General features: G+C 33.4%; 22 protein-coding genes, 1 long non-coding RNA gene and 1 pseudogene across 32 annotated transcripts in view; 12 read left to right on the top strand and 12 right to left on the bottom strand.

Moving 5' to 3' along the window:
- Positions 1-19,761: 19,761 nt before the first annotated feature.
- Positions 19,762-21,261, top strand: LOC149482126 (uncharacterized). Its single transcript, XR_016316712.1, has 3 exons — positions 19,762-20,081; positions 20,208-20,269; positions 20,344-21,261. It is a non-coding gene; the product is annotated as an uncharacterized LOC149482126 (long non-coding RNA).
- A 4,231-nt stretch (positions 21,262-25,492) lies between these two features.
- Positions 25,493-51,214, top strand: Liprin-beta (liprin-beta 1). Of its 4 annotated transcripts, none has more exons than XM_089704130.1 (13): positions 25,493-26,111; positions 26,428-27,062; positions 27,430-27,603; positions 37,546-37,692; positions 42,519-42,681; positions 44,435-44,594; positions 44,760-44,982; positions 45,644-45,854; positions 46,231-46,470; positions 46,682-46,793; positions 46,908-47,004; positions 47,381-47,491; positions 48,668-51,214. In XM_089704130.1, the coding sequence occupies exons 1-13, from the start codon at positions 25,838-25,840 to the stop codon at positions 48,740-48,742; spliced, it is 2,622 nt and encodes an 873-aa protein (XP_089560256.1). In that variant the 5' UTR covers positions 25,493-25,837; the 3' UTR covers positions 48,743-51,214. The 4 variants fall into 4 exon arrangements, with proteins under 4 accessions (XP_089560256.1, XP_089560257.1, XP_089560258.1 ...); XM_089704131.1 differs by having other exon boundaries at positions 25,502-26,111; positions 47,381-47,474; XM_089704132.1 differs by having other exon boundaries at positions 25,504-26,111; positions 42,519-42,621.
- LOC149482128 (testis-specific serine/threonine-protein kinase 6-like) lies at positions 51,149-52,890 on the bottom strand. Its single transcript, XM_089704196.1, has 5 exons — positions 52,778-52,890; positions 52,096-52,704; positions 51,860-52,019; positions 51,491-51,622; positions 51,149-51,298 (listed from the first exon to the last, which is right to left on the bottom strand). The coding sequence occupies exons 1-5, from the start codon at positions 52,886-52,888 to the stop codon at positions 51,225-51,227; spliced, it is 1,086 nt and encodes a 361-aa protein (XP_089560322.1). The 5' UTR covers positions 52,889-52,890; the 3' UTR covers positions 51,149-51,224.
- Positions 52,891-53,195: 305 nt separating this feature from the next.
- Positions 53,196-54,613, bottom strand: LOC149482129 (testis-specific serine/threonine-protein kinase 6-like). Its single transcript, XM_089704168.1, has 4 exons — positions 54,547-54,613; positions 54,329-54,433; positions 53,471-54,248; positions 53,196-53,399 (listed from the first exon to the last, which is right to left on the bottom strand). Exons 1-4 carry the CDS (start codon positions 54,565-54,567, stop codon positions 53,224-53,226), a joined length of 1,080 nt encoding a protein of 359 aa, XP_089560294.1. The 5' UTR covers positions 54,568-54,613; the 3' UTR covers positions 53,196-53,223.
- LOC149482130 (testis-specific serine/threonine-protein kinase 3-like) lies at positions 54,548-56,116 on the bottom strand. The gene is made up of 4 exons (XM_089704197.1): positions 55,764-56,116; positions 54,916-55,690; positions 54,709-54,839; positions 54,548-54,627 (listed from the first exon to the last, which is right to left on the bottom strand). The coding sequence occupies exons 1-4, from the start codon at positions 55,857-55,859 to the stop codon at positions 54,568-54,570; spliced, it is 1,062 nt and encodes a 353-aa protein (XP_089560323.1). The 5' UTR covers positions 55,860-56,116; the 3' UTR covers positions 54,548-54,567.
- Positions 56,117-58,228: 2,112 nt separating this feature from the next.
- Positions 58,229-65,420, bottom strand: Edem1 (ER degradation-enhancing alpha-mannosidase-like protein 2). The gene is made up of 8 exons (XM_089703810.1): positions 65,100-65,420; positions 64,698-64,994; positions 63,803-64,046; positions 62,769-62,919; positions 62,345-62,524; positions 61,763-62,019; positions 59,340-59,584; positions 58,229-59,208 (listed from the first exon to the last, which is right to left on the bottom strand). The coding sequence occupies exons 1-8, from the start codon at positions 65,204-65,206 to the stop codon at positions 58,491-58,493; spliced, it is 2,199 nt and encodes a 732-aa protein (XP_089559936.1). The 5' UTR covers positions 65,207-65,420; the 3' UTR covers positions 58,229-58,490.
- A 658-nt stretch (positions 65,421-66,078) lies between these two features.
- On the top strand, positions 66,079-77,090 carry CycA (cyclin A). The gene is made up of 8 exons (XM_089704151.1): positions 66,079-66,451; positions 66,532-66,821; positions 67,432-67,663; positions 67,913-68,136; positions 68,479-68,683; positions 73,412-73,580; positions 73,852-73,990; positions 76,120-77,090. The coding sequence occupies exons 1-8, from the start codon at positions 66,305-66,307 to the stop codon at positions 76,223-76,225; spliced, it is 1,512 nt and encodes a 503-aa protein (XP_089560277.1). The 5' UTR covers positions 66,079-66,304; the 3' UTR covers positions 76,226-77,090.
- Positions 77,091-78,314: 1,224 nt separating this feature from the next.
- On the bottom strand, positions 78,315-92,980 carry wgn (Tumor necrosis factor receptor superfamily member wengen). Its single transcript, XM_089704184.1, has 4 exons — positions 92,644-92,980; positions 89,562-90,036; positions 87,145-87,267; positions 78,315-78,487 (listed from the first exon to the last, which is right to left on the bottom strand). The coding sequence occupies exons 1-4, from the start codon at positions 92,659-92,661 to the stop codon at positions 78,423-78,425; spliced, it is 681 nt and encodes a 226-aa protein (XP_089560310.1). The 5' UTR covers positions 92,662-92,980; the 3' UTR covers positions 78,315-78,422.
- Positions 92,981-93,335: 355 nt separating this feature from the next.
- stas (Transmembrane protein stas) lies at positions 93,336-95,380 on the top strand. 2 transcript variants are annotated; one of them, XM_089704174.1, is made up of 5 exons: positions 93,336-93,718; positions 93,819-93,948; positions 94,033-94,161; positions 94,639-94,976; positions 95,112-95,380. In XM_089704174.1, the coding sequence occupies exons 1-5, from the start codon at positions 93,568-93,570 to the stop codon at positions 95,279-95,281; spliced, it is 918 nt and encodes a 305-aa protein (XP_089560300.1). In that variant the 5' UTR covers positions 93,336-93,567; the 3' UTR covers positions 95,282-95,380. The 2 variants fall into 2 exon arrangements, with proteins under 2 accessions (XP_089560300.1, XP_089560301.1); XM_089704175.1 differs by having other exon boundaries at positions 93,336-93,613.
- A 20-nt stretch (positions 95,381-95,400) lies between these two features.
- LOC149482135 (uncharacterized) lies at positions 95,401-96,970 on the bottom strand. Its single transcript, XM_089704170.1, has 4 exons — positions 96,564-96,970; positions 96,170-96,491; positions 95,824-96,083; positions 95,401-95,617 (listed from the first exon to the last, which is right to left on the bottom strand). The coding sequence occupies exons 1-4, from the start codon at positions 96,889-96,891 to the stop codon at positions 95,529-95,531; spliced, it is 999 nt and encodes a 332-aa protein (XP_089560296.1). The 5' UTR covers positions 96,892-96,970; the 3' UTR covers positions 95,401-95,528.
- An 11,634-nt stretch (positions 96,971-108,604) lies between these two features.
- LOC149482136 (uncharacterized) lies at positions 108,605-112,759 on the top strand (annotated as a pseudogene).
- Positions 112,760-114,034: 1,275 nt separating this feature from the next.
- LOC149482137 (uncharacterized) lies at positions 114,035-118,930 on the top strand. Its single transcript, XM_089703944.1, has 5 exons — positions 114,035-114,456; positions 116,161-116,284; positions 116,583-116,735; positions 116,818-117,993; positions 118,188-118,930. The coding sequence occupies exons 1-5, from the start codon at positions 114,385-114,387 to the stop codon at positions 118,535-118,537; spliced, it is 1,875 nt and encodes a 624-aa protein (XP_089560070.1). The 5' UTR covers positions 114,035-114,384; the 3' UTR covers positions 118,538-118,930.
- Positions 118,931-119,783: 853 nt separating this feature from the next.
- On the top strand, positions 119,784-125,383 carry LOC149482138 (uncharacterized). The gene is made up of 2 exons (XM_089703820.1): positions 119,784-120,036; positions 120,132-125,383. Exons 1-2 carry the CDS (start codon positions 119,989-119,991, stop codon positions 125,352-125,354), a joined length of 5,271 nt encoding a protein of 1,756 aa, XP_089559946.1. The 5' UTR covers positions 119,784-119,988; the 3' UTR covers positions 125,355-125,383.
- A 420-nt stretch (positions 125,384-125,803) lies between these two features.
- LOC149482139 (uncharacterized) lies at positions 125,804-126,895 on the bottom strand. The gene is made up of 2 exons (XM_089704432.1): positions 126,793-126,895; positions 125,804-126,571 (listed from the first exon to the last, which is right to left on the bottom strand). The coding sequence occupies exons 1-2, from the start codon at positions 126,829-126,831 to the stop codon at positions 125,843-125,845; spliced, it is 768 nt and encodes a 255-aa protein (XP_089560558.1). The 5' UTR covers positions 126,832-126,895; the 3' UTR covers positions 125,804-125,842.
- Positions 126,896-127,310: 415 nt separating this feature from the next.
- LOC149482140 (small ribosomal subunit protein mS39) lies at positions 127,311-152,167 on the bottom strand. The gene is made up of 15 exons (XM_089704136.1): positions 151,988-152,167; positions 151,561-151,743; positions 144,497-144,725; positions 144,162-144,385; positions 143,898-143,994; positions 143,602-143,763; positions 142,797-142,971; positions 142,333-142,463; positions 141,717-141,835; positions 141,366-141,450; positions 140,733-140,874; positions 140,005-140,116; positions 139,336-139,534; positions 127,812-127,993; positions 127,311-127,436 (listed from the first exon to the last, which is right to left on the bottom strand). The coding sequence occupies exons 1-15, from the start codon at positions 152,011-152,013 to the stop codon at positions 127,364-127,366; spliced, it is 2,139 nt and encodes a 712-aa protein (XP_089560262.1). The 5' UTR covers positions 152,014-152,167; the 3' UTR covers positions 127,311-127,363.
- A 1,904-nt stretch (positions 152,168-154,071) lies between these two features.
- LOC149482141 (uncharacterized) lies at positions 154,072-155,104 on the bottom strand. The gene is made up of 2 exons (XM_089704387.1): positions 154,984-155,104; positions 154,072-154,885 (listed from the first exon to the last, which is right to left on the bottom strand). The coding sequence occupies exons 1-2, from the start codon at positions 155,014-155,016 to the stop codon at positions 154,358-154,360; spliced, it is 561 nt and encodes a 186-aa protein (XP_089560513.1). The 5' UTR covers positions 155,017-155,104; the 3' UTR covers positions 154,072-154,357.
- A 1,430-nt stretch (positions 155,105-156,534) lies between these two features.
- Positions 156,535-157,902, top strand: LOC149482142 (uncharacterized). Its single transcript, XM_089704260.1, has 2 exons — positions 156,535-156,792; positions 157,052-157,902. Exons 1-2 carry the CDS (start codon positions 156,742-156,744, stop codon positions 157,652-157,654), a joined length of 654 nt encoding a protein of 217 aa, XP_089560386.1. The 5' UTR covers positions 156,535-156,741; the 3' UTR covers positions 157,655-157,902.
- Positions 157,903-167,619: 9,717 nt separating this feature from the next.
- Positions 167,620-192,362, top strand: LOC149482143 (uncharacterized). 2 transcript variants are annotated; one of them, XM_089704126.1, is made up of 4 exons: positions 167,620-167,916; positions 188,001-190,935; positions 191,197-191,264; positions 191,417-192,362. In XM_089704126.1, exons 1-4 carry the CDS (start codon positions 167,902-167,904, stop codon positions 191,453-191,455), a joined length of 3,057 nt encoding a protein of 1,018 aa, XP_089560252.1. In that variant the 5' UTR covers positions 167,620-167,901; the 3' UTR covers positions 191,456-192,362. The 2 variants fall into 2 exon arrangements, with proteins under 2 accessions (XP_089560252.1, XP_089560251.1); XM_089704125.1 differs by lacking the exon at positions 167,620-167,916 and having other exon boundaries at positions 187,965-190,935.
- Positions 192,075-197,725, bottom strand: LOC149482144 (monocarboxylate transporter 9-like). Of its 2 annotated transcripts, none has more exons than XM_089704145.1 (7): positions 197,477-197,725; positions 195,581-195,954; positions 195,108-195,378; positions 194,678-195,016; positions 194,003-194,590; positions 192,732-192,923; positions 192,075-192,493 (listed from the first exon to the last, which is right to left on the bottom strand). In XM_089704145.1, exons 2-7 carry the CDS (start codon positions 195,653-195,655, stop codon positions 192,351-192,353), a joined length of 1,608 nt encoding a protein of 535 aa, XP_089560271.1. In that variant the 5' UTR covers positions 195,656-195,954; positions 197,477-197,725; the 3' UTR covers positions 192,075-192,350. The 2 variants fall into 2 exon arrangements, with proteins under 2 accessions (XP_089560271.1, XP_089560272.1); XM_089704146.1 differs by having other exon boundaries at positions 197,658-197,716.
- A 124-nt stretch (positions 197,726-197,849) lies between these two features.
- LOC149482145 (uncharacterized) lies at positions 197,850-213,200 on the bottom strand. Of its 2 annotated transcripts, none has more exons than XM_089704134.1 (7): positions 213,073-213,200; positions 208,167-208,275; positions 206,885-207,011; positions 205,475-205,618; positions 198,546-200,060; positions 198,281-198,472; positions 197,850-198,059 (listed from the first exon to the last, which is right to left on the bottom strand). In XM_089704134.1, exons 2-7 carry the CDS (start codon positions 208,272-208,274, stop codon positions 197,914-197,916), a joined length of 2,232 nt encoding a protein of 743 aa, XP_089560260.1. In that variant the 5' UTR covers position 208,275; positions 213,073-213,200; the 3' UTR covers positions 197,850-197,913. The 2 variants fall into 2 exon arrangements, with proteins under 2 accessions (XP_089560260.1, XP_089560261.1); XM_089704135.1 differs by lacking the exon at positions 213,073-213,200 and adding an exon at positions 208,389-208,528.
- Positions 213,201-214,873: 1,673 nt separating this feature from the next.
- On the top strand, positions 214,874-237,328 carry LOC149482146 (monocarboxylate transporter 14). The gene is made up of 9 exons (XM_089704138.1): positions 214,874-215,223; positions 228,983-229,125; positions 230,966-231,236; positions 233,382-233,665; positions 234,067-234,420; positions 234,730-234,940; positions 235,268-235,423; positions 236,118-236,309; positions 236,706-237,328. The coding sequence occupies exons 2-9, from the start codon at positions 229,006-229,008 to the stop codon at positions 236,840-236,842; spliced, it is 1,725 nt and encodes a 574-aa protein (XP_089560264.1). The 5' UTR covers positions 214,874-215,223; positions 228,983-229,005; the 3' UTR covers positions 236,843-237,328.
- An 11,503-nt stretch (positions 237,329-248,831) lies between these two features.
- Positions 248,832-257,895, top strand: LOC149482147 (monocarboxylate transporter 6-like). Of its 2 annotated transcripts, none has more exons than XM_089704153.1 (9): positions 248,832-249,137; positions 252,885-253,008; positions 253,850-253,993; positions 254,148-254,420; positions 254,682-254,826; positions 255,240-255,387; positions 255,611-255,755; positions 256,419-256,607; positions 256,997-257,895. In XM_089704153.1, exons 1-9 carry the CDS (start codon positions 249,021-249,023, stop codon positions 257,113-257,115), a joined length of 1,404 nt encoding a protein of 467 aa, XP_089560279.1. In that variant the 5' UTR covers positions 248,832-249,020; the 3' UTR covers positions 257,116-257,895. The 2 variants fall into 2 exon arrangements, with proteins under 2 accessions (XP_089560279.1, XP_089560281.1); XM_089704155.1 differs by having other exon boundaries at positions 254,763-254,826.
- A 68-nt stretch (positions 257,896-257,963) lies between these two features.
- On the bottom strand, positions 257,964-265,098 carry LOC149482148 (cytochrome P450 4g15-like). The gene is made up of 11 exons (XM_089704140.1): positions 265,009-265,098; positions 263,931-264,139; positions 262,937-263,134; positions 262,360-262,542; positions 261,061-261,130; positions 260,800-260,926; positions 260,360-260,540; positions 260,070-260,182; positions 259,624-259,861; positions 258,741-258,926; positions 257,964-258,369 (listed from the first exon to the last, which is right to left on the bottom strand). Exons 2-11 carry the CDS (start codon positions 264,133-264,135, stop codon positions 258,191-258,193), a joined length of 1,680 nt encoding a protein of 559 aa, XP_089560266.1. The 5' UTR covers positions 264,136-264,139; positions 265,009-265,098; the 3' UTR covers positions 257,964-258,190.
- A 15,501-nt stretch (positions 265,099-280,599) lies between these two features.
- LOC149482149 (facilitated trehalose transporter Tret1-like) overlaps positions 280,600-288,358 on the top strand; it is a 9,410-nt gene continuing 1,651 nt past the window's right edge. Inside the window, exons 1-3 of one of the 2 annotated variants that reach the window (XM_089703775.1) lie at positions 280,600-280,767; positions 285,899-286,040; positions 286,890-288,358. The exon at positions 286,890-288,358 is cut by the window's right edge and continues 1,650 nt beyond it. In XM_089703775.1, the coding sequence (XP_089559901.1) occupies positions 280,657-280,767; positions 285,899-286,040; positions 286,890-288,139 (1,503 nt within the window). In that variant the 5' untranslated portion in view covers positions 280,600-280,656 and the 3' untranslated portion in view covers positions 288,140-288,358. Of the gene's footprint in view, positions 280,768-285,898; positions 286,041-286,889 lie in introns of those variants that run through there. The other variant, XM_089703776.1, reaches the window with a different exon arrangement.

Genomic DNA, 288,358 nt, shown 5'->3' on the forward strand with positions numbered 1-288,358 from the left:
GAACAAATACCTAAGTAGGTACCTACAAGTGGTTTATTAAGAACAAACTTTCCGAGGAATTCTAAGCAAATATAATAATATAAATATCATAAAGATATTACGCAACTGACAATTACGTAATGTCAGTTGCGTAATATCTTTATGATATTTATATTATTATATTTGCTTAGAATTCCTCGGAAAGTTTGTTCTTAATAAACCACTTGTAGGTACCTACTTAGGTATTTGTTCAAACTCGTCATCGATAAACATGTTACTTAAAGGAATATGATAAAAATACCTACTGTTTTAATTTTTATATGTTAGGTATATTTGAAAGAAAGAAAGAAGGAAAGATTGGCACTAGCGATTTGTGTTATTAAAAGACGAAAAAGAAAACAAAAGGCATTCTGGGTACATCCTCTGAATGAACAGAGATACTTAAAAGGGCAGTTTGTGACACTGTACGAAGAGTTAAGGCAATACCCCGGAATTTTTTTAATTATTTTCAAATGTCTATAACGATTTTGAATACAGGAACGGACGAGACTCCACATCTATAATTAATAGTTCGGGATCAACAATCCACGACATCGTATCGATTTTCTGATGATTATAAGCACAACAAACACGTGCTACCGCTGAGCGAGCGTGCGGCATAGGGATGGCGATCTGAGATCGATTAATCGAAGAATCGATTTTTCGAGCAGCAAATATCGATTTTTTAAATCGATATGAAGTACTGTGTCGATTCACTGAATCGATATATCACCCTTGAAAATCGACATTCGATTTTTTCTGTTTTGGTATAAACCATACAATTATTTGCATTTAGTTGAATGTGCCTGAATTATAAGAGTGCTGCCGGTTAAAGAGTTAAATACTCATAAACTCGCGAGATGGCTGTATGTTTAGTATCCTTTACTCGCCTCTCTCTATTAAAAAAGTTACGTTAGTAGTCTTTGACTTTATGTATCTATAATCTGTGACGATTGATATTGCAATTTGCATTATTCATTTGTTGTTGTCGTTTATTGAATACTGTTATTAGCATAATATAAGTATTTTCATGATTGATAATTGATTTTCATTAGATTTTCATGTAGTGTTTGTTGCGAAATAATAACTAATTGAGAGTAGGTAAGGTAAGTAAATAAGTAAAGCGCTTCTTATTTTTCACTTTGACGCTATTATTTTCAGTTTGTTCTGTTATTGTTTGATATCCTTATAGTTTGATACGGTAATAAAAATAATTGTTATTTTTGAATTCCCTGATTTTATTGATAAGATTTCGTTAATTGCAATATTAATCTTGTTTTTAGTAAAATTGATACAAATTTACATTGTAAATGCAAACTTGAAAAAAAGATCGATTTTTTAAGAATCGATTTTGTAGGCCTCGATTTTTTCGTGAATCGATTCATTAGACTACGATTCGAATCGATTTAAAAATCGATCTTTTTCGTAAAGAATCGCCATCCCTAGTGCGGCATACTGAACGCAGCGCCGGCGCTTTTTTAGCGCTCGTCTGAATAATAGTAAGAAGTTTCCTATGGTCTATTTTATTTAACGCCCAACGCCGAGCGTTGAAAATAGAACACTGCGCGATAAAAAAGCGTCGCGCTTTAAAAGCGCTGACGTGTGAACATATACTTGGGAATGCATTTGTTCTATTTGGACGCTTTTTTAACGGACGTTAAAAAAGCTCTCGTGTGAATGAGGTCTTAGGCTGCAACATCAGTGCTCCTGTCGGAGCGCTAAATTCCGCGCTCCGGTCTCCAATCGACACACGACAGACGGTCGGTGCAAACATGCCGCCTCCAGAATTAGTAGGAAGTGCAACTTATATTTTTATACATTATATTGTGATAGAATACAAACGACCTCCTCGATTTTGGCAAGCTAATATGTATAAGGGAATAAGAAATAATGAAATAATGCATATATTTATCATTTCATCGGACCACTCCATGTTCGCGAACTTAACAAACACACGCTCGCGTCCACGAACAAACTGCGCTCCCCTTTGAGTTCGCGTAAAAAACCGCTTCCGGAGCGCTCCGCCGTGCTCCGATCGTGCTCCAGTCGTGCTCCGCGATCACGACCTCTCGTTAGAGAGTAGTATATTCTTTGATCACGACGTATCCATTATGTTTGGTTTGCGGAGCGGGCGCGTTCGCAAACCACGGCGAACCTAAGTGGATACCCGGCTTTACACTATTCATAAATTACCTTAGTTAATTAAAAGAAAAATATTCGTTGGCTGAACTCTTAGAGCTTATAAGACTAAGTAAATAATCAATCATCAATGTAACTGGATTGTAGAGAATATAACTAATAAATCATCGTGGCAGACAGAATGTTCTTGTTGGATTTTCATGACTAACTAAACCGCCCCATGCGCGCCTCGCACCGCCGGCCGCGATTGTCGCACAGATTTTGTTCGAGGTGTCCTCTCAACGTAGTAATATCTGGCTAACATTGAGAAACATCACACAAAAAAAAAACGTAGTAATAATACCTCAATGGGTACGGTACGTTTCATAGGTACATCCTGCTAATATTATAAATGCGAAAGTGTGAGGACGGATGTATTTGTATGTGTAGGTGTGTAAGTTTGTTACTCTTTCATGCAAATACTACTGAACCCAAACTGAACCGTCAACCGATTACAATGAAATTTAGCAAATATAAAGGGTAACTTGGAGAAACACATAGAATAGGTTTTATCCCGAAGTATTTGAGTTTACCTCGAACCGTTGCAGTTGCCTCGAACGGACACACATAAGACATATTATGGATAATATCTGTGGATAATATACTTACAATCGTAAAAAAATTACTTACATTTAACTTAGTTATTTAATAAATAAAAAAAACTTGAGCGATGTCAAGGGACATCCGGATGGAACGAAGTGTTAAGTTAGAGAGAGACAGACAGAGAACCACGCGTACGCCGCATGGCTTACAACTCTAGCAAAAAGTGTCGTTACAACTTTTCGTAAAAAAATTTTCCGTCTAGCCCCCTTTCACAACGCGCGATAAGGAACTTCGTTCCAATAAAAATCGGAAATCAGGTTAATATTATAATGTTTTGTCATTGCATTGATATGAATGGCAAGTGGCAACTCGGTCCTAAACTCTTATGTCACAAGCAAGCGCAAAGTTTGTAATGTCATTGTCAAAGTTTTGTTGACCTAAACTTAAAACTTTTTTGTTATTTATTAACTTTTTAATCACTTGCTTGTGTTATAAAACAATAACCGTAATTTTGTTCCTGAAGCAGTAATTATCAATTAGTGTAATGGGAAAAAGTACGCAGGTCGATGGCGATAATAATCCAACTTCTGCGGAATCGGATCCCGCAAAGTTGTTGGAGGCTGCTTTACAACAGATGGATGGAATTATAGCCGGTAAGTGAATATACATAAATCTTTATTTAACAAAAGTTATCATAAACCCACTCAAGCATATCTGAAGTACTCTATAACATCGCAAATATGGGTACTTCCTTTTGGGCGAAACTTATATATTTTACTTTCCTACATTGGTCCCTATTAGTCATTACTTAATGCATTTTTCTAAACCATTCTAAGTATTAATTTTTAACTATAAATGGTGTAAATAAGTTGTTTTCTTTTGAAATTTTGAAAAGAAAAATTAAATGTGTGCAATGAATGTGTGAAAAGTTTTCATACCTTACACAAACTATTTAATGAGGTATTTTTCTGGATTTAAGTTTTTATTGATAATTCTACTGCAGGTCTTTCTATGAACACATTAAATTAAAATATAAAATAATATTAGTATGACAGAATTTTAACAATATAATCTTATCAAGTAGGACATGCTAATCTTATATTTTGATAAATTTGCATTGCCATATGTTGTTTGGTGGCATTGAATAACATTTCTCAAGTAATATTAAATGTTCTGTTTAATTAACTTAATTTCTTTACATTAGTTTATTTCCTATGAATATTTTGAGCATTAACTTTTCAAGATTATTGTACAGTACCCATTTATTCATATCTACCACAAAACCATAAAAATTAAAAAGTTAAGATTCCATTTAATTGAAATTGTAAATAAATGTACAAGAGAATGGCCAATATCCGTATGCCCAATAACAAAATTGCCAATTATCTTAATTGGTCTAGCTTAATACAAAAATAAAAAAACTGAAACCAAGCAATTTTTCTTTTTTTTTGTAACAAGTTGGAACTCGCTGAAATCCAGATAAATTTCAACTGTTATCGTTGAAAGACACTATCCAGAATTCCTTGTATATTTACTTTTCTTATTTTTGTTTTCCCTTTTTTTGAACTATATTTATTAAATTTAACAAAGTTTCTATTTGTGAAATTTCATTATTCTTAATTACCAGTCTATGTCCACTTATCCGAAAATTTTAATACATACATTTAATTGACCCCCATGCCAATTAATTTGGATAATCTGCAATATAATTGAAACCTGATGTATTTTAATTAATGGCCCTGTTAAGTGTATATGGACATTATTAATTTCAATATACAAATTTAGTTTGTCTTGCATGCTCTTCTTAATTATATGTAAAATTTGTAACAAAACTTGAGTTTTCACTCCTATTTAAATAATAGCGTACAATAGTTAACACCAAAAAACATGTTGATTAATAGGAAGTCTTCACAAAATGAAAACTTTCTTCACAGTTAAATAGCATTAAATGTTATACTGAGAATTATCAGGGACCGAAACTCGAAACAAGTAACGAGCTACAAGTAAGCTAGGGGGTGGCATTAGGGTGAAAAGGGGTGCTAACTGTTGAACCGAGGGTGGATCGGCGCCAGTCGGTCGGTGCACGCGCGTCGTACAGACGTCTCGTCGGTTTACACGCGAAAATCCGCAATTTACGTGACGCTTTATATTCGCAAAATCTGAAAAAATCTTTCATTTTTCAATTAACCTTACTGACATGTAATTTTTAATTTTTTTAAACATATGTTTAGAGCTATGAATATCTAATTATAAGTTATTAAAACTTATAAAGAGATAAGTACACATTTATCTGCATGGTTTCTATGGTCTAGAAAATAGGATTCTGTTTGCCTATATATTTTTTTTAACCTTACAAACATTACAGTAGGTATTCTATGCGTCATGACATTGATAGACTGGTAATATTATGTAAATATATTACACAGTATTTTTTCGGTAAAAATGCATAATACTGACGAACATTCGGAACATTTTATCGTAATAAGGACTATTTAGCAATTAAAAGATCTCCAATCATTAAAAAAACATGCGAGATAAATAGAAATGCCTATTAGAGATATGTATGTAAAAAATATTAAATAGGTATTATGATTATCTCTTTAAGTTAATAAAAATATGTATGTATTCAATTCAAATATGCTATATTATTAAGACCTATAATTGATTTATACTTGTGTCTGTGATCGCTTTTATCTATGCTTATTTATAAAGTTACTTCATTACTTACATAATATCGTGCGTTATGTTAAATGCAAAAAATAGTAAACACGTGCATGCACTGGTATATTATAAAAAAAAAAATTGCGCATATTTCGTCTTAATCGTTAACATGGGATTTTTTAAACAAAAACATAAAGTCAACATAAAGTAAAATATACACGTTATACATATTATTGTTAGTTGGTAAAAAAAAAGAATTCATTTACGCGTTATTACAGTATCCAAATGAAAATATAGGAAGAATTTTTATGGCAAAACAAGGATAAAGAATCGTATACAACGAAACTCGAAGCTGGTTGGATGGAGAATTTAATCTCTCTTGGAACGTAGAAAGCTGAATTTTTCTGACGTCTCTTATCGCAGTGGGCCGTTCATCAAATATTTGCTTTTAGGATAAATGTAACACTTTCATTTTATTAATTTTCGTTGTAAGAAGCCTTATTCCTTTTTGTAAACGATGAAAAAACAGAACCTTTAGGTTTTTGATAGAAAAATGGTTTTATTACAATTTATTATCATCAAACCTTATGCAACCAGAGCAGATGAAATCCGTATGACACAGCCGATTTATAAAGCCATATGTTTGAAATTCATTTGGCATTTCCTCCCGTTTCTATTCTTCGAACACCTTCCTACATCACTGTCTGTTATTCAACAGGTTCGTATTTTTCACGCGGATTTCGACCTGAACACCCTATTGACCCCAGTCTCCCCCCATTGTTCGTGAAGAGGCGAGTAATCCCGATAAGCCATCTATTGTGTTTCATATGAGGAAGACGTCAGATATTCACTGAAGTATCATAAAATAGTACAGTTTAAGATTGTGTACCTCATGTGGAACCCGCGGTCTTTGATGCCATCCTTGATCAGAGACAGTAATTTTAAAATTCTTTAAGTCGTATAACGGATCGGTTGGTGATGACATACCATTATAATAGTATACCCATATTATTACATAATAGCTCTAAAGAGATTCATCAATTCAGAAATACAAACTAAGTACACAGGAACATTGTATAGACCCTTAAGTTTACGGTACCGTTCTCACGTGTAGGTTCAATCGTGTGGAATACGGTTCACAGAAATCAAAGATATTTTTAATTACAGTTTAAATATAATCATTGTGTTATTTATATACATTACAATCGTCATTAACATTTTAAATTAAATAAAGTTTTCACACAATCCCATTGAGCTTGTCTGTGCTGTTCATGTAGTGCTGGAAAAAAAACGTAATATCTTGTGTGGACGGACTCTGACAATGATCGCTAAAGTTTTATGTGTGATGTGAGTGCATTGTATTGCGATGCCGGGTTGCTGGCAGTGGCCGGAGCACGTCACGCGTTGCTGGCTCTTCGACGTGTGCGGCCGGGGCCTGTTCGACGTTGAGGCGGAATCGCAGATACCACAACGTATGTTATTAGAATAGAATAGAATAGAATAGAAACACATTTATTCCCAAAAAATGATACAGTACATTAGATACAGAAAATACTTATAACTTAAAAAACAAGGTTTAACTGGGTAAAACAATTATTCGACTTGTGATTAGAACATTAGTAAATTTAGTGGAGCGCCTTGGGGTTTTCACCTCGGATTAGAGTTATAGTGAATGAATTAATATGATCGATGTGGGATATTGTTAAATAAGCTATAAATTGCAATGTTTTGTGCACTCCATTGTTTCATTGTTTAAACAAATTATTGTGAAAAATTCATGTTTGACCATAGAGGGTGTCCCAAGAAGTAGTGATATACTGAAGCTGGGAGGTAGAGGACATAAAGGGCTATCCGAATCACCCCCATGTATATTATGCGATTTTTCGTATTTTCGGAGTTATGACGTTTTTTTCAAATTTTCACCTATCGCCGAGTACGTAGAGATTTTGATTTATGGTGACGTGAATTATGGCGGTAAATGCTTGATTTTTTTTGTGTGCTAAGCTGAAAGAAAGGCCAATTCAGTATAGTAACATTTACTATCGTTAGATCTTCGAATGGAATAAAAAAAAAGAATTTATTGCCAAGAAAGATAAAATCACCCAGTATGTTCATAACTTCAAGGGCCCGTAAAAAATAAAATCACATAAAAAATATCCGTTTTGCTTTTCAAAAACTTACTCTATCTATGAGGTAGCTACCCTGAAAATTTCATTTTATTATTCATAAGGCTTCAATCGAAAAATTGAAATCTAAAAGTGGTAAGTGCAAAATTTTAATGCAAACAAAATAAAACCAATTACAAGGTGTTTAATTACAATAAATTTTCAAAATGACCCCCCCTGTTGCTCAAGTGCAACATCACCGGAAAAAGTTGTCTTTTAAACGTCTGAATACCCTTTTATTATTTAAATGGTTTCTTCTGCTACTCTCAATTTCCGGGTTAATTCGTCCAAATTGCGGCATTCTCTCGAGTAGACGAGGTCTTTGTAGTATCTCCATACAAAAAAATGCCGGCGTAGTCAGATTTCATACATCAACACTTCAACTTTGAATGAATCCATCATGAATTTTATAGCCGTCCAGAAAACCGATTATTATAGAGATTATATCGAGTATAACCGACTTAGAGACACTTGCAGCAAAATATCATTCGGATTATTATAATTTGCTGAAAAATTCAATTCACCTCAGTAATGTTGAAAAGAAAATTAATCTAAGTAGATGCAGCAATGGAGCAAATATAGAATACATAGAAGAGAATGATGATTTGCCAATTTACCATGCAAAAGTTGAAAAACGTCATCACTACAGAGCATATCCCGGTAGAAAAACTATTAAAAAACGACTAATAGAACGCTTTCACGATGATATTATCATTTCAACTAAGTATTTGATGTAGGCAACAATGTAGGTAATTGTAATATTTAAATAAACAGATCTGGTACTAATAATTTTTTTTCTTTTCATTAGTCGTAATTAATTACCTTATTTTTTTAAATTTACTCAATAGAGTACGTTTAATTTATAATTAAACCGGCCGAGAAATTCCATTGTACATAGCAGTTATGGCTCCGCTCTCCCCTCCACGTTTTTCTATCTGTTTGAGATCCCTAATGCTATTTTTATACACAGGTATCTTTGAAAAATATTCCTATAATATGTCTACTCGAATAAAAAAAAGAAATACATACTGTTTAAAGAAAAAATATATGGTCAAACATTAATTTTTCATAACATTTTTTTTTAAACAACGAAACAATGGAGTACACAAAAAAAATTTGGGTAAATATTGCAATTTATAGTTTAAGAAACAATATCCCACATCGATCGTATTAATTCATTGACTATAACTCTAATCCGAGCTTTTACGGTTTTGTATGCTCCAGGCACTGCACTAATTAAAATGTGGCTAATCTACCTACATCTTCTGTTTTCACAATTTTGTTGCTCAATGAGTTTACATTTTGCTTCGCCTTTACGTGTTTTTACTAAGTTGCAGAAAATAACATTCGAAAGATAATATTCATATCAATCAACCAACAGAAACTTTTAATTAACGGAGCCTTTTCAAGCAGGTTGCAATACTGTAAATGCGAAATCGTGTTGGTTAATAGTTTGCCTACCATTCACGCTGCAAAGGAACAATGCACGGACGCGACTTTTTGCACGGATATAGTATCTATGAGTGCTTGGGAATATTGTTTATCCACCTATTACATGAGTAAAGCAGTGGGCTTAAGATAGTAGGAACCTCCCAAAAGCTATTAAACTTATTTTTCAATGTGACCTAATGTATTTTACCTATTTATTATTTGAAATTCTAACAAGTACACGTTGTATGTAGGTACACGGACACGGTGTGCTCTTATGTATTCTGATTCCTGCTGTTTATAGAGAAAGTGATGGGATGCCTGATCGATTAAAGGATACATAAAAACGACGTTCCTATAATAAGGCACACATTGAAATAAAGCTAACTGTAAAACTCTTTTGGATAATTTTATGGTGACACGTATCGGTAGTCCTTCGGTAGCCATTGTACGCTCCGTTCTGAATTATCCGATAAAGTCGTTGAAATTATGAATGATTACTTTAGTACAACAATTATAAGAAATAGAATGTTATATAGGACATAGGTAATTAAATAAATTATGTTTATTTTTATTCAAGTTGCACTTACTAACCAGCGCAATATTCCCACAGCATTTCCTTGAATAAGTTGAGATATCCTTTTCATCCGCAAATTCCCAGCGGATTTGTCTAGCTATGTTGCAATCTGCTTTAAAATCGTGCTAGATATCTATGTAAAGCATTATAACGCAAAGAAAAAAAATGATGGAGTGGTTTTTGTTTTCGTGCCCGAAGCAAGAGTCATTGTTCCAACGTGAATACAATTCCCTCGCTCCCTGCGATATTTCAGCGACTGGAATAATTTCGACGACATTATGATTGCCTTAGATGATTGTTGGGATTTTATGTGCTACCATTTATGGGAACGTAGGAAATATTTTGGATTTATGTTAGCTATGCCATACGCGTCGTAGTAGAGCTAATACAATAGACTAGATTAACATTCAAAGAATATGCGGTAAGTTCACGGTAATAACCAATTTTGTTAATATTAGCAGCTGCAAAGCTAAAATTTACTAAAGCACCGTATTGCTGTAGTAAGGTATCGAGATAATTAAGCTACGTATCCATGTTAAGATAACATTATACTACCCTAAACATTTGGTGGTCGAGAGTTAATGGAGAAGATCATTACTATGTCATCATATTGCAGTTTAGATGTTACCATCTACCGTACACCATCGACAAGTATCCCTGTTCCTGTACGGAAATCATTAACATCGGGTTTTGGTATAAATATTTCATTACGTTATTCGTCTATTATGGTTTCAGTAGTTTAAAGCCACAGCTGCGAAACTCGTAAAATTTTCCTCGTAAAATATCAAAACGGACTAAATACAATAAAGAGCTCATTACAGTTTTAATTGTAAGTTCCTAAATTCGTAAGATCAGTGAATTACTTTCATTATGGGGTCGATAAAAATAGAGTCCCTTTGTAATGTTTCGAAGTAACGTCCATCCTCTTTACTAATTATTTCGACAGGCGCTACCAGTGCGGCGCGGCGGTGCGAGCTTTACAAGTAAATTGGCATCTATAAATTTAATATTACTTCCTAGGAAAAATACATTCAAATATTTTGTGCAGTTATGAGTTAGTGCGGTATAATTAAATCGGTCACTGATCCGTTGTGGTTCACGCTGAGTTTTCGGCTAAATAAAATGGTATCTCGTAAGGCATATGTGATAGGATAAAATATTCGCCAAATTTATTGGACAGGCTAAAAATTTAATTAAATAATAAATTGCATAACGTGTTCAGTATAAGGTATTTTGTATTTCATAAGCAGAAAGCCACACAGCTGCGCTAAAGGAATCTTCAGACCACAAGCCAGCCCGTGGAACGCTAGGCATCGGCTTTTAGTATAGCTAAATACAAGCGATCGATGATCAGTAAGTGTACTGTGTAGACAGTATGGCAGACGTAATCCGATGGCTTTATCTTGTATAGGTACTAGTATATTCAATAACCATTGAAAACATTGCCATTATACGCCGTCGGCACCGGAGATAATTAACCTATTGTTATGATGTTTTTCCTTATAAAAAGATAGTACAATGTGTTTTATGTCTTTTATGTTCTTTTATCAACGTATTTCATGAAAATGTTGAATGCAACTGCAATATATCTGCTGGGAATTGAACCAGTTGCATTATTTGTATATTAATTTTAAATATGTAGAGCTCGTTTCTGTTTTAACATTAACTTTGAATGACAAGTCGAAATAACTTTTGTTGCTTATTTTATCTTCATAACTAGTGTTAATATCTGATGTGGTATGTGGTATGGTGTGTAAGTTTCATAATTTTCTGCAAGTTTGAAACTTAATTTTCGCACGGTGCGAGGCGCATTCGTACTTGTTCATTAATATAGAACGTATCACTTGAAACTTCAGTCAGCAAGTTTGCGGCATTTCTTAACAAGGACATGACGTCCTTCGCTTCATTTACTTTGCATCTCACTAATGAGTTGGGTTCTACTTATTAAAGTTACCAGTGGGAGTAGAGCATGTAGCGCACGATTTGGGTCATCGGCTTTAAAATAAAGCAGCCAGACGCCCATCTCACTCAACTCCTCTTCCTATAGTTCCGAGCAGATGCCAATATGCTACGTCTTAACTTGTTGTGAATGCTAAAAGTGTGAATGCGATGTAATACAAATAATCAGCCTCAAACGTTTGAATCGAACGTATTTCCATGCACAATTTATCAAGTGCCATCCACATTAGATCAAACACCGTATTTCAATCCTTGGTTAAAACTTACCTATTCGTTCAATAACGTATTAAACTACCATTAATTTATTCTAATTGCCCGTATTTGACAGTTTACAGGTGACATTTTAATATTATCGTGTTATACTTATGGGCGGATGGCCATAATCATCAGAATCACCCATATCTTCAGTAAATTATAATGTTGGTGGAAACAAATGAATCATCAATGTTACAAACAAATGTTATGTAATCGCACAAATCTATGCGCTAGTAATTAGGGAATCACTTGATCAATCGCTTTTAATTAGTTTCGATACAACAATGCACAAGATTACTCGGAACAATAGCGATTCGTCGCAAACGTGGTGCTCTAGCCGTTCTTCGTTTGTAACCAAGCAACGTCTGCAGCCGACCATCGACGCGACGCTCCGCCAGATCGACAGTTGTCAAATCTCGTTCCGATGTAATTCTCATCAGCCAGTAATACTTCTACCAGCCAGTAATACTCCTACACGGCCATTCTGACTTTCGACCGTCCTCGGGCGCATCAGATTTCAGTCCTGTAACAATAACACAATCCATCGGACGGGTATCTGTCAATCTACCCGCTCGCCCATCCTGACAAGCTAATACGTTGTCGTCGTCTACGTCTACTACGTAATATTACGGTCATACAACAATAATTGTCTCAGAATGAAAAAGCGTGTGTCCTTTCGACCACTCATGGACCGGACGGCACCTTTTTCTACTCACACAACAAACAATACACACTTTATCGGCATGTCCTATCCTTAGGACCAATTTTACACAGTATCATTTGGACCGGACGGGTGTGTCCTTTCGACCATGTGCATGGACCGGACGACACTGTCCTTTCGACCAAAGAACACTTATGGTTGAATCGGATAAATGTGTCACTTCGACCAGCCGCTATCAGCTGCATGGCCCGGACGACATTCCCTTCAACCACCTTCACACACCACATTACTCGATAACTGTTCTCACTCAACGTGCCAACATAGTTAAGTAGACTTCATGCAAACAATGCTTACAGATTACTCATAAGTTACGAATTGTCTTGCTCTGCATGAATTTCGACCAATTTTCGACAATTCATGGTCAATGATATCACGATCTCAGATGTTATGTCACGCCACGCTTTATTGGGATCGTTTTAGATAATCGTAAGCAAACTTTTCAAAGTGCGCATCACACGCTCTACTTGCCCGTAAGATACCCAAGATCACTGCGCACAGTATCTGGCAACTTACTAAGATAGCTCTATTTTATCAAAAAGCAAGACGATCCGCTTTCAAACAAAAAGGGGACTGACTCACCGGATTACGGCCTCAAGATGCTACTCGACAGTCGTTGTTCGCAGACATTAACCTCTTATTTTGTAGTAGCTCTACCTCCTTTTTAACCGACATCATCCTCTTTCGTTACAATTTGTTGCTAAATTTTCTCAGGAGCACGTAATGCAGTTGACGGATTTTGCTGTTTAGTTATTCTAGAAAAATCTTCTCGAAGACGCTTCTACAGTCGGCTTGCCGGTGTCCGGGGATTCCACAAAAATGACATTTATCAGGAACTCTTGCGTGTACAAATCTTTTTGTTATTGTTTTAAATCAGGCTCTTGGATTTCAATAAGCTCCGATCTTCGCTTTAGAGAAATGCCTCTTAAGATTCTAAATAGCTGAGGTTTGGTAGTGATAGTACATATATGCGTTTAGCTCATGGCGTATCAAACCATCCATCTGACATAAGACTGATATGACAAATCCAGTTATAACATCTTCCGGCATTCGAGTTTTAGGTATAGTTTCGATCATATTTCATAAGCGCAGACCAGCTTCTGCTGCAGTTTCTTGTGTTCCAATTTGACAATGCAATATTTCATCAAAGTAGTCTTGAAATAATTTTGGTTTACAAAATCTGGCCATTAAATTTTGTTTTACAGTCTCCCATGTGAGCTCATTCAAATTTAACTTTGTCCAGCAAGAGGCAGCGCAACCTTTTAGTGCATTGGTAAGAGCCACAAGTAAATCTACGCCCTTTAAATTTTTGGTCAGTACTATAAACTCTGTAATCTTACACCAACCTTCTTCATCTACGTCTATATCTTACGGATTAAACTCAACGAGTTTCACTGGACTAGACTGAGCGCTAGCAGTTACCATCGGCGATTGCGTCGTCGCTAACATCCGAGTAAGTAAGACTTCCATTTTGCTTAGCAATTTCATGGCGCTATTTTCGTCAGATGGTTGATATTCCTCGGTCAGTAGCGCTTGGTAATCCCACTTCTGATATGGGCGGATGGCCATAATCATCAGAATCACCCATATCTTCAGTAAATTATAATGTTGGTGGAAACAAATGAATCATCAATGTTACAAACAAATGTTATGTAATCGCACAAATCTATGCGCTAGTAATTAGGGAATCACTTGATCAATCGCTTTTAATTAGTTTCGATACAACAATGCACAAGATTACTCGGAACAATAGCGATTCGTCGCAAACGTGGTGCTCTAGCCGTTCTTCGTTTGTAACCAAGCAACGTCTGCAGCCGACCATCGACGCGACGCTCCGCCAGATCGACAGTTGTCAAATCTCGTTCCGATGTAATTCTCATCAGCCAGTAATACTTCTACCAGCCAGTAATACTCCTACATACTTTATTGGGCGGATAAGTTTTAACCAAGTATTGAAAAATCGACCCTAAGTTATTTTAATTAAAACAAAATACGACATAAAATATACATACAATTCGATATATTACATACATTAAAACTGTATGTCAATACATTGTAAATAGAAAAGTCTTATCCCTGTATAAATTAAATTGAAGTCGGAATCCTATTTCCTCTTCCTCACCCTTCCCAGTCCTTTCCTTTATTCGTGTCGTCAATCTTTTCAATAAAAGGCCCTCCGCTAATATTCATGAGAAATGGTTGTTGTTTACCATCAGGTGAACCACAGCCTCGGTTGCCCGATCTAACATAAAAACATAGATATTGCCTTTCTATCCCGATAGATTTTTCTAAAAATATCTAAATAGTGTTCAGCAAAAAACATTTTTTTATATGCAAATTTCTTTTTAAAGAGGCGGGAGGCGCGGGTCCCGGTGGGACAACTGGTCCGGGACGAGCAGCCAGGGCGCGGGCGTTAGAACTAGCACAGCAATTGGCATCATCCCTGCAACATGCGATCCCACCGCCACCGAGACCTGACTTCACCACAGCGAGTGCGATACTACGATGGCTGCAGCAGAACAATAATTCGGTGGCACTTGTAAGTGAATGTTCATTTGTTTATGGAGCACCACGTGTTTCCTGAAAAGAAGAATCGTTTGGTGGTTATTATTTATTGAGAAATTACTGTTTGTTATAAACGGGCCATATCAACGTTATTAGCACCAGCATTTAATAAAATTTAAAGGTAAATTTAAAATTTATTTCCTCATAGTAAGGAAGAATAATTTGAACTGAATTTTACAGTAGCCTCATAAAACTCTACATAAAAATGACAAACGTTTTCAACGTGCATCGTATCCAAAATTCACATACATATTTAATTGCATAGCCGCAAGGCATCGCGGATAACGGATAACCGCTGAAATAAACGGCTCAGTGAACACGATTTGTTCCATGTACTCGTATGTTACATTCTGATAACATTTCTAAAAAATATTTGCGTATTCTAAAACTGTATAACTTTTTACAAATATGTTATTTATATTACCGTTCTGTTTGAAAATCGTTCAAAAACCTGAAGGAATTATTACTTAGTAAGATGACAGGCGAAATGTGCAGAAATAACAGCTTACTTGGCGAAAGTCTGACTTGAAATTTTAACACATTCATTTAAAACATTCTTAATAATTTTTAAACAAGCCGAGTGGAATAATTCTGTTCTAGAAAAAAATACCAATTTTTCTGTGCGATATTAAAATTTTTAACAGTACATAGTACTGAAAGCCTTTGAGAGCGTAGTACCACGTAGTACGGAAGTGAGCTAATTGCGCTCGCTCGGTCCCTTTGCTCGCTGACGTGAGTTCGAGCCTGTGCTGTTCCAACTCAACCATATTCAATGTTTAAGTACCTACTAGCTTATTTGGAGTACGCTCTGATGACCTAATATGTAGGGGTGGTAATTAAACATTTTCCTGTAACAGCCGTATAGGGCTATTTTTTCAACGTGACTATTTTTAAGAAGGCGCCTATTTTTGCAACATTAGCTATGAGACCATTCGAAATATCTAAATCTTTTTCAATCTAATTTATTGTAATACAATATAAAGATATGTACGTTACTATGTTGTAAAAATGCAGATAAACATTGTTCCCAAAACGTTTCAATGTTAAACAAGAATGAATTCCTGTAAAACCAAGCTTTTGTGTAAGCCTCGGTTTTCAAATAGAAATAGTCGCAGTGTTCTTTCTGAATAGCATTTCAATGCGTACCCGCGAACAATTCGCGACCTCGTGTTATTGATCCACTGTCCCGTGTTTGTTCTTCTCCAAACAACAGACCCTGTCTTCAGCAGATGAACATCTCCTTCTGTAAAAAACTGAATTAATGATTATTTTTTTATTAATTAAAGGAATCAAAATGTATCAATACTAGCGTTTTTATTAAAAGATCGGGTTTAGGCAGCAGTTACCCGGATTCCATTACCATCATTAAAGAGTTGATGAAAGTTTTGGAAAGAAACTTGTGTCCGCAACCAACCGGCTCTACTAGAAAAGTTTGTAGACTCAATTTTACCCTCATCCTAAGAGTTTTTTGCAGACAGAAAATATTCGATCTGTAATTTTTAAAAGTCTAGAATACTGAGCTATTCATAATATTCGATGTGTAGTATTCAAAATGCCTAGAACACGAGTCGTATATAAAATTTCTAAAAACAAAATAGCACAGAAAAGATCTATGCGGTCGGAGATGAATCGAAAAATTCCCACGCACTTGGCAAGCAGGACCAAGTGACACATTTTGGATGAATGGATCTATTTACACGCAAGGACTGAGTGCACTTTGAATGTGTATCGTGTGTACCACTTAGGCATTCATTGGCAGTCGCTTCCCTCAGTCGGGGTAACTAACCGGACTATGAATGCTGGCTTAAACATCCTGTAGTCCCGTGTCTGAATAATCCCTTTGGCTATTTCGCCCCGAACATGTTCAGAATATCGAATATTTCATTGTGGAATTTTGTACCCATTTCATTGTAAGCTTTAATGTCGATGTAAATAACAATAAAACGGTGATGGGCTTTTCGTGTTCCCGTACACATATTTTATTGTTATTTCTGTAATTACCTAAGCAGGTTTAAACAATATACATATTCATCTTTAATCAATTTGTGAATGATTACCAGAAAATAAACAGTAGTACATTCTAATAAGTAGGTCGTGGTATTCCTTACATGTCGTGATTACATTCCACATTATATTCATAAACCATTGCCTACATAGTGACAGGTCAGTGTTCTATCGAGTCTGTAAAGTGGTTATAGCATCAATTAATCAGGGAAGGCTGCTCTCCTGCGAACTAGGCGGTTCCAGGTGAGTGCGCTACCCATTAGTGCTAATTAGAATTTTTATACGCTTTAAACTTACCGTGCAATAATGAGGGTTTTGATATTGAAAATAATTCTGCTCCGATAATTAGCGGGCTACCTAATTTTATTTTATCATCTTATAATGTAGATTCGGATTTCATAACAGGAATTCGTTTCTTTAGTTTGTGTTTGAGGACATATTTAGAATTTGTTGATATTGTGATATACATATTCGTAACTTTCATGTTTTGTAAAATCTTATGATAGTAAAGTTCATCATAGTTGGAAGGAAAAAAATTGGTATGTTTTACGGACAGGGAAAAAACCAGTCATATTTGTGATTCATGTGTAAAAAAATTTAAAATAAAAGTTTATTAATACACATTGGTATTTGTAAGGAAGTCAGTTAAACTCCTAAAATTTAATTTAAATAAGCATTTAATATTATCGAAAACAGCGAAGTAAGTTTAATTAAAATATCGGACGTGGATTGGTGAAAATGTCAAGACCCGTCTATTACGTAGACGGCAAACGTTCATTACCAAGGGAAGGCAACTCGAAATAATAATATACGGTTCACAATTACAATTTAAATGTGTTTGTATTTTTTGTATGCTATCTCGGAGCTCCATATAATATTATATTTTTAAATGAAGTGCTTCTGATGCTTTTCTTTGACCCATTTTCAGCTTATTTCGAGTAGAATGTACAAGTACAAAACGTTTCAAGTACAAAATGTTTTTTTTTTTCAAAAGGAGGATGTTGTTCGTTATTTTAAAAAGGTTTAAACTTTAAACATATCAGGCACATTATGATTTTAATAAACATTTAGATATAGATTTAAATATGTACAAAATTAACTTATTGGATTAAGGTTTAGACAAATCTCGTAAATCATCTTATTTTATACATAAAACAGTAAAGTGTTTAAGTATATATTGATCTAGTAAGAACGCCTAAAATAACATCTTAATTTTCTTCCGTAATTACGTAGCTTAATGCAATCGTGTAAAACGTGACACAGAAATTTATAACAGTATGTAATACCATTAGCTAACGAACGGCCTACATTTGTTGTTTATGATATTTTTAAATTGTCTTACATCGTTATGATAATTGAATTACTTCCTTCACAGTAACAAATCATACTAATTGCTCACACTTGCACAATTCTTTGCTATCGTTTTAATTTTTTGTAATTCCATGGTGATTGGTGCGGCTCGCCCTCGATCGATTCGGGTCATTTCAGGTCGACAAAACGGGATACGCCGTATCCTAGATCATATTACCATAAAATAAAATTTTATTATAGCTGCTAGAGTTCACGAAAATAATTGATTTGCTCGTGACAAAGATTTTTTTTTTATGTCTATATTGTGCTGCGTTCTAGACAATGTTTTAACCTGTAGTAACATTGCACAGTTTCCTAACAATATATGGAGTATGATCTTAATTCTCAAGATAGCAACCTAATGAAGAATTATTATGGCATGCAAGAATGATAATAATCTTTTAGAGTTAATTATTAGCACATTATTAGGCACACGCAGTATTAATTAAAATTATTTTCGATAGTAGCAATGATTCAATTGACATGACGGTTCATTACGATGGCCGTTGTCATCGGCGCAGAGCGTGAAAACTTCGAATATCCGCTGCTGCCACTCGCTTCCGTTCGAGTGTACTTGAGTTCCACCGCCTAAATGATTTTTCCTCTATCGTGTTAACGAATTTCAAACGTTTATTCAGGAATTTTTATCTAAACTGTATGTGAAAATGAATAGTTAATAGGTAAACACTCTCCAATTGCAAATTATGCATCAACTATTTTTGATTTTGATTCATTACTTACATCGATGCTTCAAATATGCTAATCATACAGTATTGGATGCAATCGTGCGATATTGGAAAATATGGCAAACTCTGCTTTTTCATTGTTGCTTTAAAATTATGTAACAGAAATTATGAGAATGTACAAATTTCAAACGGAATTGGCAAACGAGCCAATATCGCGTAGCCACGTGGTTTCGAGGAAATCGTATATGAATTGTTACGTTACACGCGAATAATTTGTTTCAGTCATCGTACCAATCAGCTCTCGATGCTTCCGACTTGAATCTGAAACTCGGTAATTGGATTGTGATATCTACGTGATTTAAAAGCTCATTATTTTTCCCGGGACTCGAGGTACTCTTAAGGTGATGAATTAATTTTTCTAACATTTACGGCCCTTTTCAAACCTTCGTAATTTTTATATTATTAAAGTTGTCGTGATGAAAATTCTTGACAAGAAAGTTCAATAGTAACACAATACGTCTACCGTTTTAGAAACATGATTCCATGATATTTTCTCGATAGAAAAAAAATACAAAGTTATCATTGTTATTTTTTTTTAATCTCTGGCATCTTCAAAATAACAAACGTAAAGTTACGACTTTTTGGATATTAACTATAAAATATACAACCTATACGTCTACCGTGTTAGAATTTTGAAATATGCGATGGTTTTGAAATAAACAAGAAATACTTGAAATTAGCGCGCGACCAGCCAATATAGCGAGAGCCGCCCTGTACCTTCCTACCCCGATCGCTGCACGAGTCATTCCCGCTACGGCCGTCACACGGGGAACTTGTGTCGCTCGCGCAATCGTAAAAAAGGGTGACAACACGATAAGACAAAATGAGACAAATGGGGACAATAAAGAAAATAAGAAGAAGAAACATAAAGGTTGGAGGAAAAAGAATGCTTACAATTGGAACAAATTAATGAAGTAAGTTGGTTTTATTTTAAATTTGATGATAATTGTATTATAGACGATGTTTGATATGTACCCCTGTTTTAAGTACATAACGAATGTGTAAGATTTTTTCATTTATAGCATAAATAATCTGTTCAGAAATCCGGAATCCAGAAGGAAAATAAACCCGCTGATTGTTCACAATGTGAATCCACTCCTTCGTAAGTACCTTTATTCAGTCAAAAATGTATGTTATCAAAGCTCTACTGGTTTTATCGCATGATTCCATTTTTAGCAAAAAGCAACAAAGTGCAAAGAAATAAAAAATCATGGTGAACTTAGCGGAAGTATGGCGGACATAATATGGAACAGGAGCTCATTGGAGTAGTATTATATTTAAAAAAAATACGAAATAATTTCAAGAATTACATTTCTTAGAAGGTGGTAGATAAGTATGTTGTATAAAGAATTTGATGTTGATATTTATTTCATTTATACTTACTACACCTGTGCGGGAAATTGCTTAGTAATAAAACAGGTTTATATTCATATTTACATAGTAATGTGAGTTTTCATTTCGAAAAATATTGTGTAAGTATATTAAATTGAGTTCCTGGGTGATCTGAAAACACAATTGGGCCCGGAAGATGGCGTTGCAGTCACTCCTTCTAATGACATGAACCGATTTGGATGAATATTTGTGTGCACATTTCATTTTTGTGGGATGATTGGTTGATTCGCTTTCACATTAGCTAATATTATGTATTTTTGTTGTTAGAAAGTAAACTTAATTTAATGTTTATAATACATTATTATTGGTATAAATAAGCCAGTGTTCGTCTCACATTGCTGTACCTGCCTACCTACCCTACCCTGGGCCTAACTTTGTTCTGGCTATTTTATTTTGATTATTTGTAATGAATAATTACAATTATAATAGAATGCAAAAAATAAATACATGCGTCAATATATTTTGTGTTTTTTTTAAACAATTTTTTTATTTAAAAAAATATCATTCCGACCGCGGCTTTGCCCGCGTGGAATTAGATTATATCGTGAATCCTGTCTTATCTCACAGAAGTGTTCAGTTCGGATAAAAAGTATCCTATGTGTAAATCCAGGCAATTAGCTATATTTTATCAAAATTGGTAATGTAGTCTTGACGTGATTAAGTAACAACTAACAAAAAAATATACAAATTAACATCCAAAGTTTCGCATCAGTTTTACTGTATTAGTGATATCTTCCACTCTTGACTTTGACTGAGAAGAATTAGGGTTTATAACTTCTTTCAGAAATATTACCTTTCATTTCTGGGCATGACGTAATATCTACGTCAGCATCAAATTCTATCTAAATCCATTCAGTAGTCCGCGTTATTGAGTACCATTTCATTTTTTCAGAGTAACAATATTTTTTGTTATTTTAAAGATTATTTATAACCTGTATTATTTTGTAATAAAGTAAACATTACGAAATAATAATAATTATTAATAATGTCTAAGTAGTTGTTAAAAAGAAGATTATTTGTTTATAAGCAAGAAAATAAAACCAATAAATCAACAATTAAATATATGTATAAGAATATTATAACTGTATGACGACTCCATACATGTTTGTCCCGAGTCGGCCAGCGGCAGCGCGGCGAGTTTGCAAGAATGACTTCGCGCACACCCGCGTTCGCGATAACGAGCTATTAGACTCCGCCCGCCAAGCAGTAGATTTTTTTTTGTGTATCGTCTTAATCCTTTTCGTTATGAAAATTATGTAAAAGGTATTTCATCTACAAATATTGTGACCATATTGTGATCATTAATTTGGTTCAAAATTTTATGAAGTGTGTCAAGAATAACAAGATCTGCATAATTTATTGAATACTGTGTAATATTTACGTCTATTATAGTATATATCTATCTATCTTCTTATTTGTAAAATTATGGTATCTCGTCAGCTTTGCCTCGAAGCCGGCTTCATCGATTTTTATAAACTTTTATAGGTATATTCGGTTGGTCTGAGAATAGATCTTAAACCATTTTTACATCCCGGTCAAGGTAAATTTTTTAACCAAGTATGTGTGATGTAATTTTCATTTTTTATATTTCCTACTAGAAATACTAAGGATCTCTTAATGAGTAGAGAAGCTGTAAACATTGTTAGTGATAAACATTGTTGATTTTCGATGATTACAATAAATACTACAAGTGCAGCTTTCGAAAATTGACCGTAAAATGTTTTAAATTTGGCCTTTGAAAACAACAGCGCTAAAAGTAAAGCAGAAAACGTAAAACAAATAGAAAGCGATCAATTTAAATGATTGTCAGTTGAAACTCGCAAAAGTACGAGGGTCATGTGGCATTCGAGCTACAGAGCTTCCATGTTTACCGGCTGCCTCAGCAAATTTGCTTGTGCAAAGTGTAATTTAAAATTCAGAGAGTTCAGTCGCGTCAGCGTCGAGCCTCTCATTATTACCTTTATCTTCGTCACAGAATACACAATGGATAATGAAATTGAAAATATCGACTACGTATACGTTGCTTACAAATTACTGATGTGATTTTTTAGTAGGATAAAATTAACAGCAAAGAGCTCTCTAGTAAAAATTATTCATATATTGCTCAGATTGCAATAGCCCGAAGACTTCAACATTTAAAACCCTCGATTACCATTTGTATTAAATTTATTTTTTTGCATTTACATTAATTATTATAGATTGATATTTATTCAGGTAGGTGCGATGAGTAAAATGTGAATCAATTTCGGGTGTATTTGATTTATAATTATCATACGCATGCTCAGTATTTGTTTACACAAGAGAACAGCCGAACGCTTTATGTATATTTTGAAACTGATTAATTGCACGCATTTTGCAAATCACAACGAATGTTTATGAATGAATATCTTTGGATACAGCATTACAACTCACAATATTTTGATAAAGATTAATGATATATTTATACATTACACGTAAAATTTCCTCAATTCTATCTTGGTATGCGAGAATCCATCAAGAAATACCGTAGATACACTAGTCCTGTAAATTAGGGCATTCTGAAACGATTTCTTCATCCAGTTGTTTATTTTGACGAACGGAAATAGTAGTGATTCACATGGGTATTAAAAACCTGTATATTTGGTGTTTCGATTTCAGCACGCAATCATTATTGGGAGCAGAAGTATTATACAATGCAATATATTGTATTTATAGCTACCGGCTGCCTAAAACTCCATTTGCCACCCACTGGTCTGTAAGTTTGTCGACCGGAATATTTACGTTGTTATTATTATAACACAACAATATGATTGTACAATTATTTAATCCGATTAAAATATTGAAATTGTTAGGTTGTTGTGGTAGTTCATATGAATTGTTATTTATATAACATACTTACATTCACGTTTACGCTTTTAGTGTTTAATTTATTTATACCACAAAGCTATTCAATTGGGTCTTCTAATAAAACAATCTATTTAATTATAATTTTCGGTTGTTGTACCCAATTCTACTATCTTGTGTACGTGTCGACTGTCGTTCACACGTGACGAATTTTAGCACGAGTTGGCAACAACGTTGCGTGAAGCTCAAAAGCTTTCAAACTTTCGCACAGAGCAAGTGATTATACTAGTATTCTAGATTATCGCAGAACGATATTATTCGCGTGTGTTCCTTCGCCCGATTAGTTCGAGACCCAAGTGGGTCGTAGGAATCGATTGCTCTCGTAAAGTGTACAAAGAAGAATAAAAATTGCGTCTACGAGCCAGCCAGTCTCCGTAAGCAGGCAGTCAGTCGCTGTCAAGTTCAGGTTAAACTTTCTGTGCCTTGTATTTCTTTTAGAAAATACTCACGACAAGTTTCTCGTCGGAGTGCTTAGCTACACGAACCATAGTAAACGGTTTGCGTCCTCGTGTTTTATTGCTTTTAATTTTCCAGACATGTTATTGTTTGTTGTTTTTAAGTAAACTATGTCACTGTTATTGAAATGGGTAAATTACTATCTTTATTGGTCTATTGATATATTTTCAGTGCCATGTATGAAGAAACTACTATTCTAATGTTTTTAAGCTAACGTTACGCTGTGTCTTAAAATCTAATTTTACTAATTAATTGAAATACCGAACTATTTAACAGTGTTTACAACGTAAACTGTATAGGAACAAATAATATTATACATAATTACAATACAATACAATACAAAATTCTTTATTTAACACACACATACAGAAGAAAAGAAAAGAAAAGAGAAAAAAAAAAACATATAAGACAGATACAACATGTTAAATAGGCGGCCTTATCGCTTTCAAGCGATCTCTGCCAGGCAACCTTTGGATAGGATTACTTCAAATTACGATGCAAAATCTTCAAATATAATAAAAGGTCGAGTTAAATACATTGATACAAATAAATAAAATAATTAAATAAGTAAGACTGTTTGTGCCCTATCAGAATTTAAAAGAATATGGCATTTTAAAAGATGTGAAAGTAAAATTGATTACCGCTTAGATCAATAGCTTAGACATCATGAATAATTCAACCTGTAAATAATGAAGTGCGAGACAATGTCTTGTGAAAAGGGGATATTAGTCAGCTAAAATTATATGTTTATCGGTATTCATTGGTGCAAATAAATGATTTATTTATTTATTTATTTATTTATTACGATTTTATGTGCTATGCGTAATTTAATTTTCTATTAATTATTCTTATTCATGTTTTCGTCTAAGGTTTTTTTTAACATCTAAATATGAATTAAAACTTTACTTTCTACAAATAAGATAATATAATTTTATATCAGTGACATTTTAATGTACACAGTGCAAGCTATAAAAGAAAAATACATGCCTAAAATAGCTGTATTTTACGAAAGACTTAAGTCTAAAAAAAGTATTTTATAAGCGTTAACGAAGAAGACAGCTGTCTTCTATTTCCGACACGAGGGGAGGTTTATTTGAAACATTCAACAATACGCACGACTCCCAGAATCATCTTCCTATAACTGTTATTGTAATGGTGTGCTATATACATATAGTGCTATTATCTATGTGGGCTTTAGGGGGAAAGTAAAAGAAATTGCGTGCCTTTTTGAAGCGTACGTGACTGATTACAACGTAGTTTCTATGAGGGAGAAAGGGAAGATTTTGTTTTTTTTTTTTTTATGTTACCGAAGATGTTTTAATATCCAATAATACGTGTGTAAATCTATAATATACTTTTATACAGAACAAGACAATGAACTGCTTAACACCTCGAAGCAAGAGGCGTCAGAATTTGGAAGATTCGAGAATACCTTCATATTATTCAGTTCAGCCTCCTTATAACCCCGAGTTTATTTATGAAAACTTAGAGAGTAAAACCAGCTTTTATTTTCCTGGAGGAGTGAGCCACACCGTGCATCAGACACATAACTGCGAAGACGATATCGATGGGCGGGGGCGGCGCTCGGTATACGAAGGCGTTAACTGGCTACCGGTGAGTGCGCAAGTGTTGTTACTTGTGTGCATCGCGCCGCACGCTGCTCACATGCGCTTACGCATTGCCCAGTGTTATCTTTAGTGTAATGTTTGTAAATTGTAGCAATGCAGTTCACTTTCGTAACGTAATAACCTAAACGTTGTTTATACACGTTTCTTATAGCGATCGGCTTGTTTATGTGAAAAGCTATAACACTTATTTTTGTCTAATAAAAGGATCAAAGTTTAAAGGGTGTGGGGATACGGATCGAACGTTCGCGTTCTATTTCTGAGCACGTACGTTTACCGTGTTCTTATAGGCGCCACTCATTTCGAACTACAACATGCGTGAACGCGGCCGCGAGGGATCAATCGTAGCTGCCACTATAGCTGCGTTGCATAGTCGTTCGGCTATTGATGTTAAATCTCAACTGGTCAATCCACGTCCAACCACCGAAGTGGACAGGAACGTGTTTCGATCTCCAAGAAATAACATTCATGACGATCAATTGAGACGGGTATCTGTGATCAGTGAGCGCCCTTTATCAACAGCATCAGAAACGTCAGAGCGCGATTCCGAGTCCATTCAATCCAGCGAGGAACCTCCCTTACACGAGAGTACGTAATATTCGCTTTGTAAACGATTCAATGACGTATAGTAACACTGGAACGCGGCCAAACTCTAAAATAGAGGCGCGTTTGTGACTCGTATACTGAGAGCTTGTCGCGCAGTGTCGTTATTGTGAAGCCTCATGTCCGACCGCGAATTTCTAACGGAACCCTTTGAGGAGGAAGAAGATGGAGAACGGGCGGCTGTCGGTTACGTACATCCAGCCGTCCGTTCTTACATGTACTCCCCAATGGGTAAGTGAAGATCGTTGTCGAACGTGGGACTTGCACTGTTTTAAACTTATTTAAAAAAATGTGATAACAGGCGGTGACTCGGACAGTCCAGATGAAACGACAGTGAAATGTTCGGGATGGACGGATCGTACTGCACCAGCTCAGCGAGCTGATTCTTCTGATTCAGACACTTCTTCGAGTGAAGATGATGACGATTCGGATGGCCAAGAATATGTGACGCGTGACCATGATGCAGATTACCGCACTCTTACGCCTAATAGACGTTCTGATAATAGTACACGATGTGATGGGGATTTTAAATGGATGCCGAGCGTAGACATGATGGAAGATACTGGAGATATGCATTCAGTCGGTTCTCGTGGTAATAATTGCAATTCAGCAAGCTTAGAGAGAAGGCGTCGTACGCCAAGTGACCGGGGAGAACGTGACCGTAAAACAAGGTCATCGTTGTCAACGAAACCGCCACAGCATCCGTCGGTCCCACGGGTATCTCCCCGGCCGCGTCACTCGAGAAATGAAGAAACACCACCTGAACTGCAGCGACGTTGGAATTCTTATGAACATTTTCGATGGCCGGAAGGCGGATGGTGGCCACCTATGTGTTGGTGTCACGGGCCGCCCCCGCCACCTCCTTGTTGTATGCATGAACATAATAATTGGCCGTCACATCCATCCCTAGCACCGGTTCCTTCTCGTCCGTTTAAGGTATATTGTGTATAATTAATATTAATAAATATAGATGTATTAACGTGTTTTAATTAGATGATTTAATCGTATGAAATAACGTGTTTTATTGTGATATAACTCTAGAAGTGTTGTAATTTCTATATTAACATTTTATTTACTTAATATAATAATCATATCTGATTTATTATTCTCAGCTGTATTTATAATCGCGTTCGTACACAACGCTAAAAGCTTCGTGCTCCGTAACAAATTTTGCACAAGAGAATAGCAAAACTTTATCGCGTAGAAGTTATGACGTAGTTTCAAGATTTATAAACGTGAAGATACGATGTTACGCATGAGAATTGTATATGGGTTGTAATTAATAGAATAATAAATATTACAGAATGACGCAGAAGATCGAGTGCGGCGGCTGGAGGCGGATAAGGAGAGCTTACAGCTACAAGTGCAGGTTTTGTCAGAACAAATTGCGGCACAGACGGAGAAGATGACGGACCTGGAGCGATCGCTACACGATGCGAGGCAGCGACTAGACGATACTGAACAAAGACTGCAAAAGGTATTGTACTTTCTGTTTTTATTTTACGAGTAATATCCATTTATCATAGGTACTTAGAAATAAGAATCTATGCTAATTGTGATACGATTATTTGGTTTAGATTGAAATATCCATACAAAATATCAAATAAAGTTATTTAGGGGAATATCTGGTACTTCTGATTTTCACACCGTAGAATGATTAAGTCCATTTACTTGAGGCAACAACCAAATTAGATTTAAAGGCAACGGTACCGACGAGTACAACTGAATTATTCAAAGCAGGTGTAAATCTGCTTAGCATTTAAAGCGCACGGTACCCAGTGGAATAGTGATTGAATAAACATGATTGGCGTGGGCCGTACAATTTCTAACTCGCTTGACGATGTACTTCTGCTATAATTGTTGATTGTTTGGGCGGAGTTAGAATATGTTTGTGAGAGAATCATAACAGAGTAGTTGTTATGTGGCTATACCTTCCTATTATAATGTACTCTATTGTGTACAACATAATGTCGATATTGAATTGATATGAAATGCATGGGCTTACGGGCCATGCTATGGTTTATATTCCTTGAGTCAGTAGCTCGATGATATAGTCTCGGTACTACCATCGACCGCGCAAGGTGTGCGCACTGAGTCATTATTTAATATTATTTCACATATCTACCTAATTATAATTAATTATGGAGAGTTATTTAAATTCTCCGACATGTTTATGTTCCTTTAAAATATCTTAAGCATTTTCCGAAAGTGGTTGTACAACCTTATTTTAATAGCACCGCTCTTATAATTTATTGATACTGGAATGAAAATTGCTCCAAGAATTTGATAAACTGCGTCCTTTCCGGGAAAGCCATTTAAACAACTGAATTATTACTTTGGAAATAAACTAAAACATGATTTAGTTGCCATGTTACTTCCTATGTTTTCTATCGAGAATAAATTTATTAAATTTAGATAATATAATATTATGTTCTTTGGTATTTTTATTTTTAAATTCTGATATCCTATTCAAACATTACATAAACTGAACACAAGATATGTAGCAGATTTTAAGAATGAAATAAATGTGCCAAAATAACCCCATTAAGATAAGCTTCGTTTTAAAAAGTCTATTCGACTGTAACGTCTGTTCTTCGTCAGATTTAATCGTATCATTCATAGCAACCTCTACACCGTTGTTTAGAGAACAGCACGTAATACAACTAAAAGTAATGATGAGTCAGAACAAACGAGGCCAATAAAAGCGTCGGTTTATGAAATATTACATCGGTGTATATTTGTTAACTGAATTGAGGAAGCCCACAACACTGTTCATCGTAAAATACGTATGGATGGCATCAATTTAGTTAGCATCACGTGCGCCACGTATACAAGTAAATAAAAGTTTGAAGGACTGCTAGTAATTATGGTAGTGCATTTTATAACAGAAATGTTGCAAATTTAAGAAAGGCTAGTTAGTTATTACCTATTACTTTCTCCATTTACAAGTTTGTAAATTTTGCCATAGAATTAGGGAATGCAATCCCGACTCGAGATTGCAAATTCGGGATCCCGCGGGATTAGAAATATCAATCCCGCGGGATCCCGGAATTTTCGGGATCCCGTCTAATATAAAAAAAATGTTGAATTCAGATGACTGAAAAAGGTAATAACTGCTTGTTTGTGATAGTTGGGCCATCCATAAATTACGTCACGCGAATTTTAGAACTTTTCAACCCCTCCCCCACTCCTTGTCACACGTTGTCACATTTTTAGTACCCCGTCCCCCCTAATGTGACGTGACACATTTTTCAAACTTATGCATGTATCTAAAAATAATCAAAAGAAAACAGTTATTTTCATTTTTTTACTTATTTTTACTTATTAAATAATCTTAATTATCGAAAATTTAAAAAATCGTAAACTTTAGTGTCCCACTTGCATTACAAGTTACAACATGACTCTAGGAATTAAATGTTGTTGCGTAAGAGATAATCTTATAGCGAGAGTGCGAAATTATTAATAAATACATATAGGTAGGTAGATTAAAAATTTTCTGTTCAAAGTTTTTTGCTCGCGTACAAATTTCGTTTCGTTTTATTATGTCACGTCACAAAGCTTTTGATCCCCCCTGCCCCTTTTCACATTATGTCACATAAAGATGATACCCTCCCCCCCTATTTACGTGGGACGTAATTTATGGATGGCCCCTAGTTAGGTTAACTAAAATAACATATTACTCGAAAGAAAATAAAATCCTTTATTCTTTAATCTTACCAACTAAATAATAATCAGGTTGTAAGGAAATTAACGTAGGTAAATTAGGTAATCAAAACAATAAGCTTATTTCAAGGGAATTAGGAAAAATTGATAAGCTTGCGCCCCGAGTGGTTGTGTGTTGCGTCGCTGACCACTGCCGCCCAATCCCGTCAATCTCGAACGGGATCTCGTCATATGATGCGTCGGGATTGATCCCGAAAAATTACACGAGATCTCGCGAGATCGGGATCCCGCGGGATCGGGATTGCATTCCCTACATAGAATACAAGTAAATCATAATGTTAATGATTCCTTACATGAAATATTTTAACTGATTGCGTGAATTAAAAAAAAAAATAGTTGCAAGATTTATGTTACATTTTTGATTCGTTAACGGTTTTTCTGTTCGTGATAAAACTGCCCTAGTAACGTTGTTCGTCAGCTCTTTAAACATTAAAGACATATATTTTATCTGATAACTTTTATATAAAACATGTAGGATATAACGTATCTACTACATGCTTATTTATATTTTCTAACTACGATGCAAGGTAAATGCATAGTTAACACAAACAGTAGTCTAACATACCGTAGTCTATTTGCTCTTCGCGTAGTTCGCTTCGAACGCCTACAGCACGCGTGCTTTTTATTAAACGAGATAAGAGTAAATGCAGCTATAAAATGTCGGATTGATAAAGTTTATTCCCGTCTGTTTATTTTCCAAAGAGAATCCCTTGTTTATACAGACATTTCTAAGATTTACTGCAGCCCGGCAATGTGGGATTTGTAAATATTTTCAACATTTATATATGTTATACGTCTTTTAACCATACATAATATAGGAATAAAATTAAGTTACGAAAGAAGCTAAAAGCTTCTTTCGCATTATTGCGAAAAATGCTTTAAAATAAGTTGTAGAGAACTTAGATAAGGCGCTCTATATGCATAACTTTCTTTAGTAACTTTTATCTATAACCGATTATTATCCGAAAATTATATCTGAAAATGAAACACAAAATACTTCATAATCTCGTTTTAAATTGCCCCTGATTGGGTTTTATAGGTTTTCTCAATAAATCGAAATAATTCAAGTCTTGAAGTCTTTAAAGTAGAAAAAAGTCAATTCCTAGTAATAAGTACTTTTCACTAAATGCGATGGGACGAAAAAGTTAATTTAAAGATTTAAATATAGGATTGAAGAATGGGTTAACTGTTTCAGAAAACTGTTTCAACTACATACTAGGTGTAATGAAATCGTACGTGTGTATGTGATGATGTGAGATTATTTCACCGTGCAGTCTGAAACGATTCTGATGAATTAAAATACAGTGTGAAAGTTTATACAATAAGGTATTTTTAAGGCATATACTTATGATAAAAATTAAAGGACAGAAATATATTAGGTAGGCAGGTATTAGGTACCAATAGAACACAAAATTGGAAAGTAGAAGTTAGGAATTCATAAAATAGTGTAATTATTTATTCTCTAAAATGTTTTACTTATACACATATTATTATATATTGCTTCTCGCCGCGGTCGTGCTGTCGTGCAGACGTGTTTTTAGTTTCATTTTATTACGCACAAACTTTGTATGAACGAGATGCCACTACAGCGCTCTCCTCCGCCGTCTACGACTACGACACCAACGCTCACGTCGTTGTGGTCCAAGAGCAAAAGCCAACTTGATTCTGGTTCAAATATGAGCGTACTAGACTCGGATACTGACAGAAACATCCCACTGCGGAAACCGAAAAGAAAACGCATAGACCAATATGATGAAATAAAAAACCTAAAAGAAGATATTATGAATATGCTTTCTTCTTGGAAATCAGAGCAAGAAGACAAGATTACGTCAATATTTACCACAGTTAATTTATTAAAAGACGAATGCAGTGATATAAAAAAATCGATTCAATATATGTCTGACAAGTACGACGAGGTTCTAATTAAATTAACAACGGTTGAGGAAGAATTAAAATCAAAACAAAAACAAATAAATGATATGTGTCAAACAATTGAGAGCATGGAATCCTCGCAAAAATTAACCAGCCTAGAAATTCGGAACATTCCTGTCAAAGAAAAAGAAACAAAACAGGATTTGGTGAACTCGGTTTTGGCCATTGCGGAAACCCTTAAAAGTCCGTTAGTAAAATCACAGATAAATAATGTACACCGAACTGGAAAAAGTACCGCATCTGAGAGACCCATATTGCTTAGTCTTGTATCCATTCTCACCAAGGAGGAGATATTACATAACTATAAGAGATTTAACAAAGAGAGTAGAAGCTCAAAACTAAATACCACCCATATAAATATTACCGGCCCACAGAAGCAAATCTTTATATCAGAATCATTATCAACCAGAGCCAAGAAACTCTTCTTTCTCACCCGTGAATTTGCTAAGAAAAATAATTATTCATTTTATTGGACAGTTCGAGGTATTATCTACATCAAAAAGGAAGAAGGTTCGCCAGCAATACGTGTTGATAACGAGTGTACACTGAAAAATCTGAAACAAAAGTGACTATTTTCTATGTGTATAAGAAATTTTGTGCAGTGGCTCCCGTTTTGTTCTTTAGTTCGTATTAAGGGACTCCTAATTAGCTTATTTTTAATTTTATATAAACAAATCTTACAAAACACACACATTAAACAAAACTTTATTCACTTAAACAAGACAATATCAACATTGAAATCCTCTTCACATAAAGTAATTAAGTTACCAATACTATCATATTTTATATCTAAGTATTTTCTTATTCTTCTTATGCATATATACAAATTATATTTTTATAATATATTATTATACATAATAGGTAATCAAACAAAAGTTATAAATATGCACATTATATATCCCAATGTTCACATACTTTTTACAAAATTGTTAACAAAATTATTAAGTAAAAAATTTATAATAAATATTATCGTTAATCACTTGTACCACACAACATCATACGATACTAGATGGCCTACCGTATCCTTTCTGATTAATTTTAATATTCTACAGCTAATGAGAGGGTACTTCAAAAACTTATTGTTCTTTGGTTCGTATTTTAATCTTTATAAGGTTAAACAAATAATCCTTGTCCGTTCTTTATATTTCATGCTTACAAAGCTTAACAAAGCTATACTTACTTTTTCTATATTTAAAACTAAGTTAAATCTCCTGCTCAAATTCGCAAAAAATAACAATGTGTGATTTTATACAAACATGTGTGCTTGATGATTTAGATAATAACATGAATCCAAGTGCAGTATACAGTGACCCGGAATCTTGTTGCAGCAAAATACGTAAGAATTCATATTTAAAAATATTAACGCAAAACATTCGTAGTTTGAGTGCTAACTGGGATAATTTGCTTCTATTGTTGTCGAGATTTAATTTTGTATTTGATATTATAGTTTTAACAGAGTGTTGGTTGTCTTGTAATAATATAATTCCTACCTTAATTGGTTTTAAATCGTTTGCAAATACAAAGTATTTAAATCAGAATGATGGTTTAACTATTTATGTACGTGAAAATGTTATGTCAATACTTCTTGAAGAACCGGATTTTTCTGAGGCAAATTGCTTAGTACTAAAGATAGGGAGTGATACAGCTCTTATAGCCATTTATCGTTCCCCAAGTTTTAAAAATATTCAAAATTTTATTAATTCTTTGCATTCGATCGTAAATAAACTATCCATGTATCCAAATATTATAATTACAGGCGATATAAATATAGACATAAAATCATCAAACACAGATCATTTATCAAGTGAGTATCTCAATTGTATAGCTATGACAGGACTTTTACCAGCACATTTATTGCCAACCCGATTAAACAACTGTTTAGACCATGTTATGGTTAAAAGTAAAGAGTTATATCATACTTTTATTATTGATTCTTTAGTCACCGATCATAACCCAGTAGTTTTTTGCTTGCAATTTTCTTCTAAAAATAGGCCAAAAACCGAACTTAAATCTATAACGACAACCGACTTTGATGCCTTGAGTAATTATTTTGATAAATTAGATTTTTCTCAATTATACACAATAACGGATCCTAATTTAGCCGCGTCTTATTTCACTAATCTTATTTCTCAGGGTATACAACAGTCTACAACTACGAAACAAATTTCTTGCCGCAAAAAAATTATCAAACCATGGATTACTCCTGGTTTACTTCGCTGCATTAGACTTAGGGATAAACTACAAAAAAAATTTAAAAAAGCGCCTAATAATCTTATCTTATCTATAACTTATAAACGTTACCGTAACTTTTGTAACGCATTGTTAAAAAAAGTAAAAAGAAATTATGAACGGACACTTATAATAAACTCAAGTAATAACAATAAATCACTTTGGAATTGCATAAAAAAATTTACTCACATGAATACTCGAAATCAAAATGGCTGTGACTTACTTAATAATTCTGAAAATGCGGTTGAAACGCTAAATAGCATCAACTATTATTTTGCTAATATTGGTAAGGAACTTGCAGAAAAGATTTCACATAATACATCTGATGCGACTCTTCCTTCCTCGTCCCCGTCCAATTTCTTTAATTCTTTTTGTTTCTATGAAACCGACGAGATAGAAATAAACAATCTGATAGTCTCTCTTCGAAGTGATTGTGCAGTTGGATGGGACAACATCCCAGCCAATATAGTTAAACAATATAGACCTATATTTGTTAAGCCCCTTGTGTACATTTTTAATTTGTGCTTGTCTTCTGGGACTTTCCCCAACACTTTTAAAAAAGCAATTATCCATCCAATATATAAGGCGGGAGATAGAGGTTCTATGAATAATTATCGCCCTATATCGATACTCCCATGCCTCTCAAAGATATTTGAAAAAATAATGAATACACGTTTGGTTACTTACTTTGAGAAGCACTGTATTTTATCACCCAATCAATTTGGCTTTCGCAGATCGAGATCAACGACGGACGCACTACACAATCTTATCGATCACGTTGTGGCTAATCTTGATATAAATAGAAGATGTGTTGCCGTCTTCCTCGATCTCGCGAAAGCTTTTGATACGGTATCGATGCCCCTGCTATTAAACAAACTAAATTATGTCGGTATAAGAGGTAAACCATTTGAATTGTTCAAAAGTTACTTAACCGATAGAACACAAATTGTTAAACTAAACGGCTTAATTAGTACCGAACAAACGCTTTCTTTTGGTATTCCGCAGGGAAGTATTTTAGGTCCAACGCTTTTCTTACTGTACATGAATGACTTGACAAATCTATCTCTTGAAAACGGCAAAATAATAGCTTATGCAGACGACACGGTTTTAATATTTGATGGTCGAACGTGGGAGGAAGCTTTTTCACATTCACAGTCTGGTTTAAATATCGTAAGTAATTGGCTGCTATCAAATTCGTTGACTCTTAATTCTGATAAAACCAAATACTTAACTTTTGGCATAAACAAAAATTCTATAAGACATTCAAGTAACTTAACACTTAAAGCTCATTTCTGCCCTGATAAACTATCTTGTACATGTATAACTCTTCAAAATGTTGATTCCATTAAGTATCTAGGTGTTATTGTTGATTGCTATCTAAATTTTAATAAACATGCAACACTTCTGGCTGCCCGCATTCGTAAATTGATAATTATTTTTAAAAATCTCCGTCACATCATGAACTTCAACCTCATTAAACGGATATACTTTACATTATGCCAGTCCTTAATAAATTATGGAATATCTGCTTGGGGTGGCATGGCTAAGAGTAACATGCTTACCATTGAGAGAGCACAAAGATCAGTTTTAAAAGTCATGACCTTTCGGCCAATTGATTATCCGACCAAAGATTTATATAAAAAATGCCAAGTCCTAACAGTGCGACAATTGTTTTTGCTGCAACTTATTTTAAGAAAACACCAGGAACTTGAATTTGACTTAAACAGCACTGATAAACGTAGATCCTACATGGTATGTGAGGTTAAACGTTCTCAACACTATTTTCCTATGAAGTTTTATGCTATATTAGGAGATTATATTTACAATAAAGCAAATAAAATCTTAAACATATATTCTATGAATAACTATAAATGTAAAAAAACAGTCACAGAATGGTTACAGGAGTTGTCTTATGAATCCACCGAAAACTTACTAAAGAAAAAACTATAAAACTATAAATCTTGTTTCACATATAAATATTATAAAATATATATAATTTGTTTAGTATTTAATCAATTACATACTAAATTTATTAAAATTATAAATCAATATTTGTTTATTTTACCTATTTTTTGTATTTTTATTTATTCTCTTATTTATTTATAATCTACTTGATATATTTACTTTATTTTGACACACATATACACGCCAACACACACACACACACACACACACACACATTACTCATAAATTTAAAATTTTATATTTATTTAGTAATCATATTTGTATAATATGCTTGCACATACCATTTATATAACTAGCTCACTTTTCAAGTTTTTTTGTTTTATTTAAGTTCAAATGACTCAGGGAGAAGCTGGTGCCTGTATATACAGGCTAGTTCTTCGAACTAAGCCTAAAACGGGTGCCACTTATACTTTTTACTTGTGAACAAAACTATATTGAATATGTCCATGTTTATGTCTATGAAAAGAATAAGAAATAAACGATATATTATATATTATTATTACATATTTTTGTGCATAGAAAAATATATAACGACCTTTCATTTCATACTGATATTGTAATAGAGATTCCGAGAACAATATGTTTTGTTTTACTGCACAAAACCCGACGACCGTATTTGTTGCATTTCTCTTTGTATAAATTTGTATTTATTCATAATGAGACTCGAGATATATAAATAAGATAAAATATTCATCTTTTAATAAGGTACTCGACGTCCATTAGTTTTCATGGTTTTCACGGTTATGAAAAGCGTCACGGTAATGACTTTGCGGGTTTAGTTCAATGGATACTTAATTACCTTTTAGTGCTTGATAAGCTCCGACACACATTAACCTATATACGAGATAAATTAAAATATGTAAACTATTTCGCGCTAGAATTTTTCATATTAAGCATAACAAAGAAAATAAAAAATGAACTGAATTCAAGCGAGGTTTTATAGTTTCATAGCTTGTGAAGTGCGCAGTGGGTATTTTAATTGCTTCCGTTACTATTCCGTGGGATCTGGCACAGTTTTTATCCTATTCCAACTTGGAAATGATGAGTTCAAGTTGTTGAACTGTTTCCCTACTTATTATTCATTGCCAAAATTATAATTTTAATACATAAAATAACTAACAGCCGCTCTACAATTTTGCATAGAGCAACATGAGTTATATAGGGTAGTTGTACATTTTGTTGTGGCAAACAAACGACTTACTTCCTTTCCTACATCACGCTTATATGAAACCTATTATTATCTCTAGCAAATTGTTGCAAGGTTGGAATGTGGTCATAATATTGATAAGCTGTTAGCTCATACCTCTTGTTTGATATACTATATCTAGTTTATAATTAATATACTATGATTTCGTTCAGATTTTTTTATGTATCCAGCCAATGTCAAATTCATTTTATAAGAGCAACGATTATAAGTATTTATTCTTGCTTGCTGATTGGCTTAGTGATGAGTGGTGGCACCTAATTCCAAACGAAGAGCGCTCTGTGATTAGTTTTTCGAACTTCAATTACCTTGCAAACGACCACATCGCAAACGACGGCGAACTGCAGGGGCGTGTGATCGTTACAGGAAATGCTGCAGCGTTCATCGCTTGAGACGCAAAAGTTGGAATTGCTGTCGAAGTTGAGCGAAGTTCGGTTGCGGGCGGCCGAGCGGGGCGTGCTGGAGCGCTCGCCGCCGCCCGACGCGCCTGTACCACGCCCGGCACCGCCGAGGGTGAGTGCTATACACTAACACTCTGGACTAATTTACATACATTTGTATTTTGTTCTGATTACACATATTTTTATTTATTTATAACACTTTACTATGCTAGTTAATAATACAAATTACTTAAAACTAAAACTTATAGCTAAACTATAGCACAGAGGGCGACCTTATCACTAAAGAGTGATCTCTTCCAGGCACATACCTATTTAAGAAAGAAAGGAAGTAACATTTCAGTGACTTTGCAAGACAGAACAAACAAAAAACTAAAATTCAGTTTTTGAAAATACAATTTTATATAAATATGAAATAAATATTTTAATGTTGGATAGGCTTTAGAAGATTACGCTTAGATCAATACCGTAACGATAAGAGCGGAGTTAATAAATATTGCTAATTACTCGGGAAAATGGCGTCTTAAAAGATCAAACGCGATCAAATTGCCATTGCTATAAGTTTGTCTGTTATTTTTTATCTAAAACTAGCGGTCCGCCCCGGCTTCGCCCGTGGTACATAATATTTACGTTTTCTCTACATAAGAACCATCCTCGTTCTTCAAGGAATATAATAAAAAAAGAATTATCGAAATCGGTTCAGCCGTTCTCGAGTTATGCGCTTACCAACACATTTTGTGATTCATTTTTATACAGGGTGTCCCACTTTCGGTATACTAAGCGCAAAGGGACTTGTAGTTTTGCATACGCTGAGTACGTAAAAAATAATTATAAAATTCCAGACGCATTTTTTTTTAAATAGAGGAATTCTTAAAATTCCATGTGGTACACCCCCAACAAGCAAACCGCCCAACTTTGCCACCCGCATGTGAGCTATCGTTTAAGATTATGTTTTCATAGACAAAATACTCACATTAGCGAAGCGGTATATGCCGGCTGCGCGAAGCTAGAGACGAATACATGGATTTTAACCCATTGACCACCGTAAGCCCCGATCGGGGCGCGACACAATAGATTTTCTATTGTGTCTGTGATTCCGAGGACTGATGGATTAGGGAAAAATTTAGCAAAAAATTTTTCGCGTAATTTTGTTATGAAAGTATTTTTTATGTGATCAGTGTATGCAAAACTACAAGTCCCTTCGCGCTTAGTATACCGAAAGCGGGACACCCTGTATATAAGAAGATTATGTTTAGCTAAATATATATTAAAAGTAGAACGTGTCAGTTCATTATATTATTCAGTTGTGCCACATTTTACAGCTAGATTAAGAAAGTAGTTTAATGTGTTATACATTTATGGGTACCATTTGAACTTCAAAACATTGATTCGTCTATTGATGATATGAGTGTGTATGAATTTTTGAAGACAAACAAAACTTTTTTCGTGTACACCTAGTATCTTAAGGGTATAGGTACAAAATAATAGAACAATACAAAAAATTATACTTTCATCGATTTTTTCGACCTCAAATGGAGCTTTTTACAACAAAAGTCCTTCATATGCGTAGAATACAACAAACGGGACTAATGAGCCGCTCTGAGGCCTAATGACAGCCTAATGAGGCACATTTAGGCCCTTCGCTCATGGAGCTACTCAAAAAGAACTAGTCACAAACTCAAATTACTAACGAGTTGCCTGAGCGTCACAGCCCATACATGTTCTATGGAGATTCGCACACGACGCGACTAGTTACTAACTGGTGAGTAACGCGTTAGCAACAAATCACGCGCGACGCGTCGTGTCGGTCTCCACGCTACTGGTTTCCCGAGTTTCTTTGTTTTTTATGATAAAAATGAACGAGCAAATAACAGAAGTGACTGAAACCTTATAACTTGAGTAGCGTTGTATGCGAGATACAATTTGTAACAGGTTTGTAATCGTAATTACTGATTAGTTCAGTCATTTTTGAGTAGCTCCATGAGCGAAGGGCCTTAGACATTCCCCTTGAGTTTAGTTTCAAACTAACCTAGATTTTTATACGACATATATTACGCATTTAGGAGGCTGAGTTTTGACAATAACATCAAAGAGGAGAAAATGAACACGTTAGGCAACAAAGAACAAAATATTTTATGCTGTTGTTGCTTTGTGATTATTAATCATATAAATTCCTATTAGACTACAAGCCCGCATAGGACAAAAATATGGGTCAAATGAACCACCAGGGGACATATCTAGAACGATAGCAGAGCAAAAAATAATAAGATTCATCACTATGCCGTCACTTGTAAGCTGTCCAACTGAGTGCAGATGAGAATTGAAAAGTACAGGTAGACTCGGTAAATTTTGGTCATATATTTTTGTACGGCATTCTTAACCATCGATAGATCCATTAAAAATAATAAGAAACCGCTGCGTGCCGTACAAAAATGGTGGTCCACCAAGTCGGAATTTTTATTTAATTTCCGAGAGTTACCGGGGGTAAATTTGGTCATTTGACCATGTACGGCATCTGTGTCATACTATTGCTATACTGCTTTTAATCCATTATTCCGCAACGCCGTACAAAAATCATGGGGACAAGGGGAAAAAATCGAGAGTTATAATCCCCTCTCTTTCCCCACTCCAGGGGGTCATTTGACACAACACGAAATAAATTTATTTTTAAAGTATTTTATGCATAGATAATATTTTTTCATGTGCCGTACATTTTCGTTGGTTCAAAGGGGAAAAATCTGAAAAAGAAAAAAATCCATATAACGAAATGTTTGCTTTATATTTTTATAATAAAATATAAATAAACATTAATATTAAGAAGCTCGAGGTGGTTAATTATCACCTTGGAAAGTCGGAGTCAGGTGGAATGGACTCCGTTAAATTGATGAACTAATAAAAAAGCTATGAACGAAAAGATGTGAATTATATGCAATCAGTCCATGAATACAGGTAAAGTCACAAGCAAATGCTAGTAATATATACATATTCAAAATGTACAAGTAAAGCGCTTTCAAATGATACCAAATACTGCATATTTATCTTAACTTTATTTTTTTACTCTGTATGTTTTGTCCGCTAGAGGGCGCCACATTAGATTTTGTGAAACCCCATATGGTCTTTAGCTAGTTGGTCGCTGGTTATCCAGTGAACAATTCAGACGCTTCTAATGATATGTCATTTGTCGAATTCTGATAAGTAGTTTAGAAGTTACGAGTACGGAATAGATGAACATACATACATGACCTGTAAACAACCATAACCCTCCTTTTGCTTTGCCGTAGTTGGGTAAAAATATGTTAATGCCGTACTGTATCAAATGGCCATAAAGCACCCTTAAAATTGTAGCTTTCGTCGCTTTCAGCCTAAAAGATGTGGTCTGCACAAAAATGTACGGCATCGTTTTTTCCTAATTTATCTATGTTAATACTATTTAAAACAACGGATAAAGTGTAGAAAACTATTATATTTCATTAATCTACGATGTTTAAATTTTAACAAAATTTCTGGTTTTGCATTTCTCTATTACTTTTTTTAGAACGGTTTCTTTTGAACGGCAATACTATACAACAATTGAATTTTACAATATCATGTTAAAAAAAAAGTTCCCGTACAGGGTCAAATGACCTTACAGCCCTTTTATATCAAGAATTCGATGAAATTAAGATGATTATTGGTATACATTTAAAAGAACAATTATTTTTTGACGGCATTGCTTTTAATAGTACTTTTGAGTGCTAGATAATGTTTTGGAACCGAAGCCGTACTTAGTCAAATGACCCCGTGGAGTGGGGAAAGAGAGGGGATTGCAACTCTCGATTTTTTCCCCTTGTCCCCATGATTTTTGTACGGCGTTGCGGAATAATGGATTAAAAGCAGTATAGCAATAGTATGACACAGATGCCGTACATGGTCAAATGACCAAATTTACCCCTGGTAACTCTCGGAAATTAAATAAAAATTCCGACTTGGTGGACCACCATTTTTGTACGGCACTGAGCGGTTTCTTATTATTTTTAATGGATCTATCGATGGTTAAGAATGCCGTACAAAAATATATGACCAAAATTTACCGAGTCTACCTGTACTTTTCAATTCTCATCTGCACTCAGTTGGACAGCTTACAAGTGACGGCATAGTGATGAATCTTATTATTTTTTGCTCTGCTATCGTTCTAGATATGTCCCCTGGTGGTTCATTTGACCCATATTTTTGTCCTATGCGGGCTTGTAGTCTATATGAATAAGTAACTAAAACTTGATTTGTGTTTTTTAAGTTTCTGTATTTTAAGTCCGGTGGGCAGAAAGGTAGTCCATCTATACTAATATTATAAAGAGGAAAAGTTTGTAATTATGTATGTGTGTATGTATGTATGGTTTTCACGCATAAACCTCTCAACCAATTTTGATGAAATTTGGCACAGACAATCTTTAGACCCTGAGAAAGAACATAGGCTACCTTTTATTGCGAAATATGTACCACGGGCGAAGCCGGGGCGGACCGCTAGTATAAAATAAAGTTATAGTTGATGTTAATTTTTTGTATTTGTCTGTCAGTCGTATTGTTTTCTACGATCTTTTTACAGTTTTGAATGCAAGAGAACGACTGCGACTATTTACATTTCTTATGTCGAATAAAAGATGATAATTATGTTCATGATATGTTATTTCTACACATGTTTTTTATAATTTGTTTAAATCTTATTGAAGTGAAAACTTCTTTAGCGGCGTTGAGCACTTTTTCTGTAATGGGTATAAAATCTTAAACTCGCGTCAGGACACGTGACCTGATCGAAAAAGCGTAAGACGGATACCATTCCAAAATATCAAACATGCTCAACGTTAATTATCAAGTTTTCACTTCTGCCGGCACTCCCGGAGTGCAACCCGTCTTTTTTTATTTTTTTATTTTTATGATTTGTTTAAATCTTGTAATTATCCGCAGACGCCGCCCGCGAACTACGGGCGGCAGATCGAGCGCAACACGCACGCGTACTCGTCCCTCCCGCGCTCGTCGGTGCTCGCGACGGACGCGCGGCTCGCGTTCGGTAAACACATCAACAACATGGTGGTGGCTCGCGGCCGCGGACAATCGGTGCCGAACCTAGGTCTCTGGGGTTTCGCCCCCAGCATGGTGCTAATGATTGTCGATTGTGCTTTTTTGAAGTGAAAACTTCTTTAGCGGCGTTGAGCACTTTTTCTGTAATGGGTATAAAATCTTAAACTCGCGTCAGGACACGTGACCTGATCGAAAAAGCGTAAGACGATTTTTTTTTAGCCCTTATATTCCATGCGTAAGACGGATACCATTCCAAAATATCAAACATGTTGAACGTTAATAATCAAGTTTTCACTTCTGCCGGCACTCCCGGAGTGCAACCCGTCTTTTTTTTTGGTGAAGATGAGGGTAGTTGGTTGATTTAGTTGTGAGATTGCAGCTAGAAAGTTATGCAATCTATGAAATTAGAGTAGTTGTGAGTGCCTTGAATAGATATTCTGATTTATAGTTTGCCTTAAAGTTCTTTGATACAATTCCTTTTATTATATTAGTTAGGTAATTTTATATTTTTTATATTAAGAGCTAACAAAACGAGTATTCAAAATTAGGTTTTCCTATTATCTATTGCTGTCGCGCTATGCCTCAAGCTTCCCCTGTAGAGCGGGACAGGGACAACTGCAGCTCGGGCCGAAAATACTTAGGAAAATTACGCAAATTCGACGTTCCGTAGTCCCCTGTTTCCTCCTCCAATATTGGACCGATTTAATTACTTTTTTCATAATTTAGTAGTTCAAAAATTCGTTTGATGGAAGACGGAACATAACGGAAAATCTGTCCTATTTCTTACGTTTTGAAAGATTCATATCTTTTTTAATAATTAAGATATGACAAAAAGGAAAACGTAGGAACATGGCTAAAGTTACCATAGATTAATAGTAAAAAATATATTGCTCTAGTGGCACAATCCGGGAGGAAACAGGGGACTACGTTTGTATGGAAAAACGGCTCTTTTGTTTGCTCTTAAAGGGCAACATACAATTTTTAAGAAAAAGTATATTCAATTTCAGTTCATTTTTAGATTTATTAGAAATATTAAAATTCTTAATTGTTTAAAAGTTCAGTCAAGATAAACAAGGATATATCCTCGCTGAATTTTTTAAAGATCCTACCTATAAAACTTGTCAACGTAAAAGTTTTTAAAGCAAACCTACACTATTATTGTTTGTCGCTCTAAGTTCCATTACAACGGAGTATCCGCTAAGTGATGTACATTGAATGCATGCTTTTAACATGATTTGTGGAGTATAGGAGCTTTGTAAATATTGATTTTAAAGCGAGCGTACACTTAATGTCAGGACAATTTCAAATGCAATTTCCCATATTATGTGTATAATGTGACCTACTAGTATTATTATTTATAGTCAAATATAATGCATAAGTATACGCTGAGCTTCATAATTTTCTTATCACTATTTTCTACTTGCACAAGTTCGTAGCTATAGCTATTGCCCTATTTGCTTAATTATATAATTCTTCTACAATTGCTTGAATCATTTAACGTTTTATTCTGAGTTCCAAATACTTGCAATTAGTCATGCATAAATTTTTAAACGCAAAAAATGTAAATAACCTCAAATAAAACAATTTTCTACATAATAAAAAAATATTAAGCTATTGCATAGCTTCTATCGCGGGCCTTGAACGCGGGGACCGAATCCAGAAATTCGGTAACGAAAAAACCTCACGCTCCCCACTCCGACGGGCGCGGAGGTGTGCCTTGAAGGCATAGCATGCAATAGCTTTACCGCGGCAGTCCCCGAGTGCCACACGTCTTTTTTATTGACATTATATTGAATTTATAGCGGAGAAAGAAGACGCCATACCACGTGGTAGTCCGTCACCATCGTTACGGGAGGTTCGAGCTCGGCTGGGCAGTGGGAGTGTGAGGCTGGAGGGAGATGAACTGTCACGGTCCTCGTTACGTGCTTCGGCGCCGAGACAACGGCCACAGACTATGCCCTGGTATTTATTTCAGAATAAAAAGATAATTTATTTGTCAAAGATGTAAGTAGTAGAAGTTGATATCAATATCAATCAGACAATGGATACTAACTGCTTTCAATATTTCACTATGATAAATAATTAATGGTAATAATGATACTTAATATGCCCTTATTAAACCACCAGGCAAACGACAGACGTGCGCCAATGGGACTGCGACACAACTTGCGGTTGGCTAGAACACCTCGGTCTAGACGCATACACACCAGCGGCCCGTACTTGGCTGAGTTCTTCACCAGACGCTCGCGGTGTGATCGCGTCTGCTTCACCAGCGAATATAGAGAAAGAATTGGGAATAAAACATCCAATGCATAAGAAGAAGATTGTGCTCGCTATTACTGACCTTTTGGTGAGCTTTATGCAACTTGCAATTTAATATGAAAGTATAAGTGAGATTTTATGAGATGTGTTGAGATACTTAGTTGACTAAAAAGAATATGCTGTTTACGGTTCTTTAAAATTTGGATTTTAATTAAATTCTGTTTGGATAGTTACGTATGCATAATACTTGTATTGTAAAATGCTGCGTATGAAATTGAGATTTTGGTAAATACAGAGTGTTGTATTTTGTTTATAGTTCAGGATCCTTCGCCCATTTTTGCAAGTGATTACTATCAAGCTAATTTTCCGTGTGTAGCTTTATTTTGATGAGACGCCCAATCATTTATTGTACGAAACTCTCGATTGTGGTAGCTTACAGAGATCAAACCATAGATTTTGTGGGACAAATATTTTTTAGAATAATTTAGATAATTATCTTGAGATTGAACAAAAAAAGAAATTCAGTTAGGAATAAATATTTGAGAACCATCAAATCAAAACATTTTATCCTTGTTACCTCTGTTAGCTACCACAATCAAGAGTTTCGTATAGGAAATTATTGGACGTCTCGTCAAAATAAAGCTACTCACGGAAAATTAGCTTGTTGCAAAAATGGGCGAAGGATCCTGGACTATCAGTTTATACTATGCTGTGAACTACCACTTTTACGTTTATATCTCTTATTGTAGGGTGGTCACGGCGACGCGATGCTAACAGCAGCTGGTCGACTGGACACAGCGTGGGCGCTGCGGTGGCTGGAGGACGTGGGCGTGTGCGGCGCGCGCGCAGCTGCGGCCGAGGCGGCGCTCGACGCGCGACTGCTGCACCGCCTCACGCACTCCGACTTATATAACCACCTGCGAGTCACGCATGCGCTGCACGCACTCTCTATCAGGAGAGGTAAGATGGAAAAAAAAATAAAAGAGTGTGTGCCGAGCACACGTGTCAGATAAAACTTTTTTGGCACAATTCAAAGATACCAAAATCGTTGCCGTACTCCATGACGTGATGGTATTGCCATGACGCGACATTGAAATTTTAGTCTCCACGCAGAAAAGTTTCACTTCAAAATCTGTTTCATAATTAGATTATTCTGTAATCGTAAATAAAAGTTTAACCGAGCAATTTTGAAGATTTATAATTGAATGACTGTGTAAATAATCTGATTAATTACAGTTTACACAGTCGAATAAGCAATCCTCTCCACTTAAATACTTTCACTTTCTTTTTATATGAGTAATTCACATTCAATTAAGTCGTATCTACTGATCCACAGGCATCCAAGTGCTCCGCGACAATAAGTTCAACCCTGACACAATGATCCGTCGCGCGGCGGAGGGAGAAGTTGCCCTCGTTGGTTCAGACATGGAGGGCGAGAGCGGGGGTGCGGGGATTGCTCTGGGGGGTGCGGGGAGTACACCCGCGGTGGAATTAGCTCGGTGGTCTTCGCATAGAGTCATGCAGTGGTTGAAAGAGATCGATTTAGCGGAATACGCGCCTAATTTGCGTGGAGCGGGTGAGTACAGATAAAATATAGATGCGTTAAGTGCGGTTGCAGGGACCTAAAACGAATATTTTATCATAACACATTAGGCGAAGAACAGTCATGTAAACAGTGTACTTGCTATTCGATGTTTTGTCGAGTGACATGGCAAATAGCTATCAGAAGTGGAAATAAAAACGAAAGAAAGATTTATTCTTCTTAAAGCTTTTATTTATCATTTCAGGTGTTCACGGAGGTCTGATGTTACTAGAGCCACGTTTCACAGCCGAGCTGCTCGCGGCGCTCCTCAATATTCCCGCCAACAAGACGTTGTTACGGCGACATCTTACACAGAGGTAATTTAACTATTGCGATTAACGAATAAAATGTTTAGCTGTTTGTAATAACGTTCATAAATGTATTTTTTCCTAACCCTTTCAATTTAACTACCATTTTTTTTTATATTTCAGATTTAACGATCTATTAGGACGCGACGTGATACAACAGAAGCGTAACGCCGAACAAACCCTGGGTTACCAACCACTCACTGCTACTACCAAATATAAGGTTCCTAAAGAATATCTTATATTTTTTTAGTAATTTTGGTTACTTACTTGGCTGGGCAATGCGGGATTTTTTTCCAAAAACAATTATAAAAGAAGTAAATCATCGTAGATATGTAATACTTATACTTATAAATACTAGTAAGCATTCATAGTAAAATGCTCTGAATCGATCACTTCTAAATGATAAAATGTGCTGGTATTGAATGAAGTGGAATTTGTTATATCTTTATCAAGTATGTAATTAAATATTGACTAGTTAATAAACATAAATATCTATATAAATTATTAAAAAATGGTTCCCTATATTTCACATTACGTCACTGACTATTCATATGAAATAAATAAATAATACCCATAAGTATCGCCGAACATTTCAGGTGCCAAAGAGGAGTCAATTCTCGCTAAAACGCAAGAAAAGCCGCGAGGAAGATCTAGGCGAGCTCGTGTGTCCGCTCCACGACGACTGCTCAGGTGACGCGGGTGACGGTGTAAGTGCACTAACACTACTAACTGCATGTACACTTTACCTGTACCACAGAATACATAATAGTAGCCAAACGCTACAGAACGGACACTCTCCGCCTCCCGCCAAAATTAAACACTTACCTCACCCCGCGCGATCGTGATTAAAATGGGCCATATTTTTCTTCAAGGACGATACGCAACGAAGATTGACAACATTAATCAAATTGACTTAAAGTAATTTCATTATTTTGGATTTGTGATTATCGTTTTTCGTAGAAAATGGTTAGATATTGTGATGTATTTCATCAGAAAAACGCGAGTTTTTTTTTTACGCTAGTCACAAATGTGCCAACCATAAAGCGTTAACACACACATTTGCAGTCTCTACAGTGTGACTGTCAAAGCGATAATTTTGTATGGAGTGTCCGGGGTGTGCCTGTACTATGTGAAAGTGTCAATTTGTTTGGTTCGATTGGTTGGTGTTAGCTCGGTGTTTAGGGGGATGTGATTGTTGGGATAAGTGCATGTTTTATTGATTTTTTTCTGGGGTAAAAAATAGATATTACTAGAAAGAGACAAATACGGATAGATTTATACTATAAGATAGGCCTTAATATCTTATAATTCGGCCGATAAATTTTGGGACGATCAAAATATTGAATTTGCGATAAACGCACGGCGTAGCGAATTGAGTTTTGGAAACCTGAAGTTAGGGGTTAGGCCATTAGAAGTAGAAAAAGATTGTACATTCTGAAGTTATAAATTATAATCTGGTGTTATTTTATAATCTTGGATATTTTCTAGTGAAATATTATTAGGGTAATATTAATGACGTGAATAGTAAGTACATATTTTGTAATTAGGAATATGGTTGTGGTGAAGCTTCAGTGCAATTATGGATATTGAACAAACTAGCTATATACGGGAGTTTTTGGCTTTACTAAACATTAATTAACGAAATTAATAACTGGTGTGGATCATTTCGCTTTTGGGTATAAATTGTTGTTTTTTGGGTGTTTTAATGTAAATTTAAGTATGTAATCATATTTATTTAGATCTATTTTGAAAAACAATACATTCTTAATAGCGTATAATACAACCATTTATTTTCATTAATTAACAACCCATTCATAATACACATGTATATTATTTGTTACCGTATTCTTGCATTCTTATTTGAATGTTGTGTTAATAAACAGACGACGAGAGCAAAATCAGCGGCAGCCGGCGAGTCGGGTGCCTGTCCCCCGCGTGACGTCACTCGCGGCCACTAGCCCGCGCCGCTGCGTGTGTGCGCCGGCGCCGAGACCGTGCTCTAGCGCGCGCACGCAGCGGACACGAGCGCGGCGGCGGACACGTGCGCGCGTGCCGGCGTCCGGGACGCTACTGACGTGTGGCACGTGCCCACGTGGGATGTGATCGTGTTGGGTGCATGTGTGTGTAGTTGTTATGGCACACACGCAGGCCGCAGGATGTGCTCATGTTGGGTACAAGTGTGCGTGCGTGTAGGAGTTGTTATAGCAGAATTTGAGCATGTGTGCGTTAAGGCGTTTTTATAGCACACGCGCAGGACTTGCTTGTGTTGGTTATATGTGTGCGTGCGTGTATGTCGTTAACGTTCAATAATCTCATATTATCGAACGTATGCGTGTGTACATACGATATGCTAATGTTGATTGTATGTGTTCGGGCGTCGTTGTTAATTAAAGCACGTGTTCATTTTCTTTTTCTATAATACAAGAGCGCTGAAACGAAATAACTGTAAATAAAATGTTTTCACATATGACATATACGCACGCACAGATTCATTATTTATAGTGGTTGGTGAAAAATTACGGAAGTTTGAATATGCAAAGCAATGCGAGTATTTAAAATAAATCACACTTAGATCACTAATAGAATTAGCTTGATGGTTGGTTATCAAGTGCTAAGTTTATTGTGTTTAAATTATTTATTAGTATAATTTAAAAAACAAATTAAAAATATGTATTAATTAAGTAATAAATTATAATGTTACTTCTATTTGAACAAATTTAATACTAATCTTTGACTATACATAATCATGATATAGTTTCCTATAGGAAGTTATATGTACCATTTTTGGGATTTGGTACTGGACCAGTACAATACTTTTATATATCTCAAGGAGATGTAGTTATAAATGCTTATGCTCCATTTTTAGACCAAGAATGAAACCGGAGATAACCAGATTTTTCATTAAATACATTGAATATAAAACTAATTCATAAATAAATGGCATTATGCCATAAATATTGGTGTATTCGTTAGAATCGAAAATTTTAAATAAATACGTATCATAATATGATAATTCCCCTAGACCCTGGTTATTTATACAGTGCTTTCGTATAAAATAATATCCTTTTAATAAAATAATCTTATTAGCAGCATGTTTGTGGTGCTTTTTGTGCTCTTTATGAATGATATTGTTATGATAATTAAGAATAAATATGATATATATCCTAATACATACAAGTTTTAATTGCCAAAAATTTTATAATTAACATTGGTTTGATGGGAATTAATGTAGTGACTAAATTCACAAATTAATATAAATGTTTAATTGTGTAACAGAACTAAGCTAACGTAAGTTTTGCACAAAATCGCAATAAATAAGTTATCAAAAGAAATAAGATTCAGGACAAGTTTAACGAGAGAAGTTTTTGGACATTCCATCATGTTTTATTTTACATACGAACGTGTACAAAATTGTACATGTTACATGCTTGACAGCTATTTCATACAGCTATAATTTTATAGGTATCATTAAAATTTTAACCACTATTTATTTTACCGATATATTAAGTTATGAAATTTCTAAGGTCGTTAAATAATTCCAGAATAGGGAGCGTAAATATTCTGAAAAGATGAAAATTTTATTGTAACTTTTAAAAAATTACAAGTAACAAAAATTAATTAACGTTCCCTATGCAACAAGGTGTATATTTCTATAATTTTCAAGCGTACTTAGTTAAAACGATAGTAGATAGAAAACGACTGATGAACGACAATATTATAACTGGTCTCTTTCTTATCGCTGCTACTATTTATTGCATAGTTGGTGAATATATCGATTTGTTATAAGTAGTCTCATAGATATAACAACATACGTGTTGAGTTTTTTAAGAGTTTTAATCGTTAGTGTTTGATAATTATTGTATTTATGAATTGAGAATAAGTATTAATTAAATTAATCGTGAATGAATCGCATTCTTAAATGCTTGTATTTTATCGCACAATACCAAAATAATATTGCATTTTCGAGGGTTCTTTACAAATTAATTTTATTTTGTAAATTTTATATTTGGGCTTGATGTGTTGGATTTTATGAATCATTTGTGCTGTATAGCATATACATACCATGAATTCGTATTGTAATATACACTTGCATTTTTGATGATATACATTAGAAATATTCGCGTCTATATTTTCATTTGCTTAAACATTGTTTGTTCCTTGTGATTTTTGTATTAAATTAATACAATGACGATCCACGTTCCTGTTCCTACCAAGTGTGCCAAATGACTGTGCGATCAAAATGCCCATTATAATGAACCCTTGTCTTCCATAGCAATGTAATACTAATAGAATGTAAGTGTTAAACTTTATATAATCCAGTTAAAATAATACAACAGAACATGTTTATACAATAAATATATTAAATAATTTTTACAATAACTTAAATTCATCAATAATACTTGTAAAAATTAATAAACACTGATTGAACATTTTCGTCTTTTATTCTCTCTCCTCGAACAAATGATGTGATTTTGCGAAGTTTGAGTCGGCGTTTTTCAATATTTTTAAGCCCTCTGAAAAAATTACATTTAACTGTTAAAATATTCTCAGGGTCGCTGTATCTTTAGATACCCATACCCATTAGGGTAAAGTATCGCCTAATAATGTAATGATAACAAACACACAAATAAACATATGTTTTATCAAATATTGCCCACGTAATAATAGTCACAAAAATTAAACTAAAAGTATAATGTATTGTTTACCTTTCCCTCTTCCTTTGCGGCGCAGTTCTGCAAGTCTTTCCACCTCACTTTCCTCTTCAAAGTGCTCTTGTTCTTTTCTCTGTGTCTCTTCTTGAGCCTGCTTCAGTAAAGATTCTTCCAAGAACGTGAATTCTAAAACAAATTCAGAAATTATTAGGAGTTTTTTTTATATTAAGTTTTATAGCATTCAGTTGCTTTAAAAATGTAGTTTAAAAATGTAAGGAGTTTAAAGCCTTTTGCAAATTTAGAGCTCTTTTGATACATACTTGCAACAAAATGGATCATTGAATTGCCATTTTCCTGTGAAACATTTGATTCTTATTTTAAAAGTAGTTTGTCTGAATGCAGTTAATTATGAAGATCTCTTACTCGTAAGCCTAGGGTCCATATTGATCCAAGGCCCGTTAAACATACTTCCAGCGGTAGGTCTCGCCTTCGCCTCGGGTTCCATTAGCTGTGTCACTTGTTGTTTGCATTCCGACGACAGTTGGTTCACAATACCCGTGCGGAATCGCCATTTCCGCATCACCTAATCAGTTGAATATTGGATTAAGCTTTGATTTATGATAGCAAGATAAAAAGGTTAACTGATGTTATGAAATTACCTGTTTTTCATATAATTTTTTGACTGAAGTTTCATTAAATGGTAGCGCTTTATTAAGCATCGTGTACATAATGATCCCGGTTGACCACATATCCGCCAATTTTGGTAGATAGGGTACACCTTTTAACACTTCAGGTGCGGCGTACGACAACGACCCACAATACGTTTCACTGAGCACGTCTCGGTCCCGTTGTCTCACATTACGGGCGAAACCAAAATCTGTTATTTTTACATTATAATTAGCTGTAATTAAAATATTTTCACACTTTAAATCCCTATGTGCTATGTTCAATGTGTGTATGTAATGTAGGCCAGATAGAATTTGACGCATCCACAGCCTGCTTTGGTTCTCAGGGACGGCACCGTTCTGAGTTAGAAAATCCAATAGATCTCCATTCTCGGCAAATCGAAGGAAAATAAAGTACTTAGCGCGACGCTGAAATATATTGGACACATGAACAATGTGCGGGTGATTGACTCGAATTAGCACATCAAGTTCTCGTGGCAAGAATTTCGTTAAATAGTCGCGTGGGGCCTGCGCTGTGTCAATAACTTTACAGGCCATTACAGTATGTCGGGTTTCATCAACCATATGTGTTGCTTTAAAAACCTGAAAGAATTACGGGTTTTAATATTTATAATGATTAGACGCAATACAGATTAGAATATAATATCAAATTTACTTTAGCATACGAGCCTTCTCCAATTATTTTCTCTAGAATGAAACCCTTTTCTTGCAGAACGGTGATGTCTGAATGTGTGGCGCTAAGTTCTAACTTATCGTTCGCTGGCATTTATGTGACTATTGCATGTCGCGTGCGCATAATTACTTTATTTTTACCTTACTCAACATATTTATCAAATATTGGGCTATTTTTAGGGAAGAAAGATAAAAGATCTTTTGATATTGCTACATGATTGAAATCGTTGTTACAGACATCAATTGTCATCTATTAGTGACACGTAAACTGTCTAATTTATATTTCTATATTTTATAATAAGGAGTAATTTATTCGACAACATAGTAACTTTTAAAAATTTTATAACCACTGTATAACAAAAATAATAAAAAAATCAAAAGACGAGGTATCTTTCTGGTTTGTGTGTGTATTACATAAATACTTAATCATCATGATGATGTTGATTCATCCAAATCGAAGGTCGGTTTAACAATAGATTGATCTGGAAGACAGGGATCCTTCTCCGACTTGGTTGGACTTGGTTCAGTTACTTCAACTTTTTGCAGGCTGAGAATTCTTTCCTCTCGAGCTTTTTTATACGCCAAAGTTTCCTGTGGCGTCCATTCTAAAAAATATATCAAATATAACATGGTATAAGACAAATAGGACGACAATTTTTTTCATAACTAAATTTACCTAGTAATCTTGAGTCCATAGCAATCCATTCGCCGTTTATAACATCGTTTACTTTTATCCTGTTTCTGTGATTTGGCTCTAACATTAAATGAACAAGACGTTTACAATTTTCAGACAGTGTTTCATTGTAGCGAGAACGAAACCTCCAATTTCTATTGATCTGAGCTTGATATAACTGTTTTATGTGTTTATCTTCAAACGGCATGGCTCTATTCAACATAACATAAAGGACAATACCTAACGACCACACATCTGTAGGTTTCGGATAATATGGAGACCCTTGCAAAATTTCTGGTGCCGTATATGATAGGGATCCGCAGAATGTTTCACTCGGAATGTCCTTGTATCTCTTATCTACACACATTCGAGCGAATCCAAAATCAGATAACTTGGCATTCTGATTAGCAGTCAAAAGGACATTTTCGCATTTGATATCACGATGTGCTATTTCTAATTCGTGCATGTACTGAATGGCTAGAGCTAGTTGTCTCGTCCAAATTCTTGCTTGGTCTTCTTGTACAGCTCCCTTTTGTAATATATGCTCTAAGAGATCTCCGTGTTCCATATACCGCATAAATATAAAATACTTGTACCGTCTTTGAAATATACTGTGAGTGTGCACTAGATGAGGATGATTGAGTTTTATCAACATTTCAATTTCCCGTGGTAGAAACTTTTTAACAAAATCCTTCGGAGCTGTATTCGTATCGATTACTTTACAAGCAAGGACCGATAATCTATCATTTTTATTTGCATTTCTGTATTCGGCTAGATATACCTATGTAAAAAATAGACACATAATTTGAAATATTCAGGTACATTTTGACCGAAATATTTCTAATTAACATGTTGCGTTACCTTTGCATATGAACCCTCGTTTATTTTTTTTATCATTTTGTACCCACGCGTCGCAAGTGTTAATTGTTCAGAACCCGTTAATTTCAAATCGTCTTCAATTGATACCTGTTATCATTGTATTATTGTATCAATAATGGCTTACCATACAGCAGTTTTGCCTAATGAATTGATTTTATACTAACTTTCATAATAAAATAAGGTTAAAAGCGATTGTATACCTTATTAACTTTTCCCTCCATTTATTCAGGTTTTTTCTGTCTAGCCGTTAAATTAGCGAGAGACTTTATCATTTCACTGACCTGAAGAAAAAAATATTTTTAAAGAATATATTTATGTTCAACAACGAAATATATTTTAATTATTATTTAAAATTTATTTACTCTAAACGATTCTTTAGTTTCTCGACTCAAAATGTCTCCTTGTCTTTTAGGTGGATTGCGATGAGAATCCGATAATCTTCGACGCTCCTCTTTAGCTCTTTGTAACGCAGCTGCTTCCACAGCGTTTAAAGCTTAAAAACGGATAAACGGATTTTAGTTCATTCGTACACATGGCTCGCATTAACAAAATTGTATAAAATTGATTACTTGTAAGTCTGCTGTCCATAGCAATCCACTCGGAACCTAGCACTTGCTCTGCAGTATGTCGCAAACCAGGGTCAGGTTCCATTAAATGCTTAACGACAGATTTGCACTCCAATGACAGAACACTCGCAACTCTAGATCGAAACCTATACTTTTTTCCCATCTGCTGTTCGTAAAGTTTTCGCATTCGCGTGTCATCAAACGGCATAGATTTATTAAGCATAACAAATAGGACAACACCAAGAGACCACAAATCAGTAGGCTTCGGCAAGTACGGTTTTCCTCTCAAAATCTCGGGCGCCGCATATGACATAGAACCACAATATGTTTCACTCAAAATAGGTTGATCCTCTTCATCCACACAAGACCTTGAAAAGCCAAAGTCTGAAAGTTTCACGTTATAATTCGCTGTCAACAACACATTTTCACATTTAATATCACGGTGAGTAATCTCCAACTCGTGTAAATACTGTAGAGCCAATGCTAATTGACGAAACCACACTCTCGACTGATTTTCAGAGACGCAGCCGTTTTTTAAAATGTAACCGAGAAGATCCCCGTTTTCACTGTATCTCATAAAGATGTAATATTTAGTTTTTCGTTGAAATATACTATGTATATGAATTAGGTGTGGGTGGTTCAAGCGTATGAGAACGTCGATTTCGCGAGGTAGAAACTTAACGACGAAATCTTTTGGAGCCTTTGATGTTTCTATTATTTTACATGCGAGTGTAATTTTATTCGAAGATTCTTTTGTTGAATAATCGGTTAAATAAACCTGTGGATAAACAAATAGTACTTAGCATGAAAAATGAATAATGTATTGCTATATGAATGATATGTGGGACCACCTTAGCGTAAGCACCTTCACCGACGAATTTGAGTAATTTGTATCCTTTTGCAGACAAAGTATTTTCTTCAGATGCAGTTGTTTTCAAATCGGTCATGATAATACGCGCATGTGGTTAAGCACCGAGCATGCTGCGTATTTGCCTCTCTCGCCCACCACGGGATCCTTCGGCGGGCTCATCGATCGAAGGAAAGAGGACATTTTTACGCGAAAACTTGTATTTCGATTTACATCACTATAATTTTTTTTATTTATACACTAATAATTTGACATCTATAATGCATCTATCATTTTGTGTGCGTCAATGACAATTGTAAAGAAGATTTATTGTGAATATAGAGAAAATAAAATGCATATTCATATTCAGTCTTTTATTTCAAACTTAACAAACCCAGAAAATTAAAATGCTTAACAAGCCCGCATAGGACAAAAATATGGGTCAAATGAACCACCAGGGAACATATCTAGAACGATAGCAGAGCAAAAAATAATAAGATTCATCACTATGCCGTCACTTGTAAGCTGTCCAACTGAGTGCAGATGAGAATTGAAAAGTACAGGTAGACTCGGTAAATTTTGGTCATATATTTTTGTACGGCATTCTTAACCATCGATAGATCCATTAAAAATAATAAGAAACCGCTCAGTGCCGTACAAAAATGGTGGTCCACCAAGTCGGAATTTTTATTTAATTTCCGAGAGTTACCGGGGGTAAATTTGGTCATTTGACCATGTACGGCATCTGTGTCATACTATTGCTATACTGCTTTTAATCCATTATTCCGCAACGCCGTACAAAAATCATGGGGACAAGGGGAAAAAATCGAGAGTTGTAATCCCCTCTCTTTCCCCACTCCAGGGGGTCATTTGACACAACACGAAATAAATTTATTTTTAAAGTATTTTATGCATAGATAATATTTTTTCATGTGCCGTACATTTTCGTTGGTTCAAAGGGGAAAAATCTGAAAAAGAAAAAAATCCATATAACGAAATGTTTGCTTTATATTTTTATAATAAAATATAAATATACATTAATATTAAGAAGCTCGAGGTGGTTAATTATCACCTTGGAAAGTCGGAGTCAGGTGGAATGGACTCCGTTAAATTGATGAACTAATAAAAAAGCTATGAACGAAAAGATGTGAATTATATGCAATCAGTCCATGAATACAGGTAAAGTCACAAGCAAATGCTAGTAATATATACATATTCAAAATGTACATGTAAAGCGCTTTCAAATGATACCAAACACTGCATATTTATCTTAACTTTATTTTTTTACTCTGTATGTTTTGTCCGCTAGAGGGCGCCACATTAGATTTTGTGAAACCCCATATAACCTTTAGCTAGCTGGTCGCTGGTTATCCAGTGAACAATTCAGACGCGACGAATGATATGTCATTTGTCGAATTCTGATAAGTAGTTTAGAAGTTACGAGGGAATAGATGAACATACATACATGACCTGTAAACAACCATAACCCTCCTTTTGCTTTGCCGTAGTTGGGTAAAAATATGTTAATGCCGTACTGTATCAAATGGCCATAAAGCACCCTTAAAATTGTAGCTTTCGTCGCTTTCATCAGCCTAAAAGATGTGGTCTGCACAAAAATGTACGGCATCGTTTTTTCCTAATTTATCTATGTTAATACTATTTAAAACAACGGATAAAGTGTAGAAAACTATTATATTTCATTAACCTACGATATTTGAACTTTATCAAAATTTCTGGTTTTGCATTTCTCTATAACTTTTTTTAGAACGGTTTCTTTTGAACGGCAATACTACACAACAATTGAATTTTACAATATCATGTTAAAAAAAAAGTTCCCGTACAGGGTCAAATGACCTTACAGCTCTTTATATCAAGAATTTGATGAAATTAAGATGATTATTGGTATACATTTAAAAGAACAATTATTTTTTGACGGCATTGCTTTTAATAGTACTTTTGAGTGCTAGATAATGTTTTGGAACCGAAGCCGTACTTAGTCAAATGACCCCCTGGAGTGGGGAAAGAGAGGGGATTGCAACTCTCGATTTTTTCCCCTTGTCCCCATGATTTTTGTACGGCGTTGCGGAATAATGGATTAAAAGCAGTATAGCAATAGTATGACACAGATGCCGTACATGGTCAAATGACCAAATTTACCCCCGGTAACTCTCAGAAATTAAATAAAAATTCCGACTTGGTGGACCACCATTTTTGTACGGCACTGAGCGGTTTCTTATTATTTTTAATGGATCTATCGATGGTTAAGAATGCCGTACAAAAATATATGACCAAAATTTACCGAGTCTACCTGTACTTTTCAATTCTCATCTGCACTCAGTTGGACAGCTTACAAGTGACGGCATAGTGATGAATCTTATTATTTTTTGCTCTGCTATCGTTCTAGATATGTCCCCTGGTGGTTCATTTGACCCATATTTTTGTCCTATGCGGGCTTGTAGTCTATTATATCTTACTAATGGAATCAAAGGTATGCAAAATATACATAAATTAAATCTTGTACTCTTACTCAATAGGCAAAAACATAATGCAATTATAATAAAAAATCTACGTATGTACTTTAACAAATTTTAAATTTGATTTAACTTGATAAAATAAATTAATAGAAAAAATATTTTTTTATCGTAATACCACACGTAATACGTTCTATAGTATATTCAATGATAGAAATAAATTAAATTAAGATTTGTAACTAGATTATAAATTCATACACCTATACTTCCAATTGCTTTTTATTTAAAAATTCTCCCGCTAAAGATATTCGTTGCAAGAAAGATGGCGCAGGAGTTAACAAAAGTTTATATTTGTCACCATCAGGATGGTCTGGGTATCTCTTTTCTCTCCTTATACGTTCGAGCATATGTTGCGGTTCACATTTGGGTTTGGTCTTCCATTCACTGTTAAGGAAATCCTGTAAAACCTTTGGCAACAACTTCATAGCTTCTTTTGCTCTTGCCGTACTCGGTAACTCTAATTTATCTTCCTGAGCTGGTTCTGGTGTAATAATGTCGTCAACTTCAACTTTATCTGTTGTATCATTACTTTCTGATTGACTTGTGTCCGATTTTTCATTTTCATCTTCGATATTACTAGTGTTATTGTAAAAACTATTAATCCGTTCCTTTAAAACATCACTGAATGATGACTCGTTCTTTGTTTTTTCTCTTTCCGTTCCGTCTATATTGACGTAACCGGTTCTTGTTTCTGTTTTAATGGAAACATGATTTTGATCTTTATTAACATTACTGTCTACATTATATTTTATTTCCTCAGATTCAAGAATATCGTCTTTATTTGTTTCTAGCGGGATTTCAGATTTAATTTCTTGATTACTACTGTTATTTGTCGACGCATCTATCATTGTCATAAACTGTATATTATCTTCCTCTTCTAGAATTTGATATATTCTATGTACTTCGCTTATATTTATTCTGTAAGCAATATTAAAACCATTTTATTGTAACCAGGCAAGAAAGTCGAATCTTGAATCTTACTAAACTATTTCCTAAAAATCTACCAACACTTATCAATTAAAATCAAAACTAAAATTATCAAAGCTTACCCTTGCCTTGCTTCGTGGCAACAATACAGCATAGTTGGATCAATAGGATGGGCTTCAGTATTAAATATATATCCCCCAACATCAACTATACATTCTCCATTAGGAGTGTTTATTACAGTGCCATGAACACCAGGATTGTGAATAAAGTTATCTGGATCAAAGAGTAGATACAAATATTTGGTTGTTTCTGCGAGGAAAAAAGATTCCATTCTGTCCTCTTTGCGATGGTCGCGGACGTCTTTTATCTGAAATCAATAAGTTAAATAACAGCTTTGGAAGGAATTATACTTATAAAATTAATGACTTCAATAAAAATTAAGAGTACATAAACTAATACATGTATTTGAACATTTTTAGATGTTATTAATACTTGAATTATTACAATTAATAAATGAATTTGATTTTAATTATTTGATCATATAGACTACAAGCCCGCATAGGACAAAAATATGGGTCAAATGAACCACCAGGGGACATATCTAGAACGATAGCAGAGCAAAAAATAATAAGATTCATCACTATGCCGTCACTTGTAAGCTGTCCAACTGAGCGCAGATGAGAATTGAAAAGTACAGGTAGACTCGGTAAATTTTGGTCATATATTTTTGTACGGCATTCTTAACCATCGATAGATCCATTAAAAATAATAAGAAACCGCTCAGTGCCGTACAAAAATGGTGGTCCACCAAGTCGGAATTTTTATTTAATTTCCGAGAGTTACCGGGGGTAAATTTGGTCATTTGACCATGTACGGCATCTGTGTCATACTATTGCTATACTGCTTTTAATCCATTATTCCGCAACGCCGTACAAAAATCATGGGGACAAGGGGAAAAAATCGAGAGTTATAATCCCCTCTCTTTCCCCACTCCAGGGGGTCATTTGACACAACACGAAATAAATTTATTTTTAAAGTATTTTATGCATAGATAATATTTTTTCATGTGCCGTACATTTTCGTTGGTTCAAAGGGGAAAAATCTGAAAAAGAAAAAAATCCATATAACGAAATGTTTGCTTTATATTTTTATAATAAAATATAAATATACATTAATATTAAGAAGCTCGAGGTGGTTAATTATCACCTTGGAAAGTCGGAGTCAGGTGGAATGGACTCCGTTAAATTGATGAACTAATAAAAAAGCTATGAACGAAAAGATGTGAATTATATGCAATCAGTCCATGAATACAGGTAAAGTCACAAGCAAATGCTAGTAATATATACATATTCAAAATGTACAAGTAAAGCGCTTTCAAATGATACCAAATACTGCATATTTATCTTAACTTTATTTTTTTACTCTGTATGTTTTGTCCGCTAGAGGGCGCCACATTAGATTTTGTGAGATAAAGCACCCTTAAAATTGTAGCTTTCGTCGCTTTCATCAGCCTAAAAGATGTGGTCTGCACAAAAATGTACGGCATCGTTTTTTCCTAATTTATTTATGTTAATACTATTTAAAACAACGGATAAAGTGTAGAAAACTATTATATTTCATTAATCTACGATGTTTAAACTTTAACAAAATTTCTGGTTTTGCATTTCTCTATAACTTTTTTTAGAACGGTTTCTTTTGAACGGCAATACTATACAACAATTGAATTTTACAATATCATGTTATAAAAAAAGTTCCCGTACAGGGTCAAATGACCTTACAGCTCTTTATATCAAGAATTCGATGAAATTAAGATGATTATTGGTATACATTTAAAAGAACAATTATTTTTTGACGGCATTGCTTTTAATAGTACTTTTGAGTGCTAGATAATGTTTTGGAACCGAAGCCGTACTTAGTCAAATGACCCCGTGGAGTGGGGAAAGAGAGGGGATTGCATCTCTCGATTTTTTCCCCTTGTCCCCATGATTTTTGTACGGCGTTGCGGAATAATGGATTAAAAGCAGTATAGCAATAGTATGACACAGATGCCGTACATGGTCAAATGACCAAATTTACCCCCGGTAACTCTCGGAAATTAAATAAAAATTCCGACTTGGTGGACCACCATTTTTGTACGGCACTGAGCGGTTTCTTATTATTTTTAATGGATCTATCGATGGTTAAGAATGCCGTACAAAAATATATGACCAAAATTTACCGAGTCTACCTGTACTTTTCAATTCTCATCTGCACTCAGTTGGACAGCTTACAAGTGACGGCATAGTGATGAATCTTATTATTTTTTGCTCTGCTATCGATCTAGATATGTCCCCTGGTGGTTCATTTGACCCATATTTTTGTCCTATGCGGGCTTGTAGTCTAATATTTATTCTTTTTTATTTTTCATTGAATTTCATTTATTTCAATTAAGACCAAAATAATATCACTTTTCAGAGTAGTCAATAATCTAGAATCGAACCCACAAAATTTTTATTTAAGTCTTTAACACCTTCACCATTGTACAATCACCAATTATTTCACTTACCGTCGCATAACCACACGGCGTCCTTGCACTATGCTGTATACTTCTTAGAATATCTTCGCCCATTTGCAAAAGTATTGGATCTCTAGTTTCCCTATATAAATACATGATGGATTCTATTAGCTCTGGTCTGAGAGGATAACTCTCTCGAGACGTTGAAGCTTCTCCTGTACCAAGGTTATATACTTCAGGAGTGAAACCATATTGCTTCCATACACCATGGTAGTTGTGGATTATGCGCATGGCTGTGTCACTTTCGCCTTAAAAGCAGTAAAATACAGGAAAATATAGCTATAGTCAGCTTATCTTGCATTGTATGTATTTCAATAATTTGAAATGCAAAACTACCAATGATACAAAAACATCTACCTATCTTTCAATACCAAATATAAAGAATATAAACACTCATTTACTGTAGTAGGTCTCTTCAATTATTGTGAGATTATTGCTTATATGACATTTATATTATGAGAATAAGGCAAGTTTATTCCTACTCAAAAAAAGAATATGCATTATGAATACAAAAAATAAATAATATATTTATTTTAAAACCAGGGTTAAAAAATATTTTTGTTAATTTCTCACCAATCAAACTGAGTAATCCTGGCCAATATGATTCGAGAGACTGAAACACTGGCAATGTAACATGTCCCCTCAACATAGTGGCCCACACATACCAGTCATCCTTCTTTAAGTATTTATCGATTACTTCGCGCGCCTCATTGAACATCGACATTAATTCCGGCCTCTCTAGTAATATTGCTCCTGCAAAAGATTAAAATACAAAATTATATAAGCAATTATTGGGTTAAGAGAACATAAAACATACCTATATCCTTTAGAGATCCATACTGAAAGGCTAAAACAGGACTGTTTCATATGACTTGTTTGTCTATTTGTCGGTCTGTCCATCCGTCTGACTTCAGGCCGTATGAAATGAATCATGATTGTTACTAGTAAGATATTTGAAACATTTCAGAGACTATGTTTCTCTATTATTTATACAAACCTTTGACTAGATATTCAAAATACGAGTCCACACCTCCCCCTATTCCAGCGTCTTGTGCAGTCCAACGGCCAGACATCACATCTATGTGATTGCCCACGAGACCAATTGGTGATCTATGGTGATATAGTGCTTTTAAAGCATTATATGCTACCTGTGAAGTGAGAGACGAATTTCATATGAAATAATTACAATGCAACAGCAAATAATAAAAACCAGAAAATAGAACAACAAAAGTATTTTTAGATATTTTCGCGTGAAAATCGTAATTTTATTTGTATGAACACAAACACTAATCTGAAGTTATCTGTACATATTGGTTACGATTGTGTATAAACATCCGACTAGTCAACGACTAGTGTGTAAAACAATAATCCATACTAATATTATAAATGCGAAAGTAACTCTGTCTGTCTGTCTGTTACTCAATCACGCCTAAGCTACTGAACCAATTTGCATGAAATTTGGTATGGAGATATTTTGATACCCGAGAAAGGACATAGGCTACCTTTTATTACGAAATATGTACCCCGGGCGAAGCCGGGGCGGACCTCTAGTGTAGAATATAGTGTAAAACCACTCTTAATGTATTTAAAAAATAGAAATATCCTATTCTTGTATACAGGGTGACTGGTAATTCGACGTGATCCTTCAAAGGGGTTATACTAGAGGTCATTTGCAACAAATTAAGTCCAGTTAACCAAGGGTAAAAATGGATTATTGTTGAGCTATGACGGATTTTGATATGAAAATTTTCTGCCTTTTTACCAAAAACAATTAATTATGAAAAAACTACTACACTGTTAACATTCAATTCATTTTTTTTTGAAAGCCAAAGAATGAGCGATCAGTTTAAAAAAAAAACTTGCATTACCTCAAAAAGAAAAGGGTCATAGCTCAATAACCATCTATTTTTGACCACTGGTTAGCTGGACTTAATTTGTTGCAAATTACCTCTAGTATAACCCCTTTGAAGGATCACGTCGAATTACCAGTCACCCTGTATATTTTCTTAGTTATCAAATATAAAAACTCACCTCTTCATACAAAGGATCTCCAGTCAATCTACTCAGAGTACCAAATTCTATGATAAATGTTCCTACACCAGCAGTGCAAGTAATACTAGTTTCACCGGGAGGAACACCAGATCTCAAATTGATTGTTCCATAAGGCATGCCTGTTGTTGTATCAAATGCTGCGATAAGACGCTGAGCGACATCTTCAGCCAGTCTTAAAAGAGGTCCGTTGCAGGGCCAGCCTGGTTCTAACTTCATGCCTGATCTAAAATAATTACAAGTGATAACTGCGTTAAAAACAACCGACTTCGAACTTGCACTTGCAACATTTACAAATACAGACAAAAATGCTTATAAAATAAAAACTACTGGGCCTATCCGAATAAAAATTTTATGGGACCAATTCGACACCATCCCGCATCGAACAAAAAAAGAATCACGTAAATCGGTTCAGAAACCTCGGAGTAATCGGTGTACATACATAAAAAAAAAAACATACCAGCCGAATTGATAACCTCCTCCTTTTTTTGAAGTTGGTTAAAAATTAAATTGATTGTTTAAATGAAATCTTCGAATCTTCTAACACATATCATATCATATGAAAAGGGTTAACATTATAATTTGATAATTGAAAATATGAAATCTTATAAAATTCGGTAGAAAATGTTTGCAAAGATTTATTATATGATATGTATTTATCTAGTTTTATTAAAGACTAGCTGCTCCGTGCGGTTTCACCCCCGTGGCTCCACTCCTGTTGATCGTAGCATGATGTTATATAGCCTATAACCTTCCTCGATAAATGGGCTATCTAACACTGAAATAATTTTTCAAATCGGACTAGTAGATCCAGAGATTAGCACGTTCAAACAAACAAACTCTTCACCTTTATAATATTAGTATAGATTTGACTTACTTGTGTGACAATAGATGAGCACTCAACAAGCCACCTATTATTCTTATATTTGTTTCAAATACAGATACATTGATATCTGTATCAAAGTTTTGTTTCTGTAGAACAATATCAACTACTCTGTTGAACTCAGTGTAATTTCCCATTATAACCAGCATATCTAGAGCATCTATAAGTGTGAGAGAGTAGCTGCCCCATGTGTCTACTCCGTCACAGCTTAAGGGCCGCAGTTCATCATATGGATAGGCATATGTTAAATAACTATCATATGCATGCTGGAACATCTCACGGACTTCCTCCCTAAAACAATATCCACCACATATAGATACATAGATTTTACACATATAAATAGATTTTGAAAATATACATTATAATTAAGTTTTTAGGTTGCATTGTTTATTTTACCTTAACTTAATAATGTCTTCTTTCTTATATTCTCTGATAGTATAACACATTTTACATAAACAAAGAATTATAACGAAATAAATATGCAGTTTATTTACGGAGTACATTTTGCGTAGTCTCTAAAACTTTCATATAAAAGTGGGAAGTTTATTTTACTATAACCATTTCAGATACTACAATACATATAATAATATTTTAAGCTATTTCAAAAAGAGCCGTCATTCTAATTTGCGGGTTATTTGCAAATTACCAATATGCAATTTATTCAATTATTTGCAAATTTTACAAAAATAATGCAATTATTTACATTTGCAACTGACAATTACAAATGACATGTGACATTGTGTGAACTGTGACATGACGTTGGATGTCGAAGATATTTTGTTCTGCCTTGGCCACACGAGAACACGTGCCTTTTTGATGATGATGAAGTCCATTTATTATTACTTTTTAATATATTTTTTAATTGGAATAAGTTTTAGAATAACATAATTATTATCTTTTATTTTATGTGATATAAAATGTTTGCGGTTATACACTTGTGAAATATTCACATAGAACAATTTAAAATCGTCTTTATAACAAATCTTGTTTTTGAATAACGATTGAAAGAAATTTATAATTTAACGTTCTAAAATTACTTAGTTGTTTCTTTCAATGGTTAATCAACCATACCATTATTATATGCACGTATAAAATTATTTGGTTATTCATATTATATTAGTCATATCAATACAGCACTAGTTCAGTGTAGATTAAAGCTTCTTTGGAAAACTGTTTCTCTCCATTTTAAAGTTGCTCAGCCTCGTTCTTGATTAAATTAAATTAACTTAAATTAAAAAGTAAAGTATCCATATAATTTAAATAGCCTAAAAAAAGATTAAAATCTTCACTCTATGGCACCTATAGTGTGCTTTCTTCCTATTGGTTCAAATTTAAAAATATCATAGCTAACAGAGTAACGTAAATTACAACAGCTGAAACTATCAACATGTCTGTTTTCCGTTGACGCTTCCCTGCGTTTTGAGGGTGATTTTAATTTTTTGCGGAAATATTTTAACTTCTACACTCAACTTTTTAACAAAATGCATTCATAAGTACCTAGTTGCAAACGTATTTCCGCAAAAACTGTCATTCGCCACATTAGAATCCCGCGTTTTGTATCATCAAGTTCAACGGTTATTGTTTACGGAAACAGCGGGGCAATGGCATCTTTTAGAATTTACGACGATCAAGAAAATTCTTCATTAGGATTAAGAAAAGATGCAGACGCACTTGCTGCTGCTACACAAAGGCGCGCGCTGGGAGATCTCAGCCAATTCGCCTGCAACCAGAACCGCAACGTAAAACACGTAAGTTGAGTCGTTCATCGAAAATTGTAGCTTATTTTCTCATAGGTTTCATATTTTTCTTCATTCCTTCCATATATTAGGTTGGCATGACAAAAGGACCATGCAAAGTTCAAGATGAGAATAGGACAGTACGCCAGATAAAGAACGAAAAGAATATTGTGCCCCCCGTGGCTCAATTTCGCGCCTTCAGCGTCTACGAAGATAAACCAACTGAAGCAGAAGTGAAGAAAAGAGAACCTACATTTAAACCTTTTATTGCCAAAGAGATCAAAAAAGACAACTTCTTCATCAACGCTGCAGAAAATGTCAAGGCTCTTTGTGCTCAAGCAGAGAAACATTGTGAAAAACCTAAAGAGCTGCCTCAAATAAGGTATGTACTTGCTGCACATAGTTCTTAGTCAATTCCAAAATATTCTTTAATCATAGTGGTAAGCTTTTAGAACAGCTTAAATTATCTTTGTATAACCTCACACTCTTTGTAAAAGTAACCACATTCTTGAAAATGTGTAAGTATCATTGTTTAGTGAATTGGGTAAGTTTCTTAACTGGTCATCATTTGGTCATGTGCATTTACTTCTAAAATCTTAAATACATAAAAAACAGTTAATGTTGTTTGTCTCATAGTTTTTTCATCATAGCCTTACATTAATCCATCAGTCCCCGGAATCACAGACACAATAGATAATCTATTGTGTCGCGCCCCGATCGGGGCGCTCGGTGGTCAATGGGTTAAGACATAGATTTTGGATGACATCATAGGTATTTGGTCTAAATACACTGTTCCACAACCTCAATAAAAGTTCTAACTTCTAAGTATTTTATTTGTTACCATAGTAACAAAGTTGTACCAACACTCAATAATACCCATGAATTAGTGTAAACATGTTATGTTTGTAACCTGGTTTCCATGGGATTAAGAGTGAGCAGTTATAATTGTCTCTATTCTTGTATATATACTTATCTGAATACCTTTTGTATAGACCACCTTTGCAAGAGAAAAAAGATGGCCAAGAGAAAAAGGTTGAGAAAGATGTTGTTGAATCTCCAATGTCAGTTGTTGACTCCAGTATACTGTCTATGTCAATATCAAAAAATGAAAGTCTTTTGGAAGAGACCGACGATGATACTAAAACTGCACAGACTGACAGAGAAATGTTCTTCCATGTTGCTGAATATAGACAGGATATCTATGACTATATGAGGGAGATTGAGGTATTAAATCATTGTAATACATCAGTCACAATATTCAAATTAATTATTTTAATATTACTAGTTTTTTTAATTTTTCATTGTATAAATCAACTAATATTAATAATACTTGAACTTGTAAACCAAATTTATTAAGGAAATAAAAGGCTTTTTTATTTTATTTATTATTACTATGTAGTTCTAAATTTTTAGTATTGGTTCATAAGTCAATACTAATACTACATTTTGTAAATAAGTTTGTAATATCAACAGGTAAAGAACAGAGCGAATCCTCGCTACATGCGAAAGCAACCCGATATCACTCATGTCATGAGGTCCATTCTCATTGACTGGTTAGTGGAGGTGTGCGATGAATACAACCAGCAGAGTGAGACATTACACCTTGCAGTGTCCTATGTTGACAGATTCCTGTCTTATATGAGTGTGGTACGCACTAAACTGCAACTGGTTGGCACTGCCGCTACTTATATCGCGTCGTAAGTGTAATATTAACTTAATGCATTTTTTTTAATTATACGTAAAAAAAGATAATGTTTTATGAAATTATTGATGTATATGTAATTAATTATGTTTTTATAACTTGAATTGGAATTGATTGAAATTTAAATGCATTGGAATTGAAGCCATTGTAATAAAAATTTAGGTTACATTTATAAGTTTGACTTTATAGCTTATCTGTTCTGTGCCTAATTATAATATACTTCATTTATCACTTGAATCCCTTTAGTTATGTGTAAATAAATACATTCTGTTATAATGCATACATTCTGTTGGAAGGCAATAATTTTTATTTATTTATTAGTAAATTTATCTAACAGGAAATATGAAGAGGTGTACCCTCCAGAGGTCTCGGAGTTTGTCTATATCACTGATGACACTTACACAAAGAAGGAGGTGCTGCGTATGGAACATCTCATACTGAAAGTTTTATCCTTTGACCTCTCAACACCAACCTCATTGTCTTTCCTATCACATTATTGCATATCAAATGGACTTTCTAAGAAGACCTTCCATCTGGCTGCGGTAAGTCTTTTTAGATACCTTTGGAGGTTAAATGTATGTGAGCTTCCAATTTTTTTTTTTATAAATTAGCTAGCATTCTGCCCGCGGCTTCGACTGCTTTGTCTAAAACCTTAGGGGCCGTTCAAGTATTACGTGAGCAGATTTCTTACCATTTTTTACCCCCCCGCCCCCCTTGTCATCAAAAGTAAGCAAAGCACTTACCCCCTCCCCCTATGCTTACGTAAACATTTTTAGTAATATGTAAATGTTTTTTTATATTGTTATTTTTAAAATAGGAAAATTCATGAAAATATTAGGTTTAAGTTTTAACTGATAAACATAGAGTAAATGACAAAAAAATATAATCAGAAATAAAGAACATAACTAACATAAAGAATATTTTCGGAACACATTAACAGTCTTCAGTCCAAACCTGAATCCATGATTCTAAGTTATCAATGACATTGACAGCGAGTGTCTACGCATATGTATTATTTGCGGGAATCCCCTAAAAAACTTAAATAAGTAATGATAACGTAATAAATAATAATCATCTAGACGCCCCACCCCCCATGTCATCCAAAATAAGCAAAACAGAGATCTCTGTCATTACTTCTTCTAACATTATATCTATCTAAGTAACAGTTTGTTTGCACATCAATATGATGTTTTTATTTTACTTCAGAAAGGTAATTAATTACTAGTAACAAATCACCTTAAATTCTGTTCTTACTTGTCATATTTAAATATTGCAGTATTATTTGTAAAAGTTTTAAAATAAACAGTAAAAAACATATTATCATCTATATGAAATGACTTCATTGTAATTATAATCTAATTTCCTAATTGGGTCATTGTGATAAGAATTATGCTTATTAGTTATTTGTTTTTATGACCCTTCTTAATATGTGTAGATGTTATTGTTGCTAAATGCATTTTTCTTGTGTGTTACAAAACATCAGTTAAAAGAATAAACTGACCCAGATACACATAAGGCTATCCATTTAAAAATAATCTAATTACTTAGGTATATCAAGAATTTTTAGAATACTCGGATATTTCTTAAATCAGTGTTACAATAAATTGTTCCTATTGTATGCTTGCCTAGTTATCATGTTCAATATCAAATTATTTTAAAACTAAAAGTATTCTGCTGAAATATTTTATGTGTTCATTCATGACTTAGCAGTGGTGCAGAGTGCAGATGTTATATTCATCAAGTTTATATTTTGCGAAGTTTAGATACCAGTACTAGCACAAGGAGTGTCGTTCTAATTTATAATAAATTAATTTATTTCTTCAAGAAATCATATTTTAGATAATAAATAAGTGTTTATATATTGGTTTTTGAAGTGAAACTTCTTTATCGGGGTTGGAAAAAAATTTAGTGTAACATTTTTTCGTTACGCGTGACATTTTTCCGTTACGCGCCATCTTTTTCTTATCCCTATCACGCGTGATTCGATGTATTTCTGTAAAGTTGCATATAGTAAATTATTTTTTGAAAAATAAGGTCTTAGAGAAGTTTCACTTCTTACGTTTGTACACTAGTACACGCACACATTTTTTATTTAAGGCTGCAGTCTAGCAAAATTGCGTTTTCAACAAGTTATTTGACAATTTTTTCCCGGCTAATGAAATGATAAACTGAATTTTTTTTTCTTGTTTATCAATTAGTGTTATATAAGAAATGCGCGTGAATTTTTTCACATTTATAAAGTTACTTTATGTTACCTTAATCAGGCCTTCAAGATAAGTCTCTTTCCCCCAAAGACATTTCGAGCTAAGTTTGTGCACTCACTACGTTGCAACCGATTACAATTTACACAATCTGATCAGCGCATTATTATCCTTATATAGTCGTTATTAAAAACTGCTGAATACATTTGCCGAAAAACTTATGATTTTCCTAATTAGAACGTTATAAATTCATTAAATTTCCCATTTTTTGCCTTACAAAATCTATTGATAAATACTGCTAAAAGTTATTTTTTCCATTAATTTATTCGAGTTGGTTGAAGACCAATGAGTATTAATCCTTTAAAAAAAATTTTTTTTGAATTTTGATAATTCTTTAAATATTAAAAAAATATTTAATATAATTAGGAAAAATCCTAGCGAATTTCTTTAGTCGCGCTACTTGGGCCGGAGCGTTCTGACGTGTGCTCTACGCTCGATTTTCCTTCATACCGAAGTGAAAGTTGCTCTACTTCATTAAATTTAATATTTTTGTTAATTGATTATTTTTATCTTAGTTTTGTCCAATATTCGTATTTTTAAACATTTGATTTCGATATGGAAAATAAACGAAAAAAATACGCGTGTAACTACTAGAAAAAAAATTATCTTCGAACATAAAGTTAATGAAACCAAATAGATTACAAAGGTGATTGGCAACAATTTCTTTATTTTACGGAGTGTCAGTAAAGGGATGTATATTTCTTTAAAACTAAAGTAGGCTCATAAATTTTCTTATAATATAATTTTTAAAGTGAAACTTTTATTACATCGTCTCAAACTTTTTGGTCTGTGTAACGCATGTCGCGTGTATCGCGGCTGCCGAGTAGGTAGGTATACCTACTCGGCAGCCGACCGACACGCGACATGCGCTACACAAAGCAGTGTTCGGAACCGTTCGAACAGTTTCACTTTTACCGTGGTTTCATAAAACCACACAACATTTTTTCTTGAAGTTCCAAAAATGTTTATTTTTCGTTTGAGAAATACGAAATATAATATAAACTTGTATTGAGAACTTGAACTTCCCAAGTTCATCCGGGGAAATCCCCAAGGAAAATGATTTGTTTACTCCAAAATTATATGCCGAGGTGTTTTAATTTTTTCTTCTAGTCATTTTCAACGTAGCGGCATGTTGTTTGATTATTAATTTTGTAACTTAAATACAGGATGTTGGTTTTATATTCTGATCTTACAGACGCGCTGACAAATTTAGTCCGCCATTTCTAGTTTAGTCCACCAACTTTAAGTACCAATATTAAAACGAATGGATTATCATCACATCATCAAAACTCAGATGTAATGGAAGATCACAATAACATAGAAAATTCAGTGGGTGTTGAGAACTAAACAAACACAAGTAACAGAGACGCGAAGAATAAAAAAAGAGGACGAAAACGATAATTCGTTGATGCTTTCCCTTTTCGACGTATTGTTAGGGTACATCACCAATCTGCAAAAAACAAAACTGATGATTCCCAATATACAAACAATAACAAATAATCGACAACAGTGGTGAAAATTTGCTGATCACAATGAAACATCCTTCAGTGGTAGCAGATTTACTCATTTAAAATGTATCGGTGAACAGCGTAAAGGAGAGGAGGACAGGAAAACATTATGAATGTGGATGGTGGATTGTATACAGGGTGTAATCGATAAGTATGTGCAGGCGATTATGACGTTATTATTGCAGGTATCAAAAAACTTAAAACTGATATCGAAATTACTTTACCTAATGAGCAAAATAACAATAATAACTTTTTAAAAGTATAACGAGAAATAATATCTAAAAAATTTACTTTATACACTCCCGTATCAAAAAGGGAAAATGGGACTAGTAGAAGTTAAATGTCTAATTCCGGCAAAAGACATGAATGCGGTAGATGCAGTTAAAAATAAAAAATTTAATATTTGAAATACAATGCAAAAAATAACACTTTTTTCATAGATAAGAATCATGACTATTTTTTCCAAATTCAGGGACAACTAAACGTTGCAGAAGCAGAAGTCTGCTTATTTGCTGTTTGGACTGGAGTGAATCATTCGTTAAAAATAGAATATATAAAAAAGTATGTACGTTACATACTTTTTTATGCAAAATAAAATGATGAACCATTATCAAGATTTTACATAAATTGCCTACTGTCAGAAATGATTGATTCGAGACTTCAGCATTCGATGCCCATCAAGGACCCATCCTATATCATTCAAGCGATTGAAAAAAAAAGAGATAAATCCAGTGCAACCGATAAAGCATCAGAATGCTAGCAAAAGATTTATTAGGTTTATCAATATAAATCTATATATTATACATAATATAATAAATCTGTAGAAGACGCGAAGACCGACATCCGCGCGGACGGAGTCGCGGGCGGAAGCTAGTCAGAAATAAATATCTTTTGTTTTCATTTGCGTATTTTTCTATTTTATAATTTTGTAACACAAACATTACATTTTTTTTATTATATAGAAAATTTGTTTATCCGTTTTATTAGTTAAACTGAACAACATTCACTAAGAAACTTAGGTCGAAAAAAATGTATAGAGCTATGCATTTTGTATGGAAAGCTTATTTTTTTTTATATTTCGTCCAAATTTCTTTGTAAAAGTTGATCAGTTATATAAACATGAAGTTGAAGATATCAATAGAAAGTATTCGCAAATTTTGTGTACTGATAAAAAAAAAATCACCCGGTGTAATTTTCACGAAAATTGTTTCAAATTGTCATTTTTAGTACTTATTACGAATATTAAATTATGCATACGAATGATTTAATTTTTAAAAATTAAGTGGAGCAACTTTCCCTTAGTACATTTGTATTATTTACATATAGGATGACAGGATGCATTTGTTTGCACTACTAGACCAAGCCCTTAAGTACTATAATACATATACATATAAAATCTTTATTCCTATTTTCAATTTTATTGACTATATTTTCCTGGATAACTGGCAATTCTGCATATCATAACATGTCTGATTTTGCATATAATAATCCACATCCGCAGTACATAGCGGAGCTGTCGCTGCTCGAAGCGGACCCGTACCTGCAGTTCAAGCCGTCGGTGATAGCGGCGAGTGCGCTAGCGACGGCGCGTCACTGCCTGCTGTGCGAGCGCGCGGACTGCGCACAGGGACGACCGGATAACGCGCCGCACCCGCAATGCGCAAATATTGGTGAGTGCACTGCTTTGAGTTAGGTGTTTTTTTTTTCAGGAGAATGAGAGGTACGATTTCATTTCGTCATTACCCCATTGAGCCCCAAGCGGCCCGAAACATTTAAGCAGATTTTTCTACCCCACACTGCCCACTTTGTTTAGATTATTTTTTAAATATTAAATTTTTATCCACTAAATGTTCTGTACAATATTCTAGTATGAACATTAGTTGCCTAATTTCTCTAATTATTCATTATAATTATTAATGTAATTATTTGTTCTCGTGTCAGCATGGCCGGCGGCGCTGTGTGCGAGCGCGGGCTACTCGCTGAGTGCGCTGGGCGCGTGCCTGCGCGAGCTGGCCCGCTCGCACGCGCACGCGGCCGCGCAGCCGCACCAGGCGATACCCGACAAGTACAGGAACAACAAGTGAGTGCGTGTTGTAGTACACAGTGCTGGCGTAACCACAGAATACATAATAGTAGCTAAACGCTACAGAACGGACACTCTCCACCTCCCGCCAAAATTAAACACTTACCTCACCCCGCACGATCGTGATTAAAATGGGACACGTTTTTCTGCAAGGACGATACGCAACGAAGATTGACAACATTAATCAAATTGACTTAAAGTAATTTTATTATTTTGGATTTGTGATTATCGTTTTTCGTAGAAAATGGTTAGATATTGTGCTGTTTACGGATGTATTTCATCAGAAAAACGCGAATTTTTTTTTTACGCTAGTCAAAAATTTGCCAACCATAAAGCGTTAACACACACATTTGCAGTCTCTACAGTGTGACTGTCAAAACGATAATTTTGTATGGAGTGTCCGGGGTGTGGCGTAAGGGCCACTGACACCCCGGGCGAAAATATTGTGGCGCCCACTTGAGGGAAACAATATCAAGTGTAAGGTTAAAATTCAGACCTTGGCGCCCCCCAGAATTTGTCGCCCTGGGCCATCGCCCCTCTCGCCCCCCCCCTAACGCCGGCCCTGGCTGTACATATTGATCAGGCACATTAGTACGGAGTAGAAGTCAATAATAACGTCTTACTAGAGGATTGTAAATCATTGCAATGCATAAAAACACATGATATTACCTCATCGCATAAAGCGACTGATCGTGAATAAAATTATTTAAAATTATAATTTTAAAGCAAAAATAAAGGTACACTTGACTTAAAATCAGGTTCGGCCTAACAGGCATCAATTTATTGTTCTTTCATTGTAAATAATCACAAATTATTTTGTTTACATATCAAATAATATAAGAGAAGGAACTGTTACCTGAGATACAGATACCTAGTTCAAAATAGTATTCCGAACCAAATTTACAAAATTTTCAAATAAACTTTTTTTTAGCATTTACCTACTGACGTTATTGTAATCAAATCCCAGTAATATCTCATGTGCAGTGGCGTGCATTCCATAAAGACATAAAGACACTGCCTACCCTACCATTTACCAAACTCTGATCAATATTTAATATGCATAAATGAAATTCACAGCGTCATTAAATTTTATTAATTGCGCAATGTAGTTATGAAATAAAAATATATTTCAAATATATTTTAGATCCATCTATCGGTATTTTGGTAGCATTATTATCTAATTTCTATCACCAGCTCGGCTCAAGTCACTATTCATGCGCTGCACTAGCGCCGCCACAGGACCCAGTACGTCACGGGACGGCAAAGACACAAACTATCCGTGTCTAAGTTTTTATATGTGTGCTCTGCGTGTCTACGCATATTTTATATGTGTGCGTGCCTATAAACACGGCACACTGATGTAATAAAACCACGCACACAAACATACAAAGGTAGGCAGTGTCTTTTTACGAAGATATACGAATTAGGTTCGAACCGAATTCGGAACTACATCGAAAGTCGAAACTGAAGTTGAATATGCGACCAATTTAAGAAGTGTGATAATGTATACCTTATGTATACAATTTTGTAGCGGTAAAGACCATCTGCAAATAGTATCATTATTCGTTTGTTTTGTTTTGGAAATAACAAACGTTCACTTTGAGGTTAAATTTGTTTTTTGAGAAAATTAATAATGTTTACTACGACAATTTGCAAGTGAAGTGTTTTGAGAGTAACTAAATAGATTATGTATATCACCAGTGTATTTTGTAAGATAATAAGGCATACCTAATTTAACGAAAAATTATTATTTTTGTTTTATGAATAAACTTTTATCAAACAGAGAGTGATAGGAAAAAGGCCGATCTATAAATGGATCTATACCGGAATTTGTAATACACAAAGGTAAAGTTAATCATTAATTACATACACAATATAGAATACTAGTTAGGATATCATACCTTCTTTGACAATTATTTTATCGATAATATGAGTATATGACCTATGTTCGTGATATGTTTTCCATTATTTTGCGGAAATACTATGTATCTCCAATCAAATATCAGTACTGCAATATGAAATATTAGTTTTTATGACTTATTATCATTGCAATATTTCTGCCTACCCTGTCCAAAAACTCTGTGCACGCCCCTGCTCATGTGTGTGTGTTTTTTCCTACTTTACAGATATGACGCAGTTTCCTCAATTGAACCGAAGCCAATGTTCGCGATTGCTAAGTACCAGCCGCCCGCACCGGCCGCGCGCCCGAGCGAACCCGCTAGAACTGCCTAGTTTATTTGACCTTAGCTAATGTGCCCAACCTTTGTGCCAAACGGTAAAAATTAAATATAGCTCAAACAGTTATGCTCTTAAGTGTGCATAATGAAAACGTAACTCCATACATACGAAATGGCACATATGTCTTTTGACGCAACTTGCTTTGAACGCTTTGCCGCCGCGCAACGCGTTTCTATCAAGATTCAAGAAATTATGAATTTCATTGACTCAGCTTTGCTCAAATATCTGTGTTAGCATTGTGAACAACTATTATACTACTAATATTTTCTTTGGATTGTTTGGCTAATGAATTCTTGACGAATGCCCCTTCTATTTGTCTGTAAAGCTGGCAATTTTAATTTCACTTCATGGAAGGCTGAAAGAGTTAATATTAAATAGTAATCATTTCATTGTTTGTTTATCTCGTTAGCATAATTTCCAGGTTTTTCGTAAGTATGTGAGCAAAAAAACGAAACCATAAAGATACGATTAAATTCCGCATATTGTGATTTTTGTGGACCAACTAGTTTGATAGGTAGGTTTACATAATAATGTAGTCACACAATAGGGTTAAATTTAGTATAATATTGGCTATAATGTTACTGATGAATTTGCATTTAGCGCTGCTAAGTATTTTAATGTGTGAGGACAAGTCTCGTATATTTTTGGTAAATAATTTGAACTGCCAATTATTATGTATTACACGTTTGTGAGTAAATTATTATTTTTGAGATATAAGGTATGTTTTTAATGTTGATAAGTAGTTTATAATGTAATTTAATACTATAATGAAACCACATATTTTTCTCCAGTGTTTCTAGCGGAGGTGAGTTCGAGTACCTATTTATAATGATAATAATATATAGTATTATTAAAATAATTATGTTGTTTTATTTTATACCTAGTAAATAATATCTATACAATTACTAGCGGTCCGCCCCGGCTTCGCCCGTGGTACATATGAAAAATAGATGTTGGCCGATTCTCAGACTTACCCGATATGCACAGAAAATTTCATGAGAATCGGTCCACCCGTTTCGGAGGAGTATGCAGACTAACATTGTGACACGAGAATTTTATATATATAAGATGTATAAAAAATACCCTACTTTAATGCTCTGCTCATTTATTAAACAAGTGAAAATTTTAGTGTATTTCACAACAAGCAAGCATTGATTTTATGATTTAGCGATCAAAAAATAAAATAAACCATAATACATATTCCCACCTTAAATATTTAAGGAAGTACTGTATTAATTGTCGCTTCGTATTTTTATATGGACCAGTTGTATTAAGATAGTAAATGTACTTCTAAACTTTTTCTGATCTTTTCATACAACCATGAAACATGTGAATATCGAAAGAGATTATGTTTAGATTGAAGAATAAATTTAATTCGTATGACACTTTTAATGCAATAAAACAACAACTACGCTTGCACGCGCACTGCCGTGGTGTTAATGCAATGATGCCTTTTAAGTGCGTCGTAGACTAAAAAAAATATTATTATTATTGTAGATAACCATACGCATCTATGCGAAACCCGCCTAGCGGCGGCTTGTCTGTAAAGCTAGCAAATGCACCTTCGATTCTGTATTGAAAACGGGTTGGCAGCGAATCTGCTGAATAGCATTTTTTATATTATATTTCAACAATTATTTAAGGGCATGTTTTATTATATTATGTCATGTGATTTCCATCCAAAAGGAGTTATAATATAAGACTGCATTTTTTTATCGCGACATCAGAGTATGCAATTCATTGAATTAATTTACTTAACCTCATTAATGTGCACGCATTGCAAATTGAAAAGTCAATGAGTGCGCTAGACAAAGTGGGTAGTAGAGCGAGTAAAATCTATTTGAAGAGACTGACGCGATTGTCTCCATCATCGCGTAGTCGCGGCTCTCCCAGAATGTCATATCAATGTATTTACCAATGAATGTATAAAATTATGTGATTATAATCGCACACATCGTACACATTATATTTGGATTGGTTTGAAAGCTAAAAAAAAAAGTAGAAAATATATGTGTTGCTATAGGTGTGAACTCGACAACGCGACTTTTTTGTAAAAGTGTAGTTGTTAAAAAAAATACAGACAAAATTATGTACTTCGTTTATTTCGAACTAAATATATTACTTCATTCAATGTGATGTGCGAGGTTTCCATATAATATTTGTACTTGCATGACTTGCATATCGTCGGTGGTCATTGTGGGGAGTGTTTTTCTTGAGTGTACACGTTGCCAAAGCCTTTTTTAGCAGTCGGTGATCCTGGAATGAAAAACGGCCATTATTTATAAATGCTCACAATATAAATTGCAACGGCCGGCCGTTACATAATACTCGTTTGCAATAAAAAAAACTCCGCGCTTGTACGGAGTCAATGCTAATTGCGGTTTGTAGCCACCGTATTTGAATTTACGACGTGCGTGCTTGAATACGGAATTCTAAATGGTTCGCAGCTGCCCGGCTGCAGCTATTTTATGTTCCAGACTTTACAGCTATGCTTTTATATTTTTTACAGATATTTCTAGAAATATTTTCACTGCTTTTGTAATCTTCAAAAATGAATTAACGAAAAAATATTATTTTTACAATTTATAAATAAGTTTTCGTCATAGTAACGTGTACGAAACCGTTTCTATCCACAGACAGTTTATAAAACCGAGCTGGCGTTGTGTTTATAAACATTCATGAAATTGGCAAGTGTACGGGGAACGTGCGAGAAATGCCTATTTCAGTCTGGATTTCCAGGAAGTTTCTATATAAACTACATCTATTTCCAATTTGAATATAGCACAAACTTTAAACGTTCTAGTCTTCCTTTCGTCTGGTTTTCGAGACAAACGATTTAAATTTTATTTGCGAACGTCTGTCCGCTTTGGACACGAGACGATCTGCGTAAACATCATAAATCATTCCCCTTTCAGGCCGGGTGTTGCGACGAAGTATTTAAAGAGATGATAAGGGACGAGTTTATGCGTCAGATATCTTTCGTTATGATTGATTTTCAAGGGCCATTCATCTTACCGCATGTGGTTGTGTGTAATAACACTCAACATATGCACGTATTATATCTCTTCATTTTTATTTATGATCTGAGATTTATGCACATATTAACTGCACGTTAACTTAACTCTAATGATGCGGGTTACGGGTACAGAAGGAAGGTTAACCGTGAAATTAGTTATGGTACCGTGATCATTAGTATTCTTTACTTTACAAAGTCGTGTCCACGTTTTAGAGAACGTTAAATACAATAGTATTGAACGTGTTAATCTTTATCACAACAAGGGCTGAAGCGCGTTATTAGCCTTCGTTTTGTCGTGCTTATAGCACCTCAGTATTATACAAGCGGACGTGCTTAGAGAATTAATTATCTACCTGCATACGCTGCCTGTTGTTGCGTTATAACCACTAACGTAATGCAAAGGACCTACATCATTGATTTACTCATTACGATTCAGAATTCCTAGAAACTTAGGATTTTAAAAGTGATGACTGTATTCAGAGAAAATTATACATTACTATACTTTCCGAATATTGTTATAGTCGTGTTTTTAGGGTTCCGTAGCCAAAATGGCAAAAACGGAACCCTTATAGTTTCGTCATGTCCGTCTGTCCGTCTGTCCGTCTGTCCGTCTGTCACAGCCGATTTACTCGGAAACTATAAGTACTACAGTGATGAAATTTGATGGGAATATGTGTTGTATGAACCGCTACAAAAATATGACACTAAATAGTAAAAAAAAGAATTGGGGGTGGGGCCCCCCATACATGTAACTGAGGGATGAAATTTTTTTTTTCGATGTACATACCCGTGTGGGGTATCAATGGAAAGGTCTTTTAAAATGATATAAAGTTTTCTAAAAAACATTTTTCTTAAAGTGAACGGTTTTTGAGATATCAGCTCTCAAAGTCGTAAAAAGTATGTCCCCCCCCCTCTATTTTTATAACTACGGGGTATAAAATTCTAAAAAAAATAGAGGTGATGCATGCTAATTAACTCTTTCAACGATTTTTGGTTTGATCAAAGTATCTCTTATAGTTTTTGAGATAGGTTGATTTAACTGTAATTTATTATATTTGCTGCTACGGAACCCTTTGTGCGCGAGCCCGACTCGCACTTGGCCGGTTTTATTATGCAAGCTTTCGAAATTATTCGACACTGCAATTTTTTCTAATGTCCATTACTAATTTGGGAACGTAGCAAAGTACTGTGTTGTTGGGTTTATTGACATTACATAAGAAAACGCTTTTAGAAAACAATCGATCAGTATCGATACAATAAACTGACGATTGTGACGTTTTGCATGTTAAGAGGTCGGTATCGGAGCCACGGAGCAACTTCCGCAGCCCCAAAAGGAAAGGAAATTCACGAGTGAATTAGCAATTAAATAGGTACGTGTGTGTGATATGAACCGAATCGATTCCCATGACAGCTAGAATAATAATATTCTTTAAATAGGAATTCAAGTATGTGCAATATGCATTATATAATAGTTAATGCATACCTAAATAGTAAATAGTTACCTTAATAGGAATTAAAAAAATATATGAATTAGGTATTATCGTTTTAAGATTACTATATCTTGCAAAAACGTTTGTTGACTTCAAATAGAGCTAGCGCGCAAGAGCAACTTTTGTCTCCGCAACTATTTTGTCTCTCCCACCTATGGGCTAGTATGAAAGTGCGCGCACGTAGCGACGCAACTCCCCATACAATTGATGGGAGAGACAAAATAGTTGCGGAGACAAAGTTGCTCGTGCGCGCTAGCTCTAATACCTTTTTTTATACAGGTGTTATGCATATTGACCTTATTCAAATTTCAAGGGTGCATTAAAGAGCAATCATAAAACAATATCTATAAACATACCAAATTATAGGAATTAAGCTAGTACCTGCTCAAGAATCTTCATATTCCTTCGCCTAGAACGTAGACTATGTTATTAATTTTTATTGGTTTATTTAACTACCGACATTTTCAATATTTGTTTGATATTTATTTATTATGTCTGTTCACGCTAATATGGCTCAACATTTTTCATGTGACATTAGCAAGCAAATGAATCTCAAGAACACGCATAAATCTTTAAACAAACATGATTTTATTTTCGCAATAAATTATCTGCATGCTGCGTTTGCATTGTTGCTTTTGTAACGTTCCTAAGCTTTTTATAGGAATATGTGGATTAGGTTATACATGATTAGATCGATAGTAAAAAGAATGTATCGGATGGTCTATTATTGACTACGCAAACATCTTGAAGGGAAGCTTTCGGCTCGTTTCCTGGCGCAGAGAAATGGGGCCGGCCGTGACGCACGTTACACATCTACATCCGTTCATATTTATAAAAACTAGATTTTTTACTCATTCGGCATTCGACTAATTAAATTTGTGGAGTTCTCTATAACTTCCTGCCAACGGCCACGGCGTTGTCGATTTCCAAAGAACGATATTATTATGATTTTGTTTTATTTTGATTCTGACCCATATCATTTTGTATAAGTACCTACATACTTACAGGTCATTTCCTAAGTTTCAATTTTCAAATATGTAATGTTTGCAAAAATGAATGGACAAAGCTAAGCCATTGGAAGAAATACTATCTAAGTAAGTATCGACTCTACATTTTACATTTTTATGCTTCAAAAATAAAATTTAAATAAATTATTAACTTGAACTAATTATTTTCCTTCAGAGTATACTCCTATATGACTTATAGATAAACCGCCTCTGATCTCTTACCACGGTCGGAGCGCTCTGCTGAATAACAATGAGACGCTAGAGTTCATTGTTACTGAGAAGTTGTTCTGTTTATTCTATTTTGTACTGAGATTATAAATAAAATGGAACATTCTGCATAAGACTAACTAATTCGAAGAACACCTGTTTGTAAGGCATCTAGAGTACGCGTATCTCACGATGCGCGATGTGAAGAATAACATTACTTTAGCTAGATATACAAGTTAGTAGAGACTTTAATGTTTAAGCAGTATACTTTTTTGTTATAGGGAAATTGGGACTATGCCGCTTACTAACTTGAAAACAAAAGAAAAATAACAAAATAATGGTGAAGACTTTAGGGCGTTTGTCCACTACAAGGAATTTTACGGTCCGGCATTCCGATTTTTTACGGTCCGGTATGGCACGCAATTAATCTAAATACTAGCTTGTGCACTATACGTAATTTTACTGTCCGACATTTTACTTTTCCCTATTCCGGATGGTTTTTTGAGTTTACGAGTCGCTGTAGGTATAATTGTTTTCGAGTGCCCACTTGCTTGGATTTTACTCTTTTTATTGCATATGCCAATTGAAAGCAAGCTCTTGTTTTACTTTCTTTTAGCTGGCAATGAGATTTGAGAAGTCGGTATTGTTATTTTATATACATTGACCAAGCATTGACCTATAATTATTATCTAAGTAAGTGTTGGTAAGTTAAAGTTCAAGTGGGAATAGATTTAGCTCCTCGTCACCGATTAAAATAAATAAGTGAAACACGCTATTTTAAATCTCTTACGGAACTTTACTTTTTATTAAGTATAACGAAGTAATATAATATTTCACCTTCTATAGTTTTACTCGTTTCTTGTAAAATGCGAAAACAATCATTTATGATAGCATTATACCGCCATACTTCCTTGAACTGTGTACCGCACTGATCCGAGTAAAGACGGACAGGTGCACAAGCAATTCATCGGTTTTTTCATGCCACACCGGACCGTAAAAAATCGGAATGCCGGACAGTAAAATTCCTTGTAATGCACAAGCGCCCTAAATACCGGAAAATCATATTTTTACCTAAATAAGTGGCCGCCAGTCTATTCATCTTAAAGTTTTTCATTCGTTTGTTCGTTTTCAAAACAAAACAAGAGACAGTGTCTTGTTTTGTTTTATATACTTAGTTTTTTCGTTATATTCAAATAAATACTATTCTTTTCCACTTGAAACGGGAAGAGGTTCAATTTATTCAAGAATGCATTTATTACCTAAGTCAAGTTTTTATACTTTGACTGATTATTTATATAGAGCCGGTAAATATTTTGTATTTAATTTAATATTGTTTAACGATATAACTCAAAAAGTACTCGACTTATATTGAATTTTTTTTGCCACAGCTACCGAGTAACAAAGTTTTTTTTTATCCCGGCCCATCGGGTGAAGCAAGGACAAGTAGCTACTGTTCCTATAATCTAATTAGTTTACAATCGTACACAGTTCAACGAACCCATAAATATCGGACCGATACGATTATTTATGTTTGATTGTGGTCAAAAAATCAGTGAGCAGGAAGTGAGAGGCTTCCCGGCGGGCCGAGTGAAACCTCGGGAGCGGAAGCACTGAGGTGGGAGTGAAGGCGACAGGCCTGCATTACAAATTACTTCTTAATGAACGCACGTGCATTCCTCCAATCTTGATATACAATTTAGCCTTTGAATGTTTACGTGCTACTTTACTACGATATACCTAAGGCCGTGTGTTCGGAAGAAAGGTAGCCTCATTATCGTGGTCCTCTTTAAGTGTTAATATTACTAATGAGTAATGACATTCCTGAAACTGACTACAAGTATACTTTCGGTAAGCGTTATAATTTATAGAGATCAAATGTACAATAGAATTAGAAACTAAAGTCCAAGTATCGTCCCGTTAATAGATTCGTGGAAATGAATATACAATCTAGAACAATGTTCTTCATCACTTATCGATACACTCATCTATAAATCATCTCGAATAAGAACGAATATGAACTCGCATGTTAAATAGGTCGAAGTAATTGTGTAAACAAGAGCTATATTCATCGTTTATTAGAAAAACAGCAATTTGTTGATAAATCCTCATCAAGCGTTCAATCTTGTTAAATACAGGGTGTCCCAAAAAGTAGTGATGAACGGAAGCTGGGAGTTAGAGGACCTAGAGGGCTATCCGAATCACCCCCATGTATGTGATGCGATTTTTCGTATTTTCGGAGTTATGACGTTTTTCACCTATCGCCGAGTACGATGATATTTTCACTCATGGTGACGTCAATTGTTGCGCTAGATGCTTGATTTTTTTTTGTTTGCTAAGCTGAAAGATAGGCCAATTCAGTATGGTAACATTTACTATCGTTAGATCTTCTTATGGAATAAAAAAAAGAATTAAATGCCAAGAAAGATAAAATTACCCAGTATGTTCACCACTTCAAGGGCCCGTAAAAAAATAAAATCACATAAAAAAACGTGCCTGGGTGACGTATCTATACTGAATGAATTCATATACCTACTTGAGTTTGGACATTATAAATAAGCATATAGTTTAGTAAAATATGACAATCACGTAATATAACTCTGCTACGCACAACTGTAAGCCAAATGTCACTTATTGAAAAACTGTGCCTGTCGCGAGCGCAGTCGCGAGTGACAGGCACAGATTTTCACACAGAGATTTTCACACAGAGATTTTCACACAGAGATTTTCACACAGAGATTTTCACACAGAGATTTTCACACCGATATTTGCACACAGAGATTTTCACACCGATATTTGCACACAGATTTTCACACGGAGATTTTCACACTGATTTTCACACAGATATTCACACAGAGATTAACACACAGATTTTCACACAGAGATTTTCACACGGAGATTTTCACACAGAGATTTTCACACAGAGATTTTCACACGGAGGTTTTCATGCAGGTTTGCTAAGCTGAAAGATAGGCCAATTCATTATGGTAACATTTACTATCGTGGTGAACATCACCACTTCAAGGGTCCGTAAAAAAATAAAATCACATAAAAAAGTGGTGAACATACTGGGTAATTTTATCTTTCTTGGCATTTAATTCTTTTTTTTTATTCCATTCGAAGATCTAACGATAGTAAATGTTACCATACTGAATTGGCCTATCTTTCAGCTTAGCAAACAAAAAAAAATCAAGCATCTAGCGCAATAATTGACGTCACCATGAGCAGAGGCGGCTCGTGACAAAATTTTATGGGTGTTCACTTGAAATAAAACACTGAAAATACATGGTGTAAAGCAGTACATTTATCAAAAAAATTACTTATAAAGGAAATACATACGTCTTTCTTTTTGGTGTGCAAAAATATCTAGGTATAACTTAAAGCGAACGAACCGGCAACGTTTGCGGGAGCGGCGCTCCGAATTTTGCTATTTTTACATAGAAAATCTTCTGTTTCACGCGCGCAGGGCACTGGCAAACCCTCTCTTTCACTCCTATTGGATTTCGTATTAGGAAATGTACTAAATATTTTTTCATTGGAGCGCAATCGTGAGCGCTCCGCTTCGCGCGTTACTGTTTAATACAGTATTATTCAGGTGTATGGAATGATGGAATGATGGATATATTCATTGGTATTGACAGTAGTTTTTTACGATTACGATTGATTTTAAATAGTAATAATTAATATTAATAATGAAATTAAGGAGTATGATTTTATTATAATTATTTATGGGAGTTCACTGCACCAGCGCTCCTTAGGGCGAGCCGCCTCTGACCATGAGTGAAAATATCATCGTACTCGGCGATAGATGAAAAATTGAAAAACACGTCATAACTCCGAAAATACGAAAAATCGCATAACATACATGGGGGTGATTCAGATAGCCCTCTAGGTCCTCTACCTCCCAGCTTCCGTTCATCACTACTTTTTGGGACACCCTGTATATTGAGGATTTTTTTAGATCTCAAAAAGTCAAAATTTCAAGTCATCCGACGTTTATTACACTTACATTATAGAACAACAAAAAATAGCCGCAAATATCAGACATTTTGGTTCTCGTTTTTGCAAAGTCTGCAAAAGTTCCGGAGTAGAACAATTACCTACAAGCATGTCGAATTTTATTCGCTGTATAAAATCTGGCACTTAAATTAAGCTTTTTATCTGAGACCTATAAAAAAGACCGTTGCCATGCAATTCCTAGACGCTGAATCAATCCTATTATAGATTTGTTTGCAGTCGGTATAAAAATTAAAATTAACCACACTATTGTATTCTGAAACATTTTCTGTTGCTTGATTTCTTTGAACTAGCAATATAAATTATCTATCAACTATCAAAAAGTGTGGAGTAAGCTCAGGGGGTAATTACTTAAATTCATTCATGGTAGTTACTTAAAGCTTACTCGTGTATTTCATACCTAAGTACCTACTGTATAAAATCTAGGGCTTTATGCAGCATGTATGCTATCGCGACGTCAACACAATAAAATCATGTTTAAAATTTTGTAAAAAATATAGTGAAAACCAAAACGAAGTTGACTAGTTAAGTGGGTACTTAGTTTTGAAATACCCTAACAAAAAATTTATTACAATACATCAATTATTGACACAAAAAAATAACCAGCCGACTGACGATTAAAATAACTAGCAATCGTAAATGCAGTGTTAACTCGTAAAGTTTTTCAGCTTCAAGTCCGTATAATTTTTGGTTTATTCGAGCCGCACTGGCATGCGGCCAGGGTTGCCCTGCGCGACCTCACCATTAAACGAAAGTTATTACTGTGACGCAGTAAACATTCCTTTTTAGGATTTCTTTTTTGGTATCTTTAAGTCATGCGAGCGCCTGATGCGCAAGAATGTTATAGGTTAATGCACTTTCTCTAGTTGACTAGTTCCCTATTGTTTCAATAGCTATGTTTCGCATTTAAATCGTCGTTCTAATCACGTTAACCGTTTTTTTTTGGGTATAAAATTGGTATGCTAAATTGGTTTAAAAAATTCTAAATCCTTCGATGCATCGTGTGGTAAATTCAAAGTGAAATAACGGTAAGTAATGTGATGGTAATTTGTATGCCAATCGATTTTAAACAAAAATAAGAAGGAATCGTTCAATAAAATAGGGGAAATAACTCCAGTACCTAATTTAAGGCACGGAATCCGCTATAAAATAAAGGAAAGAAAATGTATTAAATTTTACCTAGCAAAGCATCTTTGCCGGCGTGAATGTTGCAGTATATGTGATGGTCGGTGGCCACCAACGGCTCGACCGGCGCCTCACCAGCTTCCATCAATTTCAGCTTTGCTGATATATCGTGCACATCTGATGAAGAAAAAATATATACATATAGTTAATGTTTTATAAATCGATATTGACAGAATCTAATAAACTCAAAGAGAATTTCAATTTTCCTATCAATTTTTTTTACAATATCAGCATCCGTTATTTTAAATTCTTTGAAATTTTTTTAAATAGGTAGGTACTACAAAATATGTCGATGCAATGTATATATGTATTATTGATGTCTTCGTCAACTTTCTCTCGATGGCGAATGTCTTTCACAATACATAGATATAATAACAGTAAACGTTTGAATTTCTACTCTACAAATCCACCTACGCTTCTATTGGTTGAGCTCGTTATTGTTTCTAATGTTTACGAATGTTCTTTCATGTTATTTTTTTCTTTATCCAGTGATAAATGCTCTTGCATACATAATAAAGAAAACATTTAGATGTTTTGGGAAGTATCTAAAAAAATGAAAACAAACATGAACAATGTAACATTGTATCTACTTTTGGTATAATGAAATGCATACAAAAACCACCGTTAGCTATTGTTATGATGTCGGTTGGGCGATCAGGTCAAAATTAGTAGCGCACATGTTCAAACAAACCCGCATTGTTTACATATGCGCTCGCGCCTGTTTGCGCGCCTCCACGGAGCCAAAACCTGGACCATGTGTGCTCACTGCTTTACACTATTTGCTATACCTCGTTTTTTCACTACATATTGATAGTTCTATCGCAGCTCTGTATCTATTTTAGAAACTTCTTGATATTTGTTATAAGAATGTTTATTGGTTTTCGATGTCTACTCTAAACTCACTCTAACTTCATGCGAAAATGTTGTAGATATGATTTTATGTTTGTTGTATATCTGGTATCCCTAATTAGGTCATTTTTGTCACAGATAGTTCTGATTTCTTAAATATAGTTATGAAGCAATGACTAAATGCGTTTCCTGCTATAATAATTTGATTTAATTATACCAAAGTATTTATGTTAGGTACCTTTTAACCTTCTTATAACCAATGATGTTAGTGATTAGCACTGTTCATATGAATGAAATTCTTAAGCTCCTACACAGTTATGAATGAGGAATGTAGACAAACATCCAAATAAGAGTAGCGGATTGTTTAATAGTTTAATCTTTTATCATTCAAGGGACGTCGTAGTTTCGTTAACGTTACCTACATGCTCGAGTACGCCCACATATCCACAATAATACATGGAGGTCGCGTGATCATCACCGTCCTGAATAAATAAATGTTTTTGGTACTTATGAACATCATGTTTGACAACATTGCGGTCACTTAATTTGTATTTTACGATGTTCAATTTTAATGCATGCGAATTATTTATGTGTCGTTTTCTTTTTGGGTTCACTTCTTTTGTATGCCATATTTTAAAGTTATAAATTAAAGCTATTAAATTATAATGAAAGAAATTGTAGACCCGTCGTAGCTGGAATTGGGCAAAATTAGGTTTCAATGGTAGATACCATTTTTGTAATTTTTTTTGTATTGACGCAATCGTTATATAGGTAGGTAGGTAGGTAGAAATTGCTATTTAGCAATAAAGCCGCCAATTACTTCCGATATCCAGTGTAAAATTAAAAATTGTGTGCAATAAAGAATATACATATAACTATAACTAGGTATAGACCTACCACTGTAGCTTTTAATGTGTATACTGTAATGCAATAAACTAGAGAGTAATATATCTAGCCTGTTTTATAACTTCATTTCATTAAAATTTTATATAACTCCAATAAAACTTTACTGCGCTTCACGAAATTTATTTTCTCTGGCGCCTTATTCAAATAAATAATAGTCTGAAGAAATATGGATCATAGCCAATTATTATATTTTTTGTAAACAAAATATCCATACAATTCAACGAGACATGCGTTTTACGAAAACAGCTGCTAGGATTTCGATGTGCATAATTTGGCATGAACATTTCGAGTCAGAACAGATATATCTGTTATATTATATTTTAGAGTATTTTAGAGATGGAAGTGGAACCGATTGACGTTGGTTTCTTCATTAAAAATAACATAAAAATAAGCGGAATTGTTTTTGATAATGTTGTTGGTATAATAAATGATTAGTTTGCAAACGGTCATAATATGAAACAACACACATGAATGGTGCTGAGTGATGCTGCACGTTAATGAAGGACTATACGAGTAGATTGCTTGTAAATCAAATTGATAGGGGTACCTATCGTTTTATGATGAAATTCGAGCTGATGATTGATTTATAACTGAATTATTTACTATTGTGATACAGTTTGTAGTAATTAGTAGCTGTAGGTACTAGTGATGCTCACCTGACGTAAGCGCTTGTTTCAATGCCCGCCACTGTCTCGCATGGTAGACGGATAGCGTAAGCACTACTACGAAGAAAACTATACATCCACTAACTGCTAAAGTCAATGTAGACGTTTGTATGTCCCAACCAGTTTCACGAGCACTACTCTCAGTCACTTCACCGCTGTAGTCCGAGTATTCGTAATATTCGTAATCACTAGATAGTTCACTCGCGTTTGAGTCATTGTCTTTTCGTGGTGTGTTAAAGGGCCAGATGCGGACCTCGTAAAGTGGTTGGCAGATGGTGTCCCTGTGTGTCTCGCAGGGGAACTTGACGGCGAGGCGACGCGGGTCACAGCGGGTGCAAGGCTTACAGACGCCATTTTCTCGATCCCACCAGGTTTTCCCGCGCTCGCAGGCGCCGCCGCCCAAGACGGGAGCGAGCGTCAGGATAGCGATCAGCAAACATAACCTGAATGTCTCTCCTCGCATTACCTATTAAGAATAGAAAATTTTTATTCCAATGAATAGACAATTGCTTAGAAAATTATAAAACGCAAGTATTATTAAGCAAGGTAAAGATCAGGCTGGACCAAAATAAATGCCTTCAAAACATTTAATTTTTCAGTAGCAAAACAGATAAATGAGCATAATAAATATGTAGTAAATGATCGAGAAATAGGTATATGGGTAAGGCAAATAATAAATAGGAGAAATAATGCATTAGCATACTGGTTCGGGCTAAACTGTAGGTACCTACCTAGACACCTAGTAGGTAATATTATTTAAACTGTGCTATATAGCATTAGGGCTTTTAGAACAAGATACAGGTTTAAGGCTTGTTCCTTATCGTTGGACGTTCGGTTTGCAGCTAAAACTTTCTAAGCCGCGGCTTTGTGAGACATTTGATTATTATCAATTTGTCGTGATGTACCTACCGTTTACGTACTTACCGTATATACCAAGGTATATACCGTATAAATATTAGATGTGCCTAATTCACATTGTCGCTATTCAATTTAAGACTACAGATAAACGGACTTATTAAAAAAATTGTGATAATCTGTCGGTTCTATAAACGCTATAGACTATAGAGAAAGGCGCGCATTGTAAATTGCACAGAACAGTAAAGTAGATAGAAGTGTGATGTGGGCGTGGCCCACGTGTCACTTGTAAGGTAAGATCACCTAACTTGCTCTCAGTTGTGCGCAGAAAAATATTCGAGTCGGTTGTCAGCTGTCAAACCTTTTTTCCGTATTTATTCATTAATTAGGACGTGTTGTTCGGTATAAGAGTGCAAAAATGATAGCAGACGAAATAATATCAGCAATGGAGGCATTTCATACCATCGGTAAGTCTTATTTTTATTTATTTTACATATAATATTTTATGTTATATCTTCGCTTGTAATATGTCAAAATTGTATAAAAATATCTAGTCAAAATGAACCTTAATCCGTAAGAAATTAGTACTATTATAGATTGAACAGCAAACAAGAATTTCTGGAATATTATTGCAATAAACAAACGAATGTCGCTTTAGTGATGCTTGTGGCGCATATCGACAGTATCGATACTTTAGAAAAGACAAACATTATAAATATTAAATTTTATTTTATTTTTCCTTAGCTTTCATTTGTCCAATTTATTTACAGATTTCCCAAAGAGGCTAATTTAAAAGAGAAATGGATAAATGCAACGTGACGAGTTAACTGAATGCCGAACAGCACTAAGCAGTCTAACAAAGGCCATCGATACAGCAAACCTACGGCAGTTCCAAGATTTAAAATAATGTATATAATTTTCTGTTTGTATTTTGTAAATATAGATTAATACTATTCTATTCCGTTTTTTATTTAATAATAATAATATAAAAAGACGTACTTAGTAGTAATAAACATACTCCAAAATGTGACACATTATACTATACTCGTTAGAAAGAAAAAAAAATACTTACACAAAAAATATTTATTTTTGAATTATCGATATCTCGATATCGATAACAAGGCTGACATCCCTCAGGGCATAGCATCAGATAAATATCAAGTTAATGTCATTAATGTTGAGTGACACAAATTTCAACCTTATCTCTATGTGTTGAGGTTCAAAGTTATATCTATCGAAAACTAACGCCCTCTGTTGTGGAGTAGCTGAATGTTTTTCGAATTTGGAATTTCTGTGCAATGAGAAACAAAACAGCTAATATACCTAGAGATGTTATACTAAAATAAACCGTAACATGGTGCGTTAGGGTACATATTGAAATGCTGAATTTATAACCTAAGTCAGTTTTTACTCAAATTAAGCTGTCCAATCAAAGGCATAGTTTACTTGTAGTGTACTGTATAACTATCGGTTTAAATGTGTGGGTTTGGCGACACTGGTTTTCATACTAATTATGACATTATCGCACTTCTATTTGTTTTTATTGTTCTGTGGTAAATTGTAATACCCGATGCAATGAAAATATACTTGTCTTGATTTTTTTAACAGACATAAAGGACATAAAAATAAAAGATTTAGATTTTTTGAAGAACTAATAAGAATATGTGCCTACCTAATAAAAAAATCTCATCACTAGCATCAAGCAGAGTATGGTCAGACTGGAGGTATGTTTACATAATGCAGCTACATAGATACCATAATATTACATGTACGACATTAAATGAATATTTATAAACTATTTTGTAAGATGAGATCTAAGAGCATTTTAGCGGCATCATAGCGATAGATAGTATAGATACCTACCTCTTTAAAATAGAGGGCTCATAACAAAATTAAATTGGATGCTTATAAAGCAATTGATCACATCAATATGATTTATGATCAGTAAGAAATTATAATAAATTATATACCTACCTACTTATGTACCTATATATATGTACCTAGTTGAAGGTAATCTCGAGAAAATCCTGATTACGTAAAAATATTGTAGATGCTCCCTATAATATGAATAACATTTAAGAAAAAAAAAATATGTAGGCACATACTTACCTATCTCATTAGGTACATAGTATATAACTACTTGTACGGAATTAGTCTCAGTAATAATTTATTATATAGAATTGTTGGAGAAAATAATAATAAATACATAGTTATTTACCTTAAAGCTTAGATTCATGTAGGTATGTTACCTATGTCTTCAAAAAGGTCCACATCTCAATTTTAATAGACTCCAAACACTATTTCTTTTTACATAATTGGCCATCTAGGTATATTATAAATAAAAATATGTTCAATTTTTAGCACAAACTCTTCACGTTTTTGAAAATATACTTTTAATTCATTTATTTATGTAATAAATTAAATTAAATAATAACGGATTCTATATATTATGCGCCTACGCTTTATTCTTTAACTAGCGTGACTGACAAATCTTAATCGAATCGACACTCGACAGTCCGAGTCCGTTGCCCAACTCGACAACTCTCGTATTCCGATTTCCGAAGTCAAACGGCAAACCGAGTTGAAGAAGTAAGAACGAATAGGTCGCAACGAATATTTTATATTTATTTGATTACTTTGGTCCTTCGCAACTAAGACTTAAAATTCAAAATTGGATGATACTAGATTGAGCCAGCAGTGTTACTATTTATTTATGTTCATCAAACCATCAAGTTTCGAACAAATACTAAGAATTAATATTAAATGAATCACCATAACAGTTCAAATATGGAATTATCATTGTAATGTTGAAAATAAAATGCGTTCACAATTGCTCACCGAAAAACCTTGTATCTATCAATTAAAAAATTTACTGTTAAATGTCAAATTTGACTCATGACTGACGTTCGATCTTATTTTTATTAATGTCATTCGCCGATAGTTCAAAGGTTTTGTACATTGTTTTAATTTTTTGTGGATTGAATAGTAATTTTATTGTTTCAGTTTGAGGTTCGAAATAAACATTAATTAACCTATTAATGTTTTACCACGTTTTATACAATACAACATTTTGTAATATTTAGATGCACAAAAAAATAATATAATTCAATATTTGCCAGTATTTACGTCTTGAACTCAAAACATGAGCGCAATTAATAGGAAGAACAATAGAGCACAAAGTGTCCAAGGTGAAAATATTCAAGATCCGTCCATTTCATCAACAGTTATGAACGTTAAACCAAGAGTGTTGTATAGGCGAAATGACTGCATTGGATTGTTTGATCCTATTCCAAGTACCTTATTCCTTTATTTCCTTACCATTTTTCGTCCTAGCTCGCTTGATAACGGTGACTTTAACTGATATCAAAAACTTATTAATGATTTCTATTTCAGATTCCCACAATACTGTATCAAAATCATCAGGTTTATCAACATCCACAGCTTTAATTCTTGTGCTCATTATATTTTTGTCTTCCCTGTTAACATTGGGCTTTATTTATAGACAGTTTCCTGATTTAGATGTGTAAGTTCTGTGAATATTATTGAATTTTTGTTTGATGTTCAACATTTAACCTCACTTTTAACCAATTACTTTTTTTTCATGAAGCCAGGAAAAACAGCATATAAAGTTACCATGGGATCTGGAAGAGGCCAAACAACTTGGTCTTGTTTTGGATAGATACAAAGACAAGTACTTTTATGAAGTATTATTGGGAGTTGTCTTAGTTTACATATTGTATCCTTTTTATTGAATACTAACAACTTGCCCTGGCTTCTCTCAGACCAAGTTGACACTGGATAAAAAATAGCCTTTGTTACTAAAGATGTAGCTTTCCAATGGTTAAAGAATTTTTAAAATTAGTTCAATATATCTAGAGATTACCCCTTTAAAAATCAACAATACAGCTTTATAATATTATTTTAAAGTGAAACTTTTATTACATCGTCTCAAACTTTTTGGTCTGTGTAGCGCATGTCGCGTGTATCGCGGCTGCCGAGTAGGTATTCCTACTCGGCAGCCGACCGTCACGCGACATGCGCTACACAAAGCAGTGTTCGGAACCGTTCGAACAGTTTCACTTTTACCGTGGTTTCATAAAACCACACAACATTTTTTAGTATACATAACAATTCAAATGTCAATTGCTGCTACATAAAATAATTTGATTAAAGATTGAATTGAAACTTATAATAACCTTAACCAGATGTACAGTTTGCAAACATTTGCAATTCCAGGGTCGATATTCCTCAGTATTCTTTCGGGATTTCTATTCCCATTTTATTTAGCACTAATTTTGGTTTGTTGTTGTTCTGCAATTGGAGCAAGTTTATGTTTCTTTTTATCCAACTTACTTGGGAAGAGATTGGTGAAGAAATTTTTTCCTGAAAGAGCTGCACAGTGGTCAAAAGCTGTTGAGAAACATAGAAACAACTTGCTCAATTATATAATATTTTTGAGGGTGACACCATTTTTGCCTAATTGGTTTATAAATATGTCCGCACCAGTCATTGGTGTACCTCTTGTGCCATTTGCAGTAGGAACCTTTATTGGTGAGTCATTTAATGATGAAACATTTTTTTATTTATCTTATCAATATGATAGTAGTTTAGATTTAAATTGTGCTTATTATAGTTATTATATTTATTACATACATATAAAACTAAATCAGTATGTCTTTTTTCTAGGTATTGCCCCACCTTCCTTTGTGGCCATACAAGCGGGGCAGACTTTACATACATTGACTTCAACAAGGGACGCATGGTCGTGGACTTCCATAACAGTCTTAAGTTTGTTTGCCCTAGTCTCCTTAGTACCTGTATTATTGAAGCAAAAACTAAAAGCAAAGTTTGAATAACTATTTATGATTTTTAGTTAATTTATTTTAGACAAATTAATATAAATGGGTTTGATTAAATGTTTTTACATTCCATGTGGAGTGTGTTGTTTGAAGCAAGCATGTTTTATTTTAAAGTTTATCTTTTATATTATTTTAATGTATTAACTATTTGACTCCTAATTTCAAGTGACATGTAATGTAAGCTCTTCTGTACAAGTGATAAAAGTAAATAAAAAGTATTATTAGGATAAATTTTTACTATTATTCAACAATAAGATCCAACATGAGCAATGAATGTTTCGTTATGTAAAGTTTGCTGAACAGTAGGTCTCCAATACCACCAGTTGTACCACACTAAAATAAAATAAAAATATAATTAGATTGTATGATGTATCCATCTGAGTATGATTCAATTGAACTAAAGTTAAAATGTCCATACAGTTAGTATAAAAATTGTAATTTGTACATGAAAAATACAAGTATAATAAATTTTAATAAGAAGTCTACTTGAAAATCGAACAAAACCTTATTGTTATATACAAATTATTTAAAACACTTACACAAGGCTGATTCTGGTAACTTTATTTCTAGCGATCTACATTGATGCTTACATTCATCAGCAGGTGCCAATGTTACAGTTCTCTTTCCACTTAATACTAATAAAAACGAGAAATTACATTCTGTATCTGGTACTTTAAATGGATAACCTTTTGTATCTACAATTATATATCTTTCTGAGCTTTGACCAAACTTTGGCACAATTTTGGGCCTTGGAATGTACTGTCGTAATGTTCTTGCTGCATTCAATGTGTTTATTTTCCTACAAAAATCATGTTTTTGTTTTAAAATATATTCAAATTCAATTAAGTATGAAAATATAGTAACTAATAAAAAAGATTAGCTTACCAAATATACAGATTATTATCTGTATTACTATTATGATTTTTACTAAACACATCTGCAGGTGATAAATAATATTTATTATTTACTAGTACTTTAGGACTTTCTGCATCAAATATCTTCCTATTTCTAACATATAATTCACTTAATTGTGTCCATGACAATTCTGGTTGTTTAGTTAAATAAATCAAGGGTGAAATGTGCTGCCTATGTGAAGGATTGGGATTTTGTATTTCTCTGACATTTTGAACATTACTACAAGGCCAACAGTCCATATCCACTACCGTAAAGTAAGGGTTTTGGATCAAACATGTTTCTTGATGCAGACCTGTAGCAAATCATAACATAAAGTAAATATACAGTTATTTTTATTAATCAAATAAACAGAACTAATAATTACCTGTTAATACCGGGAATATGGATAGAAATGGAATAGAAATTTGTCTCCAGAACCGCAGTCCTGGATAAATATATTCTTGTAGATTGCAAATGATAAAACTATAAATTTCTCTATAGTGTGTAGTAAGTACTATTATACATGAAAGAGCAAATATTATGATGAATATCTTTAGCCATAGTTTACGCTTGTATTGATTTGAGTTTTCAAGATTTCGAAGGGATTCTAAATACATCCGTCGGAACTCATCCTCGCTAATGCCCGCATCAATGCATTCTTTTTTTAATCTCTGTACATCGTTTGAATAGTCTTGTAAAGTTTCTGTAGTCATTTATATAGTGGCACTACTTAAAAGTAATAGAGAACTTTTAAGTTCATTTAGGTATTTCATAAAGTTACGATTTGAAATTAAATAATGTACACTACGGCCAACGTAACTTGGCGGGCCTGAACTTCGCGCAGAAGGCTGCGCACGAACGTTTTTTAGGAACGAAATGGTGGCATGAGGCGGCGTGCGCGGGGCGGAGATCTAGGCTAGGGATTGACTCTATGTAAACACAATCATCCCTTTATTCGAACGAATATCGCAATCGATTTTTATCGATTTGAAATTTATTGATTTTTGTTTATATGAGATACTGAACGAAATAGCTTTACAAACTTATTGAATTTTGTCGTTAGTAAAAGAGATTTCGAGTTTAATAGCAAAAAAAAACTAATAACATTTTATTTTCATGGTTGTAAGACATGATTTAGTTAAATATCATTTATTTATAAACGACCACTACAATAAGGACTGATTGAGAATATTTGAAACCTATTATAAAATTAAATATAAATATATTTCACAATTCAATTTCAATCGATTTGAAAAAAAAATCGATTAATCAATATCCTCAGACACGCATAGTGGACATCCCTTTTTGTTTACGTCGTATAACTTCGTGCATATTCGGCAATTCTCGGTACGCAATTATGTATCTCAGTCACACGTTAACATTGGTGTCGTGTTCGTGTCGCTATCTCTGTCTTGAGTACAGGCGGTTACAAAAGTTTTCGTTGAGTTGATCGTTATTATTTGTTATTATTATATTGTTGAGTGTTAAGTTTAAATTTGTTCGTGTTTAAGTTTGTTTTAGTGATAATTTGGAATATTCTACTTGGAATTTTGTATTATTCGGGAACAAAGATGCCACCAAAGCATAATATGGTTTTAAATCGCCAGGCGAGAAAAATAATATTCGATTTAACGCAGTATTTTAAAAAAGAAAAAGAAGAAGGCGTAAAAAATGTTGACAAAGTTTTTTTAAGAGTTGCTGAGTGAATCCTGAATTCATTAGGTTATTTTTATTGCTTTATGTCTCATAGCGTTTTGATATTTATTTTATTTGTACTTGGTCTCTGTATAAGGAAATTTTTATTCGAATTTCAGTTTAAAAGAAATAAATGCCTATAACACTTTTTTTTACGAGTGTACATGCGCAAAAGTTCGTAGAGGCTATGTTCAGGCCCGCCAAGTTACGTTGGTCGTATTGTAAAAACATTGAGTCAATTGTCAACTTCTGGTGTCAACTGTCAAAGTCAATACGTCAACGTCAACGTTTAGCTAATTTTACGGCACAGACTGGATAGTGCATAATTACAAAATTGTTACTATGGTCCTGTACTGTGGTCCTGTACCTAGTACCTTACATTAAGCCTTATGGTATTCTTATAAATACGCGGTAATGAGGAGAAGGGCAGCAGTGGGCAGCATCTATGATGAAGAAAATGCGATAGAGTTCCAATGACATTCTGAAGACATTAATTATTGAGAAAGTAGACGGTCCATTCATCCATTATCATATTGTGTACTATGTAAATCGTACACAATATGATAATGGATAATTTTTAATGGTTTTAATAATATTAAATAAACAAAACAATATTATTGTTTTTAATCGTATGAATTTAATCGTATGGAATGTAATTTTATAATACTTATTAATATTGCCACATTGCAATGTAATTTTATACTACAGTAAAAGTTCCTTATTCGCGCTTCCTTCATTCGCGGTTTCACTATTCGCGGATGGAAAAAATGCGACCTAAATCCTGTATTCGCGGCCTAAAATTCTTTATTCGCGGATCGAATCGGTACATCGGTACATACATATATGTATTTACCTAAATAAAAACCATTCGTTATCCTTAGTAAACGCTTGAACTACAACTACGAATTTATAATGTCGACTAAAAAAAATGAAAAACGAGTAAAAAGTGACAAGCAATTGCCTAAACCTGAAGATAATACCTAATTAAATGGTAATTAATAAATATGTTTGGTTAAATTAAACTGTTTTCTTTATGTAATTGCTTTTTTATTTCGTCACCTAAGAACGTATCCCCTATAACCCCATACAAATTACCATTCCATATTCACGGTTTCTCTATTCGCGGCACATTTACGGAACCTATTACCCGCGAATAAGGAACTTTTACTGTATATTACTGTGCCGCGTATAAAAATTTGTTTGGGGGCCCTTAGGAAGGGTAAAGATTTCTCACAAAAGAAAAAAAAATATTTGCATAAAATTCAAAGGAATATTTATCTATCTGTCACTTCTTCCGAAATTTTTACAAACAATTCAAATTAAATATACACACAGAAGGAGAAAATTGCTTTTTTTGACTTGTCATTTCTGAAAAAAAAAATTTGGGGAAGTTTTTAGTAATTTTTGCTTACGCACGTTGGGGGCCCCCTTGGCGGGGGGGCCCCGTATAATTGATATGGCAGATACGGCGGTAGCTATGCCCCTGCATTACACGTAACGAAAACGTTTAAAAAATGGTAAACATGCAACTACAACGAGTTAAAATCGTCCAGATTTCTATTTCATGGGGCTTAGTAGGAGGTCATCACCTCACACAGGAGAAATATAATCACCGAAAGTTACAAAGAACATTTAAGAACGTAAGATCGGTAGTTCCTCTAAATTTGACCATCGTTTTTGCATGTCACCTACGGCTTATTGGAGTCGTGTGCACTGGTTTTACAGATTCTTTCCTTACACGAGATCCGCCCGTATTTTTTTTTGGCTATTTGGTATATTCCTTGATTTATGGATTAAGACTTAGTAAAGTAGGTTATTAGCCTGCCAGGCCAAGACATTATTATTTTTTTCTCGTCTCCACCAGAAATCGAACCCATGGGCCATGACCACTCACGATCTACGCTCACGCGTCAACCACTGTACAGAGGAGACGGTCAGAGACGAGGTCAGAGATGATCAAGAAGACTAATAATAATTATCATTATTTTTTATGATATATTTAAACATATAGAGGGTAACTTGGATTAACACATAGGATTGGTTTGATCAAATTCAAATTCAAGTTCAAATTCGAACGTGAACACAAACACAAACACAGACACACGAACACGAACACACAAACATGAACACACGAACACGAAAACGAACACGAACAACGAACAACGAACAACGAACAACGAACAACGAACAACGAACAACGAACAACGAACAACGAACAACGAACAACGAACAACGAACAACGAACAACGAACACGAAAACGAAAACGAACACGAACACGAACACGAACACGAACACGAACACGAACACGAACACGAACACGAACACGAACACGAACACGAACACGAACACGAACAACGAACAACGAACAACGAACAACGAACAACGAACAACGAACAACGAACACGAACACGAACACGAACAACGAACAACGAACAACGAACAACGAACAACGAACAACGAACAACGAACAACGAACAACGAACAACGAACAACGAACAACGAACAACGAACAACGAACAACGAACACGACCACGAACACGAACACGAACACGAACACGAACACGAACACGAACACGAACACGATCACGAACACGAACACGAACACGAACACGAACACGAACACGAACACGAACACGAACACGAACACGAACACGAACACGAACACGAACACGAACAACGAACAACGAACAACGAACAACGAACAACGAACAACGAACAACGAACAACGAACAACGAACAACGAACAACGAACAACGAACAACGAACAACGAACAACGAACAACGAACAACGAACAACGAACAACGAACAACGAACAACGAACAACGAACAACGAACAACGAACAACGAACAACGAACAACGAACAACGAACAACGAACACGAACACGAACACGAACACGAACACGAACACGAACACGAACACGAACAACGAACAACGAACAACGAACAACGAACAACGAACAACGAACAATGTGAATGTGAATGTGAATGTGACTGTGAATGTGAATGTGAATGTGAATGTGAATGTGAACAAACACAAACACGAACACGAACACGAACACGAACACGATCACGATCACGAACACGAACACGAACAACGAACAACGAACAACGAACAACGAACAACGAACAACGAACAACGAACAACGAACAACGAACAACGAACAACGAACAACGAACAACGAACACCGAACAACGAACAACGAACAACGAACAACGAACAACGAACAACGAACAACGAACACGAACACGAACACGAACACGAACACGAACACGAACACGAACACGAACACGAACACGAACACGAACACGAACACGAACACGAACACGAACACGAACACGAACACGAACACGAACACGAACACGAACACGAACACGAACACGAACACGAACACGAACAACGAACAACGAACAAAGAACAACGAACAACGAACAACGAACAACGAACAACGAACTACGAACAACGAACACGAACACAGAACAACCAACACGAACACGAACACGATCACGAACACGAACACTAACACTAACACTAACACTAACACTAACACGAACAACGAACAACGAACAACGAACAACGAACAACGAACAACGAACAACGAACAAGGAACAACGAACAACGAACAACGAACAACGAACAACGAACAACGAACAACGAACAACGAACAACGAAGAACGAAGAACGAAGAACGAAGAACGAAGAACGAAGAACGAACACGAACACGAACACGAACACGATCACGAACACGATCACGAACACGAACACGAACACGAACACGAACACGAACACGAACACGAACACGAACACGAACACGAATAACGAACAACGAACAACGAACAACGAACAACGAACAACGAACCACGAACCACGAACCACGAACCACGAACCACGAACAACGAACAACGAACAACGAACAACGAACAACGAACAACGAACAACGAACAACGAACAACGAACAACGAACAACGAACAACGAACAACGAACAACGAACAACGAACAACGAACAACGAACAACGAACAACGAACAACGAACAACGAACAACGAACAACGAACAACGAACAACGAACAACGAACAACGAACAACGAACACGAACAACGAACAACGAACAACGAACAACGAACAACGAACAATGTGAATGTGAATGTGAATGTGAATGTGAATGTGACTGTGACTGTGAATGTGAATGTGAACAAACACAAACACAAACACGAACACGAACACGAACACGAACACGATCACGAACACGAACACGAACAACGAACAACGAACAACGAACAACGAACAACGAACAACGAACAACGAACAACGAACAACGAACAACGAACAACGAACAACGAACAACGAACACCGAACAACGAACAACGAACAACGAACAACGAACAACGAACAACGAACAACGAACACGAAAGCGAACACGAACACGAACACGAACACGAACACGAACACGAACACGAACACGAACACGAACACGAACACGAACACGAACACGAACACGAACACGAACACGAACACGAACACGAACACGAACACGAACACGAACACGAACACGAACACGAACACGAACACGAACACGAACACGAACACGAACACGAACACGAACACGAACACGAACAACGAACAACGAACAACGAACATTGAACAAACGAACAACGAACAACGAACAACGAACAACGAACAACGAACAACGAACAACGAACAACGAACAACGAACAACGAACAACGAACAACGAACAACGAACAACGAACAACGAACAACGAACAACGAACAATGTGAATGTGAATGTGAATGTGAATGTGAATGTGAATGTGAACATACACAAACACGAACACGAAAACGAACACGAACACGAACAACGAACAACGAACAACGAACAACGAACAACGAACACGAACAACGAACAACGAACAACGAACAACGAACAACGAACAACGAACAACGAACAACGAACACGAACACGAACACGAACACGAACACGAACACGAACACGAACACGAACACGAACACGAACACGAACACGAACACGAACACGAACACGAACACGAACACGAACACGAACACGAACACGAACACGAACACGAACACGAACACGAACACGAACACGAACACGAACACGAACACGAACACGAACACGAACACGAACACGAACACGAACACGAACACGAACAACGAACAACGAACAACGAACAACGAACAACGAACAACGAACAACGAACACGAACACGAACACGAACAACGAACAACGAACAACGAACAACGAACAACGAACAACGAACAACGAACAACGAACAACGAACAACGAACAACGAACAACGAACAACGAACAACGAACAACGAACAACGAACAACGAACAATGTGAATGTGAATGTGAATGTGAATGTGAACATACACAAACACGAACACGAAAACGAACACGAACACGAACAACGAACGAACAACGAACAACGAACAACGAACAATGTGAATGTGAATGTGAATGTGAATGTGAATGTGAATGTGAATGTGAACATACACAAACACGAACACGAAAACGAACACGAACACGAACAACGAACAACGAACAACGAACAACGAACAACGAACACGAACAACGAACAACGAACAACGAACAGCGAACAACGAACAACGAACAACGAACAACGAACAACGAACACGAACACGAACACGAACACGAACACGAACACGAACACGAACACGAACAACGAACAACGAACAACGAACAACGAACAACGAACAACGAACAACGAACAACGAACAACGAACAACGAACACGAACACGAACACGAACACGAACACGAAAACGAACACGAACACGAACACGAACACGAACACGAACAACGAACAACGAACAACGAACAACGAACACGAACACGAACAACGAACAACGAACAACGAACAACGAACAACGAACAACGAACAACGAACAACGAACAACGAACAACAAACAATGTGAATGTGAATGTGAACATACACAAACACAAACACAAACACGAACACGAACACGAACACGAACACGAACACGAACACGAACACGAACACGAACACGAACACGAACACGAACACGAACACGAACACGAACACGAACACGAACACGAACACGAACAACGAACAACGAACAACGAAAAACGAACAACGAACAACGAACAACGAACAACGAACAACGAACAACGAACACGAAAACGAAAACGAACACGAACACGAACACGAACACGAACACGAACACGAACACGAACACGAACACGAACAACGAACAACGAACAACGAACAACGAACAACGAACAACGAACAACGAACAACGAACTACGAACAACGAACACGAACACAGAACAACGAACACGAACACGAACACGATCACGAACACGAACACTAACACTAACACGAACACGAACACGAACACGAACAACGAACAACGAACAACGAACAACGAACAACGAACAACGAACAACGAACAACGAACAACGAACAACGAACAACGAACAACGAACAACGAACAACGAACAACGAACAACGAACAACGAACAACGAACAACGAACAACGAACAACGAACAACGAACAATGTGAATGTGAATGTGAACATACACAAACACAAACACGAACACGAACACGAACACGAACACGAACACGAACACGAACACGATCACGAACACGAACAACGAACAACGAACAACGAACAACGAACAACGAACAACGAACAACGAACAACGAACAACGAACAACGAACAACGAACAACGAACAACGAACAACGAACACGAACACGAACACGAACACGAACACGAACACGAACACGAACACGAACACGAACACGAACAACGAACAACGAACAACGAACAACGAACAACGAACAACGAACAACGAACAACGAACAACGAACAACGAACAACGAACAACGAACAACGAACAACGAACAAAGAACAAAGAACAACGAACAACGAACACGAACACGAACACGAACACGAACACGAACACGAACACGAACACGAACACGAACAAGAACACGAACACGAACACGAACAACGAACAACGAACAACGAACAACGAACAACGAACAACGAACAACGAACAACGAACAACGAACAACGAACACGAACACGAACACGAACACGAAAACGAACACGAACACGAACACGAACACGAACACGAACACGAACACGAACAACGAACAACGAACAACGAACAACGAACAACGAACACGAACACGAACAACGAACAACGAACAACGAACAACGAACAACGAACAACGAACAATGTGAATGTGAATGTGAACATACACAAACACAAACACGAACACGAACACGAACACGAACACGAACACGAACACGAACACGAACACGAACACGAACACGAACACGATCACGAACACGAACAACGAACAACGAACAACGAACAACGAACAACGAACAACGAACAACGAACAACGAACAACGAACAACGAACAACGAACAACGAACAACGAACAACGAACAACGAACAACGAACAACGAACAACGAACAACGAACACGAACACGAACACGAACACGAACACGAACACGAACACGAACACGAACACGAACACGAACAACGAACAACGAACAACGAACAACGAACAACGAACAACGAACAACGAACAACGAACAACGAACAACGAACAACGAACAACGAACAACGAACAAAGAACAAAGAACAACGAACAACGAACACGAACACGAACACGAACACGAACACGAACACGAACACGAACACGAACACGAACAAGAACACGAACACGAACACGAACAACGAACAACGAACAACGAACAACGAACAACGAACAACGAACAACGAACACGAACACGAACAACGAACACGAACACGAACACGAACACGAAAACGAACACGAACACGAACACGAACACGAACACGAACACGAACACGAACAACGAACAACGAACAACGAACAACGAACAACGAACACGAACACGAACAACGAACAACGAACAACGAACAACGAACAACGAACAACGAACAATGTGAATGTGAATGTGAACATACACAAACACAAACACGAACACGAACACGAACACGAACACGAACACGAACACGAACACGAACACGAACACGAACACGATCACGAACACGAACAACGAACAACGAACAACGAACAACGAACAACGAACAACGAACAACGAACAACGAACAACGAACAACGAACAACGAACAACGAACAACGAACAACGAACAACGAACAACGAACAACGAACAACGAACAACGAACAACGAACAACGAACAACGAACAATGTGAATGTGAATGTGAATGTGAACAAACACAAACACAAACACGAACACGAACACGAACACGATCACGAACACGAACACGAACAACGAACAACGAACAACGAACAACGAACAACGAACAACGAACAACGAACAACGAACAACGAACAACGAACACGAACACGAACACGAACACGAACACGAACACGAACACGAACACGAACACGAACACGAACACGAACACGAACACGAACACGAACACGAACACGAACACGAACAACGAACAACGAACACGAACACGAACAACGAACAACGAACAACGAACAACGAACACGAACACGAACACGAACACGAACACGAACACGAACACGAACACGAACACGAACACGAACACGAACACGAACACGAACACGAACACGAACACGAACACGAACACGAACAACGAACAACGAACAACGAACAACGAACAACGAACAACGAACAACGAACAACGAACAACGAACAACGAACAACGAACAACGAACAACGAACAACGAACACGATCACGAACACGAACACGAACACGAACACGAACAACGAACAACGAACAACGAACAACGAACAACGAACAACGAACAACGAACAACGAACAACGAACAACGAACAACGAACAACGAACAACGAACAACGAACAACGAACACGAACACGAACACGAACACGAACACGAACACGAACACGAACACGAACACGAACACGAACACGAACACGAACACGAACACGAACACGAACACGAACACGAACAACGAACAACGAACACGAACACGAACAACGAACAACGAACAACGAACAACGAACACGAACACGAACACGAACACGAACACGAACACGAACACGAACACGAACACGAACACGAACACGAACACGAACACGAACACGAACACGAACACGAACACGAACAACGAACAACGAACAACGAACAACGAACAACGAACAACGAACAACGAACAACGAACAACGAACAACGAACAACGAACAACGAACACGAACACGAACACGAACACGAACACGAACACGAACACGAACACGAACAACGAACAACGAACAACGAACAACGAACAACGAACAATGTGAATGTGAATGTGAATGTGAATGTGAATGTGAACATACACAAACACGAACACGAAAACGAACACGAACACGAACAACGAACGAACAACGAACAACGAACAACGAACAATGTGAATGTGAATGTGAATGTGAATGTGAATGTGAATGTGAATGTGAACATACACAAACACGAACACGAAAACGAACACGAACACGAACACGAACACGAACACGAACACGAACACGAACACGAACACGAACACGAACACGAACACGAACACGAACACGAACAACGAACAACGAACAACGAACAACGAACAACGAACAACGAACAACGAACAACGAACAACGAATAACGAACAACGAACAACGAACAACGAACAACGAACACGATCACGAACACGAACACGAACACGAACACGAACAACGAACAACGAACAACGAACAACGAACAACGAACAACGAACAACGAACAACGAACAACGAACAACGAACAACGAACACGAACACGAACACGAACACGAACACGAACACGAACACGAACACGAACACGAACACGAACACGAACACGAACACGAACACGAACACGAACAACGAACAACGAACACGAACACGAACAACGAACAACGAACAACGAACAACGAACACGAACACGAACACGAACACGAACACGAACACGAACACGAACACGAACACGAACACGAACACGAACACGAACACGAACACGAACACGAACAACGAACAACGAACAACGAACAACGAACAACGAACAACGAACAACGAACAACGAACAACGAACAACGAACAACGAACAACGAACAACGAACAACGAACAACGAACAACGAACAACGAACAACGAACAACGAACACGAACACGAACACGAACACGAACACGAACACGAACAAGAACACGAACACGAACACGAACAACGAACAACGAACAACGAACAACGAACAACGAACAACGAACAACGAACAACGAACAACGAACAACGAACAACGAACAACGAACAACGAACAACGAACACGAACACGAACACGAACACGAAAACGAACACGAACACGAACACGAACACGAACACGAACACGAACAACGAACAACGAACAACGAACAACGAACAACGAACAACGAACACGAACACGAACACGAACAACGAACAACGAACAACGAACAACGAACAACGAACAACGAACAACAAACAACGAACAACGAACAACGAACAATGTGAATGTAAATGTGAATGTGAATGTGAACATACACAAACACAAACACGAACACAAACACAAACAGAAACACGAACACGAACACGAACAACGAACAACGAACAACGAACAACGAACAACGAACAACGAACACGAACACGAACAACGAACAACGAACAACGAACAACATCTTATCTCGCTTGCGTACTGATCACTTAAATATTAAATAATGAGGAACGTTTAAATTTAGAGTCATTATGTACACAGTATGCGGATGTATTTTATATAGAAGGAGTAAACTTAACATTTACGAATAAAATTAAACATTCTATTAGAACTAAGGATGAAATACCGTTTTATACGAAAAGTTATCGCTATCCAATTATTCATAGGCAGGAAGTACAGAATCAGATAAGTAAGATGTTAGAACAAGGTATTATTAGACCATCTGATTCAGCATGGAGCTCTCCTATTTGGGTAGTACCTAAAAAAGCAGATGCCTCCGGTAAAGTTAAATGGCGTTTAGTTGTTGATGTTAGAAAGTTAAATGAGAAAACTTTGGATGACAAATATCCGATTCCTAATATTACAGATGTCTTACATAAATTGGGTAACTGTCAATACTTCACAACGCTAGATTTAGTAAGTGGTTTTTATCAAGTGGAAATGAACCCGGCTGACATTCCAAAAACTGCTTTTAGTGTAGAACATGGTCATTTTGAATTCTTGAGAATGCCCATGGGCCTAAAGAATAGTCCATCTACTTTTCAAAGAGTAATGGATAATGTACTGAGAGATTTGCAAAATTCTATTTGTCTAGTTTACCTAGATGATATAATAGTGTTTAGCACTTCTTTACAGGAGCATATCGTTAATCTTGGAAAAGTGTTTCAGAGATTGCGTGAATCCAACTTTAAAATACAGACCACCGCTGCTAAGCTTAGTTCAGCTGCATATGCAGTTCGAAGAATAAGGCATCTCACCGATGAAGACACGGCTAGATTGGTTTATTTTAGCTACTTTCATAGCATTATGTCCTATGGAATTCTGCTATGGGGCAGGGCTGCAGATATAGAAACTATATTTATATTACAGAAAAGAGCCATACGCTCTATATATAATTTACGTGCTAGGGACTCACTAAGAGATCTCTTCAAGAATACTGGTATCCTCACTGTACCATCACAGTATATATTTAATAACATTTTATATGTACACAAAAACGCAGACTTACACACAAGAGTAGGAGATAGACACTGTTATGGCACAAGGAACAGAAATAAAATTGAAATGCCATTTTATCGTCTAGCTAAAGTTAAAAATTCATTTATGGGCCAAGGTATACTTTTTTACAACAGAATTCCTCATAGTATCAAAGAGTTTAGTAGTGCTAAATTTAAAAATTATGTAAAAAACGTAGTTAACGTAGTAAACATAATAAACGTTAAACGTAGTAAACATAGTTCAGAGAGCCTATTACAGCATTAAGGAATATATGGAAGATAAAAACCCATGGAGGGTTATCGCGTAAAAACCACAGGACAGTTCTCTGGCATATTATGATAATATACAGTTACATATTTTGTAAAATTAAATTGTAATACTGATATGATTTAAAAGAGCAACTATGGAGTTTCTTGCCGGTTCTTCTCCATAGATACTGCTTCCGAATCGGTGGTAAATGTAAAAAATATGTATTGACGTTTCAAAAGTGCTTCTCCAAGAAGTCTAATTGAATAAATAAATGTTTGAGTTTGAGTTTGAGATGGATAAATCGGAATTTCTTAAACTCGAAACCGCGTATCTAGGTCACATTATTAGCAAAGATGGGATAAAGCCTAACCCAGATAAGATATCTGCCATCCAAAAGTATCCTCTTCCGAAAACTCCAACCGACATTAAACGATTTTGGAAATTCATACCAGATTTCGCTAAAATCACGAAACCCATGACACAATGCTTAAAAAAAGGTTCAAAGATAACATTTTCTAAAGATTACATTGAATGTTTCAATAGGTGTTAAACATTATTAATGAACGATCCAATTCTTCAGTATCCTGATTTCAATAAAGAATTTATTCTTACAACTGACGCGTCGAATTTAGCTATCGGTGCTGTACTCTCTCAAGGCCCCGTTGGTTCCGATAAACCAATTGCGTACGCTTCACGTACACTTAATAGTAGCGAAATTAATTATAGTACGATTGAGAAGGAGCTACTAGCAATTGTCTGGGCAACGAAATATTTCCGCCCTTATCTTTTTGGTCGAAAGTTTAAAATTATAACTGATCATAGACCCCTTCAATGGGTCATGAATTTAAAGGAACCTAATTCCCGTCTCACACGTTGGAGGCTCAAACTTAGCGAATACGATTACACCGTAATTTATAAGCAGGGAAAACAAAATTGTAACGCCGATGCTTTATCGCGAATTCAAATTAATAATGAGGAAACAGAATCTTTAGCGGTTAATCCAACAGAGACAACACCTTCATTAATAAAAAGAAGTTCAGATAAACTTACTGTTCATTCCAATTCAATTAAGATTACTGCACATTCGAAATCAGATACTGTTAAAGCAAATTCCAACACCGTCACAGTTCATACTGACGCGGAGAACCCAATTCTAGATATCCCTATAACAGATGTACTGGCTGATTTACCTATTCATATCTATACTAAGAAGAATATGGCGCTGTTGCTAAATTTAGGCTTAAGAGGGTACCTAAATTGTTACAGAATCCTTCCTCTGATCCTGTGCCTGGTACAAGCGGAGGATCCCACCCTGAGTAGCTTGGATGATGGACCTGGTATATTACCATTTAATATTGGAACTGTAAGAATTGTCACTCATTTTCATTCATTTTTGCAAATTATTAATTTAAAGGATATTCGTGATAGTATAACCATAGTAAAGGACCAATTAAATTCAATAACACCTAATTTGCACGATAGATTGTTTTCGCTATATAATTCACATATCGCACTTGCATTATAAGATTATAAAATTGTCAAATCAGTTAGAAACTTTTGAACCCAAATGCATAAAGAGAGGTCTCATAGATGGTTTAGGTTCAGTAATAAAAAGTATTTCTGGTAACCTAGACTATACAGATGCAATTAAATATGATACCGCGATTAAATTATTACAATATAATGAGAATAGATTGGTCACAGAAATGAATAATCATATAAGCCTCAGTAAAGATTGGATAAAACAACAATCTGATATTTTAAACAACTTAATAAAAAATCAGGAAAAAATTGAAATAGCTATAAATGATTTAAAGGCCAATAATTTAAACATTACTCTAAATATCGATTAAATTCAACGCGTAGCAATTATCAGATAACATTGATGATATATCTGAGGAATTACATAGATTAGAAAATTTATTAGGTTTTATTCGTGCGAAAAGTACGCATCATCTTATATTCAATTCAAATTCACTAAAAGAAATGTTAAATAAATTACACAAATTTTATGGCAAAGAGCAAATCCCTCAAGTTAATTATAGAGAATATTTTGATTTAGTTAAACTAGGCTATTATTATAGTAATAGAAATATAGTTATAGTTTTTATGTTCCCGGTTGTCCTTCCTACTACCTTTGAATTATTTAAATTATCCATAGTTCCCAATTAAGATAGTAAAGTCCTAATTCCACCCTATCCTTTTGTGGCAATTCACGACGAGGATTTTATGTACATGGAGGCAGAATGCCCGAAGTATGGCCTAGGGTATCTATGTGAGGACAAGCTGAACCATCATCGATCCAAAAATGACTGCGTGTATCACCTTATTACCACGCAACGAGTCGTCGCATCTTGTCTCTTCACGCCTGTGGAACTCGGAGCCCCGGCCCTAGAAAAATTGGACCCCCAAGTTTCCCCAGGTTTCCCCAAGCCATCAAAAATTCACCTATCATGCTCGCAAGATCAATATGACGTCATTAAAAAAAGCTACTTAGCCACAATACCCAAGAACTGCATTCTTCAAACGGAGGATTTCAGACCAGAAGAAGACCATATCAAAGGACAGATAATGAAAATTGCAAACCTACCAGATTCCAGCCAATATAATACAGATGGAGAAGCAATCATGATAATCAAAAAGAAAAAATAGAACATCAATCGGCGGAGTGTGAAATTTCAGCGATATTAACGAGCCTTGCCCGCCAATAGTCGCTGAACTTCAGGAGGGAGGTGTTATGTACCTACATATAACACGCCTTAATTATTAGAGGATGCATTGGGCCACCCAAGAAGGACTTGTACTTGATAGCGATTGCGACATCGCGCACACCTGCGATTCCAGAGAGTGTTGCGGCAATCACCACCACCGCGACGCTGCAGCTGCCCCGCCGAGGACGACGTGCACTCTTGGTTCCAACATTGAACGGGCGAGGGACGTAGTTTAAGTTAGGAATAATTTATAATGTAATTTTTTTACAATAAATTATTAATAAGTAAATTTCGGTTTTTTTTGCGCCTTCGCGGGTCGGTCAATATAATTCGTGTTCGTGTTCGTGTTCGTGTTTGTTTGAGTTTTATTTTGAGTTCGTGTTCGTGTTCGTGTTCGTGTTCGTTTTCGTGTTCGTGTTCGTGTTCGTGTTCGTGTTCGTGTTCGTGTTCGTGTTCGTGTTCGTGTTCGTGTTCGTGTTCGTGTTCGTGTTCGTGTTCGTGTTCGTGTTCGTGTTATTGGAAATAAAAATTAACATCGAGTCCTACCTTATCGACTGTAGAAAAAAATTATAGAACATTTCAATTATTTTCTTACATTATCGACTATAGATGAAAATTATATAAATTAACAAAAATCATATTTTGCAAATTGAAAAATGGAATAATTTTATCAAATAATGTATTGTCATCGGTCCTCAATAAATCTACAAAGTTTGAACGAAATCTGGCCGTTTAAAGTGGGTCAAAATTGCGCCCAAAGAAGTCGGTTACAAACAAACATACAAAAAAAACAAGGTGAAGCTAATAAAAAGCGTGTGTAATGAAAAACTTAACGAAAAGGGTTCATCTATAACCATTTGGGGGCTACGATACACAGAAACACAGAAAGAAACGTCAAACTTATAACACCCCTCCCATATTGTGAGAAAAAAGTTAAAAGAGTAACTAAAGAGTTTTTTTCCCGGGTCTTCTTGGTAGAAACCATGTAGAAACTGTTTTCCAAACCTACCTACGTAGTACATAGACGTTATATTATTATGATGATTCAAAGTATTTAAAGGAAGTCTAGTTGAAAAAATAAATAAATGTTTGACTATGATTGAGTCTGTATCGTTTATAAAAAAAGAAGTTTCCTTTTGATATTTTTTATTGTGTTGTGATAATTGTACAAGTTTATCAATTTTCATGTTTAAGTGGTAGGTAAATACAACCTAAATTTGGGTCTAGGTTGATATAAGCATTGGAGTACAATATTTTAATTATTTGTTGTTGGTTAGGTAGTTAGGTACACAACTATAAAACGATATAAGGTCGCGTTATTAATAATAGTAACTACTAAAGTCAGTATTGAATACAACAGTGAATACTGATATTCAAGTAGGTATGTTCGGACGGGTAATGACTGATAAAATGTGAATATCGCTTTCACATGGGTTTAATTTGATTAGGTAACACCTATTTAAGACGCTATAATTTATACAAAATAATAATATTAGTGTTAGTGTCAAAACTAACAGCACATAACTATTCCAATTTTCTATAACAAATTCTCTAGACATTTAACCACAAAATAATTACACGATAAGATAACACAAAGTAGCCGTGTTCGGGTTCGATAATATACTGTCAATGCACGTAAAGAGTCCGTCAATAAGACGACATGCTCTCTTGAATGTTCTTATTTATAAATCTTTCATTTTCAATAGTGTAGTGTAAAAGATCCGCCTAGCATCAAGTGAAGTTGTTGGAATGTATTCAAATATTCATTGGTTAATAAAATGTTTATAAACAAACAACTGAATGGATTTTGATGGACGACGGGAAAGCGCTGGTTGGCGCTGGTCACTTATCTTTTCCCTTGTATTCCTGAACGTGAGTACTTATATCCGTTACAAAATATTTACGAACTGAGTGATTTCAACATCAACAGGTTAAATCTCTTACAAATATGAGATCACACACGTAAGCGGAAATATATTTGCGTCATGATTATTTTGTTCATTGTTATTAGTACCTAAACTCTAGAGTCTAGACTCTCTCACACCAGGAAACTTAATTTTATAATGTGTATTTCAATGTGTGTATTAGAAAAAAATCTAATATCTATAGTAATTCTTCACTTACAAAATATACATTTTGAGTCTGATTTATCAATAAAAAAGTTTAAGTAGCTAATTGCTTTTCTAAAATATTGTGTTTTAGTACGTAAGCTCTATGTATGAAACATCTTTCTACGTATGTTTTAGGTAACGTAAGGGTAACGTAGATGTTACACAAATATATTTTTAAACTGGTAGGTACCTAGTTTCCAATTATTGTTTCTAATGTTTTTATCTCCGTGATGTCACAAAGTTGGATGTTATCTGAGGATACGTCAATTACAAATACACAGGTGTGAGTTGACAAAACTGCAGATAAAACAATCAAATTCAACTATTTATAGTAGATGCAAACATCGCAATATTTAAATAATTACTTGAACTATATAATTACTTCATTGCGTTGATTGCAATGATCAATTAATAAACAACTTTATCATGTTTACGTAATAAATATTATTTGATTTTATTCCACTAATCATGCCTTAGGATGCTGCAATATGTAGATAAAACGGGCGAAGCCGCGGGCGGCTATCTAACAATAAAATATTTTATAACGAAACATTTTTTTTGGGTTTAGTAGGCACTTACTCAATATATGTACTGACAAAACTGATTCTAATTATTATTATTCCAATGATGTTTGAGTCCATGCCAAGGAAGCCGGAGTTGGCCGGACTAGAGTCTAGAGGTGGAGGCTGTGGTAGGTAGAAGTTCTTTGTGTGTTGTGTCTAAATTATAGGAACGGTTGTTTCTGTAATTTCAGGAATAAAAACAAATATGTAGGTACATTTGAATTAGAAACACTTTTCAAGATAACGACATATGTTTTAAACAAAACATTATCGTTAAAATCACGTGCATAATTTACTCACACAGAAGCTAATACATCATTCTTATGCCGATATTATTCTGTGACGTAGCTTGATGTATTGTGTGTAGATATTATGAGTATTAATAATAAATGCAAAAAATGTTAATCTTATCGTACCTATTGATTAAATAATGTACCTATAAGCGACACAGCAAAAAAAAACGTGATTTTATGAAAGTAGGTACCTACCTACGTTTACGATTGTGACCCCATGAATTTGATGTGAAGACGTACGTTTTATAAAGTACCTTACCCAATACCTTGATGTTTTCAGTTATCATTGCCTAATTTAATTAATGTTTTATAATAGAATAGAATACAATTGGAAGGTACCTATTTATCATTTATATATGTCTTAAAGTGTTTGGTTTTTTAACCACAATAATTTATTTTTAATGAGTTTTAAAGATCTTTTTCATGACACCTATAAAAAAGAACATTTCATAAATTTTGTTGTCCGTCTGGCCATTTGTTTCCGATCGCTTTTTTTCGCTATACTTCGTAACATATTTGACCGAACCTTATGTTCGTGACGTCGTAAAAATTTTGCCCTAAACATCATTTTTTTCGTTCCTTTTATCCATTTATTTCCTTAATTTTCAGATATGCCTGCCCAGCCTACTGCTTTCCTATGGAGTTTTCTGGGTGCATTTATCCAGTTTCGATGTACCGTTATGGGTTGGCCTTACGACTCCGTCCATTTTTGTCCTAACGTATAGTTTAACACGTAAGTTATACAAATATACAAATCTTTTTATCTTAATCATATTATCTTCATTTGATTAAATAATTGCATTTGAAGATTAATTATACACCTAATATTCAACATGAAGGACATGTTCCTAACTTCCTATGAATATCAAATGACAAACGGTTTACAAAAAATCAAACCTTAGAATAAAGAAGCACTTGATATTTAAAAAAATGCATTAGACAATAGACATATTAATTACATGAATATATCGAAGAATTTTGAGGGTAGTATGCGCAGCCATCGTTTTGAAGTTTATCTGGCTTAATTTTAGAATGCTGGTTCAGAGAAGCGGCGGACTCATGGGGAGGCTCTGTAGGATACAGAGTGATGGGTACTATAGGACTATTCTTTGTGGTCGTCAGTCTCATCATTTGCGCTTTCGTTCCATATCATGTACAGCCTTACATCTATGGTATAGTTGGAGGTGAGTTTTTTCGTCACAACTTAACAACTTAGTCGTGTTTATTTTTCATTAAGCTTATTAAATATTGTTTTATTTTTTTTAGGTCTAGGATCATCTCTTTTGTCCGCACAAGTAGATGCAGTAATATTTGAAACTTATGATACTCGCTTGGTTTTTGTAAAAGGGTTTTGCCTTCTTGGACAGGCCATTGGTCTATCGATATTTCCACATTTACTGACGGAATTAATAGACGTTTATGGATATTCTTTCGCTTATATTGTATATGCTGGGATTATGTTACAATCATTAGTCGCAATTATGTTACTGAATATTGACGAAAGTGCGCGAAGACCTGCTTCTTTCTCAAGATATAAAGACTTATCTCAAGGTTACATGGTATATAAGAATGAAGCAATGGATAATTTTTATGGAACAGAACTACAATTGCACTATTTAAGCAAAAAGTGTTGGAAAAATCCCTCTGACGATCAATTGCATCGGGAAGAAGAGCTCAAGTATGATGATGTGAGTATCATAGAAACGATAACACCTCCTCCGAGTCCAGAAGAGAAGAGAAGAAACATATTTGGAGTTGATATTTTACCAGAAATACCAGAAGAAAGTGAAGAAAGCGACAGTGATGATCACAACGCAGCAGGTATTAACAAGAAAAAGAATCGTTTAAGTGTAGCTATTAAAAGACTGAGTACCTTGGGAGAAAACATAGACGGGTGTATAACAAATCAAGTTAGAAGGGATTCACAAACGGAGCGGGATAATGCTGATATAAGCGAATACACAGAATTTGAAGTAAAATATGAAACTATAGCACCCATGACTGATATACACACAGAGAAAATATTTAATACTTTTAACTTTAGATGTCAATCAGCTTACATGAATATGAAAAGAAAATTATCGATTCCTTCATATAGAATGTACAGAATACGACGAAGATTTATTTATTTGATGTACAGCATTAATGACACATTTTTAAAGCCGCTTACGAGGTCGCTTTCTTGTGGAAAGTTTTATCCCGCCTTGTTATTAAGTTTTTCAAGATTAAGTTTACTATCAATATCATTAGTTTTGTTACCAATGTTAGCCTCAGAAGTGCATCCGAAAATTTCGATGCTCGAGATGAACTTTTTGATGTCTCTATATGGTTTTACTTGGATTTGTTTCCTGTTATGTACACCGTGGCTGGAGCAGACACCAAAACGAAATTACAAATATATAGTCGTCATCGGCCTAGGCATATCAACGATCTCAGCATTTGGTATGTTCCTACGTAATATTATTATTTTTTTTATCATATGTGACACAAATGTACATTCTTTATCAGTTGATATCAATCTATTAAAAAGTCATCATAAATTCGATTACATGCTGTCCTAGTTAATATTTATAAATGTTTGGATTTCCGCTTTTACAGACATTATACAATCTTTTTATAAAATGTTTTTTTTTCAGTGTTAGCAGCAGATAACAATCATGATTCGTATTCAATAGGCTGCGTAATTGCTGGTTTTGGCTTTGGAGCTGTGGCATCAAGTTGGGAGACAGCTGTCCAAGACTTCGTCGGCGCTAGAAAGTGGCCTAAAATTCACAGCACATTAGAAACCCTTTCAGCGTGCTTGATGACTGTATTTGTTGTAGGGCTCTCTTTTATAATAGAAAAACCAAATGGTCCCCAATTCGTTATGTTCATATTAGGTATACTTCTGGCTAGTGCAACAATTGTTTGGTTTATAATAGCCGTTGTTTCAATTTATTTGACAAACATAAGAACGATGAGACTTGGTAGGAAATGTTTGTTTTGAACTATTGAAATAAACAGTTACCAGGGAAAGTTCATTAAGACTCTGAGAAAAATTATTTACAGGAATAGGTAATTATTGTGATATTGTAGTTGTGTAGATCTAGAAATGTCGTTTAACAATAATAACTGTAAATATACCTACAATAAAATATGACATAAGTATGTAAAATTGTATATAATTACTAGCGGTCCGCCCCGGCTTCGCCCGTGGTACATATGAAAAATAGATGTTGGCCGATTCTCAGACTTACCCGATATGCACAGAAAATTTCATGAGAATCGGTCCACCCGTTTCGGAGGAGTATGCAGACTAACATTGTGACACGAGAATTTTATATATAAGATTAAGTTTTAAATGAATACTGAATACATATTAAAAGTTTTTTGTATGATATATCTTTTATTTTCTATGGTATAATATTCACATTTCTTTAATTAGGTATTATCTATTCATTGAAAGACAAATAGAGATTTAATAATAATGTACCTACGTGTCGTAAGTGTTTGAGTTGTACCTTGTTTACTCGTAAAAGGAAATTCCCAGATAAACAGTGTTATTAAGTAATTTTTACAACTATATCTACTAACTAATCCTTGTAAACATTTATAGGAAACGGAGATTATTTCTATATCTATAATTTCCAAATATTTAAATAACACTATCTATGCATAACACATTGATCATTGATCATTCTCATCGTCCTCACGTACCTTAGTTGTCTCCATTACCTACATACAACACATATTATGCTATATTTAGGGGGGCCTGTGTCTTCACCTTAACTGTAGTTCTTTACTGTTTCTACATAGGTAGTTAATATATTTCAAACAGGCATAATTCTGTACTTTGAAGAAATTTGGAAAAAGTTGAAGGGCTAACAGATTTTTTTTTTATTTTTACCTTTATCAAGACCACAATGTACCTATTAAGGGAAGGGACTGGCTTTCTAACACAGGCTATGCCTAGCAAGAGAGCCAGAGCCTCATAACCAATATTGTATATCCAAAGGGTGAAATAAAGATTTATTTTATTTTATTTATTTTTAAAAGGAACTCTCTTATTTCTGCAATTTGCAGTTTGTATTCAGACCAGTGAATATTTTAACAGTCCAGTCCCGTTAACATTCCTAAAATAACTAGAACTTCTATTTAGTAGATAGCTACCATTCAGATTTCAGTATTTAGAGAAAAAGATGCCGTAAACAAAGTGATATGATAATAATCGCAGGAAATTATGTGTCAACTTTATTTATTTAACATCACTCGTAATCTATGTGTGGCAGTGTATGTAATTATAAATGAGTCGTTTGAGCTTACAGCTGCCTCGCAAGAACATTGATATTATCTCTGAGTATCACGAGCTGACATTCGACTGAAAAGTTTACGAGATAAACGACAAGTATACGAATCGAACGAAAATCTATTGGTTTAATTAACGTTTAAAATGTGGCCATGGCTCTCAAGAAAAAAGAAAACAAAAATATATTTGTGTTGTTCTTGGTACGTATGAATACTTATATTTATCATAAGATTATTTCAGATTGATTACGTTTCATAGTTAAGAGTGTTATTAAAAATTATGTGAACATTTTCAGGTCACAGTCATAATTCAAGTGGATATAACGCGTGCTGAAAATTTCGATTGTAAAGGAAAGGCTTTTTATTGTTTGAATTCAACACATTTTATGATATGTGTTGATTTAGGAGATGGAATATCAAAATCTGTAGATGACTTCCTAATTCCATGCCCTCCGCCTACTACATGTTCGGAAACCAATATCTATGAATGTGAATTTCACGAAACGACCACTCTAAACCCTATTATTCAGCAGATTGAAGTAACGAAAAATGTGATTGCATCTAGTCATCATTCATTTCTGGAAGGCACAGAATATACAACATTTACACCGTTTTGGTATAAAAGTGTGGGTGAAAAATCTGAGCAATATAACACAGGAAGTTCTACAGTTGAAAATGAATTATTTAATAATGATAAATTTGTGCCTCATTTTGAATCAAATTCTAAAATCGATACTACAACAAAGTTAATCGAGAAAATAGAAACACAACATTATACAACAAATGACCTCAATACAGTTAGTGAAATACAAAAGGTGTTGACGTATACAAATAAACCTCAAGTAGACATGGTAAGTGATTATAATACTGAATTATCTTCAAATACTATACCAGAAATGCTTGAAAGCACTACAGAATTAAATTTTCATTTCACTAAAAGCCAGGAAGTGACTAACGATTACAGTTCCTACAGGAGCAACATTGATGAAAATAATATATACCCAAAGACGACACCATATTATGAACAGTATTATGATACTGTGAGCGAAACGACTTCATCAGGACAACCTTCAAGTTATGTGTATTCAACGCCTGAAATCTATAAGTCAATGGAGACAATTATAGACCGCACACATTTAGTTTCTGAAGCTGAGGCTAAATTAACAACTAATGAAGTAATAACTAGTACATGGAGTAATATAAACAAAGGTGATACTGCATCAGTATATACCGAAAAATCAGTCATAACTGATGATATTGAACAAATAAAAAATGAAATGATTCCTATCAATTCCAATTCTATGATAAGTACTGTTAAATATTCACAAACAACTTCTGATAATGATTTTACAGATAACCAAATCTTAGAAACACACGCCATTAACGATGTACCTACCTATACTCATAATAATATTTTAAGTGAGATTACAGAATTTCCTGATAGTAATTTGATTAAAAGTAGTCTTGATCATACAATTTTAGAAATGATCCAAACAACAGAAAGTATTTCACAAACGTCTAGTCCAGTTGAGGGTACAGCTAATTTATATGATTTAAATACTCTTGGAACAACAGATTTAGATTTGAACGAGAATTCAGAAAAGGATGTATCTTTAATTGAATCAACGACTATAATGGAAACATATAAAGAAACCCTGCCTCAAAACGATGCTCATACAGGTAAATATAATGATTCAAATAAATACTCACAAACAAATAATTCATTAAACAATTTTAATAGTACATATGACAATGATAATGTGTTAGTATACACTAGCAATGAAAGCGCCACAGAAATCTACATAAAGAGTACGATACAGGAAGACGCAGCAGCAGGTACGATTTTCACCCGTGATACACATTATAAAGAAACGGCAACACCTAAGAATGATATTTCAAGTGCTAATATTTTATCAACGACTAATGCGGGAGCAGTCAACACCACAGAAGTATATGAAAATGAATATCCTCGAGAGACAAAAACAGTATCAGAGCAATTGTTCAAGGAGAATTCTAGTTTTACTCTGGAAAGTCTCTCAACAGCAGTTTTAGAACAAGAAAACGTAATTACAACAGAATCTAACAAGAATGTTCTTCCATTCAGTGACCAATCAGAAATTATTCAGAGAAATAACACAGACGCAGATGATTCTATGAAACTTAGTACTGTTCCCATCGATCCTGAAATAAATACAAAAGTTACACATAATAATTTAATAGAGAACACGATATCCGATATTTTAGATTTATCTACATTATCACAAGACCTTAATAAAAATAATATCATGGATGGGATAAATTCAACGATTTCGAATAATGATAGAAAATACGGAGACATCGTTGATGAAATTAAAACATCTGGATTAAAACCTACAGAATTAAATTCTAATTTATCATTTATTATTGATGTAACAGAGGTAGACCAAGCTTTTTCAAATACAGTTTTAATAAGAAAATATACCACAACAACGCCGACACCATATCAATATACAACAAGCTTACAAAATGATTTAAGAAACAACTTCAATCCAACTTCATTACAATATGAAACCACAAATGCTGTTAGTAATACAGGCCAAGAAATGATTGACATATCTGATGATGTGATTGAACTGTTGGATAATATGGACGAGTCAAAGTTATCATCCTTAATTCTTAATGAACAACCTATGCCAACGTTATATATGGAATCTCAGATAGTTCCTACAACTTCATATCCCGATAAATCAAAAAGCAAGGAAGGAGTCACTAAAAACAATATCGGTAATAATGATATTCTGATTTCAACAGAAAATTCGAATCGAAAAGATATAATTCGTACAGAAGATACGACTTATACTTTAGATCCGGAAACAAAACAAAACACATTCGATGATACAAACAAAACTTATAAAAACGCTCAAGACTTAAACAGACACGACACAACTCTTGAGAAGATTCATTCATTGGATAGTATTGATCAGCCAAAATTATCAGCTGATACACATAACATAACTCTGATGTCAACTTTATATTCTGAACTTCCTACAACATTGACCGTAACGACTAATTCGGAAAGTTCAAGTAACTTCTACGATAAAACTAATAAATTCGAAACAACAATTAAGGATCCATTAGATAATTTTAACATATCAAAATTATTATCAGCTACTCGTAATATAAAACCGGTGTCAACATTATATTTTGAATCTCAGACGATAGCGACGGTACCTTATCCAGAAATAATTACTGATAGCAATACCGATCATAATTTTCAGCCTTCAAGAGAAAGTTTGAATGATGGTATGTCACGTTCTTTAGAAGATAAAGTTTATTCTACCAATAGCTTAGGTCCTGAATCATATAAATACAATGTTGATAATAGTAATTTACAACATAAAGAAACTGATAAGTATCAGTTTCCAACCAGTGCACCTGTAACACAAAATCTTAATCTTCATAAAGACACTACTATCAAAATTGTTAGTACTACGGAAGGATTAAACAATCAGATTTACACATCTTCAAGAGGCAGATATTTATCCACTGTGCCATTACAAATAAATCTTGGTAGCAATAAAAATTCCAATAGTGATTACACATTGACAACAATTACTGAAAAAACTCCTGTTATAACTTCAATAGATAGTATTCATTATGAAAATATCGATAGTTCTACTGCACCAAATTTGCATCAACAGTTTTACGAAGATGTAGAAAGTTTACCACCCAAAGAAGTGTTTATAAGTAAAGACCATGTTACAAATGGAGGAACTTCGAAAGCACAGGCAATAAATTATACCCACGAAGACACCATCTACGGCACCGATAAAATAGATGTAAAATTCGAAGATAATTTGCTTACAACGGCTAATTTCCAGTATCAAACGCCAGATTTAAGAGCAACGGAAACAACTCACAGTTATAATGAAAATGCTCCCACTCAAAATCATACAAAACAGACCAAAACAACTAACAGTCAAAGAAAAGCAGTTGAATCTCTTCCTATTTTTTCTACAAATATAGAAGGGACTTTATCTGAAACAACATCACTTCCGCAAATAAAAGTAAATTCATATACAACAGACAAACCCGATACTCTAAACGTTAACGATAGTCTATCAAGCGTGAAAAGTCATACTCTAAATATAAACGTTAGTTTATCAAGCGTGAAAAACAAAACTGCCCGTTCAAGTGAAGACAATGGAAATATACCCTTTTCATCTATGCACGTTACACCGGATTTGGCAATAAATGAACATATCATAAGAACAGGAAAAAATTATGTAAATATTTCAGAATCAGAAGTTATGTTTCCAGTTGCGATAGATAAGGGTACTACCCATAGCATAAAATCATCAATTAATGTTTTATTTTCAAAGGTTTCAAATGCAGAAGAGATCAAAACAACTAGCAATCAAAGAATGTCGGTTGTTACACCTTCGTTTTATTCTGCAAACATAGAAGGGGCTTTACCTCAAACAATATCACCTCCGCAAACAAAAGCAAATTTATATACTACGGTCAAGCCCGATTATATAAGTGTGAACGATGGTCAATCAAGTGTGAAAAGCCAAACGGCCGGTACTATTAATGACAATGGAAACGAACTCTTTTCAGCTAAACACATTACACCAGGTTTGGAAATTATTGAACAAACCATAAGAATAGAAAAAAATAAAATAAATACGCCAGAACCAGAAGTCATTGTTCCTATTGTGTCTGACAGGGGTATAAACAAAAACATTAATTCACCAATAAATGAATTAAATCCAAGAAGTTCAAATGTAGAGGAGCACCAAACCAGGAATTCTACGAAGTCAGAAAAAAATTATACAGAAGGTAATAAAATAAGAAATCATACGACAATAGCACCTATTGTTGCCACACATAGAACTACAGTTAATACTCGCGCATTTGGTTTTAACTGTCTGTATCGTTTTCGAGGAAAGTATGCTGACGAGAACGATTGTCAAAAGTTCTACATTTGTATTGGAAGATTCTATCCTATAGTCGGACACTGCCCTAAAAGCACGGTATTTAGCGACATTCTTAAACAGTGCACCAGGAATTTATCTCACTGTGTTAGAAATAACCAATTTCAGTGTGTAAGAGCTGGGAGATTCAGTGATATTTGGGAACATAATGCATATTATATTTGTGTAAAAAATAAATATAATTATGTAAGATTTAAACTTAGGTGTCAAAAAGGCTATGTACTTAATATGAAATCCGTTACTTGTATCGAGGACAATTTACAGGTTTCGCTTTCAAAACATGAGTTTGATTCAAAAAGTAGTAGTAGTAGTAGCAGTATGGATTCTAGGTCAGCAAACAATGATAAGAAACCCTTAAAGTATAATTTTCAGTGTATCCAAGAAGGCAAATTTTCAGATCCATATGATTGTAGAACTTATTACGTATGCAAGAAATCCAAATCTGAATTTAGACGTAGAAAAAAAAATTGTGACTCGGATGAGGTTTTTCATAAAAGAAAGAAAAAATGTGTTGATGCTGAGAGTTACGAGTGCGACGACTAAGTTTATTCAAAGATGTAAAAGATGATATTATTTATATTGCCTTTATTATATAAATAAATTACTGAGTACATAATTAGCTGGTTTCATTTAATAATAATAATATTAAGGTACTTAATCAAATAATTAATGCTATAAATAGCTTCTGGAGGTAAGTAATAAATCCATACTAATATTATAAATGCGAAAGTAACTCTGTCTGTCTGTCTGTTACTCAATCACGCCTTAACTACTGAACCAATTTGCATGAAATTTGGTATAGAGATATTTTGATATCCGAGAAAGGACATAGGCTACTTTTTATCACGGGAAATAGGATAGGTTTTATCCCGGAAATCCCATGGGAACGGGAACTATGCGGGTTTTTCTTTGACTGCGCGGGCGAAGCTGCGGGTGGAAAGCTAGTAATAGATATACTATTACTCTTATTATAAAATTTTCATAGTGATCAGTCTTATATATTTGAGAATATCTCACAACGTAAAAAAAAATTAAACATTTTCTCGAGGTCGTCTGTTTGCTGTTCCAGCGCCTTGTAAAAATTGATCTTCCTCATCCTTTTCCAATGAAATACAAAAATTGTTTGAGAACAGTGTGCATCGAATGGTATATTCTCCTTTTGCTGGTCGCTGTGGGCAGAAGTATGTAACACGCACGGGCCCTTCGTCATCGGTCACAGCAAAGTTATAGTTTTCACATTCAACTGGCTTCACTCTAGTTCCATACTGACCTAATCCATTGCCATTAATACGATGTGTATCACCCTTCTTGTTAGCATCAGAATAAAACTTGTTTGATACAGAAGTGTTATTTCCCATAGGACATCTGTATTTGTCTGGCGAGGTACATGCTCTTGTATAGCCGTTAAAAACTGTGCGTCCCGTGCATTGGAATTTGAGACCTTGAAAGCGATTTTTATTCGGTATACACAATATGTAGCCTTTGCAGCCAGGTACATTTGGGTCTGCTATCCGCTCGTTGCGGTAGCATCGAACGTTTTTCGTTAGGACTGGATCGATATAATTGCCAATATTCTCGCAAACTTCGTTGGATTCTTCATTGCATATTGTATTTGATGGACACAAGAAAGCTGGACCCAGCATGTTGCCTTCCTCACAAATTCTTAATCGAGATACTCCATCGCAGACAAAACCATATGGACCGCAGTCTAATTTATTCGTGTAAAAGTTCGTTACTCTTGCGCTATTAATCGGCAGGATCTGGGTAACAAAAATGGTTATATTAATCTTAAAACATATATTAATTCCTTAATAAAATAAACAATAAAAAGTGATGATAGGTAATCGTTATAAACTTAGTTCTTTAAATTGGTGTAGTAAAAGAGTATGAAAAATGTATTATTCGTTTATTATTGACGTATCAGAAGATCATCATTATTTTATCCTTTATATTCAAGTTCGTTCGATAAAACTTTACTTACCAGAGACAAACATATCCACACTGAATTATATTTCCACATTTTTAAACTCAGTTTGAACACGACACCTCGTCTCTTTACGACCACTGTTCAACTAACAGCATCAGTTACTTTCTTTTGAACTTACGTATTTCGCATCCAATTATCATTTTTAACACCTCGAGTATATAGAAATGGGTCCATGTCACTGGCTCATTGTGTCGCGTTGTCTTTGTTGTCTTAGCGGGAATTATTCATAGTTGGTATGTTTATCTATTCACTTAAGGCAAATAATGTAGGCGTATTTTCGGCAGTATTTCAAGTTCACACTTTTATCACCGCATTGCGTGTTTGTGTGATGAGTGTGTTTTTGATATCAAACGTTTGGAGAAGAATTTATTTTCATGAGCATTTTGTAAAAAATATACTGGTTCAAATCTAGTACATACATATATCATTATTTTATAGTCTTAAAAAGATAGATCATTTATAAAATATCTAAGAAATCTCTTACAAATGAATTGTGATAAAGAAAAGACCGGTTACAACTATAATGTTATATTTCAACTAAAGCTAACAATTATTGTAATTAAAGTTAATCTTCATCAGATGTATCGCTGTCGCTTTCTGAACTAGACGAAGTATTCATGGGCGCACCAGTCTTTGCTCTGAAAAGAGAAATTCAAATTACCATTCTGTCATACATTGCAACTTTTTTCATAATTTTGATATCATATCGAACAAAAACCTATTGGAATCTTATTTTAAGAATTAAAATCCTTTATTTACATTATTATTATGTTGATGCAGACACAATGGATTATTATAGTTTTTACTTCTTATTTTTTTATAGATCCTTTTTTAAAGACAAACTTATATGACACTTTAATAGCCTATTGATTTATTCTAACACAAAGCTAAGGAAATTGCAATTTCACGAAAATTAAACTTGATCTAAAAATCCTAAATTTAATAAGTTGTAAAACCACCAAAATAAGTCCAAATAAACATCTTTCATCATTTTTCGACTATTATATACTCACAAATGATAAGCCTCCGCGATGACCAAAGCCGCGGGATGCAGCGAGGCCGTTAGCGAAGCCCTCGGCTCCCGCAACAACGTCTCGACCTCTTCAATTGGTCGGTTCAACATCACGCTCAACGTTCCCGTGCACGCAGTTAGCGCTTCTTCAAACCCGCATTCCGCTAGGTATGTAACTGCTGTCTGATTGGTTAAACACATTCCAATTATATGACAAACATACTAACTACACTTAATTAATTAATGTATAAACTTAAGCCTATATTAAGCCAGTAATAAAATACGTAGATGAGGTGCTAACGAAAGATGAAGTTAATAATAATTAAGTTAATCTTTCGTTAATAAATACTTGAATGTAAATTTATAGTCTGTGTGTAAACGAAAGGTGCTTGATTGTGTATTATAGATATTTCTATCTATGTGTTATGTATGTAAGTGTATATTACCCAAAATTTAAAATATCTTCAATAATATCTTCTAAGTAGACAAATGCTTCTTAAACCACGTCGTTGGTGTTCGAACACCCTTTGCGAGCCATCGCCTGGGCACGATACCTCACGGCCAATGCAACGGCTCACTAAAGATGGCCGTACAAGGGGACCACACTCTTGCCAATTATATTATAATTATAAATAATACAATAAATATTAATAAAGAGTTATTGGTAACTCGATGTATATGTTTAAACATCTATAGTGAGGCATTGTATTGGACAATAATATAAAATGTATACTCGCCAATACATAACTTCTCACTAAGACGACCAAACATGAAATTTGATTGATTGGAGTCAAATAAAATACAGCATATATGTGTAATATATATAAAAATATAATAATACTTATTTATCATTATCATTTAAATACCGTTACTGAAACGACGGCCAATGCAATAGCTCACTCGCGACGGCCAAAGAATATCTATAATATACTATACAAAAAAATATTAAATAAATAAATAAAATAATACTATCAAAATAACAATAAAAATATATTCAGTTGAAAGAATTAAAAATATGATACAATTTACAAACAAAATATTATAAACTCTTGAAGTTCTGATGACGTCTATAAAACTAATAACGTATATGAAACTAGACGACTTTGATTCACAATAATTCTTTTATAACAAAAACCAAACATACTACTGAATAAAGAATAAGCGTTAATAAAAACAGACTAGTTTAAAGTGCAGTTTATGATGATCAGGACTCAGGAGTCCAATAAACTGTATGTAGCAGGTATCTTGATCTTCATTGGTGAAACGTTGTTTGTGTCTGCACATCCACTGTGGGACGTTTTACTATACTTTTTTTTTATATACAGACGAACGACCCACTGATGATGTCCATACAATCTGTACATCTTCAAACGGAACGTCCAGACATTTCTAATACATTTATTTACTGAATACATAATCATAGTTTCCTAACAAAGTTCGAATATCAATACAGTTTTAATATAATATATAATTATTCCACATAGAGAAAACACTTTCACTTGAAAATTATTTTTGATTATCTCGAAGAATCGACGAACGCGTGCGAACATCCCCAATGAGCAATTATATTATAACGTTGCTATGCAAGCGTCAATGTAATATCTCATTAAGGACGGCCGCACGCTGAAACCATCTTCTTCCACGGTAAAATCCGTAACAAACATAAAAGCATTCACGAAATACACAATTTTGATGATTAAATAACAATAAATGTATATGTCGCAGGCAAATTGTATGATTTGGCCGTTTACAAACAAATTACGAGCGTTTGTAAACTGTCGAATCATACAATTTGCCTGCGATATATACCTACAACAATGGAAAAATGGCAATGTAAATCTCTATCTCCCTATTAAAGCATTTGCATCAGACAGATCTCCATAGAGTGAGCAGCCTCGCGTAGCAATTGCTGCGCGAAGAAACTAGTTTAAAAAAGCTTTTTCGCGCAACACATGCTACGCAAGGCTGCGCGAAGAAACTCGGTTCTTTGAGACCCACCTATAAAATAGCTAAAAAAAAATAATTGATTCCATTGAAAATGAAGTGATCGGGAACATCGTCGTCGGTGCACGAACATCCTGCGGGAACCATCACCTGGGTACAATACACAACAACCAATGCAACGGCTCACTAACGATGGCCGTACAATACTTCTTAAAATCAGCTTGTAAAGAACGTTAGATTTATAGCCAATATGCATGATACATCCTATACAATAAATATTTAAAAAAAAAAAAAACTTTTGACTTTCAATAAACGAAGAATAAAATATATTATGAACACATACAATTAATCCGTAGTTTTCTTAATAAAAATTTGATTAATACACATTTGGTCTTCGTAGTTAGTGTTCCAATTTCTATTCTTGCATGTAGTATCTTCAGCAGCTAGTTGTCGACTCGATGTATGTGTATGAACATCCACTGTGAGCCTTTGAATTATTAATTATTTTTTCCCAATGCAGGGCAGGAATCCAAAGGCTCACTAACGATGGCCATACTTCTTAAAGTCAGCTTGTAAAGATTAGATTTAGAGCCAATATGCATGATACATCCAATACAATAAATATATAAAAAAAAGACGGGTTGCACTCCGGGAGTGCCGGCAGAAGTGAAAACTTGATTATTAACGTTGAGCATGTTTGATATTTTGGAATGGTATCCGTCTTACGCTTTTTCGATCAGGTCACGTGTCCTGACGCGAGTTTAAGATTGTATACCCATTACAGAAAAAGTGCTCAACGCCGCTAAAGAAGTTTTCACTTCAAAAAACTATTGACTTTCAATAAGCGAAGAATAAAATATTTGAACACATACAATTAATCCGTAGTTTTCTTAATAAAAATTCGATTAATACACATTTGGTCTTCGTAGTTAGTGTTCCAATTTATATTCTTGCATGTAGTATCTTCAGCAGCTAGTCGTCGACTCGATGTATGTGTATGAACATCCACCGTGAGCCTTTGAATTATTAATTATTTTTTCCCAATGCAGGGCAGGAATCCAAAGGCTCACTAACGATGGCCATACAATGTGTAACTCTTCGATAAATACTTCGATGATACTCTTGAAAAGGTACTCCGTCTTTTTAAATGTACTAAAAAATATTACATCACAATATTAGATGGACTATTATATACATATATTACATTTGTAGCAACAAAACATATTATAATTGCATTAAAAATAGGATATACATAAATGTTATTTTCGCAAGACAGAAAAATAATATGATTATATTGAAAAAAAAAAAAGTTTATAGTTATAATATTATAATCTCGAAGACAATGTACGAACATCCTGTGTGAGCCGCCACCTGGGTAAGTGGGTACGATATAGAACGACCTGTGCAGCGGCTCACTAGAGATGGCCATACAACCTAACTATAAATTATTATATTTTTAGTTACACATTATTCATTATAGGAGGCCATAATCATAAAATGGTCTATTATATACTATGTAAACTTAGAAAAAATATAAATAACTATTGAAAGAAAAAAAACAGTTATTGGGATAAAGGGAAGATCTCGACGACAATGTACGAACATCCTGTGTGAGCCGCCACCTGGGTACGATATAGAACGACCTGTGCAGCGGCTCACTAGAGATGGCCATACAACCTAACTATAAATTATTATATTTTTAGTTACACATTATTCATTATAGGAGGCCATAATCATTAGATGGACTATTATATACCATGTAAACTTAGAAAAATATAAATAACTATTGAAAGAAAAAAAAACAGTTATTGGGATGATGGGAAGATCTCGACGACAATGTACGAACATCCTGTGTGAGCCGCCACCTGGGTACGATATAGAACGACCTGTGCAGCGGCTCACTAGAGATGGCCATACAACCTAACTATAAATTATTATATTTTTAGTTACACATTATTCATTATAGGAGGTCATAATCATTAGATGGACTATTATATTATACTATGTAAACTTATAAAAAATATAAATAACTATTGAAAGAAAAAAAAACAGTTATTGGGATAATGGGAAGATCTCGACGACAATGTACGAACATCCTGTGTGAGCCGCCACCTGGGTACGATATAGAACGACCTATGCAGCGGCTCACTAGAGATGGCCATACAACCTAACTATAAATTATGATATTTTTAGTTACACATTATTCATTATAGGAGGCCATAATCATTAGATGGACTATTATATACTATGTAAACTTAGAAAAAATATAAATAACTATTGAAAGAAAAAAAAACAGTTATTGGGATAATGGGAAGATCTCGACGACAATGTACGAACATCCTGTGTGAGCCGCCACCTGGGTACGATATAGAACGACCTGTGCAGCGGCTCACTAGAGATGGCCATACGACCTAACTATAAATTATTATATTTTTAGTTACACATTATTCATTATAGGAGGCCATAATCATTAGATGGACTATTATATACTATGTAAACTTAGAAAAAATATAAATAACTATTGAAAGAAAAAAAACAGTTATTGGGATAATGGGAAGATCTCGACGACAATGTACGAACATCCTGTGTGAGCCGCCACCTGGGTACGATATAGAACGACCTGTGCAGCGGCTCACTAGAGATGGCCATACAACCTAACTATAAATTATTATATTTTTAGTTACACATTATTTATTATAGGAGGCCATAATTATTAGATGGACTATTATATACTATGTAAACTTAGAAAAAATATAAATAACTATTGAAAGAAAAAAAAAACAGTTATTGGGATAATGGGAAGATCTCGACGACAATGTACGAACATCCTGTGTGAGCCGCCACCTGGGTACGATATAGAACGACCTATGCAGCGGCTCACTAGAGATGGCCATACAACCTAACTATAAATTATTATATCTTTAGTTACACATTATTCATTATAGGAGGCCATAATCATTAGATGGACTATTATATACTATGTAAACTTAGGAAAAATATAAATAACTATTGAAAGAAAAAAAAAACAGTTATTGGGATAATGGGAAGATCTCGACGACAATGTACGAACATCCTGTGTGAGCCGCCACCCGGGTACGATATAGAACGACCTGTGCAGCGGCTCACTAGAGATGGCCATACAACCTAACTATAAATTATTATATTTTTAGTTACACATTATTCATTATAGGAGGCCATAATCATTAGATGGACTATTATATACTATGTAAACTTAGAAAAAATATAAATAACTATTGAAAGAAAAAAAAACAGTTATTGGGATAATGGGAAGATCTCGACGACAATGTACGAACATCCTGTGTGAGCCGCCACCTGGGTACGATATAGAACGACCTGTGCAGCGGCTCACTAGAGATGGCCATACAACCTAACTATAAATTATTATATTTTTAGTTACACATTATTCATTATAGGAGGCCATAATCATAAAATGGTCTATTATATACTATGTAAACTTAGAAAAAATATAAATAACTATTGAAAGAAAAAAAACAGTTATTGGGATAAAGGGAAGATCTCGACGACAATGTACGAACATCCTGTGTGAGCCGCCACCTGGGTACGATATAGAACGACCTGTGCAGCGGCTCACTAGAGATGGCCATACAACCTAACTATAAATTATTATATTTTTAGTTACACATTATTCATTATAGGAGGCCATAATCATTAGATGGACTATTATATACCATGTAAACTTAGAAAAATATAAATAACTATTGAAAGAAAAAAAAACAGTTATTGGGATGATGGGAAGATCTCGACGACAATGTACGAACATCCTGTGTGAGCCGCCACCTGGGTACGATATAGAACGACCTGTGCAGCGGCTCACTAGAGATGGCCATACAACCTAACTATAAATTATTATATTTTTAGTTACACATTATTTATTATAGGAGGCCATAATTATTAGATGGACTATTATATACTATGTAAACTTAGAAAAAATATAAATAACTATTGAAAGAAAAAAAACAGTTATTGGGATAATGGGAAGATCTCGACGACAATGTACGAACATCCTGTGTGAGCCACCACCTGGGTACGATATAGAACGACCTATGCAGCGGCTCACTAGAGATGGCCATACAACCTAACTATAAATTATGATATTTTTAGTTACACATTATTCATTATAGGAGGCCATAATCATTAGATGGACTATTATATACTATGTAAACTTAGAAAAAATATAAATAACTATTGAAAGAAAAAAAACAGTTATTGGGATAATGGGAAGATCTCGACGACAATGTACGAACATCCTGTGTGAGCCGCCACCTGGGTACGATATAGAACGACCTGTGCAGCGGCTCACTAGAGATGGCCATACAACCTAACTATAAATTATTATATTTTTAGTTACACATTATTTATTATAGGAGGCCATAATTATTAGATGGACTATTATATACTATGTAAACTTAGAAAAAATATAAATAACTATTGAAAGAAAAAAAAAAACAGTTATTGGGATAATGGGAAGATCTCGACGACAATGTACGAACATCCTGTGTGAGCCGCCACCTGGGTACGATATAGAACGACCTATGCAGCGGCTCACTAGAGATGGCCATACAACCTAACTATAAATTATTATATCTTTAGTTACACATTATTCATTATAGGAGGCCATAATCATTAGATGGACTATTATATACTATGTAAACTTAGGAAAAATATAAATAACTATTGAAAGAAAAAAAAAACAGTTATTGGGATAATGGGAAGATCTCGACGACAATGTACGAACATCCTGTGTGAGCCGCCACCTGGGTACGATATAGAACGACCTGTGCAGCGGCTCACTAGAGATGGCCATACAACCTAACTATAAATTATTATATTTTTAGTTACACATTATTTATTATAGGAGGCCATAATTATTAGATGGACTATTATATACTATGTAAACTTAGAAAAAATATAAATAACTATTGAAAGAAAAAAAAAAACAGTTATTGGGATAATGGGAAGATCTCGACGACAATGTACGAACATCCTGTGTGAGCCGCCACCTGGGTACGATATAGAACGACCTATGCAGCGGCTCACTAGAGATGGCCATACAACCTAACTATAAATTATTATATCTTTAGTTACACATTATTCATTATAGGAGGCCATAATCATTAGATGGACTATTATATACTATGTAAACTTAGAAAAAATATAAATAACTATTGAAAGAAAAAAAACAGTTATTGGGATAATGGGAAGATCTCGACGACAATGTACGAACATCCTGTGTGAGCCGCCACCTGGGTACGATATAGAACGACCTGTGCAGCGGCTCACTAGAGATGGCCATACAACCTAACTATAAATTATTATATTTTTAGTTACACATTATTTATTATAGGAGGCCATAATTATTAGATGGACTATTATATACTATGTAAACTTAGAAAAAATATAAATAACTATTGAAAGAAAAAAAAAAACAGTTATTGGGATAATGGGAAGATCTCGACGACAATGTACGAACATCCTGTGTGAGCCGCCACCTGGGTACGATATAGAACGACCTATGCAGCGGCTCACTAGAGATGGCCATACAACCTAACTATAAATTATTATATCTTTAGTTACACATTATTCATTATAGGAGGCCATAATCATTAGATGGACTATTATATACTATGTAAACTTAGGAAAAATATAAATAACTATTGAAAGAAAAAAAAAACAGTTATTGGGATAATGGGAAGATCTCGACGACAATGTACGAACATCCTGTGTGAGCCGCCACCTGGGTACGATATAGAACGACCTATGCAGCGGCTCACTAGAGATGGCCATACAACCTAACTATAAATTATTATATCTTTAGTTACACATTATTCATTATAGGAGGCCATAATCATTAGATGGACTATTATATACTATGTAAACTTAGGAAAAATATAAATAACTATTGAAAGAAAAAAAAAAACAGTTATTGGGATAATGGGAAGATCTCGACGACAATGTACGAACATCCTGTGTGAGCCGCCACCCGGGTACGATATAGAACGACCTATGCAGCGGCTCACTAGAGATGGCCATACAACCTAACTATAAATTATTATATTTTTAGTTACACATTATTCATTATAGGAGGCCATAATCATTAGATGGACTATTATATACTATGTAAACTTAGAATAAATATAAATAACTATTGAAAGAAAGAAACAAAAGTTTATTGGGATAATGTAAAGATCTCGAAGACAATGTACGAACATCCTCTGTGAGTCGACACCTGGGTACGATATAGAACGACCGATGCAACGGCTCACTAGAGATGGCCATACAACGCAATATCTTGAATTTAAGTATAACATTGTTAAAATAAATCTTATATACACAAAATTAATATACACGATCTAACCGTGAAAACCGGTTAATAATTATTGAAAGAAAAATTTTCCATTAAATTATGTGTAAGTTACTATTCTTCGTTGATTAAAAATCGTTGTTTATGTACGAACATTCTTTGCCAGCTGACGCCTGGGCACGATACATCACGGCCAATGCTGCGGCTAACTAGTATGGCCGTACGACGTACAAAGGTAAAATATCAACATATTGAATGGAATATAAATAGAACATTGAATATATAATGTATAATTATTATTTGATCGAAAGATGCTTAATCTAAGACATTTGTTTAAAAAACATATGATATAGATTTTAAAATAAAGTGTTAAAAACTTACATATTATATACAAGTAAATATTATATATTATGAGTCAAATCTTATACGTACGTAATGCACAAATCGGGAGTTGGTTTTGATAAAGAAATTAATTGTTGTTTTTCAGTAAAGTTTAATGATTTTACCTTTCCCCCGCTGAGCACAAAGCAAACCATCACAATTTACAACACAATCTGCTGTCGCGACACTCATTTTACCACAAAATTCAAAAAACTTAACCTAAATTACACCAGTATAATCACCCGCTCAAACAAACTATAATAACAATAATATTCACGACGTTCGTTCGCGCAATCGTATCTATCTTCACACTGTTAAAGCCGGGCATTTTTCGCCATAGAAATTGCTATAGAGTTCTATAGCTAGGTATGTAGCTACTCGGGCGAAATTTCATACGTTAGAAGAGATGAGCGTAAAGCCCGGTAAAAGCCCACGCGTGCAAGCGAGACACCGCACTGTTTATAATCCATCCAATTTAGATAGTAACGTCAAAATAAAAGGTACGACCTTATTCCGATAATAAGAAGGATGAAATTAAAAAGTTTACTCGAATTCGTCATTGTTTTATGCTAGGCGTATTATATAGTTGTGGTCATATAATTAAGAACGATTTGAAGTACTAGAAATTTTTATTTAAATAATGTCATACACAGAGATGTGCACCTTCTGAGACGCAACTAGTTATGTCATAAAATAGCCACATTAATAGAGCAACTAAGTTTAAGAATAAATAATAAAATCGCCAACAATTTTTTTTTAAATAATTTATTTTACCAAAGCAACACATTCAAATAATAGTGAAGCTGGACAAATAATTAAGAACGATTAATTTATCTGCTCGGGAATTGTTTTGTATGACAGTTTCATTTAAAAAATTACAATAATACGTAGCGCGAAAAATTTATAAAGCAAGTTATTACATTTTTAACTAAAATTAATATTTATTAGCATGTCCACGGCTTTTAATTACTGCTTTACACCGGCGAGGCATTGACTCTGTTAATTTTTGACATTTTGCTATGAGAAATAGAGTTCCATTCTTCTAAGAAAACGTCGTACAGCTCCTTTAAATTTCGACATTGTGTATTTGAAACCTTTTTCTTTACTTCGAACCACAGATTCTCTATTGGGTTTAGGTTAGGGCTGTTAGCCAGTCCAAGACAGAAACTGACTGCGCTGTTAGAAATTCCTTTACAGTGTGTGCAGTGTGCTTTGGATTATTGTCAGGCTGGAATGTCCAAATAACCGGTAGAACTTCTTCAGCATAAGGTAACATTGTTTCTTGCAGTTCTTGCTATATTTTTGTATTGGAATTGATCCATGTTACCTTCTATCAACTTTACAGGTCCAACACCATGTCCAGAAAAGCACCCCCAAATTTTCACATTTCCACCACCGTGCTTTAATATAACTTTCGTGTACTCAGGGTCGAATTCTGTATTCGGAGGACGTCGAACATAACGTTTTCCATCGGAACATACTCTGTTTATTTTGAATTTTCCTGTCTCTTAGCGAATTTCTAAGGCAAGCCGGGCTTTTCGGCTTGTATGAACGTACCGCCACTGCTTGTAGCATTCCTACTATGAACTGAAATATTCTGTGCTGATAATAAAATAACATTCAAGGGCACGTAATAAAATTTTCGGCGTAAACTCAATATGCGTTATTGTTTTGTACGACAGACCATAGATCAAACACCATAGATCTTAAGTCAGTATTTAAAAGTGTAATGAAATGATAAATAATTTTACTTACTATAAAATGTCTTAATATATATATAAATAGATAGTTAAAATAATAAACAAACATCCAAATAATCACATTGTACGGCAACCTCGTCTACGTTTTATACTGGCATAATAAGCAACATTTAAAAGTAAAATTACAATTAACGAGATAATTACTCATATAACACAGTACATGTATACATATAACAACATATAATACGATCCATATAAGAACTTAATATATATATAAATAGATAGTTAAAATAATAAACAAACATCCAAATAATCACATTGTACGGCAACCTCGTCTACGTTTTATACTGGCATAATAAGCAACATTTAAAAGTAAAATTACAATTAACGAGATAATTACTCATATAACACAGTACATGTATACATATAACAACATATAATACGATCCATATAAGAACAGGATCGACTTGGCGCCATTTTGTGACGTCATTGCTGTTGTGTGCAGAGTTAGTAATCAAAGTTAGGCATTTGTATTTAATTTTGAAATTTTAAAGTCCGACAAATTAAAATAAACGAATATTGATATGAAATAATGTTTAACAAGCAAATCATAGTCATCAAATAACCCTAACATGATTTTATGATTGATATGCCTATTCTCATTCGCATCGCTATACATGTACTGTCTTATACGTCAAGTAAGTAACATATGGACACACCCCGGACACTCCATACAAAATTATCATTTTGACAGTCACACTGTAGAGACTGCAAATGTGTGTGTTAAAGTTATGGTTGGCACATTTTTGTGACTAGCGTAAAAAAAGAATTCGCGTTTTTCTGATGAAATACATCCGTAAACAGCACAATATCTAACCATTTTCTACGAATAACGATATTCACAAATCCAAAATAATAAAATTACTTTAAGTCAATTTGATTAATGTTGTCAATCTTCGTTGCGTATCGTCCTTGCAGAAAAATGCGGCCTATTTATAGCATGATCGTGCGGGGTGAGGTAAGTGTTTAATTTTGGCGGGAGGCGGAGTGTGTCCGTTCTGTAGCGTTTAGCTACATAATTTTACTATTAATATACAAAATTATCGTTTAGCTACATAATGTATTCTGTGATATGGAGTAAATAAACATATACTTACAGCAGATAGACCAGGTTTGCCAACACTGGCTGCTTTCTTGGCAACTTCTACCAGCACCTCAGGTTTTTCCGGCACTCCTGTGGCCTGTTCCTCCCTCAGTCGTTTCAACCCCTCACCGACCACCTCCCAACTTTGATCCTCTTTATCTTTGACATCCGAACATAATTCTATTATATTCGTCAAAGACGACGCTGACAACCTGATAGATTGTAAACAAAATGGAAGAAAATAAAAAACACGGAAGAAAAAAACTAAAAATTCGCAGTATGGGATGCTCATATATACATATTATATTATATAAAATAATGTAACATTTAATACAATATGCATGCATGAATGGGGTTTCACAAAAGCATAACAAGCGACAGATATCACATTGACAAAGATGTAAGATAGAGCCCTTGTGTGAATCTGTAAAATGTTATTAGAGAAAAAAAAAGACGGGTTGCACTCCGGGAGTGCCGGCAGAAGTGAAAACTTGATTATTAACGTTGAGCATGTTTGATATTTTGGAATGGTATCCGTCTTACGCATGGAATATAAGGGCTAAAAAAAAAACATCCGTCTTACGCTTTTTCGATCAGGCCACGTGTCCTGACGCGAGTTTAAGATTTTATACCCAACGCCGCTAAAGAAGTTTTCACTTCAAAAAATAAATTCATCAAATACTTTTGTTGCATTGGTGTTCGTCGATCTTCATTTTCGCCTTGCTCCTCCATCATTTGACCAAACTTGAGCATGTCGGCTGCGGCGGCACGAATTTTTCCTTTCACTTCTTCATCTGAAAATGAGAAACACATTCCTTAATATATTATACTAGGTTTCCGCCCGCGGCTTCGCCCGCGCAGTCAAAGAAAAACCCGCATAGTTCCCGTTCCCGTGGGATTTCTGGGATTGCGTCATTTTCCCGGGATAAAAAGTAGCCTATGTCCTTTCTCGGGTATCAAAATATCTCCATACCAAATTTCATGCAAATTGGTTCAGTAGTTTAGGCGTGATTGAGTAACAGACAGACAGACAGAGTTACTTTCGCATTTATAATATTAGTATGGATGTATAGATTATTCAACAAAATCAATGAAAAGGATATTTTATTTTGGCGAGTTTAGCGTGTTTAATTTTATAAGTCCTCTAGGCGTTGTTAAAATTTCAAGGTCTCGTCGTGGCAATACCGTCACGTCAGGGAGTAAAGCGACGATTTTGGCATCTTTAAATCTTGCCAAAGAAGTTTCAACTTCTGACACGTGTGCTCGGCACACACTTTCGTAGAATTTTACGCGTTTTAATTTTGTAAATTGTGCAGTCAATTTTTTTGCGAAGTCCAACACTAAATAAATAAATATTTTTTTAAATAATATAACATAATATATGGACATCTCAAGTAAAACCCTAATTACCTTGGTAAGAATAACAATTGCAGAAAGCTTCTAGAAGCCTCTCGACCAGTTTGATCCGCTTGGCGTGTCCGAACACGACGAGCTGTGACCACGCTTCCGCTAACCGGTCACCGGCACCGCTCACTTCTAGCGTCCTTATTATCTACGGGATAAGGTTCAATTTTGAATGAACTAAAATATTTCTTGTATTGTTCTTATTGAAGTGAAAACTTCTTTAGCGACGATGAGCACTTTTTCTGTAATGGGTATAAAATCTTAAACTCGCGTCAGGACACGTGACCTGATCGAAAAAGCGTAAGACGGATAGATATCAAACATACTCAACGTTAATAATCAAGTTTTCACTTCTGCCGGCACTCCCGGAGTGCAACCCGTCTTTTTTTCTATGGGATAAGGGTCAATTTTAAATGATATGTATTATAAAGAGCTGCTGTGTGTCCTTATTTTCAATGGTATAAGGAACAATTTTGAATGAAAAAAATAATTAATGTAAAGAGCTGTATGTCCTACGCTTAGTTATTATTAATTATGGAATAGAGTACAATTTTTTTAAAATTTTTGTAAAAAAAATATTTTCACTATGATCCTTTTGTAAGGCGATATTAAAAACATCATACTAAATAATTAAATTACCTCTTCCATTACTGAAGGTTCTGGAACATAAACATTCGGGACTAACGTATCCAGTAGCTGAGTTGTTCTTTCAAATGGTGCGTGTCTGTAAATGATAAGTATTTTTTTAATGTTTAATTCTTAAGGGTAGATAAAAAAGAGTATTTATACATAATTAATTAGTTTTATTTTTATTTCTTTAATATATGTATTATAACATAGCATGATTGATCTGGGTGAAATCTTGTATAGTTTTAGATTTGTAGTTTATATTATTGTTTGTTTCTTATCTCTGATAAAATATAGATTTATATTTATTACTTATATCAGAGAATTTAGCTAAAATTTGTCATTTAATAAAAAAAATCTGACCTGCAAGCAACGGTAACAAAATGTCTGTAATAAATGCTTTCTTTGTATGCGTCGCCAACCAACTTGTAGTTATCGCCTTTCATTAGCAATGCGTGTACTCGCTCCGCTAAAGTTATGTCCTGTAAATTAAAAAAATATTTAATCATGTTATTTTTTTTGTATTTATAAACAAATTTATGTAATCATAATATTGTACTTCAAAATTATCACGTCAATTTATAAGTAATTCTAGTTGCCTCGCTTAACAATTTTTATGGCCTAAAACAAAATGTTCCAGTTTTTGCCTCAAATTAAATTAAATAGGTACTTAATTCTATGGGCCTTATATATTGCTATGTATAGATTACCTTGTAGATTTTCAATATAATAACAAAAGAAGAAGCTAGGAAACTAGGCATTAATCTTTGAACATATGTTTTACTAGCGGTCCGCCCCGGCTTCGCCCGTGGTACATATTTCGCAATAAAAGGTAGCCTATGTTCTTTCTCAGGGTCTAAAGATTATCTGTGCCAAATTTCATCAAAATCGGTCCAGTAGTTTATGCGTGAAAACCATACATACATACAAACCTTTCCTCTTTATAATATTAGTATAGATTTAAAAATATTGCAATTACCTGCAAATGCTCACTGCATACACCCATAGCCGTGATAAAGAAGTGTGTGTCTGCCACATCACTTGGTTCTAAATTAGCTCTGCTTTCTAGATCACTAAGTATTGTTGATAGAATGTCTATGCGTGGGCCCCCTGCAAACAAATAAAAAAAAATATTAAAAATTTATTGTTTTAGAAAGTATTATCTCGATTGTTAGCATAGATTATATTCATTTTTGATTTTATAGAACAAACAAAGCAATTACACTCAAGCCCAGTCATTTGTAACAATGATTGTATCTAAACTTATATTACAATAGGAAACATTTGTTCTTTTTAATAATAATTTCACATAAATACGACCGATTTCAAAAATTTTTACAAACAGAGAAAGATACATTTTTCCTGAGTCAAATTGACTATATTTTATTCCGAGGACGAACATACTTTATATAAATAAATTAATATTTAAAAACAAATACTTACTTTCTTTACAGAACAAGCATAACAAATGATAATACGCGCCAAGACCGGGTTGGATATTCAATTTTCTCATTTCACTAACAATTTGTAAAGCAAAGGTTTGTAATGCTTTGCCGCCGCCCCACGCTGATATCGATTTCAAACATGACGTCAATGTTTCTTTGTTTGGTGTTAGCCCCTGAAATTAGCAAAAAAACATTTAATTAATATTTTAAGGCATTTAAAATGTATTTAAATATGCATCATGGTTGGTACTGAGAATGGAATACATTTTAAATTAGGCCCTAAAGAATTAATTCCTTTTCGAGACATGGCATGATTTGTCATTAGAAGTTTTTTTTAAACATTATTATCAAATGACTCCACGTCAAATCTCAATGTTCTTTTATGCTAGGCGTCCATTACAGGCGGATCGGGCCGGGCCGCATCGCAACGGGCCGTCTCTAATGGACGCGCTGTTTGCTCCTGCGTCCACCTGTACGGGGCGCGGCGGACCGCCTAGGCGGATTTTATCTAACAGACGCTCGCCGCTTACATCCGCCTGCCTGCGTCCACTAGACGGGTCGGGGCGGGCCGGGCCGCAGCGCACCGCCGGCAGAAATCCGCCTGCGAAGCGATATCCGCCAATGCGTTGCGGCCCGCCCCGACCCGATCCGTCGCTAATGGACGATGTTTTATACAAAACATAGGCCGGCGTATTTTTGCGTTGCGATGCGGCCCGGCCCGATCCGCCTAGTGGACGCCAGCCATTATGTTAAATTCGCTTTAGTATGAATTTAATTTACGATAAGTTCATATTGATTCTTACCTGTTCATTCATTTGTGCCAGTAAAGATTTCATAGCATCGATACGCAGAACTGTGCCTTCTTTCAAAAAGCCAACACAGCTTAGCAGAGAATTATAAACGTCAGTTGACAGAAGTATGCCATTTTCTATCGCTTCCTGTGCCAAGGCATGGGCACGTTCAGCCTAAAAAAAATAGCTATTAATTAGGTAGAAAAAAAATGTGAATATTTATACATAATATAACACAATATAATTTTGTTGATAGATGAAGGCATATTTAAAATATGTGATTTATTAAAAAAAAATGATATAATTACCTGATAATACTTTGCCATTCCTTGAATCAGTGTACAGTATGCTTCTGGTGTTTTAGGTTCCATTGATGCGAAGATTTTGTCTGCAAGTCCACCCAACCTGAAAAAATAAAATTTAAAATATTACCTATTGACCTTTGTTTATAATTAAAAATAAAAATATTCATATTGGAAAATTAATTCAAAATATATTTCTGTTTGCAGCTTAGCTGGGATATCAAATTTTAAACATAAAGGAAAACAAAATAATTATAAGAAGTTAATTACCTCCACGTAGCTGCTTGTCTCTCCCGAGTGGCCGCAGCGAACCACCTTTCCTCCAACCATTCGGCTGCAATCGGTTCCTTTTCATTATAAAAGCATAGCAGTTGCAAAAGACCGAGCTTCAGTTCATCATTGACTCCTTCCGAACCACCTAGCAGTTGGTACACCTTGACTGCATCATCTAGGAGCGCATTGTTGATGGTATATATTAGGTCTTCTTCAGTTACCTGATAAAAAAATGAAAATTTTAATTTTATACAAAAGTAAAAAAAAAATACAAAAAAATTATCTCAACTCATCAAATAAATTTGCCGAAACCAAAAAAAAAAAGATCTTACCTTGCTCTCATCATTATAGATAGGCCTCGGTGCATAAGCCTCTATCTCCGGATCCGCATTGACGTAAGGAGTTTTCATCTTCAAAGGTGGATCCCATTCTCTTGTAGTGAACAGGGTAGCGTGTTCGTCTCTTATCCATGCGGCCGCCTTGCGCCCCGCCTCCGCTGACAACGCATACGCCCGCTTGCGGTAATTCGACTGCGGTATGAGGAACGGATCATCGTGGTATCTGAAAAGAATAAAAAAAAATTGTAATCATCGATGTGACAAATCATTAAAGAAAAAAAACACAGCATATGAAAATAATTCAGCTCAATCCTTTGTCTTTATTCAAAATAATTGCAAAGAAGACGTGTGTTCGCAATGCAGTTCCGATAGTAAATGAGCATGCAGGAGATGAAATTGAAATAGGTCAGTCCCCCCCACCCCTCCCACCTAACAGGGATACGCCCAAGATGGCGGATGCACAGTTGCATACAAGTTGCAGGAATCGCAGGTGTATTGATTGCCGCATCGCTATCGATAGTCATGTAATATTAATACATAGCACATGACTATCGATAGGTTTCAATTCAAGATGGCGGACTGCAGTAAAATTCATAAATTAAATTGGGTCATATAATACAACAATCAAAAAGGATATTTGAATTTAGACTAGAAACAAAGAGCAAGAAAAAATCTTGTGAGATCTTATCAAGAAAGATTGTGTAACAAAAGATTTTTTGTTACATAGATTTTTCGTTTTTTGTTATTCCAAAAACTAAAATTTCATCTGATTAGATGAAATTTTAGTTTTTGGATCAGAGATCGGATCAGTGGCCTTAAATATATAATTATGTTTTTTAAAAGGTCGAAGTTCAACAGGATATTTAAAGGTGACAAAGGTCTTAAGTATAGTTTTTTTCCTTTTTACAACAATTTTTGTAAAAGTTAATAAATTTTTGCCACATCGCGTAGGTAATATAAAAAAATGGTAGATTGCTAGCGCTCTAAACAATAAATAAGTAGATAAATTCGCAAAAAATAAAATACACACAAGGTAAGTACGGACGAAAGCCATTAGATCTCAAAATAATTAAATATTGAATCAACAGGCCCATCAAAACAAGCCCCAATGAATCAACAAGTGTTTTCTATTTCAAGAGGTCACGCCAAAGATGGCGGCTATTGAAGTCGCACGAAAAATTATTATGAAATTATTCGAATTGCTTGCCAAACAAAATAATAAATTTAATCAAATTAAAGATATGAGATCTGAGATATGAGAATATGGGAAGAGATCAATAGAATTTTAATTTTTGGAAAAAAATTAGATATGGAAAATGTAAGGTAGGTAAGTAGATATATAAATTAATTCTCACCTAAAAGGAAGGACGATGCACTATTGTAGCAAAGATTTGATAAAATATTTCTATTCTATAAAGTTAAATCTATCACTATTCACTAGACTTGTGAGTCTTTATAGAGTTATAAAAGTAGAGAGGTCTATTCACTTGCAAGGATTGGCGATAAGTGTCGTCCTAGGTACGCTGCAGTTAGCTGCATAACCCACCCCCCGTACCCCCGCATCACGTCTGGACCCTTTTGCGCAGTTGCAGATTTATTGAATATTAATTCAAATAGGTCACAGGTAAATCTAGGATACAACAGCCACTGCAACCCCCCGCACCCCTCGTGCACTGCTCTTCAAAATAAGATGGCGGAATATTTAAATATCACAGGTAATATCTGGCTACATTATAATGGCCAGAAGAAAATGGGTTGAGATTGCAAGTACATATATTGCTAAGTAAAGCTTTTTTGAAAATTTTCATCTTTTAAAATATGACTGTGTTTAAATTTGTTAAATATTATTTCCCTGCATCCCCCCGCTCAAGAGATACGGTGCGCAGATGCAGATTTATTGAATATTAGGACAAATAGGTCACAGGTGAACCTAGGATACAGAAGCCACTGCAACCCCCCGCACCTCTCGTGTACTGCTCTTCAAAACGATAAGATGGCGGAATTGAAAATTAAGGAAATATTTCAAATAGGTCACAGGTAAGTCTAGGATATAAGATGGCGGCTTCAAGCTCCGATATATTAGCGATGATAAGAGTTTCGAATAAAAGTAATAAGTATACCTATTGCAAAGAATGTTTTAATTTAATTTAATACTTAAAGTTTGTTTAATATTTTGCATCCCCCCATGTTATGTTGTGTACATATGCAAATATGTATATCGAAAATAATATCTGATAGGTCATAAATCAATCTAGATAGTATAGTCTAGCAACCATCGCGCCCTCCTTGTGTCCTTTTCTTTAAGGAGACGCAACAAGATGACTGAATCAAAATTATAAAATATTAGATTCATAAGCAGGTATTTCGAATTTCGAACTATGATGCGATATACCTGTATCGCAATGTAAGCATATGTAAAAACTTTAGGCTTCTAAAACAGATAATTGTGTCAGAATTTGGGATACTGCATCCCCCCGCCGATGACACCTGTTGCGCAGATGCAGATTTATTGAATACTAGTTCAAATAGGTCATAGGTAAATCTAGAACGTTACCTAGCAACCACGCCTACCCACCCCTCCCGCACTCCAGCATGTTTTTCTCTACAAAGAGACGCAACAAGATGGCGGAATTAAAATTATAAAATATTAACATCAAAAGGTATTTGGGAAATCTAGAAGAACAAAACCGATTTCGAATGCAGGTATATCGCGAAGTAAAGCATATTATGTAAAAACTTTAAGCTTGTAAAACAGATTATTTTGTCAGAATTTGGTACATGGGAAATTGTAACCCCCCGCCGATGACACCTGTTGCGCAGATGTAGATTTATTGAATACTAGTTAAAATAGGTCATAGGTAAATCTAGGACGTTACATAGCAACCACCCGCAACCTCCCCTCCCGCACTCAAGCAAATTTTTCACTACAAAGACGCAACAAGATAGCGGAATCAAAATTGTGAAATTCATTTCATATTACATTAAATATTTAAGTTGAGAAGAATAAAACAGATTTCGCATAATATTAAGACTATTGCCACAGTATTACAACATTATTTCCTACAGTAAGGAATCGCCTTTGATGTCGCGCGATGCCGCCGCCAGCGTAGGTACTTACGCTGCCACACGAAAACACGCTAGGGTTGCAACAAATGGGAATAAAACTATTGTGATTATTAATATTATGATGAAATTATTTATTCATATATGTACATTCAAAATAATTGCGATTATTAAATCTGATGTAATTATTCGTTCATAAATATATAATTACAGATATTGCACTGCTAAATATTATTTACGTGGACACTATATTTTTGGATGTTCTTAATTGTATGTTATATATTGATATTGTATCTAAATATGATGCTGTATCATCCATTGTAGAGATGCTCTGCGCAGATGCAGACTTATCAAACATAAGTTCCAATAGGTCATAGGTAAACCTATAGAATTTTATGGACCTAGCAACCACCGCGCCCTCGCATCCCACGTTTTCTAGCGTCCTTCTCTACAAAGAAAGATAACAAAATGGCGGAATCACGATTATAGATTTTCACTTTGTAATGAAAATACACTAGAAGTGTTGAGAAAATTCGTACTTTCTAATCTAATAACAAAACAATATATCCTTATAAGATATTCTACCTCTACAGGCTTTAGAAGTATTCTGTAATATTTCGTTGATAGGTCAAATAGGTCATAAATGAATATAGGATGGCTGGGAAGCTGGGATAGAGTGCTGTGTCAAATTATTTACAATTGGGCGGAAAATTAAAAATATTTACCTTGCCTGAATAAAATTTCATTATAATTATTTGGAAACCGATAGTGAATTAGGGCCGCGAGAGTATAAACGGTAGCAAACCATTTTATAAAGGTCCACTTGGTAAACTTTTTATAAAATGTTACTGAGGCCGTTTATGCTTTCGCAGGTCAGACTTATTATCATAACATAAGATGTTTTGTTTATTTCAATCCATACTTTGAATTTACGTGCATCTATATTAGAACGAAAATGGAAAATTGAATAATTATTATTCTTTCCTATTTCCTTTATACGCACTTATCTAAGGAATTAGAAGTCAGACTGTAAAATTTATATTTGCTTTTGATGTATACAATATTAGTTTAAAGAAAATTTCCTACTAGGTACTCGTTTAAAATGAATAGTTTAGGATTCAATTTTTTTCACTTCAGTAACCCGGCGATTCGATAGGGAGCTTTTGCGCAGTTGCCGATTTATTGAATTTATAGTTGCTATAGGTCAAAGGTGAATCTAGATGCTAGAATGTTCGCTACAACCCCACCGCCACCCCAACCCCCCTCCACAATTTCACAGTCGCTACGAGATGCCGGAATCAAAATGGCCGATACCTATATGATGGCCATATTGATTTATCTATAACATGGGCGCTTAACGAAGGTCCAAAATAAACGTACATATTTTAAATTATGGGATACAATTGCTTTGTTCGCAAGAATAAAAAGAAGGCTACAGTTATTCCTGTATCAATATTAATTAAGAAAATCTACATCAAACAGCAAATTTCTTTCTACGATTTCGATTTTGAGGTTAATGAATAAGTTAAAATAGCCTTAGTTTACGAGACAAGCCACGGAGAAGTATTCTGTTCCTTTACAGCGAAACATAAATAAATTATGAAGAAACCAATTATTATCACGGAAAATTCCCCGCGCCATAAACAGGGACCGCGCCTGTTGCGCTGACAAATATCACTTGATTAGTTATTTGTCTGAATACTTTTTCGCGTTGTATGAAAACATTTTTTAAATATTATGTTGTTTGAATGAATAATGACGGACCGCTATTGATATAAGCGTTTGGTGCATAATAATTATTGAGCAAGTTTTTCGATTTTGCGGTTAAGAATGAAAAAGTTAGAATAGACTTACCTATGTCACAAGACAAGCCGCGGAGAAGGAACAGAAAAGTAACCACAGCTAGCGAAACATGAAGAATCAATTAATATCACGGAAAATTCCCCGCGCCATAAGACAGGGACCGCGTCTGTTGCGCAGTTGTCGATTTATTGAATTTTAGTTTCTATAGGTCAAAGGTGAATCTAGATGCTAGAATGGTCGCTACAACCCCACCGCCACCCTCCCCCTTGAACAATTTCACAGACGCGGCTACGAGATGCCAGAATCAAAATGGCCGATACCTGTATGATGGCCACATTGATTTATCTATAACATGGGCGCTTATCGAAGGTCCAAAATAAATGTACATATTTCAATATATGAAATACAATTGCTTTGCTCGCACGAATAAAAAGAAGACTACAGTTATTCCTGTTAATTAATTAAGAAGTTCTACATCAAACAGCAAATTTCTTTCTATGATTTCGATTTTGAGGTTTAGAATGAAAAAGTTAAAAGCCTTATTTCACGAGACAAGGCGCGGGGAAGTAACAGTAAAGTAAACACAGCAAACGAAACATACATAAATTACGAAGAATAAATTATTGTCATGGAAAATTCCCTGCGCCATAAAAAGGGACCGCGCCTGTTGCGCAGTTGTCGATTTATTGAATTTTAGTTGCTATAGAATGTTTGCTACAATCCCACCGCCACCCACCCCCTTCCACAATTACACAGACGCTTCGAGATGCCGGAATCAAAATGGCCGATATAAGGTTTATCTATTAAATGGTAGATCATTGAATGTTAAAACATATGTAGTTTAAATATAGGATACAATTGCTTTGCCCACATGCTACAAAATTAAAAAGTAGCTATTAACATGTTATTCCTTAACCTACAACCAATTAGAAATTTTAAATCAGACAAAGAACAATTTCATAATTCATAACAATTAAGCCTTTATAATATGAAACATTTTCAAAATGACATATCATAAAGGGTAACTAACGTTAGATAGAGAAAGGTTGCATAAATATTTTGTCTGAAGACCTATTTATAGGTATTGCCTTCTGTCCGTCCTTTAGCACAAGAGCAATTCGTAACTTAAAAAAACTATATCAAATATGTCTTGACATTAAAAATTTTATGTAATGCAAAGAAGACGCAAGAAATAAGACATGCATTAGGAAAAATATTAAATGAATATATATATATATATATTTTTTATATGGATAAGGTTAAAAGAATCTATTGTATAGACTATAGAATAGTCATGTTACGTGTTACATCTTATATCTTCTTATATATAAAAATGAATCGCAAAATGTGTTGGTAAGCGCATAACTCGAGAACGGCTGAACCGATTTCGATAATTCTTTTTTTATTATATTCCTTGAACTACGAGGATGGTTCTTATGTAGAGAAAACGTAAACATGTACCACGGGCGAAGCCGGGGCGGGCCGCTAGTATCATATAAAACTCAAAGGTGACTGATATAGTGATCTATCATCGCACAGCCCAAACCACTGGATGTATCAGGCTGAAATTTGGCATGCAGGTAGATGTTAGGACGTAGGCATCTGCTAAGAAAGGATTTCCCGAAATTCTTGCGGGAACGGGGAAAAATGGGGATGCACATACAAAGTTGTGGGCGGAATCTAGTATTGTATAATTTGTAATAAATTCTTATTCCCGAGTTTATACATTGACTTTGGCTCTATGCTAAACAAGATGGCTGACCCTATTCAACAGGTATGTTATCATAAACACAAACAAAAAAATTTTCAGGAAAGAATTTTGCTTTATTAAGTTTATATTAAAATTAAATTTTAAATTGGTGGCCAAGACAGTTAGCTACACCACAGGTTATACCATGTTTTAACAAGTTATATAATTTTGGAAAATAATTGAAAGTAATTTATATGTAATTATAAAAATCAAACAAACTGGCTCCTGCTATACAAGTGCATCATATTGAGCCTATTGGGCTAGCCAATTAACATTAAAACTACAGACAAACATATTTTTGAGCAGACCACACCCTATGCTATTTATAGATAAACTTTCCATCCAAAAACGTAATAAACGAAACAGATATTCGCAAGTAGCAATAAGTATAAATTATGCAAAATAAATTAAGGTTTATATAAATTAAGAATATTTAACTTACTTGTAATGTGGAGCTGTAGGGTCGACACCGACTGTCGCGGCCAACGCTTGAAGAATATCAGTGGGCCCGCGGGGGATGCGCGGCGGCGGCGAAATACCGTCTATTGATTTTCCGCCCACAGGTAGTTTCTGCCCCTCCAAGGTTGACAGAGATCGACAAAAGCGAGCCAATCTGGCTACTTGCCTTTAAAACGAAATATTATTAAGATATTTAAGTAGGATAAAATCTGATTTTTAGTTGAATTGGGATACACTCACTAAGTTAATAAGATTCCGTTAATATTCACGTCTAATTTATTTAATAATGAAAAACATAAATTAATAAAATATTAACAGATGAGATAAATGAAAGTAAAACTGTTATAATAAGTTATATTATTAAAATTAAGATAAATATAGGAAAACAAAATTTACACAAAAATATTTACCTTTGTATCGATATATTTGAATACATTGTGAGTTATATTTGATGAAGAGGTTAAATATTGATTGTAGCTGGTTCAACGAGAATAATCCAATTCAAACTATTAATTTATGATGTTTAAAAACTCATATTTTATTTAATTCTTAAATTCTAACCAAAAACCTACACATACTATCTGACAGAACGTGAAAATTTAAAACTGACATTTGACAATTGACAAATGACAGCTGACATCCGTTTCTTTTTCAGATGCATTAATTTAGTAAATGAATACAAGGTTTTTTAGTTATAGCCAAACAGGTTCTTAAAATGAATAAATGAACTTTCACACTTTGCACAAACAAAGAAACGGTATTTTCTTTAATCGTTTATAAACAGTTTATTTCCCTTACTCTGCGAACATTTGAATTAAATTAAACTGGCAACATTATTTTAGGCACCGACAGCGACCGCGACGCGATGCGGACGCGGACGCGAAATCGTCGCGTCTACGGAACTTCTTTCGCGGCGACTACACTAACTACTACACAGTATATACTGGGCATTGATACTGGGGCCTTAATGCGGCGTCGCGTGGAAAGTCCTAAATAAATCCCAGAGCTAATAAGTCATCAAGATGCATAATGATGGTGGAAGAAGCGATTAATAATTAAATTTATATTTATATTTGATTGATATAGAACTTTCTTTATCTTCTAAGAATGTATTACTAAACAATATTCTTTTTAAGCTAGTTCATTATGATTTATTGTCAATAACAAATAAAAGATTACTATTATTATATCAAACTTTTATTTAGTAGACCGTATATTATCATTGCATGATGGTTAAATTTATTGTTAATTTAAAAATATTTTTGTATCCTCTGCATTTTAATAGGCATCTTTATTAAAGGGTAGAAAACACTTAAAATATGTTATTTAAATTAATAGAAAACTAGCGGTCCGCCCCGGCTTCGCCCGTGGTACATATTTACGTTTTCTCTACATAAAAACCATCCTCGTACTTCAAGGAATATAATAAAAAAAGAATTATCGAAATCGGTTCAGCCGTTCTCGAGTTATGCGCTTACCAACACATTTTGCGATTCATTTTTATATATAAGACTAGATTTCCGCCCGCGGCTTCGCCCGCGTTTTCAAAGGAAAACCCGCATAGTTCCTGTTCCCGTGGGATTTCCGGGATAAAACCTATCCTATGTGTTAATCCAAGTTACCCTCTATATGTGTGCTAAATTTCATTGTAATCGGTTCAGTAGTTTTTACGTGAAAGAGTAACAAACATCCATACATCCATACAAACTTTCGCCTTTATAATATAACTAGCGACCCGCCCCGGCTTCGCACGGGTGCAATGCTGATACTAATTTACTAAATACACTACAAAAAAACTGTGAACGTTGTAGGCTCAGAGGAATAAACCGTTGTAGGTATATAAAAACATAGCGGCCCGCTCCGACTTCGTACGGGTATAAAATAGATAGCTGGGCGGCCGGTCGGTACCGCCGCAAACGCTACGTCCCGCAATTTTTAAATCTGTAATATCTTCGAAAATATTCATTTAAATCATACTGTGTAAAGGGCCATATAGATCTATATTAAATGAACAATGTATTCAAGGTATTTAATTGGTTAAGGATTAATGCTGTATTGGTTAAAATCGCATCGCAAATTAGCCATTATTTGTCGTAAAAAGTAAATGACAAAAAAAAGTTATTGTGGGTTATCCATAAGAGATAGACATATACCATCGCGGACTTTTCTGTAGACCTTTTCAATGTGTATAATAGTTAGTACATTATTTTCATAAAACTCGTAGGGTTCAGCCTGCGTTTGCAATGTAAGCGGAAAAAATGTAATTTTTTACGACATCACATTAGAAACCTCAAAAATAACAGTACTTCTCCACTATTTAATGGATGTTATTATAGATAAAAACCTTCCTCTTGAATCACTCTATCTATTGAAAAAAATCGCATCAAAATCCGTTGCGTAGTTTCAAAGATTTAAGCGTACAAAGGGACATAGGGACAGGGAAACTGACTTTGTTTTATACTATGTAGTGATAGTGATAGTTATAGTGATAAACTTGTACTCGAAGATAAAGTCAGAACATAAACCTGTCTGTTATTTAATTATGTACTTAATAAATTCTAAATGAGATATTTCAAAGTTGTAACATATAACAGTAATAACAAAGGTACGTACGTATACAAAATGACAGATGTACAGATGTACAGTACATATTGGGTGTTTAACATACATACAAACTGTATTTGTCTTAGCCTTGGGCTCGTTTAGATGACGAAACACATCTTTACATAAAATATGTAAACGCAGGAAATGTCGCATGAAAATAATCAGCGTTGATACGATTACAAAATCATTAAACTGAGAGACATTGTTATACCGACAGTTAAGCATTGTATTGATAGTGGAGCAACTGAATTCAATGTAAAATTCCCAGAAAAATTGTCAATTGTAACTTGCAACGTGTTTTTTGGGGTCGTGGTCGTCTCTGTTTTTTTGTGGCACTGATAGACGTCTTTTTCGACGCACATACTTCCATTAAATACAGTGTTCAAAGGACAATCGATGAGTCTTGCTGTGAAAATATTGTTGAAATCTTTAACACATGATATATAGGATGTACAGTTTTCATTCAATGGTTCAACGATGTCTTCTTCTTTAGTACAGTTGTAATTGGGCCAACATTTGTACTCGGTGACATTCGTGCATTGGTTATCTAGGTGGCTAAATATGGAATGTTCAGGGCATATAAGGTTGTACTGCATGAAGCCTGCTGCACCCTTCAAGCACATTACAAAACCGCGGCATTCAGGTTCTGAATTATTTGGGAATCTTCCTGTTTGCGTACATGCGTCACTCACATTGTTTATGCCCTTTAAAATAAAAATAAAGAACATTAAAATATCATTGAATTAATTTGATGACCTAATTAATTATTATTTATACCGCAAAAGTATTTCATAGTGCTTACCAAAAGCAGAAGTAATCCCATAAATATAAACATTTTATCAATTTAACTTTTAAATACACATTGAACAATATAAATCAGTAACAAATTAATTACTGACTTGTCGATGCAGAAATGAATTAAACAGTGAAGCTAAGAGATCTGTCTCAGTCAGTTTGGTAAATAAAAAGATTAGGGATGTTCACATAAATAGAGTTTATCGATAAACGGCAAAAATTGTATCTAATAAGCTTTTAATATTTCTTTAATTAAAAAGAGTAAGAATTTAAATAAGCATTCCTTCATAGAGAAAATTAACAAAGACAGGTAGATATATATTGTTCTAATACCGAGTCATAGACTTTTATTGGGGCCTTCAACTACAAAAGTAGGTATTCATAGTACATGTAGCACCACCACAACAGCAGTAGTGTTTTTATGGGTGGTGAAGGATATTTATTGTGTTGGTAACATTACATACTATCTCTATGGTTGGTAACTACATTTTAGTACGCTAAAGCCTAAAGAATATCTAGGTACTTCTCAAAAAAATAATACCTAGTATAAACATCACTACATTCAACAGTTTTGTGTCTTTTTACTAAGTTACATCGTAAAGAGAATGCATAGGTACCTACAACACTATGTTGGATTTAGATAAAAGATTTCATGTAAGAGTAGTTTAGTAGGTATAGGTTTGTTCATAGCTTACGTTTTATTATGCTCGCCACGAATTAGATTGTGGTTCTCACTAGATAAGGACCTGTCCTATATACCTAACACTGGATGTTTTAAAACATTTTTTTCTAAACACTTAAGAGATAACGATTAAGAGACTAAACCAAGAAATTTTAGTAAAAAGAATGGGTGAAACATTGCACAAATGTGGTCGCATCGAGTCAAATTTTGCAAAGAAAGACTTAAATACTGCAAAATAATATAGTTAACCATGTCTTAAAAATTTATGATGACTATAATGTCGCTAAATTGTTATTTTATTCATTTCTCACTAAAACTTAATCGCTTTCCCTATGTCCCTATGTATGCTTAAATCTTTAAAAGTACGCAACCGAATTTTATGCGTTTTTTTAATAGGTCATAGGTAGAGATTTTGATTCAAGAGGAAGGTTTTAGTAGACCGTACATAATTTATTAGGTTTTAAACAGCGGGCAAAGCTGCGGGCGGAAAGCTAGTACTATAATATTATAATGCTAAACGATTAATAAAGTTTACAAACCTTGTAAACATTCTGCGTGACATTACTAGTAAAATGCAGGAAAATAAAATGTAGACATTTCAACCATACAAAAAATCGTATGAGATGGGCTTTCTTTTGTATTTGTAGAAAATATATTTTCCGGCTCTACCTATGCATAGAGTTTTAATACTTAGATATTCGAATAGGTGTCATGAAATCTTGCTTATAGTACAATAAAACAGTAATAACTCAAAGGTACGATTAAGATAATAATTATCTAGTCTTAGAATACTCAATGGATTATGCGACTTAGTTACTTAGAATTTTTGCAAATGCATCTTCCCATTATATGTATTTAGAATTAATTACAATATAACAATCGAATTACGAATAAGTAACACGGAATCTTTGGTTAGGTACAAGTTGGATACCAAATTGAAAGAAAATGCAGGAAATAACAAACAATATCTTCGGTTATAAACGGATAAGCTTGACGTGAAAGGTTTAACAAATATGAGACTAATTGTGGCTGTAAAATTAAGAGCATCCTAACACATATAAAATGAATCCAACTTGAAGGTTTATGGAGTCGATGTTCAATATGGGTGGACAACTTTGTGTTACAATTTTCCTAGTAAGTATGTTTTACTTTTTATTTCAGAACTGACAAAGAACCATAATAATTACAAAACTTAAAGATGGATCATGAATGAATTATGGTTTTTTAAAAATAAGAATTAACATTTCGTATTTGCTTATTTACAAATGCGTGCTCTTACAATAGGTAGGTAGGTACCGCTTCTTATTCAGCATTTTCACCTTATTCAGTATGTTTTTTAGATATACATAATTATGTTTTTTTAGAATAATGGTATATTTTGTTTTATTTGCAGCTTGCTTGTTTTGCGTGGAAGGCTCAAGCAGCCGTGAACTGTACGTCCACTGGTCGATTCGCAGATCCAGCCGACACTACATGCAAGAATTACAGTCTTTGTGTATTTGACAGTACCACGAACACGCTCCTGACTTACAACTACACGTGCCCTACAACCTCCCTGTTCAACCCAACTACTAGGGTTTGTACCACTAATTACGTCTGTTCTACAAATTCCACTACAAATACGACCACGACATCGGTCTGCACAACTGATGGTTTCGTCGCCGATCCGAACTCAACGGACTGCACTACGTATATACAATGTGTGGACATTAACGGGACGTTCAGTGAAACTACATTAACATGTCCAAATAATACATTTTATAATCCAAATACGACATTATGTGAAGAGAGTTATACGTGTACAGCTACTCAAACGGTATCTTGTACTTCAGTTGGAAGAATAGCCAATACCACGGACACAACTTGCCAGAGATATATCCTGTGTGTTGCGGCAACAAATGGGACCTTATTGCAATATTCTTACACATGTCCTACGACATCTTTATTCAATCCGACCACTCGAGTCTGCACAACTAACTACACTTGTCCTAATTAGTATACGATTGTATTGAGTCACAATGTAAATAAGAAATAAATTCATTTAGTTAAGCTGATTTCATTAATAATTATGAGTATCTGATGCGAGAGGTGTGATAAATGTTTGGAATTCATAAAGATGAACTTATAACAATACAATGTTACGATCGGAGAAAGATATAGAAAATTTATGTAATAGTTATCTTGGAAGTTACTGATTTATCCTTTCAAATTTCCGCTGTAATTCCATGAACTAAAATATCTAGGTTATAAATAAAATTTAGTTTAATTTAAATTTGATTTATTATGTCTTCACACACAATGCATTATCTAAAAAATAAATACAATAAACTCTATATGGCTCTACATAATGTATTTCTAGGAATGTTATACAGAGTGTCCCATCATCGGTGTACTAAGCGCAATGGAATATTTAACCGTCTTAAAAAACATGGTATTTTAATTTTTGATTGTACAGTGTACACTGATCATTGTGATTTATAAGATCGTTGTCGTTTACTTCGTTTTACGTACTTCAATTCGTAAGTATCAGTGTCCATATTTTGGCTTTCTGCTTTTAAACGTAGAGCAAGTTTCCTAGCTTTTTTAAGATTGCGTTCAATTTCAAAAACATCATGAGCTTCACTGATAGCTGTTATACTAGAGAAAGGTTTCAGTGTAGTTTTCTTCATGGTGGAATAAAATTTACGAAAATAATTGTCTCGTACTTGGTTAATTAGATATGCTGGTACAAAAGGTTTCTGTTTTATTCTCGTTTCTCCAACGGTGATAGCAGTAACAGTTCCCATATCATTCGGTCTGAAAGATCGTTTATCATTTTGGATAGTTACGATTTTAGTATCAATCCTTCGAAAGCTTTCTTCGAGATCAGGGAAACAGGTAACTAAATAAGTTGACTCGTTCAGCCGTCGCACCTGATAATTCCTTACACAGCTCGTGAGAGTTATTATAGTGCTAATAATACAATGTCGTAGCAAAATATGTCTTCTATTGAATACATTCATCACATGTTTTATCTCGTGATTGTTACAACGATTGCATGTCATGTGTGTCAATCATAGAAATCTAAATAACAAGACACTAGAAGTCGTAAGCGTGCGTGACCTTGTCGCCACTCAGGTGATTTGCACATCACCAGTGCATTCGTCACTGTTCAGTTGCTCTGGAGACGTATGAGTGTATACATGGTGTGTTTCAGCAATTCCCATTGCGGAAATTCTTCCACAAGTTGTAATTATACTTAATAAAGGAATAATATTTCATCGGAAAATATATTTTTTTAGAAATAATGCCGTTTTTCCTTAAAAATTATAGAATATTTACAAGTATTACGAGTGTCACCATAGTAATCGAAATAACAATGAATGACACAGTCGACCATTCTTATTATCACGTTTGTTCGTATTGGAGCAAAAAGTCTCATATACTTAGGGATGTTATTCTAAAATAAACCGTAAATTCGTGCGTTAGGATACATATTCAAAAGCTTAATTTAATAGATAAGTTAGTTTTCACTAAAATCAAGCTGTCCAATAAAAGGCATAGTTTACTTGTGTGTACTGTTTAGCTTTCGGTTTGAATGTGTTGATTTTGGCGACAGCGGTTTTCATACGAATTATGACATTAGAGCACTTCTATGTGTCTTGTTATTTAGATTTCTATGGTGTCAATGATGAACAGACATTATAATAGCATGACAGTAGAGACTTAGTAGAGACCAAGAAGCTCATATCTAATACACTGGAGATTTCCCTGTGAGATTTCCTAACTAACTACCTAGGTGTGAAAGGGATAAAAAAAATATACAAGCGTCATTCAACGTCATATTTTCTTGTTACAAGTTAATGTTCATACTGAAATCTCCAGTGTATTAGATATAAGCTTCTTGGTAGAGACCAACCAACGTAGAGATGGTAGAGACCTTCTTGGTAGAGACACACCTCTCCCAGAAACTATAAAATGTTTTGCAAGGAGTGTCATTTTATTTTTTAAACATATTGTCAGAGGTTGTAAACTTGTTCTTAATTGTAAAATATAAGAATAACAAAATTGTGAACAAAATGTTATTGTATCTACTTCAAAGCAATAATAAAAATAAAAAAAATATAAATTAGCAATGGTTTAAAACTTTATAATATCTTGTAGGTAATATCTAATATTAACCTGTTATTTATAGTAACTTGAATTATACAGAGTTCCGGAGAATAACACGTATTAATTTATTAATACATATTAATTCTGGATGTGCGTTGATCACTTAATTTATCGTACAATGTATTAAATTAAAAGAGTAAATTACTTTTTTCTTTATATTATAATTTTATTACTTCAATAAGTGAAAAATAAAGAGCCACTTGAAATCAAGGTCAATCATAATGCATCATCCAAAGATAAAATACCCAAATCGATTTTAAGCTCTATATCTCGTGCGATAAATCATATTTTACATTGTCGTAAAAACATGTGAATTGTTGGGGAAACGAGCATGAGATAGTTCCCGATGTTATTGTTTTCAATGCCACAAGTACATGATTCTTAATTGTTACTTCCGCTTGAGAATATTTAAAACTGTAGAGTCGCTTTATATTATATTTAATGGATTGAATATTTAAAACAAAAAGTTTGTAGTGATGATTCGAGGTTCTCAAATTGAAACCATTTGTTACAACTTAATATGTAGTTAACTAAATACTTGCCTACCTAATAATTATGAATACCTACATATTACCCGTTGTGCCTTGGAGAGACGGCTAGAGAGGTTTTTCATGGCAAATTCAACAGTCAACTATATGTTAAAGTTTCTCTACATTGTAGTATCTTATATTATTATTTAATTTGACTATATTTTATCATCCTCTATCATATCTATTTCAAGGAAAGTTATAAATTAATATTATAAAATAAAGATTATATTTATGAAACATTGATCATTTTTACGGCGTTGTCATTTCTTAGTATTTCAATTGTGATTGTGTATGTACACACTACGATAATCATAAATTTATATTAGCCGTATCAATTTATCATGAAATTGCTATGACTTGTTTGTATTAAGTATATAATATATAGAAAAAATAAAATTCCAGTTTTGCGACTCTACATATTTTTGTTCCTTATTTAATCCATAATCGTGTGAGTGTGATATACGCTTTCACTCGCGTGTCTCGAAGCTGCTGATCAATACAATTTGCAAAGATTTATTTTAGCATTTTGGTCCAATTTGGTACACTGCGTGTGTAGACCACGGTGACACAAATGTATCAACGACTATACTTTTGATGACAACACGATTAGCTTAACCAGTATTATATTATCTATTATCTGTGGCTTAACTAGATGGTATAGTTTAATCCTTCTTGGTTTAATCATACGATTTAAGAGAAGGAATTGCATCTATCTATTATAGTTATAAAAATTTGATTTAGTTGTGACGTAATTTCGTCACGTAGAAATATGTATCATATTTGTTTAGTATGTGGAAAAACCAAACGAGACAGATTACATTTCTCCCAAACGTTCTTTGTTTTTAGAGGTTAAATTTAAATTATACAAATAAATCAAATCAAATGTACCTACACAAAGTTCACAAAATAACATGATAGTATACATACCTTAATACATACCTAGATGCATTAAAATTTATACGTATGTGTATTCTCAACATTAAATGACAAAAAAGTTCCTATAACTGTTTTGTATTTTTCGTTCATTTTAATACGAAAGGTATTAATTAAATGTTAAACAATTTAAATAAGTAATTAATATAACATTTATAAGAAAATAAATTTAACTAGCTGCTTGCCCAGACTGCGCCCGGGATCGCCCGTGATAATGTATGAAAATATGTCAAAAGCTATTCGAGCTTTTCGCGAAACTAGCTCTATATACATACCTATTAATCGTTAAAACCGGACCTAATCGATAAGCTTAACCTAATGTTGGTTTTAGTGATGTGATAATAATATCACAACGTGAAATATTTCCGTATTAATTGATAATGCGTTTACAAATCTTATTTAAATTTCTTACTTGCATGAGTTGCACCACATAATATGATGTACTATATCACGTTTTCTATTGATTACAATTATAAGCTTAACTTTGATGATTATAACAGGAACTGAGAAATTCCTGAAAATATCATACTACATATATCTATTAATGACTAAAAACTTCGAGCATTAAACCAACACTAAAAACATAATATAAACCTTATATAAACAATGATGAAAATTTTTTATCAAGACTAGCTGATCTGCGATTGTTTTTCTGACAGGAACAGTATGACTGTATGAAATATTAGTTACCTATTATTTTTACCAAAATTAAAGAAAACTTATTAAATTCGGTAGAGTTTTTTTTGAAGACAGCAACTACATAGATGACACGAGTGCTCTACAATCTATTAGCACAGACTAATAATAATATACTACGTATACAACTATTAGGGATTTTGAAAAGTAAGTTTGTTTGATTGTTTGAACGCGCTAATCTCGGGAACTACTGGTCTGATTTGAAAAATTCTTTCGGTGTTAGATAGCCTATTTATCGAGAAAGGCTATATTATTTATCATCTCGCTGAGACTAACAGGAGCAGAGCACTGCGGGTAAAACCGTGGAGCACAGCTAGTATAATATAAAACGTAGCGGTTATCGCATACTCTGTGTAGAAGTTTATTTTAAACAGCAATTACACATTTACACGTAATGTAACATAAATCGAATTTCGTAATAATTTTAGTTAACATCTGCCAATATATCAGGTAAATACGAGTAAAAGTTTCTCAAGAGGACGTGAACAGAATATCGGTTTGCTTTCGCAAAAGTATCTGTTTAGTAAACGGTTCGCTTCTCTTCGAAATTTTACAATTTCACTAAATAACGGCTGACAACAGTGAATACTAAACTTTTATTACGCATCTAGTTATACATGTTTGCACTTATATGGAATGAAAATTTGCAATAAGGATGCGTTTGCAGTCTTGTGCAATTTTGCCGATATCTTTATTGCAGTAAGAAAACGTGGAAAAAATTTGTTGAGGTAGGTATGTAGAAAAACCAAACGAGGCGGATTACATAATTACATTTCACCCAAACGTTCTTTGTTTGTTTAGTGGTTAATTTTAAATAGAATAAATTAATCAAATAAAATGTATGCGAAACTGACAATATCACTACATAGTATGTAATTAATATGAAATAAAGTCGCGAAGCCAAGTCTGATATGCATTATTATACATACACTAGCGGTCCGCCCCGGCTTCGCCCGTGGTACATATGAAAAATAGATGTTGGCCGATTCTCAGACTTACCCGATATGCACAGACATGAGAATCGGTCCACCCGTTTCGGAGGAGTATGCAGACTAACATTGTGACACGAGAATTTTATATATAAGATTATATTGTTTAGGATTATGTCCTGATAAAGTATATCAGTCAGCATCAAGTCAGCATAGTCAGATCTTCTCGATACTCGCGGTGACGCTTGTTAACTTTATAACCGACTAGCTGCTCCGCGCGGTTTCACCCCCGTGGCTCCTCTCGTGTTGATCGTAGCGTGATAATATATATTATACAGCCTATAGCCTTCCTCGATAAATGAGCTATCGAACACCGAAAGAATTTTTCAAATCGGACCAGTGTTTCCCGAGATTAGCGCGTTCAAACAAACAAACTCTTCAGCTTTATAATATTAGTATAAATGTTCCAATGAAGGTGGTCTAGTCGAACCCTATAGGTATAATTTAAGGTCTTATATAATATTATAGTATATATTTGATATAGATATCGAATTTATCAAAAAAATACGGAAAGGCCAAGTAAGCGACCAATTTGATAAATTGGTATGTCCTATTTCTGATGCTATTTTTTCTTCTCATCTCCAAAAATTCTGCTTTTTTTAAAGTGAAACTTTTATTACATCGTCTCAAACTTTTTGGTCTGTGTAGCGCATGTCGCGTGTATCGCGGCTGCCGAGTAGGTATACCTACTCGGCAGCCGACTGACACGCGACATGCGCTACACAAAGCAGTGTTCGGAACCGTTCGAACAGTTTCACTTTTACCGTGGTTTCATAAAACCACACAACATTTTTATTATTGACCTTAATTTGTCCGCTTACCAATATTTACTGAAACAAATACATACAAAGAAATGCCGTGCCAAATAGCTCACCTTCCGTATGCGAGCGTCTGCACGGAAATCCATAAATTGTAACCAACGAAGCATCATTAAAAAACCAACTTTAGTAATCATGCATCATATGTATCGTGACAGAATGTACGAGCCGAGTAATAAGGAAAGTGCAAGTAATAGGGAAGGTGTATGGAAGATTATCTCCAACTATTATTGCGTTTTGTCCGTAAGTATTATGTTTATCATTATAAATATTATATCATGTGTTTAAATCAGTTCGTTGTTGTTTCCTTATTGGTAGTGACTTTGAAATTTGTATTTTTTGTGAAATAGGAATGTTTTGAGAAATGAGTTGTTGAGCTTTCTTTTCTATTTATAGATAATATTCATCAAGTGAAAGAATTATAAATTATCAAAATCAACACAAAGTATATAGGTAGTAAACACAGGCTATTACTATTTCTTAAACTTTTATTAAAAGATTGTGTGAAAAAAGAAGTTTTTATCAAAAATATTAAAAAGTAATAAAACAAGGTTGAGCTTGGTAAATATGACGTACTTACATATATTAAAGGAGGCACTTTTTATTATCTATGATGCTTAGATCCAATAGTACCAAATGACCTTACGTGACCTCAATATCTGGGTGCATTCCTTATCAATTACGTCCTGTGATTACGTCACTATTGTTGTCAGAAGCCTTAACTCGTACGACACCAGTAAATCTTCCGTAATAGTTAAATTTGTGACGGTGCTTCTAGCGCTGAAGCATTTTATGTCTCTCAAAACGTTTAAGTAGCAACTGACAAAGCTATAAGGAATTTTAAGTTCTTAAAAGTTTATGGTCCTGTTTAAATACGTTTAAAACGTAAGGGTGTGACATTTTATGTTCATTGGCATCGTTATTTTTTTTTATACATATGTATCACCACAGACTTATAATAATATACTGGTATCACATACCTATCTCACTCAATTATCTATAATAGGTAGATTTTTTTCTATTTACAAGAATTGCTGGTATTCTTATAATTAAATCAATTTCTTACATATAAGTAAACGTTACATTTAGTATCAGCAAAAATATTATTTCATCCTTAGATTAAGGATGGGTCTCCGCGCGCGCGCTACGACTAGATACCGCCCCACCTAAAAACAATAGCTCTGTGAGTGCGGCAAAGCATTTCTGTAGTGTGTGTTAGGCAATTTGTAAAGACGCTAGTGTGTGTGAAGAATTGGGCTGCCAGCTACATAAATTTTACCTTATAAATGGGAAATCTGGCATCTTGGAAAGAAGTTTGAAAAATATTTTTTTCATCCTGACCTGGCCGGGAATCGAATCCATGAACATGTGACTCAAATCCACTTGCGACGCTACTATACTATAGTCACAAAGGTTGTTTAAAAGTAAACAAGCGGAAATAAAAAAAAAAACATATTATATGAATCAGTTAAACATGGTTAAACAGAAATAAATTATTGTATTATACTTTTTATACATGTGTTAGTAATAGTATTGAAAAAAAAAAGTTCAAATTATTGCTAAAATATTTCCTCAACCACGTGTATTTTTTTGGATATGCAATACGGCAACACTGAATGGCGTCGTATTTTCGTAGAAAAATTTTTCGAAGTAAAGGAGAAATTTCGAATAATACGATACTTAGTGATGGTACGTGATCCCAGTGTCTTTCTTATTTTTTGTTGTATTATTTTTAAATAGTTTTATGACACAAATAGGCATTTTACTTCAGATTTTGTTCAAAATCTTTATAAATTATCGGTTCACCCTCTCCACACAATGCTTGTGACACGACTGGCTTGGGTACGCCGAATTCGGCGTACTATAAGTTGCCGCATTTTTCAAGTACGCCGGCGGTATCTAGTCGTAGCGCGCGCGCGGAGACCAATCCATAATCTAAGATTTCATCTCTTTTTTTTAATTTATCTGTTAACATCACTTAAAATGAGCTTTCCTAGCTTATTTAAATTATTGCCATCGATATATGTGAATGATAAATGGTGAATTCCCTAGTCACTGGAAAAAAGCCTACATAACACCTGTATTTAAATCTGGCTCAAAAGATGATATAACAAATTACCGTCCTATTTCAATTCTTTCAGTTATCTCAAAAGTGTTTGAAAAATTGGTCCACCACCACATATCTACCAGCCTTAAGCACACTATTATTGAAGAACAACATGGCTTCGTTAAGGATAGGTCTACACTTTCTAATCTTCTTGTCTTCACCAACTTTCTTTTCAATGGTTTGGATAAAAAGGCTCAAATAGAGACTATCTATACAGACTTTCAAAAAGCTTTTGACAAGGTGGATCATCTTTTACTATTAAAAAAGCTGTCCTATAATGGCATCAAGGGCAATCTTTTTCGATGGTTCTCCTCATACTTACAGAGTAGAGTCCAAGTTGTTGTTATGAACGGTTATATGTCGTCGTCTGTAGTTGTTTCATCTGGTATTCCACAAGGGTCCATCCTTGGGCCCTTATTATTTGTCCTATTCATAAACGACATTTCGTCATGTTTTCAAAACACAAAATTTCTCTTGTACGCAGATGACTTAAAAATTTACTCCTCTGTGTCAAGTGAAAGTGACATATGTCTAATTCAGGAGGATCTCGATAGACTGTCAAATTATTGCCAGAATAATAAATTATTTCTTTCACATAACAAATGTAAACATATGCGTTTTACAAAAAACATTAAAATTATACCGTCAACATTTAAATTGGGGGATCACACACTTGACACCGATACATGCATACGTGATTTAGGTGTTTTCCTAGACACTAAACTAACATTAGATAATCACATAGACTACATTATAAAAAAAGCTTACCGTATGTTGGGCTTTATCAGCCGTATAACAAAAAAATTCAGGCATAAAGAAACATTCATTTATCTATTTCAAAGTTTAGTAAGATCGCAACTTGAGTACGTTTCGCCCATATGGAATCCCTTCTATGACATTTACAAAAGTAAATTAGAAATGGTTCAAAAAAAATTCTTACGATCTCTTAACTTCCGTCTACATTTGCCTCGTTGTTCTTATGATAATCTGTTGGTCAGGTACAATATGATGTCCCTGTCTGACAGGCGCTCATTAAGTGACGCACTTACTCTCAGAAAAATTTGCTTGGGTGAAATCGATTCTCCATATCTACTCGAGTCATTGTACTTTCGGGCCCCAACAAGACCTTGTCGTTCCAAAAATCTTTTTCACGTAGGGCACACAAGAACTAATGCCGGTCAACGAGCGCCACTCCATAGAATGTGTAATTTGCATAATTCTCTACTTAATGACACTGATATGTTTTCATGCTCTAAAATTAGTTTTAAGAATAATTTAAAGAAGTTGTTTATTTAATTAATAGCAGGAGTTGTTAAGATAACTGTTTGCTGTAGATTCTGATTTGTTTTGTTATTTTATGTATTTAATATGTACACAGTGAGACGTTGAGGGTGCAATTTAGATTTAATAGCCGAATGTTACAATAATGTTATCTTATTATGTTTGTAATTGTACCTGTGTGTTCTCCAAATAAATAAATAAATAAATAAATAAATAAATAAATAAATAGATAATTTGAAAGATAATTCTATGAAATATTTTTTTTATTTCAAGAGCTTTATTAGCAGTTAGAATCTCGCATCCCTTCTAATAAATGTATCTACCTGTATGTGTGTGTGTAATATTGATTCGATTGCCTCGATATGGGTGCAGGTTGCGGTCAAGGGTTGGCTCACACACGGCTGGTCGTGAAATCGAAATGGGTCAGGTAGAAACCCCCGCCCCATCGACTCGTGCGCACCGCTTCACCTAGCGCTCATTCGCTTTTTGCCCACCTTTCGACTTGCGCGCAGCCTCCACCATTGTTCACTTACGCATTTCTCTCGTGGGAACCGACTTTTCGTGCTTTAACCGCAAGCTTGTACATCATCAACGTCTTCACTGATAACACGTTATAGTGAGGCATGGCTTGCGATATGAGTCAGGAATGTAACTATGTAAGGTGACGTCTGGATTTGTGAACAGGTGTAAAGTGATGAACATATAAATTGAGTGATTGAATCATATTATTGGAGATAATGGCGACGCTATCGGTAAGTTTATCGCATCTACCCACTTTATGTTATTAATTTAAGCTTCCTGGGAGCTTCAATTCATTCATGTTTAGTTTCTCGTTTAATCTACGTCTTCGTCTAAGTGCAGTTTTTGATGTTCATAACTTTAAATTTACGTTCTTATTAATATTTTTTTTGTTTGTAATTTGTTCATTTCAACCATACGAGTTCATCTACAACCATCCTATCACTAACCAATCAACTAAGATTAATTGTTATGGTATAATCATTACTTTTTATGATAACTCTGAGCTAAATTAGTTCAAACTAATTGTGTGGAAGTTCATATTCACACGGATGTTTCGATAGAGGAATTTAAAAACAAACAGATAAGGTCCAAAGTAAATTGTTAAAGTAAATATTGAAGGTTACTTAAAGCTCGCGGCAATTTTGGGACCACCTTTTTCCGTTGCGTAACATTTCATCGCTCTGACAGTGATTTGAAAATATTTTTAATGTTCCATGAACGTATTTTGTTACTCGCCAGTGTCATTTTATAAGAAAAAGAAATTGTACGTTTTTATACAAAATGCAAAGTCATTATGTTTACCAGTGTCTTTGTGTTATGAGAGCTTTATGATGGACTTGAGATTATTATGTTCTTGGTTGGAAAAGTTTCAAATAAATTATAATGTTTATAATCGTCATAAACGTTTTAAAGAAAATTAATTAAATTTCTCACAATAATATTACGATATGCATAAGTAACCAGATTTAATTATTTATGCTATTAAATAAAGATAGGATAAAAATTAAAATAATATAATATTGTGTATAACTGGGTTATAAATTATAATACATCTAAGAGAATTTTTGGAAGTGCAGCACAGAATTGACCAAGTTGTAACCTAGTGTGAGTAAAAAGTGAAACATAATATCATATTATTATGCTACGCAAGTCTTATGTAATGAATATATTTTTTCATATTACTATTTACCAAACGAATGTTTAGAATAAAGAATATGAACTAAACGAAGCCTACAAGTTTGAAGCTTTGGATCTAGAGAGATATTAGATAGAGAGATAACATACAAATAACCTCGGCTATACCAATGACTTTTCCCAACACCAGAAGAAGTCAGCATAGTAAATGATTTTATTTTATACATAAAGCATACTTCCTATACCATTAATACTATCTCTTAGTTCCGTGCTCATCGCATTGAACTTTAACTTTCGATTTCATGATCGTAGATATATTTGTAGTAAGTTGTTGTAGTTGTTCGTCCGCCCTGCTGGTAATTATTTAATACTGAGATGCAATTTCTGATAAATCGATTTATTTTAACTTCAACAAATAAAACTAAATAATTAGCTTAGTAAGCTAGCTAGCTACTTTTACAAAGCTTATACTAGTTACTATTAATAAAACGTCTTCAAAGCTCTATCAGTCTCTACCTTGCGTTACATTTATGTTGTAACCTATCAGCTATGATTTTCCGATCTATCCAGTATTAGTTCTATGATACTATGGTACTTGACTTTATGTACAAAATATATAAATTGTAAAGACATGGAATAGAATTATATTATCTGTATAGGTTATAACAGTCAATGAGAGAAACGTTCAAAAACACGCAAATAATTACAAAAACTGCTACATAATATTTACACTAACAATACGTATTGATTAAGTAATGTAGAAAAGAAAGTAGGAATATATTATTATACTCAACCATGAAAGTTAAGCAATGGTGACATCTTCCATACGTACGTTCTGTGTCCAATTCATTGTAAATAGATTGTTAACACATTACATTTAGAGTGAAATCGATATTATAAAACAATGTCGTAATGTTTAATTCGTGTTCCTGCCATTAGAAGATGTTTGTCTGCAGAGCATATCTCACGGACCGCTAATGTTGAACTTAGATCATAAAGCCGAGTGCTTTGGAACTGATCATTGTTCTATCCAATTGTTATGTCTGGGAATGTGTTTGTTAAGCCCGTGAAAGCGTATTTTCTCACCCAGCTTGTTTCGTTACCGTGTAATTGATCGTGGTGTCTATTATCGATGTTTGGCACAGAGTATGCAAACAAAGGTTGTCAAATTATTTTGCAACTGTCATGCACCACGACAGTCGAGACCTTAATCTGTGGTCGACACTTGTACTTCCGCATTCGATCGAGCCGCTCCTCTGCTGTGTGCGCGCGCGGCGGCCATTAAAACACGTGTATCGCATCGGATAATTGGGCGCAAATTCATCGAGTGCTGCAGCATCTCCAAGGTACGTGGTGCATTGTTTTTGCTGCTCACTATTTCCGAACATCGATTTTGTGTTAACGTAATTTTCCCTAATGTAGTAGAAGCCACCCGCTATTTCGGCTTGGTGCGATTCTACATTATTTCTGGTGCCGAAACCCGGGAATTTGCGTATCAATTATCATATTCAAAAGCTTATGGTATTACTGGTCACACGTAATTCATAATCTAAAATCAAATTCAATTCCGTTCGTATTAGGTTCTTTGTTTAACAAAGTAGGAAGTTGTTATAAGATCTATTTAAGCAAACACTTATTTTATCGGTGCTTAAATTCAAACGGCTTAAAACAATTTCATATTCTAAAACTTAATACATATTCAGAAGTACAAGTCAAAAGCGTTTAATTATTGTAGGAACTAGTTAAGCAATCACATATTTCATCGGTGCTTAATTTTACATCGGCCTATAGTAATTTCACATTCCAAAACATAATTCATTCACGTTACAGTTTATCCTAACTACATAACTAATATTAAAACGTAATATTAGGTTAAATCGTAATATAAAATAATTTCATTTTTATATTAACACTCGGGGGTAAATTGACAATCGAACGTCGAACATTCCAGCGGCTCGCGCAGCGCATCATCACTTTAACTTGTTATTGTAAGTTATAATCTGTATTCATTCACATTACCGTTTCATGCGATTTTCATCCTTAACTTCATATGCGTAAAGGTGAAATAATAATTTCATTGTTTCATTTTATTTCATTGTTTGAAAAATTACATCGAAGATTAACTTTGTTATTTAATTGTTTGTGTTTAAACGTTTTTACATTTTGTTTATTCGATATATAAATTTAAATTTAACAAGATGTCTTTATTAACTAAACATACAACTCGGAAGTTAGGTTCTTTGAAAAAATTAAAATCTAAATCGGTGGATGAATATTATACGACTAAGGACTTATCGACATTGCGTAGAAAACGTACTATAGCGCTTAAAAGATTATCGAAGGCGTTAGAGATAGGTAATGCAGCTTTGAGTGATCGTTCACAATACGACCTATTTTTATCGTATCATCAGGAAATTAAACAAATCGTTTCAAATTTCGAAAATGCTCATTTTAATATACTCGATCTGTCGGACGACGCGGATAATGAATCTGAAATTGAGGAACAATTCGATGAATTATATTTTCAGATACAGTCTATTTATATTAGTTTAACTAAACATGATACAAATAATTCGATTAACTCGAACATCAATTCATCGAATATCCGTTTACCTAAAATTACATTGCCACATTTTTCGGGCGATATCAAGCAGTGGCCTGTGTTTAATGATACGTTTAATTCTTTAATTCATAACTCAACGTCAATTTCGGACACGGAAAAGTTTCATTATTTAATTTCTTCTCTTAGCGGGGATGCGTTATCGGTGGTTAAGGCGTTCCCTATGACTCATGAATATTATCGCGACGCGTATGAAGCTCTTATTAATCGCTATAAATGTAAACGAACACTAGCTTTTACTTGTTGGCAAGATATTTTAAACACTAACTTCATGCATAACAACGCAACTGAGTTTCAAAAGTCACTCGACTTATTCGATGAAAATTTAAATATTTTAAAATCTATTGAGTTACCGATAGATCGTTGGGATTTTGTTTTAGTTTACCATATTTTATCAAAATTAGACAAGAACTTACGCCGCGATTTTGAGGAGAAATATTCTAACGTGGAGTTGCCGTCTTATGATCAATTAAGAGGTTTTTTGCGTTCCAAATGCGAAGCCTTATTACGAGATACACATTTTTCTGGTGTGAACAAATCTTTAAAGCCTTCGACTATTCAAAATCAATCAATGAAACGTTTCAATTCAAATGCACTTGTTGCTATGAACAATAGAGGTAATTCGAACGATAAGTCTAAAGTTTATTCAAGTAGCTGCGCGTATTGCCATAAGTCGCATTCTATTTTTTCTTGTCAAAATTTTATTAGTAAATCGATTGATGATCGTATGGCTATTGCCACTCAAAACAATTGGTGCTTTAATTGCCTGAAGCCATCACATCAATTAAAAAATTGCAAATCTATTTTTTCGTGTCGTATGTGTAAGCGTAAACATCACACCTTACTCCATCGCGATCATAACACTAAGATCGAATCAAATCAAATCGGGTCGTCGCTGGTGTCAAGGTCACATACGAATCATACAGTGCTGTTAGCCACAGCTATCGTTCAGGTTAAGGATGCTTCAGGTAATATGCAATCGTTTCGTGCCCTGTTTGATACGGGCAGTCAGAGCAATTTCATAACGGAATCAGCAGTAAAACTTTTAAATTTAACGCCGGCTTCAACAACCGCGGCAATTAGTGGCATAGGGGAAGCGGATGCACCTATTATTGGTGACGTCACTTGTTCTATCGGCACTAACGGTCGAATTCTATTTAACTTGGATATGCACGTCATATCTAAAATATGTGGCGATCAACCTATCGCTCAACTTAATTCATCAAGTTGGTCCCATATTAAATCGTTGCCGTTAGCGGACCCTGGTTTCGATATACCTGGTCCCATTGACATTTTGCTTGCTGCTGATGTATTCGCTGACTCTGTTCTTAATCAACATATCAAGGGAGGTGTCAACCAACCTACCGCGTTTAATTCAATCTTTGGTTGGCTACTTCTAGGTAAAACTAATATTTCATGTAGTAGTCTGTTGCAGACGTTGCCTGTAATCGATAATGATTTAAATTCATTAGTTCATCGTTTTTGGGAATTAGATTCAGTACCGCAAACTTCAATGCTAACTCCAGATGAGTTATTATGCGAACGTAAATTCGTTGAAGAACACACACGTGATGAATCCGGGCGTTATATTGTTCGTATTCCATTTAGGAATAATTCAGAACCTACATTTGAGGGCTCTCGCGAAGTTGCATTGCGTAGGTTCTATGCTATCGAACGTAGGTTGTCACGTGACGCCTTGTTAAAATCGCAATATGTCGACTTTATGTCTGATTACATCGAAAGTGGTCACATGACAGTGGTTCCTGTAGCACAAGTTGGCACAGGAAAATACTACATACCTCATCATTGCGTTCTACGCCCTGACTCTGCGACCACACGCCTCCGCGTTCTATTCGACGCTTCTGCGAAGGATATGCATTCTAAGTCACTGAATGACACACAACTTATCGGCCCAAAGCTACAACCGAATATTTTAAATCTACTTTTACGCTTTAGGGAACACAACGTTGTCTTCATGGCTGATGCTCGTCAAATGTTTAGACAGATTGTAGTAGCGCACGAACATCGTGATTACCAACGCATTTTCTGGAGGAGTTCTCCTGATGAGCCCCTCTTAGAATATCGTTTAAATACAGTCACATATGGATTAGCTTCGTCTCCGTTTCTCGCTTGCCGTACTCTTCGACAGCTTGCTGAAGATGAGGGAGATTCTTATCCACTCGCAAAACGAGTACTACTGTCTGATGTTTATTGTGATGACGTCACAACCGGATTTTCATCGTTAGAGGTCGCTCAGGAAGCAAAGTCGCAGATTATTAAACTTTTTAAGTGTGGGCAGTTTGAACTTAGGAAGTGGGCTAGTAATAAACCGCAGTTATTGTCTGATCTACCCAGTGATAGTTGCTTGACTGGATCTGTATCGTTAGACAATTCTGATAATCAAATTCTTAAGGTATTAGGTCTTAAATGGAATCCATCCACAGATACGTTCGTTTTCGAAATTGAATCTACTTATCGGCCATGTACTAAGCGTTCAATTCTTAGTGAACTCGCTAGGGTTTTCGATCCGTTAGGTTTTTTATCTCCCATCACAATTCAATCAAAATGTTTAATTCAGAAGTTGTGGATTCTCGGTGTTGGATGGGACCAAACGCCGCCTAACGAGATCATCAATACATGGAACAAACATCGCACTCAACTTAATCTTTTGAGTGAACTTCTAATTCCTCGGCAACTTACCTGCACGGATGCTGTATCGTATGAGCTACATGGGTTTTGTGACAGTTCTACCCTTGCATACGGAGCTGTCATCTATTTACGTGTTACAGATGCTGTTGGTAATATTCATGTTTTCTTCGTTTGCTCTAAGGCTCGAGTTGCACCTCTTAAACATACATCGTTACCACGACTCGAGCTCTGTGCTGCAGTTCTTCTATCAGATCTTTACAAATTTGTAAAAGATACGTATCTTTCTCGTATTCATGTTGATTCTGTATATTTGTGGTCTGACTCAACTATCGTTTTGTCTTGGCTGCGTTCTCATTCTTCGCGTTGGACAACATTTGTCGCGAATCGTGTCAGTCACATACAGGATATCACCCCTACAGACTGGTGGCATCATGTATCCTCAGGTGATAATCCTGCTGATTTGTGTTCACGAGGTTTATTTCCGAGTGAGCTTGTGCACAATGCCTTATGGTGGGCGGGACCGTGCTGGTTAACCCAAGGTAGTGATACTTGGCCTACGGATACAGCTGTTGTCACATCAAATGAGGAGAAGGTCGTTATGGAGAAGGAGCAACGGAAGGTAGCTCTTTCCGCTGAAGAGAGAGCTCCAATCGAACCAACAATAATTGACTCTTTACTTAATCGTTATTCATCATTTCAAACAATCGTTAACATTTTGGCATTTGTATATCGTTTTATCAATAACTCTAGAATCCCAGCTCAAGCTAATCGTAATAATTTCATTAATAACGTTGAAAGACATAACGCATTATTAAAAATCGTTAAACATGTACAGAGTCAGGTCTTTTCCAACGAAATTGCTAATCTTAAATCGAACAAACCTTTATCGAAACCTTTTCGAAAACTCAATCCATTTATCGATCGATTAGGTATTCTCAGGGTGGGCGGTAGAATTTCACGCGCAGGTTTAGAATACGAACAAAGGCATCCAGCCTTTCTACCGTCTGATCATCCATTAACGTTTTTAATTATCGACAACATTCATCGTAACTACTTGCATCCGGGCATCAATACTACGCATTTCTTACTTCTTCAACAATTTTGGATCATATCGGCAAAACGTACTGTACGCAATCGTTTAAGCAAATGTATACAATGCTATCGAACTAATCCGAAGCCATTACAACCGTTTATGAGTGATTTACCGTCATACCGTGTTAATCAAGTCAAACCATTTTCTATAGTAGGCGTCGATTTCGGCGGACCGTTTCGTATTAAATTAGGCCCACATCGAGGTGCTAAGATTGAAAAGGCTTACCTTTGTCTTTTTATTTGTCTTACAACAAAAGCAGTACACCTCGAGGTGGTGTCTACACTGTCCACTGACGCATTTATAGCTGCGTTACGACGCTTTGTGGCACGCCGTGGTCGATGTAACGTGATGCACGCGGATTGTGGAACAAACTTTATCGGTGCAAGAAATCAATTATCGTCTCTTATGCATCAAGCTTCTAATTTAGAAAAGATCGAATTTAAGTTCAATCCTCCATCAGCTCCTCATTTCGGTGGTGTATGGGAAATTCAAATCAAGGCGGCTAAATCTCATTTACTTCGTGTAGTTGGTGATCAAGTTCTTACGTTTGAAGAACTTACAACGCTTTTCGTGCAAATCGAAGCAGTATTAAATTCGCGACCGCTTTGTGCAATCAGTTCGGATCCAAATGATCTATCGGTCTTAACTCCAGGCCATTTCCTTACCTTAGAGCCTTTGACAGCTGTCCCTGATGAAGATCTATCAAATGTTAATATAAGTCGGCTTCATCGGTGGCAGTTGTTACAATCATTTCACCAGAGTTTTTGGTCCAAATGGAAACACGAGTATCTTAATTCACTAACACAACGCGCCAAATGGACTAAGGATTCTAAACCGCTTCAGATAGGCTCAATGGTGATAATTAAGGATGAAAATCGTGCGCCACTACAATGGTCTCTTGCCAGAGTAGTGGATCTTTTACCCGGTTCTGATGGTGTAGCTCGGATTGCAGTAGTTAAAACAGCGAAAAATCATATAATTCAAAGACCGTTGGTTAAGTTATGCCCTCTACCAATCGAGGACTAGCTTAAATCGTTTATCTTTCTTTAGTATCGTAAGGTATCTAGACATTAAGTTATCGTTAGCAATAAGATATCGTGTCTGTGTAACATCTATCGTGTTATACAGAATCAATTAGTTAGGTAACTAGTTTTTATCGTAATCAATAAGTATCATCAATAATTATGCGGATCATTCTTATCGTTCTCGTTCCCATTATGTTCTATTTATCGTCTGACCAGAAAATACCATAGGCATTTTGGTGGGCGGGATGTTTCGTTACCGTGTAATTGATCGTGGTGTCTATTATCGATGTTTGGCACAGAGTATGCAAACAAAGGTTGTCAAATTATTTTGCAACTGTCATGCACCACGACAGTCGAGACCTTAATCTGTGGTCGACACTTGTACTTCCGCATTCGATCGAGCCGCTCCTCTGCTGTGTGCGCGCGCGGCGGCCATTAAAACACGTGTATCGCATCGGATAATTGGGCGCAAATTCATCGAGTGCTGCAGCATCTCCAAGGTACGTGGTGCATTGTTTTTGCTGCTCACTATTTCCGAACATCGATTTTGTGTTAACGTAATTTTCCCTAATGTAGTAGAAGCCACCCGCTATTTCGGCTTGGTGCGATTCTACACAGCTCGTAAAAGATATAATATTGTCGAGGCGCTTGCTTAAATTCATGTGCCACGGAGCGTGTTAATTCTTTTTGTTAAACTATCAGAGTGTTCAGGGAGTGAGTAACGATTCTTCGAAAAATGCATAATATAACTCAAAACAAATACGTTGCGTTGACTTTCACAGAAAATGGAAACTATTATGCTATATCGCATGAAACGATTCAAATAAAATCTCGTCATATTAATCGGTTAATTTGTTTGGGTCATCACACTCTAGTACACATATAAGATCATTGTTAAAACAGAGCGTTTCGTAGATCCATCGGGTTCAATTCTGTGCCAAACAAAAAAAGGACGATAGCTTAGATTACTTAAATGGAATGAAAATAGTTATATTTTCTCACTGCCTTAAACTTTATTATCAGTTAAATTACTTTGTATTCTATAAAATTCATACGAAAATTGATCTTCTAAAAATAATAATTGTAAATATTGGTTATGCATACGTGAAATATACATCACGATCATAATGTTGGAATGTGAATAATTATAGTAAGTACTAGTGCGTAAATTTTTTTCATTGTCATTCATCAGTTATGTAACATAGCAATTTAAACAAAGCGCGGAAATCTATGTAAATAAAGAAAATTATCGCGTCAAGCACCGGTTAATCGTAGTGATAGATAATTACAGTTACAAACCATTCATTAAGCATTACTGAATAGTTTTTAACACTACACACGTGAAGATAAAATTAAACATTGTAGGTGAAATAATTATATTTTTTTTATTATATTACGATACAGAGTGTGTAAATCGGATAAGAACATAAAATAAAACTAATGTGGCCTTTGCTTTTTCTACATCTGTTCCCTAAACAGTGAAGTCAGTTCGGAGAACAAGCAGACGATTTGTAATGTATTTTTTCATTTTTGATAATAGAATAACCAAACATACCATAATATTTGAGTGCCTATAGGTTTCATTAAGGGCGCGTATAAAGTCAAATCACCAATCAACTTTTAGTTGATACGTGTAATATTCAAGACCAAATATAAAAAATAAAATATATTATGTAAAACTTGATGATATTTTCGATTATATTGTCAGATCAAAAACATAAAATATTGAAATTGACTCGATAGAAAAAATTCACGAAGTTACCTCTAAATTTCACACTTTTACGTTTTTTACTGGACATGGTAATACTTATTATGATTTTTTTTTCATAAACAATTATATTAAAACATTTGCAAGATATTTGTCAGAGCATTTTGTGTAATTACTTTTAGTTTTGGTTTAATCACGATAAAACACTTTTGGCGCTTACTATATTTTTAATTACGCAAGAAATCATCTTCCATCGCACGTTCCGGGAGCTAAAAACATAATTCTATTTCATACATCAGACGCTATCGCTCCGTTGAGACGAGTAGACCACGCTAAAATTGCTGCGCCGTGTTTTATAATTACGCCGAATATTGATTTGTTGAAAATGGTAAACAACAAAATGAAAAGACTTAAGAAACGAGAACTAAAGAAGGTTCAAATTGAAAAGATAACTAAATGTCGAAGGTAATAATGTATATAATGTATAATATAATAGTATTGTTATAATATTAATAAATAATAATTATAATATAAAAAGATAAGTCTTGATTTACCTATTTGAGAAAGTTTAGTATCTGTAAAATAATTTCCGCGGGCTGAGTATTGACGCGATAGCAGCAGCAACTATAGATAGGTAAATAAAATTCATAGTGGTACCTAATTCTTACAGTCGCGGTGCAATCAATCAAGTCAAGAAAGATTTATATTATTATTATTACTATAGGCAGATCCTATGTTCGCTCCAGTAAATAATAATATAAATAATATGTAAACCGGTTGTGAATAGTACATATATATTATATTTACAATCTGTATTAGATAATCATACATAACATCTATACATAGGTATAACAAATTCGTACGAAAGTCAAAACTGTACTTACATTGAATAGGTATTTTTTTATAATATACATATGTATATGTATATATATAATATATTCATAATCTGTATTACATAGTAATATGTAGTACATATCTATACATAAATATAGTTTTTAGAATTTTTGTATGTCTGTCTGTATGTATGTCTGGGCTCTAATTTTGGTGCAGATATAGCTTGAGACCTGAGAAAGGTCATAGGATGAGTTTTATCCCGTAAATAAAAAAAACTGTCTGTGTTTGTCTGTTTGTTTGTACACGCTAATCTCCGGAACTACTGGACGGATTTGAATGAAAGTTATTTTGTTGTGTAGGTACTATTATATTATCCGGGAAATATAAAATAATAATTTATTTTGAAAACTGAAACACCTGATGCAGAACCGCAACAGACCACCTAAACTATAGATTCATTTGAGAAAGTTTATACAGGCGAGTTTGGATATTATTATTTGTGTAAATTCTGTAAATTCGTTTCCGCGAGTTGAGTATTCATGCGACGATATTTATAGATACCTACATTCATAGTGGGTACCTACAATTTACAAAGACACTTTTTATACTTAGTTATGTAGGTACCTAATTCCTACGGTCGCCTTGCAAATGCAATCAATCAAATTGACCCTGTTTGAAAGTAATTTACTAATTTCACAGAACAATTTTAAATTTGGAAAATGTGGACCCTCACTCTCAACCTGTGTCTACTGACTATTGCCACGCAGAAAAAAATACTCCAGAAAGGTACCTGCTAAAGTTACCAGCTCTCGATAAAATAATACGTAAATTTCGAAGAACTTTGTAATATTTTATAAAGGATAATTTTTATTTTTATTTTTAGAATAATTGCTGAGTCGAAAAATGTCGTACAATCTAATAGTCCATTGAATAAAAAGTTCTAGAGTGCGTGAGTTAGTAACGTAAGATGTTTCTTCGGAAACATGTCAAGAGTCCCTAGGTAATAAACATACTAAAACCCCGGGCCACTAGGAGGAGCCCCGGAGTGGGGGGAGGGGGAAAATGGGTCCATTTTTTCATTTTTCGCTTAAATCTCAAAAACGGTATAGTACGACATAAAAGAGATGAAATTAATTATTTTGGAACTAATTCGTTTTTCATTACCTGGCAACCCTGAATTGGCAATGTAGCTGTCAAGTTGAATAAAAATTTGTTGTTTTTTTCGTGAAGTGGAGAATTATTGAGATAAAATTGTTATTTAGATCAAGAAATTTAAATAAAAAAGGAGACATCACGAAAAAGGTTAAACGTAGCGGTGTCCGTGATGTGGTGTATAAAGTTTTTATTCGGTGTTTGTCCGAATTTCAAGCTGGAAATTTATTGACTGATTTGGAAAACGTTTACAAACGTACAGCAGAATATACCGGTGAGATTCCATTTATTTTTGCTCAGTACTACGTAAAATAGAATATTCCATTAGTGACGAGTGTTTAATGTATGTATGTATGGCGATTATTACGTTTTCTCAATTTAATTTGAGGTTATTTGTATGTAAACAAAAACTAGTTTTTATAGTGCGACCAGCACAATTTGAGTCAAGAAGTTATATCCAATCCAACCAGCCTCAAATAAAGTACCTAGTTTAGATTTTACTACATAGTATAGTGATAACTGTTTTCATACAGCTATCTATCTATTAATCAATCAAACCATAAGAAAAAAATCATATTTACTGTATCATATTTACAGATACTGAAGATGCCCCGTACCCTCTTGCCAGTACTTCGAAACAGAGTGATGATCAGTCCTTTGAAGGAGTAGAATATTTAGATTTTGATGAATTATATTAATGTACAAAATTTATCTACAAAAAAAATAAAAATATGTGGTTTTCAAATCGCCTTGTTTTTTTCTACCCGACGGACCCAGAAAGAGGGTAATGTGTTTGAGCTGCATGTATGCTTGTTTGTTTGTATGTTTGATTCTATGTGCGCCTCTGCAGTCTAAACACTTGACCGATTTTTATAAAATAACTAATTCCAAATACATTTAAGTAAAATTTGACCTAGGTAGGTCAATTAAAATACTAATGTATTTTTGTCTTAAATTACACTATTGCTACAATGAAACAATTATAACGGTTTAAATCGCGGTATTTATTTTAGATTATATTATATAGATTTTTGGATTTTTATTCTATAGTATCAAGATCGCTTGCGTCGCAGTATCAGTGTTGCTATATGAGCGACGGTGGCGCCCTCATTTATTTTCATCTCTTTTGTGTCGCACTGTACATGTTAGAGAAAAACTTTCAAGGAAAAATTAAAAGGCCATAAAATTATCTACAAGTTGTACCTGAATCATTTTTTCCTATATCCTACCGTTTCTGAGTTATACGCAGTAAAACATGATTTTGGCTCAAACAATTTCCACATCAATCGATCAAAAAATATTTCTTTCTTCCAAAAAACTCAAAAGTGCAACTTGTGACCGGTACTGATAGATTGCTCTTAATTAGGTCTATAATTGGTAAAATAAACACATTCCTCCATGGAAGCCTTTAGGAGGAATCGATTGTCAAAATATTATATTATGGTAGTTTGAGTTACTGAACTTGATCTTTTTATTTTTTTCTTCCAAAAAACTCATAAGTGCAACTTGTGACCGGTACAGATAGATTGCTCATAATTGGGTCTATCATTGATAAAAATACCAGATTCCACCATGGAGGCCTTTAGGAGGTATTGAATTTTATTAGGGTAGTTACGATACATGAACTTTTTAACTAACTACCCTAATAAAATTCAATTCCCCGTAAACGCCTCCATGGTGGAATCTGGTATTTTTATCAATGATAGACCTAATTATGAGCAATCTATCTGTACCGGTCACAAGTTGCACTTTTGAGCTTTTTGGAAGAAAAAAAATAAAAAGTTCATGTATCGTAACTACCCTGATAAAATTCAATTCCCCGTAAACGCCTCCGTGGTGGAATCTGGTATTTTTAGCAATGATAGACCTAATTATGAGCAATCTATCTGTACCGGTCACAAGTTGCACTTTTGAGTTTTTTGGAAGAAAAAAATAAAAAGATCAAGTTCAGTAACTCAAACTGCCCTAATATAATATTTTGACAATCGATTCCTCCTAAAGGCTTCCATGGAGGAATGTGTTTATTTTACCAATTATAGACCTAATTAAGAGCAATCTATCAGTACTGGTCACAAGTTGCACATTTGAGTTTTTTGGAAGAAAGAAATATTTTTTGATCGATTGATGTTGAAATTGTTTGAGCCAAAATCATGTTTTACTGCGTATAACTCAGAAACGGTAGGATATAGGAAAAAATGATTCAGGTACAACTTGTAGATAATTTTATGGCCTTTTAATTTTTCCTTGAAAGTTTTTCTCTAACATGTACCGTTTTTGAGATTTAAGCGAAAAATGAAAAAAATGGACCCATTTCCCCCCTCCCCCCACTCCGGGGCTCCTCCTAGTGGCCCGGGGTTTTAGTATGTTTATTACCTAGGGACTCTTGACATGTTTCCGAAGAAACATCTTACGTTACTAACTCACGCACTCTAGACCCCCCTTGGAGGGACTCATTCAATGGACTATAACCAAATTAATCAAAATAAAGTTCTGGAGGAATGTGTGTCGTCGACTGCGTATGTTTATTTAAAAATAGTATCTATACTCGCTATTTCGACAGACTTTTTTTACGGATTCGTGCTCTATACTGTTTCCCTAATATTGTTTTTTTTTATATATTACATACAGACAGTTTTTTTATTGTTTTATAACATGTATAGATTATCATTAATAATTATAAACAAATAATAATAAAAAGACATATTACATAATTTGTGATGATTTCAACTTCACTGTTTTATACAATTATTTTAGACAACATACCTACTAACTACCGAAAATACGCGTTGAACGAGCGAAGAATATTGTGTATAATTTAGCGTGCGATGAACTTTACGTACGTTGGATGAGCCGGGTGTATGAGGGTATTGTGAGGGCGCGCGGCATGGCGCGTAATGGGCGGGGCTTAATCGTAGAATTATCTGGCTTTATACGCCCTCTTAAACCCCAAGTCTAATGAAACTAGGTCACACGGTTAGAACTCTAAAAGTATAAGTTCTTTCATACTTTTAAAATAGATTATGCAGCGGAACATATTTGATGTATTTTATGGTTATAAAAATAGACCTTTCACCTTCCTAATGTAATAATGATTATTTTCTCTAAATGAACGGATGTTAGCTTAATGCCTGACCATTTATGTATATGTAACCACAGACTAATAATAATATACTACGTATACAAATGTAACATAACATCCATTTGCAGATTTATGACAAACTTTGCCCATTCACAAGTATAGGTATAGGTAGGTAACAGACAAATAAAACTTTATATTTATACGTATATAAGCTCTCAGTATTTTGTGATAAGAAAAAATAAACTTTTTTTAAGGTTCATTGTCAGTTTTTGAAGTAGATCCTGATCGTTGAATCAATTATTATGAGATTGTACACTATGGGATTTCAAGATAAACATTGAATGATTCAGCTATAATTTCGAATGACCATATAGGAATGCGATGGTCACTTTCGTTTTTTATTGAAATCGAACGTGATGTGATCTCAAAATGTATCGATAAAATATCAAAGTAATCAACTAACCATACAACATCGATTTGAGCATTATAATTTTTAAGGTTTTTTCAATTTGGCTTCGATTAGGTACTTTATCACAAGGTGTGAGTGTGGCTTATGGTGTTATATCGAGAATAGCACAATGGTTTCAAGTTCCAAGACCTTTGGCTTTATGTTCCTATCTTCTTATTTTCTTCTTATAGGTACTTTCTTAGTAGTGTAAATTAAATATCGAGCAGTTACTTTATTTTTTGTAAAATATTTTAACATTATCTACTTATTGTACCTATTCTATGTTTTATACTATAATATTTTCGTATTTAAATAAGTATAATGTAGCGCATTAAAAAATGTAATAGCTCAGACTGTAAAAGTTAATACCGCAAATGTAAAAATAGCTTTATTCTGAATCAAATTATATTATAAACAAAAAATAATACACGAAATAAATGTATCGTGTCTAGATTTTGCGTAATAGTGAGGTAATACTTTATATGTTATCTAATACTGGTTATAAAAATTGTAAAAGTACCAATTTGAGGTATTTCTTGAATTTGGATATTTTGTATAAGTATTTACGACCTTATGTTTTCGGCAAGGCTAATAGTCCTTGTCAGGTTCCGTACATAGCATTTAATTGTTTGTAGGATGATACAAAGAGATTATAATTATGAAGGTATTTTGAGAAATGTATGTTCTTAAAAATGTGCATATTTTTTTATTTTCATACAAAAATATGGTATTTAATGGTTCCCTGTCAAAAACCAATATTAAAAACCGCCATACTCTGTAAGATGTCTATGAACTAGTTATTAATTACCTGTGTTAATTACCATAATAGTACGTAGTAAGACATACTGGCCCACTGAGATTCTCTCGTGTTTTTATAATAGCATACATTTGTATATTATTTTCACACACATAATAACCGATGTGCATGACAAGATGCAAGTAACACGAAATCCGGACATGAAATAAAACGACAAATCATCTTCCAGCCATTAACCTCCATTTCCTGTTTTTAGCGCAAACGCCATGTTTTCATCCGATTTCTATATGATTTACTACTGTTTCTTTTATCAAAATAATTTCTTCAAGTGCGTAAATGTCCCTAAATGGTCGTTTTTGTAACATATAATTACGGGTTATCCAGATAAACTTTACCTGGCCTGGTCATTAAAATCCTACCACTTAATACCTACAGGTAATATAGATTTTGATAAAAACTGATTACGTACTATTTTGTTAAAATACGTAGATCAAGTTAACACATTTGAGATTTTATTCATTGAAATTTTCCGGCAACTCTCTTCGTGAAACATTAATCTGACAAGAGTTTAAAAGGCGCATTAGGTTTCTAATTGTACAGATTTTTCATCTCATATACTCACGAGAATGTCTCTAAATTGACCTGTAACCTTCCTTATCAATTATATCTTGTTGGAATGCTATGTCATTGAATTAAACATGAATTTCAAAGAAATATAGAGCCGTAATATCTTTTTTTAAAGTTAATAGTACGATGATATTCATAAGAAGACTGTTAATTAAAGTATTAGTTCATAAGAAGTAGTAGTAGTTCATAAGAAGACTGTTAATTAAAGTATAGACTCTCATATACACAATCACACACGACCCTCTTATACACAATCACACTTTTTGTTGAATAAATAATATTTCTATTTTAATGTCAAAGTGTTCCTATGTAACTAAACTTTAGATTTTTTAGAGACCTGTATAACATTTCTTAGATCCAAGACACAGGCAACAGCCTAGTTTGGATCTCCTATAAAACTGTAATGTACTGCTTTTTTGGTAAATAAAGATTTTTATTTTTTTTATTTTATTATTTATATCATAAGCTCTAAGATTTTATAAGAATTTTAAAATTGTGTAACAATTTGGTAAAAGTGATGTTATAAATTGTAAAATTAAAATTTATTATAACAAGTAGGTAACACTTCCGAAACTTAAAAATTAAAAATAACTCTTGATAAGCTGTTATAAAAAAATATACTCAAATAAAAGATTACCAATTAAAAAGAACTGCAAAGTTATATTTTATAACAAAAAACTTCACTTTTTTGTATAAAAAGTAACAAACGTGGAATGCAAAATTCAAATTATCTCATATTATTCAAAACCATTGTTCTTCAACATAAAGTTATTACCTTAACCCAGTTTTCACTTTCGACTGAAGAAAATGATCTTATGACATAGGAATAGCGATTTGTGGTGTAATTAAGTAAAAGTAATGGTAGAAGCGTGCGAACTTGTTGGGGTCATTGGTCTTCCTTTTGACCTTTAAAACGAGATTATAAATACCTTAATATAGTTTTGTTTTCATGAATGAATCATTCTTCATAATATTTTTCGTAGTCGTTATGAAATTTTTCAAGTTTGTTGCATTAGCATTCGTGAAAAATAATAATTTTCAAAACACGACTGGGTAAAATATTTAAATATGAATTCATTAAACCACATTATTAATAGATTTTGGAAAAACCATGTGATGGTAAGTATATGTAGTAATCAAAATGCCGCAAAATATAACAAAAATCTATAAATATATAATAAATCCAGCGTGATGTTCATAATTCGCACTTCATCATCTCTATTATCTAGCACAGTCTTGCACTAGCGCTACAGGATGTGACAAAGAAATACACAAATCACTAACAACATATTTTCTAAACGCAGTCAGGTGAAAATACGATGGGTGTTATATTTACGGACTTTTGAATCTACTACTATTAAGGAACTCGCCTCTTTGCGTTTTCTACAATTGTGATATAAAATACTATTAAATACAGGTAGTAGAGGACAAGAACCTCCCCGCGACCCAATTAGTTAGATACAATATATTCGTTTAAAAATTGATAATTAAAATGTTACAATTATTATTGTAATAAATTGTAACGCTTGCTTTCTACGGATGGACGGTGAACCGTTGAAATGCTAGACTTCCTTAAATTATATTAATTAAGATCTAAAATTACACAATATGATAATTCTTTCACGGAAGCATTAAATGTTAAGATCGTGTTAGGAAAAAATATTTAACGATTAACGGTTATTTATATAGTAATTTCCGAATTCCTCAAGTAAGGTTAATGGCCAAGTCCTCAAGAGATGGTTATCATGACGTAATTCGTAATGATAAGACCACAAGATCTTCTTACATAGCAAGAGGTATCTCAAAGCATTTAAACGTTTAATTAGTTCATTTATCACGCTTTTAAAAGCTTTAAATTACTAGTTGGTTTTTAAATTTCAGTGTGGTTTTAATGGTTCCTCAAAAGTTATTGGAATTATTATTCTCAGCTATAAATATATTGTAGTTTATTATATCGAAGTATTTCAATTTTAAAAGTAACTGCTTCGGTTGAGTGTCATCGGGTCAAAATAATTGCGATAAATTATTTGTGTTTGAATAGTCATTAATCACCTAAAATACCTTTACAATACAAGTATAAAAATTAAAATCAGTTCAATTTGAATATTATATCGGTGATTGAAAAAATATTTTAAAAGCTCAGTTTCACTTCAGTTTCTTTTCAAGTTTACATAACCTTATTGTTTATTATGCGATCGATCACCAATTCGATTCCTGCGTACGAAAATCCTTCAAAACTACGTGATGTTTGTGGTCAAGTAGCCCATCAAGAAACATTTCACTTTTATTCGCGTATTTATTCAAGTGATGTGCCCAAACGAATGGCAAGAGTTTTGAAATTTGTTCTCGATACGAGTGATGCATTCAATATTACTTGGAACGATTTCAGTGATATAAAATAATGGCATGGATAGATAATTTATCTACTATGAGAATACTATAACTACCAATAAATAATTGACTATAAGTAGTAGGTTTAAGATTTGCGCTACAGCATAATTCGATTGAAAGGATATCCCTGGGATTAATTATTATTTAATTGAAGTGAAACTTCTTTATCGGGGTTGGACAAAAATTTAGTGTAACATTTTTGCGTTACACCGTACGCGTGACATTTTTGCGTTACGCCGTACGCGTGACATTTTTGCGTTACGCCATACTCGTGACATTTTTAAGGTCATAAAGAAGTTTCACTTCTTACGTGTGTACTCTAGTACACGCATACATTTTTATTATTAGGTCGAGATTCGCCTGAGCCAAATATAATTTAAATATCTGCTTTCCTTCTCCAACTCCAAATATTCCGAGAATTAAGCAGACTATTGTGTTGACTCTACATGAATTTTTATTTCAAATCTGAATATTACTCTATAAATTACATTATTTTTTATATTTCATAAAATTAATTAATATGATATAAAGATGGCACGTATAATTATTACCTAATTAATAATTTAAGCTTATTATGATTTAGTAATAATAGTAACTAGCATTTTCTTCCGTCGACATTTATCAACAGTATAGTATGGGAAAGAGAAAAGTGCAAAGAATAACTTGTGGGAAGTAGTTACAATGGCAGTGTGGCGCGTGTTTCTCTAATTTTCTAACTAATTACAAAATGAACGGTTAAAGCAATTTCTCTACTAAATAAAATTAGTAAGTAATAGATGAACATTTTTCTATTTCAGGCAGTTCCAGTGTTACTAGTTGCCATATTTGCAAGATGCAGCTGCGAAACAACAATTGACCACACATACCATAACAGAAACGAAGCATCACAGTTTGGAGAATTATTGAGGCCGCCACCGCCTCCGCCACTACCCATTATTCCTGTGCCATTCCACGGGGGAGCAGGCCGGTCGCAGCATCAAAACGTCGACTTCGGCTACCAGTATCAAGTACCTCCACCGCCTCAACCTCCACTACCCCCTATTTCTCCACCTAGTGATTTTAAGTTTCCCGCACCATTTTACAAACAGTACAATTTCAATTTTGTTCCTCCGCCGCATCCTTTTACAACTACTCCATCGCCAACTATTTTCCAAAAAGTATCACAATGGCTATTTCCCTCGCAGCAGACTTCCGATGACGCAAATACTAACAATTATCACATACCACAAGTTCAAAAAAATTGCAATCCTTGTAATTTAGCACCATGGATACCTGTAATTAGATACGATTTGTCAGCTAAAAATCAAAGAGAAAATATTAAACAAACATATGGTTCACCCATTCCAACCGCTTCCTCTAATGTGTATAATACAATTCAAAATGTGCCTCAAAGATTTAACAAGCAGACGTCGGATCAGACGCCATTTACTACCGATGGCTCGCATGCCACTTATGGGCTACCTCAACAAGTATACAAAGAAAGCTTCAGTACTATAAGCTCAACCTATGGACCTCCAAGCCCAACTCACACTGTCACAATACCACACGAATCTTCTTTAAGTACACATTCTCTTTCAAGTAATAATCCATTTGTAACGTCTTCGTACGAAGTATCAAGTAATTCTTTTGGTTCTAGTTCTTCTTTCCGAAATCCGAGTTCATCATACGGTGTACCGAGTTCATCTTATATTCCAAGTTCTTCGATATTTGTAACTCAACAACCTCCTACTTCTACATCAAGTTTTTCTCACTATCAGATAAATAATCAAATAACGGATCATAGTAATTATATTAGTACACTTAAACCATCGACTGAATTTGAATTACCTAAAGTGGAATCACCTACCGGTTTTAAAAACTCATATGGAGAACCTATAGTTAATACATATGCTTTAGATATTCCATATTCGATCACTGGTGCTGAATCATTAAAAATTAAAACAGAAGTTTTACCGGATAGTAAGCCCATTTACCAAAATACTAATTCCACAATAGCTCTAGCTAATCCAGCACCATTTAGCTTAAATAGAGGTAGGCACATACATACACTGCAACCGGTTGCATTGCCAAATTTAAGTGTGTCACCTTTGCCACCTATTTTTAATGCACGACCATTTAGACGTTTACCGCTAAATAATTTGTCAAATAATATTAAAGAAATAAGTAATATCGAACAACATTTGAATAACGTAAACATTGCTAAAAGTATTCCCATTGCTGAATTTGTACATTCTATAGAATATCCACATACTGTCATTCAGTCGCCTATTATTGATATTGATACTTCCAAAACCAATCAGACAAAGTCGTATAGAAATATTCCAAATAGTTTTGTTGTTGATGATAATCATGATATTACTCCACAAGCTTCGGAAGACCACATTTCGGCATCAAAAACGAATTCCGATTCTAGTTTTGAAAGTACTGGAGTTGACTATGCAAATGATTTATATGATACTATACTACCATCAGAATTAAAACAACCATTCAGTGTTCCATCAAATCACAGGCCAGTGTTTGCTGATTTAAGAGGATTAAAAGATGAAGATATTGATAAATATCGCACGGAGAGTAATTTACAGCACATTGATTCACCATTACTATATCTGAAGCCTAGTGCTCCCCACAAAAACTTTGCCAACTTTGTTACTTCTTCTACGCCTAGAAATAAAAAAGAATATGAAATATATGATGAAATTCCAACCACGGAAACACCCCAAGATTCAACATTAACAAGTGCTTGGGATGAAAGTAGGAATTACTTTTCACAAGAAATATCACCTGCAAAAAAGGAACAAAACATCAACAGGTCTAAAGTTGTTCAAATAATTGTTCCATATACAAGCGGGCATCAAGACAACGATAATTATTATGATCTTAAAGAGTGGTCGCTAGCTTCAGAAAAAGAAGCCCAACCTAGAAAGGTCCATACTAAAACCGAAACAAATATTTTAAATGCAAGTACGGAAAGTTATGAAAGTTTTATGTCAACTACTGAAGTACCAACATCTACTGTAACAGAATATTATAATTCGGATCCCTTAAACACGCCTCCAGTAAATGATTTCTATGATGTCAAGGAACCTCCATTCGACATTATAAAGTTACAACATACCATTGATGATTGGACACAACAAGAATATTCTAAAGACTTCAGGGCTCCAGCAAAATCAAGGTCTAATGAAAAGTACTCGAAACAAATTCCTGATGATTTTTTGACAACGTTAAGCCCGATAACAAGCATGCCAACGGAAGCTAATACTTACAATTACGATATTTACGACCACGAAGGTTCAAGTAGCATACAACACGTGGTCAGGGAAAATAAGAGCAGCATTTCACCGAAACCATTTAAGCAATACAATACAATTGAACGCACTAAAACAAATCATCAAAGTGAGAAGAGCAAAGAATCATATGATGATTATAAACCTCACATTTACACTGCTGCATCAAAGTTTAGAAAGGTAACAACCACTCCTCCACCTTGGGGATATATTCAAACATCTATATCTCCTTTAACAAAAGAAAAAGTATATGTAGTGACATCTAAACCATGGCGGGAGAAATCCAATTCCTCAAATGAGTATGAATACAATAAGAAAGTAAAATCTCAATCATCCAGCAGTGATGAATCCTACGATAATTTACCATTTAAATCACCTCGTTTCTCCAATCGTCCTGCTTTTGGGGATCAAACATACCTCTTTTCAAAAGGATGGCATCAAACTAGTAAGTGTTACATACTTACGTTACCTTTTATTATAATATGTCTAATATATAAAATAATAATACCGTTAATTATACGCTTGGCTTAGCTGACAACTGTCATGGCTGAGAACATTTAAATGTAACTAACATAATATACATCTTTTTAGATTAATATCTACATTTTGACACAATATTATATAAGTGATGGCTTAGTTTGTATTACATAAATTACATTGGTATGTGTCTTGCATATTGTCTCATGTGTATTATTTGTTGTTACAGTTAACAACTTGGAGAATCGAATGTTTACTGAAAATAATTCATTTGAAAGCAATTCTGACGGAAATGAGGTAATAATTTCTACACATTATACATACATTGTCTTCTCTCATTGTACGACATTTTTAATACAATGCTCTAGGAGTGTATTATTTCCAATTCTCTGTGGAGAGGGTTTAATGACTAAAATGAAACATTTTTTTACAATTTTTTCTTGTTGCAGGAAGAAGAGGAACCAAAAAATGTAGAGTCCCGAAGATAATGTGGACTTATTTCACTCCCTAAAAGTGAAGACTAATATGTGATAGTGACATTTTTAATTGCTTGGTAATAATATTCAAGTGATAAAATAACTTTAAAACTGTGAAGTGACTAAGTGGATTTTATGCAGTTAAAGTGCTGCTTTACCATAGATAAGCGCCCTTTTAACTTGTATTGTCATATAAGTCCAAAGTAGTCTAATGTAGAAACTAAATGTACTACCTATTTATAAAATGTTTTACACTATAATTGTAGTGTATTTATGTGTCTTGTTAAAGGAAATATTTCCTAAAAGATTAAAATTTACACGGTCTGTAGATTAAAATTAATTCAGATATATATTTTTTGTATATATTTGAATTGATTATAAGTCCAGATAATAATAATTGCTTAGGTACTCCTTTCACGTAAAATAACAACAAACATTTCATGTGAAGATTTGTAGTTAGGTAGAGTTGGAGTATGTAAAGTGTGTTTATTATAAGATTTTCATAAGAGCCATTGTTATAAGTAATATGATTTTCATTTGGAAATACTGAGAAAATTCCTTATTGCAGACCAAATTACAATTATTGAATAACGTTCAATTTGGTGCGTGAATCAAATTTGTAAACAAGAAGTTATTTATAAAAAAATATTATTTCTATAACTAATTTTATTTACTTACATTAATATTGGTCACAACTTTGTACATAATAACTTTTGTAAATAATTACCTAGTACAATTTAATATTAAGTTGTAGAGACTTATATTACAATAAGTATTAAGTGATAAAATAAATATTATCTACGTATAATATTTTTGTGAATGACTTATCAATATGTTTGTACATTAATTTAAATATATACAGAGACTTGTAAATTTATATCATAATAATTATACGAAAGCAAGTTGCTCATTCATTTGATTGCCCTGTTTTATTACTTTTCATTCTGAAGTATAAAAATTCGGCGCACCAGAGAATAACCGTCAGGAACGTAACAAAATTGAGAACAACGATTGGTGCTCTATATGAACCTGAAGCATCACGTATTCGACCTGAAAAGAAAATTATTTGTCTCTTTAATTTGTTATGAAAAAAATTAAATATTGAGTAATCTGCAGACTTTATCAAGTCACAATGACATCTATATACGCTTGCATTTTATGAATATACATATTTCAAAATATTGATTTGTGCACTGGAATCACTTTTGCTCTATGTAGAGAGATATTATTTTCTGATAAATATTCACAGCATGCATAGCAGTATTTTGACAACAAGAATAGAACTCACCTAAAAAGGATCCAATAGTAATTATAACAATGCCGTTAAAGAACATTTGAATACCAGATGCGAATGGCAACCGTTCTAGTGGCACATAGCTTGGTATGATGATGTTCATGTAGACTGTTCTCACTCCTTTGGTGATTCCGATTGCCAGAGCAACTAGGACCATTCCAATAAAGGAATTTGTAAACAGCATTACTGAAACATACAGATATAGTTTGTTATGATTTACAATTTATCTTATTAGGTCGTGGTTCGTTGTCAAGAGGACGTAATAAGGACATGTAGACATAAATACACAAATGTAATAATTAATCTCAGTAAATACAAATCAATAATTATACTACATTTTATCGTAATACATCTTATTAAAGTTAAAGCTATTAATTAATTAATAGATTTAGTTAAGTAATTTAGATCTATTTTTCATTCGGAAATAAGTCAAATTCAAATGATAGGTATTTTTTTACGAAAATGAAAAAATATTAACTCGCCATATAATTATTGGTATCAGTTACAAAATCAAAGCAAATTTCATTAATTCATATTTTGTTTAACTTCTCGTATTTTTAAATAATCTAATGAATTAATAGTTGTGTAATATATTCTCATGCATTAATGCATGATAACTAATTACTTTTCTTGTGATATTATTTTATCTTATCACATTCTATTGCTCGACCTTCATTTATTTTAACTATTATTATATTATTACCTAACGTGAAATCTTCCATAATTACAACTTCTGTATTTATACAGCCACTGTTAGTTTACATATTATGTTGATCTTAGAACGCAGTTTTAAAATATTATGATAAGGGGGTAATTAGTTTCTATTATATGAATGTAGAGATCCTTCGTCTGATCTGTTTTAGGACAATAAGTGTTTACTTTTATATTTATATAAACTTATTATGATTTACTGAGTCAATAATATAATGTGATCTATTGAGTGTGCTCGAGATGCACTTCTATGGCCGAGATTTGGTTGAGGGCACTATTTACTATCTGATATTTTGTTCATCGTTTATTTTAGTGATAATCCCTAAGTTTCGATAATCGAACTAAACATTAACTATAGTGATTATTTATTGAATCCGAATCCATAAATCAAAGTTAATGGTTAACACGACGTAACCCACTACTAATTTAGATAACATATACATTAATCCTTCCTAGAACTATTAATAACTTCAATTTTGATGAGTTATAAAAATACATTTTAGTGAGCAATTTGAAATGAATTAACTATATAAATCAAAGAAAAAAATACTTACTTGTCCTTGTAAAGATGATGACTAGTAAACTAACCATGTACATAATTCTTGGGGGCTTATTACACCACTCCCCGATAAAAGGGGATAACAGTCTAAAGAGTGTATCCGAAAATCCAATGATAGCCATGATCTGTGCAATTTCGGATGTTTCAAATTGAAGCATGTCTTTGAGTATTATAGGAAACAAAAGTGAAAAGTTTGTTTCTACGCAAGATGCAAACGATAGTCCTATTAGTATATTCACAAATATTGGATCACTGAGTAACGTTAAATCAAAAAAGTCGACAAACTTTTTGAAGTGTGTCTTATTTTCTTTGTTTAATTCGTTTGTAACTGCCTTTTCTTTCACAATTTCGGTTTCTCGAAATATATTGATCGAGCTTCCCAAATTGATTTCTTGAGATTCCCACCATTTGTACTTTGACTCCGCCAAAGGTGGCTCAGGAGAATTCTTCCTAATATCTGGATGCGATACTGCATTTCTATCATGAAAACTATTGCCATTGGTTAGAGCATGCATCGACATACTTTTCGATGGTAAATCTCCATTTTCATTTTGTTGCTCAAGATGTGGTAAGGAATGTATTCCTGAAGAAAAAAAAACAAATAAGAAATGTTATAATGATAATGAAAACTAAAAATTATTCAGCATCTTTAGTTTTAAACCGATCTTACCAATTTCTTTGGAGGCTGTAATGCTGCCGTTTATCAGTTCAACAGCAGACTCTTTATTTAGGGGTTCCTCTTCTTCAGATTGAGGAGGATCTATTAAGTACCATTTTGCTGGCCTGAGTAGACACGCGGCTAGGAGAGAATGCAGACATATTGCACCCAAAATGAGAACTGCATATCTCCAGCCATAGGCATACATAAGTACACTCATTACTAATGGTGTATAAATAGCACCAAGTCCAGTGATAGACATCCCAACCCCTATAGCACGCCCTCTTTTCTGTCTAAAGAATGAATTTATAGCTAAAGAAAACGCTGCCATAACTGCTGCAACTCCCATGGCTGTAAAAAATGACCATCATATTTATATGTAATTCTCTTAAGTAGATGAAATTAATTAGTGTATAATTGTTTACAGAATAAATGTACGCACAATTAATAATACTGTAGGAGATGAAGAATAGCCAAAAGTTCGTTGATACCGCGGTTAGCATCAAACCGACAGATACAAAAATGGCGCCAGCCACTGCTACTTTTCTGTATCCAAATCGGCGTAAAACAGGGCCACCAAAGAACGACAGGAGCATCCCGTTGCCATGATTGAATATAATTATAAGTGTCCCTTGTGTAGCGGACATACCAGTGTCCGCAAATGCTTCTTGAAATATAAGGCCGAACCCTGCTATTAGGGGTAAAACGACCACCTGGAATTACGTTAGTTAATTTATATTTATATCGATTATTAGATTAAGATGTTCTTAGCAGGAAAAGTTTTTCTCAATACTGATTTTTTTCTACTTTAATTTACGTTGCTTATCAATTTATTAATTAACTAATTGTATACTTACTTAATTAAAAAAAAAGAATAATTGACAAAATAAAAATTTTATTAAAACTATTACTTACATTGTTAAGGGCGTATGCAAAAGTGACCACCCAGCCATAACCTCCGTCAGGTGGCACTTTATTAGGTCGAGCCATTGTAAGATAAATTGATGCAATATTCACATTTCTCAATCAACGGTAACTTAACTATTTGTGCAGTTAGAAGCCATTATCACTATTCGAGTGCACTACCGGGTCATCTGCGCACGAGATAATCCACTTAACAGTTTATTGACTTTAATGTCCTAAATAGCACAGGAGCAGTACCCGCATGAATGGAGGAACGGTGGCGAGTAACACGTACAAAAGTAGACATTCCGACACTTGTTATCGGTCTGACTTTAATGTCGTTTATTATCAACACTGAAGTTTTATTGGCCTACAGACTTATTTACCTAATGTTTATCGAATTAAGTTTTGATTATTTATAGCCAAAACAGATGTTTACGCCTAGTTAGATATGAGGTTATGTTGGAACTTTCTTGGCAATTCTTTCTGTTTCTATTATAAATACTTTAATTTGTTTATAGTTGAACCTCTTTATGCTAAAAAAATGAAAGATAAACATTGAAACCTGCCATTTGCATCTAATTTAAATGATTGCTATATTCTTAAACTATTACTTGTATCGATTTGGTGTCTCTAGACTCTAGCTTAATTACAATTTCAAAAAAATAATTACTATGTAGTATTTCTCCATTTATTATTAACATCTATACAATATCGTATTTCGATGTCTATTTTAGGGTTAATCTTGTGGTTAGGTTAGGTAAGTAATATGAGATATTTCATGCAGTGCAATTTAATAGAATGATATTTTGTATTCGGTTTAAAATAGTAATATAGCATTTCTTTATGTTATTTTTAAACAAACTGAAAAAATACTCGTTTTCTAATCGATAACCGTGATAGAGTTCCAGTCTAACATGTAGAGCTCAAAGAGACGAAGATATTTTATCATTGAATCGCGGTGTCAATGACCATTTCGAAATGAACAAAAGAACAAATGTTAACAATTATCAAGATATTTACATAAAATCGCTTCGTGATAATACGCATTGTTGTTTAATTACTGAACAATTTATATATGTATTTATATATTAATAGAGTTTATTGACGTAAATACCAGAGTTGTTGTAAGAGTTACTGGTTTTTAATAGCGCTTTCCTTATGACGAGTTCATCGTAACTACTTCATCCTGTCCATCAATTACTTACAATAGTATTTAGTATTTATCTTACTATGTATCCAAGGCTTCCTAGGTCGATGTGAATGAGCTTGTTAATATCATACCATAGTACCCTACTACCTCACTACTAGCAAGTCTTTGCTATTGTGAAATTATTAATTTTCATTTGTCGCTAATTGTACGGTAAGTCAAAGATGTATATAAAGTAAATAAGCAAATAAATAGGCTCAAGACAAATCTCTTAGCTACTGATATATTTTACTTGAGTATAGTTTACACCTTGACCATGCCTCAAAAAACATTATGAATGACCGACTTTTTATGTATATTGAAACCGAATTTTAATTTCTGTCTAACTCAACCAAAGCATGATAATCATCAATACGAGGTTAGCAACGTTGGAATTGGTAAAAATTACTTATCTATAATATACGCATTATAGCATTTTCATTTCTTATCGATAAATTAATGGTCACGAATGGGATTAAGTTTATATCTTTAAAATGATTACAAGTAAGCTATCTATATGACGACATAGATTTGAAATGGGCATCGGGTAGAATGTTATTAATAATATGAAGGTTACTTGTAAATTATTCCTTAAATAATTTGAACACTAATATTAGAAATTCAAGTTAGTTAATCATTCCCACAAGACAATTTCCAAATTGAACATAGGTATGTACCTAGTGATTTTTTTACAACAACGTCTAAAAGATTACACAAACCTCAAAATAACTTTGTTAGTTACCTACTCACAACTTAGTAAACAATAAGTCATAATAAACATAAATAACTATATGTAAAAGACAGAACGAATTTCAGTTCGCTAAAACAAATGTTTTTTAGCACAGCAACTAATATTGAAAATGAATAGACGCAAACTCATTTAAAGTACAACAAACTAACGTGTACAAACAAATACTATAACGATCGGATATAAGAGGATTTGTTATCACAACACATGTCACGAGTGTTAAAATGATACTGGCAGCAAGATGACCTCCATACCATCACTGGCCACACTAATCAGCATTATTGGTTAATAGGTCGTATTCGGCATTATTCACTTATGGCATTTACATAAAATCCCGAACAATGAAAACGAATAAAGATCGTAAAAAACTATTTTTATTGAAACTAATACAGTAACTAATATTTTATATCATGATTTGACAGCTTCTGCATCAATCGCATTCTGCTTTCGCATGATGTAATATTTTTCCAAGCCCCACGAGATGGCTGTGAGCCAAGTGAAAATGTTCAAACAATGCAATGTCACTGCAGTCGTCGTGTTGTCTTTGATCCAACCTGAAAGTAAGCCACTGTATAAATGTTCGTTTTAAGTTTAATTTGTGCCTGTACAAAAACATACAAAATTACACATATTCATGTGTTTCATTCAACTGAATCTTTATTATATTATTTAATATCTAAGTGTTGTCGAGTGGACGAATAGCCGAAATGCATAATGCAAATGAAAATTATAAATGTTATATCGGAAAATAGTTCATACGCCTTTTAATTCTTACCAACAACGGGACCCAAACTAAGGTAAACCATTCCAGCCGTCAACAGTTGTATTCCGGTAGCGCCTGGTAGCTTATGGAGCGGAACATGAGTGGGGATAACAAGGGCCATAAAAACTGTTCGTAATCCCTTTCCGAAACCAATCATAACGGCCACCAGAAGTACTACGGTATAATCTTGACAATATGCTAACACTGAAATATAAATATCATTATTACCTAAATATCGAATATTGCTGTGAAATTTATAAATAAAAACAATGTTTACCGACTCTTCCCATGGCCATTGACATAACCCCAAATAAGAAAAACGAATTATTGTCCCAACCGATTTTGCCAGCAACAAAAGGTATGCAGAATCGAACACAAATATCAACTCCAGCCAGAAGTGACATGAAGAACGCTATTTGCGATTTTGTCATTCCGTAATCTCCTAAAATAAATGGAGTGAGAATTGAAAAATTTAATTCGTTAAAATTTGCTAAGGTTATTCCAAGCATTAGATTTATGAATGTGAAATCTTTTAAAAGGTCTAAATCAAAGAACATTGCAACTTTTTCACAAAATGTTAGGTTTTCTAAAGGTTCCTCTTCGTTTTCCTGTTCCTCTTCAAGAATTGTTCTATTGGTTTCATTATTATTAGTGATAAGCTTTGATTGCTCAGCTTCATTTTCATCTTCAGTTTCTTTTAAGTATTGTTCGAGTTTCAAAGATGCTTGTTTCAAAACTTCGCTTTCGTAATTGAAGTTATTAGACTTCCTTCTATTCTTTGATTTATTTGACTGATTACTGTGATTATCCCGTAAATATTTTTTTTCCTCGGATTCATCTTGATTTTTAAATGAAATATTACTGTGGTTATTCTTTTGATAGTTTTCACCGTACTGTCCATCCATTTTAAATGATTTCAGGCTTTTCGCCATATGTTTTTCAGCGCGATCAGCGATATATTTCGCTTTTTGCGGATCAATTTTTTCAACAACTGCTTTTTCTTCAGCTTTAAGATCTTGAGGAGCCTTTAAAGACGGACAATCTTCTATTTCAGACTCAGGAATTTGTGTTTCTAATGTTATAGATGTTTTACGTTTTTGTTTGACAATAACTTTGGGCTCACGTTCTTGTGCTAAGACACCTAAATTAGCGGAAGAGTTTTTTTTAGATTCATTCAAATAAAGTGTTGAAGATTTTCTAGATCTGTTTTCTAGTAAATTTGACATTGATGGTTTTTTAGAATTTAATCGCGATGTTTTAGCAGAAGTTTCCCTTGATGATAATCTGCTTCTTGATTGGCGGGATTGACTGAAATATCCATCATTCGCTCGCAACATCATAGGTACTCCAGGATCTGTAATTTCGTATCCAGTATTTACTGGATCATCTTCATTATAAAGGTATTGGCTAGAGAATACACTGAGATTTTTTATTTTCGACACTTGGCTGAAATATCCACTTTCATCGCTCTTCTTTTCGTTTATTAATTGCGTAGTTGGTTGATCTGAGGACAGAAGTCTTTCTTCGTCATTATTGTTTGGTGGTTTAGCGTGCCATTCCACAGGTTGTAATAAAAGAGCTCCAGCCACAGCGTGTAAGGCAAATCCGGCTAAAATAAGAACAGCGCCTGTTTCGCCAAAACAGGCAAATAGTGCTGTGATAATATGAGGCCATAACATCGGCCCAAGCCCAGTTGTAGTCCATGACAGGCCGGTCGCTAATCTTCGTCGATTTTTCCAATAAGTATTAAGGGCTAGTGCATTGGCAGAGCTGCTTATACCATAACCAGCACCTGGAAATGCGAAATAAATTTGAAAAATATTAGTGTTAGTACTTGATTTTGCAACAAAATCGAGAAACTGCCTGTGAACTTAATTTTTGTTAGTATCACATTTTAAATGATATATATTGCGACTTGCGAGCAATGTTTCATATCTTATGATGATAATATGTTACACAATATACAATTATAGACAGTGATTAATGGACGAATTATCGTCGAATAGTCTTAATTTATTATTCAGAGAGTGTATCCGAGAAAAAATTAATTTTTAAAATATTATAGTTGTCTATACATATAATAAAATCGTAGGAAAGTCAAAACTGTACATTGAATATTTTTTTAAAAGAATACTTGATCCATGATCTATAATCGATATAGAAGCCAAAAATATAGTTTTTAGAATTTTTGTCTGTTTGTCGGTTTGTCTGTTTGTCTGTTTGTCTGTATGTATTTCCGGGCTAATCTCAGAAAGTACTGCATAGATTTACTTCAAATTTTGCATGAATATTCCTAAGAGGTCGGGTGAGGATAGTTTAAACATATTATCATGATATCACCTTCGCGGGAGGAGCTGTGAACCTTTATTTTTCTTACATATTCCGTGTACTACGACAGCGTGCAATCTAAAGACTCATGTTTAAATGTTGGTTTCGAGTAAGCCATGCTATTATCTAGCTTTACAAAATAAAAACTATGTCATTTACGTAATTTGGGCAGAGAAACAGTTTAATGAATTTAGTAGTATAAAGACAAATTTGAAACAGCGCCATCTATGAGATTTCGTAAAAATCAAATCAATTTACATGTTATCACTACTGAACAACTGTTGAAAATTAATAATTTAAATACTTATAATCATGTTATTTATTTAACTCTTTAACCCATATCTTCCCATCCCTATAAGGTGCGCTTATATTTCGTGTGAATATACTACATTTTTAAAAGTGAGGGTAGATGTTTATTATTTTAAGTCAAACTAGACACCATTACAATTAATCTAATATTGATTGTGTTCATTGGTTACATTTTTAATCTTCGTGTTTTATAAATTTATAAAGAATAGAAAAAATTCGATCACGAGGCGGGAGTCGGGACTCGAACCCACATAATTTCGTGATCGAATGTTTCTATTCTTTATAAATTTATTATTTATAAATTTATATTTATAAAGCATTTGAATAAATAAATAAATAAATAAATAAAATTAAAATAAATGTCATAAAACCAAAAATATCAAATTCAATCTTCGTGTTTTGTGAATTTTCACCATGCGTTCCCACAAAAGGTAAGTTGTTACTTTTATAGGTATTTTTTTTTATAATGATAGCAATTCATGTTTTTTATTGGTTTTATAATGGTTTTATATTACACTTTTAGAATGAAATAATAAAATGATGAATTCTTTTTGACTTTTACAAGATTTTGAGGTGCGTTGGGAACAGTAGTTTGTTGATAAAATTTTATTTGTAAGTAGCTTTTTTTATTGATTTACAATTATTAACGTTTGATTTTTTATTTACAGATTCAATGTTCATAAAATTATATCGCCTTTGGAAGACTATTTCTGCTGACAATTTTACAACACCACTTGAAAATTGATGATTTGATGATGAAGATAGTGGCAGCAAGGATTAAGTGGAAATTAGTAATCATCCGCTTCGTCAATTTTTGACTGAAGTTAATGTCCAACGTATGGTTCAATCATTGGAAGTATCTCGGGTAATTTTGGAGGATATTTTTCAGGAAGGAGAGAAGGGGCAGCCAACTATCAAACTACTACGTTTTAGTACCGAAAAAAATGTTATTGCCAAATGAAACATAAATTTTGCACTCACAACTGTACAAGTTATGATTTTTATTCTGACTTTGCTGTTATCTGATTATAATATTTATCGTTATGGCTATCGAGGTACCGACCGTACTGGGATGAGAGTACATGATATTATACCTACTCATCATCCAGGATTGCTTAGAGCATTTTCACACTGAAAAAGATGTTTTCTTTGAATCGTAGTTGCTTCATTTATTTATTTTTAATCATTTTACATAATATGTTTTATATTTGCCCATTTTCATTATATTTTATAAATAAAATGGAACCAACATAACTTTGTTGTGTAGGTATCATTTCTCTATTAATAATCCGTAGGCATATTTTCCGAGCACCCCATTTAAGGTGCGGTCCTGAAATTATAAAAAGTTAATGTATACTTTTGCCTAATATAAGCTCAAGATCATTTTTAGATAAAAATAACAAAAAGAACTTATTTATTAAAATTTAGTAGATAAAAGAAATTATGTTACGATTTTATAAGAAAACACAGTATATTTATTAGGCGGCGGTGATCTCTTCCAGGCAAAAGATATTCATCAGCTCAATAAAATTGAATAGTTGTTGTTAGTTATTCTTTAAATTCACTGATTGTAATGAGCATTTCCGCATGCAAGTTGTATCGTAGTTTAGATATATCATAGTTTTGACACATTACAGTTCCAACAAAACCCTCAAATTTTTGAGCAGAGTTGAGCAAGATAATTTAAAAAATGTGCTGTGTTAACTATTATAGAAAAGGTTAGTTCGTTGATAATTATCATTTCTTCATCATTTACATGGGTGTTGTTAAATGTTAGTAAAAATAAACTTTGACTGTTAATACTTTTGTTCAGTATTTACCTGTATGATTATTGCTTGGTAATTAATATGTATATTTTCATGTCGTATAGCTAATTATAAACATAAGTGTGATGTGAAACTAGCTGGATTTATTTTTACACACTCACAGCCATATATTTTATATTAAAATAGTGTAAATCATAATATTTTTTCACAATTAAAAATATTTCCTTTTTTCTGATGGTGTTGGCATCGAATTAAACCGCGCTGTCGTTTCGTTCACTAAAAGTGATGTTATGAGGACCGAATATGTAGCCGCCTCAACTTACGGAAACGAGAGTAACCTGCGTTGTCTGTTAGTTATTGTATAGTCGAATTTAACGTTACATGGAAATTGGAATCTAAATATATTATGTATACTTAGGTATATTAAATCTGTACATGAAATATATTTCCTAAATAACTATCACGGGGTGATTAGGGATCGACACTGATGCCAAAGAAGCAAACAGTAAAATTTTTGTCCGTATAACCGGTATAGAAACAAAAACTACTCGACGGATTTAAACGAAACTTGGTACAATTATTTTTCATATTCCTGAGCAGAGCAGTAACTCCATTTTTAAGCTTTCGTCGCGTGTGCAACCTTAATGGTTAAAGCTACACAGAAATCATGTATGAAAGAAATGTTCTCCTTATTATATAAAAAATATCTCCCGACATCATAAATGTCTATCTTTTATGGTTGACTCACAATAACACGTGTAACTTCCGATAGCTTAGGAGTTCGAAGCTTTCTGATTATATTTGTCTATAACACTCTCAGTCCGTTTTAACTCAATTTTTATTTTCATGCATCAGTGCCACCTAAAAAATCTTTATCTCGAAATTCGAGCAAAGCTAAGAAAATGAGAAATAAGAGTTCTCAAGAATCGTTAGAGGTATACTCTAGGCCGAAAACAACACGTGTTATGCCGAGAACCTGAAACCGCTTCACAACGAGAATTGCGGCTCACAGCTGACCGCGAACGGCATGTACTATCCCGTGAGACCGAAACCTTCACTGAGAGGGTATAACGTCTCACAGCTGATCACGGCCGTCACATTTTATCTCGAGAATCTGAAACTTTTACTCAATATGAAGACCGTTTGACAAATGATAGGGTGCACCATAATATTATTCGATCTCTTGAAGATGAACATGAGCATAAGCAATGACTAGAGTAGGGACGCGAATATTACAATTAATTGAGACAAAAACGATTATTAAGTTTGTTTAATGAAAGATTAAGAATTGAAACTATTCGGTCTCTGGAAACGGACGAATAGCGAGAGGCCCCTCTTACTGCAGACAGATTTCGCATAGTCTTAATGACTTAGAGGTAAACATAGAAGATCAATCTACGAATTCGGTGGTGGGGTCCGACAAATATAAAAGTGGGTTTTCTTATAACCTCACAATTGATTACAGATCATCTTCTGTATAGGCGATATTAACGTAGTATGTTATTTTTGTAATGCTTTAAAGTGGAGTAAGGAGTCGGCTTTCGTTTGAAGATACACCGGAACCTTTGAAATCACTACTTTTAGAGGAACATGACGTGCAATCTAAACAGTTCTTAGACAATATTCGCTCTTATAGTAGTGCGTTTCAAATGATCCTTTGGTGCTCAACAATTATCAGAAGGTCCTTTCATGCTTACTTTTAAGATACAAGGTCAAGTTTACCATTTGATAGGATCCCTTTTGCCTGAAGGCCAACCTAAGTTTCTTTAAATATATTTTGTATTCGACTACAACGAATAGTCGAATACAAGAATTATCAATATTTCTCGAATTTAAAACTGAACTCATTTCACAATTTTAGAACATGTTTCATCAGGTTAATTCGTATGTACCTATGCAGTTTTAAATCGACATTAGAAGCTTTTCCTCAAGATGGTGATATTAATATAAGATTGTTATAAATGCCGATAGACGGACATCTATCGGCACTCAGGAACTCCCTGGGCGTGTATAACGCCCAGGCCACAGTATTACAATTTTTCCTACAGCAGGGCGACGAATGTATTTTCGCATAGCAAAGGAGGGGAACTCGCGGGGGGTCAAGTGACACGGGCCACGTACCATTAACATGCTTAGTTTGTGGTACCGAGCGCGAAAGAAAGTCATCGTGTTTTTGTTTTGTTACTATGTAAACTAACGTAATTTAATACTTAGGTACATATTCTATAACGGTGCTCTCAAACTGTTAATCTACATTTAATTTAGATTATTATTTGAAATACTAAGTAATGTAGAATTTTAATCACATTCCTTCATGTTTTCCTCAGATTTTCAATTTTCTCCGATTTTAAGATTTTCAGAGTGTTCAATTTTAATGTAGTTAAATTTTATAAGAGACAATTAAGAACATTCAAAAATAAAGTGTCACGTATTTTTTTTAAACGACGAATGACCTAAAACGACGTAATCGCGGACGAAGTCGCGGGCAACAGCTAGTAAATAATAAAATTGGAGCGCCTGTTTTTAGTATTGAAATAAGCGATTTTTATTAAATGCATATGAATGTATACACTGCACATATACCAAAAGTCTGTCTGTTAGTTCCGGCTAATCTCAGGAACAGCTGGACCGATTTTGATGGGACTTTCACTGACAGATAACTGTTGTTAGGAGTAACTTACGCTATTTTTTATACCGATATTTCAACATTTAGGATTAAAAGGAAAAACTCAGTCACGTGCGCGGGTGAAACTGCGCTGCGGGCGCAGCTAGTAATTAATATAAATAAATAATAGGCTCTTACCGTATAGTATTGAAAAGCTGATAAGATAAGTGGTGAAGTTGTAAGAAAATGTCGTCAAAAGTAGAGCTATGAACACCACGATTGCTCCAGTAAGTGACACTTGCCGATAGCTGAATGTTTTGAAAACAGGACCGTTTGCTAATCCTGAAAAAATAAGTCACAAATTAAGATAAATCTCGCAGAACAGATTACCTCTATGCGTGATATAGATACGTGTCTTCGTCGTGTAAAAGTCGTGTAGTTATTTAAACAGGTTAATCTGCATCCAAATATTGAAGATAGGCTTGTTATTGTCTTCAAGAAAAAGCATAAAAAATCTAATCAAACTCAAAATCAAACATTTATTTGTTAAATTTAACTTTTTCTAGAAGCACTTTTCTTATTCTATACAGGGTGTCCCAAAAAGTAGTGATGAATGGAAGCTGGGAGATAGAGGACCCAAAGGGCTATTCGAATCACCCCCATGTATGTTATGCGATTTTTCGTATTTTCGGAGTTATGACATTTTTTTCAATTTTTCATCTATCGCTGAGTACGATGATATTTTCACTCATGGTGACGTGAATTATTGCGCTAGATGCTTGATTTTTTTTTGTGTGCTTAGCTGAAAAATAGGCCAATTCAGTATGGTAACATGGTATGGTACAGGGGGGTGATTCGGATAGCCCTCTAGGTCCTCTACCTCCCAGCTTCCGTTCATCACTACTTTTTGGGAAACCTGTATCTATTATTCTTAAATCTATTTTATTATTTACCAATCAAAACAAAACGCGGTTCTTAGTTTTTGAAATTTTAATAAACCTTGGGATTATTTGCATAATACAATATGTATTATCATAAACTCCGTTTGAATAGTAGGTATATAACGCCTGATATTGGGTATTAAAATGGCATTAAGATAAACTTATAAATATGTAATTGAAATGAGTGATCATATACATTCGGTTATCAGTTTTGTGATTAGGTACGTCAAATGTGCATTATTAAAATTAAAATGCATTCAATAATAGGATCAAGGACATTTTTTTTATTCTTATTTTTTACAAAAGTTTCTGTTTCTGGGACATCTGAAACTGCAGATCGTTTAGGATTTTCCGTTTCAAGCTTTATTCTTTAAAATTACACATCGTATTTTGATGCGGTTTTCTTATTAGATGGAGTGGTTCTTGAGAAAGGTTTAAATAGGTATATAATTTTCTTATTACAGTTTTAGACAAAGCGGGCGAAGCCATGGGCAGAATGCTATTTGTTTTGAAGAATGTAATTAATAAGAAGGAAACCTTAATTTTACTTATTCTTCATAATGATGGTAATCATTTTATTTCACAGAAGAAACATATTGTCAGTTAGTGCGTAAGTTAAATGTGCCGTTATTGTGCATAAAGTTACCATCCAATACGCGTCACGCACCGACGCAAGACGTCAGAGCGGAATTCATGTTGATGATGGTCGTCGTCTGAGAGCTGGTGATGCCGAGACGAGCGAATTTGTCCCGAAACAATAGCCCGAATTGCTGAAGAATCGGTAACGCAGATAGCTGTGGAGAATTAGTATGTTTATTAAACATTTTGTTAAATCAGCGATTCTTGGTTTTATTGCTCGTGATAGACAAACTTTGGTCTTAAAATTTGTATGTCAGTAAGGGCAAAGAGCAGTCGTAAACGTGATTGTAAGCGACCTCTGCCCAATGTGTTGTATTAATTTTAACATTGCAATAATGCAAAAGCAACCAATTCTTTTCCCAATATATCGTGGTAACCTTTATGGCATATCGTGGTTGGATTGCCAATTGAAGAAGGACAATTTGGTGCGCTACTTATTGACACCGGACACCTCGATTCCTTTACGTCCTTTTTATTGACACAAATACGAAACTTTTGTCCAAGGCACCGATAGGTATTAGTAACGATTTTATAAATGTTTGATTGAAAGTGTAATTTAACCAATGTGGGAACCCGAAAATTGGTGAAATTACACTTTCTTACTTTTAAGGTCGTCTTTAGACGTGATTCGCTTGAGAGCATTTATTATATTGGTCTCGTCACAGAGTTAAAATAGAGAGTGATTGTGGTATATTTTAAAAATACTAAATGATTAGGTAATCTTCTTATATATAAAAATGAATCGCAAAATGTGTTGGTAAGCGCATAACTCGAGAACGGCTGAACCGATTTCGATAATTCTTTTTTTATTATATTCCTTGAAGTACGAGGATGGTTTTTATATAGAGAAAACGTAAGTACCACGGGCGAAGCCGGGGCGGAGCGCTAGATTGTTATATAAGTATGATTTCATCGCAAACAAAAGCGGTTAACAAAATTTAAGATGCAAGAAGCATGAACACATATAGGTACTCAAATTTTCCAAATGTAAGAAGTTTGGTAAACCGTCCTAAAAATAATATTATGTACCTACATAGTTACCTTATAATAAAAAATCAATCAAAATGTGTTGTTCAGCGTAAACTGACAGAACGGCTCTATATTTTCGGTAATATTTTTGTTTTTGTTTAGGCGCAAGGAAGGTTCTTATGGCGAGAAAACACAAAAATGCGGGTAATAGGGCAGAACAACAATTTTTAGATAGTTTTTAAAGTGTTTACTAATATCACATTCACATACATGCATTAGTAATAGTAGCATTTCGACGTAAGTAAAGAATTTATGATCCCAACAATAATAAAAGGACTTACATTAGAAAATCCAGCTGCAAATATGATCATCCATCCCCATCCTCCATCAGGAGGCACGAATTCGCCTTCCTTTAAAACCTTCGATTTGATCGGTTTCGACTTAGTCATCCTGAAATTAATTCCACAGTCACAAATTTGTATATCTTTTTTATATAATATGATATCGGAGAGTCACATCAGTCATTTAGTGAGTGACAAATTTGAGTGGTAATTTATAGTTACACGAGCCGTTATTAAATCAATTCGCTTCTTATCTAAACTGTCTAACGCTTTTGTGGAATAAATAGAGTCGTTATTTGAATTGAAGTGTAGTCTTCAGTTCAAAAGCAATATTTGTATGAAATTGGTGTTATCTGCCCACGCGTCCGTCCATGCATCTTGGAATTTATCATATAAACATATCATTAGTTTTATAGCACATTGATAACTACTGCGCCCATTTCAAGATAAGCTTGCAGATATGGGCTCAATAGCTATTTGTTTTATAATTAAAAACTTAATTGTCATTTACAACTTTACTCTTAAAAAACTAATCCACAATATAACGATACACGAGCATCGTTTGCCTAAACGATATCCAACTGTCTAATTAGAATGCGTTTCTAAGAAGTGAAACATAGTCAATAGATGATATCTAATTAATTAACGTATGTACTTCGTATGTTTTAAAAAGATAAATGGCAAACACAAGTAACAAAGGTAAGTTAAACATCCAAAGTTAGTAGTCCCGTTTTCGTTTCGTAGTCGTAACTTGGACATGGACCATATTGGATAGAGAATATCTATTTTTCAGCAGACAAATGTATAATTTAAACTTTAAAGTGTAAGTTTATGTACTGTTAAATGCCGTTCGTAGTCGTAACTTGGACATGGACCATATTGGGACCATACAATCAGTGCAATCAGCCAACTAAGAGTAAGGCAGTAAGTACAACGCATGCATCCCTTGTCGTATGGCAATCGGCATATAATATACCTAGTAGTAATTATACAATGTTAAACTACTGTTTATCGTCTACAGACTATAGTTACTATCAGCTTATCGAAACTAGTCTACCCATTATAATTGTGGCGACGTGATGTCTCAATAACTAATCCTTTGTTGTACATGAATATATAGTATTTTATTACTAGACATGTCTTCTATGAGCAAGCGCGGATCCAGGGGGGGGGTCACGGGGTCATGACCCCCCCCTGGGCTAGGTCCACGACCTAAGTGGACCACTAATTTAATATTAACTTTTTTAAATTAACAAATTATTACTGTTCAACATGATGTTTTTATTGAATTTTGAGACATAAAAGTAATATAGAACAATGAAATCAATTACAAACGGTTACGGAAGAGAATATAACAAAAATTATAGAAAAAGTTTATTAGGGTCGACCTGTGGTCGTAATATAAGGACAAAAAATAGGTTTTTCGATTTTTCTATAACTGCGGAATAAAGTGTAATGGTAAAGTTGTATGTAATTAATTTTTTTTTCTACAACTTTTGCTGTTACACTTTTCACACAAAAGTCAAAACCTCAAATATCGAAATATCCCAGTTCGTGGATAAGACATAAAATAGCAAAATTTTTTTTTTAATGAACAATAGAAAATACAGTCAAATTACAACAAAAAATCGGCCAAATGCGCGTCGGACTCGCGCACCGAGGACTCCGAGCAAACATATTTTTTCATTATGTTGTATCTTACAATTTTATTTAAAGGATTTTTTCTTTATCTGTGCTTGTAAGTGCTTAAGTCGTTGCTTTTAACCAAATTTCAAGAATGAAAAAGAATGAAGAGTGTCGAATTTTGCGAAAAATTTCAGCATTTACAGCTGCATCTTTTGATTGCGTTGGCTAAAACGTTTGTATTTTTCACAGCATCAAGGGACCGTAGACCGTAGGATTTCGACATTAGCAAGGGAATCAATACCTGCAGGGAGCACCCTGTCCCGTAAACACAGTCTTGAAATTGAGTAAACAGTATCGTGTTATAGCACAGATGTAGTAATAACTGCGAAAACCCTAATTATTTAATTAAATTAAACAAAAATATATTTTTTAAATCATTTTAAACTAACAATCCCTTTACTCATGAACGTCTACATGTATTTAATTGATATTCACATCAGAACTCAGGTCTATAATAACTTAAATCTGTTATTTAATTCAAATTCTATGTCAACGCAATCTGAAGAAAAAGCAATTAAGAGCCGCATATTCTGTAATTCGCAACTATACTTGCAAGGGAATCATCAATCAAAACCTACAAGGTACTTCCCGTGAACACAGAATCTTGATATTTAATCTTTATTTAATAGAAACTTACGTCTTATAGCACAGATAAGGGAAAAATTGCAAAAAGCATTTTAATATTAAAACATATAAAAACGTTTGTACGGAACTCTTGGTTCACGAATCCGACTCGCACTTGATCAATTTTTTTTAAATCTACGTATCAATTAAATTACCAAAATATAGCTTTTGAAAATTGCCCACGTCTATGTGACCCCCCCCTGGCACTAAGGCTGGATCCGCCCTTGTCTATGAGTAGGTAGGTACATATTGGCGTCTATTTTCCTCTTGTGAACAATATAATATAAATAATGATGAATAACAATGTCAATTAACAAGTATTGTATATATACAAAAAATGTATAACGCTCATTAAAACGGTGACTAATGAGTATTCACGAGAAAATCATAATATGACGATTTCTTTCTTAGAATTTCTTTCATATTATGTGATTTATATAACTAAAATGCATTGTGAAATGAAATAAACATAATTATTATAGTCGTTTTTCGTCATCTAAGAGAAAATTCATGCGAATATTGTAATACCTACCACTGATAATTTAATATGTACCATGGGCGTAGCCACGGTGGGGCAGGGTGGGGCGCTTGCCCCACCCTGGCTCTGACCTGGAAGGTACCTAACCAAATCTAAAAAACTTTATTATCTAGGTACCGACTACAAAACTTAATATCCGTTAAAATATTCTCACTCGAAAGTTGTCAGTCGACACAAAAAGCTTGCGCTTCTTTGTTGCATGATTTAAACCACCTTTGGTGACAGAAAAAGTAGTGTAGTAGATACTATTACCCCATTAAATAAAGCTGTTTTTATTTAGCCAAATCGCACTAAATTTCCCATGCATTTCACTTTTAAAGTGAAACTTTTATTACATCGTCTCAAACTTTTTGGTCTGTGTAGCGCATGTCGCGTGTATCGCGGCTGCCAAGTAGGTATCTACTCGGCAGCCGACCGTCACGCGACATGCGCTACACAAAGCAGTGTTCGGAACTTCGCTCACAATCTTAAATAAAAGTTTTTGGTCGATAGGTATTGCAAAAATATTTTGATTTTTTTGAATACATCTTTTATACGTTGTAAACTTTTTTGTTAGACTTTCCGTTTACGATTTATGGCCTATTTAATGAGCTGGTTAATCGTTTTTGGCAAGTAAAAATATTTAAAATTTTTTTATTAAAAATTTTCTATACTTAAGAAAAAAACATAAAAAATTTTGCCGTTTCGAAAACGGCGGAAATCCACATGCATTGGAAATTTCTTCTTCGTTTTCATTACATCCGTAAAAAAACTTTTGGCCTGCCACATCACCCGCCGAGCGGCATTTCTAAATTGATACGTTCAACAACTCAAAAAATATGGGCACTAGAAAAAATTTCAAACACATTTATTGATAACTTTATTTATTGGTAACTTTTGCCCTAAAGTGGACAGTTTTCGAGATATCAGTCAAAAACTATAAGATTGCGAGCAAAGCTCCACCTGGATCTATCAGCATTTTGTGTTTTTATGCTCAATAAGTGACCCTTAACCTAAAACAAAAATGAAATTTAATCGGAAGTGCGAGGTTAAATGCTTTATTTACTGAGTTAAGTCTACAATTTGAAACCTAGAGCATTTTAATGCTCTAAGATTTGAAATGGTTTTTTTTCAATTTACATAGACATGTATAGAATAAAAAGGAATCATATTAGGTATTGTATTAGGAAGATAAACTATACTATATATATATATATATATATATATATATATATATATATATATATATATATATATATATATATATATATATAACTATATAGGGATGAAATTTGCAACATAAACGACTGTATCTTTTGTGTTGATTTATTCATTATTATTTCACCGCTTGATACCGCCACGCATTCTTCGCCGCCGACAGACAGACAGACAACAAATTCTGCCTGTCTGTCAACACCCATTTTCTCAGGAACGCGTGGAGGTATCAAGCTGTAATTTATATCGAATACTCAAGTCTACGGTCTCTTAAAGCTTTGAAAAAATCAAAATCAAAAGATACAGCCGTTTTATGCTGAAAATTATCGCAAATTTCGACATTCGCAAGGGAATCAAAACCTACATTGTACTTCCCATGAACACAAAGTCTTGAAATTTGGTTAAAAGCAATGTCTAATAGCACAGATAAAGGAAAAATTGCTAAAACATATACATTTTAGAGTTACAATATAATAAAAATTAAAAAGTAGGTTTGTTCGGAGCCCTCGGTGCGCGACTCCGACTCGCACTTGGCCGGTTTTTTTTGCCCCACCCTGTGCCCATGGCTAGCTACGCCCATGATATGTACTATACATACTAGAAATATGTGCTTTTTTAAGAAAGTGGGTTTTCTTGTCTATCATAACGCGAAAACGATTCTTCTGATTTTTTCTGGAGATGTTTTCTTATTAAAACAGCTGCTGGTAACAGCTAAATTTCTTAAATAAAAATATAAAAAATATCATTGCATTTGCATTGGTGTGAGGAAATATCTGTACTTCTCAAAAATTTAAATAAATAATAGGTATAGAAATTAATGCGTGCACTGCAACTGTACCTAATCTCCGCGTTGATAAGACTCACCTGACTCATATTATATTCACAAAGAAAAAACTGTTTAATTTTTCACAATAGCTCTCATTTATTATATCAATTATTAAAAAGAACTACACAATACACTAGTACTCGTACGGTTATTCATCTACTGAATGCCATGGAATCTTATGGAGACTTAAGGTTTACAATTCTAGGTAGATTAGCTACGTATTGCATCAATTAAAAAAGTACCGACTTATCTGATATTTTATTGTTTGAATTATTTTAATTGTCGTCTATAAACCATGTCCTTACGGTACTTTATTAGCAATACAAATCTAACTGTCCATTCTATATTACCAGAATGAGATCGAAATTTCGCTTTACAATTAGTAGGCTACCTAGCTAGCTTAATTATTGTAACTTTATGGGCTGATTTTTCAATCCTTGGTTTTAAAAACTTATTCGTCGAATAATGTATAAAACTGCCAATTTAAACATTTACGTATTCTAATTGCCCGTATTTGACAGTTTACGTGACATTTTAATATTATCGTATAATCTGTGCGTATAATACTTTATTGGGCGGATAAGTTTTAACCTTGGTTTTAACCATAATCATTGAAAAATCGGCCCTAAATGTATACGTATAACGTAGGCATTAGGTACTTACCTAGTATGTATGAACTAGAAAAAAATAGTAATAAGGAAATAGGTATAATATAGGCTCAAAATGAATCTACAAAATATTTTTTAGAAAACCGCCAGCGTAAATTCAACTGTTCTGTCGTTATAGAAAGAGCGTAAAGCCGTGGAAACTTTTTCAACCCTATTCTCCATCTTGAATGCCATAGCTGTTAGATTATTCTACATAATGTAGACCGTAGGTACTTTGAGATGTCGATTTGGTTTCAAACAAAGTTGATAGTTTTTATTCATATGAATTTTCTTTACTTTACCTTTACTTTACCACCTTAATACCATACCAATTCCATAATCAATAATATTGTAAACTAGCGGTCCGCCCCGGCTTCGCTGTGGTACATGTTCATGTTTTCTCTCCATAAGAACCATCCTCGTACTTCAAAGAATATAATAAAATAAATAATTATCAAAATCGGTGCACCCGTTCACGCGTGATGCATGCCGTAACCTGTGGCCGTAACCAAGGAAAACGAGTTTCATTTTTATATATAGGTAATATAAAAATAACGACATCTAGCGTTGACTCACAGAACTACAATAAAGCACATGTTTTGTATTCTGTGACAAAAACCTTACATTCAGGTTTTTATTTTAACTTTATTAACATTGTAATAAAATAAATTTAATTTAAATATAAACATTACTGTTATATACATTTATTTTAATGCATTAGTATTAATTTAATTAAATAATTTACAAGGTAGTATTCATTTATACAGTGCCATCTTGTGATTCCGCAAGTTAATTTATATTGTCTGTATTTCGAGAGTTCTAGGGTTGTGTGTAAATGTCGATAAGATTATTATATTATATTTTCAGTGTAATCAGTAATATTTTTCTTCAAGATGAAAAAGCCAATTCAATAAGATTCAATGATAATAGCCTTTTTTCATATTAATATTTCTTCTGAAATGATAAAGTATTGAATAAATGAAATAGAATTGAAGAATGGGGAAATGAATTAATGTAATCAAGGTGTTTTACCTTTATCAAAAATAGTTGTAGTACAAATATTTCAATATGTACGTGGAAAATTATATTAACGCTTTGAGCAAGATCCGAGTAATAAAATCGATTACAAGTATTTATCTGCAGTATCGATTAAACTTTGTGCCAATCACATCCCTATTTTTTTGCCCAATAAGCAGTAGCTACCGAGTCGCATAGATAGTACCAAACTACCAAGTTACCTACCAAAGATTCGAAGAAATGTGCAACGAGGGAAAACATATGAGAGAGAAATAACAAAGAACCAGGTTATCAAAACAGTTGTAGTTTTGTGTCATAAGTTTTACGTGCTTTTTGTTAATATTCGTTGCAAGAATTGATTTGACAAAAGTTATTTGATAGTTACTTTAATAATTTTGACAACAGTATTATTATCCTGCAATTATAGTTAAATGTTTATTTTTAAATTGTGCTAAAAAATGTTAACGGTGTTATTGTGAAACTGAATATTTCGTAACTGCATATATGGGACTTCTTTTTAGCACGGTAAGTAAAATCTTATATTTATATCACAAAATATAAAATTAACATACAAAATTATAAAAATATCGTGGTTTGTTAGACTTGGCATAGATATTGCCAAGATCGTATATTTATTATTACAAAGAATTTGTGTAATGTGTATTTCTTTTTGGGTTGACTTTAGAAACGTGCGGCACGAATTTCGGCGCGATTTTAATTTTTATCGATCGATAATGATGCCCCGAAACATACATTAGCGGCTTTTCGTGCGGAAACGTGTAATTACAGAGAAATCTTTTTTTTAATTTTTGAGATTATGTTCAAAATTGTTTGAGTTACATTGACAAAACTACAAGAATTGTGTTTGAAAGAGATAACAAATGTCTTAATGTACATATTAAAAACCATAGTTCATTCAAAAGCATGTTGCTGAGGGGACAACAATTCATACGGGTTATTGGCGAGCATATGATTGTTTGGGGCAATATGGGTATGTTCATAAAAAAGTTAATCACTCAGACCCAGACAACCCATTTGTTGCCTCTGACCCATTTGAGTCCCAGTGGCATGTTGTAAAAAGATTTTTTAAAAAAGATAACTATAACCACCCAGCAAACTTCGGTGATAATATTATAGAATATGTGGAGACGATGGGTGGAAAAAAATAAAATGGATCCATTCATTGCCATTGTAAATTGTATCAAACATGTATACAAGATTTGAAAAATAATTATTTAAAAAAAATGTTTTTATTGTATGTAAGTATATTGCACACAAATTGTTAATCACAGAACCGAATCTGTCCACCCGATTCCACGTGGTACTTGTCTGTCATACACTAGAGTGTATTTAAAAAGTCGGAGGCGCGGAGGAGCGTGGCGCCCGCGTGTGCTGAGGAGCAGGCAGAGTCAAGCGAGCCGGAGTGGCTGAGGCTGGTCGCCAAAGGCGACCAAAAAGCCGAAGCTACGAAGGCGAGTGAAGACTCCTGCCTGCAACGAGGTACACGGGGGCAAGCGCCACGTTCTGCAGCGCCGGAGCAGTCAAGAAAGCCCATAATCTTCGTTATATTTCTAACTACATCACTACATTTGTATAAAACAAAGTCACTTTCTCTATCCCTATGTCCCTTTGTATGCTTAAATCTTTCAAACTACGCAACGGATTTTGATGCGGTTTTTTTTAATAGATAGAGTGATTCAAGAGGAAGGTTTTAGTATATAATTTATTAGGTTTAAGTCAAAGCGGGCGAAGCCGCGGGCGGTAAGCTAGTATAAATATAATCTCAAAAAAAATTAAAAAAAAAATAGAAGGGGGGGTTTCCTCACCCCCCCACTTTATAGGGGGTCTCCTCTTACCTCCCCCCTCCCTTTCCCTCCCCTCCCCCCCCTTAATTCGTGCCGCAAATTTCTAAAGAAATACCTTATTTTTGCCCATTGAGCCCGGCTGTCGTTAGAATGCACAAAATCCTTCAGGTAAATTTTATATTTTCTCTAAGTATGTTTCTTAATAATAGCTCATCATATTATATTGTACCTACATTTCAATACTTAGAAAAATAAACCCAGTAAATAGTGTAATACACTGTAGACGCTATACACTATAGTTAGCTGAAAAGTTAAGAAAGTAGCCTTAAATAATAATTTGTTTTTAAGTATATTTTTATTTTTTAAATAAGTACCTTTCACATGTGCACTACATTGATGAAACTGTTTTGAATTCAAGTTAATATTAATTAATACACAAAAAATATATAATATTGCAACGGAAGTTGTGATCATCCTTAAAATAAACACTCAAAAACATTCATTCAATTCCTCCGAATTAACCTTTGTCATGCATGTTTAATTTTCCTTTACTATAAGTATAAAAAATTTCAAATGTCAAATCAATAAAATACAGTCGGCATCAAAATATTAAAAGTAGGTGTTGATTTCATAACAAAGAACTGCAATATAATTCCCATTTTCATGACAGTACACGGAGAGATGATCTATATTAATTACTCACAAAATCTTACTAGGTAATTGGTAATGCAATTTGTACAAAGAAAGTAGTCCTAAAAAGTTTAAAAATGAAGTAAATTAAAAGAACCATATATTCTGCCGTTACAGTTAAAAACATCTTGCATTATAACCCTTCTTTCATTGTGGCTGCCTTTGGGTATTAAATTTTTATGTGTATTGTATTATTATTATTAGTTCAAAGGAAACACATTTATGATTAGACAATAAAGCAAAATTAGAAGTTTGTTCAATGTAGGTACCTAATTGTTTTTTTTATCATCATCTAGATTAGATTGTTTGATATAAAAACTAAAGAGTCTATTGACATTAATTACCTTAATAGGCATTTCCTTATTTTCATTACTTAATTGTTCTGTAACATTCAACTAATAAAAGTGTTTGTGAAATTTGTATGCCCGCCACAATTAATGTCAGTGTAGCCAGAAAAATATCATTTGAATTTGACTATATTCTCTATTATATTGAACTTATTTTTATAATTTTATTCAATTTTTAGATTCTGGTTTTTATGAATAAAATGTTACATATTATAATTATTATAATGACTTAAGACAATAACAATAAGAATTTTCTAATTATATGATACCCTTAACCTTTACCCATAAGAACTCAGTTCTTTCATTTTTTTAATATTAAAACTATGAATAAATTTAAAAGAATTAAGGGACTAAGCAAATACTTACACAATATTCATAATCATAGAAAGATCATATCCCTAAGAAAAAAAAGTGGCAAAGATTTGCTTCATCTATTTAGCACTTGTTCTGTTGTGATTTGTCACGGGTAGTTAAGTTCTATTTCATCCTATTTATTAGGAGATAGGAGATAGGTGGCCACATTTACAACATACATATTTTTTTTTAATTGATATAGGTTGGCATATACCTGCTTTTGGGTGGTGCTACTAAAACTAGCCATCAGGTGGCCCACAAGCTCGGTATATTTCTACTCAAGTAAAATTTCTAGTAGATATATTTTATAACTGAAACTCTATACTTGTATTATAAAGCTGAAGAGTTTGTTTGTTTGTTTGAACGCGCTAATCTCAGGATCATCTACTACTTCGATTTGAAAATTTATTTCGGTGTTAGATAGCCCATTCATCGAGGAAGGCGATAGTATCACCGATAATATCACCACGCTAAGACCAACAGGAGTGAAGCCACGCGGATGAAACCGCGGAGCGCAGCTAGTAATTCATAAAGACCAACACAAGCGTTATATCGTAACAAATTTGCCCTTTGTTTCATTCCGTTGTCGTTTTTGTGATGTCATCACGAACTACGAAGGGTATTGCCCAACGTTTCAAAAAATTTAAAACTTTACAAAAATACGTATTGTCACCTGCCAGGTTTCCCCGAGCGTATTATTCTTGATTGAAATTTGAAACGGCATTTTATTAGGAAGTCTTTTTCTCGAATAGATAGGTATCTTAAATTCTAGTTATATCTTATTGCCGTATACAATAACATGAATGTGCGTCAAATATCACCAACACAGGTCGTGAACATTTTGTGGAGTATCGCAAACCTGACGTCTACGTTATCACAAATATAACTTGCGGTTGGCATTGATTGTTTTTACCGAATATAAACCTCAAAATCGTATTGATATGTACTTATTGTGTTATTATAATCGTATTGACTGCATCTTCTACGACTGCTTAAATCTGGTAAGAACATCATTATTCATTGATCATTATTTAGTATCTTATCTTTGTACGTATATAATAATTATTAATTACCTATAAACTTTATTTAGGTATTGACTTACGTTTATTTAATCAGTCATTGTTACTTAGTAATTAAACATGAGATAGGTATTAAATCGAAGCGAACAAACAAAAAAAAATATGGGTCCATGACATGTATCAGAACTCAGACGTACGCCAATGAGCCTAAGTTTAACATTGCTCACTTGTCCTAATAATTGCAATCAATATAATGAAGCTTCATTCAAAAATACAGGGCTTATAAGAGAGCTTTTACTGTGTGTCTATTCCATAATCTAGGTATACCTACGTGACTAAATAGGGTCTTAGCCGCATATCTGTTTACACGTTTGTCGTCTAACGTCTGTCTGTCGACCTAAGAGCTTTTTTATTAGAGAAAGCCGACATGAATCTAGGACTCCTAGATTGTTTACCGGTGCCACAGTAAATATGTACGCAACACGCATGAAATTGACTTTTTTACATTGACCATAGATTACCACAGATCTATTTGTGTGACCCACATACATGAACAGTGTCCTTTCATATATAAAACAACCAATGAATAATAAATTTGATGATAGGTAGGTACTAGGTACATTAAATACAACATTTATTACCTTTAGAACTACACTAGCAAAACGTTTCAATTTTCTAGTCTAGTGTATCAATTATAATATTAACTATACACATTGAATAATATTGTATAAAAAAAAATATTGTAAAATGTGAGATTTAAGAACCTGTTTGTGATCTTTATTTTGAATCGTCCAAATATAGGTATTATCTTAATCTTAATCTTTCTTAATATGTAGGTATACTATTATAAAGGCGAAAGTTTGTAAGTATGGATGTACGTATGGATGTATGGATGTTTGTTACTCTTTCACGTAAAAACTACTGAACCGATTACAATGAAATTTAGCACACATATAGAGGGTAACTTGGATTAACACATAGGATAGGTTTTATCCCGGAAATCCCACGGGAACGGGAACTATGCGGGTTTTCCTTTGAAAACGCGGGCGAAGCCGCGGGCGGAAATCTAGTAAGTCTATAAAATATTAGAAATGATCAGTGATTTTTTAAAATCTTATTAAAAATTTACTTTACAATAAGTAATTATTATTTCTATTTAAATACTGATAAATGCATTGGTAAAAATGGATTAATAATACAATCGATCGTAAATTTTACAATTATTGATAATTTAATTATCTATGCAATATTGTGTATTTATTATGTATTATAAACACAGATAATAGTATAGTATTGGTACCTACCTAGTTAACTGATAATTTTTTAACATCGATCTCGATGCACGTGATTATTGTGCAATAATATGATGTCTGAAGTGTTTGAGGCTGATAAACTTGACAGGACTAAGGGTCCCATTGACCTACATTTAGGAGTGTTTACAGCATTCAATCTCAGCATCGTTTGTTTTTTTATCTGATAGCAATGCGCCTTGTGAGGATGTTACATATTAAATAGGTACATATGATATTAATCAGCATCGGCCCTACAACTGTGAATGAACTACAATTCGATTTAAAAGATCTCTTCACTGATGATATATTGTTTACGTGTTGGGGGTCACGTAGGTATAAAGTCTGAGTGGCCTTCGATTTAATAATAAAATTTTAAGCGATACATTGAAAGGCTAATTTAGTATACAATAAACATGTATTTGCGACACTCACGTCTCACACCCACAAAGAAAAATCGTCTCATTGGAAGTGTGTTAAATTTTGCGTATAAACAACACATTATACGTACCTATCTACGTGTTTTAAAATATGGAAATATTGTTATATAAGAACAGGTAATGTGAAACCGGAATTTGATAAATGGCAAATATTAGTTAGGTGCAAATTCTGTGTAGACTGATGGTTCGGCCAATTCGACTTGTACGTAAATATAATTTATGGCCACATAAAAAGATAATACCTCCATGATTATTTCAGAGAATTCTGTTATTTTTTAAATTTACGATGATACTTGATAGCTAATATGTACCTTGTTAGTACCTACTGATAATTCAAGAGTTTGTTGGTATGTTATGGCATTTTTTTTTATTTCTTTTCATTACGATTCATAGAAACAGTTCATAGCTTTTGTTATGACTTATGATAATATTTTATGTAGCACTAGCTTTCCGCCTGCGGCTTCGCCCGCTTTGTCTAAAACGTAATAAATTATATACTAAAACCTTCCTCTTGAATCACTCTATTTATTAAAAAAACTTTCTTTTATACTTTAACTTTCAGATATAGAAACTATATTTATCTTACAGAAAAGAGCCATTCGCTCTATATATAATTTACGTGCTCGGGACTCACTAAGAGATCATTTTAAGAATACTGGTATCCTTACTGTACCATCACAGTATATATTTAATAATATTTTGCATGTACACAAAAGCTCCGACTTACACACAAGAGTAGGAGATAGACACGATTATGGCACAAGGAACAGGAATAGAATTGAAATGCCATTTTTCCGATTAGCTAAAGTTAAAAATTCATTTATGGGTCAAGGTATACGCTTATATAATAGAATTCCTCACAATATTAAAGAGTTTAGTAGTTCTAAATTTAAAACTTATATAAAAAATGTATTAGTTCAGAGAGCGTACTACAGTATTCAGGAATATATAGACGATAAAGACCCATGGAGGGTTATCGCGTAAAAACCACAGGACAGTTCTTTGGCATATTATGATATTATATTATTATGTAGTTAGATATAAGTTACATATTATGTAATATTGACATGATTTAAAAGAGCAACTATGGAGTTTCTTGCCGATTCTTCTCCATAGATACAGCTTTCCGAATCGGTGGTAAATGTTAAAAATACTTATGTAATGACGATTCGAAAGTGCTACTAAATAGTAGTCTAATTGAATAAATGAATGTTTGAGTTTGAGTTTTGAGTTTGAAACCGCATCAAAATCCGTTGCGTAGTTTTAAAGATTTAAACATACTGTATATGGACATAGGGACAGAGAAAACGACTTTGTTTTAATACTATGTAGTGATATTATAATATAAAGAAGTCTTGTATTTTTCACTTTTATTATTAAATAAAAAAATATTTGAATAATTCGTTGTGCAGCTCACGAGAGGCTGAGGCGGACAAATATTAAATCGTACACTGCATTCGACTACTGACGTCGAGTAAGAGCTAGCGCGCACGAGCAACTTTGTCTCCGCAACTATTGCACGCCTCATAAGCGAAGCGTTGAGGTGGGTACTACTGTCACTTCGCGCAAAACATCTGATTTTCAAACTTAAAAATGTCTTTATGTATCATACATTGCACTTGTAAGATAATACATACACACACATATTAAGAAAAAACACTATTTTTAACGTTCATGATATTTTTGATGTCATTTTTGTTATTTAAACTAGTTAAAAAACAGTTTAAAAAAGTTCTATCTTGGACGTCCGTGTGTCTGTATGTGCGGATCCTTTTTCTTGTTAACACGATAGCGTCCGAAATACTTTACTAATCGAGTATTTTTTTTTCTCTTACGCTTGAGTATGCTCAGGAATAGAACCCTTTCATTTTTCAGGGTCTGATTCGATGTGGTTTAATTGTTATTAAATAAACAAAAATAATAATTAATAAATATTTATTAAAAAAAAATTATGAGGCGTGCACTTTTGGATTTTCCAAATTATTTTGTCTCTCCCATCAATTTGTATGGGGAGTTGCGTCGCTACGTGCGAGCACTTTCATACTAGCCCATGGGTGAAGAGACAAAATAGTTGCGGAGACAAAATAGTTGCGGAGACAAAGTTGCTCGTGCGCGCTCGCTCTAAGGTCGTTGTCCTCTTTCGGCTTTCTGACTGAAATTATGGTTGTAAAAAAAATAAAAAAAAAAACTCAAAACTTTAAGAACATTCTAGAATTAAAGACATAATATTAAATATGATGATCTTATTATTTGTTGAAAAATCGTGTAAAATTAATAATTGATATCTACTAAAATAATAAATGCGAGAGTCTGTTTCTTTGGCTGTGACTCTTTCACTAGACCGAATTGGAGTAAATTTGGAATTAAAATCGATAGGTAAAACTTGAGCTTTTTTTTCAAAAATCAACTAATGGGTTGAAAGTTGAAACTAGAGATAAAAGGTTATTGCTCGTGGTTAAACTGCGGGCAGCGGGACACAGCTAGTTAGTTCGTTATTACTAATTAACGAATTTGTAATATGTACTCGTAATTTATATAGGTTACTGGGTCACGATAATTGATAAGTAATATCTTTATTGTCTTGTGAAATTTTATTATCTGATCATCATTTTAGCACATCATTTATAAATAATCTAAGTAGGTAGGTACTTGTAATAAAAATGACTCAAGTAAACAAATTTTAACAAACAAATCAAATGTTTTAAAATATTCCCGTTTTTCCCCGTTCCCGCAAGAATTTCGGGAAATCCTTTCTTAGCGGATGCCTACGTCCTAACATCTACCTGCATGCCAAATTTCAGCCCCATACGTACAGTGGTTTGGGCTGTGCGTTGATAGATCACTATATCAGTAACCTTTGAGTTTTATATATATACAGTGAAACCTGGTTAAGTGAGACATCAAGGGACCTGCAATGTCGTTTCACTTATAGAGGTATTCCACTTACCCAGTGTCTCAGATATACAGGTATAAATAAATATCTGTCTCATTTACAGAGGGTTCCATTAATAGAGGTGAGAATACAGGTTATTTCAGTTATACAGGTGCGATCATTAAATAAAATATATGGTAGGGTAGAATAAGAATGAGTAAACAAACAATGTTATCTCAGTTACAGAGGTTTATGCATATAAAATTTACTCGCTGTCTCAGTTATAGAGGTAACTATGATGATAAATCGAAAGAACAAATCCCAGATATAGGAGGTTTACCTCGTCCCACTAACAGAGGTAATTCAGTGCCAAAGTGTTGGGACCTCAGCATGAGTGCCAGTTATGGAGGTTTCTCACTTATCCCGGTCCCACTTAACCAAGTTTCACTGTATATACAGTGGTGGTCACATAATTAAAGACACCCCCTAATTGACCACAAAATATTTATTTTAGGAAGTACAAATATCTGAAAAAGATATTTAATCTAGTATTATTTTTATTAAACAATACAAGACAATATGTTCTTTAAAATGAGTTACAAAAAATAGTTATATTCCTTGTTAGTTTCGACACTTGCTCTCTGTGGGAATGTAACACAAACTTTGTTAACGTACGTGTAGCTGGCCACTTAATTAAAGACAACAAGAAATTAGTTATAATTTTTATAAATAAAAAGAAACGGCATTGTGCTTTACTTCGTTTTGTCGCGTAATTTCATAAATCGTTGACACTCTATAATTTTTTTGAGTATTTTTAACTTTTAAAATTAAAATTCATACGTTTAATAGTTTTAATACCAATTATTATGGTTAAAAACAAGAGTTGCGACTCGTCCACAAGAAAAAATATTTTTAACTTCCATGATAATTAAACTGTTTCAAGGATATGGTTATGAATGCTATAAAACATGTCAAGATGCTCCACACGATCGAAAACGTACTCAGAAAAGCAAAACCACTAAAAAACTAAACTAAAATACTCGGCCGAAAGATTCAAAAATGGTGTTGTTGGCTAAAAAGATCCATTTAAAGGGTCGGAACTGATACAGTTCAGAGTTGTATGGTGTAGCAGGCTTGAAAGGGGTGTCTGCAAGGACAATTAGATGGAGACTGTGTGAGGAAAACTTGCACTGAAGAGTATCTCGGAAAGTACCACTTTTGAAAAAACAAAATGTGAAGGCAAGATTTCACTTTGCTACAAAATACAAACACTGGACTGAACGAGAATGGAAACATGTGTTGTTTTGGCATGAAACTAAGATTAATATGATTAATTCTGTCAGAAAACAATATGTAAGACGCCATCTCAATAAGGAAATGGATCCAAGATACTCTAAAAAGTAGTCATACATGGGGGTGGAAATATCAATGTGTGGCGCTGTTTTTCTGGACTTGGTGTTGGATCTGTCAAAAAGACAGAAGGCAACATGGATAAATTCCAGTACAAGTATATTTTAGAGCAATCCATGCTGCCCTATGCGGAGGAAAATTTACCTGTTGTTTGGACTTTTCAACACGATAATGATCCTAAGCACACAGCAAAAGTAGTGAAGTGCTTGTTAGGGAACAAATCTGTAACTGTTTTGGATTGGCCCCCCTACAGTCCGGATTCAAATCCGATCGAAACTTATGAAATCAAGAAAGAAAGAAGTCGCGGCAAAGCGATCATCAAACGTCGACTAACTTTGCAAAGCATTTTCGAAGAATGGAACCAATTTAATGATGCAACTTGAACAAAATTAGTTGCTTCAATGCCCAAGAGATGTAAACCGTCATTACTGCCAAAGGACATGCAACCAAATATTAAAAAGTGTAAAAATGTTTTGTAAATACGTCAGGTATTTTGTGTTGTAAAAATAATCTCATTAAAATAATAATTTTTTATATTTCTTATAAGCGAGTCTAATGTCTTTAATTATATGGCCAGACCTTTGCTAGGTTAAAACTGCTAGTAGCAGTGTTGCCACATGCCAAATCGATAAATCTGGATATAGTAGTCTAAAAATCTGTATAAAATCTGTATGAAATCAAACCGTAAGCTGTTTAAAATCTGAATGGTATGTTTGTTAAAGAAAACATTGGATTGTACTTAAAACTTTATTGATTAAAAAAATACATACTTTTATTCATTTTATTAATCAATTTCTTGTGAACATTGAGCTTAAAACATGGCTCGTTATTCAATAATTGTTTTGTCAAAATTAGCCCCTCCATCGTTTCGGTGCCTAAATGGTTCCTGGTTTTTGTTTTAATTAAATTAATAGATGAAAAAATCCTTTCATGTAATCAGAAAACGTAGTCGACTCGTAATCATCGTAATGCACGAATGATTGATTTGCAAACTTTAAAAAGAAACAAATACATTCATTCGTTAACAAAATACATGTTTCGGGAAATCCCCAGAAGAATATACAATTATTGTTTGTTTGTTCCGAGGGAAATCCCCGATGTACGCCATGAATGTTGCCGGATTTAAACAACTGTATAAAAATAATATACTTAGATAATGGATTATTTTATCGTAGTAGTGTCCTTATCCAAAAAAGGTTTTAACAAATGTATAAAATTTACTTTGCTTATCAATTATTTTATCATAGTTAGTGTCCTTTACCTAAAATCTGTATAAAAGTAAAGCCAAATCTGTAATCTGTATAGTGGTCTTAAAATCTGTATAGATACAGATAAATCTGTATATATGGCAACACTGGCTAGTAGTACGGATGAACCGAATAAAATCTAACAAACCGACAAGTTTTGTAGATAAAATTTAGTTTAGCATTAGACAACACATACCTGAATATTTTAAAATTATTTAACAAGTTCCAATGGTAGTGTAAAAAAAATTTTTGAGAGAAGTGTCTTGGGTAGTATAAAATGTTCTTTAGTGTCTTTAATTATGTGACCACCACTGTATATACAGTAGATAAGTAAGTAATAACCTTCGTGCATGTCAAGTACCATGAATGATTATTATTATGTGTCCGAACAGCGCACAAGAGTTATATTCGTCTTGCTGGATGCTACAAAAAAATCAAAGTCATTGCTCTCGGAACGAAGTACGAAATGTTATTACGTATACCGCTTTCGGATTAACAGTTTGCGATGACCTCGCGAATACGCACGTGGTTGCCGGCTTCAATCGTTCTATTGCGGCCACGTGGTGCTAGCGTGATCCTCTCTAGACCCACTCGTATATATATAGTTATATATAGGGATGTAACGATACATGATTTTGCCGATACGATACAGATACTGATATTTGTAGTAATGTATCGGCGATACCGATACCGATACCGATATCGATGGCTTGGTAGAAAAATAAATGTGAATTATGCATAAAAAGTTACCAACATTTAACAGAGACTCAACTGTTAATCGTATTCTTTTAAATAAAAATGCCAAATCAAAAAACAACAAAACCATTTATTTTAGTATTATTATTTTACAAAGTCAGTTAAACTTTAAATAATACACATACAATCAGTACCTAATAAAAGTTTACTATTGGTAGAGTTTTTTCAGAAAACAAAGTGCGCACGCGCGGGCGTCCTCCCGCATCGTTCATTGGGCGCGGTTTTTTGAATTGTTTGATATCGGTATCGGTTGTTTTATTATCGGCGATACCGATATATCGGCTTGCCGATTATATCGGCCGATATATCGGTATCGGTATCGGTATCGTTACATCCCTAGTTATATATAACTCTAACTGTCGACGGTATTTATAGGCGTAGGTATATACTTGAAGCGTGCCGGCTGTCGGAATCAAAACAACAATGATAAGTGATGATAAAGCAGTTGTTGTCCGGCAACTGTATCTACTCCAAACTGCTGTATGTGTGGGTTTAAGTAATATGTACACAATGTAACAAAACGGTTAAAACAATTGAATGTTACACGAAATTAACTCTATAGGGAACAATAAAATAAATTAGACAAAATTAATTAATTAATAATAATGTATAATGAACAAATGTTGAAATGTAACAAATAATATTATAATAAATTATGTCTAAAGCTGAATAAATTCGTGTACATACGCCATTGTAACAGTGTAATATAAATTAGTGTGAACACAGGCTCCTGAAAAACAGTTTACAACTATATTAGGAGCCTGGGTCATTAAATTTTTGTAAGATATATCTAATGGTGCAAATAAATGATTTATTTATTTATTTAAATATTTTAATATATCCTTCCAACCGTATTTATTTATACAGAAGTAACTGATAGTACTTACAGTTTAACCAAAACATTTTTATATGCTAAAGGGACCAAAACTTTTAATTAAGTTAGTTTTAATAGTGTATTTGTCTGAAATAAGGCAGTCGTTGAGGAAATTAGTTATTACGGCTTGCGAGTTACTCATATTTAACATTTTGTACTAAGTAATAGGTAGTTAAATGCTGTAAAGATATTTTAGTATCGTAGGTTGCAAATGAATAAGGTTGGTATTAATATTTTACGCAATTTGCCGTAGGCAGTACTGTTATCCAAGGTAATTAATTGATGAATTGAATTACCTGCGATGCCATTTGTTTTCATGTAGAATTTAAGCATCCGTCGGTTACTTTGAAAAAAAAAAAAATGTATGCGTGTACTAGTGTACACACGTAAGAAGTGAAACTTCTTTATGACCTTAAAAATGGTACGAGTATGGCGTAACGCAAAAATGTCACGCGTACGGCGTAACGCAAATATGTCACGCGTACGGCGTAACGCAAAAATGTTACACTAAATTTTTGTCCAACCCCGATAAAGAAGTTTCACTTCAAAAATTAAACTAAAGGAAATCCCCAGACCCCAAACATCATGGAAATATGATGTTTGAGTGCGGTATATAATTCTAGGATAGCCTATATAACTTTCTACCTATCCCCAGACACAAATATCTTACCATAAAATACATCCGTTGGGACGTGAGAGTCAAGCAAACAAACACACTTTCGCATTGCTATACTAATTAATTTAAAGCTTAATAGTTTGTTAGTTGCTAAATTCAAGAACGGTTACATCGTATGTTACTAGGTATTTGTTACACGCTTTATATTAGCTTCACCTGTATGTTTGTTTGTTTGTAACCGACTTCTTTGGGCGCGATTTTGACCCACTTTAAACGGCCAGATTTCGTTCAAACTTTGTAGATTTATTGAGGACCGATGACAATACACTAATTTGATAAAATTTTCTATTTTTTAGTTCGGTTTTCTATAAAAAGCGTGTTTTTTAGTTTTTTTAAACTATTATTATTAAGTTAAATGATAAATCTGTGCTGCTCCGAATTGAATAAGGCTTTATAACAACAAGTACGACGTGGGTGAAACTTCGAGGCCACAGCTACTGTAATATAAGTATTCTTACAAATCATAATGTGTACATCGATAACTACATGTTATTGCACGTTGCAGGTTCGTAGGTGACAATTAGCAAAATGACGGTAGAGAAGAGCAAAGGTTTTGAGAAGTGCAAGGGTTACCAACCAGCGACGCGCAAGGTCGCACCGGACGGTGGATGGGCGTGGATGGTGTGTTTGGGAGTCAGCTTAGTGAATGTAAGTTTTAATTATATTTAGTTTGTATACTGATTAATTGTTAGCTAGCTTCAGTCTTTGTTTTACTTTCGGTTTCAGGACAAAGTAGCCTAAATGGTAAGCCAAGCTTTAATTATCTCTTCATCATGTTATTGTGGTAGAAAATTTGTTATCTGTGTTTTAATTTTACTTGAACGTTTAACGTAGATATGTGAAATATGAGTAGTATTTTATCCTTATATCCTTTCTTTCGATCATAATGAGTGTAAATAGAGCATCTAAAGCAAACATTAAATAAATGTTTAGTTTGAATTAGGTTTTGAATTCTAATTTGGTTACAATAATTCTAATTTGGCCTGCATTATGCATATTCCTTGCCATGGCTGCACTATCTTTCTATCTTCAAGTAGGTATTGTAAAGAAATACAATAAAGTGTTGTTATTGTATTATCACATAATGGTCTAGTAATAACATGAATAATTGGATCTTTATCCACGTAAAAGGCACAATATGAGTTTTTGAGACGCTACATAGCTCCTTTATGATGGTAAATAATGTTTTGTATACAGAGAGTATCGATTTATTTAATGGGTGGAATAATAATATATAGAAACTATCTATGATAATATTATACAGGTGAATTGTTTCTTTGGTTGAATGCGTCAATCTTGCTAGTAGTTTCCATTAAAAAAATAAGCATCAATGACAATTTTAAAAGCTTCATTGCAGCAAAAACATAAAAAATACCGACCTTTAATACCTACGATGGGATTGGAAACTCAACTCTTCTCTAAATGTTATTAAAATAAGAATTGTAACTTAAACAGATATTTCGATAAAATATTAAATAAAAAGTTATGTATTTCAATAAAATATTAAATAAAAAGTTATGTCTGCGATTGTTGTTGTCCAAAACTAAATATCATGTCTGGTATTCGTGTGTACTATCATAAATTATTATAATATCTCTATGTGACCTGATAATAATATTTCAAACACAATAATATATCTAAGTGAACTCCATGAACTCTGTTGACAACAATGTTCGTGCGTGGAGGCAATGATGCTGCATCTCACAATTATTATAAGTCACATGTTCTACAATTGCTCTCACAGGCATGTTTATCTATCAGGTCACTTATTATATGTATAATCTTTTGGTCTTTACTCGTAAGAATACATTTTTGATGTACCTTCTATAAGATATGGTTCAGTTGCTACGAAAATACATATAAATACAATATCTTGTACCTCAATTATTTAGGTCATTGAAGTGAATTAGCAAATTGTAATTAATGAAATATCCAGCGGCACAAGATCGACGTCATTATCATAATTAATGATTTGCTTTTACCTCGTCGTTTGTGATTGTTAGATGCTTTCGTGATCTTTGTGCAAGGCTATCACTAATCACTATTATACAATTTGTTTTTTCTTTATAAGGCCAAGGTGACACATTTTCAGTTGTATTTTTGTTGGTGGTAATTCCTATTTATTATTCGGATTGAGATTTGAATTCTATCTGCTGATCGATATACAAACGTACTAATAAATGTATTTGGGCCAAGCAATAACTAATGCTTTACGAAACTACGTATTATCTGAGTGTTAAGTCAGCGAAATAAAAATCAGGCACATTAGCTTTATTATCAATTTTTATAATGGCATTGTTTATCTTTGGTAACCGTAGCCGTGCCACACATTAATGATAACAACGCCAAAAGCACAGCAAAACATCGTGATTCGATTACAATGGACACAATCATGACGTCATCCTTTCGAACTTTCGTTCTTGCTCAATTTACTATATGGGGTTTTGACGTCAGCACGCCCATCTAACCCGCCGAATTTGTTTTTCAGTTCTCCACGCGTTCACTGGAGCCATCGTTCGGTTTGCTGTTCAAGGATCTGTTGGACGACCTCGGGGTCCACACGACAGGGGCGGCAGTGATCGCCAGTACCCTTGACTCGGTCGTGAATTTCTCCGGTTTCTTCGTGGGCCCCGTTATCAAAACCTTTTCATACAGAAAGGTGTGCTTCGTCGGCTCGACGATATGCGCCCTTGGTCTTCTCTTCACCGCGCCGGCGAACAGTATGGCACACATATTAGCTACATACAGTATACTTGGCGGTGAGTTTATAGTCCATTGTTTAGAGTAAGCGACGCGGCAAATAAATATGTGATCCGTGCATACTTTAGGTTCATTCACATCGGATCGGATTACACGCTTGTTACCTATCCAGTTATCATGTCATTAGATCTATATTGGATAAATGTTTTATTTTATTTGTTCCAAGTTATATCACCATAAATCCAATAATAAATAATAATGGATATTAATGTTTTCCCATTCAGTTCCACACACCGTAACGTTTGTGTCGGTTTTTACCCTATACAGCAGAAAATTTCAAGTGCGACAAAGCCATTGTCGCTAGCGTGTATGAATCATAGTAAAATAATTCGTCAGCATGCATTGTGCCGCTGATAAGTTTGTAATAAGGCAGTTTGACCACTGAACCTAACCGATAAGTGATGCAATGTGTCTTTGTTAATTGAACTAAACACACTTCTTATAAATGTGTAGCTGTACTTAGCTATGTGAATGGAATAAAAAAATACTAAATGTTATACATACCTACATATACCTATGTATTCAGTATTTACACAGAGATATTATAAACACGACGAAAAATTTATATGTATAATTCTCTCACTTCTATTCTGCTAAATTAGGTTAAGGTCATTTTATCGCATACCGCCTACAATTATGTAAATATTATAATCCCATTCGGTCTGTATAAATAACTTTTCGTGTTAAAATGAATTAGTTAAATATTACAAAAGTCTTAAAATAGATTTTATTAAAATTTTGCGTGACTCAACATAATATATAGATAATTCGCAATCTAAATAATATACCTATTATCTGAACACTGCAGTGATAAATAATGATGAGCATTTAATAAGACGGAGCTGAGTCTTCTGGGAATATGTAATTGCTTATTTGTAAGGATTCTGCTTGTTCTACTCATTTGAATTTCGTATTTATCCTATTGTTTCCTGAAATTTTCCATAGGTTTAACTTCCATGAATACGATGATACAGTTTTATTGTGCCTATTAAATACACTCGTGATTATCGATGTTCTAATTATATAGATGATGATAGCCAATAGTGCATAATGTGAATATATTGTAGGGATAAAGATAACAAACATATTATATAGGATATAAATAAATACTATAATCATTTGCGGTGTTAATTCATCGTCCAGAAGAAGTAGAATGATGGCTTTTTTATTAGAGATAGGGAAACGCTTGACCACAATCTCGCCTGATGTAAAGCTAGGATGTGGTCTAAGATGGTACGCAGTTCTCAAAAAATTGTCCATATTGAACATGTAGAAACTATAATATTATATCTATGTATATTTGTAATGAATAGAAATTATACACTAGTATGTACTAGGAAATAGTTATTTAGTGAATTATAGTTTCCTTGTCGTTTATGGTCCATTATTTGGCTTTATATTCGTTGTTTTAATTAAGCTTCAATATTTCTATAACTTCTCACGTAGTGATAGCGCGGTAATAATTTAAATATACTCCGAGAATGCCTCGCATGAAGATTTCTATAATCAATGCGATTGATATGATATGATTATTATGATTCGTACAAAAGATGTATTATTATTCGACTTACTACTATTAAAATAATGAAAATAAGTAATATTGTTTCATCATAGATATAGAAAACTACAAAACATTACATAATGATTTTTAATTAAATCCTTATCCAAGCAATATACCTAACTAATTGTTTTATGCAACTAATTGTTTCGTTTTTATATAATTTTAAATAACAATTGATTCACGAAGACCGAATTAAAACGTTGTGTGTTAGAAAAGTATATTGCATAAGTTAGTGTCATATTCCTAGCGTAAATTCTTAAAATACTTTTCATTATCACCGGTTTTCTCACGATCGTGCTATGCTAAATTTAATTATTAATGTCACCTTCACACTTTACATGAAATTTAGTATTCGTACCATATTTTATGATGAATATGAATATTACATTTATTACTTCTTGAAACTTAAATTAATTAAAGTATGGTGAATATCGCCAGAAATCTATAACAGAATGAAAATCGGTGCAGTCAATTTTGACTTCATCACGAACAGACCGACGCGATAGAGTTTGATTTATAGTGTAGTGATTTACTACAATACTTTTTACTAACATAACATTCATGATTTCTTTCTTTATTTCAGGGTTCGGAGTAGGTTTAGCGTCATCGTCTTCCTTCGTATCATTAAATCATTACTTCTCCAAAAAGCGTGGTCAAGCGGTCGGTTTATCGATGGCTGGGACGGGCTTTGGTTTGATGGTTATGCCGCAATTAGTTAAAATATTACTGGGGGAATACGGGTTCAGATGGACCGTGGTTATATTGGGAGCGCTGGCGTTCCACGCGGTACTGGGATCGACTCTATTGCAACCTGTGGAACAACATCTGAAGGAGGAACCGGTGGATTGTGAACTGCAACCTGTTAAGGTGAGGGAATATGTTTAGGTGTAGATATCCTTTTCTTAAGTATTCTGTATGAAGTAGCCACGAATTGCCAGTAAGATAGTGTTTATTAGCTGCTATGCGGTTTCAAAAGCAAATATTGTTATAGCTCAGTGTTATAAACTATATCACTGCCAAGGGTCGTCAAAATCCGTTCTAGGGTTTCCGCGTGAAAGAGTAACAAATGTCCATAAACACAATCTTCGCGATGATATCTCAACATTCAAATTTCAAATCTATATTTATTATTCACGCTTGTGGTAGGATAAACAATCGCACATTTGTGATCTCTGAATACATGACTTTTTCAACAGTTAAATAACTTAATAAGTGTTATTTTTGTTGAATTAAAATCTGCTAAATTTCATTTCTACCAAAAATTCCAGGAAATGGAATGTATCAACGAAAGCGATGAAGAAGAAGAAGACAAATTCGAAATCAATCCGCTAGTTACTCATCCGATGCCCAAACTGACAACACAAAGGTCCCATAACAATATGAACCACCCGTCAGTTAGAACCGTGGGTTTACCACGAGCAAAGACATGTGATAAACCATTACAAGAATTTGAAAGGTGTAAACAGAACCAAGGAATGACAACCGCTGCATCTCTAGCAGCAATGCCAATGGTGAAGTCAAGTGGTAGTATAAGTGAAGCGGCCAGGAAGAGGAAAGTGTCTGTGATATCTAACATATCCAATATGGACTTTACGGGTAGCTACTTTCAGCTGTATCTTGATGTGAGTATATTTTGTTTTGTTTTTGTGTAATATTGCCTTGAGGTAATAATTGTGATAAGCAATGGTAAAAAAAAGTCAGTCGCATAAATGAAAATAAAGTTCATTTTGTTTTTCACGTTTTTTTTTGCCAAACTAATTAACTTTTACATTATAACAATGTATTATTTAGTTTTAATTGGAATTTCAATGTTATTTCCATTAGAGTGTTTTATTTTTGATAAAATATAATGAGTATTAAATGTATCTCAATATTATTTATTTTTAAGTAAAAATCGCAGTTATATATTACTAGATGCAAATTTATTTTAGACGGCAGACGAAGACGCGCTTCAAATGAAAGCTATAAAGAAAAGTGAACCTGAGGAAAAGAAGAAAAGTTTTATAAGAAAGTTCATAGCTCTCATGGATCTAGATTTACTAAAAGACTGGTCTTTTCTAAACCTTTTACTTGGACTCTCCTTGTTTTGGGCTGGGGAGTTGCAGTTTCGTATGTTGACGCCTTTCTTTATTAGGAGTTTAGGTAAGATATCAGTTATTTGAAATAATTATAATGTTTGGAATTTTTATTTTTGACTAATTTACTTTGTCTTTGTTCGCGTAAATGCATCTTTATCGCGCACTTGCAATCTTGATATAGCCGAATCCTTTACAAATTTCTATCCCTTATTTTATCTCCATGGTCTCGTTTTATATTCACAAGAAAAATTACCCTATCAAATACTCCAAAGTAAACATTAAAAATGGCCGAATAGTAAACGTGTGACAAACAGACATACAGTCGCACTGATATTTAGTTTAACACTATTAGCAAAAATTCTTCGTGTTTTTAATGACTTTGTTATTTTAGGTTATAATATGAATGACACGGCTTTTTGCCTCTCTATGACTGCCATCACGGATATAGGCGTTAGATTGGTGTTGCCTCCAATATTCGACAGAACCACGATATCTAAGAAGATGATATTCTTTGTGTCTTCATTCTTTTTGGCTGCTACACGATCAGGTATGTTCAGTAAATTGTTTATAGATACAAAACAAGATTGCGTCAATTTCAATGTTACTGGAATATTGCAACAAGAACAAAAATAAAGAAATCTGATATAATATTAAAGATATTTACATTATGATAGGGATTATGGTTACAGAATGTTAGAGGTGTTTATCTCAGTTTCACAATGATTTATATATGCTATGTAAAATTAAATGTACAATTGATTCTCGGGATATGGAGAAAATTCAATAAGGGGTTTCAATATGAAGTCACAAATACTTTCCTACTATACTATTAACTTCAGTATAGGAGTTTGAATCCTTGAAACTATTGAGTATATAGTTCCCCGACGAGTACAATATGGGGGTCTTCAAGCGTAGAGTAAACAGGTACCTTCTAGGGAAGCGCGTACCATCTTAGACCACATCTCAGCTTAACATCAGGCGAGATTGTGGTCAAGCGCTTCCCTATCAACAATAAGAAAGACGGGTTGCACTCCGGGAGTGCCGGCAGAAGGCGGTTTGATTATTAACGTTGAGCATGTTTGATATTTTGGAATGGTATCCGTCTTACGCTTTTTCTATCAGGTCACGTGTCCTGACGCGAGTTTAAGATTTTATACCCATTAAAGAAAAAGTGCTCAACGCCGCTAAAGAAGTTTTCACTTCAAAAAAAAAAAGTATATGAACATTTTACCAAATTCCAGTGCTAGCAGAACAATCTGAATGGGTGCCACTAATGATCTGGCTGTCCATATGTGGTTTCTTCCGAGGCATGTGCTTAAGCAACTTCACTCTAACGATATCTGAGTACTGTCCCCTTGAGAAGCTGCCCGCTGCGTTCGGTCTGCACATGGTCAGTAAGGGTGTGCTCGTTGTGCTTATTGGACCGCTTATTGGTGAGTTATATTCTGTTACTTTTATTATATTAGGCCAGATTGCAGTAACGAAATAGGGTGCTTAATGCAAATATGAAAAAATAAGCTGATGACAAGCTTAAAAAACTAAGAGCTGTACTAGTTGAAGCAATGTTGCGAGTTTTATAATGGTAATAGAATTCAAAACTTGTTTTTACAATTTAATTTTAAGGAAGTCAATAAATGTTAAGAATTAATATTATTTTAATTAACCATAGACAAAAACTTTTATTTCATATCAAAATTCCCTATAGCTTATAATATGATATTCACTCTTTCCTTTTGAAATATCTGTCTACTATTTTTGTAACAAAGTGCATTATTTATTTATAATCATCACATATTTTCTCATAATATAAAAACTATTTTTTTTTTCAGGTTACGTAAGAGATTACACGAACAGTTTCTCAATATGCATACACGTACAGAACTGTTTGATAATGTCGTGCGTGCTCGTGTGGGGCGTCGAGTACGCGTACAACCTGACGCGGCGGCGTAAAGTCGTACAAATATAGTACTTATACGGTACGCTATTAGGTCAAATTTTGTATGGCAAATTTGCAGATATATTATGACGAATTTGTTGAAGTGAAAACTTCTTTAGCGGCGTTGAGCACTTTTTCTGTAATGGGTATAAAATCTTAAACTCGCGTCAGGACACGTGACCTGATCGAAAAAGCGTAAGACGGATACCATTCCAAATTATCAAACATGCTGAACGTTAATAATCAAGTTTTCACTTCTGCCGGCACTCCCGGAGTGCAACCCGTCTTTTTTATTGTTGTAAGTACTTCATGTTGTTTTGAAGTTTGCTTGTTGGCTATGTACGTTAAGTAGCGGTTAGTTTTATTTCTACCTACTGCCAGGTTACAGCAGTACTTAGTTTGATACTTAATGTTTTGTTTACGCTAGTGATTATGTTTTTGAAATTTATTAACAATACTGACTCTCTTAATGATGACAAGTGACAAATGATAGGTAGATATCAAGAAGCTTATATCTAATACACTGGAGATTTCAGTATGAACATTAACTTGTAACAAGAAAATATGACCTTCAATGACTAATTAGATATAAGCTTCTTGGTAGATATATATGTAGTTTTTTTGACATGGCTGGTGAATGAAATAGATTAGGTATGACTTTTTATTGTGAAATTGCAAGCACAAATATTTACAAAGCATTTCTTAAAATAGGTCGCTAATCGTCGTTAAATTGAAATAACTTAGACTCTGATACAAGTCAAATTTAAAGGATACCGGCAAACTAGAATTAACTATAAAATTCATATCAAAATGAAAAGACAAATAAATATTAGTGCCATATCACACTAGCGGATTGCGAGCGGTTTCAAAGCGGAGCGGGTGCGCAACGAATACGTTGCGGGCGCGCAACGAACACGCCGCGGTTGCGCAGCGAATTCGTTGCGGACGCGTCATTTTGTATACTCTCGCACAAAAGCCAGCCCGCCTTGCCTAACTTCCATTCAATATTTCCATCGTTTCTGTAGCACTCAATTTTTTAACCGTACTGTGGAAATGCACTTACTTAACAGTTAACTAAAGATGTAATAACAACTGGAGTTGTTAAAAAAAGGTGCTATAAAATTGAATTACTAGGACTTTTAGAATGTACCATACATTCCAAAAGTATGTAACGACTGACCAGTATAATCTCTCCCATAGCAACGTATGTTATAAAGAGATTTTGTGAACCTAATTATGAGCAAAGTGATAGTGAGTTGCTGGTTGCTTGATAAAATTTTCTATTCACTGCTATTTATCTAATAATAAGATAGCCCTGTTTTAGTTAAGGAGCTTTAACATTTATTTCACTAATGAACTTTCTTAATGAGCAATTAAGTTATCTGATTGCATTTCGACCAAGATTTAATAGATAAAACAATACCCTAAACATTAACATGTTATGAAACTCGTAAAAAATAATGATCTCATAATTATTATACTATCACAAGTTATAAGTAACAACCAGCACGGATTCCATTTTGTTAATGAGTGTACATGACTGCGACGTAAACGTTGCGCATCTGCCACGCGTCCGCAACGAATTCGCTGCGCAACCGCAACGTATTCGTTGCGCACCCGCTCCGCTTTGAAACCGCTCGCAATCCGCTAGTGTGATATGTCACTAAAATCTCTATTTACATTTTTAATCCTATACTATCCCTACTCATGACAAAATTGGCCTCTCTCTAAACTTTTTCTTCATGACTTCTTATTGTTTTAAAATTATATAAAAGCGAAGGTGAAATACACATTGAAAGTCGTTAATAGAATAATTTGTTCTTTTTTTTCTTCTTGATACGTAACAGACATCCAGTGTTACTTATATTAAGCCATTTTGGAACTTAAAACGACGAAACGTATAATTATTTTATGTTTAATGTATTCTTATTTTTTTTATCTACGTCTTAATATTAAGGAATTTTGCGAAAAATAATATAATCCCGGTATACAACGCACGTCGATAGATTTTGGTAGACGTGGGCAGAAAAACTAAGTTGTATAAATGTTTTCTAGTGTCCCAGTGTGAACAATGTTTACCAGTTTTAGAGTATTTCACAAATATATGCCAATAAATGAAGTTTGTATACTAAACTTCTGTAGTAATATTAAAATTAATATACCTGTTTAACAGTTTTAGAAAACCTTTTAACCTTCGTAGTTCTTTTAATGATTGTATTTTTAGATGATTGTTTGTAGTTTGGAAAGTTTTATCGATCTAGTGTTTTAGATGCCTCCTACTTCATTGACTTCAAGCAAAACCTTGAATTGTTAACAAAACTTATATGAAATTTATTGTATAGTTATAAAATAATAATAAAAGATGTGTCAATGTTTTATGCTGCCACATTTTTCTTCGTAATTTGTCTAGACATTTTTCTAAGACGCATTTTTCTTCATGTCTGTTAAACGCGATAATTCGCGGGACTATAGTATTTTAAAAACGTTAAATAACATTGTGATGACGTCATACTTCGCTCTTCCTTTTTATACATACATATTATATCAATCATTTTTAAATGACTATATTTTATTGTAAGACCAGTGCTTTACTTTTATTGAATGTTAAAGATTTTTGTTACAGCAGTACAGTTATTTTGTGAGAACGATACTATTTAAAACGTATGATTGTGTTCGATGTTTATAATCGATTTAACCAAATGATTGAATCGATTCCCAAATCGATTTTTTATGTTGTTTGTATGGATTTATAAATATTAAATTGACGCATTATGTATGCGTTATTTGTCTTCCGTAACCGAACTAATTTTGTTTAATTCATATAGTGTTAAAAATGTAATAAATGGCAACATTTCTTGTCAAAGCATTGTAAATTTGTAAGTATAAATTTTATTTTAATCAAGCTAAAAACACTTTCTAAAATTAATCATTTTATAATCGATACTATTTATACATAAGCATCGATGTTTTTGTTGTTCTTTTAACTTGAAATTTTCATGACAATGCTTAATTTGCCCTTAAAGCAAATTAAAAACTCAATTATTGAAATGTATGTGCCAATGTTTTTATGTGGAAGGAACTGAAATGAAATTAGTTGTAAGGTGACGTTTTTAAACGTATGAATAGAGATGACTTAATAATTAAATGCGTGAAGGAATTATATTATATATTTTTATACTTAGCGTTAATCATATTATTTAAATGCATTGCATTTGCCTTCTAAAAGTGTGTCCTTGTAAGTGTTTGTTTTGTAGACATGTAATAAAGAAATAATTAATAGGGATAAAGAATTTCTTTATACCTATATGTCTATTTTAAATTTGGTATTTCATGATTTTTTTCTAAATTTTATGTTCTACATATAAATCTACGAATATATTTTAAAATTAAGTATACATATGTAATTTGTTTCCACGCTAATTCTGTCTATAACTTTGTTTTAATTTAAGTGTCGGTTTATAAACAAATACGACGCAAATAATTATTTCATTTTTAGCTTGTTTTTAAATTAATTAAACTCAAATACGATATAATATAGGTACTTAAGTGGATTTAGAAAGTGGAAATTTATTATAGGAATTTTGTTTGCGTCGTAATTTGTTTTGGTGTGCTGTTAACTTTAATAATCATTGACATACATTGTTTTATATAAAATGTTATATATTTTGTTGTTTACGTACTTACTTATTTTATACGATGACAATGTTTTCTAAAAATTATTTCCATATAAAAGTATTTTATCACATGAAGTAAAAAGATTATGAAAATGTAATTCCAATTGTTGCGGGTCGATCTATGTATTATATCATAACGGCTGACAAGTACATTTTAGATAAAATATTTATATTTTGTCTCTTAGAGCTGTGTACTGTGTAAAATACTATATTATTGATCAATGTACAATGTATCTGAGTACATATTGAAACAAGACAAAAAACAATGATTAAACAAGTAATTGGTTACCCATATGTGTGTTTTATTTTATTACAAGTAGCTCCCACAGGTTTTATTTCAAATATACTTTTTAGAAAGAAGTAAAAAAATGTCTTTCAGTGGTGACAGACAAAATAGAAGGGAATACACCATCCAAATAATTAATATACTTAATCAATAGGTACTACGAGAATGATTTTGCATAAATCTACACAGAGTGTACCTACTGACCTCTAATTACTGGGAACATCAATTTTAAACAGGATTGAATAACTATTTATATGCCTTACTCAATTAACATTGTTTGGCTTTATTATAACCACTGACCATAATGTGATTTATATTAGAAAAACAAAATGCAGAAATATATTCAAACAATTTTTACCGACCATCCGAAGTTTAGGTTAAAGTCATAAGGTTCGACCTCTGGCACAGTGCCGTCTTTAAGGCAGGGCCCGCAGGGCCCTGGCCCGAGGCCCCGAGGTAGGCAGGGGCCCCACAATTCTGAAAATTTTCGATATACAACAACAAATTTTATAACATAATAAGAAAAATATCAAATCACACACTTGGTAAAATAGAAACAAGATTTAGAAAATTTGTTTAAAAATTTATTTTTGCACTAAAATAACAGTAATTATATACAGCTTAAAAAACTTTAAACGGATGTTAAGAGACGGGGTTACGATTTAGCCTATTGCGTTATTGTAAACTGAAAAATGATAAAGTTAAAATTTAAGGATTTTCCATCCCTTACATAGGCCCCAGCCAGTACCTTGGCCCATAGCCTCGTTGATCCTAAAGACGGCACTGCTCTGGCAGGTTCTTGTCAATTAGCTGGGGAATCTCTAATACAACCAGGCGATCCACATGCTCGTTTGCCCACTTTACTATAAAAAAAAGAATTGTATGAAAATGGTAACTAACACTTCGAAGGATTCTTAATTGAAGTAATAATGATTAAATCTCAAAGCGAAAACTCGATCACAGTAGATATCTATTACCGGTATTTTAGGAGTCAAGGTATCACCGAAGTAACTATTCTCTAATCTGTGGTATCACTTATCCATAAGAGGCACGTTTTGGATCAATATACATTGACGGGATTAACTTATTTTATTGGTTTCCTAGAGTATGGTTCAACAGGCACGTGGTCTAATTTGGTGTAATCCGATATCCCTCCGGTCTTGATCTAAATTAATAGTAATTCGTGAAGTTTTTTACTCCTACTAGTATTCAATATGCTGTTTATGCTAAGAAAAAAATTATTCGTCGTATTTTATTTATTAAATTTTGACAAAATCTGGGCAGTGGTTTTTACGCGATTGAACCGCATTTCAACACAAACAAAATAATAGGTAATAACCATAATTGTTATGGGGTGTAATAGATCCTAGCATAGCAATTACATATACTCTTTTCTGAAAATGTTTGTTTTTTAGTAGTTAGAAAATCGATTGCTCGTTATAAAAAAGTTTAATATAATTCAACCTTTAAAAATGTTACACTCGTTATACTAAAAATTCGAAACTTGTTACATTTTATTCTGATTATTTCCGTTTCTTAGTTGCTTTCTTTTTGTGTTAAATATTAAAATAATTGTTATTGATAAAATATCATTTGATGATGATGATAATATTGATTTTGATTCCTGTCTGCAATACATTGAAATCTTTTACTCGCATCGTAAATGCAAACAAGAGTTGTTATTCAATAAATTACAGCACCATGTTACTGACCCCCAAAAGTTATTTTAAGAACTTACGAACGAAATGTTTTAGTACGATGTTTGTAAGAGAGCCTGAAGTAAAAGTATGTGGTAGCTTCACATTAAAGGTGAACAAAATACGGTACAATGTTGTTATCGCATTATGCACATATCATTGGTGCATTACAACGTGATTACAACATTTTCTATCAATTTAAAACTTTTGAATAATAGGCAGTTTAGGGAACGCAACCAGAAGGAAAGACAGACAGTGAAAAATCACTCTGTCTTCTTATATAATACATATTATGCTTTTTGCATTGGAAATATTTTAATTAAAAAGTAGGCATGTAGGTACCTTAAATTCGCTGGCGATTGCTTTATTTTTTTTTTATAAAAATCTAATTTTGTCTTTGATAATGTGCCTTTTAAATTACGAAAATTACTAATTACCTACTGCTATAGGTAAGTCACAGAAATAATACTTAATATCAAATATGACACAATTATACTTTTAAATTGAGCCCAAGCATTGTGAAATGAACATCCTGAGCTTGGGATAAAAATAAAGTTTTGGATCGAGCCATGTTCGTGGTGCCTAACTCATTATACTTACAATATATTATTCGTCCTCATTAGCGCTTTTATCATTTTATACATGACGTATAATAATATGAATGTCTCAATACGGCTTACTTTTATTTTATTTTTTTATTTATCTGTAACAGGTACTGCTTTATTAACATAGATGCAATGTTTTCAGTACATTTGAATGTCATTATCCATCTATAACGAACAAATAACGCTAACGAACTACAATGTAGATATAGTTAGTGTACGTATTAGAGTTTCACTCTCTCTGTAGATAAAGACTTTCCTACCTACCGGTTGTAGCTTATAAGTAAGAGGTACAATAATAACGATTTTTAGGGTGATATTATTATAGCACATATCTAACAAAACAAATAATAAGAGTTACGGAGTATTTGTAAATTTTTGTGGGTAGGTACTATAAAGTTTGATGATTTAAGATGTAGAGTCTTTTAATCTCTACTTAATTATAAAATCTAGCTCGTTTCGTGGTTCGATTAAAATTTCATAATATAATTGCTGAAATTATAAGAAATAATAATAATATATAATATCTATCTCTAAATCATAGTGTAAAAGTGACAAATGATGCAACAAGAATATCCAGGATTTAGATTGGATTCAAATATGGATAGACCATAAAAAGCATACGCTAGGAATTCTAACCTTTTTGGGAATGGGAATGGAATCCTTGTAAAACACGAGATCTAAAAGAAACATCCTCATGTTAGATGCATTTATTTTTTACCGACAGGCGGCACTATTTAGTGTGATTTTATATCGGTTAATTATGGCTAAATGGTCTCGGCGGCAAAACTTACAAGTTATAACAAATTTGTTCAGATACCTACCATTAACATAACTCAGAAAATCATGTTTGAATAAGCCGTTACAAAGATAGTTATCGATGTAGGTAATTTTAGGTTAAAGACAAGATTTATAAATCTGTGTAATGTATGGACGAAAATATACAAATTATACCTAACGTTTTATACTGAAACAATTATCGGAGATTGTGCTATAATTTACTATATAATATACATACATATTATATAACAGATATAGACCATTTCTATACTAATTATATTATTCTATTTTTAAAAGACTGCAATATGGATGTTTCAAGGGGAAATGCGGTCGGATTGAAAAATCTTGCTTCTTTGTTTTATTCATATTTTTTTTAAATTAAGTTCACTCAAATTATTGTGAATAGCGATTATATAATATTTATTATACAGGGTGATTGGGAGATGGATGCAAAGCTTTAAGGTGAAGCTAGTAGAGACAATTTAGAACCTTTTAAGCCATGGTTGTCTTAGACGAAGTCTGACTGGTTTTTTTTAACTAATTTTTATGTTTTTTTACAAAAAAATAGCAATTATTTTACATTTTTCGGCTATTATGGCCAAATCAAATGATAATTAAGTTGTTATCTATTTTATTTTATTATAAGAATGTGTGAGCAATCCCGCAAAACAAGATCCCTACTCATGATTTGGGATTTATTTACACTGGTATGTATGTAAAATAATTTTATTTAAATTGATTTTATTAGAATCTAAGCAATAAAAACATACATTGTATAATGTATCTAATATATATGCTAAATTAAACCTTGTTATTGGCAAAGATAAAGAACATTTATAGTAAGTTTACATTTAGTTCACAAATAAAAGACTGAAAAACACACTTTTAACATCCATATATCAGAAAAGGTTTATCTAAATTATAAATAACAAAATGATAATGTATTACCCTAAAAAATAATGCAAATGGATCCAGGGCCGTCTCTACCGGAACGGGTCGCTGGGAAAATAAAGAAAATGGGGCCTTTTGCACGACTCATAATGCGAAGTACATAATATTAGAGAGTGCTCTATGATCGAAAAAATTGATTTGCTATTTAATTAATTACATGATTGGTAATCCACGTAATATCCTAAATCTGCATTATTATAGATAATGGAGATTAATACTATCACTGGTAAGAATTGATTCAAGATAATCAAACCGGAAAGAAACTATGTAGAAAAAGGAAAAAGAAAATTCCCCTCAAACACTTAGGTATTTTCGGTCGAAACAAGACAATTTGTTTTTTTTTAGCTGTAAATAAAATATACTATGGTGGTATTTATTTTGACTTAAATATTTTGAAAAAAATGTATTTTAATTATAATTAAAAATAATGGTGTTAAATATACGGTTGTTATATTTTGGTGACGTGTCCAATCATGGTGTTAATTTATTATATTCTACAATCGCGGGGCCTCTGGGCAAGTAATCAAAGTGAACAGTGTACTAAAGAGGGTCCTGAATGGATTAGTTGGGAGTACATAGCTATTGTATAAGTATATTGATCATTTCTTATCGTATTTAATTGATTTTTTATGCCATTTTGCACATAAAATACATTTCTTTTCTTTATTATCTTACTAGATTTCCGCCCGCGGCTTCGCCCGCATTTTCAAAGGAAAACCCGCATAGTTCCCGTTCCCGTGGGATTTCCGGGATAAAACCTATCCTATGTGTTAATCCAAGTTACCCTCTATATGTGTGCTAAATTTCATTGTAATCGGTTCAGTAGTTTTTACGTGAAAGAGTAACAAACATCCATACATCCATACATCCATACAAACTTTCGCCTTTATAATAGTATGTATTAAGATTAAGATTATCCAGCGAGGTCAAAAATGTTTCAAATGAACGAAAATAACAATGTTATCGTATGTAAATGGAACTTTTTAGATTTACCTACTTGATTTACAGAGGTTGATACCTCAAATTTTTATAGGTACCAGTTATTGTTTATTTTTTACGTCTATTTGCGACTATAAATTGGATGTAAGGTAAAAGATTTCCTGTTATAATCTCAATTTTATGTAAATTTAGTATCAGTTGCTAAGTGCAATATTTCATCTTTTCCATTTTTAATTTATTCTAAATATTTTATTATTCTTTGACACTGCAGCAGGATGAGTTTCAATTTATGAGAATATAATATTACATGATGGTTATGCAACATTTGTAAATTACGAGTAATTGCCATAAATCTACCATGGTGTTTATTTAATTTTATTACAATAATTACGTAATGTCAACATAAACATGGAGAAATTACCTGATAATAAGGCCTAGATATTTTATTTCCGAAGTCCTTGGCAATCGATAACCTTCCGTAGGGTAACCGCACCTTGGACCTCGATCATTATTATGTTTTACATAAATAACTGTATGTAAGCATAACATTTTTTTCTGTTTAAATAAGGATATTAATACTCTTTACTAGAACGATGGAAGCATGGTTAAAAAAGGTAGAAAATTAATCACCACATAGTACCTACCTATACTAGTAGGTAGGTAATGTATTATGTAGGTAAGTTCCACCATCAGAAAATCTAAATACAACAGCAGTTTAGTATTCAGTGTCTTTTGCATTTTTCCCTTCCTTATTTATTTGCTAGCAAATATTTTCAGTTTTTAGAGCTTCGTTAATAGCATTATAGGTTCCCTAATAAATAGATAGTTAAAATTTTCTGTATGATTGTTATTTATTATTTTATTTATAATGCTTTATTGTACAAAATAATATGAATAAACCTTAAATATACGAAGGTACAAAGATTTTGCACAAAAGGCGAACTTATTATTGTAAAGCAATCTCTTCCAGGCAACCTGGTAGGAAAGGAAAAGTAAGAAGTTTAGGGTATAAAGCAAATGTTTTATTTATGTTGCCACTCAACAAAAAATATTTAAAAAATGTAGGTTAAATAAGTGATGTGCCAACACTTATTTTACCTCGATTTTTTTTAAATTGGATAGGTGACCATTTTTATTGTATGTATTTGCTTGAAGTTGCTTCAGTGTCGCGAGTCCGACTAGCACTTGATAGTTTTTTATAGGTGATTTGTTAAGTATGTTTAACTATAATCTAAAGCGCATCACACACGGTGAAGATACTTATACCCGAAATTTCCAGTAAAATTTCGGGTCATTTGTAACAGGATGGCGGTTCTACAGGGGTCTTAGTACGCAATGACAAAAAGAAAAATGATGGCCAGAACAGATACTGTAATATTTTATATTAGAGAATCTTAACATAAAATATTATAGTATCTTCATCGTGTGTGATGCGCTTAATAATCTAGCTAAAGCTAAATATCTGCGAGAACCTTACATGACATGTATTTACTTCACTACATTTTTAAACATATTCGAATATTCTCAATTGATTTTATAATTTTAAGTAAAAAATAACAATATAACTATTTATAAAATATCTTATCTGTAATTAGAAAGAAAGAAATCGACTGTCCCAAATACGATGTCACTAGACAGTCGTTTTGTTTTAGTTATATGTATTTTTAATTAAAGTTTCAATGATTGTTTGTGCTAGAAAATGCTAGCAATGCCAAATGACTTGAGTTGTTATTTAGTTTGATCGCCTTAACTAAACTTTTGTTGAACCTCAGCTCGTTAATACTTTAATCCTGTTATAGATATTATGTATATTATAGCTAAAAATCAATAATAAGAATGTTAAATGCCTTAAATGTTATAATTTGCATTAACATAATATCATTTATTTGTTTTATATACTATTATGTATTGACCTAATGGATTGTTGAAAGGTTCCTCTGCTTTTAGCATTAGGTACAGGGTGTCCAGTGGCAGATTTCAATGTTTGAGGGCTTGTAAAAAAAGAAGTATTATTTCTAAACAAAATATTTTTATTAAAGTCAAAAGAAGACGAGTGCGGATTTTATCTCCTGAAAATTACATTTACCAAATGCCGCCCTTCTACTCTCACACACTCCTCAATCTATTCCGCATGTTGAGAAAAACTTGTTTGCAAAGGGAACTGGGAATTCTGTTTATTTCAGCCCGGATATTTTCCTTCAGTTGTCTTATGGTTGTTGGATTTGATTGGTAAACCACAGTTTTTAGATAGCCCTACAAGAAAAAGTCACATGGACTTTGGTCTGGTGACCTGGGTGGCCACGGGATGGTGCCGTTTCGGGATATGTGCTTTTCAGGAAATAACTGCCGCACTGAATTCATTGACACATTAGCAGTATGAGCCGTAGCAAATCTTGAATAATCTGAATTTAGTATGGATGGAGCTTAACCTTTTTTCACATAATGACCTGAAAAACGATTTAGGAATTCCCAATATCGACGAACGTGTGCGAAGTGATAAACGAGGATTTTCAATTACAGAATTCATAACAAGTTTAATGTTTTCTATCGTGGATACTGATGGTGCTGGTCCCGGCCTAGGGTTATTAATGACTGAACCTGTAGCCCTAAACCTTGCTAGCCACGACTGTATCAAATTTATCGAAGGTCCATCTCTTAAACGTTGAATTTGATAATGGTTATTGAACCGACTGCGTGTTTTTGCCAGCGAAATCACCCGAAAAGTATGCCTCAATAGCATAAGCGCGATGCTCTCCGCTCCACTGCTCCATGGCGACCAAAAAATCCGCAGAACTCACGCGCTGAATGACACCCCCCGCGTCCCCCTCGCACGTCGCGTTTTAAAACTAGAAGCGTTCAAACATTGAAATCTGCTGCTGGACACCCTGTATAATAATAACAGGTAAAAGTAGGATTTAATGTTTAATGTCAAACTGATCCTTGCATCATACATCTTTGATAATGGCACTATCACCAACTGACTGAGAGAATATGTGCTTTTATTAAGTCGGAATAATGTTCTCAATTGGAGCCTTATTTTCGCTTAACAAATGAACCGTATAAAATGGTGGCAGAAACAAACAGGCTGTTTTACGTGCGGGTCGCCTCCTCGGAGGGAAATGCTGACAAGACATTTTTAAAATTTATTTCCCGTTTAATTTAAAAATACTTTGTAGGATGCACCTTAGAATAGATTAATCTGTAAAACAATAAAATAAAAAAATATATCGCGGAAGATTCCCTTGAATTTTTGTGAGGTGACTTGGTTTTTGGGTAACCATGGATGAGGCGTTCGCACATTTGGAGCAAAATAAACCAAAACAAGGAAAAAACTCTTTGATAGCGCCGGACGGGGGATGGGGTTATGTCGTTTGTATCGGTGTTGGATTTACTTTCGTAAGTAACTATTTTTCTTACTTTTAAATGTTTTTTTTTTTTAATAAAAGATAGAAAAGATTTTGTACATGTAAATGAAAGAATGGATTACGTGATATTTCAAATTTATAAAATGTTATTAACAACTAAAATATGGTTCATTTTTTAATATGTACCTACTTAATTATTTTCGCATGAATTAAATGTACAATCATTTAAAGTTTTATATAATTATTAAGTATCTTATTAATCATGGTTTTATCATTTATCTATAATAAAAGAAAGTCATGTTAGTTACAATAACTCTACTCTCTACATTCACTCTTACAAATAAAGGACTACCATAACAAATTTGCGTTTTCATGCCGATAAAAAAATCAAAACAGAAAATATTTGTGTAATGCCTATCATGCAATAATCAGTAGTAAAATTATTTTACAAATATTTTATCTTAATTGAATTCTAAAGATTGTCTACAAAAAAGTAATTAAAGAAAATACGATATGCAGTAAAATTAACTCATCACTTTTGATTTCAAGTCTTTATAGTTATATTTTTATCTGAATTAATTATTTTCTTACTTACCTTTATAAGTTGCATGAATGAATAAAGACAATGGATGAATGGCCTCTTAGGTGCCATAAAATAAAACACATAACGTTGGGTATCTAAATTAATATTTAAATAAGTGCAGGAAGATTATAATTGCAAGCATTAAGCAGAAATTTTATATGCGTTTATGATCTTAAAATGATAAGAAATGCGCTTATGTTTAATCTTTCGCTGCAGCAATGTAATTCTTGTCACACGATCGATTATTAAATTATTATATCCGTATTATGTAGTGAATACAGTTATTAAATAATATATGTACTTGCCATTAATTATTTATTTGATACTCATATGCTAATCAATAATTATTTGAACCTGATTTATTATCAATGAGTTAGTGTTTTATTTTTCTGTTATACGTGTTCTTATCTAAAGTTACAATCATTTCATTGAATGCGTGTAGATCCGCAAACTCTTTATTTTGAGTTAGAATTTATTCGTTGATAATATCCCAGCTGTTGCAAATAATCGAAGTCTATATACTAACTCTTATATTATAAAGTCCTAGCTTTGGGACCGCGGCTTCGCACACTTTGTCTTTAAACCTTTAAAACTTTAAATTATATACTAAAACCTTCCTTTTGAACCACTCTATCTATTAAAAAAACGCATCAAAATCCGTTGCGTAGTTTTAAAGATTTAAGCATACCTCTAAAGCGGCTTTTTTAATACTTAGTGATTTATTAGAACTATGTAGTATTAGCATATTGCATTTTCAAATATTATTAAAATCTGTGTCCAGAGCGTTCCAGAAATGTTGTGAACATTATATCGTTTTGCCGATAATTCATTTCAATATTGTTCAAACAACAATTTATCTTATGTATAATATATTATTTCTTGTCATTAATTGATTCGGAATTATATTATCTTGTTCCATTATATGTTCGTTGTAGTGTTTGAGAATTGAATTTATTTTATTTTTTAAACTGAATAGGTAAGTCATTAAAATACATTTTCTGCAGTGGTTTGATTCAATGCAACTGCAAAACAGTTGGCAGTTTTAACCATATAAGAATATAGTTCAATTTAAACCATAGATACAAAAATGTAGATATCTAAATCGTCACAGTAATAAAATTATTCTTTATTAGGTAGGTTTATTAACATAGCACTTATGATTTGAATTTTAAGGAGATAGCAGTATATACCGGAAATGGATAAAGCCTCCAAAGTGTAAAAGAAAGTTGAAGGCTATGCGACAGATTATATTTCGCGACGGACAACTAATCAATAGAGAATTAATTATAATTATCTTAATAATTCATACCTTCTATTCAATCATATTGTCGTTTTCTTATTTAAACTGAGTTAGAAATTGGAATATATAATATTATACTATCTGCGTTTCCCGGTTTCACTCGCGTGGCTGCGCTCCTGTTGTTCTTAGCGTAATGATAATAATATATAGCCTTACTCGATCGATAAATGGGCTATCTAACACCGAAATAATTTTTCAAATCGAAGTAGTAGTTCCTGAGATTAGCGCGTTCAAACAAACAAACTCTTTTGCTTTAAGTAAAATAAGTATATGACGTGCTTACCTTCTACGTAAATTCTGGTAGTTTTACGGTAAAGTAGTAATGTACAACTTTTATTTAAAAGTAGAGTATTTTAGGAAGTTAATTTTGCATAATGTTAATTTTCGATAAAAAGCAAGTTGATGAACATGTCTTTTAACATACATACTTAATATAGAATTTAAATATAACATTCTAATATATGTATGACGTGATTGACAAGATAAAATCGACTACTATAGCTATAATTTGTATATAACATACATATATGGAATTTATACCCAAATATATAGCCATCGGAACTAGTTTCTTGGTAGGTTCAACTACAAAGTTTCCTATGAAATATTGTGCAACTGTACATTTTATGTAGATTTTGAAAAAAAAAGGCATTTATTTTATCCCTTTAAAAAAATATTGTCTTTGTACTTATTTCTGTCTAGACCATTGACTTTAAATGCAAATTGACTTAATTTATTTAATTAAATATTTTAAATTATAAATAAATATTTGTAAAAGATGTGCTTGCCATCATAAGATTTGATATTTATTTATTTATTTATTTATTTATGATAAGGTACCTTACAGCTAGTGATACAATTTTTGAGATGAATAAATACTAAGCTACGCCAATTAAAAGGTACACCAATAGGTAGTAAAAATAATATACGTATGTGAACAAAGACTAGTACTTATAAGAATTTTACAAATGATAAGAGAAAATATTTTAATTAGGAATAAATATCTTGCATTAGATAAAACCTTGCAATACATAGGTAGGTATTATATTCGTGGATTTTTCTCATCACAGTTTCCTTACGACCGGATCTTAGCGTTTGAAAAATGGAAAGACAATTAATAAACAAAAAATAAAAAAGGATATATTATATTATATGTCAACAATTACAATGGGTACATAATAAAACATGTTAATTTGATAGTTATAATCAAATTGTATTTATGAATTTTATTCTTATTGTTGACGAAAACAGATTTTTTTAAATGATTTAAAAAATTGGGGGTTTCCAATTAGTGACGATTTTTTTAATCATCACTACATACTTAGTATAAAACAAAGTCGCTTTTTCTGTCCCTATGTCCCTTTGTATGCTTAAATCTTTAAAACTACGCAACGGATTTTGATGCGGTTTTTTTAATAGATAGAGTGATTCAAGAGGAAGGTTTTAGTATATAATTTATTAGGTTTTAGAAAAAGTGGGCGAAGCCGCGGGCGGTAAGCTAGTATTCTATAATGTTGTTAGCTTAATTCTATCTTATCTATAAGGAATTAACGTAGTCAAATTGTTGAAATTTAAACTGTTGGCGTTTTATTGCGAAGTAAACATGAATAACTCTCATAATCTATAAATATTCAGACAAAAGTTATTGGTATCAGTAATATAAAAATTGGAAAATGACAAAATAACTTTTACTTTAATTAAAAACAGGCTCCTGAAAAACAGTTCTTACTATTTTAGGAGCCTGGGTCGCTCTAATTTGTTAAATGTTTTAAGTGAAATAAATGATTTATTTATTTATTTATATTTATTTAATTTAATAACATACTTAAATTAGAATTTTTACTAGCAAATGCATTTATGTTGGTCTCTATTAATATTATGTTTGTTATTATTTTCAGATGCTTGGGTTCGGATCGTCAAATGCTTTCGGAATTCTATTTAATAATTTTTTCATGGAACAAGATGGTGCGAGTGGACTTCCCCTTGTTATAGGAGTTTACAATGGAGCACTGTCAATAGCAGGTATTGAGTAGATGCAATATATAATTTTGTTTTTCATTTCAGAGGTATTTACAGGATATATGTATGCGATACATACTAGGTAATTTGAGTAAAGCCAAAATAAAAAATAAAACGACCGCGGCTTTGCTGGCGTGCATATATTTCTTACCTATTTTTCATCCATATATCATTTTGATAGTTCTCTTATCTTGGTTAAAACAAGCCAATGTTTCCCAATTTACGAACAGATAAAGAGATAGTTACATAAACAGAGTTATATTTTCGATTATATTTGAAACTTCATGTTCAAAAATTCTTTCAGAGAGAGAGAGAGAGAGTAGAAATGTCAATGAACTAGGCGGTTAAATTATAAATCATTAAAAACTAATTGTTGCGATAGAAACAGTACACCACATGTCAATTATAAGAAATTAAAAGTTATATTCATCTTCCATCCCGGCAAATGTTTGCCACGAAATCCATTGAAGATAGTTCATGTTACGCTGCTCTGACCCTAATCTATGAAAGGTCAATAACCATTATCTTAATCTAACAGTTTTATTAAGAGTCCAGTAGTAGGGCTATGTCAGTGTCATTTTAATTTATTAATATTTGCAATATTAATTGATCTGGCCGAGATATTAGATGGAAATCAAAAAGCAATGACCTATTTCCCTAATTTATTGATGAACTGAATTTAGACGATCTAAAATTTAAGGGCAATTAATTGCAAACCGATACAACCTTATTGCTTGACTCTGTTTGTAGGTACTTATAGTATTAGCTTTTTAAAAAGTTTGATAGAAATGTAAATGGAATGAATAGCATCTACATATAACTTGTGCCTATTTCTCTCTTTCAGGATTTCTGAGTGGCATAGCATTGAAAAAGTATTCGTTCAGACAAGTTGGTTTGGTTGGAGCTGGACTCTTCATTTTAGGAGACGTTTTGACAATTTTCGTACAAAGAACTTATCAATTAGTGTTTACGTTTGGTGTTATACGAGGTAAATATTCATATTTAAATAAATTTACATAATAATCATTGAGTTAAAAAAATTATCGCCTTAATAAGGATGAAATCTGAATAAGGCGGAGGAAAACTCTACTTATTGATAAAGTTAATTGACTATTCAAATTAACTTTATATTTGTATTCCAGGGGCTGGTTTTGGAGTAATGATACCAGTTAGTTTTACGGCATTCAACTGTTACTTTACGAAAAAAAGAACGGCCATGATGAGCGCAAATCAAACTATGAGTAGTATGGCTTCGATAACATTTCCCATACTAGTCACATATCTTCTAGCAGAATATGGGTTTAGGTGGACTCTCGCTTTGATCATGGCGGTAGATTTACATTTATTGTTCGCGATGATAGTTATGCATCCTGTTGAATGGCACATGGTGAAGGCACCAGCGTGTTCTATAAAAGGTAATTTTGTAATCAGTTTATGTCAGTATTTGTCTTGTTGCTTATTAGTAGTCACAAATAATGGTTCAATCATTAATTAAGTTTGTGGAATTCCTTGCGTCATATCATTTTAAGGTTCAAATTTAATGATGAATGATTTTATATTAATACACATTCACTTCATCTTTAATATATCTAGTGGCTTCTGCTCATTGAATTAGTTTCGGATATGTGTATGTACCTATGTGTCGTCCGCTTATCAATGTCCACATGGTATTTCAGAATTGTCTTCACTTTGTGACGTCAATAAAATAAAAAATGAATGTGAGGTTATAGATGAAACCGCCATAAAAATGTTGCCAGGTGATGACGTCATCGAAGTTAAAACATCACCGGTTCGGCATGAATCAATTCAAAAAAGTATTATGTAAGTAGAGTATTATCATAATGATTTTTTAATGATTATTTTAGTGATAACGATGCAGATAATATCTTAATTTATACGATTTTTGCTATACTGTCCTTGACCTTGCATTTGGTAATATATTTCTAAAGTATTATACCATTAATTATATAATTATTAATTATACATGAATGTTGGAAGTTTATTAACAATACTTAATGAATATTGTGTTTAATTAATTCAATCTCTTCATTCAAACTTTTAGATATGAAATCCAAAACTAATGGATATAAAAATAACGGATCTAGAGCAAATTATGATTACTTAACACTTATATTAATAATCTGAAGGGACGATCACTAAATAATAAATATCTCTTGTTTAAAAATGTGTTTGCTTGTGCATAAAATTTAGAAGTTTTTATATTTTACTTACAGAAAAATGATTTACGCAAACGTAGAGTTAGATCTATTGAAAGACCCCAGATTTGTTAGTACTTTAGTCGGACTTGGCTTCGCTTTTGTGTCCGATGTAACGTATCTTGCAATGGAACCCATGCTGTTGTTTTCTTATCAATATTCTAAGGTAAAATGGTAATATTATTTTAACAACATTTAGCATAATTAAAAATACTAATCATTGTAGAAGTGGAAATAAATAGCAATACTCGCGCTACTTTTTGAAAAAAGGGAATGCCTAAGTTCTTTGTTCTTTTTTAAATATAATTAGATGCCAGTTTTATTTCGTCACAGATTAAAATAAATGTGTCGAATATTTCTAATTATTTAATGATGACTGTTTTTTTTAGATGCAAGTGGCCACATGCGTCATGGCTGGTGCTATTGCTGACTTGGCTGCTAGATTTATTTTAGCGGTTTTCACATATTTTTATAACGTGGATAGCAGAAAATTATTTTTTATTGGGACATTCATTACTATGATATTACGAATTGGTAATTTTTTTTTTTTTAACTCCAATTTATAGAAATAATTATATTCTTGTTATTTAAATAGACATACAATTATAAATTTAATAATGGATCGATTATTCAGACCGACCTCATTTTCTTATGCAATACTTCTATTATTAGTAATTAAGTTGATAGAGAACAGGCTTTCCCATAAAAATATTTTAAGGTACATTTTATCTATTTACATAATACTGTAAATCTTATTAAGATCGATTAACTTCTCATTAATATTCTATGTATTTCTTGAGCTATATAATTTATCAGGTTTGTCCAAGGTCTATATAAGAAAATTCTATAGATACACAGTTTCTTAACCTTAAGGTATGCGAATTCAAAGAGGAGGGAGAGTCTCACACTTATTAATTTGTTCAAAAAATATACAATTTAAACTGTAATAACTAATAAGGTTTGATGGGTACCTATAACTTTTAATGAATTTTAATTAAATTTAACTTTGCATAATAACATATAATATTTTAAGACCATTAACTTACAAGTTAAAATAAAATATAATACGCAGAGTTGCTTACAACTTGATTGATCCATACAACTTTTTACTATAACGCCAGTTGAACCGGGAGCGAAAGGCTAGTCTTTAATTATATTGTAGTTTAGTTACTTTAATTTTTACTTATATTTTTTCAGTTCTGGTAACATCAGACAACGTGACATTCGTGTTTACAATAACAATAATTTCGGGTCTTGTAAGATGTTCGGTTCAAGTGTTATTCCCCTTGGTGCTGGTGACTGCAGCCCCAGACCGGTTTCCAGCCGCTTTGGCACTCCATATCTTATTCTCTGGATGTCTCATGTTGATGGCCGATCCGATGATAGGTTGGTATTTCACAATAAGGATTAACTATATAATTATTAAACATATATGTATACAGTCTGTTGTCCGCAAAAACTATATTAAATTATAGTTAGGCGATAATTTATCGTGAATAATTTAATTTGAATTTGAATCTACGCACGCGCGAACGTGACGGGGGCATATTGTATATTACATATATGTAATGCTGTGGGTTAACTTCGAGTATTTAATTTTCGAGTCCGTTAAAAAAATATTTTTTAATCTCTTGGTTTTTTGAAATGTACAAATTGCCTAAGTTTTTGTAATGAATTGTGATATGATATTGAAAGTAGGGAAATATATTTTTTTATCATCTTATTGATTTATTCAAACATACATAAATATATATTCATTAATTATATTTTTTCAGGTGTAATTTATGAAGCGACAGGAAGTTACGTGAACTGTTTTATTGCTATGAGCTTTTGCTGCTTAGTGTGTATAATTCTCTGGACTGTAGAATACTTTGTGTATCGTAAGAAAACGTGATGAAATCGAGTATTAATAAATTATAGAAACTCATACTTTCTTGCAGGGAACAATATGTTTTCAACGCCCAAGCAAGTTTATTCCAAACTATTTTAAAACTATGTAGTTATGGTTCAATTAAGGCTTTATTTTTCACAAAGGTTTCCTATTTTTGAGTTATTGTTACGTTTGTTAAGTATACTATGTTTAGTAGATAATTAAATTTAAGGTATATTAGAATTTTAAAAATAATGTTACCAAACAGCTTAACATAATAAGTATATATTTATCTGAATCCTCTTAATTTCGCTGTCTGATAGTGTATAAGATTAGTTTAGAATTTTAGAAATTTTATAAAATTGACTGAAACAAACACATCGTTAAAATTCAGTGTGATTATGAGGCTTCTGTAAAATAAATGATTGGATCTAGATATATAAATTTGTATTTATTGTAAATATTATATCAATACAAAACAGGAGAAATTTGTGTAGAAGAGAAGTAACTACAAAAGTATTTCCATTTCACCAAATAGACTTATGCCGTTTGAAATTGATGATATTGTTTATTTGTCTTTAATATATCTAATATTAATAGTGCATATACACTGTATTATATAGATCATAAAAATATATACCAAGTAATTTTTTACCTTTATAGTACAGATCCAATATAATCAAAATCAACCTTAAGTTTTATACACATGTATATTATATGAATGGATTGTTTTGGTAAAAATAATGCATTGTTTCAATGAAAATTTAATAAATAATCAATTTAAATATGTATACATAAATTATAAACCATAAAATAATAAACATAAAATGAAACAATTCAGTTATTTTTACTGAATTTAATAAAAAAATAAATCTTATATATCAACTTTTATTATATACATATCACCTTTCGTAACCAGTCAAGAATACAAATAGTGTTACCCTAATTACACAAACGATCTGAAATATTTGATTTAGCCTTAAAATTCTTAAATTTATCAGGTCTTATCGTTTGTTACATTAGTGTTCATAATGACTATGTTAATAGTAATGATGACAGAGTGTTAACAGTCATAGTTTCCTCTATCTAGGAGTTAAATTTAAGCGGTAGACGGAACCCGTTTCCTTGGTTCGATTTGAACCCTGAAGCCGTCGTTTCTCTTGAGGATGATGTCGGCCTGTAATACGTACTGGTCCTCGGTAACGTCAGATACCATCTTGTAGTTACGGAGGATCGTGGACAGGAGGATCTTCAGCTTCAGAAGAGCGTATTTACGACCTATAAGCATCAAATTAACGTGTTAGTGCACCGTAAGATTAACGTTTATCATTGTTCTATTTTATTGTACCGTACTCTAGGATTGTAGAGTAAACAGTTACAAGATAAAACTATTTTAGTAACAATTAGATTCTCGGTGTCGTTATGACAAGTTTTGCAATGGTTTGTTTATACCGGTTTCTTTAATGTTGATTTACATAATTAACTTGCTACAAACACTAATTGCACTTCAGTTTCATATTTTATTGATAACTAATATAAAAAATAGAAACAGTATTTTTTCTTTGCCCTTAATAACTGAAATTTATAAGTGACAAAAGTTCCATAGCCTGATATGGTGTTCACATAAAAAGTAAAAAAAAAATACATACCAACACAACTCCTAGGGCCGGCACTGAATGGAATGTAACTGTAGTAGTGTCTGTTCTGTGTGTTCTCTGGCAGGAAGTTGTCAGGGTCGAACACGTTCGGGTTCTTGTAGTATTTCGGGTTGCGGTGGATCTGGAAGGTTCCGACTACCACCGTGGACCCGGCGGGGAGTACGTAGTTGTTTGTGGCTGGAATTAAATAAGAATTCTATAATGCGGGTCCAACGGGAATTCTGTAATGATGTAACAAACCAAAAAAAATATAGACGAATTGAGAACCTCCCCCTTTTTTGATGTCGGTTGAAAAACATTAAATATGATAAATAAATACTTTTTTTATTGGGAATTGGTTTAAATTGTATTTTTATACTTACATTTATAATTTATTTATATAAATTATTTTTTTAAGTATGATTTATTTAACGCAAGATTTGAAAGTATAATCTAGTCCAGATTGGACTTGGCGCGATTATTTCCACAAGGTATGCACATTAACATATAATTAAGAAGATAAAGCTATCAAAGAGTAGAAATAAATTAGTTTGACATAATAGGTGCACGTGGTATATATATTATTATATTTATAACATAATTTGCATTATTAAAAATTTAATCCTACTCAATATCCTATGACCTATATCATTTCCTTACTCTTATTTCATAATGATAAAAATATTTAAGTACACATTCTGATTACTACTATTTGCTAATTAATCATCATATGTCATGACAACGCATGGCCAAAAACATTAGGTTCTTTTGACGTCTGTTGTTTTAAAACAAAGGAATCAAAATAAATTCACATATGTATTATCAAATCTATAATACATAACAAGATTACTAAATACTAAATAGTAGCCACTATTACTTAAATTATTATACTCACAAATCTTAACGTCACGGTTCAACTTCCTGGCAATGATTGGTACAGGTGGGTACATCCTGAGGGATTCAAAGATCACTCTCTCCAAGTATTTCATCTGGAGGGTGTCTTCGAAGGTGCAGGGGCGGTCAGAGTCACCGAAGATGGAGTAGAGCTCATCGTAGACTCTGGTCTGGATGTCATGGTGGATGCCGAGCAGGCAGAGCAGGAAACTGGAGCCAGCTGCTGTCGTGTCGTGACCCTAAGAGAATATGCCTATGAGATATTTATTGTATGATAAAATTTCATTTACAATCAAGTAATTTAAGTAATAAACCAACTAAGAATTCATCGTCTTGAATAACATTTAAACGATCTAAGTAGTAAGTAATACTGTTGTGTATTTATGTATAAAAATTAATTATCAAATCATAATATTGTCCCAATGTTTTCATAATATGCATAATTACCTCAAACATAATGGTGTCAACCTCTTCCTTGATTTCATGGTCAGTAATTTTGTTTGTGCCGTTTTGTGCAGACTCAATCATAAGGTCCAAGAAAGCAAGGCGTTTCTTCTCACCTAAAACATATTACACTTAATTGTAATGCAAGTTATATATCTACAATGCGATGTTGCTATGCGGAATACGATAAAATTGAACTTGAATTGATCTTTTGCTCCTTGAAACAGCATATCAAGATGAAACAAGATCTAAATTACCTATTTAGTAACATTATCCAATCGAGATCTACTTACCGACGTCATTTTCATCGTTGAAGTCAAGATCATCGCGGTAACCCTTGAAGACCGTGTCAGCCAGAGTCTTGACATTGGCAAGACCAGTCTCGTTTTCTGATGAAGTTTTCTCCTCTACAATGCCAGTTGTGATACCCTTGGATTTGTTCTGGATGTAGCGCTCTTTCTTGTTTTTGATTACCTAAACCAACGAAAAATTGAATAAATTTTCATCGTCCTTTAATGTTTTTTGGAAACAATCTAACATTGTTTCAAATGGGTAAACTTTATAAAACATTTATTATTTATAACTAAAAAATATAATTCTATTGCTGATTAATCTATTAATAGTGGTTGAATAAATTTTCATCATACTTTAAAGTTTTTAATCAATGTAAAATTGTTTAACGTTTGTTTGAAACTAAATTTAAATATAATTAGTTAAAACGGTTTATATTAACCTTGTTAGTAAGACCGTGGATGATGCCCAAAAGTTGCTTTTGTTTTTCGAAGAAAGATGTAAACTTGAAGATTGCGTCGAAACGAAGCCAGAATTTGTAATGCCTTTGGTGAATGATATCGCACATCCTGTAAAATATTAATTATTTAAAACGTAAGCCAACCGAATAAAACAGTAGAAATAATTACTTCAAACATGTTTAGAAGCTTTTTTTCAAGATTAAAGGTTTCAATAAAGTTTTAGAAGTTTTGGATATACGTACTTCATGACAGCCATAGCGTAATCGAAGCCGGATTCATCTTGAGTTTCTTTGGTAATACCCATAGCGGTTTCTGAAATAATTATGGCATTTTATATAAATGTGGTTTTGAGCATCATTTTAATTCTATATATCTAAAGGAATTGAGAATGTAACGTTTAGGAATTTATAAAACATTTTGTCCAATTGAAGAACTATTAAAAGTTAAGTAAAGCTATTTTATATAGTCTAGTAATAGTTTACAGTTAAGTGATTTATAAAAATTAGATGTATTTTTATGGTTTTATGTAATATTAGTATGTATTAGAATGTATCTTACAAAAGGGTTTGTTTTATGAAATAAACTCTAAAAATAAGAGAATAAGTACTCTATAATAGAGTCAATGAAGTTTTTTTTAAATAAATTATTAAATAAAGTTTAAATTAATTTTAGAAGTAAGGTATTTTCATTTAAAACAACAACAATAGTATATTGTAATGACGTAGTAAATTAATGAATGCATCATAAATAAATAGCAGTTAATTATTGAAATAGGTTTTTATCCATGACGCACTTTGGAAAGCAAATGTTGCTTTATCATTACAATTGATTTTATTACTAACAATTAAAATAAAATTATGTACATAAGGTCATATGTATACGTAAATATGCAAAACTAGCTTTTTTCAATAAACAGAATTCGTTGTAGTCGTAATTATGTTCATATGATATAATTTTATGACTGGAAAATTAAGTTTTTTTTGAATGTGTGCATGTCTTTTGTTGTTTTTTTGGGGATGCAAAAGTTCGATAATATAATCGAATGAACTGTCAATGTGAACATTGGAATAAGGTAATGTTATTTTTGTTGTCGTATCCGTTATTCGATCAAGTTTCTTTACGCGTTTTTATTCAAATCAGGATTGCAGAAATAAAACATTTCACCTTTAGATTTAGCTATTAATAAACATAAAATCTATAAAAAGAGGATTTTATGAAGTGATAAAGATGTAAACATTAATCATTCTAAAAATAGTTTATGCTATTTTGGGGTTTATATTCTTACACAATGTTATGATTTTGTGTTACGTAATGTTGTGAAATTCAAACAAAACATTAATAATGAGAATGTAGGTAATAGATAGGTAATATCGAATATGATTTTGAGTTTTCGTAAATTGAATTGTAATTTAATACTAAAAGATTAGTAGAATACACACACATATAAAATTTACATACATATAAAATTTCTTAATAATTTACTATTTCTTTATCGCGTTAAATATAGGGAAATAAGTAGAGTAAGTGATTCAAGATCTTACCTAAAAGAATGTCCACAGTGACACCGCTCATATAGTCGTGAACATCGAAGACTCTTCCCATTTCGGTCTTCATCCTGTTGACGACACTCTTGCTGTTCTGGTTGAAGGTGTCCACGAAGGACTTCAGTATGTTGATGTGGAATGTGGGAGCAATCATTTTGCGGTGGGACCTCCATTTCTCACCTAAATTGAGACATTTGTATGGTGATCAACCATTGTTTGTTAGAGTACAAAAGAAGATTAACTACACGGTCTATAATTAAATTATGTATTTAACAAAAAACAACTACATATTGTAATTAATTTAAATATTCAATATCTATAGGAAATTGTATTTAGTCGAAACGTTTTTAAATTTAGAATTAAACAATTCATAGATAAATATTCATAATTGATATTTTCGTCATATCACAAAATAGTATACAATTTTCGTCGCATCATTTTTATGATACATATTTATATACTTAATTTAAATACCGTTGTTAGAGCAGTGATGTCTACAGCTCTCTTGTTAATTTTCCTGCATATTAAATAATAATTGTGAGATATACAAATAATGTATCAATGTATGATTTACCTGAACTAATAAGGAGACCTTCACCAAGCCATGGCTTGAAGAATTTGTACTCAGTGGCTTTGTCGATGTGTACTTGGCTGTTAAGGATTACTTCTACATCATCAGGGTCGCTCAAGAACACGATGAGCTTTGAGCCGAACCAACCACGGACGACTGTTCCGTACATTTCGGCGTATTGCAGGGCAAGTTTGACCAATTCTAAAATGAAATGTTTGAGTTATATAATGGCGAATTTTATCAATGTTCAATTATAGTAATTGACCACAAACAATACATTTTTGTTCTACAATTTTGAGAAACTATCATACTTTCAGGTTTGGGCTTATAAATAGTATTTATTCCTCAACTATATTTTAGGAATAATAAAACATGAATATTTTTAAATATAAAGAACAGTAAATATCGATCATGATACAGCGAAAAAATAAAATAAAACTTATTTAACATTATTTTATCGACATAATAATAATCGCTACTGAGAACCTCCGTCATTCTTTAAAAATTCAGTTAAAATAGAAGATCTGTGTTTTGTAACGGCATAAAAAACTACGGTTAAATTTGATTTTTTCAAATTGTCTATTGTTTAAAAGATAAAAATGTAATGCATATTTTATCGTATGAATATAGAATATAGACGCCATAATAATTTAAATAATTATATCTCTTTTAAATTTTGCCTTCTAAATGTGAAGGAAGAAATTTTTGTGAGCCTCTCGGATGCACGGATATTTAGTGGGTTTTATAAAATACAATATGCGAAACTTTAGTAGTTCGGATATTTAGATAGATACCTATATATATGTGCGGATGTTGGTTATAAAATTACTCCAAAAATGAATTAGGTAGTAATACTTTGGATTAGCGTATATATTATAGTCTATCTTTTAACTTGGTTATCTCAAATTATATAGAGAATATATTTTCACTATGACGTCCATATTATATAAAGTGCTATTGGATTTGAGTTTAGTGGTGTTATCGATACCAATCTTACCTTCTGGTTTTTTACCGAAGGCCAACAGAGCATTTCCGAATACTGGAATTGCCATGGGCCCTGGCAGTTTGTTTCCTAGCTTGTGTAATCTTGACTGTTGTTGCCATCTGTATAAGAGCCATAATCCGGTGGCAAGGAGAACTAGAGGATAAAAGATCAGACGCGTCGAGAGCTGGTACGTCTGAACGTCTTCGACGACCGTCATATTGCTGTAAAAAAGAAAACGTCTGAACTCTAAATACATGCATTGATTTATAAGACAAGATTATAAGATTTATAAGGTCATACAATTTATATTGACTATTTTAGTAGCGTTTCTTGTAAAAAAAAGCTGTCTATCCGTCTGTACCTATATACCTATGCTGTTATTTAAAACTAACCAGCCGATATTGATCCGATGTTTTTAATAAATTGAGGAGTTTTTGAAGAAGGTTTTAGTTTACTATTTGTTAAGTTTTAGACAGAACGGGACTCAGGAGAAGCCGCGGGCGGAATATGCCATATAATCGTAGCTTTACCATTTGTTATGTATGTGAATTTTAAGATATTATTGTTTATTATTTTTGTTCATAAATAAATAACAGCACGTACGGATGCAGTAAAATATTATTATGCAGTTAAATTAAATAAGAAGGTCAAGTTTGAAACGGATAACATTAATAAGAAAAATTTTAGTTCCATTTTAAAGAAAAGTAATAATAAAAATATGTAATTTCCTTTTATATAAATATTTTATAAGAGGAAATTGGCAGTGATAAAATACTTTAACATGAAGTTACCCTTATAATATCTGTTATTCATATAAATTCGTCCAACAATTTAAAATATATTTTTGGTGAAAATAAAAGTATTAATAATAATTATTGTATCAAAAACAAGGAAATTAATTTTAAGTTCCTTTACAGTTACAATAAATAATATATCTAGATATAATTTTTAGTAAAAAAATAAATATTATATCACACACTTAGAAACAACTTGGACAGTTAATTTACGAAACAGAAAATTTTTAATTTAATCTGGAAATTTTTTAATTATTACATTATTGTGTGAGTTCTATTAAATATGCACGTTGTACCTGGTTAATCCAGACGGTGTGATGTGAAAATATAATCCTCTTTGCTCCAGTTACAATTGGTGGTGTGTTGCTATTTGGCTTTAAGATTTGCTAAACAACAGTTCTTATATAATGACGATGACAAACGAAATCACAAAAGTGTTAAGGTGAGAACACACGCGCGTTTTACCTACGATAAAAGTATAATAATTTTATTTAGAGCAGAATTTTTACTGAACGTATCATTTATTTGAGCTTTTATGGCTGTTTATGAGCTCTGTTTCAGCAGTGAAAACTAAATATCATGTATATTTTTAGTATCTAGGTACTAAACAATGCACGGCTGGCTTCCATGACATTTTAAATTTGTTGTTTCTTATAATAAAGATATATTTTTTCATGGTCAACTATTCTCTAGATACTATTCTCCTGCATTTTCATATGAAATGCATTCACTTATAATATTCTAATACTCATATATGTATTTTATTTCGAATTCAGTGAAAGCTTGTTTAAGAGCGTTTCTACCAAAATCTGTAACAAGCTACCATAATATTTAGTTTCTTAATTTAAGATTTAGATATATCACGTCAATCTAATTTTAAAATAAGCTTTTGGCGAAATGTCTATTTATTATCTACGTATTATTTAATTTGCGCTTAGTATTATTTTGCATTAAACATAATATTATACTATTAGAAAAACAATATGTATAAGCCTTAACTATAATGAAATTAATAGTTATAATTCCTTGACATTTCACCTGAAATTTTTTCATTGTTTGCTAATGGATCGAATCACTTATGACCAATTGATTGGTGATAAAATTTACGTTGAACTTGTAAACAGTTAACCAAATTATAATATTTCATACAGTATTATATAAAAATTTCATTACCTAGTACTGTATGTATGTAAATAATTGTATCATTTTAATAACTTATTATCGATGTTAATTTATGAAAGTAAAATAATATATAGAGCATTGACATAACACATTTCGTAATAGGACGATGGAAAACTTCGGTTTTGGAACTTACCTACGTTTGTTTTATTAATGAGTTTCAGCTTTGAATACCTATTAGATTTATGATTTTAGATCTAGGAGTAAGTATGTTAATATGTATTGTTACTTTATTCTCTTTGGTTTTGAAGTACGTCACATCATCGCCTGTTTAGAGTGTTACCTATTTAGAGTGTTACTTATCTACAATACTCGGTTCTACGATTATGTGTTCGAGTCCTGGTAGAAACCTAAAAAAGTCTTGGTCTGAAAGATCCAAGAAGCCAAAACCGATCAATGGAACAGACGTTAATTATCATCATAAGCTAATTTTCTGTGAACTCACGGCGAGTGACATCGTCCTTTACTTTGCGGCCTCTGAAAAAGTCTGGTAGACGTTACTTGTTTCCAAATGTTTTTATTTTAGTTCTACGATATAATGTTATAATATTTGTGTTATTTTGGGTGTCACACAGGTTTTAAAGAAGTCAATAAATCTCTCAATGGCTACCAATAGTATGGTTCACGAAAAAGTAAAAAAGTCCTTATAGTGTGTTTGTGTTTGTATGTTATTTAAAAAAGAGTGTTCGATATTTCATAGTAATAATAGATTCAAACCATTCTAGTCTAGTTTGATAAATTTTTAATAAAGAGGCCAGGCTATCATTTGAACGGCTGATTAAGCTACTTGACGAAGTTAAGGTGTTGCTAGCAACAAATACAGTTAGGAGTATTAAGCTTCGTATAATAATGTTCAGACATGTGTTTTCCTTGGTTATTATTTAATGTAGTTAGTATTTAAGTAGATTATAAAATATTATTTGCTTTGCTTAGCCCTCTTTCTATTTTTAGTATACACGTAAGTATTTTCTATCATAACCCAATTAATAATTCCTAAATTAATTAATCATAAACAGTAGTATCCACTTACGCATCGATTTAAATACGCATTTTGGTACTATTGAAGAAAACATCGCTTTGTTTCTGGGTGCGTAATTATTGCCAACACTGTTATTGTTAATTAAGTTTTGTTGGTCTTTGTTCAGTAGTTTTTTTTTATAAAACTTAAGTAATTGGAGAACCAAACCTAACTTTTTGAATTGTATTCGTAACAGACAAAACTGTTTTGTATGTATTCTGTATTGTTGTTTATCGGATTGAAGAAATTACATTTATTGAATGACTGAAGAATTACTGTAGAGTTTATAAATAAAGAATGTACATAAATACCGCTATCTATAATAAGAATTATATATAATAAGATATAATAAGAAAACATCAATGTCCTAGTGCTTATGTTAGTAAGTCAGTAGTAAATAATACAGTTAATTTCTACAACGTGTTGTATATTTTATTTGCAACGAGGTTCACTTATAGGTTTCAAAATATGTGTGTAGGTAAACATAATATTATGTCATCGTTCCATTTTAGTACCTGACTATTTAATGTAAGCAAAGGCTCTTTAAAGATTATTTTGTCAGCACGAACCTGTAGGAATAAAAAAGGTAACTTATGATATTATACTATACTTGAGATATGCCTTTCTACATATTATTTTAAAGATGTTCGAAATAATCAGTAGATCATATATTAATGTTTACTTCTAGAAAATTATAGAATATTACGTACAGTCAAGGGCGGATCCAGCTTTAGTGCCAGGGGGGGGTCACATAGACGTGGTCAATTTTCAAAAGCTATATTTTGGTAATTTAATTGATACGTAGATTTAAAAAAAATGGTCAAGTGCGAGTCGGATTGGCGAACCAAGAGTTCCGTACAAACATTTTTATATGTTTTAATATTAAATTTATGCTTTTTGCGATTTTTTGAAATAAAGATTAAATATCAAGATTCTGTGTTCACGGGAAGTACCCTGTAGGTTTTGATTCCTGGCAACACTTGCGAATGTTGATAAGCATGAAATGTATGTTTTAGCAATTTTTCCTCCATCTGTGCTGACATTGCTTTTAAGTTTTAACCAAATTTCAGAACTCTGTGTTCACAGGAAGTAGTACAATACCTATAGATTTTGATTCCCTTGCGATAATGTCGAAATTTGCGATAATTTACGGCATAAATTTCTGTATCTTTTGATTGCGTTGGCTTATAAGTTTGATTTTTTCACAGCTATAAGGAACCGTAGATTTGAGTATTCGGTATGAATTTCAGATTGATACCTCCACGCGTTCCTGAGAAAAAGGGTCTTCACAGGCAGACAAACTTGAAAAATATATAGTTTTTGCAATTATTCCTGTATCTGTACTATAAGATGTTGCTTTGTACCCAATTTCAAGATTCTGAGTTTACGGAAAGTACCCTGTAGGTTTTGAGTTTTGATTCCCTTGCGAATGTCGAAATTTGCGAAATTTTTCGGCATTTACGGCTGTATCTTCTGATTCGTTGACATAGAAGTTTTTTTTTTTTTTTTTTTATGTATTAGCGGGCAAACGAGCTGGCGCGTCACCGGCAACGAATTTCGATGCAGTTTTTTTAAAGATAGTGATTCAAGAGGAATAGTATATAACTAGCTGTGCCCGCGACTTCGTCCGCGTGGAATAGTGACTGCATAGTAGGTAGTTACTACTTAACTTTTATTGAATAAACACGTATGACGTACTACCATAAATAATTAAACGAACTGTTAGTAAAATTTATTACTAAACTGAGCTAAAAAATAAAAATAAATACCTAGTTAATTTTCTACGTAAAATTTATTTTAAATTATGTCATATTATTTTTAGGCACCAGGAGGGAAGGGAGCAAATTTATTTTTCTTCCTTCCTTGTATGGATGTTTTTGACAATATATATAACCGTTTCTACGAAAAATATATTTTTTCATTCGTTGATCTCAAAAATAAAAATTCCAATCACCAGAACGACAGGAAATTTTAATAATTTATTTTTAATTGTGTTTTGCACAATTTTGTTAAATTACGACTGGATGAAAATTTTGTTCGTGGTCGTCGTCGTCGTTGGTAAGGTGAACAAATCCTTATCAAAACATCATACGCTTAAGACAATAATTAGTATCGATAGCGGATTCTATTCCTTTGCGTTTTGACGTTTGTCTCAGCGCTCAGATCTTTCCTGTCTCACGCCGTAGTAACTAAACCGTTTAGACCGTGCAATAAAAATTAAATAAAAAAAAAAAACTCAACGCAACGAAGAAAAGTGCATAGAAAAAGGAAAAAATGTTGTGTGGTTTTATGAAACCACGGTAAAAGTGAAACTTAGGCACAAAATTATCGTATTTGTACGATAATGACTCCGAACACTGCTTAATACCTACTCGGCAGCCGACCGTCACGCGACATGCGCTACACAGACCAAAAAGTTTGAGACGATGTAATAAAAGTTTCACTAATTTTACAAACTTCCCGAAGATCTTTAAAAATAAATACCATTTTAATTAAATATTTATAAAAATAAAAAAAACAAAGTCATCGGGGCTGCCATACCATCATAATCATATCATATACAATTATATTTTTTTTATAATGGTACTTAATTTTAAAGATCGTCGGGAAGTTTGTAAAATTATTATTTATTCCTTTTCCTTCGTTGCGTTGGGTTTTTCTTTTTAATTTTTAAATTTTTAACTTCGGTTTCTTATTTTCATGTGATATTTTCAAGTGAGCGAGACCTACATCTACCTCCATATTACATTCCTACATCATATTGATATCTATAAGTTTGTTGCTCCTTGACATCTTTTAAGTTGGGCCGTAACCGTGCACAAATTGTAATGGATCACAGTGGCAAAAGAAGTGGTATCTTTAGGAAAAAAAATTGCCAAGAGCCAGGCCTATGTGGCTTTGAGTAGAGTTCAAAATTTCCAGGGTGTGGCTTTCCTCTCGCTCCCATATCCCCCTCTTCTTTCACAGACTTTCAACCCTTCTCTTTCCACACCTAGTAAATGGCAGAACCGATTTTGATGTAAACCATATTATCTAATTATACCTATATGTACACGTCATATCCTGTCGTTTGATGCTCCATTTGGTTTATTTATCTAACCACTGTCACCCCTAAATGTAATAAACGGATGAACCGATTTCGATAAAACACGTTGCTCTTTTATATTTTGATATGCCGCTTGAGTATATTATTTGACCACATTCGATTATTGTTCATTCCCACTTTCACCGCTGTAATCTAATAAATGGATAAACCGAATTGGATAAAAATATAACTAATATTTTTTCCCACATTCCCACTTTTACCTCTATATACCTAGGTATAATAAATGGATGAACCGATTTTGATACACTTTATCTAAGAACCAGCGTCGGAAAATATGCTGCCTAACACGCATCTAATTCGTATTACCTGTTAGCGAGCTACGGTGGCACAAACAGACAAACATAGCGGTCAAACACTTATCACCCATCTTTTTGATGGTTAAAAATGGTTAAAAGGGGTTAAAAATATAATACGACATAATTTAAAGGACATTTTATGTATAAAATTTACCTAGAAGTAAGCATAATTCTAATTTGACTTCTTCCCCCCCTACTACCTCAGCTTACCCCCCCACCCTTGGGGACTTTCGATATGATCACCTGGACATTTATAAGGAATAATTACTGTAGCGTATAACAGATAACTAACGTTTTATCGTACACTGTATAGTGTACAATAGAATGCCTTTTCAAATGTTCGCCGTGAATACTTAAATGGTCATAACTTTTTTATTTTCAAACCGATTAACATGAAATAAACACTTAATGTTAAATGAAGATTACCACAATATATTAGTGAAAACCGCATCTAAATCGGATAAGCCGTTTCTGAGATTAGCGTGCACAAACATACAGACAAACAGACAAAAAAAATATAACTACAGTTTTGGGTTTGAGATCGATTTAATAATAACCCCTGCTATTTTTTGCTCACTTGTAAACCGAATTGTTGACGTGGCGACGCTTGCCATGGCGACGGGTCGCCACGCTATACACATCTATAGGCTCACTTGTAAACCGAACGATGTTTCACATCTGCCAGGCGTCCCATGACGGCTCACATTTTTTTTACATATTTTCATTGTACAGACATCACTTTTCTAGAATTTTATTATAATATGTATTGAATATTGATTGACCACGCGCAAGGTTACTAATTTCCACTACATCCTCACGCAAATCGTCAATTTTTATGAACATTGAATCTGTAAATAAAAAAAAATCAAAAGATAAGTGTACCTAATTTTAATAAAAAGCTACTAACAAATAAAGTTTTGTCAAGAACTAAAGTGACCTTCTTTGGGCGTATAATATAGTCTTGTAAAAGTTATACATGATGAAATTAAAATTTCATCATTTTCTTATTTTGTCATAACTTTAACTAATTAAAAACATGAGTCTAACTATATAATTATAATAAACAATAAATATAAAAGCTACAACTTAACTTTTGTGGGAACGCAAGAAGGCGAAAATTAAAAAAAAGCCGAAGATTTTTAAAAATGTAACCAATGAACACAATCACTGTTATCTACTATTACCCAAAGAGAATACAAATACTACGTCTATTATCTATATAACTGTAACTAACATCAAATAATAAACATCTACCCTCACTTATAAAAATTTAGTATATTCACATGAAATATAAGCGCACCTGAAATTTACTCTGGGAAGATATGAATTATTTATTTAACTTTAAAAAAAAAAAACAAACTCACCAACATCATAATATTTAAATTATGAATTTCCAAGGAGCGTTAATATTATGTAAATTGCTTTAATTTTAATGAAATCTCATAGATGGCGCTGTTTTAAATTTGTCTTTATACTACTAAGATTCATTATACTGTTTCTCTGCCAAAATTACTTAAATGATGTAGTTTTTATAGTGTAAAGGTAGACAATAGCATGGCTTACTCAAAAACAACATTTAAACATGAGTCTTTATATTGTACGCTGTCGTAGTACACGGAATACGTAAGAAAAATAAAGGTTCACAGCTCCTCCCCCGAAGGTGATAGCATGATAATATGTATGTAACAGCCTGACCCGACCTGTTAGTAATATTCATGCAAAATTTGAAGTAAATCCGAGCAGTACTTTCTGAGATTAGCCTGGACAAACATACAGACAAACAGACAAACAGACAAACAGACAAACAGACAAACAGACAAAAATTCTAAAAACTATGTTTTTGGCTTCTATATCGATTATAGATCATGGATTATGTATTCTTTTAAAAAAATATTCAATGTACAGTTTTGACTTTCCTACGATTTTATTATATGTATAGATTTACTAGCGACCCGCCCCGGCTTCGCACGGGTGCAATGCTGATACTAAATACACTACAGAAAAACGGTGAACGTTGTATATAAAAACATAGCGGCCCGCTCCGGATTCGCACGGGTATAAAATATATAGCCGGGTGGCCGGCCCGGCCGGTGCCGCTGCAAACGCTACGTCCCGCAATTTTTAAATTTGTAATATCTTCGAAAATATTCACTTAAATCATACGGTGTAAAGGGCCATATAGATCTATATTAAATGAACAATGTATTCAAGGTATTTAAATGGTTAAGGATTAATGCTGTATTGGTTAAAATCGCTTCGAAAATTAGCCATTATTTGTCGTAAAAAGTAAATGACAAAAAAAAGTTATTGTGGGTTATCCATAAGAGATAGACATATACCACCGCGGACTTTTCTGTAGACCTTTTCAATGTGTATAATACTTAGTACATTATTTCGATAAAACTCGTAGGGTTCAGCCTGCGTTTGCAATGTAAGCGGAAAAAATGTAATGTTTTGCGACATCACATTAGAAACCTCAAAAATAACAGTACTTCTCCACTATTTGATGGATTTTATTATACATATAAACCTTCCTCTTGAATCACCCTATCTATTAAAAAAAACCGCATCAAAATCCGTTGCGTAGTTTCAAAGATTTAAGCGTACAAAGGGACATAGGGACAGGGAAAGCGACTTTGTTTTATACTATGTAGTGCCGCCCGGTTTTAGAGAAAGCGGGCGAAGCCGCGGGCGGTAAGCTAGTCTGCGTTATAAGACGTTTGATTGTACTAAATTTCATGACTCTGTGTGCTCGGGAACTACCCTGTAGGTTTGTATTTCTTAGGGAGTGTCGAAAAATTTCAGCAATTACAGCTGCATCTTTTGATTGCGTTGGCTAAAACGTTTGAATTTTTCACAGCATCAAGGACCGTAGACCGTAGGATTTCGACATTAGCAAGGGAATCAATACCTGCAGGGAGCACCCTGTCCCGTAAACACAGTCTTGAAATTGAGTAAAAAGTATCGTGTTATAGCACAGATGTAGTAATAACTGCGAAAACCCTAATTATTTAATTAAATTAAATAAAAATATATTTTTTAAATAATTTTAAACTTACAATCCCTTTACTCATGAACGTCTACATGTATTTAATTGATATTCACATCAGAACTCAGGTCTATAATAACTTAAATCTGTTATGTATTTTATTCAAATTCTATGTCAACGCAATCTGAAGAATAAGCAATTAGAGCCGCATATTCTGTAATTCGCAACTACTTGCAAGGGAATCATCAATCAAAACCTACAAGGTACTTCCCGTGAACACAGTCTTGAAATTTGGTTAATGGTTAAAACTTACAAGCACAGATAAAGAAAAAAAATCCTTTAAACAAAATTGTAAGATACAACATAATGAAAAAATATGTTTGCTCGGAGTCCTCGGTGCGTGAGTCCGACGCGCACTTGGCCGATGTTTTGTTGTAATTTGACTGTATTTTCTATTGTTCGATTGAAAAAAAATTTTGCTATTTTATGTCTTATCCACGAACTGGGATATTTCGATATTTGAGGTTTTGTGTGAAAAGTGTAACAGCAAAAGTTGTAGAAAAAAAAAATAATTAAGTAACTACTTACATACAACTTTACCATTACACTTTTTTTATTATTTTTTTTTAAATCGAAAAACCTGTTATTTGTCCTTAAATTACGACCATAGGTCGACCCTAATAAACTTTTTCTATTATTTTTGTTATATTCTCTTCCGTTACCGTTTGTAATTGATTTCATTGTTCTATATTAGTTTTATGTCTCAAAATTCAATAAAAATATCATATTGAACAGTATTAATTTGTTAATTTAAAAAAGTGAATATTAAATTAGTGGTCCACTTTGGTCGTGGACCTAGCCCAGGGGGGGGTCATGACCCCGTGACCCCCCCCCTGGATCCGCGCTTGCGTACAGTGTACAATTATTTTTTATAGAGAAGAAAGTTTAAGGAATTTTTATTCTTACAACAAGCTTCAACCCATTAAATTTTTGAGAAAGACTTTTAAGAGATTTTATCTAAGTGTGTGAAATTCATTCATAATAATTATGCACTTATTTATAGTCTTATGTCTACGATTCGCCAATGGACGTAGTATAATTTTAATCAATTCATAATAATGAAGGAAAAATGTTTTTCGGCAATTTCTCTTATGTTCATATTTGCTATACAATATTTTGAGGCGCTTTAGATTAGAAAGGACTAACATGTTTTAAATTTGTAGCTAGACCCGAAATTAGAATATTTAAAGTGAAAATAAAAATGTTATTGGGCCCATAAAAAATAACATTTAAGTTTGGATGAATATAGTGAAATTATAAAAAGTTAGTTACCCTTTACCAGTAGAAGATGAGATATATTTATTATTTATCTTTATAAACGAGTAGATAATATTGCAATGTTAGCAAGTTCATTTGCATGTTCATTACAAAGTCTGCGTGAAATAGCAAGTGACATGTGCATTACTTTATAATTTTAATTTAGATAATATTATAATGTTATCTATTACGATGCTGTCTTCACCCTGTAATATGTATATACGTAAACCTAATATATACAGGTTGATCTCCCGGCTAAATGTACAAGCTTCGCTTTTCTAAAACTTCACTTCTTTAATTTGGTATTGTTTCATTTGGGTGACCATCATAATAACAGTAAAATCAAAGGGAAATTCATGGAAATATTAGAAATGTTTATTGTGCATACCTAATTTCCCAATTTGAATAACAAAACAATATGCTTACATAATAAGGAGCTCATTGAAATAAAATCATAGTATGTAGTACATATAACAATTAATATTGTATCTTATATTTACAATTTGGAGTAAACTCAGAAAAATGACACATTAGTTAACTGCTTCACTTGGAATTCTTGCAATGTTTAGTACAATATCTTGTTTTTAGTGGGTTACGATTTAGATAAGTAATTTTAAAGTTTTCGGACTTCAAATTCAGAGGCCAATAACATCTGAGTCAATAGCCTTTAGGTCACATATAAACACGAACCTGAATTAGTTTTATATTTTGAATTTTTGGGTCCCCGGAACGATAAAGGCCACAATGCATGTGAAGAATGCGAAGAAATTCAGATGCATAGTTGATGTTATTTTAATTAAAATTTAAATTTTGCGAATATTATAATATGAGTAGAAAATTATTAATGCTAATTTAATGCTATAGATTTGGGTCAGTACCTGATACGAAAAATATTTATTATGTTAGAAATACCGTTATAAAATGTATATCTTTATGATTTATCTATATTAATACTACCTATAGTTAATTGTATAACGAAAACTCATTAGGGAATCAGGGGTCACGTGATGTACCAGATCCCTCTTAGCACCTGTGTGTTGGGTGGTGATGATGTCATTTTAATTATTGTAGAATATTTAAGGAGATGAAACCAAAATATTAGTAAACTATACCTATTATTGCTAATTAAAATACCTTTACATTCATTTTTATATGTTGTTATGCCGTAGCTATCTCTACGGACTACGATGCTTAACAAAAATTATACGCGGTATTAACATTACAAAACGTATAATAATTGTTATATATAGCTATATGAGAAATTAATAAATAGACAATTAAGCTACTAACCTATCATAACTATACAATATAATCTTGTTAAAAAAAGATAGCGCCAATCATAGATGATAGGGCATTTTCCTAGAGAATAATAATATTATGTCTTTAAAAGCTAACTAACTATTCAGATAAAAAAAATCAGATGTAAATGACATTTTTTGTTCCCATTATACGTAATTGAAAACGAAAATAATTTGAATAATTGTATAACACGTTTAAATTGAGTTTAAAAATATGAATTAAAATCGTTAAATCAAACCATTTTCATTTTTCATCATAGCTACTGTGTATGTGTATACGCTATCGAATTTTAAATTATTTTTTTGTTTCTGAAAAAAAAATGTGTCTATAGTAGGTACTGCAAAATGATTTCATAATGGACATGTAAGTTTATTTCATATAAATGGTAATTATTGTTTCATTTAGTACTAGTGATTGGTTTAATGAATCAATATCTTTTTAGGTACGTAGTAAGTGTGATAAGTCGATGTCGATGACATGTTTCCTTGTCTTTTGATAAGCACATAAAATACCCGAGATTTATATTTGCATGCTATTATATTCACACTTATATAAAAGGTATATTTTATTGGTGAAATCGGATCTTTAAGAGTCATGAGGCATCTTTCATTTCTATTTATATTTTCCTTCTACGATATCATATCATCAATATTTCGATTTAACAACGCTAGTTTTTTTTTTTCAAAAATGAGTTCCTAAATGGAGTTAAGGCATTGTTGGTTTATTTAAGTGGGGTTCATTAGTGCCCTACTTACTAAGAAGCCTCAGTTTTTTTCAAATGGTATTTAGATTAGGTGTTATTTTTGCTCCACCTTTTCAGGATTTGTTGGTGTTAGGGGAGAACACTTGGGCAAAAAATTGCGTTTTTTTGTTAATTTCCTCAATTTCTTAAGGAACATCTTGCTTTATCTTTAGTATTATGCGTGTAAAATGAAAATTTTATACTAAGAAAATTATTTTGTTCAAGTTATTCAAGATTTATTTTTAAACGTATATGTTACGTAGATATGTAGGTAGTTATGTATGTTACGTAGTTATGTAGTAGTTTTCTTAAAAAGTCGTAAGAATAGAGATTACTCGATCATCTCTACTTCTTGATAATTATTGTTAATAAAATATGTCTAACATACTTACGTCATTTTTTATTACACGTTCATTTAAAATGATCAAAGGTCAGCTTTTAAAAGGTCTAGGTGTTATTTTGTTGTAAAAGGGACTAGGTAAACACCATTAAATATACAAATGATTGTTTTATTTACGCAGTGACAACTTATTATTTAAATGAGGTTTCACGTGCAAACTTGATTGTGAATCATATATGCGTCAGGGGTACCTACGTTAGAAAAATAAACAAAAGTAATGATGTGTAATACAATGAATAACTTTAAACAACATTTTTTATTAACATTATTATTTTCCAATGCAACAACATTATAATAATTAAAAACACTTCGAAATGACCCTTCAAAAAGCCCTAAGCAGCCATCTTTTCATTATTGCCTGGAAATAATTTGGTTATTTCTCTCCTCAAAAGCATAGGTAGCTGCTTATAGCTGAGGTTATAACAATTATTTCATCATAATTTTTCAAATATTTCAATACAATATCTTCGTCTTTTTCTCCATTTGAAAGTCGGGCGTCTTTTGCGATATTTATCTTCTGTCGATGTACTTCTTCAGCTTTATAAATGCCACTAAATGCCTTATCCTAGTGTGTAATACCAGAATAAAAGGAGGTCGAGTGAGGACTCTATCTCCTTTTATTCTCTTTTATATTGGAGGGAATATTTCTACTAAATCCTTTATTAGGATCTTGGATAGACCTTTTTTTCAAGCAGAGATTATTTGATTACCTGAATTTCATTACTTTTACCGTAGCGTAGTTTTACTACAACATGACAAAAATAAGCAGAAATAAAAAGCTATGAGAATAATTTACAAGAATACACTGTGAAACTCATATACCTGTTCAAATATCCAATTTACATTGTTAAGTATTTGATAGAGATATGTTCAAAAACTAAATACTGTTTATTGAAACCACATTAATACAAACAAAATTACACATCAATTTACAAATTAGGCGGTATGGTTACATTATTCTTTCTCATGCCATTCTAAACTAATTGATCGTATAAAGTAAATAAATACAGATAATGGTAATTCAATAAGGGATTATTTAAAACCATTTTCATCAAAAAATATTTAAGTAAATATAATTAGTACCTAGGGTAGGTAAATCAAGTGTACTAGTGTTTCTATTGTGATAGTAAATATTTTTTATTTATCGTTTAACCACAAGATTTTTCATTATTTGATTTTTATTTCAATATATTGTATTGTATTATTCTGTATGTATATTGCATATTATAAAAACCGTTATTCAGGGCAATAATAATATAACGGAAAGAAAATTATTATTATTGTTTTAATACAAGGTCTTTAGGTACAGCAATGAAAGGAATGCAGTTCGACCATGATCGAAGAGCACCAGTGGTAGAGAAATTACGAACCTTTGTGCTGAGAAATCTCTCGCAAAAATATAATTAAAAAACAATTGTTATAAGTATATAAAATTATATATATCCCGTAAATCCCTCCATTGGTGGTAAATAATGGCACAAACTACATTTAAATCGTTGTAAATAATTTGCTAACCTGCCGTCTTACAATATTGACTTATAATTTAGTGATTTAACATATAGAGAACAAACTCTAAACAATAAAATTTAATTTATAGTTTTATTAAGAGTTTTATATTGACAATATTTTGAAATACGATTAACCATTTATGTAGATGGTTAGGGAAAATTTTCACACAGTGACTCACAATTCACACTATATATAGGTACCTATTTAAAAAGCGCTTTTAATTTTCATAAAATTATGACATTTATTATAGCATTTTATGAAATGTGATACTCAATAATTATAACATATATAAAAATAAGTTTATCTGTAATCTTGCATATGTAACTAAATACATTAAAAGTATCTATTAAGTAGGTATATTATATTATTGTTATGTAACATGCGCATAAGCTTGGATTCGTCATCCTACCTGAGGCTCTTATCAAACATATAATTGTAGTATATAATTAATATAATGAGGTATCTTTAATAATAATTGTTAGTGTAATAATTATTCTTAAACGTTACGTTACGAAACGTTAAACACTTACAAATCACGTGCGTTTGTCACATTAAAACAGGGCAAATTTTATTTTTGAAGCAAAATTTTGGACGCTTTATTGCATTCTTTATGGTTATAATTTTAATCTCTATTGTTATGATAAAATTTAAGAATGTACTAAGTTTTTGTATTTACCAATTGATATTTATAGTAGTCTTACGGTCCATTTACATCAAAAGCACAGAGCTAGAGCAAGAGCATTCTTTCGTGACCTTTTAGTGTAAACGAAAACTCGTATTCATTGTTGTTCAGTATTAGAACATTGCATAGAATTCTTTCGAACGCACTAAGAACAACGAAAGAAGCTCTACGCTCTACACTAAAATAATTTGACATATTGGGGTTAGAATGAGCATTCGCTCGTTTGATGTAAATAAATACACCGTTATACATCTAGAATTATAATTATTCACTATCAAATAATTTTTTATCGAAATTATTGAAATTGTGACCGACTCCTTGGTAAAATGGTAAACATGCGCAAAAAGACAGGAGAAAATTAACAAAAAAAATCTTGGTTTGGAAGGGTAAAGTAGGCTGATCACCTTCTTGCTCGTAAAGATTGCAGATAACAGACGGTAAATAATACCCCACAAGCAGATTGGATTTACACATATTTTCTGTCTTAAGTCTTAGTTTATATTTATGTTGTTAATTTACAGTATTATATTGAATTTAACTGAAAAAGTAGAGTAGGATTGACCTATACATCACAATTTTTAGCATATAATAAGCAAGTAAGTAAATAAATATCACAAAATACTGCAGAACATACATCTTCTCCAGACAAACAAAAAGGAGAAAATACAAACTTGCACTATGAAGACTTAATAATTGATAAACATTCTTTAACTTTTATTTTTCTTAATACTTGGCAAGTAAAATAAAGCCTAGACACAAGAAACAAAACTTTAAACACCACAATAGCGCTACCCGGTTCGTCAAGTATTTATAAGAGCTAGATGATAAACAATAATGTAGAACATAAAACGATTATCAAGTACATGTAGAATTAATAACACTAACAGGTATTAACAATGTGATGTAATGGAATTTAAATTAATTGGTCTTTTTATCTATTTTAAAGTAGTCAACGCTTGTTAAAAAGTAGCGCGACCAAAATTTATTTTTTACTCAATATTATTTGTGCATTATTGTCAATATGTTTTGCTATCTAGTTTAACGCACCAATAAAAATGTTGTTTATCAATATTATTTATTAAACAGTACCTACACTAGTCGCGACAACTTGTTTTGAAATTATAATTTAAACACAGCCACAGTTTCATAACCGAATTTTTGTGAAATAACAAAGGCAAAAGTACCTGCTGCGTAAATACTTTCTCAGCCATGAAGTCCCATCTATTATCCAACACTTCGTGCTAATGACATTGAAATCCTTTCTCCGACAATCGTCAGAACGTAAAATGTTAACAATGCGACTCGAAGATAAGATAAATAATGTCATGTAGTGATTGGAGTTTCATAAAATAAAGCCCTCGGTCCGTACATCGGCGACTCACAGTATCATTGCATGATCGGTACAAGATGGACCACGAGGAAGGAACTGAGTTAGAAAAGATAAACAAAAGTGATGAAAATGGTGATGTGAAAAATAATTATTGCGATGTCGATCCTCGGCTACCGTTTAGGAGACAGGTGTGTGATATGTGTGTTTTAAATTAGGCAGTTAATGTTTTTCAAGTGGCTAAATGAACATAAAAGAATATTCGTAAAATTACCACGAGTATTTAAAATAATATCCATTTAAGTAGGTACAGTGCGTATATTTTATTTTTCTATATAAAAACAACAACAAAATCTGGTTTAAAGCTTGACTTTAAGTGTTATGATGTTAAAATATAAATGGCATATAAATTATTATGCACTGTTTGTAGTTACATTTAAATCGCATTATTAAACTTGGAAAATAAACTTTAAGTATAAGAATACAGTGATAATTTTGTTTGAGGATAACTATAAAGTTTATTTTTCTATATTAATTATTAAATTTATTTTGGAATATATTTGCATTTAAATTACCTCGTAACCATGGGATTCTTGAGGCTTTTAACTCGTTTTAAGAATGAAAGAGGTTCAAATGGATGTGAAATGCGTGTTAACATTTCATCTACTCTTCGTTAGAACTAAAATTAATAGAAAGCATGGGAACTTGGTTTTTTAATATAGGTCAATATGATGAGCCAAACTTTCACTGGTTTTACTAAAACGTTTGGTTAAGAAATTTTAATCAAGGTATCAAATATTCATATTCTCATAACATAATCTCTACATAAAATATTCATAAAGAAATCTGTTCTGAGCATCATAAGATGTAGGACGCAAAACATATAAAATATTATACTCTTGTTTAATAAAAGTATGCAAAGCTTTTAAAATAATAAAATTTTATAAACGAGCGATAATTTTCTTCAGAATAAATTTCAACTGAATATTCGCAACACACTAAACAATAAATTCCTACCCTAAAAAAAACGGTCGTGCAATGACAATGCAGTGAAATGACAAATGAAATAAATAAAGAAACATAAATAAAATAAATAAGAAACAATACATTCCAGGTACATCTCCAAAGACGTAAAATATTTAAGCACGTGGTATTTATAGAGCATAACTTCCCAAAGTAAAGAGAAAGGTAGCACAACAGCTAGACAAAGCTTAACGTCGCGTAGGCCGCGAAGGGTTACAAAACGTATTAGCGTTTTGGATATTATAGGACCGAACGGTATTATAGTCAGCTTTTGAAAACCGGTTTACCCAAGAGTCCTCTTTTTCCTTCTAAATATTAAAGGTGATTTACCTTTAAAACCAAGCTTATTTCATAAATCTCATAATTATTTCGAGTATACTTCTTAATAATAGTTAAACGTCTTAGTTTCTTAAATATTCTTGCGTCATTGAGTTTTATGTTGTGGAGCAAAATGGGGCCATCTCGTAGTATGATGCAATGAAAACATTGTTTTGACATGAACTTTTACGATAGTTGTAACCATGTCACCAATAAATAATTGATACTGATTATTGTCTAAATTTATCGAAGAAGACGCCTTTCATTTGGACAAAGGAGTCATTACATTGGTTGCAGTATGTTTTACTCATGTTTATGCTACTGTAAAAGCTAAAGTTCCAGAAAACCTGCGTTTTATCATTCGAACTATCTTAAAAATGTTTGTAGAATCAGAATAGAGAATATAGTCACTTGATTTTATTAGGTGGGCTTCGCTCTATTTTAATTATATATTAAATTATATAGGAGCTCTGCTTCGCGAAGCTCCGTAGACTTATACCCATCCCTTTGAATTTAACTTATCCTATTAATATTATAAACGTTTAAGTTTAAACGTTTAAGGTCGGTTTGACCAATAGACACCTAGTTGTGGCCGCTTTTCGCGTGTTAGTCGTAAGTCGTAACATGAAGGTACATTTAAAAAAGAAGCATTAAGCTGCCATCTTTGGTAAAACTTAGAATTTCACACACTAAAATAGCAGAATAACTATCTACTTATAGTCATACACAAAAAATATGATAATGATAAAAAAATGTAAATTGTTTTGTATAGAATCTAACAAGAATTTTAATGAAAATTTTGATAATAAGTATAATTAACAAAAAATTAACGTCCGTATTATATCTATATATATAAAAATGAATACCGTTTTCCTTGGTCACGGCATCACGCGTGAACGGGTGGTCCGATTTCGATAATTCTTTTTTTATTATATTCCTTGAAGTACGAGGATGGTTCTTATGAAGAGAAAACGTAAATATATACCACGGGCGAAGCGGGGGCGGACCGCTAGTAAATAATAAATAATAATATTTTCAGTGTATTTCTGTCCGCTCTAACACAAAACTAAAAAGAAATGTTCGAGATATACCTACCTAGGTTAAGAAATGGCGATCAGAGTAATAAAAAAAAACAAAATCATAATGTAGTTTTCCATCCATCAGATTGGTGTTTACTTTGTATAATATTAATACGCAATATGTAAGTTTATAAATTATTACTGTTATGACTCAGTATAACGTGTTTCTATTGAAAAGTAACCAATGGAGATTTTTTTAAGAAATAATAAAATTACAACAGATAATAATTTATTACAGATGAAAATCTTCAAATTAGGTACTAAATTGATTTCAACGAAACAATATTAGAATTACAAGTGCATACACTTATCTAAAAATATAATTAAAGTGAAACTTTTATTACATCGTCTCAAACTTTTTGGTCTGTGTAGCGCATGTCGCGTGACGGTCGGCTGCCGAGTAGGTATAAAGCAGTTTTCGGAGTCATTATCGTACAAATACGATAATTTTGTGCCTAAGTTTCACTTTTACCGTGGTTTCATAAAACCACACAACATTTTTTTGTATTGTTGTTTCCTCAAGATACTGTAAACTTTTCAAAGATATTGATATAACTCATAATAAATACTTATTGTAACCTGTTTTTACATCCAGGCCTGAAGTATATTATATATTTGAAGCCTATATTTTGAATAATGTTACTAGAGGAACAACACCTTAAAGCCTTATCCCTATCCTCATCCTAGCAGTTGCCAGCGACTTAGTCAAAGCATAAAAATATTTCTTAAATGATAAATTTTGCATGTGTAGATATACTTACATTTTATACATTTTTATAAATAACTAGCGGTCCGCCCCGGCTTCGCCCGTGGTACATAATATTTACGTTTTCTCTACATAAGAACCATCCTTGTACTTCAAGGAATATAATAAAAAAAGAATTATCGAAATCGGTTCAGCCGTTCTCGAGTTATGCGCTTACCAACACATTTTGCGATTCATTTTTATATATAAAGATATTTAATTAATTGGAATTGAGCAGCGAAACTTTCGCTTAAAAATTATAATGTTAAATGTATAATTTAAGACTTTAACGGTAATAATAACTGTTTAATGAAAGCTATTTTCGGGTTATTCTTAGTATAGAAAGTTATATTTAGTTAAAGTTAATTTTTAATAAAAATGAGATATTTTTTTTTATTAGTTTTCACTCGTGGTAGACATCGTTAGAATATGTAGGTAGGTACATTGTGCATAATTATAATATGTATCGGAGATATTCCGTTATCAGCAATATCAAATTAGACTAGTCACTTGTGTAATTAATAAATAAACATATATTACGCGTTTTAAATAAATAAGTACATATCTTATTTATATTGAGATAAATATATTTATAAAACTTGCTATTAATTTGTTTGCGATGTATTCAGATTAACAAAATTGCAACAACACCTACAATAGAGAATCTATACTAATATTATAAAGCTGAAGAGTTTGTTTGTTTGTTTGAACGCGCTAATCTCAGGAACTTCTGGTTTGATTTGAAAAATTCTTGCGGTATTAGATAGCCCATTTATTGAGGAAGGCTATAGGCCTTTATCATCACGCTAAGACCAACAGGAGCGGAGCAATGCGGATAAATCCGAGGGGCACGGCTAGTAATATAATATTGTTAAAGCTGAAAAAAGGTTGAATACTGCATAGAGCCCTAAGTTCATTGTACGTTTTGCATCGTGTTGAAACAAGAAATAATAACATGCAGACGAAAATATTTAATTTTGAAAGTTACATTGTCTGTATAGTAACGTTATCACGCTTGAATAACAAAAATGATTTGACAATTTTTTATTTACCTACCTACACATCATAGATATTGAAATTATTAAAAATCTATATAGGATATTAATAGATGGATTAAAACTCTTTGTAGAAAAACACTAAGTTTAGAAGAAGTTAATTAGGATATTTCTATGTGCGACATTCATCGCACTATAAGGTAACGTTAATTGTTAATTGGCTAGTTTTATCTAAATTACTCAAGGAAATTTTATAGGTATTAATTCAGCTAGGAAGTTAGTACAATCTGTATAACTTTGTCATTACAATAAAACACGAGACTTACGTTATACACGCGTTATAAATAGGTGATATCCTACAAGTAAACAATGTCAACCATCTCATAAACTCGCTTATCGATGTTCTTTGTGCAATTATTGTTGTATTTTACATTAAAGGACAAAAATCGGTTATTGCCCTGGCTGCAGGTATACGGTGAGACATCGAAGCTTCATTTGGCCCTTTTTCGTCTTCCTTTAAAAATAATGTAACCTTAATGTATAGAACGTTAGGTCAGTCAATAAGCTCATTTTGTGTAATACCTATATTGCTTCAATATTGACCACATTAGATTAAAAAGTAAATGATATATTAGTGTACCAGTCATAGATTTAATGATTTCTAAAGACCCAAGAATGACACGCTCAAGCTAAGACGCAGTTAGAGTTGCAAATCAAGATTCCATAGCTTATATTATATTACATTTATACATTACAATGTAGTTTATTATCGGCCATCGTAAACAACATTTTGATTCTTTCAAAAATCATTGGTTTCAATGTTTGTTGTAGTTTCAAGGGTCCCTTGAACAACTACTTAAAAATATTATAAATGAGATAAAAATTATTAATAACATGTGCAAGATATGCAATCATAGATATTAGATTGAATAAATTGTTCCCTTCCGTTATTCAAATCAACCATTTTACATTTATTGTAATAACAATCAACAAGTTATAAAGGTCTATATATTCCTCGCAAGTTGCTTTTATTATAAACGAGGCCTTTTTGAATGAATATTTATCACCAAGAAGTAACTACTTAAGGACAAAAAGAAAATAAATTATTGTGTAACGTAATTTATTAATAAAGTACTAAAGATATATTTTAAACACATTTCAGGCATTGGTATCAATGGGGTCATTCATGCTGTCGTTCAGTGCAGGAGCCACGGGTGGAATATCAGCTATTATTATACCGCAGTTGCTAAAAGACAATCATGGGAGACACAATCACTATAATATGGATATGTTGTCCTGGGTAGGTATGTATTCCTGGTACATTGGTTTGAATATTGTTGATTGGTTAATATTAATTAAAATGAATTGGTAGTGACGCTTTCGTTTACGTTACATTATAATTCGAGTTAAATATTTATTAGTTGTTTTGATTTTATAGTGTATTTTTAGAGACGCAGTTTTTCCTTATTGAAGACTGTCAAATTGTTCATTAAAATATTCCTATACGGTACAAAGTTATGGATAAGTAAGAAAAAGAAAAGAAAAATAATACTTGTAATATTATTGTGTTCTTAAATATATTTTCATATACGTTTTCGAGTAGGTAATTAACTTTATTTATTGCATTTGTAAATTAAATATAGTTCTGATTTTATATATTGAATGATACCAGTTACTATAAATAAGACAATTCCATATCCTACTAATTATAAATGCGAAAGTTTGTGAAGATGTGTGTGTGTTTGTTACTCTTTCACGCAAATACTACTGAACCGATTACTATTAAATTTAGCACATGTATAGAGGGTAACTTGGATTAACACATAGGATAGATTTTATCCCGGAAATCCCACGGGAACGGGAACTATGCGGATTTTCCTTATGAAAACGCGGATGAAGCCGCGGGCGGAAATCTAGTTCTACATATTTTCCAGTAATAACAATCCCTAATGAAAATATCAAGTTTTAAAATAGATAAGTCATTAAAATTTTAACAGTTTATTATCCTTAATCCAAGAGGAGATTAAATCAACAAATCGAATTACTAAAATCCGTTCAGCCGTTCTTTATTAATCATTATTTATGTAAATAACAATATTATATATTTCACACTATATAGAAAATCTTTTCACGCATTTTCTTGTATTTTACAGCGGCTATGTCATCGCTGGCTCTGCTCTTCGGTAACATGATATCTGGATATTTGATGGAACGCTTCGGAAGAAGAACATCTCAGATCATTCTATCAATGTTCTATATCAGTGGATGGGTCATCATTGGATTCGCAAAGAACATGTTTTTCATGTTACTGGGAAGATTTATCACTGGTTTTTGCCAAGGATGGCTTGGGCCTTTAGGACCAGTGTTTATTGGAGAAATTAGCTCACCGGCTTATAGAGGATTATTTTTAGCTGGCTTATCATTGAGCATTGCATCCGGTGTCTTTATGTCTCACTTATTTGGAACTTTCCTCCATTGGAGCCACGCATCATTCCTCTGCGCTCTGTTTCCATTATCAGGATGCATTGTTTTATATTTCGCTCCCGAATCACCATCTTGGCTAGCATCCAAGAATGAAATAGAAAAATGTAGAACGGCGTTTTATTGGTATAGAGGAAGAACTCCAGTAATGCAGAACGAACTAGACAAAATGCTCGTAGAACACGAAAAGAAAAAGGAGGTAAAGCCAAAATTGGAAACATTAAAAGAAAACATAAAGAAGCCAGAGTTTTGGAAACCGCTGTCTATCATGATTGTATTCTTTATCGTGACTCAGTTGTCCGGTATCAATGTTATTTGCGCATATACGACCAATATAATGGAAGTTCTCATTGGAAATAACAAAAACACGTACGCTGCGATGTTAGCTACGGATGTTTTACGAGTCGTAGCTTTGATTTCAGCCTGTATTCTTCTTCGAAGGATAGGTAGACGACCATTAGCTGTATTCAGTGGGATATTTACTACTTTATCACTGATAACATTAGCAATATATTTATACCTTGTAGATAAACGCATAATAAGACATATATCACCGACGATATCGCTAGGTTTAATGGCGGTTTATATAGTAGTTTCTAATTTAGGTATATCGCCATTACCTTGGAATATGGTAGGCGAAGTGTTTGCGACTGAAACAAAAGGCTTAGGATCCGGTATCAGTGTAATGATGACATCGATAGCTTTCTTTGGAACTGTAAAAACTGCTCCAGCAATGTTCGATGCAATTGGCCACCACGGCACTTACTTATTTTATGGTCTGTCGACTCTATGCGGTACCATATTTTTGTATTTCTTCCTTCCTGAGACTAAGGGAAAAACTCTATTGCAGATTGCCGAGCATTTCAGAAACGGCAATAAAAGTAAAGAAAAAAGTCTGAAGGAAGATAATAATTTTGTTTGATTACGAGTTTAATACCGTTGCTAAGACGTCGTGATAAGATAATTCGCTGTTTAACGAAGAGAGGTTAGGATGAAATTAATTGAATAGAACAATTTTAGATATTAATATCAAACAAGTAAATGAATTTAATGCCATAATTGGCATTCTAATGAATAGTGAATAATAGGAAAATAAATAATATTATCATAGGAATATTTTTAGTAAAGCACAATGTTATCA

The sequence above is a fragment of the Colias philodice genome, chromosome 15 (assembly GCF_061535455.1).
Source record: "Colias philodice isolate Cphi_HAF_F1 chromosome 15, ilColPhil1 Martin Lab GWU primary, whole genome shotgun sequence".
Classification (NCBI taxonomy): Eukaryota; Metazoa; Arthropoda; class Insecta; order Lepidoptera; family Pieridae; genus Colias; species Colias philodice.

Coding starts and splice junctions, on each gene's coding strand:
- Liprin-beta (XM_089704130.1), top strand. CDS start 25,838: ATGCGTGAACGCGGCCGCGAGGGATCAATCGTAGCTGCCACTATAGCT. Junction 27,604..37,545: donor CTGAACAAAGACTGCAAAAG/GTATTGTACTTT, acceptor TGATCGTTACAG/GAAATGCTGCAGCGTTCATC. Junction 46,471..46,681: donor GCCTAATTTGCGTGGAGCGG/GTGAGTACAGAT, acceptor TTATCATTTCAG/GTGTTCACGGAGGTCTGATG.
- LOC149482128 (XM_089704196.1), bottom strand. CDS start 52,888: ATGCCAGCGAACGATAAGTTAGAACTTAGCGCCACACATTCAGACATC. Junction 51,623..51,859: donor TATGGACCCTAGGCTTACGA/GTAAGAGATCTT, acceptor AATTTGTTTTAG/AATTCACGTTCTTGGAAGAA. Junction 51,299..51,490: donor CCGCAAAGGAAGAGGGAAAG/GTAAACAATACA, acceptor TAATTTTTTCAG/AGGGCTTAAAAATATTGAAA.
- LOC149482129 (XM_089704168.1), bottom strand. CDS start 54,567: ATGGAGGGAAAAGTTAATAAG. Junction 54,434..54,546: donor TGGAGGGAAAAGTTAATAAG/GTATACAATCGC, acceptor CAATGATAACAG/GTATCAATTGAAGACGATTT. Junction 54,249..54,328: donor ACGAGGGTTCATATGCAAAG/GTAACGCAACAT, acceptor TTTTTTACATAG/GTATATCTAGCCGAATACAG.
- LOC149482130 (XM_089704197.1), bottom strand. CDS start 55,859: ATGACCGATTTGAAAACAACTGCATCTGAAGAAAATACTTTGTCTGCA. Junction 55,691..55,763: donor GTGAAGGTGCTTACGCTAAG/GTGGTCCCACAT, acceptor GTTTATCCACAG/GTTTATTTAACCGATTATTC. Junction 54,628..54,708: donor AAACTAAAGAATCGTTTAGA/GTAAATAAATTT, acceptor TTTTTTCTTCAG/GTCAGTGAAATGATAAAGTC.
- Edem1 (XM_089703810.1), bottom strand. CDS start 65,206: ATGTACTCCGTAAATAAACTGCATATTTATTTCGTTATAATTCTTTGT. Junction 64,995..65,099: donor GAAGACATTATTAAGTTAAG/GTAAAATAAACA, acceptor ATATTGTTTTAG/GGAGGAAGTCCGTGAGATGT. Junction 62,525..62,768: donor TTTTGAATATCTAGTCAAAG/GTTTGTATAAAT, acceptor AATCTTTTGCAG/GAGCAATATTACTAGAGAGG.
- CycA (XM_089704151.1), top strand. CDS start 66,305: ATGGCATCTTTTAGAATTTACGACGATCAAGAAAATTCTTCATTAGGA. Junction 67,664..67,912: donor ACTATATGAGGGAGATTGAG/GTATTAAATCAT, acceptor TAATATCAACAG/GTAAAGAACAGAGCGAATCC. Junction 73,581..73,851: donor CCCGCAATGCGCAAATATTG/GTGAGTGCACTG, acceptor TTCTCGTGTCAG/CATGGCCGGCGGCGCTGTGT.
- wgn (XM_089704184.1), bottom strand. Junction 87,268..89,561: donor GAAACAAGCGCTTACGTCAG/GTGAGCATCACT, acceptor TTTCTTCATCAG/ATGTGCACGATATATCAGCA. Junction 78,488..87,144: donor CGGCAAAGATGCTTTGCTAG/GTAAAATTTAAT, acceptor TTTTCATTCCAG/GATCACCGACTGCTAAAAAA.
- stas (XM_089704174.1), top strand. CDS start 93,568: ATGAGCGCAATTAATAGGAAGAACAATAGAGCACAAAGTGTCCAAGGT. Junction 93,719..93,818: donor ATTGTTTGATCCTATTCCAA/GTACCTTATTCC, acceptor TTTCTATTTCAG/ATTCCCACAATACTGTATCA. Junction 93,949..94,032: donor CAGTTTCCTGATTTAGATGT/GTAAGTTCTGTG, acceptor TTTTTCATGAAG/CCAGGAAAAACAGCATATAA.
- LOC149482135 (XM_089704170.1), bottom strand. CDS start 96,891: ATGACTACAGAAACTTTACAAGACTATTCAAACGATGTACAGAGATTA. Junction 96,492..96,563: donor CATATTCCCGGTATTAACAG/GTAATTATTAGT, acceptor GATTTGCTACAG/GTCTGCATCAAGAAACATGT. Junction 96,084..96,169: donor GATAATAATCTGTATATTTG/GTAAGCTAATCT, acceptor TGATTTTTGTAG/GAAAATAAACACATTGAATG.
- LOC149482137 (XM_089703944.1), top strand. CDS start 114,385: ATGGATTTTGATGGACGACGGGAAAGCGCTGGTTGGCGCTGGTCACTT. Junction 116,285..116,582: donor CCTAACGTATAGTTTAACAC/GTAAGTTATACA, acceptor GCTTAATTTTAG/AATGCTGGTTCAGAGAAGCG. Junction 116,736..116,817: donor CATCTATGGTATAGTTGGAG/GTGAGTTTTTTC, acceptor TATTTTTTTTAG/GTCTAGGATCATCTCTTTTG.
- LOC149482138 (XM_089703820.1), top strand. CDS start 119,989: ATGGCTCTCAAGAAAAAAGAAAACAAAAATATATTTGTGTTGTTCTTG. Junction 120,037..120,131: donor ATATATTTGTGTTGTTCTTG/GTACGTATGAAT, acceptor GAACATTTTCAG/GTCACAGTCATAATTCAAGT.
- LOC149482139 (XM_089704432.1), bottom strand. CDS start 126,831: ATGTGGAAATATAATTCAGTGTGGATATGTTTGTCTCTG. Junction 126,572..126,792: donor TGTGGATATGTTTGTCTCTG/GTAAGTAAAGTT, acceptor TTTGTTACCCAG/ATCCTGCCGATTAATAGCGC.
- LOC149482140 (XM_089704136.1), bottom strand. CDS start 152,013: ATGTATTCAAATATATCGATACAAAG. Junction 143,764..143,897: donor GAATGGCAAAGTATTATCAG/GTAATTATATCA, acceptor TATTTTTTTTAG/GCTGAACGTGCCCATGCCTT. Junction 142,972..143,601: donor TGGCACAAATGAATGAACAG/GTAAGAATCAAT, acceptor TGCTAATTTCAG/GGGCTAACACCAAACAAAGA.
- LOC149482141 (XM_089704387.1), bottom strand. CDS start 155,016: ATGTTTATATTTATGGGATTACTTCTGCTTTTG. Junction 154,886..154,983: donor TGGGATTACTTCTGCTTTTG/GTAAGCACTATG, acceptor TTTATTTTAAAG/GGCATAAACAATGTGAGTGA.
- LOC149482142 (XM_089704260.1), top strand. CDS start 156,742: ATGGAGTCGATGTTCAATATGGGTGGACAACTTTGTGTTACAATTTTC. Junction 156,793..157,051: donor TTTGTGTTACAATTTTCCTA/GTAAGTATGTTT, acceptor TTTTATTTGCAG/CTTGCTTGTTTTGCGTGGAA.
- LOC149482143 (XM_089704125.1), top strand. CDS start 187,980: ATGAACATTTTTCTATTTCAGGCAGTTCCAGTGTTACTAGTTGCCATA. Junction 190,936..191,196: donor AAAAGGATGGCATCAAACTA/GTAAGTGTTACA, acceptor TTGTTGTTACAG/TTAACAACTTGGAGAATCGA. Junction 191,265..191,416: donor GCAATTCTGACGGAAATGAG/GTAATAATTTCT, acceptor TTCTTGTTGCAG/GAAGAAGAGGAACCAAAAAA.
- LOC149482144 (XM_089704145.1), bottom strand. CDS start 195,655: ATGGCTCGACCTAATAAAGTGCCACCTGACGGAGGTTATGGCTGGGTG. Junction 194,591..194,677: donor TACAGCCTCCAAAGAAATTG/GTAAGATCGGTT, acceptor TTTTTTCTTCAG/GAATACATTCCTTACCACAT. Junction 192,924..194,002: donor CATCATCTTTACAAGGACAA/GTAAGTATTTTT, acceptor TGTATGTTTCAG/TAATGCTGTTTACAAATTCC.
- LOC149482145 (XM_089704134.1), bottom strand. CDS start 208,274: ATGACTAAGTCGAAACCGATCAAATCGAAGGTTTTAAAGGAAGGCGAA. Junction 200,061..205,474: donor CAGCTTTTCAATACTATACG/GTAAGAGCCTAT, acceptor TCGCATTTCCAG/GTGCTGGTTATGGTATAAGC. Junction 198,473..198,545: donor AATGGCCATGGGAAGAGTCG/GTAAACATTGTT, acceptor TTTATATTTCAG/TGTTAGCATATTGTCAAGAT.
- LOC149482146 (XM_089704138.1), top strand. CDS start 229,006: ATGACGGTAGAGAAGAGCAAAGGTTTTGAGAAGTGCAAGGGTTACCAA. Junction 229,126..230,965: donor TGGGAGTCAGCTTAGTGAAT/GTAAGTTTTAAT, acceptor TTTGTTTTTCAG/TTCTCCACGCGTTCACTGGA. Junction 236,310..236,705: donor GCTTATTGGACCGCTTATTG/GTGAGTTATATT, acceptor TTTTTTTTTCAG/GTTACGTAAGAGATTACACG.
- LOC149482147 (XM_089704153.1), top strand. CDS start 249,021: ATGGATGAGGCGTTCGCACATTTGGAGCAAAATAAACCAAAACAAGGA. Junction 254,421..254,681: donor ACCAGCGTGTTCTATAAAAG/GTAATTTTGTAA, acceptor ATGGTATTTCAG/AATTGTCTTCACTTTGTGAC. Junction 255,388..255,610: donor TTTCTTATCAATATTCTAAG/GTAAAATGGTAA, acceptor TGTTTTTTTTAG/ATGCAAGTGGCCACATGCGT.
- LOC149482148 (XM_089704140.1), bottom strand. CDS start 264,135: ATGACGGTCGTCGAAGACGTTCAGACGTACCAGCTCTCGACGCGTCTG. Junction 260,541..260,799: donor TCCACGGTCTTACTAACAAG/GTTAATATAAAC, acceptor TCGTTGGTTTAG/GTAATCAAAAACAAGAAAGA. Junction 258,927..259,623: donor GAACCGTGACGTTAAGATTT/GTGAGTATAATA, acceptor ATTTAATTCCAG/CCACAAACAACTACGTACTC.